At 40.7% G+C, this 288,358-nt stretch overlaps 2 protein-coding genes across 3 annotated transcripts; one reads left to right on the forward strand and one right to left on the reverse strand.

The window, feature by feature from the left end:
* Positions 1-229: 229 nt before the first annotated feature.
* Positions 230-43,610, forward strand: LHX4 (LIM homeobox 4). Its single transcript, XM_008543656.2, has 6 exons — positions 230-807; positions 17,984-18,155; positions 34,543-34,745; positions 39,787-39,941; positions 40,339-40,510; positions 42,690-43,610. The coding sequence occupies exons 1-6, from the start codon at positions 732-734 to the stop codon at positions 43,082-43,084; spliced, it is 1,173 nt and encodes a 390-aa protein (XP_008541878.1). The 5' UTR covers positions 230-731; the 3' UTR covers positions 43,085-43,610.
* A 14,345-nt stretch (positions 43,611-57,955) lies between these two features.
* Positions 57,956-238,892, reverse strand: ACBD6 (acyl-CoA binding domain containing 6). 2 transcript variants are annotated; one of them, XM_070591731.1, is made up of 8 exons: positions 238,198-238,892; positions 231,942-232,006; positions 229,257-229,353; positions 184,716-184,798; positions 168,807-168,912; positions 156,612-156,701; positions 90,730-90,760; positions 57,956-58,244 (listed from the first exon to the last, which is right to left on the reverse strand). In XM_070591731.1, exons 1-8 carry the CDS (start codon positions 238,417-238,419, stop codon positions 58,090-58,092), a joined length of 849 nt encoding a protein of 282 aa, XP_070447832.1. In that variant the 5' UTR covers positions 238,420-238,892; the 3' UTR covers positions 57,956-58,089. The 2 variants fall into 2 exon arrangements, with proteins under 2 accessions (XP_070447832.1, XP_070447833.1); XM_070591732.1 differs by lacking the exons at positions 231,942-232,006; positions 238,198-238,892 and adding an exon at positions 230,903-231,261.
* Between the last annotated feature and the right edge of the window lie 49,466 nt (positions 238,893-288,358).

Below are 288,358 nucleotides of genomic sequence, written 5' to 3' on the forward strand. Positions count from 1 at the left end.
CCTGTTGGTCCCAACGGAGGGGCGGGGAGGAGAGCCGCTGGCTGGAGCCAGAACCCCCAGACGACCTCGGAAACCTGCGGGCGCCGGGCGCCGCCGTCCCGGACCGCCCGCTGCCGCGGCCGAGCCAGCCGCAATATTTATACCGGGGCGCGAGCCCGCACCGCGGGCAGCCGGGGAACGGGCGCGAGGCCCCGCCCCGCTCCGTGCCGCCCCGCCCTCCTGCGCGGCCGGCTCCCCTGGGGCTCCAGGACCCCCTCTCCGGCCGGGGTCCGCCGCCCGCTGCCGGGTCGGGGGATTGGCTGAAGGGCGGGCCTCCCTGCGGAAAGCGACGTCACGGCTGCTCCTGCAGTGTGAATGAATCAAAATGCCTGGGTGACCGCGGCCTCCCCGGCGGCCGGCACGCGAAGGGTGGAGGGGGAGGGGGAGAGAAGCGGGCGGGGGAGGGAGGAGGGGAAAAAAGCCAGAGCTGCAGCAACGGCGTCTCCTCAACCCGGGATGTGCACCAACCCGGGAGAACGAGATCAAAGGGATTTGAAACAGACTGAGGACTGGCGGGGGGAGGGGGCCAGCCAGCCTGTGGAATCCTCCCGGAGAGGCGGAGGGTCCGGCTTCCACCGTGACTTCGGCGGCCTGGTTGGGTTTTTTATTATTATTTTCAAATTTCTGAATCCAGCTTGAGCAAGAGAGCAAGAGATCTCCGTAGACTGCGACTCGCTGGCTCTCGCTCCGAGATGATGCAGAGCGCATCTGTCCCCGCGGAGGGGGCTGTCAAGGGGCTCCCGGAGATGCTTGGTGTGCCGATGCAACGTAAGACTCCCCCCTTTCTCGCTGATTTAATTTGATAACAAGACAGCCAGCACCCTTGGCCATTGCGGGGCGAGCCAGTTGCTGTGCGGAGCCTAGACCGAAGGGGCCGGGTGGGGCGAGGGGCCGGCGGCCTGGGGGCAGAGGCAGTCAGAGGGCAGGGGCACCGGCCAGAGTGTGTTTGAAGGCCCTGGCTCTTGGCTTTTGGGGCCGAAAGTGAAAGCCTTGCGGATCATGCTCGAGGCGAGCCAGGGGTACCTCACCCCGCATCCCCAGCCCCATGGCTTTTCTAGGAGCGTTGGGGAGAGTGATGTCTGGGGACACGAGGGGAAGGAGCTGCAGGCCAGGCCTGAGGGCTGGGGTGGTCCCCCCAAGTCATTCTCCCCCTCCTCCTCGGGGCTACGGTCAAAGCTCCCAGTACCGCTATGCAACTTCACCCCAGCTGGCGGGAAGTTGGAGAGCGCGTCCCCCGCCCCCAGGGCTGGCGGCGCGGAAGCCCAGGCCACACGCTCTGTCCCCGCGCGCAGGGCGTGCGCGCCTGGTGCGTCTTCAGCTGCTGCTACCCGCTGCGCCCGCCGCCTGCGCCGCCAGGGACTGCCTGCTCCTAGTGAGAAAGTCCACTCGCCATATTCCAGCTAGCCGAGGAATGCAGGGGAGGGAGAAGAGCCGGGACGAAGTTATGAACTCGGGGTACAGCCGTTGCGCAGGAGAGGGCAGGTTCTCAGGATGGCTTGGACTCGGAAGGGGAGAGACAAGGATGCGGGGCGCTTCAGTCGCCCGCCCGCCGGCTTTCTTTCCCGCGTCCGAAATTAGCAAGGCGGCTGCAGCTCGGGGAGTGTTTATCCTCAGGTCTCTGCGTTTGTGTGGGTGTGTGCGCGCAGGGGTTTTTTCAGAGAGAATCTGTCTCTGTCTCTCACTCCGGAACAGAGTCTCGGATGGAGAATCTGCGCCAAGCAGGTCCGGGGGCGTCGCGCGCGCGTGGCGGGCGCCGCGTGTGTCCTGTGCGTCAGGCTCGCGGGCTCTGCGGAACGCCCCTGGGCACCGTGGGGAGACGAAGGGTTCCTTCACTCCGCTTGCCAAGGGGCCGTGCTTCTGCCTGGGACTTCTCTAGTGGAGCGGTCGCTACATCCTCGAGGTTTAAGCAAGGATCGGCTCATCCACGGAGGTGCCTACCTGCGAACTAGGGCGCACGAGCGCGCCCTCCTTCCCCCCGGCTCTCCAAGGCAGGGTTTCTGCCCTGGCCGTGTCTCAAAAGGGCAGGCTGGCGAGCGTGCGTCCCAGGCTTCCCTGGGAAGTTTTTGAGAAGGGACTAGAAGAGGACAGCTTCACCCAAACCTATTTAGATTGTTTCTTGATTCTCTCCTGCAGTTATCTTTTGTGTCTTTTTTTGTCAACTGTTAGCAAACAGTTCCACGGCTGCGCCATGCCTTGGGGAGTTTACTGCTGACTAAGATGTGTTCGTAGAGGACGTTGGGGGTTCACTGCCCCCTTACGCCCCCCCCCCCCCCACACACACAGGCAGGGAGGGAGCGGGCTCTCAGCCCCTGCAAGAACCAAAACACAGACTCTGGCAAAGGGGCTCCAAGTCCTTAAGCTGACTGTGGCTCTGCTCGAGTGAGAGGGGTGTGTGAGTGGGCGCAAGGCGTGTGTGACTCCAGTCCTTGTTACGCCGTGCGTCTCTGCGTTTACAGTTGTGGTCCGTAGGTGGCCTGTTAGGACTGCAACCGAGGATGCTGTGCTCTGCTCCGACGGCCTTTCTTGGGATGCAGACACACTCTCTCAGATTGTCACTTTTTGCTTCTCTTACTCAGAGACAACTTTGATTTCGACGTCGGGAACGCGATTTCCTAAAATGCCTAGAACTCGCCTTCAGAGCTCCATTGCGCCAGGGCTCCCAGTCTGGGTTTCTCCTGTGGAAAACTTAATGAGGTAGAGAAGGGGACTCTCGTCCCGTCGGCCCAGGGAGGCGAGGCCGAACCAGGAGCAAGTGGTCTGTCCTTCCTTTTGTCTTGCCCTGGTTCTGTGGCCTCGAGTGGAGGAGGCACCAGCCCAAACTGAGGGACCCAATGCCTCAAGACTTGGGGATCCCCATTTGTTTTCCTTTGGGGATGTGTGTGGGTTGCACTCACCCCCTTGCAGCGGATGTGGCCCCTGGCTCTTAGGGTGTTGGTGCTGGGAACCAAGTAGAGGTGGGGTGTGCTTCCCTCACATACACATACAGCCATTCATTTTCTGGGACATGGGGCCCAGTGGCCTAAGAACTCCATGTGGGGGTGGGGATGGGGGACAACCCTTGGGCCTCTGGGAGGAAGAAGGGTACTTTCAGGTCTGCCTGTGTTTAAACCTGGGCAGGGGGCCAACAAAAATTCTCTCCCACCGGGGTCCCACCAACCTGCCAACTGGAAGGTTTGAGTTGCCCCCCCCCCTCCTCCACACACACACACATGTTGGGCTTCTTCACTATGAGCCACCACAAATGGAGCACTTGGGGCGCAGATCTAGGGATCCCCTAACCTCGGTGCCTCTGGTGCCACGGCCTCTAGGGGCATTTTAGAAGGAGTTTGAATCCAGTTTGTTTCCTCGGCAGTCAGAATATTCTTTTGCTTATTTGGGGATGGGTGAGGCGCATTCCCTCCAGGAAACCGGCAAGTAATGTAATAATTTCTCTCTCTTGCCGGCCTTCTCCCTTACACTCTGGCCCCCGCCGCCCCCACTGCTCGCTCCCGGGCAGACTCGTGGTCAGCGCGGTCGCCCTCCTCCTGCTTCACCCCGCAAAGGTTGGGGGCCGGGCCGATCCTCGTGGTTCCAACAGCCCCGGGGCGGCCCGATCGGGCCCGCGCCCTGCTCGGACTTCCCGGGACAAGCTTGGGGGTCTGCATCGGTTTGAGGGGCGTCGGTCTGGGCAAGAAGCTCGGGAAGAATCGGGCGGGAGGAGGCTGGGAGCGATCCTGAGAGCATCTCGGCGTAGAGAGGAGAGCACCACCCCCTTGCTCTCGGACCCGACAGGGCAGCCGGGCAGCTCCGCTCCCGCCTCGGGTTAATGTTTTCTAAGGAATACAAAACTCTGGCTTCTTGCCCTGAGTGGCAGGAGGTGGCACCCTCGGGGTCGTGTCCAGCACGGGCCTCGGACCCCCTTGAAAGAGTTCGGTGGTTTTTTCCGGCCGAGTGGATAGGTTCAGAAGGAGACCTCGTCCTAAGCTAGTGGGTGCCGGCTACTCGGCCCATGATTTAGGGTCGCGGATCTTTCCCGTTTTGGGCACCGTCTGCCTCCGCCCGGGTCGACTTCTCCGCCTCCCTCGGGGCTGCAGGAACGCCAAGGTCCGAGTCCGCACAGCGCCGGACCCCGGGCAGCGCTGGTGCGGTGAGCGCCTCCCAAGCCCGCCCCGAAGTTCTTTCCTCCCGGAATTCAACAATCTCCTCCCCACCCCCGTTCCCGCATCTGGGTCCTGCTGGCCCTCTTGCGGGCCAAGACGACTCTGAACCGTGCGGGACATACCGGGAGGTGGGCGTTTTAGCTGCCCCTTGCCCTCGGTTTTGGCCCATCTCCTACGTAGTCTCCCGGGGCACCGAGGGAAAGGACGACCGACAGCGGCGGCTCCCCGAATTGCTGGCTGGAGAGCGGGCTGACTCGAGCAGGAGGAAGGAGCCACCCGCTCGCTCGGTCCAGGCTGGGGGTGGTAAATGGGGAGCAGGCTTAAGGCGTCTCCTGTTCCTTCCTTGTCCCCTAAAATATCTACTTCTTGCAGCTCTTGCGAACCCCGACGCTGTGGGAAATGGGTATTTGATTTTGTATTTGGTAGAATCTGGGTGAAGGACTTCTCTGGGACGTCCCACTATCCTTTCTTCCCTTCCTGGGGCTCCTGCGGGGTGCATGGGGTAAATTTCCCAGCTCCGTTCGTGTCAGAATTCGCGGCCCCGATGTTACCACCCTCTTACAGGCCGTTTCTTACCTGGTGGAATGGACTCATTTCCCGGACCGAAAGTTTTCTCAAACTCTGGAGCAGCGATTCGCTGTTCTTTCCATTCTTGCCTTTTCTCGTGATGCCGGGGGTAAAAATGAAAAAATAGATATATATACACATACACAAAGAGAGATACTGAGATTCTAGCAGATTCCCATCCAGAAATTCAAACAGCAGCCCCCAAAACTGCAAACCTCCTTCCCCGCATCACAGAAATATTTTTAGGCGAGAGCCAACTTTTAAAGGTCAGACTGGCTGTCCCCGCTAGTACATTAGGGCCTCGCAGGTTGGGGATTCGGATTCTCTAAGCGCGAGGATCCAGCCCCAGTCTCGGGCCAGAGCTGCGCACCACCCAGAAAGCAATTTGGAGAAACCCGGGTGACCGCGGCAACGCCACGCTTGGGGCGGCAGATGGCCAAGGGCGCCCGCCGGGCGAGCGGGCTCCGGCCTCCTGCGTTCCACTGCCTCAGATCAGAGAGGGCAGTGAGGGTGGAGGGGAGCCCTCCTGGGAAGCCGCAGTCCCAGGGCGCTCAGGGCGCGGAATTGACGATTTAACCAGGACAGGAACAGGCAGGTGGGGCGGGGGAGGGGCGAAGGTCTGCATCGAGTGGTCCCCAGTGTCCAGGGAATACGGAAAGTTGGGACTGAGAAGAGGAAGGAAGACCTAACTTGAGTTGGTCGTGGTCCAGCCTGGCAGAAAACCAGAGCCAGGCGGGGCTGGGAGGGAGCGGCGTCCACGGGTCTGGGAGCGCGACCTGCGTGACCTCGCCGCGACCGGGGCAGAGGTCCTCCTCCGCCCCGCGGGCAGGGGCCGGCCTGGGTGGCCCGGACAACTGCCGATGAACCCCTTCAACAAGCGTTTGCTGCCCACCTGCCGGCGGCGCAGGGTGCTGAGCGCTCGCTCGACGCGCACCCTGGGATTTTGAGGTCTTGCCGATGGAGGCAGGTGCGGACAGGGCGGCTCTTCAGGGAGAGCCGGCTTTGCGCACACCGCCTCCCGCAGCCCAGGGTGGAGGTCGTATTTGCGAAGGGACCAAGGGAGGGACGGCCTCTGCGTCCACCGCGCACATCCTTCGGCATTCCTGCGCCTCGGCCCTTTCCCTCCATCCGCCTTGCCCGTTCCTTTGCTGCCTTACTCTCCTGAGCGCCACTGAGCGAGCTGGGATAGGCCAAGCCGGGGACCCGTTTCCTGCCCCTTCGGAGAGGTGGCAGACTTTTTCCGCAGGGAAAGGCGCGGTGGGCGCGAGCGCGGACAGCGCGCCCAGAGAGGGGAGGCCGGGGTGAAACCTCCCTTCCTCCCCAGACCCATTTCGCGCCAAGCTTTTGGGAAGACAAAACTAAACCCCAACGCCGGCGGCACGAGCCTTTCGGTGACTTTTTAACCCTTGGAAAGCGGTTCTCGCATTTTGGGAGCGGCTCCTGCGCACAGCCTGGAGGCAGCGAGCGGGTCCGCGCGCCCTGCTGGAGTTCGAGCCTCGGCTCCCGGCCCTGCTTCCAGAGCTTGGCGGATCTGGACGAGCGCGCGAAACGTGGCAGGCTCGGGAGCCGAGGTCTCTACCTGGGCAGCCGAGGAAGTAAATGAAATTCGACCCGGGGAGGTTGTTGATGACTGTGCGCCCGGGAAGGCGAAATGGCGCGGGCCGCAGGTTGCGCCCGCGGAACACGGGAAGCCGCGGCTGGCCTGGGACCCAGGCGCTCAGAGGTTGGCTTCTTCCAGGATGGGGTTTTTTCTTTTTTAAAACTTGTTTTTAGAGGCCAGGCGAATGTCGTTTAAAGGGATCTGAAGAGTGAAACTAAGCATGAAGGAGAGGAGTTACCAGGAAAGCCAGGGCGGGATGAAACCGGGAGCGGCGGGAAGTTACAGGAGGGAAGAGCAGAGCTAGGTGTGCCTGCCTCCCGACACGCCACAAACAAAGCGAGGTTAAGGCAAGAATGTGGGCTGAATGCTCTGGGGATTAGAGCGACCGACGCGAGTCCTCAAGACGTCTTGGAGACTGCGTTTTTAAAAATCGAGTCCTGCTGGCGGTGAGGTGGGGGTCGAGGGAGGCGGAAGACCGGCAAAGCAATTTCTTCCCATTGAGTAACAAAAACACGGCCACGGGAGCTTCTTGGATTTTGCACAGTGACCTGATGACCCCGCTGACCAGGTGTAGACAGCCTCAAGTCCTAAATATTTCCATTGTCCTAACTTCCCATTTACCTCGGATTTTAGTGCCCTTTCACTCTGCGCTAGCGTCAATTAGTGAGGACTTAGCCCCGCATTAGCAGACAGAACCCGGAGAGGCGCTGGTGCTGGGGAGGCGGGTGGCTGAAGAGGAGGGAAGGTCGCACCTGCAGTTGTCCAGCGATGGAAAGTCAATGAACAGGGGCTAACCTTTCTCTCTATCACGTTGTTGGGAAATCTCCTTTGAGCCCCTTGTTTTGGTCAGGGGTGCGGGATATTTGGTGGATTTCTCTGGCTGGGAAACTAGTCTCCTCCAAATTGAAGAGTCGTGGATGGCGGAGGGTTGGTGGAGTTGGATGGAGGGACCTTGTGTCATTTCTTTCAATTAGGGAAATTTATGGGGATTCCAGCTGAGAAGCTCTGGGCTGTACAGAGACCTGGAACCAGTTTAGCTGATGCGAGGAGGGAAGGGGTGCTGTTACCCACTTTGAGAAACCCAACGTTGGACAGGGACTGAAGGGGCCGTTTGCTGTGGCCGCACCAGATGCATTACAGTGTAGGGTTTGGGTTTGGAGATGGCGGCGATAGGAGGGTGCAGATTTAGTTTTGTAATGATTTTCTGCCTTTTCTCCCTTCCTGGAGTGAGTGTTAACAATGCCCATAACACAGATGTGAGCCAACAGCGTCTACAGCTTTTAGGAAAATTCCATCTTGGCTTAAATGTCTGCCTTCTGTCTCTCTTTCTCTTCTTCCTTTCTCCCTCCCTGCTTCCCTCCCTTCCTCTGTCTCTTCCTTCCTTCCTTTGTGAGGTCTTTGTGGGAGGAAGAGGGGTTTGTGCAGGAATTCATTGCACAGGGGTTTCGTTGGGGGTGAGCCGTCAGCAAGCTGCAGGGTGGTGAGGTCCCTCACTCTCACTCTAGTGGCCTGGCGAGAAAAGGGCCATTTCTGGGACCAAGACAGAAGCTGCCTTGGAGCTGGGCTATTGTTGTTTGTGGTAGGAGGAAATCAGCTAAAAATAGATGCCGCTGTGAGGTTTTACCTTTTTTAGTCCTCAATTTTGCAGAGCCCTGATCAAAACGGAGCACAAATCAACCATTTTGAGGCGCTGCCCTTGGGAGTAGGTGGACAGGTTGGGTATAATTGGCAAAATTGGAATTGATTCCCCCTTGGAAAATGTACTTTGGGTTAACTGTATTAGTGGCGGACAGGAAAATCATCTTGGGAGGCAAGTCCTGACTCCTGTTGTTATTTTGGTGGATTTCTTTTCTCAGATCTCCCCACTCCGCTCCCTCTGTCAGGCTGGGTTTAGCCACAGATGTTTTACTGCGGTACCTCACCCCCCAATGCCTTTAAAGTATAATTTGCTTTAATTATAATGTTAGGGGGTTAAAGGATTGGTTCGGGAATAGCTTAATAGAGACAAAACTTGCAGCCAAATTAATTGAAAGTTTCTTCTTATGAGGGAGAGGTTGCCAAACATATGGAATATTGCTACAGAATGAGACATCAGAAAAATACATTGCGAAGATTTAGCAATGATTAAATGTGAAAATGGAGTGGAAATAGAGATGTGTCCCCAGCATTTCCATACACTGTGATGGGTTTGTTTAATGTGATTTTTCTGGTTTATTTGCAATTACTGAGAATATTCAATATTCTACTGAAGATTACTAATTCTGTGTCAATATCTAATCTAGAAGCTAAGCCTATGCCTGCAAACACATATTTACATTGTGTATTTTATTTACTACAGGGACTCCTTCTATTAAATGTTATCCAAATTCAGCCTTAAAATGGTAACATCGAAATTATCTCCAGGATACTTTTGAATTTAATCTTTTATTGAAGAGGTTACTACTTTTCAGCTGTCTAGGCAGAAAAAGAACAAAGGAGATTTTCAAAGGGACCCCCAATCACCGAATGAAATAAATAGTACCTGGAGGAGAGGTGGAGGGGAAAGACAATGTTCCATATGATCATTTCTGATGTGAAGATTTCCTGACTTTTTTCTAGGTATTAGTCATTTGTCAACACAAACTAGAAAAAACTAGAAATTAGATAAGACGGTAAGATGTGTAGATTGATGTATTTTTAAAGCATTTAAGTGAGTATAATTATAGTAGAGAATATAATTTACCTTAAATGTAATGCCAGGTTTTTTTTCTATTAGAGTTTCCCCAATATTTTTGTGGCTGGCCCAGATCTCTATGTTTAGCGCTGTCATTGCCATCACAAAATGCCACAGAATTCAATGTGCCTTTTCTCCTTGTTTTAAAGAATTAATATGGGAATTTTGTGCTTCAGCTGTGTTGTTTATGAGATTCTTCCACTAGGTTACAAAGATCCCTTAAGAGGAAATTTCTAAAACATTTTGGAAAATTATGTTATGGTCTCTTCAAGATACATTGGTTTAAAATAAGGAAAAATATAAAAAAGGAAGCTATAAAATGTTCGGTAAAAAATGAATTGTCTTCAATAGGGAAATGGCAAATAAAGAGCCAGGAGGGAAAAAAACCCCAGACACATCTAGTCGTGATTCGTCATGTAAAACTGCATCCTGGGTCTCAGGCTGACCCTGCGTGTGGGCTGCAGAGATGAATTAGTCCTTGGTTCCTTCACTGACAATTATCAGGTGATTTAAAAGGGGAGTTGTGATCAGAAAACAGGATTTTATTGTTAGTGGTGATGGTGGCGACTTTGAATTGGGAAGTTTTAGTTTTGAAATACGTATCCAGTAATAGGACTTTCAATTAATTTAATTGTAGTTTAACTATACCTCTGTTATAATTCTTAGACTTGGATATTCCAGAACTTAGGCATGAGTTTAGGCAGCCACGGGGCCATACTTGGTCTGTCCTGTGGCCTTACGTTGACACACTTTAGAATTAGTCATTCTGAGACTAAATCCATGAGCCCCCACTGAGAGTATTTCCCCAGCCTGCCTTTTCAAAACCATCTTCCTGCTTACTCGCTCAGGGAGCCTTAGGTGAAGGAGCAGCGATGTCTGCCACTGGCTGTTGTCCCCTCCCCCCACCCCCATATGTGGCAAAGGAATGGAGAATTCCAAGAAAAACATTTGCATAATACCTCAATTGTATATGTGTTTCCTTAAAACCCCGTTTGTCTTCTCCTTTCAGTTTGTAGTCAGTAAAGAACCTTAAATAAATAAAATTACATATTTTCCGAAACATACATTGGTCAAATGTTAAGACAGAGCTCAAAAAACTACTTACTCCTGGGGTGAAGTTACCAGCAAAAGGATTTGGGGGGGGAACCACCAGATAGAGGTGGCTTTGGTGGGCACTGTTGGAAACCATGGTCTTCAGTCAGCTCCGGAATCTGTCCCAGAGAAAAAGAAGGTTCTAGCCCCAGTTTGGCTCCCAACTGTGTGCGCTTAGGGAAGCCCTTTTAAGTGCAGAAGTTCACTTTTCACAAGGACTCTGGGAAGAGTAAATGAACTTGCAGATTGGCAAGTACTTCACAAAGTTCAGAGGGCTGGTGATCTTAAAGACCAGGATCCCGGTCCCCATTTTGCAGATGGAGCTGCCCTGAGGGGGCCGGAGTGCTCCTGGGTATCCCGAGAGGATGGCCAAGCCGACAGGGAGTATTGTGGGGTCTGTGAACAGGGAGCTCTGGAAGCATCTCCCACGGATCCCAGCTCTGTAGCATGAAAGAAGCAAGGAAAACTTTGTCCAGGGCATTAGGTGTCAAGTCAAATTATGAAACAAAAAAAGCAACTGTATTTGTCCAAAAGGCAGTTAAAAAGCAATGCTCCCCAGGACTCCAGGATGGTGCATCAAAGTCCAAATTTTACAAAATATTAATCTGAGCTCCGAGCGTGGTTAAATGAAGATTATTCCTCTCAGTACAAAGTAACTTAATATTTTTAAAAATATTTAAAATTTTAAAAATATTACAGTATTCATCAGCATTATGGTTCCAATGGAAATATCTGAAATTCTAATTCATTTCCCCAGAAAGGTGCACTTTCTTAAATACATTTTAGAAGTCATTGTCAAGTGTGTTGGGTCTAGTGTTAGTCTCTTTAGTGGAAAAAAATTTCTTCCTCACCTTGTTTATTGATCATCTATGACCAAAGAGATAGAAAACACCATTTTTCAAAGAATTAAAATCGATCAAACAAACACACACAAACTGTCTGTGAAATGTGTGATGGTGGTCCCCGGTTCCTTGAGGGCAGTCTCTTGGAAATGAAGAAACTCGAGTGGGGGATAAATATGCACAATGCTTATTATATATCACCACGGGGGGAGGGGCAATTTGGTCTACCACGGACCACATCAGACCTTTTGATCTCTTCCATTTCCTATTTCTCAGCTTTCTGAAGCTTTACTCCTGGAGGAATTTGGGAATTTAAAATGGAATCTATTTCCTGATGGGCCGCTCTGAAAAATAAGCCCTGTGCACCCCCACTGTGGTACTTCAGTGACTTGAGGGCTGGGCATCATGTTGTGGGGTTTATAAGCTTCCTTGATGAAGAAGTAGATATGTCTACAGGCAAAGGGTTTTTAGCCATTTCTTATGAAATAAGAAATAGTCACTTGTCCATTAGGCATTTAGATGTCTCCAAGAAAAATGCCAGAAGCCCCCGATGTTAATTTGAACTCAGTGCACTCTTACCTGAATACATTACAGCAAAAGTGAAGTGAGGTTAGGTAGTTGGTGGGCCCCCCCCCCGCCAACCATGTCCTCACCATTCACATGGAGGGAAAGGACCAAGGTTTGGCAAATTTGCCCTCATTCTGTGGAGGAAAGAATCTGCCAGGTTCGTTTATTCCGAAAAGACCGAACCTTGTAATGTTTCGTTATCTGTGTTTATACTCTGGGATTATGTTGATTAGAAAGGGGTGTACATCTTCCAGGTGCTTTGGAACTAAGGGGATGGAGGAGAGTTTTGAGTGTTGTGTGCGTATCGGGAGGGCAGTGAGGGAGGGAAAAATTATGTTGGGAAATAATGAAGCATGAAATAATTTTGATACACTTTAAATATACAAATTCATCTGGTTGGTGACTGGCCATGACAGAAGGGAGAAGAGAGCTGACCACTGAGCTTGGACAAAGGTGTTATGAGGCTAGATGTTTTATACTCGCTGTCTGATGTGATCCCACGGCTACCCTGAGTGACTGGATATCCTCATTTTACAGATAAGAAAACTGAGGCTCAAAGAGGTTAAGCAGTTTGTCCAAGATCACATACATGGTAGAATCAGCATCTGAACCCAGGTCTCTCAGACTCTGATCCAGGATTTACTATAAACAATTTGGCAGACCTAAAGATATGAAGATATAAACTCTAAACAGAACTGAAAACTTTCAAATTCCCCAATAGTTTTCCAAAACAGTGTCTGAACAGAATGTTTCTACTTCCTCCTAGCTTCCTATTTCACTCACTGCCCACTCTCCCCACCACTCCAGGGTTGGACAGCTCCCGCATTCGGTGATGGCTTTCTTTCCACAGAGTTTGACTTTAGAAGAATTGGCTTTTTTTTTTCCAGAATGGTGATGCCTCAGCCTGTGTGTAAGGATGTGTGTGTGTGCCTATTTATGTGTATGTGTGAGTGTGTGTAAGTATCTGTGGCATTTGTGTGTTTGTGTACATATGAGTATGTGTATGTGTGTCTGGGTATATGTGAATATGTGTGTGTGTGTCTGTGTGTCTATGTGAATGTAGTATGTGTGGGTGCCTTTGTGTATGTATGAGTGTGTATGTCTCAGGGTGTGTCTTTGTTTATTGGTGATTGTACTTCCCTATGTGTGTCTATGTGAGTGTGTCTGTGTTATGTGTGTCTTTATGTATATTGTAAGTATGTGTGAATATGTGCCTTTGTGAGTGTATGCGAGAGTGTCTGCATGGATAGCAAGGGTGTCTGTATGTGTGCACACAGCTGCTCTCCCTGTGGACTTAAGTCTGTGCCTTGAGCCGTGTCACTCTGCAGGGCACAGAAGATTCTGGTGGATGGGCCCTGCTGAAGGAGAATGTATTGTGCCGCGTCTCTGCAGATTCCTTGGCTGTTCCAGGCGTGTTGCTGTGTTTTCATGCTGAGTTTACTCTTGTAGAGCCCAGCAGAGAGCATCACCACAGGACACTTGTGTGCAGATAAGATACAAATTTTCATTTTAAATGAAATGACTCCCCACGTTGGGAACTGAGTTTATAGATCCAATTTTATCTCAGTGACTCCAAGACTCTGCTCAAATTCCAGTTTCTAAAATGGAATTTCGTATATCAAATGCCGCATGAAATAAGTCGGGTTCACTAGGGATTTGGAAATCGTCTTGCCCCTTGGAAATTTTGGTTACAATTTTATTTCTGGTAGGAGACCTCTGTCCTGTTCAGTCTCTCCAAATTGTAAAAAAAAAAAAACAAAAGCATAATTTATTGGGTGAAAAAAATAAAGACTTTGTTGTTCTTTGAAAAATTTCTGGATAGCTTGCTTACATTTCACACTAATCTAAATAATTGCACAGGGTGCTGTCACCTGAAGTGTGGGGTCTGGGTTCACAAGTCTCCACCCCCTCACAGGCAGGGATGAATCTGAACGTGACAGATGCTGTCCACTAGCTGGCACCTTGCTGCTGGGTGGAGGGGACCAGGGGGACAGGGGCTCCTGCGTCCAGCCCTCCCCTGAGCATTGTGTCTGTCCCATACAACACATGCATACTCTGCCTGACGGATCTAAATCTGTGCCTCAAACATCTCCATTTGCCCAATTGTTAGGGAGTGCAAGCCCAGTGGCTCATGTGTCCCCTCGTCACTGTACACACAGCAGCTTTGAGACTGTCTCTACGACTCCATCTCTCCTCCACGAAATGACAGGGGAGAGCCACCCAGGCGAGGTGATATCTCAGACCCCCGGCTCTCAGGTCAAATTAGCCCACCTTAAGCACAGGCTGTTTTCAAATCTTGGTTCTCCCGCTGTGGGACCTTGGGCACTCTGCTTGACCTCTCAGAGGCTCCACTCCTCATCTGCAAAATGAGGGTGATAATAATACCTTCCTGACCAAGGTGTGTGGATTATTGAGGAAATATACATTCAGGACCTGGCCAGTTCATACCAGGCTCTTGACGCCTGGTTTTACTATTATTATTGGTATATTACGGATCTCTTAAACCATTTCTACATTATCTTTGTTTCAAAAAATGCCCCCTAGGGCTGGCCCAGTGGTTAAGTTCGAGCACTCTGCTTTGGCAGCCCAGGGTCTCGCCAGTTAGGATCCTGGGCACAGATATGTCACCGTGGCTCATCAAGCCATGCTGGGACCGCATCCCACATAGCACAACCAGAAGGACCTACAACTAGAATATACAACTGTGTACTGGGGGCTTTTGGGAGAAGAATTAAAAAAAAAAAAAAGATTGGCAACAGATGTTAGCTCAGGTGTCAATCTTTAAAAAAAAAAAAAAGACCCCCCCCCCCCCAATCTACAGTGGAATATAGCGGGGAAGATTTTATTTTTTAACTTAAAAAGCCCCCTTAGTATGTCTCTGACATTTTTGCCAAACCAGAGGACCCCAGTTTGGTCCCAAGGCCCCTCTCTGGGAAGCCCGAGTTTGGGTGGCCCAGCCTGACCCAGCGGGGAGCATCCCCTGCGAGCCGGAGGCTGAAATGGCTTGTCTGTCTGCTTTTAGTGTTGATCCTTAACGCGAGGCTGTCTCGGCTTCCCAGCCTCCGGAGCTCCGCACCGCCCTTCCCTGCATACATTAGCCTTAATGTATTCTCTCTTGAATACTCATCATATTAAGGCTCCCGGTAGATACCTTGCTCGAAATAAATTTTATGGGCATACATCCTCGCCCTCATCGCCGTGCATTTGTGGCCAGGAGGAGAAATATAGCCCTATCTGTCCTCCGAGGCAAGGCCAAGCAACCATTAGGTGGGAATGGGCGGCCCTCTGGCCCCGGAGGGGGCAGGCGCGGGGAGGGAGCGGGCCCGCCGCCAGGGGCACGCCCAGAGCCAGGCCGGAGGAGCTTCTCCGCCCCGTTCTCCAAGGGTTAATTTGCCTCCGCCGGGTCGGTACCTGGTTCCTCGGCATCCAGCCGTTTGCTCACACAAAGACCCCGTAGCCGGCTACTTCACGGCCCGGGGTCTGGGGCGGGCACTCGCGGCCGGTGGGCACAGGTCCCTGCGGCTTCGGCCCCGTATGTCCACAAACCACGTCCCTGAGCAGGAGGGCATCTTGTTTAGGGTATCCTTCCCCTCCCACGCAAAATGATGCCAGAGCTCCAAATGCGCAGGCATCCGGAAAAACCGCACCCCCTTGCCCTTTAGGACTCTTTTACCTGAGATGTCCCCCAATTTCCAAGTCCCCTAAGGCTGGGCTTGTCACACCACAGGAGCTCCTGGTTGTCCACCCTCACGCCTCAGAGTCTCACCCCCTGCTCGCGGATGGTCCCTGGAGAGAGGCAGATGTGTGGCTGAATGAGCACCTACCTGGAGCAGGGCAGGCTGGCAGACAGGCGTGCCCCTAGGCCCTCTGCAGGGTTGCTGTGTGACCTGCCACTCTCTGAGCCCTGTAGGAGGGTCATGCCATCTTTGCAGAGATTCTCTAAAGGGTTCAGTAAGATCAAGACCATGAACGTGGGTCCCTAACTTTCTTCTCCCTTAGCCACAGCAACACAACATCTAATGCCTGGTTCCTAGTTATCTTAAATAACTAATAATAGCAAACCATTATTAAACACCTACTGTATACTAGGGCCTGTCTTACTTGTATTGAGTCCTTCGCTGTTCACAACAATCCTACTGGGTACTATTGTCATCATCACACCCCTTTTACAGGTGAGAAAACTGAAGTAGAGAGAGGCAGAGTAATTTGTTCAAGGTTGAAAAGCAGAGCTAGGATTCACACCCAGGCAGTCTGGCCCCAGCATCCACAGTGTTACCCTGTGTCCTGCCTGGCCCCTCTCACTGGATGGAAATTCCCGTAGCTATTGTGTGCCTAGCAATTTGCTGGGACTCCCTGGTAAGTACTTATTGGTCGAACACTTTCTTTGTCAAGGAGGAAAGCTTTTGAGATGGAAAAAAATCCCATATGCACCGGGACAGGCAGCAGGTTCTAGACCCACACGCAGCCACCTCTGTGTGACTCCTGGTAGTTTTTATGCAGCATTTTGGTCTGAGAAAGGGGTCAAAGGGCAAGGTGTCTCATGGGTCTAACTTTCAGGCAAATGTCGTTGGCTGCCGAGGCCATGAAGGCAACAGGCTGGGGTTGGGGTTTAATTGGGTCCAAGATTGACCCTTGTGTGTACAGCGCAGGTGATGACATTTAGTGAATGTCCCTGTCTGTGAGTTTTAGACACAAATGACTTAGTACTTGAGAAAGCTTTCTCTCTACGTAAGTTTAAGTGTGTTCAAAAATTTTCCCCAGTGCTTTGAGGTTAATTCCCTTATGTTAACACTTTTTAAAATTATATCAAACCAACAAATATGATGGGAACTGAGAAACATGTATGATTCGTGAGAGACTTGGTTTTACTACTTTCATTGACATTTTGGAGCATGACAGAGAAACGAGTGAAGACCTGTTTCAAGGTGACCTTCTTAGGGAGGATTTCATCAATGACTGATTCAGCGATGAACATCCGTGGTTCCCCTGGTGTGTCAGACACTGTGCGCAGCAGTGAGGACCCAAAGCAGGGGAAGAAACACTGTTCCTCTTTCTTTCTGCCTTCTCATGGGGAAGACAGTGTGTGAGCAAACAATTAGCAAAGTGCTATAATAACCGAGGTGAGAAAGCATGGGGCTGCCAGCCTCATGACCTGCTACATCGGAGGCTACCTAGGAAGCCAAACGCCTATACTTTTATGTTTTCGTTCTTAATATTTGTTACCTTCTCATTTTTTGGGGAAGAAGTACAAGGAAAAAGGGCCAGAGATGCTAGCACTATTTGTTCATCCAACCATGGGAGCCTGACCATTTTGTAGATTTGGAAAAGACTTCAGTGACTCAAAATACTGTCAACCCCCTAAGCAAACCCCAAAGATGGGGTGGCAGAGAAACAGACCTCGGATAGGAAGTCACCAGGGACAGGAACAGGGTGGGGCAGTGGTTAGGGTTCAGTTGTAGACAACCGAATCCACTGTCATTATCTAAGTAGAAAGTGATCAATTATTGAGTCTTAGGTGGCTTTCAACTCCACGAGCCAGCTCTGGACCGAGCTTCAGGGAATCACTCCCAGCCCCCAGATTTCCCCGCCTCTGCCCTGATTGATCAGGTCATCACAACCACAGACCCTCGCAGCCTCCGCCGTGCTCCGCACCAGCAAAATGGGAACCCGCCCCTCGGCTGTGCCTCTGTTTAACTCAGTTCTGAATTCAGGTCTCTCCTAAGTGCAACTGATGGGCAGACTCTAACTCACATTTGGGACCTGAGCTGCAAGGGAGTCTGGAAAAGCAGTTCCTAGTTTTCCCGTCTGCAGTACAGGAAGGCACATTCGGAAGGGGTGTTATCAAGCCAATCCATGATATCTGTTGCAGTTCACTAAAATACTCTCAGGAGATTCTCTCAGAATATTGAGATTCCCCTGCAGACCTGGACGTCAGTCACTGCCCACCCCCGACACAAACCATTTGCTTTTTAGGCTAGATGGCCTCTCAGTGCGTGCCTAGCCAGGGCTCACTTTGGGGGCTGATGTTTTTAGCACAGATTCCACCCAGTAGTGAAAATATCATGGAAACAGAGGTGAATGTTGTCTGGCTTTCCTGGCCGCTGGGCTGTGGATTGCAGCTGGCATAAGTTGGGTTAGCTAATGCTGCTATCCTGTGGTACTCTGAGAAACAGCTGACCCTTCTGGGCCAAAACCACCCAAGCTATGTTAGCAAAGCATGGATTGGATTTTAGTCCCCACTTGCCCTCTTGACCAGGCACCTCGGTGCAGTGTACAGCCTGCACAACAATATGTGGCATCCCTAGGGGTTTGGGTTTTGTCCTTTCCCACCACGGGCAGAATGGGAAGGCATCCACACAGGGCCTGGTTTTATCAGCAGTGCCGTCTGGAAGGCTCTCACTGCCTCTCTCTCCTCTCCCCACAGAGATCCCCCAGTGCGCCGGCTGCAACCAGCATATCCTGGACAAGTTCATCCTGAAGGTCCTGGACAGACACTGGCACAGCTCCTGCCTCAAGTGTGCAGACTGCCAGATGCAGCTGGCGGACAGGTGCTTCTCCAGGGCCGGGAGCGTCTACTGCAAGGAGGACTTCTTCAAGTAAGTCGGAACCGGACTGCAGCCTCCCTCTCCTCGCCTTGGTCTGTCTCGGCCTCTCCCCGTGCAGTTGAGGGGGGGAGCTTGAAGTGAGGTGGGGTGAGGAGGGCAGAGGGTTCATCCAGCCGGTGGGTGAATCCTTGTGCTGAGAGGCTGTTCCTCATCCAAGTCCCCCTTCTGATCCTTAGCCCCATCACTGTCTGAGCCCAGGGTCTTGGCCTCACCTGGGCTCTGCAAGGGGCAGGGGTGGGCAGCGGGCAGAGGGCAGGAACCAGGCTTCTCCAGCACAACTGACAAAGGACCCTGGCAAATCCTAGAAGGGGACGCTCTTCCTTGGTGAGTTGGTGCCTCAGGGCGCTCAGCTGTATTATTCCTGAGGGTTTCAGAGCGGGTGCTTTGAGGTTCGTGCCTGAATCTAGAGGAATCTCTGTAGCTGTGTTTCTCTAGGCTGCTTCAATGGCCTCAGAGGCGTGGAAGAGTTGCTAATGGGGGTCAAGCAAGGCTCAGTCAGTGTCATTGCTTTTAACGGGAACATGACGAAGAGGCCATTTCATGTGATGGTTAAGAGTCCAGACTCTGACTGGGTTTGAACCCTTTTATTAGCTGTGTGCTCTTGGTCAAGTTACTTAACTTCTCTCTGTGCCTCAGTTTACTTATCTGTAAAATGGAACTGATAACAATAGTTCCTACCTTAGAGGGCTGTTATTGTCTTTGAAGAAGTCAGTATATGTAAAGACCTTTAGAACAGTGCCTGGCACCTGAGTGTCAACTCTTTAGACTGACCTCGAGTTTTCATTCTGGAGTTGGGTCCGTCAGAAAAAATCCTGTTGGAGCTTTGGGTCAGGGTGAGGGGACCTCCCAGAATTTTTTTCCGCAGCCTTTAGTCTGGGATTCTCTCCCAGAATCTATGACCCAAGGCACTTAGGTTGGCACCTCAGCTGACGTGGACCAGCTGGCCACAGCAGAGCCAAGAACAGGAGGTGGGGGTCGTCCACCAGTGACTCTGAGCCCAGTGTGGGTGGCCCATGGGGTGCACGGAGCAGGGTGGGACTGGCGAGGCGGCTCGCCAAGGCCTAGAACTATTTGGCACAAATGAGCAAGCCCCAGAGAGATGGTGTACGTGCTTCAGAGGCTGTGTGTTCTGGAGACAGGGAGGAGAATGGGGAGAAAGGGCGTCCTGGATACAGAACGCGATTTCTCCCAAATCCTCCCCAAGGGTTAATTGCAGGGGGTGGGTGATTTGAATTTCTGAGGATTCTCAAACTTCATTAGTCCAGTATGAGTTGAAAAGCACATTAAAGGTAATCTTGGTAACTACTTGTGTTCAGAGGGCAGCTTTCCTTGTCACTATCGCACTTTAGTCAAATGTGCACTGCTCTCTCCGTATGTGCGCATGTGCCTGCACACACGTAGGTGTGTGTACGTGTGTGTCTGTGCATCTGCGCTGCCTGAGGGCAAGGGTGGTAGCTAACACAGGCACACTCAGCAAGTCCTGATGGTTCCAGTCGGGGGACCGGCCTTCGGTTCTTGCTCTAGGCCCTTTGTGTCTGCTCCCTTCTCCCAAGCTTCCTTTTACTTCCCACCTCTGACCCTCGCCTTCTTGCCTGTATTCTGGCATTTACGCACTTCCGTCCCCTCCACCACATGCTTTCTCGGTCAGCAACAGAGTTTACCTCTGCCTTCCTCCCTCAGTGGTGCCCTGGCCAGGCACCAGCAGCTCCTACGGGCCCCACAATGGGGTGAATTTCAGTGTGTGTGTGTGCGCGCGTGTGTGTACATGCGTGCACTGTGTACCTCTGTGCACAAGTGAACATGAACATGTGTGTGAGGAAGGCGGGAGGAAGCGGGTGGGCAGGCCTGGCCTTGGGGGTTGGGTGAGCTGGCCCTGCTTCCGGGGTCAGCGCACCGTCCTCCAGTCTGTCCCTGTCCCTTTGGAAAGCCTCGGTGAGCTCCTGGGCAAGGCAGGAGGCCCACTGCCTTCCTGCCCATCTGGGGACAGGTAGGTGCTGAGATGTCACTGGGCCAGAACTCTGGCTGGTCCAGCCTGTGGGCTGCAGGCAAACCCATTAGGGCCGCAGACCTAGGGCTCTGTCACCACAGAGGCGCCCGGCGTGGCCCTGGGCCCATCTGGTGTTTGGACCTTGACTGGCTGGCTCCAAGTTTGGGAAGGGGAGGGGGCAGCAGCACGGGTGTAGGTTTGGGTTTGGGAGAAGTAGTCATAAGGAAAGAGGGTCACTCTGGGCCCCTCCTGGGCTAGGGAGGCTGGGCAGGCGGGGGAGGGATTACCACAGGCCTACAAGCCATATACCCAAGACCAGAAATAACAAGGACAGTTACCCAGGCTGCTGCCCCCGACCCCCTGCCTCCATGGCCTCCCTATGCCGTGGATCCTTCTGGGGCCTTGCTCAGCGTTAACCTCCTGACTGATCCACCCACCCCCTCTAGCCCACACGCCTCCCCTCCTGACCCCTTCTACCTCACAGCTCAGGTCCTGACCCCTCCCCTCAGCTCCTCCAGCAGGGCTTCCTCTCCCACAGAATTTGCCAGATGCCTTAGCTCCATCAGAGCCTGCTGCCCTGGGCCCAGCCTCCCTTCCACTCCAAGCTCACTGCCTTCCTGGGGTACCTGACACCTTCCAGCAGGGTCCCCCTTTCCCAGGCACGCTCTGCCTTTTCACACCTCCACACCCTGGCCCAGGCGATTTCACTGTCAGGGGGGTACTGTCCACCCTCTCAAGGCCTCCCCAGCCTCCCATGGCGGTAACGGGCTCCTCAGTGGGCGGGTGCCCTGCGGAGGCACCGCCATCCTCTCCCTCTCTCGAGGGGCCTCCACCTGAGCTGCCTTGCTTTGCTCAGCCCTCGTGCACCTACTTTGACCTTCCTCGTTGGCTTGAGGACAGGCGCATTAGTTGTTCCTTTTTCTGTTCCCGGCACACGCACCTGGCCCGGAGCCTTGCCCAAAGGCCGTCGCTGGGTTTGATGCAACAAAAAGTAAATCACACAGTGAACTGACAACGCACCTTGGTGACCAGTTGCTTTTGTACATGGCACGGTGTCCTGTGGGTCCCAGAGGCCCAGGCTGCCTGGGAAACGCCCAGGCTGTCATTCGGCCACGGTTGTTCTTGTTCCCCGGGACTGCTCTGCTTCATAAAATGTGCCCCTCTGGGGCTGGGTCCTTTTGTGAAGCAGGGCACCTGGCTACAGATTCCGTGCTGGATCCAGGTCAGTAACTCTGTGACGGTGCTGTGTGGGGAGAAACTGAAAGCTGAAGTGATTCACCCCATTGCCAATGGAGGGCCCATCTGACAAGGAGACGGGGCAGGTCTGAAGCCCCCAGGGAGGACCCTTGGATTTCCAGGCAGTCAGCTCTTTGGGACCATGGCTATTTGGTTCAGGAAGACATGGTTGGGACAGCAGTCACAGCTCGAGGTGGGGACAAGGAGGGAGGGAGTTGTCCAGGGTCAGAGTGGCTTCACCTCCCATCCCTAAGGGTCCGGGACCCGCTGCCTGCTTAGGGCTCAGGTTGTGACTTGGCCAAAGAGCCAAGCAGTCTGCTGCTCGTTGCAGCTCATTCAATGCCGCCAGGCACCTGCTTGGAGAGGGCACACCGGGGCACACGTGCACTGGGACGCTGCAAGCAGAGAGAATGTGAGGCAGGCCGGGAGGGGGCAGGGCAGTCCCTGGAACCCCGGTCCCTCCCTCGTCCCACCCGAGGCTGCAGGAGTCACCTGTGGTGGCCTTCTGAGAGGGCTGGCAGGTGCCACGTGCTTGAATCCACTCGTGAGACCTCAGAACGTTTTCAGCCGTGGGATATGGAAGATGCCTGTTCAGAGCCAGGAAGGATGCCTTCTCTGTGCTCCTGGAAGAAAAACAAAAAGGAGAAAACAGGAAAAGCACTGTCCTTTTCTGGTACCTGCCCCATAGCCCTGCTCAGAGGCAGAGGGTGGGGTCCCTGACCTCACTCATTGGCACTGGGGTGCTAAGTTCCAGGGTCCATATTTTAAATCTCTTTGCCCATAACGAGGGGCAGAGCCACTGCTTAGCACAACTCCATGGGGCATCCTTGATTCCTGTGTGACGTTTTACGAATCAAGACGGTAATGTGAAGAGTGCCCCTGTGGCGGTGTGTACTGCCTCAGAAGTCGGGGAGGCCCCAGGGACAGCTGGAGGTCGGCCTTCCACCAGCCTTCAGCCCAGGAGACATGGAAATCCTGGTGACGGGCAGCAGAGGGCGATGTTGGTGTGTGCACAGACAAAGAAGTATTGTTGGAAGGTTGTACTCTGTGGTTGTTGCATTTTTCTTTCAGGGCTGTCGAATTCTGTCTCGCTCATTGATGTCAGCTGATTTTTGCTGGTTTTGCCTCTTGGGTCCTTGGCTCCCCTTTCTCCAAAGGAAATACAATTCTGAGGCCCCGGTTGATTAAAGCAGCGTAGTTCCAAGGCTATTACAATTTGAATCCCAAGTTGAGAGCCAACAACTCCTTGCATTGCATTTGCTGAGCGGGTCCTTCCTGGACTGTGTGCCCAGCATGCTACAGGTCCCTGCCTCCTTGCAAAGGGACCAGGGCCTGGGGAGAGCAGGGGTCTGCGAGTAGGGCTTCTGGGTGTCCTCCTCATCACTGACTGGGTCCTGGGAGGAGCCAGTAGCTCCCTTACTCTGAAGTGTGGTGAAGACAGGACTGGTCCTCAGCTCCAGGAACTGGTTCAAGGGCGGGCTCTGTCAGCACCAGCTGAGTGCCCTTAGGCAAGTTCCTTAACATCTCTGAGCTCCAGTGTTCTCTTCAGGAAAAATGGAAATGCTACTAGTGCCTGCTTTAGAAGATCTGGGACATGGGAGCATTTACCCAAAGGGGGTTATTTTATGGGCAGAGTGGTTTGGTGAACCCAGAAGGAGCTTGGTTGAATTCCTGTCCTGTCTTTTACCAGCTGTTTGTCAGCAAACAAGTGTCTAGGCCTTTCTGAACCTCATTGCCTTATCTGTTATGAGGCGCTCATTCTGACACACAGAGTTGCTGTGAAAGGAGAAGATGACGTGTAAACCTCGTCCAGCGCAATGCTAGAGGCTCTGCCAACATCTCCGGTTTCTGGCCCTGACTGTGGCCGCTTGACTTCAGCCCTGAGGGCTAGCTGTCAGAGCTCTGCTCAGGCTGGGCCTGCACGGGCTTCTCCTGGACACCCCACCCCTGACCCCCCTGGGCTCTGAGACCTTCCTGTTGAGATGACCTTTAACGGCCTAGAACTCCTCAGATGGAGGTAGGGGTAGCCTGGTGGAGCAAGGAGGGCACACGGTATTGTGCTGGGGATAAACCACAGGATAAAGATGCCATGTTGATTTACATGAAGATTTGGGAAATAAAGCAGCGATTGTTATAACATGAAAACAAACATAGCTATAGAATCAAAGAGAACGCAACATTCCTACAAATTTTTAAGGTAAAGCACAGCCTTCCAGAACATTCCAGGTTTGTGGGGAGCTTCAAGCTGCGCCCCTGGCCCCCAGGGTCCCACCTGCCCATAAGAGGGGTCCTGTCGGGAAGAGTCGGAGGCATTCTGAGGGCGACTGCCACTCCAGGGGGTCCTGTCTAAGATGTCATGCTTCTCTGGGGGTGTCTCCCAGCCCGAGGCCCTCACCCCACCCAGCAGGCAGAGATGGGCACTGCGGGGACCAGGAGGGAGGGCTGCTGTGCCTGTCAGTGGGAGCACTGTCCCCTCCCCGCCAGTCCATCTCCAGCAGGAGCGCTGTCTGTCGCCAAGGGCAGGTGAGCAGCGTCCTTGGAGCTGAGCTGAGCTGCTGATTTATCCCTGCGGTGCAGAGCAGCCTGTCTCAGCTCTGGTGCGCTCGGCGCCTGGCCCAGCCCCGGGGTGGTTCCGCCCTTGGCCCTAGTGATGGCTTCAGTGACCAGGGCCTCCATCCCTCAGCTGGGCAGATGCCCGCAGGACTCCGGGTCACAGCGGGAGAGGCCCGCTCAGCACCTCTGCGAGGTGGGCTTCTTAGAGCGAGCAGGCGTCGGGTTTGAACCCGGGCTCAGTGTGCATCTGGGGCATGAGACCTCCCTGAGCCTCACTCTCCCATCTCCAAAAATGGATGAGAATAGAAATATCCCCTTTTTTGATTACTCTGAGGACTGAGTAAGATGGAGGGAGTAAGTGCTTAGTAGTTGTGGTTATTAGGAGCTCTTCTTGTGAAGGTCATGACAGCGTATCTACGTATGGAGGAGGGAAAAAGAGAGCAGGGGCCTGGGGCAGAGGCTGCTGCAGAGGCCTCGGGCAGGACAGCAGTCCTAGGGGGGAGGTGGGGCCTGGGTCCAGTGGCAACGCAGGTCGGAAGGTTGGAACAACTGTCCTCTCGGATGAGGGGGTGAGGAGCGTCATGAGTTTCTGCACAGGATGCCATCCCTCCCTGTAGGGTCCAGAGCTCGGCAGCAGCACCTGCAGCCCTTGGCCTTCACTTCCCGGAGCAGGGTCCCAGCTCTGGCCAGAGGGCCCAGCCTGTGCTTGTGTGGCCACCTCTAGCCAGCTTGCACCCTGTTGCCCCAGGAAGAGGCCCCTTCCGTTTGGGGGTTGGTTGTGGGTCCAGTCTGGGGCCGGGTTCTTGCCAGATCACTTGTTATTTCTGATGACTATACACCTGCTGGGCCATACACACATACACACACGCACACTTGATCTAGCAGAATGCGCTTGAGGAACTCACAGGGGGTGGGTCTCTTTGACGTGTGACTTTCCATAATTTCTGAATAGTTTATAGTCTAATTCCCTCGCTAAGCAAATTAAACCTTTTAAGGTAACGATCCGATGGTCCAGATAGTGGCTGTGCGTGTGGACATTTGTAAGATTCAAACACACTGGTGGCCCAGGCCCACAGTCATTTGCAAAGGCCTGTAATCAAGACAGAAGCAATTACTTAGCCGAGCGGTCTCCCCTGGGACCTGCGGCCATATATCAGGCGGTGATGAGGCCAGGGATGTCTGTCTGCCCGCCCCGCCCTGGAGCGCCCGGTCCTCGGTGCCTGCCCACCCTCCCGGAGCCCAGCCTCGGGCGAAGGACTCCTGACCTCCGAGAAACCTGCATCTCAGGGACTTTTCTGAGCTGAACCTGTGGGGAATCTGGAACCAAGTGATTGCAAGTCAGCCTGGGAGTCAGACGGCATCTGGGCTGTGGAAACATGGTCCCCAAGCAAAGAGGGAGCTGGGTGACGTGGGAGTGGAGGTGTGGAGCAGCTGTTCACCGCTGAGGCTCCACCTCCTTCTCTCTCCTTCACCTCCCGCCCCCCTGGTGCTATTCAGGTACCAAGTTATGGGCTCCCACGTCCCAAGTGCCCTCTCTTTCCATTCCCGCTGCCTCTATCCTCTCTCAGGTCCCTGTCACCACGTCTCTGCCCCGCTGGAAGCTTTTCCAAACAGCTGTCCTGCCCCCTGTTTCCTCTCAGCCAGTCTATGTCTTCCTGCCCTGAAACCCCTGAGCCAGCACTCAAGGGCCCCAAATCTGGCTCCACCTCATTTCCTGCTGATTCTCCGGCCAAGGTCCCGCTAGAGCCAGTCTCTGGCTTGTTGCTCTGGGGATCTGTCTGTGCCCCTGGAAGCCCCACTTGGGCAGAGTGGGGTTCTGTGATGGGCGTTTTGGGTGCGCACAGCGGGCTAGCGGGCTGTAGTGTGGGGGGTCCGTGCTGCTGCCTGTCACAGCACCTGCCACACCACCATTGAGAATGAGTCCTGAGGTCTTGAGGGACTCAGGAATCAGCCATCAGTCTGCAGAGGCCCCAGGGGGGCCAAGAGCATCCGTTACACAGGCTTTCTCAAAGACTGGTCCATGCAATGGCTGCACCGGGGGCATCCGTGGGGGGCTTGTTAAAAGGGTGGGTTCTGGGCTCAGAATCAGAAGTCAGGGAAGGCTTTTCTGCTTTTGGGCAAACATCCCAGGTGGCTTTTCTGGGCAGGGTAGTTTGGTAAGAGCTGAGCTAACACCTTGGCAGAGAAGAATTAGCCTGGAGAACAGAGGGCAGATTAGGTGTTGGGGGGAGAGGAGTGAGAGGAGGGAGAGTGTTGCTGGGCCAGGTGGTGGATTGCTCCCAGCCTGTCTGGGAAAAGGGACTACTAATGCTACTGGAAAAGCTTTACAACCGGTGACCTAGTCCAAACCCCTCATTTAATACAGAAGGAAACTGGGGCCCAGAGAGGGGTAGTGACTTGCTCAAGATCACACAGCTCATTTAGTGGCAGACAAGGGGCTAAAACCCAACCCTCCACGTCCCTCAGCCTTGCTCCCCTCCTTCCCTGATGGGGGTTGATTAAGCTCCGAGTAAGGGCCGTTGTGTGGTTTCTATGGGATAGCGCACATGACGTTGCCTGGTGTATTCAACACGCTTGATGCATATTTACAAAAATCAAGGGAAGTGGGCTCTGCAGGAGAGGGTTGGGTCCTCCACATCCCATTGCCTCTTGGGAAGCAAATCAACCCCCAGCAGGGAAGGAGGGGAGCAAGGCTGAGGGACGTGGAGGGTTGGGTTCTAGCCCCTTCTCTGCCACTAAATGAGCTGTGTGATCTTGAGCAAGTCACTGCCCCTCTCTGGGCCCCAGTTTCCTTCTGTGTTAAATGAGGGGTTTGGACTAGGTCACCGGTTGTAAAGCTTTTCCAGTAGCATTCATCTCAAAATAATGTTGAATGCTCATTAAAAAGAAAAACATTATATTAAAAATCCCAAATAAAAAGCAGAGCCCTGTGGCAGTTCTGGTGGACCTGGGAGGTCTCTGTGTGAGTGTGTGCATGGCAGCGCCCTGTGTCCCTGCTCCCCGAGGCTCTCACACTCTCTGCTGTCAGGCCTTCTCCAAATACGGCCCCTGTCGATGGCTGGAGGAGGCTGACCATTCCCGGGCAGAACTTTATGTGCCTGTGACATGGCTGTGGTGGTGATATATGTTGGAAATATTGGTACATACAGTAACAGTAAATATCAGCAACTTACCTGTCAAGTGTGGTGATAGATAAAAGAAATACACGTAGGGAAGTGTCAGCTGGGAAAAAAATATACGGCCTGCAGTAAATCACCGCCAAGCAATTAAAGCATAAAATTAAGTCATGAAGTATTTTGTTTCCTCTGCACAGTGCACTGTGCCATGGCAGCTCCCATGCACCAGAGGCTGGTGTGGGCCTGGGCCGGCCTCCACTGACTGCCTTCCACTGGTCAAGAGTAAGGAAGGACATTGGGTTCAAATCCCAGCTCGACTGTTTATGGCTGTGAGGCCTCTGGCAGGTTACCTACCTTCTCTGAACTTGCTTCCTCATCTACAAATAGGGAGACGTGGGTCACTCATTAGTTATTCACCAGATATTCACTAAACACACAACCTGGGCCAGACACTGCTCCAGGCACTGGATTCAGCAGTGAACAAAACAGATACAGGCCCTGCTGTCATGGAGCTCGCCTTCTAGAGAGGGAGACAGACAATAAACAAACAAGACATGCCCAGCACATCCCTTGGACATGAGTACTTTGGAACAGGGAAAGGAAGTGCTGGGGGATGTGGTCAAGGAATGCCTCCCGGAGAAGGCGACATTTGAGGGGAGACCTGTGGAAAATGCAGGAGTGAGCCATGCAGTTATTTGGGGAAAGAGCGCTCTAGGCCGAGAAGCCAGTGTGGCTGGGGCGAGTGGACAAGCAGAGCGGCAGGAGACGAGGCTGGAAGGTCATGGGGCTGGATGGTGTAGGGGCTTGTTGGCCATTTATTCTGAGTGAGAGGGGATCCACTGGAAGGTTTCGAGCAGGGGAGTGAGATGGTCTGACTGCGGATCGCTGGGACTACTGTGTGGAGAAGAGACCTTGGGCAAAGGCTGAAGCCAGAAGACCCCTTAGGGGGCCGTCATGGGCCAGCGGTGATGATGGCCTGAACTAGGGAGGTAGCGATGGAGATGGCGAGAAGTGGGCCAATTTGGGTAGAGCCGAGAGGGTTGCTGACAGATAAGATGGGGGTGACCAAGGCTTTTGGCCTGAGTAATTGGAAGGATGAAACCACTGTTCTCTGAGACGCAGAAGGCCATGGGAGGGGCAGACTGTGGGGAAGATCAGGAGTTTGGTTTTGGACATCTGAGTAGAGAGGCTGAGGGCACTGGGATACACCAGTCTAGGGTTAGGGGAGAGGTCTAGGCTGGGGATGGAAGTGAGTCCCCAGGGTGGGGGGTGAGTAGATGGAGAAGAGGTGTGGGAGATGGAGGAGAGGCTGCCAGGAAGAGGGGAGGAGCAGACCCAGGAAGAGCTGGTCCTGAGGCCAAGCGAGTGCAGGGTTCTAAGGAGGAGGGAGAGAGGCGATAGCGTTGACAGGTCAGGGAAGAGGAGACCTGACCGCTCGACTCAGCAACGCTGGGCTCACGGTGACCTTGTCCAGTGCAGTCTGGGTTGTTGCTAAGCACCCTGATTGGAGGGGGTATTATTAGTCAGGGTTCTCCAGAGAAACAGAACCGACAGGATGTGTGTGTCATTAGAGATGTGTGCATGTCTCTCAATAAAGAGATTTATTGTAAGGATTGGCTCACGTGATTGTGGAGGCAGAGAAGCCCCAAGGCCTGCAGTCAGCAAGAGGGAGACCCAGGAGAGCTGAGAGCCGAAGTTCCAGTCCAAGGTCAGCAGGCTGGAGACCCAAGAAGAGCCAACATTTCAGTTCGAGTCTAAAGGCAGGAAAAGACCCACGTGGCAGCTTAAGGCAGTCAGGCAGGAGGAGTTCTCTCTCACTTGTGGGAGCATCAGCCTTTTTGTTCTATTCAGTTCTTCAACTGATAGGATGAGGCCCACCCATATTGGGGAGGGCAGTCTGCTTTATTCAGTCCACCAGTTCAAAGGTTAATTTCAGATACACTCAGACTAATGTCTGATCAAATATCTGGGCACCCTGTGGGCTAGTCACATGGACACATAAAATTAACCATCAGAGTGGATTCAAGAGAAGAACGGGAGCAGGGGCATTAGAGATCCTACATATAGACCCCTCTTTTGAGGAGTTTTGCTCTAAAGGGTGGTAGAGAAATAGAGAAATGGGTGGTAGATGGAGGGAAATGTAGGGTCAAGAGAAGGTTTTTCAAAGTGGCAGAAGTAATGGCATGCCTGGACGCTGCTGGGTAGGAGCTAGTAGAGAGGAAAAATTAACGATGTGGGAGGCAAAGGGCACAGCTGCTGGAAGGCTGATCTGATTAGGGAGAAGGAACGGCCTCTGTGCCCAGGTGGGGGCCGGCCTTGCGCAGGTGCAGGGCGGGTGCAGCTGCGGGAGCGGAGAGGGGGCGGGGCAGGCGGGGCAGGCGGGTGGGCGGAGCGGACAGCGGGACAGCGGGAGCGCGATGGACGGGGCTCCTGAGAGCTGCTTTTCTCAGGAAACGGGAAGCCGGGCCTCCAGCTGAGACCGAGGATGCGGGCTTGAGAGAGAGACGGCACCTGGGAGGGCGGGAGAGCGCGTGGACCAGGGAAGCGGACTGTTTCCCAGGCGCTCTTGAGGTCCCGATCATAAATTTACAGTGAGCACCGTCAGCCAGGTGGTGTGTTGCCCTCGCTGTGTTCAGACCCCAGTGCTGGGCAGGGGGTGGAGGGTAGAGAGCGGGCAGGGAGTTGAAGGTGTGTGCAAGGGAGGGGTCAGTAAGATGGACCGAAGAGTGTCTCCTGGGTGAGGAGGCACGCGCCGCCGCCAGGGGAGTGAGGGACGGTGAAAAGGATTAACTAGTTGCAGGATAGTGGGAGTTGGGGTGCTGCAGGGAGCGAGCTGGAAGGACAGGGTGTGGTGGCTGGACGGTGGAATAGTTGGAAATTATTCCCAGAGGAGCTGCAGTTCCTGGTGACAAGGTCTGGGGCAGACCATGGGAGTGAGCGACTCAAGAAGGTAGAGGCCATGACCTTCAGGAGAAGTCAAAGGATTGAGAGGGCAGGGCAGGAAGGACTGTGTGTGCATGTTGAAGTCACCACGGGTTATGGCGGGAGGGTCAGTGAGAACGATGGTGAGCCAGGAGCTAAACTCGCCAAGGATGGGGGCTGATGTTGGGGTGGCAGTGACTGGCCCAGGAGGGTGGCAGGGTTGTGGCCCCGGGGGCTGGTGGTGACGGTTAAGTGAGGTTAGGTACACACAGGGGCACGCAGTAGGGCTTGATAAATGGGAGCTGCTTTATTAGTTGTGTTTTAATGACCAGAATATGGTCCCTGGCCTGACTAGAGGACAGAATTTAAAATCAGGAATGTGCCAGAACATCTGTGGTATAGGATTTATGTGTACCTGTTTCTAGAAGGTGTGGTGCCTGCAGGGCCTGCCTGCTGCCCTTTCTGTAGGATCCAGACACCCCCCAAGTTTGTCCCTGCACTCAAGAGCAGTCCCACCGGGCCTGTCACAAGCAGCCCTGGTGGACAGATAAACAGGCAGATGGGAACTCAGGCTGACCACTGGAGCAGAGCACTGGACCAAGGACACAGGCCTGGCCGCCTTCCCAGGGCCAGGGGCAGCCCCAGAATGTTGGCTGTGACGTCTGGTGCATTTCCACAGCGAGCAGGCCCAGACCCCGCGGAAGGGTGGTGAGCAGGGTCAGTCCGCGTGTTGGGGTGGACACCCCTGCGGTGAAGGCTCCCAGGATAGCCCCTGCGGTGCGGGGCTGGGAGCCTCCTGCGTGCTGGCTCAGAGCAGCTGGGGATGCTTGAGGGGGCCAGGGCCCCTCTGCCCGAGCTCCATTCTAGGGTAGGGGCACCATGGTTGTCTTCTCAGTGGATGTTTGCTGCCTTGATGCCAGCTGTGTTGTCAGAAGCACCCAGTACAAACCCTGGTTCCCTCACTTGTTGCCTGTGTGAGCTGCGGCCGGCACCTCACCAGCCGAGCCTCAGTTTCTTATCTGTTAGAAGGTATCCTAACACCCACCTTTCCAGTTTGGGCGCTCAGGAAACATCTGTGGAATGAGTGTGGTGATGACAGCAGAGTCGGATGGAAAGTTTCTTGTTTTAGCAAACTGCAGGCCTCATTTCAACCGGGTTCAATTCCCTCCTTAGAAGAGCCCTCCACAGGAGCTGCTGTTGGTTTGTGTTGACTGTCCTCTCCTGACTGCAGTTAGTGCATAAGTTCATCCCTTGAGCGGTCGGTCTTGGTTCACTCACCCGTGGGCCTTTGTTGCCTGCCTGCGGCATGTAGGCGGGGGTGAGAGAACTGCCGGTGATGTTGGTCTGAGGAGGAAAGTAACGTAAGCCATTAGCAAGTCCTTCCTTGCATTTTCTTTGTCGTTTGGATTGGCTCCAGCTGCTCTCCCTGGGGAGACCAGCCGCCCCTGGAGGCCTGGCCAGGCAGGGCTGACCAGAGAGATTGTCCTTCTGGTGAGCGAGGTCAGTGCGGTTTGCAGCTGAGTGGGCAGGGCCCTGCACACAGTAGGCGCTCAGTGGTAGGATGAAGGTGGTGGGACTGCCTGGAAAATCCCTCAGAAGCCTCTTCCTTGGCCGGTGTCCAGCCCCGCCCCTGCCCCAGCATCCTCCAAATTTGGTCAGGTTGGTTAGACTTATTGCCTCTCTGTATAGCAGCCAAATTCACAGCTTTACCTCATTCTGGACCAGGGAATTGTAACCATGGCCATCTCATTCTTGCCTGTTGCAGAACAAGTCGTGTGGCCTCTCCAGGCCGTGGCTTGCTTGTCTGTGACTCTGCCTGGTCTAAGGTGACTTCATCGCACATACACTCCCGCGAGACAGCACCTTGTTCCCAGTCCCCTGGCTCTGACCAGAAGTGGGGGTGGGGGTGCCCCTCAGGGCTGGGCGATGCTGGGGGAGCCCTGAGAGCCAAGGGGATGCACACAGTCCCCTCAGCGAGGGTCCCCTTGGCTGTGCTCCAGGGGAGAAAGGTAGTAAGGAGCAATGTCCACTTACCATCGGTATAAATCCCACAATCAGGAAAATTGCTTCAATTGCTAAAAAACGCTGGTGGGAAAGTCCATTTATTTTTCATTTTTCTTGTGCACTTGCCACCCTTGTGCATGAATCACTGTCGGTATGTAGATTAAATTTATACCCCCGTTATCCTTCATGTCTCTGGGGCTCTGGTGTCAACTGGGTTTCTGGTTACTGAAAGCCACTGTCTGCTTTTTAGTGGTGAGAGGGATGTGGCCCTCTCTGTGGGAGAGGCCGATGGAGGGCCCGCGCTCCTTCTGGAGTCTCCCCTCAGCCCTCCGCCTCCTCCCCTCCCTGCCCCCCTGTTTTGGCCGCAAGATAGGACTTGCTTTTTGGAAAACCCTAGTTCTTCTCTGGAGATGCGTCTGCTCCAGCATTTGCAGCAAAAGACTTGGACACTCCGGAGTTTGCGTGGCTTATTTGGGAGGCTTCGCAGGGAGCGTGCTGAAGGCATTGTCTCATTTCCGACACCTGCTTTGCGAATTGGCCTGGACTGGATAGAAAAAACTACATGTATTTAGAAAATACACTCTAGTACCACATATACAGGCTTCCTTTCTCTTTGTCCCCCAAGCACACACTCACAAACACACTCACTCACACACACACACTCACAGGTTGGGGCTGTGTGCCTGCCTGCCTTCCTCTTTGATACAAGTGACGTGGTTAGATAGCAGTTTCAAAGAAGGCTGGTTCTCACCTGTGTTCTGGGAGGGACAGAACCATCTAGAACTGACAGTATACTTTGTTCTCCATCCTCAGATTCAGCCATCTCTGTGCACATCCTGTAAAAGCATGGTTCTTTATTCACTCATATATTTGTTCAACAAATATTAACTCTTCATTTGTGGGTTCTGGACCCCTTTGACAATCTGATGGAATCCGGCCGCACTCCTGATGCACGATCTTGAATCACTCAGCGGTGGTTTACAGTGTCCGTCCTGAGCCTCACAGACCCAAGAGGCCTTCCAGGAGTCCAGAAGTCTGGGGTCCTTCGGAGCCAGATCCCTCAGTCCCCCAAACCCAACTCCCTTCTCAGATCTCGTCTCAGAGAGCAGTCCCCTGGGCCACGCTCCTGGCTCTTTCGGGGTTACCCATCTCGTCTTAGACACTCCCCCACTTCTCTCTGTGACACCGTGTCCCTGGGAGGGGGGACTTCTGAACCGCAGCTGGCCACGCCTGCTCCAGGCCCCTGCAGCCCCCCAGCAGGTATCATTACTGCATAAGAGACCCATCATTCTGCATTAATCTGGGATTCATCATGATAGCCATGACCATAATTAATTTATTTGGTATTAATGTGGATGAAATATGTACTGTCCTTTCAGGGGAAATCAGGCTGCCTATAAGCATTAGTTAAAAGGACCATTAAAATCAAACCTTCCCCAGATCCATTAGGCGAAGCCTTTCATCCTGAAGAAGATAAAGTTCTGCTGTGTGAAATGTCATGAATAATTAGGTTGATTGCTGTTTTAAACTCTGCCCCTGCCTCCCCAACCCCTCCCGCCTCCCTGCTGAGCGGGGAAGGCTCACCTGCAGTGGGGCACCCCCTTCATTGCCCACGTCTACACTGGCCGCAGATTCCCCTCTGGCCTCTACGGCCACTGGTGTGGCTCTATGTCTACGGCCAGAATGGGGAGAGGGGGCTAAATGACCGCACTGGACTATATTTTCAATGTGTCTGCTTCTCCTCCCTTCCTGGCCTCGGCCCAGGGTGGCAGCAGGTGCCTTCCTCCTGCCTCTGTCCTGGTCCAGAAAGGTGTAGACAGGGAGAGGTCTGAAGCAGCATTTTTCAAACTGAGGTCTGCAGACTCCCTGCCCCGAGTGGCACAGGGGTGTGAAAATGCAGATTGCTGGGCCCACTCCAGATCACCCTGTCTCCGGGGCTGTGCATGGGAAGGGGCTCCGGGGGCTTTGGTGTGCCAGTCGGAGGGGCAAGGCAGGAGAGAGAAACCCTTGGGAGAGCCCTGCCCTCCTGCCGAAGTGAGATTTCTCCAGAGCTCCAGTGTGGACATTGGCACCTGTGGGCCCAGGTGGATTCCTCCTGTGGGAGCACGTGAAGAGGTGTTTTGCTGGATGCTGTAAGCACAAAGCCCATGGACACATGCAGTTGCCCTGTGGGGCTGGTCCTCTAGGCCTGACCATAAAGTTGAAGGAACCAGGAGGCGGAGGGTGGAGCAGGCTGCTCAGAGGGACTTAGAAACTCCTACAACCCTGGGTGAATTGATGGGGTGTTCATCAGGCAATTTGGAGCCCTGGGTTGTCAGCCTCGGAAAAGGCCCCGGAGACTTGAGTTCTGATCCAGCCCCTTCCTTTTGTGGTTCAAGAGCCCAGAGCACAAAGCAATCAGGCTGGTTGGAGGCAGAGGGGACCAGATGGCAAGCACTGGGTGACCCAGGGGTTGATGCCCATGGACATGCTGGAATGGTGGGATGGGAGAGGGGCCAATGGGAAGTCGGGGGAAGCCACATACCCCCTGTGCTCTAACCCTTTCTTGCTCCCCTGACAGGCGCTTCGGCACAAAATGCACGGCCTGCCAGCAGGGCATCCCCCCGACCCAGGTGGTCCGCAAGGCGCAGGACTTCGTCTACCACCTGCACTGCTTCGCCTGCATCATCTGTAACCGGCAGCTGGCCACAGGGGACGAGTTCTACCTCATGGAGGACGGGCGACTGGTGTGCAAGGAGGACTATGAGACGGCCAAGCAGAACGGTAACCAGCACTGCCCTGCACGGTCCTTCCTCCAGGCCTCGTTCAGGCCGGGCTCTCTGCCTGAGGCATCCTTCTGCCTGAGTCCCAGCTGTCCTGCCTCCTCTGAGAAGCCTTCCCAGATTTCTACAGGGAGAGTTAATTCTCAACCGCCCCATTAATCAGGTCATGGCTCCTGAGAGCACCCTGTCTCCCTTACTAGCTGGTGGGCTCAGAGGCAGCCAGGGACCTTGTGCTCATCATCTTGCCTGGGGCAGGGTGGGGAGGGTGTTCTGTCTACACTGGACGCTTGGGGTTGCGCCTTAGTCCTGTATATCGGGGTGCCCTTTGACCTCAGCACCCCCACACCTCACAGGCTTCATCAGCAAGAGCCCTCGCACTGGCCCCAGGTACCCTTATGACGGTCCGCTGGTGTTTCAGTGAGCTGTGCTCTATTTCCTTCTCAGACTGCGGGGCTTCTCGAGGGCAGGGACTCAGGGGGGATGACTCCTGTGTCTCCTGAGGCCCTGGATGTGGGAGCAAGCGTTCGGCCACTCTCCACAGGCAGGGAGACTCCAGCTGAACCCTAGGGCTGCCCACCTGCCCACCACCCTTCCCCAGACCACCCGAGGGCCACTGGCCACAGTCTGCAGCAGACACCCCTAGCACAGGCAGAGGCTGGTGTCAGGCCCCAGCGCACAGCAGCCTCCCCTGCAAAGCCTGCCTGCACAGGCGCAGCCCCGGCAGCAGCTGCTGCTGCCCTCCAGTGCCATGCTCTTGGGCAGCCCCGGGCCTTTCCCGGGCCCGGACAGGGATCAGATCCCCCAGTCCCCCCCAACTCCCCTCAGGAAGGCCCAGTCCAGCTCCCCCCTCCTGCAGCCCTGCCTCGGGCTCCACATGCACAGCTGGGTCCACAGGTGTGTGCCCTCCGCCCTGGCTCCAAATTCGGCAGTTGGCCAGACTCAACCAGGAACTCTCAGGCGCACAAACTCACAAAACATCAGGGTCGTTTGCCTTTGACTAGAATTTTTATCAATTCAGGGTGTTCCTGCGGAAAGTCGCCCTCGTTGATAGCTCTGGGCTTGATGAAAGAATTTCACGTATCTCCTTCCAGATCTTTCCTGGGCCCACACACATATGTTAGATGGATCTGATCAATACGTGGCGAAATTAGTTTTTCTCTAAATAAATGCAGTTTACAATCCAGCGTGTGTGGTGGTGGGGAGGCCCTTTTGGGGTGGCAGCGGGAGCCGAGCTTGGCTCTGGGGGGAGGTGCGAAGGGTGGCGCTGCAGGGGTGTCCGCGTCAGGGGCTCCAACTCTCTTCTCCTACCACCCCCACAGCTCTGGCCTTTCAGGGTGAACAGGCCTTCGGTCGGTCTCCTCCTCTTCCCAGGGCCTCTGCAAGCGCATTCCCAGGCTCTTTGCCTTAATGTATTAATCTGCTGTGGTTCCTTAAAACTCACTCGATGCTGTTGCTTTGGAGTCAATTATGATGTCACAGAAGATTAGGGCGTCTTGTCAGGGATAAACCATCAAAGCAGATGGACTCAGAGATCCAAGCTGCCTTTGGAGCTCTGATGCCCTTCACCAGAGATACTAAGAACACATGGCTTCCCCCGGGGCCCGCGGCAGTTTCTCATTGTCCAAGGCTCCTTTAGACCCTGAACATTCGCAGCCTGGCATCCGCTGCTGCTGTGGATGGTTCAAGAGAAGCTGAGACTAACCGGGGAGGCAAGAATGACATAGTGGGGCTAACACTTTCATCATGGATTATTTGCACCATAGCAGACCTCTGGAGGACAAAGGACAGACACTGGATTTGGCATCAGAGCCTGGTGGGCATCTCTGTTCAGCTGCTCACTAACTGGAGGGTCCCCTGGCAAGTTGTGTAACTAGTGGAACCTTGGCTTCTCAGCTCTGCTATTATCTCGGGGGGATAATAGCACCTGTCACATAGGGCTGTTTCCTGAGGTTTAAATAGGCCGATGCTTGTGCAATGGGATTTTAAATGCGGGTGAGAGCAGCGTGGAAGTGGAATGCAAACAGGGAGATGAGCTCTGCTTTAGGTTTCCAAGTAGCTGAAGGTTACACGGTATTTCTGATGTGTTCCTCCCGCTCCTGGCTGCCAGCAAGGCAGGGGCCCCTCCATCCTGTGAAATCTGGGTGATCCGCGATGTCTGCTGTGGGGCATCCCGCTCCGTCTTCTTATGTTTTAATTCCTGCCTGCTAATCCAAACCCTCTTTCAGGCTTACAGTTCCCTCCCTTGTGCTACACAAAGGATCTAATATCAGCTATTTGGACCTTGGTGTGAATGATTTTGTTCATTTGTTACATCTCCTTGGATATTTGCATTTTCAATATAATGAGGTTGCATTTTATGCCAGGGACCAGGGCTAGGAGACCCTGCATAATTCAAAACTAACATATTTTAAGACTAATTTCCCCATAGGAATTAATATAAAAAGTAGGGGGGGATGTTTTCTGGGAGCACATAAATCCATAAGCCGTGAAGTGTATCTTTGCCTTAATGTTACTTTTTATTTTCTCAGCACTATCTCTAATACTGTGCAGAAGGCTCTCTCCTAAATTAACAGCCCAGGGTATCATGGTCTTGCTTGGCCTTCCTCATAGTGTTTTATCACATTTAACTTCCGTACCAAAGTTATTGATTTTTGGGTACATTTTTCAGCACGAGCACTGCCACCACTACTTAATGAATACTTGGATGACATTGTTATAGGATATAAAAAAGATTTTAAATTATAATAACAGTGAATGTTAAAATAACAGCATAATGGTCTCCATAGTCTCAAGAAGAAAGTCCTGTGCACAGAGACAGCCGTGTGGAACCAGTGGGCCACCAACTCAGGACGACAGGTGTGTGGCCCAGTGGCGCTGCCATCTGGCTGTGGTGAAAACAATTTCTAATTCACTAGGCCAATCTCTTTTGAAATTAAGCAATTCTTGATGAATTAAACTTCTTTTGGTGGTTTCATTATTCCAAAGTTTATATATGAAGACTGTAGAGGTATTTTCAAAGTGCAGTATTTCATATTTGCATCAAACGCTGTCACGCTATAATCTCTGTAAATATGGGCTGAAGGGACTGATTCCTTCTAACAGAATTTAAAGTGAAGAATGTTGGAGGTCTTCCTCGGTGTCTGCTGCAGCGGCTCTGGAACCCTTCTGCTTTGGTTCCAGGACTCCAGGAGGGAACTGGGTGGCAGGGGTGCAAGGATGACAGTGGCTTTCCTGAAGAAGGAAACAGCTGGAGGAGAAGAGAGGACTTGGGCCTCGTCCCCTCTCCGCTGTGTGCGTGACCAGTGCAGACTCGGGCTGCACGTGACTTAATTCCTACAACATGCTTCCCCCTCAAGGCAGGCGATGTTGCCCAGGCTTCAGAGTGGGGAAGTAACTTGCCCATGTCACTCACTCAAGAATGTTGAACCCAGGTCTTCTGACTCCAAGAAAAACCCTTTAGAATTGTCCTGATGATCATATGCATGTAGAGCTCTCAGATACATATGTGCTCTCCAGGCACATAGGAGGCACTTAATAAGTGTTGGCTGTTATTATTGCTGTTCCTCAGAGAGGGTTTTCTTGAATGGAAAGGAAGGAGAAAAGAAAGAGAGAAAGGTAGGAATGTAGCAGAGGCAGTTTAAACGACACACATAGAGGAGCCCAGAGAACGTAGAGAGCCAGGATGACAGTTGTTGGCTTGACTCCTGGTGACCGCAGGGGTTGGAGAATGCAGAGAACGGAAGTCTGAGTGCTGGGAGAGGACACGACCACTGACCCCTGGCTCTGTGCTCCTGAACCAGCCAGGTGCCTCTCCCTGTGCCTGACTCTGCCTGAGAACAAACCAGCCTTTGACTAATAGGAACTTGAGGCTTGTCTGCATAGAATTCATTGAAGACTGTTGATCAGGCAGCATGTTGTCCTAAACACTCTTCAGTTTTTTTCAAAAGTTTTGGCTATGATCTACAGTAAGAAACTCATTTTACGTTTCAACTCAGCACACATATTCATACAGCAAGCACTCAACAAGTTTCATGAAACAATACTTGCCTTCATCTATCCCATCCCATCCCATCCCTCCATCCCATCCCATCCCATCCCATCCCTCCATCCCATCCCATCCCATCCCATCCCTCCATCCCATCCCACTCCACCCCATCCCTCCATCCCATCCCATCCCTCCATCCCATCCCATCCCTCCATCCCATCCCATCCCTCCATCCCATCCCATCCCATCCCTCCATCCCATCCCACCCCACCCCATCCCTCCATCCCATCCCATCCCTCCATCCCATCCCATCCCTCCATTCCATCCCACCCCACCCCATCCCTCCATCCCATCCCATCCCACCCCATCCCTCCATCCCATCCCATCCCACCCCACCCCACCCCATCTCATCCCATCCCACCCCACCCCACCCCATCCCATCCCATCCATCTTATTTTCCTCATTTAGTTTTTGATCCACTAAATTGACTTTACAACCCACTAGTGGGTTTTGACCCATAATTTATGAACATTGCTTAGACGACTAGTGAGTGTGCAGGTCACCCCTACTCTGAGTCCAGGGAGGCCATGGCAAAGGCAATGAGGCCATGAGTGGGACCAGGGGAAAATGGGACCTCCTGAAGGGAGGAGGGGCAGGGGCATCTGGGGCAGTCCAGAGCACAGATTTCATTCTGGCTTGTTCACCTTCACAGCCCTGGTAATAACTCACGAGGATGTCCATCCAGAGTGTCGTGACAGGGAAATGCATGGAATTGTACACCTTCGGTCTGATGGCAGCCCCGTGTATCTGGGCTGGCAGGGGACGGGAGAGGCAGGAGCTGCGGGAAGAAGTGGGGCAGTGGTCCTCACTTTTCAGTGCTTCGAGAAGGCCTGTGGTGTGGGAGTGGGCTCCATGGGTGTTGGGACTGCTCCCCTCTGATGTTCCCCATTCCTCCCCACTGCTCTGCCCATAGCGGGCAGGATTACCTGAGGGAAGGGGGATGAGACCCCGCTGCTTCAGACAGGCCAAGCCCAGTGAGAACTGGTTCTCATTGCAGACGACTCAGAGGCCGGAGCTAAGCGGCCCCGGACCACCATCACAGCGAAGCAGCTGGAGACGTTAAAGAATGCCTACAAGAACTCCCCCAAGCCCGCCCGACACGTGAGGGAGCAACTTTCCTCGGAGACGGGCCTGGACATGAGGGTCGTCCAGGTGAGACACCAGCTACCCCAGGCTCCAGGACTCCTTTGCTGGCTAGGGTCCCGGGCCCAGGCCACTCCTGACAGGCCTGGGGCCAGAGCAGGGATGGAGGGTGTCCTGGGCCGGTCACTGCGCACAAGGGAGGCTTAGGGAGCGATAACGGTGTCACCTCATCAGCGCTGTCACTGATCCCCTTGGAGAGTTGGACTCAGGGCCATGATCCCAGGAATTTTCCAGAATCAGAGACAGATTTCTGATGCCCAGGCAGAGGGAGTAGTGGGCATGTCACACTCCTGGCCCTGACATCTCCTGAGGCTTCAGTCCCTGTCTCCAGCCACCTGTCGTGGGGACCTCGGGGCTTTGGGTTGGTGGTGGACACCCCGAGTGTGTCCCTGTGCTTGTGTGGCAGGTTTGGTTTCAGAACAGAAGGGCCAAGGAGAAGCGCCTGAAGAAGGACGCGGGGCGGCATCGCTGGGGCCAGTTCTACAAGAGCGTCAAGAGGAGCCGGGGAGGCAGCAAGCAGGAGAAGGAGAGCTCTGCCGAGGACTGTGGGGTTAGTGACAGTGAGCTGAGCTTCCGAGGTGAGCAGGGCTGGAGGGGTGAGGCCGAGGCCTTAGGAAAGGCCCCTGGGAAACAGTAACCCTTGACACTCAGGAGGGATCTTTCTTGAGGCCTTGACAACTCCCTCCTGAACACGTGTTCTTCCCTGCGACTTGCAGTAAAGGATGGGGGAAATGGTAGTGACCCTTCAAGATGGGACAAGGAGTAGAGAACAAGAGAGCTCTGCTGCTGAGAGTGGAAGCTGGGTTCCGGGGACCACAGGCCCCAAGGCCTCCCCTCCTCTCCTGCTGACTGGGGGCTCCCTCACCAGCCCGTGTAGCTGTGAACAGATAGCTGTCTTAGCCTCGTGCCCCTGGCCCCCTTTTGCATTTCTGCCCTTTGCAGGGGCACTGGCCTCCCTCCTGTGATCCCCTAGAGTGACCCCGTTCTCCCCTCGTGGTGGTGGGGAGGACATGCTCAACAGGCCCTCGGCCCTGGGAACTGAGTCCTGTGAGTGCATGTGAGGTGGGGACTGGGCTCATTTCTGAAATCCCTTCCCCTACTGCTCACTCATCCTGTCCCCTGCACATAAGCTTTGCAGCATGCGCTACGCTCAAATTTGTGCATCAGCAAAATTGCAAATTACTGCATGTTTTGGATCTTTGGGTTGTTTGCAAATAGCCGTAACTGTTCTCATTTGTTGAGTGCTCAAATGTGGAAGGTCTTCTGTTGTCGGGGGAAGGGAAGAGTACTGAGCTGGGGCTCAGAAATCTGGTTTCCAGTTGTGGCTCTGTCAAATGGATTCACTTCTCTTGAGCCTCAGTTTCCCCATCTATAAATGGGGAATAACCACATCCTTGCCCATCTCACAGTGTTGTTATGGAGATCAGTGAACACAACTGACTATGGATGTGTTTGGGGAAAGCTCAGCACATTTTTACACTTGGAAGACATGACTGTCCCCACAGTGGCTCCCACAGAGGGCCCTGGTCATACGGGATGATGGGAATAGGCAAAAGGCCAAATAATGGCCCTTTACAGAGGAGCTGAGCCTTCATCTTCCCGCCCCCTGTACGGGGCATGAGCTCCCTTCCCCGCTTTTCATGTTCATGGGTGACCCGGGGGCAGGCCTAGGGCAGGTTGTCAGCAGGGATCAGGTGTTGAAGTCTAGTCTGCAGAGGCCTTGATAGGAATTGATGCCCAGGCCCAGGTGGGAATAGAAAAGGAAGTGTGTGGGGCAGAGGATGGAACAAGCCGCCTGCCAGGAGCATGATGCCCTGAGAGGATGGTAGCTCAGCCTAGAGCTCTGCCCTGTGAGGCCCTGGGGAGAGCTCAAGGGCCTCATGCTCACCTTCAAGGCCTCTTGGCGGGGTTGGGAGAGCCACTTAATCTCATTTGAGCTGCTGAAATCGACGTCTGGAAGATACAGGATTACGTCTTGTTTTGTAGCTCCTTTCTGTTGAGTGCAAGTGGGTCCCCAGGTTGACATATCATTGGTGTCTCCAGGTAATTATATAATCCTTTATTTCTTAAGACTAAAACTGCTCACCTCTGTTAGAGAGATGAATTCTTCCAGGTGCAAAGATTCCATTAGATCCCCTTAATGAAATTCTTCAAGAAACAAGAAGGTCCGTTTGCCTTAATCAAGTCAATACTTGGTCCCTAGTGAAGAGCTTATTTGATAGAGAAACCAAGTCCTTTGATATTGAACTGCTTTTCCAGGTAGACCAGGAGGATTTGGTACACATATCTAAGAGTGGTCCTCAGCTCTCCTTACATGTGGGCCTGCCTATTTCCCAACCAACTAAACCAAACACTTTTCATAGCTTGAGAGCTTTCAGATTAAATCTTGTCAACACGTAATTTCCATGTGATGTGGCTAACACATGACCCACCAAGCCCCAGGCATTCATATTCCTCAGTATAGCTAGAGTATCATAGCACATCAGCCACATGGGACCAACAAGCTCATCAAACATTTGCCCAGCCTTCTGGGACCTGGGCGTTTAGTCTTTGCAGGTGTTCCTTCTGTTTTTCCCCTTGATGTGGGTCAGTCTCTGGATGTCAGGCTGATATGCTGGTGTCTGACTCATGCTTGGCAGCAAGGCAGCTGCCATGCTGTGGCTTCCTTCCCGGGCATGTGTATTCCTAGGTTGTGAAGAGCAGGGGACCACCAGAGTCATGGCAGCTGACAATAAATCTCCGTTCTTTTGTCCACAGAGGATCAAATTCTCTCAGAACTTGGCCACACCAATAGGATTTATGGCAACGTGGGGGACGTTACAGGCGGACAGTTAATGAATGGGAGCTTCTCCATGGACGGGACAGGACAATCCTATCAGGACTTGAGGGATGGGAGCCCCTATGGAATCCCCCAGTCTCCATCCTCCATATCGTCCCTGCCATCCCACGCTCCTTTGCTCAATGGGCTGGATTACACGGTGGACAGTAATTTGGGCATCATTGCGCATGCAGGGCAGGGAGTAAGCCAGACGCTGAGAGCCATGGCTGGGGGACCCACCTCTGACATCTCCACAGGAAGCAGTGTAGGCTATCCCGACTTTCCAACTAGCCCAGCCTCTTGGCTTGATGAAATGGATCATCCTCCTTTTTAAACATCTCTCCTCCCCAAACTACCAGTCCTTCTGGCTTGAGAGAATATCTTCAAGGTCAAAGGAGACTTTCCTTTCAAGGATCACAATGCACCAATGTGAATTTCCATTATTTTCAATGGAAGTCCTTTGCTGATCCCTAGGAGGTTGCGAGACTGCACTAGGGCGTTGTTTTCCTGGGGAAGTGGTGGGAGAGCAGCCTCCTCTTAGAACACAGCACAGGGGCGTGGAGCCTGGCGCGCTAGGGTGCTGGCTTGTTGGCTCCCTCCCCCGCCCTGCTTACAGGCTTTGGCTGCCCGGTGCTTGGTGGCACGAGGTGACTGTCAGGCCACCCTGGCCTCTGGGAGCTCTGCTCTGACTGGTGTGTCTCCTGAGATGCCTCCCGAACCACTGCTGTCACCAGAACTGAGATTCCCAAAGTAGAGGCATCACATCCCTTGAGTGTAACAAAGTGATTTCTGGACCACCGTTATTGAACTCTTAATTTTCAAAATAAAAAAGTCACTTATTAAAGGTCCGTGAAAACTTTGATGGCCAGTCTGATACTGAAAACATACTCCCCCCGCTTTTCTTTTTTCTCTGTGAAAAATAAGACTTCGTCCCTATCCAGAAGTACAAGCCAGAGAATATTTGTCAGTTTTGGTTTCTAAGAAATCCCATCCATATCACTGAATCCCTGATGGCAAGAAGTGGTTTTCATTGCAGGTGACTCTGAGGCTGGAGCTGAGTGGCCCGTGGTGCACAATGTGCCTTTTTAATTTGCTCGTATCATTTATTCCAGAAGACAGGCTGTGGGTTACAAAATGATCAAAGCTAAAACACGGAGAGAACAGAACGACAATCAGTGAAAATGTTTGTAGACACCTTTGGATTCCAGACTTGCAGTCTGTTTAGCCAAATCAGCAGATACCAGTCTCCCAGATTTCACCGTCCGGTAGGGTGAAAGGATGCTGTGAGTCTGTTTTGAGGGAGTTGGTTTAGCCGAGTTTGCAAGCCCACCCCCACCTGCAGCTAACCCTCCCCAGCCCCTTACAAATGAGAGGTTTCTCTGCTGTGCCAGCTGGCTCACTGGAGTGCAATCTTGGGCTCCTCCAAGTACCAGCAATGCTTTTTGGCCTCTCTTGCTTGGAAGGAATAATTTAGGGAGCAGCCCTAAAATTGTCCAAAGGGTTCCAAGTGGTCCTTGGGCTGCACCTCTCTGGGTGGCTGGCTGACTCGTGCCAGGCCCTGTGGTGCTCCAGTCCTGCGCTCAGAAGGGCAGAGCTCTCCAGCCAAAGGCAGCACAGAGACTCTCGGCTTGTGGGTTTGCAATAGTACCTCACCAAGCCGGAGGCCAACGCAAGGCCGACCCCTGCTTTATGAGCTGCCGCCCCCGTGACAGACGGCACTTCTGTGGGAAATACTATCGTGAATGGTGTTACAACTCCCACTTTATGCACCACGCACCTGTCCATCAGGAAGTGCTCCTGTGCACACTGGAGTTTAGCTGGTGGCATTTATTCCACTCCCCTTGGGAAACTGTGGTTTGCTTCTTCCGGCCTCCCATTCTCTTAAACAAGTTCAGCAGAGTAGGAAAGGGTAAGAAGGCACTGCCCGTCTTCACATGAAACGATGGGGCCAAAGCCCCTAAGGACCCTTCCTTCTGTGAATGGTTCGTCACCTTTTGAGGACTGAAAAGATGTAGGCATGTGGTAGGCAGCCTCTTTGGCTGCTGTATCTTTTGTAAACTCTTTTCCAGGCCTTAACTAAGGTCCGTTAAGCTTCTTTAAAATACATAGTAAATTCCTGGGATCAGCCTTCAGACCGTCTTTTCTCTGATCAATTTTGTACTGTACCCTTATTTTTTGATGTGCTGCAGTTGTCATGACTTTTGCTTCGGGAGCCTGCAAATGTAGACTCTTCTTTTCTTGAGGTTCCAGGTGTAGATGGTTCCAGGTTAAGCCAATTCTGTGCTATTGGGAATTCCTCGATAACGTGAGCATGGTGGGTGAGGATGGGGACACAAGCGCAAGATAAGAAGCCATGTGAAGGGAAGGAAAAGCAGCTGTCTTCTCTGAGGACAGCTTCTTCAACACACTGGTCTTAGCAGGCTGCTTACAATACATGGGAGAAAGACTGTGCTGGGCAGTGAACCAGTTAAAAACGGTCCCACCCAGACCACTGACTCGGCTGGGTCGCTTGGCGTAGTATCTCGTGGGATCTCGGAGGCACTCTGTAGTTTTGGCGAGTGTAGCAGGAGAGCAGGCTCTCTGAAGGGGTGTGCCCCTCCGCGTAGCACTGTTTTTTAAGATCGACTGAAGTTGACCAGTTTTCGTTTTTGTATGCGAGTTAATCATGCTCACTCCCTACTCACTGGTGGGAGAAGGGGAGGCCTTCCTCAGTCACATTAATAACAGAAGTCTCTTGAGGAACTCAGTGAGCAGTGCAGCTGATGTTGGGAGTAGCTTCTTCAGTTTGGAGGGGTGGGCTAGCCAGAAGAGCTCCTGAGAGGGCACTGGCTGGAAAGCCAGGAGGGCCGGATTGAGGCTCCCCAGAGCCACCTCCTCAGAAAGCAGCTAAACACTGGCGCCCCATTTAGAAGCACAGCCACAACAGGTCTCCCATTTTAAGTGGATCTCCTTGCAAGTGGGGTTAGCATTACGGATGGGCCAGTGCCACCAATGAGCCAGTGCATGCCAAGACTGTTCCTTGGCTCTTCTGTGGCTCCAAGATGGAGAAGAACAAAACATTACCGTGAGATTCTCTTCCCGACGCTCCTCTGTTGCTCAGGCGTCTATTACTGAGGTATAAGGTGCTATATGGGAGCTGTTTTCTCCCTTGCAAAAATGACATGGATCAATTTTAAAAATGAAATGAGACCTTCTAGAGGCATTTACAATATTTGGACCTGTCTTTGGCTCTAAGAGAGCAATTAACTAGCAACCATTATCTGCAGTACCTGGCTGATAGACCTTAGGGTAGGAGGCTTCTGAATCCAGGAGCAAATTAATAATAATAATAATTAATAATAACCCCTGCCCCAAGATTCCAGTGGTACCTGGTATAAGCAGAAAGGGGACGTGTGGGGCTATGGAAGAATCTATATTTGCTGAAAAGCAATAAAACCATGAAGGAAATACCAAATGCAAGCACTAAGCTGGCCCACTGGGTAAATCACATTGTTGGGAAGCCCGGTTCCTTTCAGGGACTTGCTGTGCAGCCTGAGGCAAACTCTTTTCTATCTCTGTGCTTTCTCTTTCTTGCCTCATCTGATAGTTATGAATATAATGTAAAATGAAAATCAACTACCATATGATAACATTATTCCTGCAAACTAATACGGTAAAGCATCAGGGAAAGAAGACATTATGACATAAGAAAAGCATTTGGCAGTGTCTTTAAAAGGTTTCTTTTTTTTTTGCCAATGTAAAACATGAAATCTAATAAGATCACTGGGGGCCATTAGATCTTCATAATTAAGTTCACTTTGCAAGAAGTCTAAGAAATCTGTAGAACAAAAGACATGACCATCTCTGAAGCTCAAGCTGGTTATCTTCTAACAACCGCCTCCTCACAGAAGAGGCTTCACGGCTTCAGCGAGGCTAACCACTGGGGGCCATGTGACCCTGCGCTGCCTGGCGCCCACACTCCCACACCTCCCACATGCCACTCCTGACAACTTGGTTATAACCATGGAGATAATGACCATACCTCCTCAGCCAGCAGGGGCTGGAAGGCCTGAGGAGGCTCATTTTTAAACATTGCACTTTAAAAATTGGAAACGGTGAGATGAAGACAAATTCAATTAAGCGGAAATGAGTTTTGTTTTATTGCCTGCTGCTGAAGGGCCGTGGGCACGCTGAAAGCTAAATCAAAAGCACATCACTGGCTCTCTCTTTCTTGGATTGGTCCATTGGCCCTTTTTGCAGGAGTTGCTCCAACTGGTCTAACACGGTGACTGGAGCCAAAAAGAGAGAGCATGGCAGAGTCATCCCACCCACACACGGCTTGGTAGGACCACACTGAAAGCACAGTTTCATGCTGCTAGCTCTGGTGAGGAGACAGCTGCAGGTCTGGGAGGTGCGCCAAGCATTCCTTCGCTTGGGGAGGCAGAGCACAGGTGGACAGAGAAGGACACCCCCATGCTCATCTGCTGCCCACCTAGAGACAAGAATCATTTGTACTTCCCCACTCGAGGACTGTGTTCAGCTGAACGCCAGGTTCGGGGCTGCAGGATCCCAGAAGCTGCTCTGAACTTGAATTCAGACCTTAAAGCCCCAGATCCCCTAAGCTCTGGATTGTTGCCCTCACCCTTCACCGTGTAAATTTTGTACAGTTAAAAAGAAATGGTCTCATTTCCTGAAAAAAAAGAAAAAAAAAAAAAAGGACCCACCCATCCTTATTTATTGCCATGTGACTTTGGAACACAGATCTGGTGCGTTTGTTTGTATGTGCCTCCTGTGTGTTGGCATGAGATGTGTATGGTAAAACTATGTCAAATAAATATGGAAATTCTTTAGACGCCGATGTGTCTTGCTTTTCTTTTGGTTCTCTGGAAGTTTTTTCTCTTGACATAAATAGAATAAGAAGCTGAGGTAACATGGGATCCTTTCATCATCAGGAGGAAACCCCAAATACAACTCTGAATGCCAGAACTACTTACAACCAGGAAAACCAGATCTGCTCAATAAAGGGCTGATTAGAGGAAGTTCTCTGATCTTTCTAATAGCAATTTTCTGGGGCTGAGTCCTCTGCTCTGAGACTTAGGGAATGGGCAGAGAAAACCCTCTGACCACATCATTTTAGTCACTCTTTGCCAGGTTGCATTTTTAAAGTCCTTCACACTTACACATGTTCCCCCTAGAGAAAGTAGGCGCAAGTGTCTCTATTTGGGTGAGAGGTGGACAGAGGAATAGAGACACCTCATCAGTCGTCAGGGCTCCTGGACAAGCTTTGCCAGGAAAACCTCCATTCAGGTTTTTTCCCTGCACGAGGCTTTATCAGCGAGCAGGACCTGAAGTTTAGCTGGAATGGAAAGAGCAACACAGAGATTCTTTCATTAAAAAAAATAAATGAAACTCATAGGATATCTTTAGACCTCAGGTTCCATCCAGGGAAAGTGAGAGAGGGCTTTTTCCATTAGTGATTAGTTTTGTTTGGTTGAAGAGAAGATCCAAATGGAGGTGCCCTGTCCAAATGGTAGCTACCAGCCACACATGGCTCTTTAAATTTCAGTTGATTAATTTTAAACTACAAGTTTAGTTCCTACACTAGCCATATTTCGAGTGCTCAATAGCTACATGTGGCTAGTGGCTACTGTATTGGGACACACCAGATATAAAACATTTCTATCACTGCAGAAAGTTCTATTGGACAGTGCTGATAGAGACCGGCTAAGGAGAATGGGCAGAGAAAACTCATCCATCCCATTTAGCTCTCAGTTATCCTGGAGTACTTGGTGAAGTATTCTGAGATCCCTTAGACAGTAGTAGTGCCACTTCTCTGCCATCATATTTTGTGTGTGGCACTACACACAAGAATGACTTGCTTAGGTACAGAGCAGGGGCCTGGGTGCTGGGCCTCTGAGTTCTCAGTCTAAGGCTACCATCAGGTTGTGCTGACTCTACGTGAGTCCTAGACCCACTTTTGCCCCATAGTCTACTCACTAAACAGAAAGACACCGCCTCCCAGCAGGATGTTCAGTGAGATTCCTGGAGGGCTTCAAGGTCTTTTAGGGGACACCCAAATCTCTGCTATCAAGGAAAGGGGCTGATGGTCCTTTGCCGTATCATCTTCTGTGGTCAATATTTTACTAGGCTGAGAAAGGCAAAGGACTTTACTGGGTTAGGCACCAAGGAAGGGTGAAGATGAGAGCATCGGATGGGAGTGGGGTGTTGGTAGAGGAACACAGGAGGTGCTGTACGTGAGGACTTAGTTTTTCTTCACTAGCTCAGTCCCTGGCTGGTGGTTAGGGAAATTTGCAAAGTGGCTGTGAAGGGCTCCGTTGCTCCTAAATGTACTCATCTGAGTATCCGTGAGGCACTAATAATGGGGCCTGAGGATTCTGCCAGTATATGCACTGTACGCCATGACTTTAGTCTTCCATTCTCAAAGCCCTCACCAGCAGCCTGTCTATATCGAGTCTTTGTTGTCACTCATAATTGTTTTGAGTACATCAGTCTGACAATTCACTGATCCTTTCCACTTTGTGCATACAGCCCCACCACAATGCAAATCTAGGAACTTTTTGAAATTATAAAATGTGTTCTCGGCTCACAAAGGAAAGAGATGATCTGGTCCTCTTTTTGGTTTGGTCCCTAGAGACCAGCTCCTGAGCACTGTGATTCTCTTTCTGACAGGAGCTTTTCAAAAGGACAGCTGCTTAAAGAATAAAGGAAAGAAACCACTGGCCAGAAGAATGAAATAAGACACAAACTCAGGAGAGCAAATGGCGGCTCAACACTCAGTGTTTTAGTGGAAAATTCTCTTAGGCTTCTTTCTTTTTGGGCCAGGACTCTACTCAGCGAAAATCAGAAAAGGGTAGAAAGAGACCAAAGGCAGGTCAGTGTGACATACATTTTAGCCAATGGCCAGGCTAGAAGTAAAATCCTAAGAGAGGTTATCCTCAATGTATCTGAATGTATTTCCTTGGATTTGATAGTTGAGACATAGCTTAAAAATTATCCCTTAGAGTCTAAACGGACAATTGTTGCGTCCCTTTGCCAAACCTCTTGAGAAGAATGCTAGTTCAGTTTTATCATTGGAACTCCTGGTGCCTTTCCTCATCGGTCCCCTGCCGGCTGTCGGGGGTGGTGAGGGATGGGGCTCAGTCTGGGTGCTTGTTTGGGTCGTGGCTGCCTCAGGGGAGTCAGCGATGGTCAGCCCTGCTACTGGGGCACAGCGTGAGCTAAGAGGAAGAAAAACACCAATGTTTATAAAATGGGGCCAAATCATTAGGAAGAGAGAATTTTTTATTATCATACTTGTAAAAGGAGTAATAAAAATAACCCAACCAAACGATTAAATAAAGGTCTTCCAAATGATAGCCCCTGCCCTAGGAGAGTACATCCTAGCCTTTCAGAGAAAGTGGGCGTGGGCTTTTGCATGCAACGTTTGTCTCTATGACTTTTTCATTCATTTTCTTCTCTCATTTTTATCCAATGTGACTTCAGGATTTTCCTTGAGAGACCTTTCCTTTGTGATTCTTCCTTTGGCCATCTCCCCCGTTAAATACAAAAAGTGCATTTAAGTATGTTATTAACTGGAATGCTATTTTGTAATGAAATGAAGAAGTCATAGGCTGTCCCTGACAGGATGCACGCTTCCCTTCTCACGGGAGGGGCTCCTGGGGTGTGGCTCATTCATCCTCCAGGTTGTTTAGCAGACCTCTGAACCGGCCAGAGCTTTCAAGGCCGATGTAGGCTGGGCTGTCTCTAGAGCCGGGGAGAGTGTTAAAGATTTATCTTTCTCTCACGTGCTTGCCAGCCTGGACCAGAATCTCCTGTTGGTTGGGAGGAGTTTGGGGATTTTGGAAAGACTGGGACTTGCTTCATGAAAGATAAAATATAGGTCCAAAAAAGTGCTCTTGGCATACACTTGGAGTTGGAAATAAGCAGTTTTTTAAAAAGGCCATTAAAATGGTAAATAGGTTTCAACAGATGGCTTCAGCACAGCAATGGAAAGCCCAGGCAAGGACTTTGGGGTTAAATTTCCTATTTTGGTCAGCTGGGACCAGCTTATTATTCCAGAAGAACAAACATCTATAAAGTTGACAGCTCCCTCCCCTTCTCTAAAGTGGAGCCCGTTAAGGTTGCCTGCTCACCGGCCAGCTAATGGGTGGCTGCCTGCAGACAGTGACCTAGGGAATTGAAAGTCACTTTTTTGACACCTGTCAAACTGCAGGCTTAAAGCTCACCCAGGGTGGAGGAATACGATAACCAAGAACCTGTATTACTGACGGGCCGGGACTTTTATGCTCAATATGTGTGCTGGCTTTATTATTTTTTTAGAATCATTTTAACATTTAATGCTTCTCAATTAAAGTGATTTCCTGGAGTGGATGCCAAGCTTCGTTGAGGAAGCACATTAACCACTCTCCGCATCGGTAGTTAAAGGCACTGAGGGATTTAAACAGCAATCCACAGGTCTGTTCAGTCAAGGTTTGGCAGAATAAAGCAGATTATAAACAATAATATATGTCGTTCTCTTCTTTTTTTGGAAGGGTTCCAAACTCACAAACGGAGCTAAAGTGCTATAAACATATCCAGGACTAAGCTTTGGGCTCTACAAATGTACTCCATGAAAGCCACAGGCACTGGCGGTGCCACTTTTTATCCTGTGTGTGTATGTGTGCACGTACTTTAAAAGAGCTTTTTATTACACAAAGTGTCCATCAACTGAACTTACCTTCTAAATATTAAAATGGAAACCAGGATTGCTACGCAAGTGAGAGGAAAAATAAATTCTGGCTGCAGTGCGGGTGATGCATTTGTTGCTGCTGCCTAGGGCAGCCCATCGAAAGGCACCTCTCTGTTCCATAAGGCCCTCACGGTTCCTCCTGTTCAGCTGCTGCATTCAGCAGTGTTAGGTTCAAATGGTCATTTTCCCAACCATAAGAGAAACCCACACCGAGTGCCTGCAGTTCCACCTCAAGGCAAATGCATGTTCCGGGGGCAGCTCCGTGGACGCGCCCCACCTGGTTTGTAACCTCAGTGTTCTCCTGCAAACTCACGTTCATTCCTTTTAAGACACGTGGGAAGAATAGCAGCAGGGAAGGGTCGGTCTCCAGTACAAACCAGCGTGCGCCTGGTGAACATCCCCATCTGGTTTTTGGGGCTGAGAGGCTTTCCGCTGCTGGAGGAAGGAATTCTGTCCTCAGAAGTGACTCCAGTACATGACTCCCAAAAGAAGGGAGAGTAAAACATGTAAAATAATAAGATTTATTTTATAATTGTGCCAAGAAAAAGTGATATAACAAAACATAGGCAAGAAAATTTTGAAGAATTTATATGTAAAAGTAAACACAGTAAGAAATAAAAAGCCATGAACTCCCCGTAACTATGATATCTACACAAGGATCAAGCCTTGAAGTTCTGCTTTTCAGGGAGGAGCATGACAAGAATATTTCAAGGATAAGTGAGTAAAGATGAGGTTAAATAGCTTTTCCTGTTCAATCCTTTAGTGTAATGCCAATTAATGCGTATTCGAGAAATTGATCATACTGGGTGCATGATAAATGTTAGGTGATAAGGATAACAAGGAAGCTTTTTTTTTCTTCAGTCTGATAATCACTATCCTTTGACCCCAAATCTGATGAAGGAACTGTGGTTACTGGAATAATTAGAGATGCTCAAGGTAAAGCTCTAATAATGATCATAAAAATTTTTCAAATCACGCGATTAGAAAGGACTGCAGTGAAGGCTTCTTATAAGGAGGATGTGCAGTGCGCACATGCAACATCCGTGAAGGGGCTCGGGAACGCATCTCCGAGTGCGGCTGACTTCGTTTTCACTTTAGCTTATCCTGATAATGTGGTGCAGGAAAACTTTTGGCCTTGGTATCACAAAAGGCGTGGATCATCACCTTGATTCTGGAAATAATAAGATGACGTATGTAGAAGTGCTTTATATACAATAAAGTCTATATAAAGATGGGCATTTTTATTCTTTCTATTTGTGTGACCTTGGACAATTTGCCTAACGGTTCTGAGTTTCAATTTCCTCATTTGTAAAATAGAGAAAATGACAATTATTTCTAATTTTACAATTATTCTGAGGTTCAATTAAGATGTATAAAGTCCTGTACAAAAGTATCGTGTAATTACTGTTATGTCATTGAGGTTAAGACATCTTGATTGTAAGATACATTAATTTATGTATCACTAAGAAAGAAAATGCTGTCAATTCAACTATGACATGCCATTGTTTGTAAAAGATGTCCAATTTTGGACACGTTAAAATGTGAAAAAATGTGTGCTTTAGAATTGGTCAAATATAGTGTTATAACTAATATTAAAACATTTCACCCAAAATTTAGGAATTGGAATTTGAAATTCACTCATGCTCAATTATGTTCATTACTAAATTGTGGCTGGTGGGTTACACACCTATTCTGAGATAAACATTTATTTATGAAGGGGATCTTTTAAGGACTTAAAGTTCGATGAAAGCCTTAAGTTTCAACTGTTCAATGTTAAATAAACACTTCAAGGTCTTCCTGGTTAACTGAAGCACGTGCTGGCCTGGGCACTGGCCCCTTCCGCAGCCCAGGCTCAGCTCAGCTGCAGCCACACACCTGGCTCATTAATCCTCAGAGAGGCCGTACTGGACACGGAATAACAACCCATAGCCAAGTAGTTAAACCTGGCAGGAAGCTAAGAAATACCTATTTAATAGAAAGGTTCACTGGATTATGGCAACCTTTTAGCTGGAAAATGCTGAAACATTAAAAAAATAGATAATAGATACGATTCCAGATATTATGCTTTGGTTGTTACTTTTCTACCTGACAAGCATAAGAGAGAACAGTGTGTGGCCAGTTGGCTGACTTCTTACATCTTTATTCAAGTCACAGTTATAATAGGTTTAAAAGATTTAGTTAGTTTTTGACTGGTAATTTATTAATTTCTGTGAGACTTTTCAAGATACCTCATGCCATAGCTTGAGATAGCAGTGTCTAAGTACTTTTAAATATCCATGATAATGGGAACAGGGAATGACAGCGGCCTAGAACAATGCCTGTCATTTAGTAGGCTCTCAAGAAATACTTGTGCATGGAATGGAGGAAGAGCTGGGGAACTTCACATGAGTCTGCGGTCTCATAGGAAGGACTGAGACTCAGCAGACTTGGTCCTAACTGGGCTCTCCTTCTACTCTGGGATCTTGGGCCATTTAAGTAAGCTGTTTCTGTCCCAGATTCACCCTCATTTAAGTGGCATTAATATTTGCACTACCAATTTATAGGGTTACAGTGGAGAGATGATGAAAGCATTGTGAAAAGTGAAAAAAGCTAAATGCATATAAAAAGCCATCACTAATCACACAGTATCGAACACTCGGGCTCATTTCTGCCCTGCAGCAGAATCAAAGGTCAAACAGGTCTGGGTCCAACTTTTTGGCCATTGCCTCTTTAAAAATTCCCCAATGTGGTGATCAGTGATAAAACTGTAGTCTATGTATATTGTTGAAATTTTGTCCAATGGTTAAAAAAAAAAGTGCTTTTCCCATTCTTTCCAATAGGCATGGCAATACCCCATATATCATCTGGCAGAAGTACTTAAAAACTATGAAAATTGGGTCAGTCAACAAAAGATTTCTCATACCTGAAACACAGTAACAAGGAGCCAGAAAGAAGGGTTCTAAATGGGATTTATAGGTGGGCTTCAAGACATCATGAACTCCTCCAAATTCCATGCACACACTATGCTCCAGGGGAAGCGGCTCTTAGTTTTTCAAAGTGACCTGGAACTCCCCAAGAGTTAGGAACACTGATTTAGTAGATTCAAGCAAGAGTTTTGAAGATAACAGCAGCTCAGATACTTTTCCTTGCCTCCTCTTTAAGGTTTGTTTATATGATCTCTATTTAGTCCTCATTTTTCACTAGTGTGTAGCAAGACTACCACGAAGGTAATCAGGACCTCTTAGATTAGCTGGTAGAGGGCAAAGTAAACGACTGTCATGAATAAATATTAAACACAGAAAGAGTTGTTAGTGTTGTTCTGATCACAATATCTTCAGGAAAGAAAAAAAGAAAAAGCAACAAATTTCCTTTTTCTCTTTCTTAAAAACAGGAAAATAGGGCTAGGTATGTTGTTATGTGTAGAAACACATCTACAAAGGCGGCTGGAGGACAAGACAATACAATAAATGTGGAATTGAGAATGAGGTAGGGTAGAAAGGCAATATATAAACAGTCTAGAAAATGCAGGTGGTAAAGTGACAGAAAGTAACTACTCATAGTATTACTCAACCACTCTGACAAAGGTCTTTAGTTATCCACTACTTTATGACTCCTCCAATGCCACTTGTTTCCAGTTTGAGAACACAGTGGTGACTGAATTTTTAAAATACTCATGTTGGCTAAAAATAAAAAATCAGAAAGTTTAGGGGCTGGCCCGGTGGCACAGCGGTTAAGTTCACACGTTCCGCTTTGGCTGCCCAGGGTTCGCCACTTCAGATCCCGGGTGCGGACATGGCACCACTGCTCAAGCCATGCTGTGGCAGGCGTCCCACATATAAAGTAGAGGAAGACGGGCATGGATGTTGGCTCAGGGCCAGTCTTCCTCAGCAAAAAGAGGAGGATTGGCAGTGGATGTTAGCTCAGGGCTAATCTTCCTCCAAAAAAAAAAAAAAATCAGAAAGTTTGAACCAAAGATGAGGTAAACTGAATTCCAATCCCACTAATACTAAACAAATAAAGCTGAACAACTATTTTGAAGTTCTTAATGAATTATGACCAGCAACGAACTTTCAGAAAAAGGTTTTCTATGATATTTTAAAATACTGATTGGCTTGAACATTACTAATCTGTCCAGGAAAAAAAACTCATGAATAGCAGAACCAAACTTAGATTAAATGAAAGCATGTCCTAGTTTCATCCTGCTGAACTACATGAAAACAGGGTTCACCGTGTATCTGGGGAAGTTAGCTGGCTTTCTGCTGCAGTAAATTTGCATTCTTTCTTGGTGGGAACTCCTGCAGCTTTTGGCGATGGAACTCATGATCTGGCTGAGTGTGACGCGCTACATAATAATTCAGTAATTTAAGGGGAAGGAAAACAAACCACAACCCAGTTTTCTCTGACATTTATGGATGAAATCTTCCTCTTAAGGCACAGGGAGATGCTCCAGAGATTGTTATATGATAGTAAGGGTTTTGAAAATTCAGATCCTGGTGACAAAAGAATCGAGATTTGGAAACTGATTTTAGAATGCACTTGAAAATGTTAAGCTGACTACTGCTTTTAGTAATAGCTTTGAATGTAAATTTGAAACTTTTAAAATAAGATTAATAAAAAGTTGTATTCTTTGCTTAAAAACAATCTGTATAGTTTTAGATGTGGCAAAACAGGCTATAAAAAACTTTCTAAGAAGTATCAAGGTCAGATTACAAAAGAGAGATGAGAAAGGAGCTCCTTGACAGCTTCTTGCTCAGATAACTACCCCGTAAATCTGAAATGAATCAGCACTTTTTGATTTGCTCATGTCCTAAAAATGTACAAAGTACTACCAGTTAAAAGCTGCATGAAACATCTTGGTCACTTTTACTATTACTAATGAATAAGGTTTCTTAAAACACCTTCAATTAAAGTGGAACATGAAAGAGTTTAGCTAAACAATAGGTTGCAATGTAGCTGGGACTGTGGGACAAGAACAAGATAACAAAGAGAAGACTACTAGAAGCACAGTGGCATGTCACTATGTGCTAACACACACGTCGCTTCCACAGATCATTAAGACGTCATTTAAAAAATGAACAGTCTTGGTGAATGGTTTAGGTTTACATCTCAGAAAACAAGAAGTTAGGATAGAAAAATCACAAAATAAGCAGCATTAACCTGCCTCATTTCTGCTCTGAAGGGGCTGTTCCAGAAGGACTGCTGAGCTGGAGCTAGTGAAAATCTTACCCACTGCTGAGGGCTCCACTAAGCAAGTTTATTACTTGTTATCTTAACAGTGACATGTTAGAAAAGTTATCCTCTAAATGGTCATCTTTGCATTGCAACTTGTTTCTTACTTCATTTCTTTTCCTACGACAACCATCTACTTTCCTTATATAATAACAAATGTCAAGGAATTCCCCCAGATGGAGTTCTTGAGGCTTAAAAGGGAAAAATGTAGGGAGCCAGTTTCAACAGGCATAATTGTCTGTCCTTCAAATAAAAACTGTGGCATACTTGTCTATGCTTTTAACAAAAAATAAAAACTCTCCTGGTATCCAGAACTAACTTGTATCATACCTAAGCATTGGGGCATTATAGCGATTTCATAGTAGACCCAAAGAGGCCTAACAGTTTGGGCCTGAGATCCTTTACCAAGACTGCTGCCATACGCGACAGGGACTTACAGCCAAATAAAAGAGCCCGAGGGAAATTCCTCCCTGTTCTGTGAAGGTGGGTTTAGGGAATCCTGACCTAACCAGTGAATTCTCCAGATTGTTTCAATCCTAGAGTGAAGTCACTGAATCTTATTTTAGATTTAAAAAAATTTTTCCTTTTTCTCTCCAAAGCCCCCTGGTACATAGTTGTGTATTTTCAGTTGTGGGTCCTTCTAGTTGTGGCATGTGGGATGCCACCTCAGCATGGCCTGATGAGCGGTGCCATGTCTGCGCCCAGGATCCGAACCGGCGAAACCGTAGGCTGCCAAAGTGGAGCGCGCGAACTTAACCACTCTGCCACAGGGCTGGCCCCTGAATCTTATTTTAAAATGTCCAAGGTTTTGAGTAAATCTGGTTGTTCTTGACTTCTATACCACTTATATGACAAAATTCTGCCCTTTCTCTCTTTTTCTTTCTTTTTTCTTAACACCCTTCTTTGTTCCTGTCTTCCCAATTCTGTCTGCCCAAAGATTAACTATTGTAGCTATCTATTCAGACCAGCTGTACAAAATGACACAAGATCATTTGATCTCTGCCATATTGGGATTTCACGAAACTCTCCCTAATTATCAGTGTAGTACTGTTGGTCATATTTTGCTTCTGTATGTTTTTTAAAAGAGCAGCCATGTTTAATATTGTGAAATACGATGTGTCTCCTCCTCTCCCCACCCTCTAGAACAGTGATAAATTTCAGAGCGTGCTCAGCAGAATTGGATTGTATTATGCACAGTACACATGATCATCACCAAAACTGTCCTCGCCGGAATGCATGCAAGGAGAATGAATTGCTGAGACTTCAGAATCCCAGTTTCTCAGAACTGATTTTATTAGTCAATGTATACCAAAGATGGGTGGTAAAAGAAGTATTATTTTTGCAGGTTTCTTTCGTTATTGAAGCCCTATGCTGTTATAGACTGTGGTTTTCCAGTCTTCTGATTAAGCTTTGCCAGTCGTGTGCTGCTGCAACACCAAAGAAACCGCTTTGCAACCTGTCACCTCTTCCGGCAGGCAGCCGTCCTGGTCTCGGAGAGTGGGGTCAGCGCCAGACTGGAGCAGCAGCTCCACAATGTCCAAAAACTCACAGGCAGCAGCTGATGGGAAAATGGACAAATATGAAAATCAGGTTACCACGAGACAAAGAGAAACGACGATACTTCAGCAGGAAGGCAAGTAAGATGCAATAAGGAAGCCTGAACACCAGTGGCCGGAGGGGGATGAGAACTGTGCCTTTACAGCGGATCTGCAAGTGTTAGGAAAAGCAAATTTACCTTCTTGGTAGCCCAGATGCAAACAAACAAACAAATACATTTTTTAAATTGTGAGGCTTTTGGACTCTATTCTTTTTTTTTTTTATTTTTTTATTTTTTTAAAGATTTTATTTTTTCCTTTTTCTCCCCAAAGCCCCCCCGGTACATAGCTGTGTATTCTTCGTTGTGGGTTCTTCTAGTTGTGGCATGTGGGACGCTGCCTCAGTGTGGTCTGATGAGCAGTGCCATGTCCGCGCCCAGGATTCGAACCAACGAAACACTGGGCCGCCTGCAGCGGAGCGCGCGAACTTAACCACTCGGCCACGGGGCCAGCCCCTGGACTCTATTCTTAAGGATGGGAAAAGAACAAAATAGGAAAAGAACAAAAATAGAGTTTAAGAATCTATTTGACTTTGATTAGAATAATGTTAAGTTTGTAGCCATCAAAAGGCTAGAAACACCGTCAAAGTCAAATAAAATAATTGTTTTGTCTTTGAAGAGGAGGTAAGTGGATAACTAACTAAACTTTAAAATTTGTGAATAAAAAGAAAGCTGGCCTAGTAATCAAACCATCCCTCTACAGAATTTTTAAAAAATAAAAATGGCAGCAATCACACGAGGCACAGGAAGGGGAAAAGGACCTATATACATGGAGACTTGTTATGAAAATGGTGTGGTACTGCCCCAGGAGGGACAAAGAGACCAAAGGGCTAGGACAAACAGTGTCCTTTCTTTTGCACACATATGGCTACTGGATTTAAGACAACGCTGGCATCGCAGATCAGTGGGAAACAAAGGTCCATTAACTAGATGGCACTGAGACAAGTGGACTAAAGGCAAAAATAGGCATTTCACACAAGGTGAAACATAAGTGGCAATAAACATATGAAAAAATGAGCAACCACATTAGTAATCAGGGAAATGAAAATTAAAACCAGGAGATATCATTTCATACCCACCAAAGAGGTGAAAATGAAAAGCACCGACAATGCCGAGCACTGAGGAGGACTCAGGGAGTCTCCCGGCTAGACTGCGGACAGTGTGCATCAATGCAGTCGCTTTGGACGACAGTTTGGCATTACACGTTAAACCTAAACATATGCAGACCCTCTGACCCGGCAACTGTGCACCTAGTTATATACTTTATAGAAAGCTTTGCCTGTGTTCTCCAGGAGATATTTGCAAGAATGTGCATAGCACCACTGTTTGTAATAGACCCCAAATGTAAACAAACCAAATTCCCATTGAGAATAACATGTAAAATAAACTATTGCTTACTTATACAATGAAACCCCATAAAACATTGAAAACCAGTGCACTACAGCTTCACACAACATGAGTTTATCTCCAAAACATAATGTTGAAGGAAAAAATCAAGTCAGAAGAATACACTCAGTATTGATCCCATTCAGACAAAATTTTTAAAACAGACAAAACAAAACACCATTGTTCAGAGACACAAATATGGATTGAAACTGTAAGGGAACTCACTAATATAAAACTTGGGATAGTGCTAATCTGGAGGGGGCGGTGTGCAGGGAAGGCCGTGTAACTGAATGGGTGCACAGGGGGTTTCAAAGATACTCGTACGGTTCTATTTTCTAAGCTAGGTGGTGGGTACTTTTTTTAAAGGTACATTTTAAATTCTTCACATACATTTTATATACTCTTTTGTAGTGTGATATGTTACACAACAGAAACAACAAAAGACTTAAAAAAAGGGAAAGAAAGAAGGGTAAGGAGCTTGATGCAATGGCCTTTTTACTGAGTACGTATTATACCAGTCCTATCAAGGATACAGGTAAGACTCCTGCTCCGGGGAACTTCCTAGAAAACAGCTGGGAAACTAATAGGTAAATCAGCAACTCTTAACACAACAGAGTGAACTGTGGCAGACACACACACACAACTGCAAAGGTGGGGGGGGGGTGCAGAAAGTTGAGGGATCAGGAAAAACGCAAGTAGCTGAGCTTTGAAGGCTAGAATAAAATTCCAGGTAAGCTAAGAAAGATAGGCATTGCAGAGTGAGAAACCACTAACAGAGGCACGAGAGCACAGCAATGCTCGGAGAATGGTCTGCCGGCTCAGAGAAGCAATACGGAGCCTGGATTTATGGCAAACTATATAGGGTCTTGAAAGCCATTCTAAGATGTTTGGTTTTGAATGTCATGCTAAGAAATTTGGCATTTATGCGGGGAGTGTCATAATCTGGCCTCTGTGCTGGGATGATAATTCTATAAAGAGTGACTTGGAAAGCCTAGAAATTTGTGGCGGGTAGACCAATTAGAATACTGTGGTAGTACTTTAGGGGTCTTGAAATTAGCCAGTGTCAGCAGGCATATAAAGAAGGGACTGAATAAGAGAACCACTGAAATTCAAGTAGGCGGGATACAGCAAAGTACTGGGTGTACTTTAAAAAAAGTTTGTGAATACCAAATTTAACAATTAATGAAGCTATGTTATATTTGTAAACATTTAATTATATTTTGCAATTTTTTGCTTTCTGGAGCAAAAGTATTTTATTTCAGGTTACAAGTATTTTTTATTTATTTAAAAATTATTATTGAGGTAACTGATTTACAACACTATAAATTTCAGTGTACATCATTATATTTCAACTTCTGTATAGACTACATTGTGTTCACCACCAAAAGTCTAGTTGCCATCTGTCATGGTACAAATGTGCCCCTTTACCCCTTTTGCCCTTCCTACATCTCCTTTCCTGGTAACCCCACCCCTCTCTGGTATCCACCAAGTTTGTTCTCTGTATCTACAAGTTTGTTCGCTTGTTTATCTTCCACATATGAGTGAAATTATATGGTATTTGACTTTCTCCATCTGACTTATTTCGCTTAGCATAATACCCTTAAGGTCCATCCATGTTGTTGCAAATGGCAAAGATTTCATCCTTTTTAATGGCTGAGTATTCCATTGTGTGCACACACACCCACCCACCACATCGTCTTTATCTATTAATCTGTCAATGGGCACTTAGGTTGTTTCCAAGTCTTGGCTATTGTGAATAATGCAGTAATGAGCATGGAGGCGCATATATATTTTCGAATTATTGTTTTTGTGTTCTTTGGATAAATACCCAGAAATGGACTAGCTGGATCATATGGTAGCTCTATTTTTAGTTTTTTGAGGAATCTCCATACTATTTTCCATAGTGGCCACCTCAATATACATTCCCAACAGCAGTGTATGAGGGTTCCCTTTCCTCCACATCCTCTCCAACACTTGTTATTTCTTGTCATTTTTAATAATAGCCATTCTGAGGGTAGGAGGTAATCTTTCATTGTAGTTTTGATTTGCATTTCCCTAATAATTAGTGATGCTGAACATCTTTTCATGTGCCTGTTGGCCATCTGTATATCTTCTCTGGAAAATTGTCTGTTCAGATCCTCTGCCCATTTTTTAATCCGGTTTTTTTTTTTGTCATTTAGTTGTATGAGTTCTTTATATATTATGGATATTAACTCCTTATTGGATATATGATTTGCAAACATCTTTTCCAAATTGGTAGGTTGTCTTTTTGTTTTGTTGATCATTTCCTTTGCCACGTAGAAGCTTTTGAGTTTGATGTTATCCTATTTGCTTATTTTTTCTTGGTTTCCCTTGCCAAAAGAGGCATATTCCAAAAGATATTGCTAAGACTGATGTCAAAGAGCATACTGCTTATATTTCTTCTATTTTCTTTTAGGAGTTTTATGGTTTCAGGTCTTACACTCAAGCCTTTAATCTATTTTGAGTTAATTTTTGTGTATTGTGTAAGATAGTGGTCTACTTTCATTCTTTTGCATATGGCTGTCCAGTTTCCCCAACACCATTTCTTGGAGAGACTTTCCTTTCTCCACTGTATGTTCTTGGCTCCTTTGCCCAAAATTAGCTGTCCACAGATGTGTGGGTTTATTTCTGGGCTCTCAATTCTGTTCCATTGATCTGTATGTCTGTTTTCTTCCAGTACTATGCTGTTTTGATTACTATAGCTTTGTAGTCTATCTTGAAGTCAGGGAGAGTGAATACATCCAGCTCTTTTTTTCCCCCTCATGATTGCTTTGGCTTTTCAGGGTCTTTTGCTCCATACAAATTTTAGGGCTCTTTGTTCTATTTCCATGAAAAATGTCCTTGGGATTTTGATAGGGATTGCATTGAATCTGTAGATTGCTTTAGATGATATGGACATTTTAACTATGCTAATTCTTCCAATCCATGAGCATGGAATATCTTTCCATTTCTTTGTATCATCTTTGATTTCTTTCAAGAATGTCTTACAGTTTTTCCTACTGTACAGGTCTTTCGCTCCTTGGTTAAATTTATTCCTAGGTATTTTTATTCTTTTTGTTGCAATTGTAAACGGAATTGCATTCTTGATTTCTCTTTCTGCCGCCTCATTGTTAGTGTATGAAAATGTAACCAATTTTTGTTTGTGGATTTTGTACCCTGCAACTTTACGGTATTCATTAATTATTTCTGATAGTCTTTTGGTGGGTTCTTCAGAGTTTTCTATATATCAAATCATGTCATGTGCAAATAGTGACAGTTTTACTTTTTCCTTTCCAGTTTGGATACCTTTTATTTCTTTTTCTTGCTTAACTGCTCTGGCTAGGACTTTCCAATACTATGTTGAATAAGAGTGGTGAGAGTGGGCATCCTTGTTTTGTTCCTGTTCTTAGAGGGATAGCTTTTAGTTTTTCACCATTAAGTATGATGTTAGCTGTGGGTTTGTTGTCTATGGCCTTTATTATGTTGAGGTACTTTCCTTTTATACCCATTTTATTGAGTATTTTTATCAAAAATGGATACTAAATCTTGTCAAATGTTTCTCTGCATCTATGAAGAGGATCATGTGATTTTTATTCTTCATTTTGTTAATGTGGTGTATCACATTAATTTGTGGATGCAGAACCATCCTTGCATACCTGGTATAAATCCCACTTGATCATGATGTATGAACCTTTTAATGTAATGTTGCATTTGACTTGCTAATATTTTGTTGAGGATTTTTACATTTGTGTTCATCAGCAATACTGGCATGTAATTTTCCTTTTTTGCATTTTCCTTGTCTGGTTTTGGTATCAGGGTAATGTTGGCCTTGTAGAATAAGTCAGGAAGCATCCCCTTCCCTTCAATTTTTGGAAAAGTTTGAGAAGGAGAGGCACAAAATCGTCTTTGAATGTTTGGTAAAATTCACCAGCAGAACTATCTGGTCCTGGGATTTTGTTTTTTGGTAGATTTTTGATTACTGTTTCAGTCTCCTCATTAGTAACTAGTCTATTCAGATTCTCTACTTCTTCTTGATTCAGTTTTGGGAGGTTATATGATTCTAGAATTTATCCATTTCTTCTAGGTTATCCAATTTGTCGGCATATAGCTTTTCATAGTACTCTCTTACAATCCTCTGTATTTCTGTGGTATCCATTGTAATTTCTCCTCTTTTGTTTCTGATTTTATTTATTTGAGGCTTCTCTGTTTTTTTCTTTGTGAGTCTAGCTAAAGGTCTGTCAATTTTGTTTATGTTTTCAAAGAAGCAACTGTTAGTTTCACTGGCCTTTTCTATTGTCTTTTTAGTCTCTATTTCATTTATTTCTGCTCTGATTTTATTATTTCCTTCCTTCTACTGACTTTGGGCTTCATTTGTTCTTCTTTCTCCAGTTCCTTTAAGTGTAGTGTTAGATTGTTCATTTGAGATTTTTCCTGTTTCTTAAGGTAGGCTTGTATTGCTATATACTTTTCTCTTAGTACTGCTTTTGCTGTATCCCATAGATTTTGGTATGTTGTGTTTTCATTTGTCTCCAGATAATTTTTGATTTCTTCATTGATCCAATAGTTGTTCAGTAGCATGTTGTTTAGTCTCCATATAATTGTGATTTTCCAGCTTTCTTTTTGTAGTTGATTTCTAGTTTCATATGATTGTGGTCATACAAGATGCTTGATATGATTTTAATCTTCTTAAATTTATTGAGGCTTATGTTTTTCAACACATGGTCTATCTTTGAGAATGTTCCATGTGCACTTGAGAAGAATGAATGTGTACCCTGCTGCTTTTGGATGGAATGTTTTATATATATCTATTAGGTCCACCTGGTCTAGTGTTTCACTTAAGGCTAATGTTTCCTTATTGACTTTCTGTCTGGATGATCTATCCATTGATGTAAGTGGGGTATTAAAGACCCCTACTCTTATGGTGCTGCTGTCAATTTCTCCCTTTAGGTCTGTTAATAGTTGCTTTATATAGTTTGGTGCTCCTATCTCAGGTGCATATATATTAATAAATGTTATGTCTTCTTGATGGACTGCCCCTTTTATCATTATATAATGTTCATCTTTGTCTCTTGTTATCTTTTTCGGCTTGAAGTCTATTTTATCTGAGCATCACTACACTGGCTTTGTTTTGGTTGCCATTTGCTTGTATTATCATCTTTCATCCCTTCACTTTGAGCCTATGTTTGTCGTTAGAGCTGAGAAGGGTCTCTTGGAGGCAGCATATTTTGGGGTCTTGTTTTTTAATCTATCCAGCCACTCTGTGTCTTTTCTAAAAATTAAGGTAACATTGGTTTATAACATTATATAGGTTTCATATGTACCTAATTATATTTTGACTTCTGTATAGACTACACCATGTTTCACTCTGTGTCCTTTGATTGGTGAATTCAATCCATTTATATGTAGGGTAATTACTGATAATATGAAGACTTAACACTGACATTTTGTCTTTTGTCTTCTGGTTGCTTTATACTTCCATTGTTTCTTTTTCCTTGTGTTTCTGTCTGCCATTTCAGTTTGATGGTTCACTGTAATGTGTCTTCTCAGTTTCCTCTTTTTTATGTTTCATGATTCTGCTCTGAATTTTTGCTTTGTGGTTACTATAAAAGATAAAAGATCTCATAGATGAGACAGTCCTTTTTTTGCTGATAGGATCTTATCTTCATTTGCCTATGCAAGTTCCATCTTTTTCCTTTTCTTCTTCTATGTTTTTGTTGTCACAAAGTATCCCTTCTTGTATTGTGAGTTTGTTACCAAATGGAAGTGGTTATAGTTATTTTCAATGCTTTCTTTCCCTTTAACCTTTATGTTATAATTGTTTACTAACCTATTCTGATATAAAATTGTAATTGTCTGATTCTGTCTATTTATCACCTTGCTTAAAGCTTCATATACCTTTGCCTTTTGTTTCAGGTAGGAGAGCTCCTTTCAACATTTCTTGTATGGCAGGCCTAGGGGTGATGAACTCCTTCAGCTTTTGTTTGTCTGAGAAAGCCTTTATCTCTCCTTCATATTTGAAAGATAACTTTTCTGGATAGAGTATTCTTGGCTGACAGTCTTTATCTTATGATATTTTTAATATACCATTCCACTCTCTCTTGGCCTGCAGAGCTTCTGCTGAGAAATCTCCTGACAGGCTAATGGGGTTCTTTTGCAGGTTATTTTTTTTCTCGCTGGCTGCCTTTAATATTCTTTTGTCATCATTGACTTTTGACAGTTTCAATATAATTTGTCTTGGAAAGGGTCTTTTTGTGTTGAGATAATTAGGTGTTATATTAGCTTCATGTCTTATATATCCAGTTCCTCCCCAGGTTTGAGAAGTTCTCAGATATTATTTCTTTAAATAAGCTCTCTGCTCCCTTCTCCCTCTCTTCTTCTGAGATATCCATTATCCTTAGGTTGCACTTCCTAATTGAGTTGGATATTTCTCACAGAATTTCTTTCGGTTTTTTTTGTTGAGGAAGATTGTCCTTGAGCTAACATTTGTGCCAATCATCCTCTATTTTGTATGTGGGATCTCGCCACACCATGGCTTGATGAGTGGTGTGTAGGTCTGCACTGGGGATCCAAACCTGTGAACCCTGGGCTGCCAAAGCAGAGTGCATGAACTTAAACACTACACCATCAGACCAGCCTTTGTAGAATTTCTTAATTTTTTTTAAGTCTTAGTTCTCTCTCCCTTACACTTGAATCATTTCTAGATTTCTATCTTTGAAGTTGCTAATTCTCTCTTTCATATGGTCTGCTCCATTTCCAATGCTTTTTACTTTCTTCTTCAGCTCCATTTATTGAGTTCTTCAGCTCTTTTTAGAGTTTCTGTCTCCTTGGTGAAGTACTTCTTTTGTTCACTAATTTTATTCTTGAGTGCAGTGAACTGTCTTTCTGAGTTTTCTTGTAGCTTGTTGAGTTTTATGACAGCTCTTTTGAATTCTCCATCAGTTAGATCACAATCCTCCATGACTTCAAATTCGGATTTTGGAGAGTTGTAATTTTCTTTTTGTGATACTGTGTTACCAAAATTTTTCATGATGCTAGAGAGTTGTTCCTCCGCCAGTGCATTTGTAGTAGCTAATGCCTTTCTTATTTAGGTAAGGCTTTATTTACTTTGATTCTCAGCTGGTTCTGGTTGTAGTTGAGAGCCAACACTTTCCACCCTCCACTGACTCTGCCAGAGGTGTTGTCATGCCCTTGCTGTGCTGCCTGTACCTCCAAGGTTGTTTGCCTTGCTTGTGCCTTTTGTTGTGATCATGGGTCTTACCTCTGGGGTCACTGGGCTGGTGAGGACCTCTGCTGCTTCTGGAATCACCTGAGTTGTGGGTTTCCCCAATGTGGCAAAGGGGGGAGAAGGGAGGAGCAGGAGCTGGGATCAGGAGTACCGCTGCCACATCTGGAGGGGTTGTCTGGTCCACAGGTGCTGCTACTGGGGTTGGAAGAGCTGAGGTTGTGGGTACCACTGCAGCTGGGGGGCACCAGGGTCACAGGCTCCACTGTTGTTGCTACAAGGTTCTCCATGGTCTCAGGCACTGCTGTGGCCAGGGGACTACTGCCATGCACACTGCCTCTGATGCTGCTCCTGGGTTTTCTGGGGGTGCTGGCACCAGTGCTGCCAGGGACACTGGGTTCACGAATGTCACTGCTGCTACCAAGTGGACCAGGGTCACACCACTGCCATGGGGGGAGCACCTGGCTTGCAGGTGTTGCAGCGGTTCCTAGAGCCTCTGGTCTTGGGCACTGCTGCGATTCCTGGAGACTCCAGTCACCAGAGGCTCCAGGAACCTCAGGTCACAAGCACCACCACCGCTGCTGGGAGCACTTGCATGCAGCCTCCACTGCTGGGAGGGCCAGGGTCATAGGTCCTACTGCTGGGGCAGAGAGCTGGGTGATGGGCACCACTGAGGTTCTTGAAGCCTCTAATTGTGAGTGCCACCACAGTTTCTGAAGTCTCTGGTCTCAGGAGCCACTGCTGCTACTCCCCTGGTTCCACTGCCTCCACGAGGTCCCATCCACCCACCTTCAGATGTATAGATGTATGTATTTCTCAGGTTTTTTGGTGTGCTGTGCAGAGGATCCTTTTGTTGGTCTATGGATGTCCTACTGGTTGTAACTTAGAGGGGAGAAACAAAGGGAGCAACTCACTCTGCCACGATGCTAATGTCACTCTCAAATATTTTTATAGGTTTTGAAAAGCTCATAGGCCCTAGGCCTGTGATCACAATGTTAACCAAATAAAATGACCTGAGTATTTCTATACTTGATATGAAACCCAGACACGATAAAGAAAATTACTGATAAATTTGAATACACAGATACCTAAAACTGATAAATTTTAACACATAAGAATTTTAAATGGCTATACCATACACACACAAACACTATATACAAAGGTAAATCATAAACTGGGAAACACATTCACATACACAAGACAGACAAGAGCTAATATCCTTAATATCTAAAAAGCTTTAACAAATCAGTCCAAAAGAACAATGAGCAAAATAATTAGACGATTCAAAGATGACACCTATGTTTCTAGTCTGAGAGACCACACAGATGCTGGTGACATTATCTCTAAAATAAGGAACCAGAAGGCAGAGCATGAATTTTTGGAGGGGAACAGAAGTAGAAAATTATGGAGGAGAAAAAATAATCTTGGTTTGAGACACGATAAATACATAGTACTAGGGGATATCTCTATTGATAAGTTTAGCAGGGAGGTGAAATTTGAATATGAAAAAGAAGCCATTCCATACATATTGCTATCTCTTTTTTTCTTGTACTACATGACTTTGGAAGACATGTTTTGGGCTCAGTTTTAGCAAATTTTCTGTACACTCTGTTAAATATATTTATATTACATGACCACCTTGGCCAAAGAGCTACCTACCTAAGGTAGTCTCCCTTTTCATGCTGGAGAAACACACTTAAAAGAGGCATAGGGATTATTGAAGATTCCTAATGGTGTCCTTACCAGGAGACACATTTATGAGGCTGGGAAATAAAAAGCTTAAGAGGCAAAAATTGTTAATGCTAGCTATTAAATTTCCACTTGTATTTTTGACTATAATTTACATTTATCCCCTTTGGATTATGCCAGTTAACATATAGAGTGAGACTCCCTGGTTTTTCTTCATTCCAGTTTATTGAGGTCACATTCACTTAAAAAATATTTTATGAATTCTGACAAAACAAAAAGTATAACTATCACTACAATAGAGATATAGGACATTTCCATCACCCCAAAAATTACCCTTCTGCCTCTCTGCAGTCAATCCTCTACCCATACCCACAGCCCTTGGTAACCACTGATCTAATTTGTCTTTACAGTTTTGCCTTCTGCAGAAATGGAAATCATATAGCATATAGTCTTTTATGTCTGGCTTCTTTTACTTAGCACAATGCTTTCGAGATTTATCCACGTTACTGCAAGTATGAGTAGTTCTTTCCTTTTTATTGCTGAGTCATATTCCATTGGATGGAATGTAGGCATCTGGGTTGCTTCCAATTTTTGGCCATTATGAATAAAGACCTTATGAACACTTGGATACATGTCTTTATGTAGACCTTTTATGCTTTCACATCTTTTGGGTAAATATCTAGGAGTGGGATTACTGAGTCACATGGCAAGTGAATATTTAACTTTATAAGAAACTACCAAAGTTCCAAAGTTTTGTATTCCCACCAGTAAGTATAAAGTTCAGCTGCTTTGCATCCTTGGCTGCACTTATTATTATCATTAAAAATCTTTTTAGTCATCCTAGTCAGGTCTATGGTACCTATTAGGTACTATATAGTACAGTCAGGTATTCTTAGTGTGGTTTTTAATTTGCATTTCCATAGTGTCTAATGATGAAAATATTATGCTTATTTACCAACCATCTATCTTTGGTGATTTATCTGTTCAAATCTTTTGTCCACTTATTAATTGTCTCCTTATAAAGTTACAGTTACTCCTTGTCTATTCTGGATGTAAGTTTTTTTCCCAAATATGTGTTTTATAAATATTTTCTCCCAGTCTGTGACTTGTCTTTTATTTCTTAAGAGTGCCTCTTGGAGACTGAAAGTTTTTAATTTTGAATAAAGTCCAATTTATTTTTTCTTTTATGGTTTGTGCTTTTCATGTCCTATATAAGAAATCTTTATCTCAAGATCAAAGATTTTCTTCTAGTTCTTTATGGTTTTAGCTCTTATGTACAGGGCTCTGATCCATTTCAAGTTAATTTTTGTGAAGGGTACAAGGAAAGGGTTGAGGCTCTTTATTTTATTTTGTATGTGTACATCCAACTGTTCCAACAGTATTTGTTAAATAGACTATCCTCTCCTCTATTGACTTACCTTGGCTTTTCTGTCAAAAATCAATTGACCATTTGTGATTTGGTCTGTTTCTAGGTTACATCATATTTCATTGATCTATACACCTACCCTTACACCAATAGCACGTTGTTCTGATTTCTGTAGTTTTACAGTAAGTTTACAGTAAGTAATAATACACAGAACAAAGGAAAAAATCTCAAGAGAAATTTAAAAATATCTGGAACAAAATACAAATGAAAATATAACATCAAAATTTGTGGGATACATTGAAAGTAGTACTTAGAGGAGAATTTATAGCACTGAATGCATACATTATTTTCACCTTGGAAAACCAGAAAACGAAGAGCAAATTAAATCCAAAATAAGCAGAAGGAAAGAAATAATGGGAATTATAGCAGAAATCAAAGAAACTGAAAACAGGAAATCAATAAAGAAAATCAATAAAACGAAAAGCTGGTTCTTTGAAAATATTGATAAAATCATTAAGTTTCTAGCCAGGCTAACTAAGTAAAAAGAGAGAGGACACAAATTACTAATATCAGAAATGGAAGAGGAGACATCACTACAGGGCCAATGGACATTAAAAGGATAATACAGGAGGGGCTGGCCCTGTGGCCGTGCGGTTAAGTTCGCCCGCTCCGCTGCAGGCGGCCCAGTGTTTTGTTGGTTCAAATCCTGGGCGCGGACATGACACTGCTCATCAAGCCACGCTGAGGCAGCGTCCCACATGCCACAACTAGATGGACACACAACGAAGAATATACAACTATGTACCGGGGGGCTTTGGGGAGAAAAAGGAAAAAATAAAATCTTTAAAAAAAAAAAAAAAAAGGATAATACAGGAATACTGTGAACAACTCTATGCCCACAAATACGATAACCTAAATGAGATGGACAAATTCCTTGAAAGATACAATTTGCCAAAACTCATACAAGAAGAAACACAATCTGAACAGGCCTATATCTATTAAAGAAACTAAATCAATGATTAATAACCTTTCAAAATAGAAAATACCAGGCCCAGATGGGTTCACTGATGAATTCTACCAAACATTTAAGGAAGAAATTATGCCAATTCTCTACAATCTCTTTCAGAAGGTAGAAGCAGAGGGAATACATCCAGAATTATTCTATGAGGCCAGGATTACCCCAATGACAAAAATCAGACAAAGACATTACAAGAAAAAAAAACCCTGAAGACTACTATTTCTCATGAATATAGATGCAAAATCCTCAAGAAAATATTAGCAAATTGAATTCAACAATGTATAAAAAGAATTATATAATACAACCAAGTGGGATTTATCTCAGGTATGCAAGCCTTGTCCAACACTTGAAAATCAATTAATGTAATCCATTATATCAACCAGCAAAAAAAGAAAAATCACATGATCATATCAATAGAAGCAGAAAAGGCATTTGACAAAATCCAACACCCATTTGTGACGAAAATTCTCAGTAAACTGGGAATAGAGAAAATTCCTCAACTTGATAAAGAACATCTACAAAAACCCTACAGCTAAAATCATATTTAATGGCAATAAACTCAAAGCTTTCCCACTCAGATCAGGTACAAAGCAAGGATATCTCCTCTCACCACTCCTTTTCAACACTGAACCGGAAGTTCTAGGCAATGCAACAGGACATGAAAAGGAAATAAAAGGCATATGGATTAGGGAGGAACAAATAAAACTGTCTTTGTTTGCAGATGACACGATTGTCTATAAAGAAAATGAAAAAGAACTGACTAAAAAGCAAAAAACCCCTCCTGGAACTAATAAGCAATTATAATAAGATTGCAGGATACAAGGTTAATATACAAAAGTCAATTGCTTTCCTATATACTAGCAATGAACAAGTGGAATTTGGAATTAAAAAGATAGTATCACTTATATTAGCACCCCAAAAATGAAATACTTAGGTATAGACCTAACAAAACACATACAAGATCTATATGAGGAAAACTACAAAACTCTGATGAGTGAAATAAAAAAACTAAATAAATGAAGAAATGTTCCACGTTCACGGATAGAAAGATTCAATATTGTCAAGATGTCAGTTCTTCCCAACCATAATCCCAGCAAGTTATTCTGTGGATATTGACAAACTATACAGTTTATATGGAGAGGGAAAAGATCCAGCAGAGCCAACACAATATTGAAGGAGAACAACAAAACTGGAGGACAGACGTTACCTGACTTTAAGACTTAACTATAAAGCTACAGGAATTAAGATAGGGCAGTATTGGCAACAGAACAAATACCTCAATGGAACAGAACAGGGAAGTCAGAAATAGACCAACATAAACACAGGAACAAAGGCAATCTTTGACAAAGGAACAAAGGCAATACAATGGAGTAAAGCCTGTCTCTTAAACAAATGGTGCAGGGACAACTGGACATCCATATGCAGAAAATGAATCTTGACAGAACTTACATCCTTTACAAAAATTAACTTAAAATGTATCACAAACCTAAATGTAAAATGCAAAAGTATAAAACTCCTAGAAGACAACATAGGAGAAAACCTAGATGACCTTGGGTATGACAATGACTTAGATATAACACCAAAGGCACAATCCATGAAAGAAAAAATTGAGAAGCTGGACTTCACTAATACTAAAAACTTCTGCACTGTGAAAGATAATGTCAAGAGAATGAGAAGATAAACCACAGACTGGGAGAAAATATGTGCAACAGACACATCTGACAAAGAACTATTACCCAAAATATACCAAGAATTCTTAAACTCAACAGTAAGAACACAAACAATTCAATTAAAAATAGGCCAAAGACCTTAACGGATACCTCAACAAAGAAGATATACGGATGGCAAATAAGCATATGAAAAGGTGCTCCACATCATATGTTATCAGGAAATGCAAATTAAAAGAACAATGAGATACCGCTACACAATCGTTGTTATTATGGGCCTTCAAGTTGGCTCTGACTCCTGGCAACCCTATGAACAGCGATGTCCACAATGTCCTGTCCTCAACAGCCCTACTCAGCTTCTACAGACTCATGCCTATGGCTTCCTCTGTGGAGTCAATCCATCTCATATTTGGTCTTCCTCTCTTCCGGTTGCCTTCTACTTTTCCCAGCATTACTGTCTTTTCCAAAGAATCCTGCCTTCTCATAATGTGCCCAAAGTAGGACAGCCCAAGTTTTGTCGTTTTTGCCTCCAGCAACAGTTCAGGCTTAATTTGCTCTAGGACCCACTTGTTCATCTTTCTGGTGGTCCAGGGTCTGTAGAGCTCTCCTCCAACACCATATTTCAAATGAATCATAGAAGTGGGAATATGAGGGTGTGGATAATCTCGGCCTTAGTCTCTAATGACACAACCATTAGAATGGCCAAAATCTGAAACACTGGCAACACCAAATGCTGGTGAGGATGTGGAACACCAGGAACTCTCACTCATCGCTGGTAGGAATGCAAAATGGTATAGCCATTTGAAACAGTTTGGCAGTTCCTTACAAAACTAAATATACTCTTACCATACAATCCAGCAAGTGTGCTTTTTGGTATTTACTCAAAGGAGTTGAAAGTTTAAGTCCACATAAAAACTGCACATGGAAGTTTATAGCAGCTTTAATCATAATTGCCAAAACTTGGAAGCAAACAAGATGTCCTTCAGTAAGTGAATGGATAAATAAACTGTGGTACATCCAGACAAGGGAATATCATTTAGGGCTAAAAGGAAATGAACTCTCAATCTATCAAGGGACATGGAGGAACTTTAAACGCATATTACTAAGTGAAAGAAGCCAATATGAAAAGGCTATATACTGTATAATTCCAACTATATAACATCCTGGAAGAGGCAAAGCTATGGAAAGAGTAAAAAGATCAGTGGTTGCCAGGGGTTGGGGGTGGGGGAGGGATAAGTAGGCAGAGCACAGAGGATTTTCAGAGCAGTGAGAATACTCTGTGTGATACCATAATGATGGATACATGTCATTTTACACTTGTCCACAGAATGTACAATGCCAAGAGGAAACTGCACTGTAAACTTTGGACTTCGGGTAATTATATGATATTAAGATACGATTATATTTCAATGCAGGCTCATCAACTGTAACAAATGTGCCACTCTGGTAGGGGAGGATGGTAATGAGGGAGTATGAAATAACAGAAAAAAATATATTTTGGTCTCTGCCCCCGGTTCCTGGCACAGAGCTCCTAAAACCCTTGTAATCTCCTGGATCATAGGAGTATCCTTTGTTCTCATGAGGTGACTCTTGGTGGTCTCCTGGACAGCTTCACGATGGGAGCTGGTTACCAGAAAGATCAAGCCATGATTAGAAGCTTAGAACTTTTAGCCCGAACTCTCATCTTGTGGGATGGGGAGAGAAGCTGGAAAATGAGTTAAGGATTGATCCACAAAAATCCCACAAGTACAGGGCTCGGAGAGCTTCTGCGTCGCTGAATGCATGGAGGTACTGGGAGGGTGGCGCATCTGGCAATGGCATGGAAGCTCTGAGCTCCTTCCTCCATACCTTGTCCAGCTCATCTCCTCCACCTGGGTATTCATTTGTATCCTTTATCACATCCTTTTATAATAAACTGGTACATGTGTTTCCCTGGGTTCTGTGAACCATTCTAGCAAATTATTGAACCAATGAAGGGGTGTGGAAACCCCAATAGGTAGACGGTCGGTCGTACAGCTGACACCCTGAGACTTGTGAAATGGCATCTGAAGTGGGGGAGGTGCAGTCTTGTAAGACTGAGTCTTTAATTTGTGGGATCTGATCTACCCAGGCAGACAGTGTAAAATTGTAGGACACCCAGCTGGTGTCGCAGAGAATTGCTTGGTGTGGGAAAACACCCCACATATTTGGTTGCCAGAAGTGAAGTGCGGTAGTAGTGTGAGAGTAAAGGAGAAACACAGAGGGAGTACATTTTTTCTGTAGAGGGGGGCTATGCATGCATGCGGAAGTCTCTGTACCTCCCCCTCAATTTTGCTGTGAACCTAAAACTGCTCTAAACGTTTTAATCAATCAATCAACCATTTGTAATTGGGTCTACTTTAGGCTATCTTTTTTTATTTTTAATTGGCACCTGGGCTAACATCTGTTGCCAATCTTTTATTTTTCCCCCTTCTTCTTCTCCCCAAAGCTCCCCAGTACATAATTGTATGTTCTAATTGTAACTCCTTCTAGTTGTGGCATGTGGGAGACCGCCTCAGCGTGGCCTGATGAGTTGGTGCCACGTCTGTGCCCAAGATCCGAACCGGTGAAACCCTGGGCCACTGAAGCAGAGGGTGTGAACTTAACCACTCAGTCACGGGGCCGGCCCCAGGCTGTCTATCTGGTTTCATTAATGTATACACCTATCCTTACACCAATACCACCTTTTCTTGGTTTCTGTAACTTTATCGTAAGTCTTGAACTCATCTTTGTTATTCTTTTTCAAAGTTGATTTGGCTCTTCTGGGTCCTTTGCTTTTCCATATAACTTTTAGAATCAGCTTGTAAATTTTTACAAAAAGTCCTGCTGGAATTTTGATTGGGATCACACTGAATCTTTAGATCAATTTGGAGAGAATGGAGAGTAAACAACATTGAGTGTTGTGATCCACAAGTAACAATCTCTCTCTCCAATGACTTAGATTTCTCTTAATTTCTCTCAGTAATGTTTGGGAGTTTTCAGTATACTCATGGATTTATTTTGATATATCTCTAGATATTTCATGTTCTTTTGAGGTTACTGTAAACAGTACTTTTTAAAATTTCAATTTTGAATTGGTTCACTGAAAAGTATAAAGAAAAAATAATATTTGTACACTGACTCTGTGTTTTTAACTTTAAACTTCCAGTTGTTCATTACTATAGTGTATAGGAATATGGTTGATTTTTGCATATTGATTTTGTATCCTGAAAACTTGCTGAACTCACTTATTAATTCTAATAATTTTTTAAAAAAATAGACTCCTTGGGGTCACCTATATAGGTGGTTATGTCATCTGTGAATAAAGTAAGTTTTACTTCTTCCTTTTTGATCTATATTGCTTTTTATTTCTTTCTTTTGCCTTAATGCACTGGCTAGAACTTCCAGTACAATGTTGAATCAAAGTAGAAAGAGGGGACATCTTTGCCTATTCCCAGACAGAAAGTATTCAGCCTTTCGCCATTAAGGGTGATGTTAGCTACCAAATTCCTCAGGTTGAGAAAGTTCCCTTTCTATTCCTATTTTGCTGTGCGTTTTTTGTTAATCATGAAGAGAAAGTGAATTTTGTCAACTGCTTTTTCTACACATATGGAGATGATCATATACTCTGTTTTTGGTTTTGATCTATTGATATGGTAAAATACAATGATTTTCAACTTCCAAACCAACTTTGCATTCCTGAGATAAACACATTTGATTATGATTTATTATTCTTTTTGTATATGTTGGGTTCAATTTGCTAACATTTTATTAAAGATTTTTGAATGTCTATTCATGAAAGATATTGGCCTGTAGTTTTCTTCTCCTCTAGGGTCTTTTTCTGGTTTTGGTATTAGGGTAATGTGGGCCTCAGAGAACGAGTTGGGCAGTATTCCCTCTTCCTTTATTTTCTGGAAGAGTTTATGTGTAGAATTGGTATTATTTCTTCCTTAAATATTTAGTAGAATTCACCAGTGAAGCAATCAGGGCCTGGAGATTTTATTGTGGGAAAGTTTTTAGCTACAAATTCAATCTCTTTAATAAATATAGGGCTATGTAGGTTATCTGTTTCTTTTTGAGAGAACTTCGGTAGTTTGCATCTTTTAAGAAATTTTTCCATTTCCTGTAAGTTATCTAATTTACTGGTATAAAGTTGTTCACAATGTTTCTTTATTTGCTTCATAATATTTGTAGGAGCTGTGTTGATATCTCTCTTTCATTCCTGAAATTGGTAATTTGTTTCCCCTCTTTTTTTTAATTGGTTTGGCTAGAGGTCTATCAGTTTTATTGACCTTTTCACAAGTTTTCAATGGTTTCGTTGATTTCTGTTCTGGTTTTCTATTTCAATGATTTCTGCTCTTCTTTTTATTATTTTATTCCTATGCTTATCTTAGGCTTAATTTGCTGTTCTTTTTCTAATACTTTCTTCAGGTGGAATCTTAGGTCACCGATTTGAGATCTTTCTTCTTTTTCCAACGAAAGCATTTAATTTCCCTTAAAGCACTGCTTTAGCTGCATCCCAAAATTTTGACAGGGTGTTTTCATTTTCATTCAGTTCAAAATATTTTCTAATTTCCCTTGGAATTTCTTCTTTGACGTATGAATTATTTAGCAGTGTGTTTAAGTTTCCTACAATTGGGGATTTTCCAGGCATATGTCTATTATTGATTTCTAATTTAATTCTGTGATGGTCATAGAGCAAACTTTGTATGATTTCTTTTGTATTTGTTGAAATTTGTTTTACAGACTAGAATATGATCTATCTCAGTAAATGTTCCATGTATACCTAAAACAAGGTGTATTCTGTTTATTAGGTGGAGAGTTCTACAGACGTCAGTTGAGTCAAGTTAGTTGATAGTATTGTTCAAATCTTTCACATCCTTGATGAATTTTTATCTACCTGCTCTATCAATTACCAATGTATTGCTTGACAATGGATTACTTTTGTCTTGCTTTTTTGTATCTCAGAATTTTTGACTGAATGCAGAAGACTGTGTGTAGGAGGACAGTGGAGGCTAAAGTAAGTAATACTATTTACACTCGGAAATAGGTATGCTGCTTCTTCTGCCATGTCATTAGGACGGGTGTTGAGTCAATCTAGTCAGCAGTTGAACTGGGTTTGGGTTTTGTCGTTGCTACAGACAACTTCAGCACATCACATGCTTCAAACTCCTCCAGTTGTGCGATGCTGCTACCTATGTTTAGTGTGTGGCCTAGGGTGCCAGAGAGTTTTCTCAGTATTCTTGCTTCACCCTCAGCTTTCAGTAATCTCTGCATGTCTATCACGGAGGGGGTCTCTCTGCACACTCTCTCTCCTCCCCCACTGATAAGACTGTTGTTGCTTATGACTCAGGGTGGGGCTCATGGTGGGAGTGGGATGAAGTTCTTTGTCTATTTGGGCTGGTCTCAGTCTTGGGCAGGCACTCAGGGGTGGTAATTTCTCAGTGTTCCTGCACCTGCCCCCCAATGTCAGTCAAACTCTGCCTCATATGAGGGAGGGAGAACATGTCCTGAGTGGGCGTTTCCTGCCCTGCCCCCAGTGGTGAGAGACCTCTGCTTTGTGTTAGTGCAGTGTCCTGAGCCCAGCGGTTCCCTGTCCCTCCCGAGCAGCAGACAAGTTTTGCTTTTACTCTTCCTCAGAAGCAGTGGGTATCTGCCTGGGCGCACGGCAGGGGAGGAGAAGAGGACAGAGAAGTTTTCTGCTTCGCCCCAGTGGCTTAAGGATTTTGCTTCATATGAAATAAGGGTCCAGGGAAGCGGCAGGGTTTCATGTCTACGTGCCACTGAGGAGTGCTGTCTCTGTTCTCAATTACTCTTATGAGCACCCAATTAATGAAAAAGAGCCTGTGAGGGAGGACTGCTCTTGGGTGTGAGGCTCCCAGTTATTCTAAAATGTCATACTAGCTCACTTTAAGAATTTGTTAATTTTAGTTGTTTTCTTCTTATCTGCTTTTATGGTGGCTGCCTCTTTCCTGGGTGCTTCACCAAAGGTGAAACAGTTTGTGTGTCCTGTAGGGGCCTGTCACTCTTTGAAATCCAGTTTACTTTGCTGCCAGTGCAACCTCTGCTATCTGATGGGTTCAAGAAAAGTTATGATTTTGTAAATTATCTGGCCTTTTCTTCTTGTTAGTGGGGGAGCAACATTCTCCTGCAGGTTTCTCCATCTTCAGTGGAAGAAGAACTCTCTGGGAGTTGGGTTTTAAGTGAGTTAGCAGTGATATTTCTTCTTTGGATCTCTGCTGGTACTCGGGTAAAGATAAAGCAGCTTCTCTGGCTCCCTTGACTGTTTTCACTCCCCTGGTGGGTGCCTCCAGCTCAGGGCTCCCTGGTTATAAGCTGTGAAGTGGGCACGGAGCCGACAACCAGATTGTGATGAGTTATAAACTTGGGACAGCTTTGATGATCCTTTATAATACCCATCCTGACAAACTCAGATGCCAAACTCTAATCCATAATAGCACAGGCTCAGAGGTGGTTCTAAGCGAACAGAGGTGGAGGGCAGACATTTTTCTGAGCTAAAATCAGACCGTCTGGGAACTCTATCTCTGCCTTCAGTGGTGTGGGATTTCTTAGAAGGCTACCAGGATTATAAATGTCAAATTAATATCTGATGAATGAATGAATGGGGAGTAGGAGGAAAGGGAGAGGGCGGCAGGAATTGCCTCTTCCAGTCCTGGGATGGGTGTTGATGGGCGGAGACCGTGTTTTTGGGTATGCCACAGACAGAGAGGAAGGCAGAGCAGATAGCTTTACCATGGCCCAGGAGTCAACAGAAAGCATTTAGGATTCCAACATCCCTTCGAGAATTTAAAATTATCTCCCCAAATAATACAATGAACATTTTTATTTTACACTTCTGAAAAGTTTTACCATGAATCACTGTACACCAAATTAGATTCCAATGGAAGACAGTCTCTTACAAAATATAACAAAGTCAAAGACACACTGCCTAGTATCAAGTAGCTGGGAGAAGAGGATATTTATTCTGCATAGAACTAGCTACATGACATTTATATTTTGAAAAATAATCATTTAACCTTTCTGCCGCAGTTATCAGTTTCCACTTATTGTGAGAAACACTTAGTTAGGTTTTAAAATTGGGACTTTTAAAGCAGCATCAGAGGAATAAATTTCCCAGCGTGTAAATCCGTAACACAGGAATAATAACTACCATGGTCTGTCAGATCACACAGCTCAAATCTAACCCTGCACTTGAGACTACCAAGCATGAAGATCAAGGCTAAATGGATGTGTACCAGGGCTGAAGACACTAAGCTGGCCAGCTCAGACAAAGGGGCATTAATTTCAAATATGTGCTGTAGGAAGTGAGCCTTCCAGCAGTGAGATATGACATAATCTGTGAGTACCAACCCGGGAACGGAGCTTAAATTTTTGTTTCACATCTAGAGGACGACAGCCGACCAGCTGAGAAAAGGCTAACTGGGCTGTATAACAATCTCCTAACAAATGTGAATGAAACTTTAGCTCAAGTCTAACTATAAAGTGAGATTTAAACTTGGAATTTAGGGTTGCAAAACCTTACTTCAGAGGAAGGGACAAGGTATTCATAAGGAAAGGAGTTTTATTAACAAATGCCTGGGGTTTATGCAAAAACAGACTGATGTGAGAGCATAAGCAATCAGGAAGTTGTAGTAGAGAGAAGAAAAGGAAGAGAAGAGATTTAAAGGACAAGGGGAAGCCACACAGGTGAATCTTACCCGGTACAAGGAGGGCACCTGCAGTACCTCTTGGAGAGTCACTGTTGAGAGGCATCAATTAGGTTTACGGTGAGCATAGTCCCTACTGGCACATATAGGTGCCTAACCAAGTTTTCGAAAACATATGCTTTGTACTCCCAATTAGATGGTGAGTTACTTGACTGGGCGTTTTGTTTTTGTTTTTTTTAATATTCTCCTCTCCATCTAGCACCATGCTGGGAACTTAGTATTTGCTCAAAATTCATTAGTTAATTGATTTCTCTGCCTTTGGCATCTTCAGTGAAGCACAATTCACAAGGCAGAGTCGTCTTTCAGAAATGTGTGAGCTGCCCATCCCCTCAAAATGGACAAAGGCAAAGAAGATGAGAGAGGGATGAAAAAGAAAGGGTGCTAACATTTTACCAAATTAATGAGAGGATAGCTTGGTGCCCACAATGTGCTGGGAAGTACAAAAACAGTCATAAGCCCATCTCGGAAAAGCTTGAGCAAGTCTATAGGGATTAGAACAGTTGCTGAATTTATGGTACCCTGGGAACCTCTATTTGTCAAGTGCCACAGAGGCAGCCCTGACACTGGCACAGGTGAAGATGAATTTTCATTCAGAGCAGTGAGCCTTCTGACTCCATTAATCCTCAGGGTTTTGATGATGAATTTCTTTCTTTTTTTATTTTATTTATTTTCACTCTAATGCCTCCTCCCACTGCCCTGTAAGAGCGTGGAAGGAACAGAACAGATGGTGCTTTACGTGGAAGACCGAGGGCTCATGAGGATACAAAGCCTGCCCACTCTGAAATCACATGACTGCACGTGCAAGGAAAAGCCTTGATTTCCCCTGGGAGACACGGATGCAATGATGTTAGTATTCCCGGTGGAGGGAGAGGAGAGGAGGGCTAAGAGGCCATTTACAAGGAAGACCACACTAATACTGATAAGACTCTTCAGCAAGGACCACGTTTAATCATAAAATCACAGGAGTACCAGTATCTGAAGATTCAAAAACATCAAAGTAAAACAGAGGCAAATGAGGGCTTAGAATGTTGCTCTACAAAGCTGATTTAGAACGAACTGGTGAGGACGCACAGTAGAAGACTGGCCTCTAGTTAACCTGCCGTTGGCTCTGACCCAGTTTTAATCGGAAGAAGCTAGGATTTACAACCTGCTTAAGGATGGAGTTTGACAACTGCTATAATCAGAAGAGCTGTCAACACAAGGACAGCAGTCAAACCAAACCGTAATTCATACAAAATAACAGCTAAGCCCCCAAGACATCCCCAACGTTGTCTGCACTCACTGGATTTAACTATACTTATAGTTTTATGAAACTTCCAAGAATAGGTTAAGGGTTGTAAAATCAACTCAAATCAAATCAACAAGTAGCTATTGAGTGCCTATTAAATAAAAAAGGTTAAATAATATTAAGTGACTAAATGGATAAAATATGCCCAGCAGATTCCCCAGGAGATAGTAAATGCTTAATAAATGGTAATTATCATTATAATTACAAGCCAAACTGTTTTGATGACCTTAAAAATGGCAAAAGTCTAGTGATCTTGTAAAAAAATCTAAATTAAAACTGAATCACTCCTAGAAGTGATTATTAAACTTAAAATATTTATTTCACATAACATTCCTGAGTTGTTAGAATATTTTAGTTTTATATATTTGTAATGCCAAAACCTCTAATGATATTATTTTAGTGTTTAATTGTCTTGATTATAATATATATGGTATTTGTTTTGTTCTTTCTATGATAAATAATATAATCTGAGAGACAAAGATAGGAGTTGTTTTACTAGATCAATTTTGGGCAGGATACTCAAATCAGGGATAATTTTTACTGATGTCTAAACTCTCAGTGAACAGAAACAAGAATAGAAAGCACGTAGGTGGACACAGGTATCGACATACATGTTTACTCATGAGTACATTTTGACTCACTCACCAAGGTGACCAACGATAAACAATTTTCATTTATTTTATTTCTATTAAAGATTATCTTCTGCAAAATAATGTGTTTTAAAAGGATACCAGGACTCTAATTAGTGATGAAATTCTGAAAAGAGGACTAGAAGTGGAACCAGAAGACCTGGACAAGTGTCTAGGCTTTGCTACCTACAACTTGTGTTACCCTGCCGAGGTCCGTTCACCTCTCTGGACTTCAGTTTTTCATCTGCAAATGTAGGAAAACAGGGCCTAGCTCAGAAATTTGTTGAAAAGCTTAAAAGATTATATATATAAAAACAGTAACACCACCACCTTATGTCTGTTCAGGTTTGGACTTTTTTTCTGTGTGTAAACTTTTTTTTCTTTGGTGAGGAAGATAGTTGCTGAGCTAACATCTGTGCCAATTTCCTCTATTTTGTATGTGGGACACCACCAGCATGGCTTCACAAGCGGTGCTAGGTCCATGCCTGGGATCTGAACCTGCCAGCCCCAGGCCGCTGAAGTGGAGCATATGAACTTAACGACTATACCACCGGGCCAGCCCCACGTGAGCTCATTTTTAGCAGGGCTTCCTTCTATAGGAATTTTGTGCTGCCTTAGTTGAGGATGTGTCCCTCAAGAGAAGTTTAGCATTTGCTTCTGCCAGATCCCTCAGGCATGACCAAACTAGTACTCTTATCTTAATTTCCTGACTTGAGGATTTCTGAAACAGAGAGTATAAATGTAAACCTCAAACATGGGTCAGGTGGGGCTTTTTTTCCCAACGAGATTCTGATCAGATAAGCTACTTTGTCTTCCTTTCTTACATTTTATTCTTCTAATCTAATTTGATTTTTTTTTTTTTTTTTTACTGAGGGTCTAGCCCTTTAAAGGTCCTAGCTTACATGCAGGGTCTCAGTTTCAACTCCTCATTACTTCTGGCTCAAGAAGCATAATTTCCAGGGTTTGCTGACATTGAAACCCAAGCCCACAGTTTTCCCAGATTAGACAGTGTTAGCTCACAAATTTACCACCATGGTTACAAAGTCCTTGTTTATTGGGTGAGAGGTGAAGGACACCCAAAGTCTGGGGACATCTCTTACTTTAAAAAGGATGTTTGGTATATTTTATCCAGCAAATAGCAGGCACTCAATAAATATTTGTTGAATGAAATATAATTAAGAAGGTAAGTCATAGTTACAGTACTAATAGAGCCTATGATACTTAGATTTAAGATAATTTAAATTTAATTTTCGAACAGGTAATATATGCATATGGTTCCAAACAGAGAAATTATTAAAGGGTTTCTAGGAAAAATTTTTACCCTATGCTTGTATTTTAGCCCCACAGTTCCTCTTCCCTTAGGCAACCAACATTAGCTTTTCGTGTATCCTTCCAGACATTTACTAGCAAATATGTACAGATATATTCATAGCAGCACACTGTTCTATACCTTAATCCTTTTACTTAATAATATATCTTAGAGATTTTTCCATATTAGTACATAAGGAAAAGACAGCTTATTTTGAAGTTAGTCAGAAAGACTTTTTGAAAAATCCCAACCTTCCTGCTCTCTAGAAATGCATTTTACATGGCAAACTCAAATGGACATATTCCCACATCCATAAAGGCATTCACCCCTAATGGCTAACTAGGGATGACAGTGACTCATCCACATTCTCAAGGGCACATTCAGTCTAGTTTAGCTGTTTCTATAGCTTCTGCATGGAAAAATAAAAGGAAAACACAACATGCCACAGAGAAGGCACTAAAAACTGTCTGAATGAGTGGATTGAAGAAGGAATGAGCGGAAGGAAGGAAGAACTGATTCAGCAGAGCGTGTGGATGCCCCGGCAGGGGTTGTCGTTCTGAGCTGAGCAGTGAACTCTGGACCTTATGACAAACACTGCGGAGTAAAAGAAAGTTCTCTCCTCGAAGCCAGGCACCAGAAAAAAGAGGCAGCCCTGCATTAAATGCACTGAGGGCCTCGCCGTCACTGTGAAGAATTCCTTCTCTCTCCTTTCTGACTATCTGTGGTTGTCTGACTTGTGCCTGGTAGTCCCAGATTGCCACCACAGTTGTGGAAGTGGCTGAGAAAAGTTTTTTCTGGGTTAAAAATCAGGGTTTAGAATAACCGGCTCTTAGTGATATCAGAGGAGCTATATGAGAGAATCATATAAACATGTTTGAGGAGTGAGAGATGTGAGTGCCGTGAAAGGAGGCATGGGAAGGCGCGTCGTTTTTCTCTCCTTTCCTAGCAAATCTAGAGACATGGGTTTGAATTCCCGCCTCCTTTAGGTAAGTTTATTAACTTCTTTGAGTTTTGGTTTCCTCATTTATAAGGCGGGGAAAACAGTAACTTCATTAGAGGGCTGTTTATAGAAAGGAGCCTAGAGATTATTTTACCTGTATACTGTACCACATATGCACATTTTTAATGACCCATCTTTCAGAAGCATTTGGTAACAGAAAATACGTATGTATGTATATATGTGTGTGTGTATATATGTCATTTTAATTAACAAATATTTTAAGTATGGCATACAGAAGAATATAAAGGCTAATAAAACAAATTTTTGGTTGTTACAAATAACGCTGCGATAAGTCTTCTCCAGCATGTCTCACTATATGCCTGCTCAGGAGTATTTCTAGGGTGCACACCTACAGTTGGAACTGCTGGGTGGTAGGGTGTGTGTACTTTCAACTTCACCAGATCTTGCCAAACTATCTTCAAAGTGGCTGCATCAGCTGGCACTCGCATCAGTAATGTATGAGAGTTGCTCCACACATCCTTACACTAATATTTATAGACATTTACATGTTGCCAATCTGACCAGCATGAAATTATATCTAAATGTTTTAATTTGCATTCCCTGATTACTGTTGGGAGACAATTCTCCGGGGAGATTCTCATGTTTCTGCACCTCTTTTTTTTTTTTCTGCTTTTTCTCCCCAAATCTCCCCAATACATAGTTACATATTTTTGCTGTGGGTCCTTCTAGTTGTGGCATGTGGGACACCGCCTCAGTGTGGCCTGATGAGTGGTGCCATGTCTGCACCCAGGATCTGAATCAGTGAAACCCTGGGCCGCCACAGCGGAGTGTGCAAACTTAACCACTCGGCCACGGGGCCGGCCCCTCTGCACCTCTTGTGAGCAGACGTAATGACAGCTTTTGTTCTGAACTATTTTTTCAAGGATGTTGGTTTAGTGAATACCTTGGACAACAAAGGTAGTGTTTCCCTCCAGAGTAGAGGGCAGGTTTGTTTACTGTCCAGTATAATAAAGATAATATGTTCTCCAGGACAAAGGTTGGGCAGGTTTGCTTGCAACTCATTATGAAAGACTGGAGTTCCCTTAGTTTAGGATCCTGAGCTATGACTCACTGTGGGTGCAGCTTCTACCTGGGCATCTCCACATAGCTCCTATGGGACTCAAGGGGAAACAACACAAACAGGAAGCTCATCTGCTGGCCGTGCTGTGAATCAGTCTTTTGTCTCTGATTCAGGAGCTTTGTGTCCTTTGCCAGCATCCATGAAACCGTGTTAGGCTAACTTGTTAGCTTGAAAGTAAGGTATAATTTCAGGTTATTCATAGTTCTTGACAGTTATTAGTGAGGTTGAGCACCTTTTCTTATTGTTTATTGGCTATCTGGCTCTTCCTATTTGTGAAATGAATATCTATTTTTTTGGGTCTATTTTTCTATTTGACTGTCTTTTTACTGACTGGGTAGAAGTTCTTGACATATTCTGAATAATAATTTTTACATAGGTTATTTGCATTTTAAATATCTTTTCCCAGTCTGTATCTTATATTTTTACTTTGCTTATACTATCTTTTGTTTTACAGAAGTTTGAAATTTTAATGTAGTTATTAATTTAAATTAAGATCTGTACTTTTGTGTGTTTTGTTAAGAAACCACTCCTTACCCTATATATTTGTCTACAAGTTTAAAATTGTGCTTTTCCCTATTTATGTTTTTAATTCACCTGAAATTTATTTATGTGTGTAGGGTGAGTTGTTTTGGTTATCTATTGTTGTGTAATAAACCACCCGAAATCTCATGGCTTAAATACAACAAGGCATTGTTTTCTTTTTCACAGTTCTGTGGGTTGACCAGGTGGTTCTTCTGCCTCAAAGAACTAATTTTTGGTTTTGCTGATTTTCTCTGTTGTTTATTTCATTTGTTTCCACTCTAATCTTTATTATTTCCTTCTTTAGGCTTCATTTTCTATTCTTCTTCCAGTGTCTTAAGGTGGAAAATTAGGTTATTAATTTGAGATCTTTTTTCTTTCTTAACATAGGCATTTACAGCTATAAATTTCCCTGCAAGCATTGCTTTAGCTGCACTCTCCAAGTTCTGGTAGGTTTTGTCTTCATTTTCATTCATCTCAAAGTATTTTCTGATTTCTCTTTTGATTTATTCCTTGACTCATTGGTTATTTAAGAGTGTGGTGTTTAGGGTCCGGCCCCATGGCGGAGTGGTTAAGTTTACACGCTCTGCCTTGGCAGCCCATGGTTTCGCTGGTTTGGATCCTGGGCGCAGACATGGCACTGTTTGTCAGGCCACGCTGAGGCGGTGTCCCACATGCCACAACTAGAAGGACCCACAACGAAAATTTACGATTATGTACTGGGGGGACTTGGGGAGAAAAACCAGAAAAAAAAAAAAAAGAAGGGTGGCAACAGTTGTTAACTCAGGTGCCAATCTTAAAAAAAGAGCGTGTTGTTTAGTTTTCTCATAATTGTGAATTTTCAAATTTTTTCCTGCTTTTGTTATCTAATTTCATTCCACTGTGGTTAGGGAACACTTTTTATTGTTTCCATCCTGTTAAACTTATTGAGGCTGTTTTATGGCCTGCATATTGTCCATCCTGAAGAATGTCCCATGAGTACTTGAGAAGAATGTAGATTTTGGTGTCATTGGAGGGAGTATTTTAATAATGTCTGTTAGGTCTAGTTGATTTATAGTTGTTCAAGTCTTCTATTTCCTTGTTTATCTTCTGTTTAGTTGTTCCATTCACTATTTTGTCTTTTTTATTTCTTTTTTTTTAAGATTGGCACCTGAGCTAACAACTGTTGTCAATCTTTTTTTTTCCCCCTTCTTCTCCCCAAAGTCCCCCAGTACATAGTGGTATATTCTAGTTGTGAGCGCCTCTGGTTATGCTATGTGGGACGCCACCTCAGCATGGTCTGATGAGTGGTGCCATGTCTGCACCCAGGATCTGACCCAGTGAAACCCTGGGCCACTGAAGAAGAGTGCGCAAACTTAAACACTCAGCCACGGGGCCGGGCCCTGTTCCATTCATTATTGAAAGTGAGGTACTGAAGTCTCCAACTATTAGTTTTGAACTGTCTATTTTGAGTTTTTTCTTTGGTGATGTTCTAGGGTTTATCATACACATCTTAACTTATCAGAATCAGCTTCCACTTTATACTAGCTTAATTCCAATGACATACAGAAACATTACTCTCATAAAGTTCCATTCCATTTTCCCCTCTTTTGATGGCAGTACTGTTATACATGTGATATCTATTAATGTTACAAATCCAACAATACATTGTTACAGTTACTTTAACATCTGTAGTCATTTCCTTAGCCCGTTATAACTTTGCTCTCACTCATCTCCTTTGTGCTGTTATTGGCAAACACACTATACTTCTGTGTGTTATAGGCCCGGGAAGAAAGCCCTCCGACTGGGAGCTGGGAGGAGAGGGAGCCTGTGCTCCTGGCTGCAGTGTCCTGGAAGAGAGCCGCTGCTCTGCTGGGCCGGGAGGGGAAGGAGGGAGTGATCGTCTTTCAAATGCCACAGACTCTTGCCTTCTCACCGAATTCTCACAGATTTTCTTGAAGAATGTTTCTTCATTTGCTGTTTGTCCTTAGGACCATTTCTAGAAGCTTTAGGTGACTGTACTTCAGAAATTAATTTTCACTAGTTTCACAGGGGGGCAGGTCAGTGGAGCTTCTCACACCCGCCACACAGGAGTTGATCTCGGCCTTCATTGCATAGCTTCAGAATAACATCTTGGGCTGGCCCGGTGGCGCAGCGGTTAAGTTCGCACATTCCGCTTCTCGGTGGCCTAGGGTTCGCCAGTTTGGATTCCAAGTGGGGACATGGCACCGCTTGGCACACCATGCTGTGGTAGATGTCCCACATATAAAGTAGAGGAAGATGGGCACGATGTTAGCTCAGGGCCAGGCTTCCTCAGAAAAAAGAGGAGGACTGGCAGTAGTTACCTCAGGGCTAATCTTCCTCAAAAAAACAAACAAACAAAAAACAAAATAACATCTTGATATTTGGAAGAACAAATCCCTCTTCCGTATTTTTCTTCCAAGTGCCTTAGATAATCTTGGCTCTTTGCTCTTCCATGCAAATTTTAGGACAAGCTTGTTAAATTCCACCAAAAACCTGCTGAGATTCTTATTGAAAATTCTCTGAATTTGTAGTTTAGCCTGGGGAGGATCCATCTTTACAACTGAGTCCTCCTATTAACAAGGATTATTTCTCATTTAGATTTTTTTTTAAAAGTCTTTAAAAAAAGTAATGTAATTTTTTCTATGAAAGTTTTGCACATCTTTTCTTAGGTAAAGTTCTAGGATTTTGCTGCTATTATAAATAATATCTTTAAATTTTTTTATTTTCTACCTTTTTATACCAATGTTTAAGAACATAATTTTAAAAAACTGATCCTGTATTCAGCATTCTTGCTAAACTGTATTATTAGTTTCAATAATTTGACTGTAGAGTCTCTTGGATTTCTATGCAGCTATTTATATTGTTTGAAATGGATGATTTTGTTTCTTTTTATCCATCCCATGAATATTTTATTTCTTTTGCTTTTCTTTTTGTGTGGTCTAGAATTCCAATACAATATGAAAGAGAAATAGCTATGGTAGGCATCTTTTCCTTGTTCCTGATTTTAAAAGAAATGCTTCAAACAATCCATCTTTAATAATAAGGTTTGTACTAAGTTTTTGATATGTAACTTAATCAGGCTGTGGAAGTTTCCTTCCATATCTAGTTTATTAAGAGCTTTTATCATAAAAAATAATATTAGCTAATATTTATTTCATACATACCAGCTGTCAGACATTGTTCTAAGAACTTTACGTGGATTAACTCATTATATGTTCATAACAAATCTCTCAGGTTATTATCCCTATTTCACTATGCGTGAAGTTAAATAATCTGTCCAAGTTCAGTAGTAGAACTAGAATTTGAATCCAGAAGTCTGGCTTAAGAGCCCAGAGTCTTAATCACTTTTCTATATTGCTTCTTAGAATGAGTGTTGAATTTCCTTAAATGCTCTCTTCCTGCATTTAATTTGACCATACGGTTTTTCAAATAACTTGCTAATGTGGCAAATTATATTAATAAATTTTTAAAATGTTAAATCATCTTTAAATTCCTTGGATAAATTCAACTTGATCAAAACATATCATTCTTTTTAAAATACATAGATGGATTTCATTTGCTAATATTTTATTTATGATTTTTACATATACATTCAAAAATGAGACGGACTCACAATTTTCCTTTTCCTGCTGGTTTTGGTACTCAGGTTATACTAGCTAAGCTCATAAATGAGTTGGGCATGCATTTGGTGACATTTCACTCTTCATTTATCAGGCTGATAAATGTCATTAGCACAATAGTTAGCCCAACAGTTTAGACTCCTAGACAATCCAAGCAAATGCTAAGTAGTGGACAAAAGTGCCCAGGGGCATCTGGGCCACTTATTTACAAAGGGCAGTCTAGAATGGCTGAAACTCACAAAACAGCCTGATGAATTCCCTCGCAAAAGGTCCGAAGGTGTCTGATCCCTAATCTGGTCTAAATATTGATGGCTGTCTTTTATTCAACATATCCACACCCAAATAGAACAGAAGTAAGAATACTTTTACTAGTCCCTCACAGTCTACAAATACTTCAATATCTTTTATCTCACTGCAATTACCCCATAGCTCTTTAAGAGCCATATTATTTCCTCCTTACAGATTATCCTGTATTTTAAAGATTATTTAAGTGAACATTACTTAACTAGGCTACTCAGTTAGTAGGGGAAATGAGTTAAAAAATCAAATCTATTTTTCTTCACTTTGATTATATCAAGAAAGCATTTCTTACAGGAGAAGATTCTAGCTCCTACAGTGACAATGATTGGCATCTTAGTTGTTACCAACAGCACCAAGAATGAAATAATAAATTTTCAAAAGGGAGCTGGCAGAGCCTCCATTTCTGTTGATAGTATAGAAATACTCAATTTACTATGAATGTGCTCATAAGAATTATAATATATCTCTAACTTTAGAGGTTATTAATCTATTTTTTAACCAAAAAGTTACTATATCTCTACTAGAGGCCAGGCATTTTTCTAAACACTATGTAGGGTTAGACAAAGTTGAGATAAATAAATAGAGAAAAGTTTCAAATACGATTACTAATAATTTAGAAATATCTTACCATAATGTAGAGCTGTTTGACCCTCATTGTCCTATAAAAGAAACATAATAAATTTTATAAGTTTTAAGTTATTGCAAAAGTATAAAAGCACATAAGCTATAGCAAATATATCTGATATACCAAAGTTCCATAGGTTTATCAGATACAGGAAAAGAAATCAGTTCTTTGAGCCTCACAGTAACTTCTGCCCAAGCCCTCCATCCTGGAGAACGGGAGGATGTTGAATGGTACCTTGTGCACTGCAGCAGCTATAGCAGAGGGACAGGGTAACCAGATCTGCAGATACTAAACCAAAGGGAACCCATTAAAATGTGGCAGTTTGATTACCCAATTAGTGGCAGAAAAACTGACACTGTACATCATTTATCTTGGCTAGCATTATAATATTTTTCTAAGCTTATCCCCAAATCTATGTAAGAAGTCTGTGATTTATAGTAAGAGTTAGCAGCTTTTTAAATCCCTTTTCAAAGATTTACAAATTCCAGGCTCAGAACATTAGGTTTCCTAATCAGATCAAATATCATAAAGAAATGTGATTTCAAAGCACATAAAGTCCTAGAAGTTGTTGAGAAAAATCAAAAGTTCCCACAGACTACTTAGGAAACTCCAACAGTTCAGTTAACTTTTTTTTTCTTTTAAAAATCAAGATATTCTAACTATACTAATTATAGCACATGAGTACTTTTTGGCAATGCTACTTCTTAAACTGAGAGCAGGTGATCACACTACATGAGCAATGAATAACAAAGATTAAGTACAAGTGAAAAATAGAATTTAGTAATTAATTTGATATGAACTCAGTAACATGCAAGGCGATTATGATGCCCCTGGTAATTAAGAATACATGCTTAACCATTATTGTGAATAACTGGCAGAGGGTGGTATTATGACTTACATCAACTATTCCTGGACACACCATAGTCTACCTTTCCCACTTTCTAAAAGCTGAGTTTGGGGGTTGGTTCTCAGAACTTTTTGGCTATTGTTCTCTCTATGTAATCCCTTCAGAAGAAAACTAAAAAGCTGCCACAGGGAACATATTTCTGGTTCAGACAGGTAGTAAGAAGAAGTTTGGTAGGGGTGACAGCTGGTGGGGGTAGGGAGACAACTTTGAGGCAATATAGTTTGATTAAGTTGTCTTCCTACCAGGAAATGGGAGTTCTCAGTGGATCTGGACGGGAGGTGTGGGTGGAGACATGAAAAAAATAATTTTAAGGGACCCTGGAGTAGGGCAGACTTGGCTGAGGTGCAACAGTGGCTAAGTCTGGGATGTCCATTAAGCATCATAAGGATAATAAACTCTAAGAGGAGTAAAAGATGGAAAACAGCACCAAGAAGTCAGGAAGAGAGACCATTTTTGCCTACTTCTTTTTTTTTTTTTTTTTTGCATATAAAAAGGTCATTTTGCCATATTTTTTGTTTGGGTATCAGTGCCCTTTAAAACGCTATTATTCAAGCACAAATGATCATGTTTACAAAGTATTTACAATTTCAGTCTTCTTCCTTTATATTTTAAAACACAACAGCTATCCGGTTACAACAGTTAAAAAAAATCATAAAGATTGCAGAAAAGAAAGCATCTGCCTCATTAGGCACCAAATCTGAGCAAGTACCTGCTTGTTTCTTGTCTTTTCCAAAGCAGTCCCTACCTTGCTCCCTGTGCCCTTCCTTTGCCTTGCCCTTAGGGTTAAGGACAGGTAGGGGAAAAGAGCTGAGGCAGCTACAGTAACTAGGATCCAAGTGATGCTTCCGAGGGTGAGCGCAGCAAGGGCAAGCTGTGCTCCAGAGCATTTTGACTTGCCTGGCTGGAGCCAAGGGCAATTTCAGAAGAACTGTACTGCCCATTATGGCTTTAGACTCATATCTCCTTTGCCAGTTTCCAATCTTAATCAGTAAAAGTGTATGTGTGTCTGTAGACACACACCTGCTGGGTTTATACATTCACATTTATAGTTTAAATGTCCAGACAGAAAGCAATTTCAGAAAAGGCTTAATCTATTACTATTTCAGGACTCTACTTATGCATCCATCACGCAAGGTTATATTTTCTACAATTATCCATCTTTAGAAGGTGTGGTTCTCTTGCTATTTGTGCATAACTTGCTTGTTTAATTGCTGTGTTCATAATATACTCAAAGTTCAGTTTCTTTTGATTTCTAATTGCTCATCTTCACTAAGGAGGTGGAAGCATAATTAATTTCTTTTAATTACTTTACCAATAAATACTAAATCTGGATCTCTAGCTCAATTTTCAATTAATTAATTAATTAAAAATATTTATATTTATTGAGCTCCTATTACGTCCCAGTCACTGTTGTAGGCACTTGCTCACTGAGGTGAGCAAGACAGAAAAGGTCTTACATTCTACCGGTAGGGGAAGTAACAAACAAACAAATATACTTAATAATAGGCAGTGATAAGTGCTCTGAAAAAAACCAGCAGAATAGAGTCCAGAGTGATGTGGGGTGCTATTTTAGATAGGGAGGACAAGGAAGGACTCTAAGAGAAGGTAAGTTTACACAGAGAACTGGGGAAGATTCTAGGATAGTCATGTAACCCAAGCTGAGCAAATCAGCACCCATTATCCTCCTGGTCTAAAGTAAGCATGTCACTCAAGCCAAGCCAACTTTAGAGTTTTCTCTCAGGATTTTAAAAAAATGCAGCTAAGGGATGGAAATGTGTGTACAGAGAAGGTCCTTTCCTCTTTGATCAAAAGAAAATGGTATAGTGAAATAAGACAGACACAAGAGGACATTATTCCACTCACATGAAGTACTTAGAGTAGTCAAATTCATAGAGATAGAAAATAGTGGCTACTAGGAGCTGCGGGAGGGAGGAATGGGGAGTTACTGTTTTAATGGTACAGAATTTCAGTTTGCGTTGGTGAAAAAGTTCTGGAGATGGATAGTGGTGATGTTTGCACAACCATGTGGATACACTTAATGCTATGGAATGTCACACTTAAAAATGGTTAATTTTATGGATTAAAGACTTGAATGTAAGACCTGAAACCATGAAACTTCTAGAAGAAAACATAGGCAGTATGCTCTTTGACATTGGTCTTAGCAGCATATTTTCAAGTACCATTTCTGACCAGGCAAGGGAAACAAAAGAAAAAATGAACAAATGGGACGACATCAAACTAAAAAGCTTCTGCACAGCAAAGGAAACCATCAACAAAACAAAAAGACAATCTAACAATGGGGACAAGATATCTGCAAACCATATATCAGATAAGGGGTTAATATCCAAACTATACGAAGAATTCATACATCTCAACAACAAAAAAACCAGCAACCCAATTAAAAAATGGGCAAAAGATCTGAACAGAGATTTCTCCAAAGAAGATATACGGATGGCCAAGAGGCATATGAAAAGATGCTCAACATCATTAGCTAGCAGGGAAATGCAAATCAAAACTACAATGAGGTATCACCTCACCCGGGTCAGAATGGCTGTAATTAACAAGACAGGAAACAACAAGTGTTGGAGAGGATGTGGAGAGAAGGGAACCCTCGTACACTGCTGGTGGGAGTGCAAACTGGTGTAGCCACTATGGAAAGCAGTATGGAGTATCCTCAGGAAATTAAAAATAGATCAATCATGTGATCCAGCTATTCCACTGCTGGGTATTTATCCAAAGAACTTACAATCACAAATGCATAAAGATACTTGCACCCCTATGTTCATTGCAGCATTATTCACAATAGACAAGACTCGGAAGCAACCTAGGTACCCATCAAGGGACGAATGGATAAAGATGTGGTATTTACACACAATGGAATACTACTCAGCCTTAAGAAATGATGAAATCCAGTCATTCGTGACAACATGGATGGACCTTGAGAGTATTATGCTAAGTGAAATAAGTCAGAGGGAGAAGGTCAAATACCATATGATCTCACTCATAAGTAGAAGATAAAAACAATGACAAACAAATACATAGGAATGGAGATTGGACTGGTAGTTACCACAGGGGAAGGAGCGATGGGGGAGGGTAAAAGGGGTGATTAGGCTCACATGTGAGGGGATGGACTGTAATTAGTTTTTGGGTGGTGAACATGATGTAATCTACACAGAATTTAAACTATATTACGATGTACATCTGAAAGCTATGTAATGTTATAATCCAATGTTACTGCAATAAAAAAATAAATAAATTTTAAAAAAGGGTTAATTTTATGGTATGTATATTTTACCACAGGTTTTTTTTTTGGTAAGGAAGATTCACCCTGAACTAACATCTGTTGCCAATCTTCCTCTTTTTGCTTGAGGAAGATTGTCCCTGAGATAACATCTGTGCCAATCTTCCTCTATTTTGTATGTGGGACGCTGCTGCAGCATGGCTTGATGAGCAGTGTGTAGGTCCATGCCCAGGATCCAAACCTGCGAACCCTGGGCCGCCAAAGCAGAGTGAGTGAACTTAACCACTATGCTACCAGGCTGGCCCCATTACCACAATTTTAAAAAAAAGAAAAGAGAAAGTAAAAGGTGTGAGCCAAAAATTGCAAGTGGCAATGCTGCTCACTTCTTGGAGAAAACCAGTCTGCAGTAGAAGAGAATGAAACATTCACAAAGAAAAAAGCAGCAGTGAGAGATGGAGAGAGAATAAGAGTCTCTGGCTCTTGTCATTCCAACTCCAGCCTTGACTTCTTGGTTAGGTGAGCCAACAACAACAAAATGCTCCCTAGACAAACGTGATCTTCTTGTCACTTGCAAACCAGAGCTCTCACTAATACAGAATGCAAGGCAATTTATGACCTGATCCTGGTCATCTTCCTCCCAATTCCTTGTCCTCCCAACTTTGTGACTGCTAATTCCCAATAAAAATACCTATCTGGACTCCCACAGCTGTAAATGCTCTTCACTCTGCTTGAAAACTATCCCCCAACCTTTAAAGATAGTGTCTTGCTCTTTTCTCATATTTTAAAATTCATCTTTGATATATATGAACATTTTAAAAAGACTTATAGTCCCTGTATTTCTTTTATTTGAGTTCACTGAACGCAGACGTGATGTTCTCGTGCTGCCTGAGATCTGCTTATTGTTGATTGCTTCCTGTGTGCTTTATAATTTTGGACTGTAAATTCATTTTAAGTGGGGTTTTATCTGTGAAAAATTCTGTGCTATGTTCCCTGGATTGAGGGTCTGTCCGCCAGAACGACTTTGCTTTTATTTCTGCCAGGCACTGCAGACAGAGCATCAGTCTGAGATCCCGATGTCAGTTTCTCAGCTTGGAGATTTCCAAATACTTAAGTCGCATAAATTGAAAAACAGCAAACCTCTCTCCCACCCCACCTCCCACTCCTGGGCTTGGAGCACAGGCCAAGACAAACTCTCCACGTCAATTCTGTGTTGATGGCAGATTCTTTTAGTCTACTTTTCCCCTGATGGTGGTTGGTGGTCTTTGAGATCTCTACCGCATGGGAATTGAGATTAGCAAATCCTTTCATGGCAGCCCAGTGATGAAATTTATCACTTTCCTTTTAAAGCTTTGGGTTTTTTTTTTAAACTTTAAGGCTTATTACTTTGTTTCTCAGCTGTGCTTGTTTTGGCCCTTGGAAAGTTACCTTGCTTTTATGTAAACTCTGCTATGCATTAAAGAGATGCTTGTTATATTTTATTCTGCATTTCTGGGTATCGTATGCTGGGAGAATTTTCAGGTTATTTAGCATGTAATCTTATAGGAAAAGGAAATCCCCTCAACCTTTAAGACTCACTTCCTCTTCTTCAGGAAACCTCACTGACTCCTCAGGTGGGGTTTAGGTGCCCCTCTTTTCAACTTCTCTGGCAGAGTATACACACTATACATACTTATCTGTCTCTTCTACTAAGACTGTAAACTTCTTGTAGGCAAGTACCACGTCTTTCATCCAGTGCTTATCACAGTGTCTTGCATATAGTGTGTGCTCAATAAATGTCCATGAAATGAGAGAATGAATATATTACTTTAATCTTTCCACATCAGTTTACTCTTTTTTTTTTTTTTTAAAGATTGGCACCTGAGCTAACATCTGTTGCCAACCTTTTTTCTTCTTCTTCTTCTCCCCAAAGCCTCCCATACCTAGTTGTATATTCTAGTTGTGAGTGCCTCTGGTTGTGCTATGTGGGATGCTGCCTCAACATGGCCTGATGAGTGATGCCATGTCTGTGCCCAGGATCTGAACTGAGGAAGCCCTGGGCCACTGAAGCAGGGTGCACTAACTCAACCACTAGACCACGGGGCCGGCCCCATCATCAGTTTATTCTTTAATCCTTTGAACTTTTTCCTTTTCCTGAACTTCTAAAAATAAGTTCCCACACACTTCCTACAGTGTGGAGTATCATGCCAGATGTAATCATCCAATGAGGTCCTAGACAATGATGAACAGTATACTTAGTTTACAGTTAACTAGGTACAAAATCACTACTATTGTCAGTTTGACTCCTAGATTCTTTTTTCTTCAATATATGCACATAACAAGTTGGTCTCTCTTGAATATATACAGATTATTTCTCTCCTCACATTTATACTTCACTAATCCTTTATTTTTGATCATGTAACCATTTTATTAATAATTATTTTCTTTAAGGACTTAGTTTTCTTCTATCTCCAGATTCAGTACTACCCTATATCAAACATAAGTATACTTTTTTATTCTACAAAATGAAATATTGATGAATAATTAATATTTTTCTCAGAACTGATAAACAGGAAACACTGTCTATTTTATCCCTTTAACATTAAGCCATTAATAACACTGCTGTTTTCTGTGCATAAAACTCTGTAGCCAAGTCCTGATTTTTATTCCTACTGCTAAATGCATTTTACTAAACCGAATCAAGAACCATATTTTCAAGTCAAGATATACATATTTTGCAGTCATGGAAATAACATGCTTCCTGATGTTCTCTACGAGGATAAAATCCTCCTGAATGTTACTGGATTTCTTTTTTGTGGCCATGGAACTATTGATACTGTAATTCAACTCAGACTTGACCTACCACCTTTACCAATGTTAGTTCTGCAGATACAGTAGTAAGCAGCACAAAGCACCAAAAGAGTAATAACAGGCTGCATAGAGGGGACGGATTTTCCCATGTGGCTAATGAGAGATTTTGTTCTTATCCAGTAATTTGATATTCAAAATATAAATTTTATTTTAAAAATAGTATTTCAAGTGAATATATGATAAGGGAGGCACTCAAGAAAATTGTGTAGGAATTAGAAGTAGTGATAAAAATTATGAGTAATATAATTTTGAATAACATTTAACATGATTTTTAAGCTTAGAATGTATTGCTTCTCTTTATCTATAAGATCTGCAACTCTATAATAGAATATGATTAAACTAATCTGATAATTTAGAAGTTTGAAAATGTACTTTACGATTATTTTTCTAAGAATTTTTCTAGAGACCTGAGTTAAGCCTTCAGTTGAAGGTTACAGACATTGAAGAAAAAAAGAAGTAGGTATAGTAACACCTCACTTGATTGGCATCTTTAGCAAGTGAAAAACCTGTCAGCAGGTTTTTCAAATAACTGCAACATTACCCTTTGAGCATGCAAATATTAAAAACACCACACATATATACCTTCCAAAGTATCTTACTTCTTCTTATTGTTCTACATGAAGAATGTGGAAGAAGATTTAACCTTTCCTTGATTATTCAGAGTTAATATCATGAACTGGTGATGTCCCTCTATGTCTGGCACCAAGTAAATGTCTGGGAACATGAGTGAGCAAAACCTCACTTATTATACATGCTATAACATAAAGGATGCCCTCATGGGGTCTTCATCAAGGTATATACAGCTATTTGGCTTTCACTAAATAGCCCTAGATTACTTTTGCTTTTTGTTGAGTTTGACTTTAGTCTTTTTTTTTTTAAGAGCTTTTCCTCAGTCATAGGAGTACCAAATATCCTTTATTACTGTCAGTGTGCCTAGACTCCTGACATTTTCTACTTCTGCTGAGGGCTGGTAATCAGACAAGTAAGTTGCTCCAGTTGTGTCTAAAATTAGGAAACAGTCTTTGAGTGATGGTCTCACAACATGATTGGTGGTAAGCTTTATCACAGATTGGTGTATTTTATTTTATCTTGGTTTTGAGCTATATTCTCAATCAGTGACTTTCAATATGTGTATATTTTTTACACTATTGAAGCTTTTGTGCAAATGGAATCTGGAGTGACGAGAACTGAGGCAAATATCAAAGTAGCACAGCTTCGGCTGAGAAGGGAGGTAACGTGGAGCCCCTGAACGCCTGGCATCCTTGCCTCTCCACCAGTTGCCAGCATCATCACCGGAAGTTTGAGAATCACTTTCTAGAGACTTGAGAAGGCTGGGTAACAAGCTTCTGGATAAATTAGATGTGACTGTTTCACTTGCTCTCATTCTGTCTCTGCATACTTGTCTGATCCTCCACAAAATAGTGGAACATGACAAGAAAATGACTAAAAAGAAAACAACCAAAGGTAGCACTTACTGATCACTCATCCCTTTTAAGGGAACCGAGCAGATTCACGTCTACAGAAATATTCTCAAGAACAACTTTGCTTTGGGAGCTAAAGCTAAGATGACTGCATTGACTTCAACATGTTATGAAAATTGCTGGAGAGAGAGGGAGTGGTGTAAAAACAGGCACAGTGTAAGTGAGCAGTTGAAACTAAAGAACGGATAATGTATGTGCTGTGCCCACATGGTGGCCCTCTAATCATTCAGACTCATGAGACTACCACTGAACACACCTGGCACCAGTTTATTCAGAAGGACTTCAGACAGAAACCTTTCAGAACTTGCCATCAGGGCAATGTCAGACTGGAGTCCTTGCAGTAATTCATGTGACAGCTTGTTTAGCCACCCAGGAACTATCTTCTCTCTAGGAGACACAGCTCAGGTACAAGGAGAAGAGATCCATACTGGTGGATATGGGGTCTATCTTGGCTTAGAAGCCCTGCTGCTAACTATCAAATCCACTGCCTCAGTACGAAGCTCCATCATGTTTACACGGACTAACGCCGTCACTTTGTGTGTGTCCCTCTCCCTCCTCCCACTGCGGGCCACTCCAATCTATTCCTCAGACGGCAGTTAGAGTGACCTTTTCAAAAATTAAATTAGACCACGTCACTATCTTGGTTTAATATCCTCCAATGGTTTCCCATTGCTCTCAGAATAAAGTCCAAAACACTCACCATGACCTAGGACAACAGTTTTTAAACTTTTTGGTCTCAGAGCCCTTTTACAGTAAGTCTTCAAAATTACTGAGGAGCTCATAGAGTTTTTGTTTTTGTTTACGTGGTTTAAATCTATCAATATTTACCATATTAGAAATTAAAGTTGAAAAATTTAAAAACTATTACATGTTACTATAGGTAATTTTTTAAATGAAGGTATATTTTTCAAAAGAAAAGAAAACATAAGAAGAAGAATGGCATTATTTCATTTTTGCAAAACTCTTTAATGTCTGGTTAAATAGAAAATAAGTGGATATTCATATCTACTTCTGCATTCAATCTGTTGTGATATCATGTCATGTGGTCTCTCAAAAATGTCACTGCATACTCATGAGAGAATGAGTGTAAAAAGGGCAAATAATGTCTTCATATCATTATGAAAACAGTAATGACTTTATGGATCCCCTGAAAAGATCACAAGGACTCCCAAAGGTTCCCGTGCCATACTTTGAGAACCACTGGGCCTAAGAAACCCTGTGTAATTTAGCCCTGCCTAGCTTTCTAATCTGATCTCATAAAACATTTGTCCTGCTCCCCGCACGGCTGGCTCCTCCCTCACCCTTCAAGTCCCAGCCAGGCATCTCTGTAGAGGAAGTCCTCCCTGACTACTTGCTTCAAAGAGGTCGCCTCCTATTGTTACTCCTCAGTTCAATTCCTTGGTTGTTTCTTTCATAGCATTTATTACAACTGTAGTTTAAAAATGTATTTATCTGTCATCTTCATTTGATTACGAGTTCCAAAAGGGCAGGAACCACATCTTACTTTTGACCGTGATATTCCTAGCACCTAGCATAGTGTCTGCCACACAGCAAACACTCAAACACTTTACTGAGTGAATGAATAAATGAATCATGCATTTGTACAAATATTTATCTGCCAAGGATATTCACTGCTTACATTTATTCATTAACAGATATTTACTGAGTACCTACTATGTGCCAGGCACTGTTCTAAGTGCAGTAAAAAAGACAATCATCTCTACTCTAGTTTTGAAGGAGGGGGATATAGAAAATAAAGTAAGTAAAATCCATAAAATGTTAGAGAACGATAACCACTATAGAGAAAACTAAAGCAGGAAAGGAGAGAGGATGCTGGAGGCAGCATAGAATGATTTCAATTTAAAATAAGGTAGTCAACATAGGCCTTACTGAAAAGATTACTGGGAGTGAAAAACCTGAAGGTGGTGAGGGAGCAAGGTGCATGAATATCTGGGGGGAAAGCAACAGACGGAGCAAGATAAGCAAGTACAAAGGCCCTGAAATGGTTAAATGCCTGGCATGTTTCAGAAACTAAAAAGGGGCCAATGTGTGGCTGGAGCAGAGTGAGCAAGTTAGATGAGTAATAGGGGATAAGGTGTGAGAGGCAATAGAGGGCCAGACAGCAAAGGGTCTTGTGGGCCATTGTAAGGATTTGGGCTTTTATTTTGAATTCAATGGGAGGTCACAGGAGGGTTCTGAGCAGAGCAGTAACTTTATTTTCTTTTATTTCTTTATGGGTTAAGAGGATCACTCCGGCTGCTAGGTTGAGAATAGACTGAAAGGTGGCAGGAAGACCAGGTTGGAAGCTTACTTCAACCACCCAGACAAGAAATGATGGGGACTTGGGCCAAAGTGCTAGCAAAGACAAAGTGAGAAGTGGTAGATTCTGGACCTACGAAGGTAGATGGAATAGGATTTGCTGATAGATTGGATATTAATGTAAGAAAAAGAGAGAAGTTAAGGATTCCACCAAGAATGGGGCCTGAGCAAGAACCTGGCCTGAGCAACAGGATGTAATTGCCATTAACTAAGATGGGAAAGACGTGGGGAGAAGCAAGTTTTGTGGGTAAGATCCAGAGTTTGGTTTTGGACATATCAACTTTGGGATGTCTATCAGACATGCTAAGATAGATGTCAAGTAGGCAGTTAGATATCTAGGTCTGAAGTTCAGGAGAGAGGTATGGGCTGGAGACATAAATTTGAGATTTGTGAGCATATAATTAAAGCCCAGAGACTGGATGAGATTACCAGAGGATTGGATACAGAGAAAAGAAGAGATCCCAGGACTGACTCTTCCACTCTGAGACAACTCTTTCATACTTCCTCTGAAAACGTACTGTGATTGCTGAGCAGCAGTGGGGTCCACTTGAGATGAGTGGTTATAAACCTGAAGTGAGGACAGATGCGTATTTACCTCCTGTCACCTTTAGCAGCATAGGTACAGGCATGGAAGAGTAGGAGAATTAATTTAAACACCTATTTTCTGAAAGCCTACTACAAACCAGGAAGACAATGATAAATAAATCAGTTATAGTCTTTGCCTTCATGGAGTTTAGCATCTAGCTTATATATTGCAAAAGAGAACCACCTAAACATCTTAACTGTAGAATGGCTACAGTATGATACACTTGTATGACAGAATACTAGGCAGCCATTAGAAATTATGTTAAAGAAGACTATCTATGGATATGAAAAGACGTTCATGATAAGTAAATAAAGTTGGTTATAAAACCATCTACAGTATGATCTCATTTTTGTTTTTAAACTATGTTACCTCCCTATAAAAAAAATAAGGAAAGCATCAGAAGTGGTAACAGGGGTTATCTCAAGGGCAAGATTATGAATGACTGAAATCTTTTTCTTTATATTTATTTGTATATTGTAAAAATTTCTAAAACATATTGATATTACTTTTGCAATAAGAAAAAGTTACTATTCTCTCTGAATCTGAATACCATCTATATGTTTACAAACATTTTTCAAAGATTCTAATTATTATGTAGCTATTTCCAATAAAAATTCAGCAAACCAATTAAAACCACGGTTACTTATAAATGGCTCTTCACAATTACAAGCGTGATAGGGTTACCTTCCATGCCCCTGGTCACTTCTTGTTTGCCATGTTCCTCAGATCACCATGCCTAATTTGGGGCTTTGGAGTTCAGATGCTGTGGGCTGAAGTGTTCATATGTTTAACGTGAAATATTGAGATTTTTGATCTTTCAACTCAGAGCATGTCCACCCAGAAATCAATTAGAGCAGGGACCTGAACATAAGAACCATGACTCTAATCACGAAATTGATTGCCAAGTGGGGAATAGAAAGACAGGAGGACGACCAAGTTGTCTTCTAATTCTATTATCTTTTCTGTCTTCCAAGAGTACTAGAGAAAAGGAGCAGGCTTTAAAAAGAAGACATCAAGAATTTTCCTCAGTTCTGAACTGTTTATATGTCTAAGTACATTGATGTGGTCTAAAGAATAGATATTTGGGTGAAACAAGGAAAGGATGACTATTTAAATTACTACTCTAATTAAACTGTAGTCTTTAGGGACCGATACGTAAATTCTTCTCCTTTTATTATCTTTTGTATGCCTAGCACATAACAAGCACTCAAGAAATGTTCAATTACTGAACTCTTTATGACTCACTAACTAGCCTGTTCCGTTTTTAATCACTATTAATAGTTATTTTAAATCAACTACTCTATTATAATATTCTTACTATTATGAGTATGATGCTTTAATAAAACACATCTTGAATCTGCAAAATCTTTACCTCTGTTATTCCTCTGAGTGTTAAAGTGAAATTTGTATTAAAGCAAGAATATGACCCCAAACATTTTTTCTTGGTAACCTCAAGTAGGATGTAGGAACCCAAACCTTAGTCTTTATAAACATTCTGTTTTAAAATATATTACAAAGAATAAATGGAATTGAATGTCAAGAATGAGTAAGTGAAAGCTTTTACTCATCTGGTTTACAACTTATATCAGCTAATTTTTCTAAATTTAAGTTGATTAAATTTTTTGGTTGTTTCATTTCAAATGACCACACCAGAAGAGGGCTGTTTGTCATGGTTATTTATGGTTTTCCTTTCTGTTTTAGCTTAAAAGAAATGTTCAAATTTAATAAATATAGAGTTATTATAAACAGCAGCAAAAACAATTCCAATAAATTCAAATTGGTCATACATTTGAAATCTTTGTAAGGGATTATGCATTGGGCAAAATAAAAATACTCAGTTGAATTAAAAATAAACTCACATAAAGTTAAAATATAGAAAAATGCAACCATGCTTAAAATTCAAACTACAAAACAGAGAAATGTGTAATCCCTACACCGTAACTAGATATCGTTTCTATTTCCAAATAAATAATAAAAATACAGGGGCTGGCCCCAAGGCCGAGTAGTTAAGTTCGCGTGCTCTGCTTTGGCAGCCCAGGGTTTCACCAGTTCAGATCCTGGGAGCAGACATGGCACTGCTTATCAGGCCATGCTGAGGCGGCGTCCCACACAGCACAACCAGAGACACCGACAACCAGAACATCCAACTATGTACTGCGGGAACTTTGGGGAAAGGCATAGGAAAAAAAAAGACTGGCAACAGATGTTAGCTCAGGGGCCAATCTTTAAAAACAAACAAAATAATAATAATAATAAAAGTACATAAGGCAAATGAATAACAAAATAATACAGGAAATTTAAAGACCCAGATTCTCAAATAAGAAAAGGAAAAATGTGCTGATGATCACTCTGTGGTTCTTTGTTTTTTTTTTTTTGTTTTTTTTTTTTGTTTTGTTTTTTTTTTTTTTTGGAGGAAGATTAGCCCTCAGCTAACTACTGCCAGTCCTCCTCTTTTTGCTGAGGAAGCCTGGCTCTGAGCTAACATCCGTGCCCATCTTCCTCTAGTTTATACGTGGGACGCCTACCACAGCATGGCTGCCAAGCAGTGCCATGTCCGCACCCGGGATCCGAACCAGCGAACCCCGGGCCGCCGAGAAGCGGAACGTGCGAACTTAACCGCTGCGCCACCGGGCCGGCCCCCACTCTGTGGTTCTTTACTGTTACATTACCTATAAGCAGGAGAATCATGGATGGCCCCCTCCAGCTGGCCTGTTCCTGTTCTGACTTTTGTAGGACTCTAAAGTATCATGCACTACTCTGAGACTGGAGCCACTAACGAGGAGCAGCCAATCTTCTTCATAACTTTGGGTAGAACCTGAACCTTCACAATCCTTACTTAACACTTCCTCTCTCTCATGCCCCTTCATGCTTTACCTTGTACTATTTACGAATACGTCTGTGTTCTCTTGCTCTTTTAAAGGTAAGAACCATGGCACAGTTTAACTTTATAGACCCCTATTTTCCTTCATCCCTTGTATCTAGCACAAAACTTTACATGAAATAAAAGTTAAATAAGACTAAAGAAAAATAAACTACTTGCAGGAAAATCAAATATAGTTATACCTCACTAAGCCAGGCACTTGATTTTTTACATTCTCAAGTACTTGGAATACGACCCAAAGTATGGGGAAAAGTGCTGATAAGAACCATATCGAACATATTGTGAGTAGCTGGCTCATTGTATAGAAGCATTCTTCTAGCTGGTTTGAGACAGCAATGAAAGGCCAGTCCTTGCCTATGAAATATGAGATGCAACAGGAGGAGAAGAGATATGGAAAGTGAAAAGTGAAGGAAAGCAAGGAGTAGAGAGCAGAAATAGCAAGAGGGCAGCAGAGCCTAATGGTAATTAGAAGAAAAAATGGGGGCAGCAGTAGCAGCAGCCAGCAGAAATTAGAAGCTGTGACAGAGGTGGCAAGTTGCAGACACTTCAGGCCATGGAGAATAGCCGGCCATAAAAAGCGTTGGGCTGCATGCCAGCCAGTAGATTTTCGCAATCTCAAGAGGGAAAGAGAAGCTTTAGCTTCACACCATCTATAAATACCCATGGTGTAGTATGATTTAAGAAGGAAGCAATGAAGTACAGAATATGTTTTAGAAAAAATATTTCATAGAAAAAGTTAAAAATAAAAAGCAGAATGTAACTGATCAGCTATTTGACACCAACACTAACCTAGAATGTTTAACTTTCCCAAAGGTGCTAGATAGTTGAGAGTTTATTACAGTAAGGAAAGAAAAAGGACCAAACACTGGCTGAATAGCTATTGTTGGATGGAAATTTTACGTTCCTCATTTATTTTAATCCTCACAACCTGCTACATAAATATTTTTATTCCCATTTTCAAGCTGAGTAAAATGAGGCTCAGAAAGATTAAATATAACTTGCCCAAGGTCCCAGGCTCTTTCTGATATCAAAATACGTGTTTTCTCAACCATAATAGGCTACTGAAAAGGGGAAGGGGGAATCAACACAAATAAATACAAGTAAGGAGAAACGAGGTTAAAATTGTAATTTTTGCAGGTTAAACACAATAGGTAGCCTATGTTACAGTCTCACACACAGCAAGCTTGCGTAATTCCTATTAACCATAATCTCAAACATCACAGTCAGAGAGTGACTAATCTCACTCTTAAGACTACACACTCATCTCCACTTCTCGATTGACAGCTGTACTTTTTCAAGTATGCATATTTTGAGAAGCTTAGTCTATATATTTTAAAAAGTTAACTTACTAAAATGGTCTAGCATTCAAAGTTATGTACATAACAGCCAAACTGCTTTCTCTTCTGAAGGGTGTCTTGCTTTCTGCATTAGTGTCCTATAATTCTATAGAGTAAAACTCACACCTCAATCCACTCTATTCTAAATCCCTTGTATGATAAATAATCAGACACAGTGGAGAAACCTAAGAAATGATTCTTTCTGTTCATACTATTCACTCTTTACTTTCACAATGAAAATTTTCCTTTTGCTAGGTCCACAGAACAGTTCCCCATCCACAGAAGGTGCTATGAAATAGGCCCTTTCATTTGCTGCTGGTAGGAGCATAAAGTAGCATAACACTTAGAAATAGTTGTTCATTGCCTCTGGTTTAGCATTTCTAGAATCTATTTTAAAAAATACTTCAAATATTTCAAAAGCTTTATGAAAGAAGAGTTCATTCCAGTATTATCCAGAATAACAAAAAACTGGGAACAATTTAATGTCCAACAATATAGGAAAAGTTAATAATACATCAGTTGAGTTGATTATTAAGAAGCAATTTAAAATGATGGTCATACAAGAGAGCCAACAACATACAAGGAGAAAGGAAAGTCTCTTCAATAAATGGTGCTGGGAAAACTGGAGAGCCACATGCAAAAGAATGAAAGTGGACCATTATCTTACACCATACACAAAAATTAACTCAAAATGGATTAAAGACTTGAATGTAAGACCTGAAACCATGAAACTTTTAGAAGAAAACAAAGGTAGTACACTCTTCGACATCGGTCTTAGCAGCATATTTTCAAGTACCATGTCTGACCAGGCAAGGGAAACAAAAGAAAAAATAAACAGATGAGACTACATCAAACTAAAAAGCTTCTGCACAGCAAAGGAAACCATCAACAAAACGAAAATACAACCTAACAATTGGGACAAGATATTTGCAAACCATATATCAGATAGGGGTTAATATCCAAACCATACGAAGAACTCATACATCTCAACAACAAAAAAACCAACAACCCAATTAAAAAATGGGCAAAAGATCTGAACTCACATTTCTCCAAAGAAGATACACAGATGGCCAAAAGGCACATGAAAGGATGTTCAACATCATTACCTATCAGGGAAATGCAAATAAAAACTACAATGAGATATCACCTCACTCCTGTCAGAATGTTTATAATTAACAAGACAGGAAACAAGTGTTGGAGAGAAGGGAACCCTCATACATTGCTGGTGGGAGTGCAAACTGGCGCAGCCACTATGGAAAACAGTACGGAGATTTCTCAAAAAATTCAGAATAGAACTACCATATGATCCAGCTATTCCACTGCTGGGTATTTATGCAAATAACATGAAAACATGAATGTATAGAGATACATGCACCCCTACGTTCACTGCAGCATTATTCACAATAGCCAAGACTCGGAAGCAACCTAGGTGCCCGTCAAGGGATGAATGGATAAAGAAGATGTGGCGTACATACACAATGGCATACTACTTAGCCATAAGAAACAATGAAATCTGGCCATTTGTGACAACATGGATGGACCTTGAGGGTATTATGCTAAGCGAAATAAGTCAGAGGAAGAAAGTCAAATACCATTTGATCTGACTCATAAGTAGAAGATAAAAACAACAGCAATCACATAGAGACAGACTGGATTGGTGGTTACCAGAGGGGAAGGGGGAGGGAGGAGGACAAAAGGGGTGATCAGGCACATGTGTGTGGTGATGGATTATAATTAGTATTTGGGTGGTGAACATGATGTAATCTACATTGAAACTGAAATACAATGATGTATGCCTGAAATTTATATAATGTTATAAACCAATGTTATCACAATAAAAATACATATATTTTAAAAAATAAATACATAAAAAAGAAGAAGACAAAAAAAACGATGGTCATAAAGTACTTATAACTTAGAAAATCATCCCAATATTATTAGGGTAATACAGAGGAATAAAAAATGTTTTTATAATAAGATCTCAACTACGTAAAGCAAGCAAAGAAACAAAAAAAAAACCCCATGGTATACTGAAAATATTTTTAAAAATCGACTACAATGTAAATAATAGGTATAGGTCTACACAGTCTTTTTCTTCTTTTTATGTCTGTGTATATTCTAAGATTTCTATTATGAGCAGGTACCATCTTTATAATGGAAAAATAAAACACCATGAATTTTTCAAAGTTACATTCTTTACAATATAGCAAAGTCTGGCCTGTAGCAACTCCCTGAAAACTAGCTGGAAATTTGGAATCCTGAAGCCAAAACTTTAGAAATCCATTTGAAGTTGAGAGATGTGGTAAGTATACCAGGTGAGAGAAACAGGTATCAAATGCTGACAGGCTAGATCAGTTGAATGTAGCAAGATGAGAGAATATAAGATCCTGTACTAAGGACCAAACAGTTACAAACTATAGTGTGGAGGAAACACCTTAGGAGAAGCACAAATAGAAGACACAGGGGCTTTAGTAAGCAGTAAGCTCAGTCAGTTTGATGTAGCTACTCAAAAACAAATTACATTTTAGAAATGTATTAATAGTTGGATAATGTTCGAATGAGGAATGGATAATGTTAGAAGTGACAGGACCTGTGGCAGGCAGAATTCTAGGATTACCTCCAATGACCCATACCCTTGTATAAACCCCTCCTCTTGAGTGCAAGTAGGACCTGTGAATATGATAGAACACACTTCCAGGATGGAGGACAGAGATAGAATGGAAAGAGCTGGCCCTAGAGAAGCAAACAGCCATGTTAGTCATGTTGCGAACTGCCTACAGAGAGGGATGTTCTCTAGGAGCTGAGGGCCTCAGTCCTACAACCACAAGTAAGTGAATTCTGCCAATAATCTGAATGAACCTGGAAGAGGACATCAAGCTCCAGATAAGAACCCAGCATGGCTGGAACCTGAAAGACCCTGAGCAGAAGACCCAGATAAGCCATGCCTCAACCCCTGACCCATGGGGCCTGTAAGACAATAAACATGTACTGTTTTAAGTTGCTGAATTTGTGGTGATGTGTTATGCAGCAATAAAAATCTGATACAGTGCTATTCTCTGTTTGGGTCAGACGATTCTTGCAGTGTTTGTAGTATTGAATCTGGGTGAAAAATATCGTAAAAGGTATAAATAAAGAGCTTGAAAAAGGCTTTGGTTGGATGGTGAAATAATTTTAAATCATGTCATGTTAGGTATGAAAGAGAAAATATCTGAAAACAGAGGAATTAAGTTTTCTTTTATATGGTTCCACACATTGTAGAAGCAGGAAGTGTGTGAGAAAATTAAAGGAGTCAGATATTTAATTTTCTAATAGAAAGACGTTTCTAAGTGTAAAAAAGCTGCTTTAAAATTCCTTGAACTCCCTATCCCTGAAAGTTTTCACACTTAGAAAGATGACTGATTAGTAGGCACAGTATAGAGAGAATCTAAGCATTTCTAAGTGGTCTGATTAATAACCTTTAAAGACTGTCTCTTTCTCAGGCATTTGCATCTTTAAATACTGTATGTAAACAAAAAGGTACTTTCTATTACAGTTCGAAAATATGCAGTGCCTGGTATATTATAGGCAGCTAGTAAATATTTGTTGAATGAATAAATGAACAAATGAAAAAATAATGAAAGAAAGAGGTGAAGATATTAATATGGTAAGACCTAATTATCTTTTAATTTTTGGGGGGGGTAAAATTAAAAATAAAACCTTGATGATAATGAGGGAGGCAGCAGCTACCTCGGGAAGAAAGAGCTACAGTAGTCCCCGCTTATCCGCAGTTTCGCTTTCGATGGTTTCAGTTACCATGGTCAACCACAGTTCGAAAATATTAAATGGAAAATTCCAGAAATAAACAATTCATAAGTTTCAAATTATGCACCGGTCTGAGTATCGTGATGAACCTTGTGCCATCCTGTCCGGGATGTGAATCATCCTTTTGTCCCGTGTATCCATGCTATAAATGCCACTCACCTATTAGTCACTTCGTAGCCGTCTCAGTTATCAGATCTTCTGCAGCAGTACTGCAGTGCTTGTGTTCAAGTGACCTTTATTTTACTTATTAAAGGCCCCAAAGCACAAGAGTAGTGATGCTGGCAATTCAGATACAACACAGAGAAGCTGTAAAGTGCTTCCTTTAAGTGAAAAGGTGAAAGTTCTTGACTTAATAAGGAAAAAAAAGTTGCACGCTGAGGTTGCTAAGACCTACAGTAACTTTTATTATAGTACATTGTAATGATTGTTCTATTTTATTATTAGTTATTGTTGTTAAATCTCTTACTGTGCCTAATTTATAAATTAAACCTTACCATAGGTATATACGTGTAGGAAAAGACAAAGTACCTATAGAGTTTGGTACTATCGGAGATTTCAGGCATCCAGTGGGGGTCTTGGAACGTACGCTCCATGGATGCAGGGGGACTCCTGTATGTTTTTCTCTAGCAAACAAGACCATATAGGAAAACGGAAACAGCCCTGGACTGTGAGTTGAAAGATCCACTTTTAGTCTTGGTGCCACTGCTCTCACTACTCTTGGTTCATAAGGTAAATTGTGAAATGATTAATCCTCAGGTGCAGGCCGAGTTGGGAGGCATGTTAAGGCAAGAAGTGTAGGATCAGGACTGAGGGAACAGGAAATGCTAAGAATTAATAATCCAGAGAAATTTCAGAATTTGAGGTCTTGACAGGACCTTGAGGATGCAAGGTCCAAGATATTAGTGTACAAGTAAGTTAAACGGAGTATAAATGAATGTTGCCTGGGTTGAGAGGTTTCACAAACTGAGGCCGAGACTGGTAGGTCTCAACGTGAACGCTGAAGTGCCTGAATACGACAGCACAGGATAGAACGGAGAGAGAAATTGTGAGCCACACTCTTACCCCTTCCATTAACTACAAAATTCAGTCCAAAAAGCTATCAAGCTTTAAACAGTATATATATTTTTGATATACAAACATTGCTTATTTCTCGTCAGCTATATTCCACAACCTTCTAAAACATTTAGTTTCTACATTTATTCCACTGCTTATAATAAAAACTTATGACAGACTTATTGAACAATATATCAACACATAAAACACAAATAAGCTTTCTTTTTGCTCTTACAATTATTCATTTTATTTTTTTAGTTCTCAAGTTAATAGAACAAAACATATATATGGAATCAAAAAAATATTTGAAAATTACCCTTACACCATAAGAAGACTGTTATTCCTATCATTTATGGGTGAAGAGGCAACATATTTTCTGAGCTTTTTAATCTGCTTTAGGATGTTGCATGAGCAGTGTCACTCCCACTTAACTTATTTTCTAACTTATACTTAATTTTAATTAATTCATTTCTTATGTGAAGTCAGCTTTTAAAAATGAGTCTAATTCTTCAATTAGTATCTCCTCATTTATGAGTGAGCTTCTCTTTCATCTCATTTTCCCCTGAAATAAAAACACTTCCTATTCTTTTTAGCTCCTCTTTTTATCCCTCACTAAGTTTTAATAATACCTCAAATTCTCTTCAGCTTTTCCTCTGAATGTCACTATAAAACTGATTTTTATTTTTGAAGTCAAGTCTTTAAGCTTTCTTAAAATCATATCAAATATTTTCCTATTTGTATTCTCCTCATCCCCCATTCCCTCTCTCCCAAAACTGAGTAATTCTGATATGATCAACCAGGCTATATAATAATAGTGCAACCAAAACTGTTTCAATCCTCCTCAGTGACACCTAATTTTAATGTGTCCTCTTAGCACTCCTTAACTCACCCCATTACGGAACCCTAGTGCAAATCTTCCTTTTGGTATCTGGGAAATAAATTCATATCTTCCACTGATGTAAACTCAAATACAAATCCTTTATCAATTCATATCTGAGTTGACACAACGGTGTCTTTGCCGCTATTCCCCTCTACTGCCTTTCTCCCTAGTAACAGTACGCTGTCACTGGATTAATCACTCTGAAAAAATCCATTATATTACTCCTTTTTAAAACACACACACACACACACAGGTCCAAATTCCTTAATCTGAGCATCATAGCTTCCATGTTCCGGCTCCACTGTATCCAATTATTCTTCATTACAAACATGTATTGGATGAGCGTTTCTGCTGCCTATCTCTATCCCCACCTCATGGCCATCAAATATCACCCAGCCTTTACAGTTCACGATAGGCCCCAGTTCCCTCTTAGATGTCTCTGATGACTGTGGCTCATTCTAATGTCTCCCTTTGCCCCCATTACCACTCCCAAAGCACTTTCAGAGTTCTCTCTCATTATGGCACTTGACTACATTGTGGCTCATAATTGTTCTTGTTATTTAATGAGCTTCTTATTGTCTCAACAGTAAGCAACCTGAGGGCAGGGACCATGGCTTATACTTCTTTTGTGCCCCCTAGTGTCTCGCAGCAGGCAGGTCATGGAGTGAGTATTTAATAAAAATATCTGAGTTGAATTTAACAGTCTCAGGGTTGTTAGTTTTCCTCTGTTTGTCTTGTTGATTTCATTCCTATGGTAGTCTGTGTGCTAAATTTCTAGTAATTACTCTCTTAACAATGATAAACAATTCCATGAAATATACAGATGAGTTGAAGGTATCTATTCCCATATAAAACTAAAATAATGAGTAGGTTTATTCTCAATCTAGACATTTTTATTTTATTCTATGGCTTACATCATTTGTTAGGCATCCCTTTAATCTGAGTGTTTTGACAGTGATCTGCTAGGTATTAAAATTTCCTGATAATGCACTGAGATATCACTTCACACTCATTAAGATGGCTATTGCCAAAAACATAGAAAATAATGGGGCTGGCCCCGTGGCCGAGTGGTTAAGTTCGCACGCTCCACTGCAGGTGGCCCAGTGTTTCGTTGGTTCGAATCCTGGGCGTGGACATGGCACTGCTCATCAAACCACGCTGAGGCAGCGTCCCACATACCACAACTAGAAGGACCCACAACGAAGGATATACAACTATGTACCAGAGGGGCTTTGGGGAGAAAAAGGAAAAAAATAAAATCTTTAAAAAAAAATTAAAAAATAAACATAGAAAATAAGTGTTGACGAGGATGTAGAGAAATTGGAACACTCGTGCATTGCTGGTGGGAATGCAAAATGGTGTAGTTGCTATAGAAAACAGTATAGCAATTCCTCAAAAGATTAAACAGAATTACCATATGATCAAACAATTCCACTTCAAGGTATATACCCAAAGGTAATGAAAACAGGTACTCAAACTGGTATTTGTACATCCACGTTCATAGCAGCATTATTCACAATAGCCCAAAGGCAGAAACAACATAAATTCCATCAATGGATGACTGGATAAACAAAATGTGGCCTATACCTACAATGAAATACTATTCACCCTTAAAAAAGAACGAAATTCTGACACACGCTACATCATGGATTAACTTTGAAGACTTATGCTAAATGAAATAAGCCAGGCGCAAAAGGACAAATATGGTAGGATTCCACTTATATGAGGTACCTAGAGTAGTCAAATTCATGGAGACAGAAAGTAGAATGGTGGTTTGCCAGGGGCTGGGAGGAGGAGAGCATGATGAGTTAATGTTTAATGGGTATAGAATTTCAGCTAGGGAAGATGAAAAAGTTCTGGAGATGAATGGTGGTGATGAAGGCACAACAAATGTGAATGTACCGAATGCTACTGAACTGTTCACTTAAAAATGGTTACAAGGCAGGGCTGGCACCGTGGCCGAGTGGTTAAGTTAACGCGCTCCGCTTCAGCGGCCCCCTGGGTTTTGCCGGTTTGGATCCTGGGCATGGACGTAGCACTGCTCATCAGGCCATGCTGAGGCGGTGTCCCACATAGCACAACTAGAAGGATCCAGGACTAAAATATACAACTATGTACCAGGGGGCTTTGGGGAGGAAAAGGAAAAATAAAATCTTAAAAAAAAAATGGTTACAAGGGTTAATTTTATATTACGTATATTTTACCACAATAAAAAAACTCTTTTCTGATAACGGACATAAAAAAAAAAAACCCACAAAGCCTCCAAAATCGTATGATGTGTTAAATTTGTAGGGCTTACCTTACTTTTTATTCCTTTCCCTCTGTTTACTTTCTGCTTTTTTACTTTTTATTTTGAAGAGCTATTGATTACGAGTTTAAAAACTCTCTTTCACATCTAACTTAGTTCTGAACTGTCTATACTAACACAAATACAAGTGAAGGGAAACCTTAGTGGCCTTGCTGTCCTTTGCTACACAGGGAGATGCTTCATGGTGCTTTAGAAGAAGCTGTACTCTAACTGGTAGTAAGGGCTTCAGGTTTATTTTTTCAGCTATAGTGAAGTCACTCTAGAATTTCACTAGAGGCACTGTGCTGGGGGCACTTTTGTGACTTTTGGCTTTAAAGTGATTGGTGCTTTTAGTCTAACAGTACTAGCAGGAAAGCCTTGGTAAAATAGCTTTAAGTTTTTTTATTCTATTTGATAAACCATCATATATTTGTATGTGTCTATATGTGATTGTTTACTAATATTCATAACCAATACAAAGGACTGATAAAAAATTTAGGAAGAAGAACTTATATTTTTATATGCTTTATGTTTGCCAGGAACTATGCTAGGCATTTTCACATATATAATCTAATCTTCACAGAAACTATCTGAAGTATGTATTATTATCCTAAATTTACGAAAGTAGAAATGAGACTCAGAGATTATGTAATTTGCCTAAGTCACACAGTTAGTAAGCAGTACAATCCTGACTTGAACCTGCATCTTTCTGACCCCAAAACCCACACGAAAATGTCCAAAAATCTATTAGAAAATATGGATCTGGAGTTTAGGAGAGACGTCTGAACTAGAGATAAAGATTTGAAAGACATCAGGTCAGAGAGAATAATGGAAATTAAAGGTGTTAATGGTAATCTTGAGAAAGTATATAGTGAGAGGAGGGGTGACGGGCGAACCTGTTGTTTAAAAAGAGCAGACAGAAGAAACTGAGCCTGATAAGGAAGGATCCAAAAAAGTGGGAGGAGAACCAAGGCTGATGGCAAGGGAGGAAAGTATCAAGGAGATGGCCTTGATCAGAGGCTAGCTATACAGCAAATGCTCAAACGCTGCCTGAATGAACGGGCCCAGGGTGCTTAACCCCGGGAGGGAGTATTGAACAGGACAGAGACCAGAGTTCCTGCCTTGGGATCAGAAGCTAATACTCTGGCTGACAATCCAAAGTTCCGGATGTGAAGCTCTGCTTTAGCTAACTTCTTAGCCTTCCTGAATGTCATGTACCTGACAGAACCTTTCCTGCTTAGCTGGATTCCTGGTTCTGGTCCCCACAGCCAGCCTTGTCCTGTGTTATCTGTAGTTTTGAATGCTATATAGAAGTGCTAAATATTTGAAGGTTAATATTGGATGCTAAACGGTTGGGGAGGAAGATCCTTTAACAGGAAACAAGTCACTGTAAAAATAACAGTAAGTGTTAATGGTAACTGTGACAATAATTACATTCATGAGCCTGACTAATTCTATCAGAACGATATTGCCCTTTTTCCCCACAGATATATGTACAAATATGTAATATACATTTGGTAATAACACCCAGATTTATTGAGTCCTCATGATTTTTATTATAAACATACTACTATGTATATTTCCACTTTAAATTATTTATATTTAACTGTACAGTAACTACTGTGTCTCTAGACCTCCTAGCAGACCAGTTTTTTCCTTAGAGGATGTGGATTGATCCCCACCCTCCACGCACATACCTTTGGCTGTTCTGCAAAACATTAAGGTAAAAATTGCTTAAAACTTCATTGTATTAAGAAACCAGACAATGAGTACTTTTCTAAAAATGTGAATATTCTACGGGCTAGACAAATCCTAACGATGAAGTGAAGACTTCCTTCAGTGGAGCACAGCATTTAAAACTGTGGAACAGTGTCCCAGGTATTAGAAGTTTGCCTCATTTTATGCAAAAGATCCTGAGAAGTCAGGTGCATCTCAAATCATACTCTAAACATGATGGGGAATTATGGTGCTCGTGTACAAATCCTTTTAAACAGTATCCTTTTACACTTGATCTTCGCCAAAAGGCCAAGGAGCAATAGAAGCATCTTTGTATAGTGTGACAATATCTTTTACTTTATCAGTTTGGAAGGCGAAATGGTGCAGTACTGTATTTCTCAACCTTTGCATATTCCCGCTCTTTTCAGATAAACACGAAAATCTCATGCCCTTTAAACATTTTATATGGCAAATTTCACATACACACAAAAATAGAAAATATGAACTTCCATATACCCATCTCCCAGACTCAACAACTATAATGACCTTACTGTTTGCTTCATTTATTCCTTTTTTTCTTACTGAAATAATTTAAAGCAAATTCCAGACATTATGTCACTGCCGCCCATGTATCTCAGTATGAAACTCTAAAATGGGGGAATTTACTTATATAATTACAACATGAAATTTTCCTGATTGTGTTTTTAAAATGTCTTTTTACAGTTGATTTGTAGGAATGAAGATCCAAACAAGGTTTACATGTTACATCTGATTGTTAGATCTCTTAACTAATCTTCCATGTAGAGCTGACCCACCCTCCCTTTTTTTTTAACACCACTGACTTACTATAGGAACATTTAGTTGCTTAGCAGAATGTCCCACAGTCCAGATTTGCCAATTTACTTTCTTTTGATGTCATTACAACACCATCATCTGTATTTTTTATAGGTTTTATTAGATTTGGGTCCAAGTTTTTTTGTAAGAATAGTTCATAAGCAGTACTCTGTGGTTCCTACTGAGAGGGCGCCTTGTAGAGCAGATGGTATTTGAGACAGTGGGGAAGGAAGTATGCGTGAGAGATTAAAGGTGAACGTTACAGGCCGAGAAAAAACAAGAGCAGAGACACAGATGGAAGTAGGTAAGTAAAGTACGTGATGTGTTCAAGGGAAGACACTATCTACACTAGTCAGAGATAGGTGTTCAGTACTATTCATGGCATTGTATACACAGGTTCCATTCCATTTGGCCCTGCTGAATCAGCATTTCTAGGGAGAGAGGCTCAGCTATCTTTATTTTTACAAAGTTCCTAAGAAATCCAGATGCTTTGCCAGGTCTGAAACCCACCAGTCTGGAGAATAGTGTACATATAAGTAGTCTGTTCTCGGTCTATCAAACTCTTTCTTGTGTCAGGGATGTTTGTCATGATTTAGAGCAACTTCTCCGCACAGAAGCCTCAGTTTAACTACACCTCTTCAGTAAAGTCTTACTTGATCACTCTGTTCAAAGTAACCAACCTCCTTGCTTATTTCTTAGCAGTTATGTGATATTGTCTTACTTGTTTATTTGTTTTTGTTATGTTTCCCTCATTAAAACGTATGCTCCCAAAGAGCGTGGACCTTGTCTGTCTTGTTCACTGTGGTAATTTCAAAGCTTAGAAGAGGCCTGGGTACAGAAAAGGAGCACATTAAATATTCACAGAATGAATGGATAAATTTGGCAGATTTAGGAAATTCTTTTTGGAACACTCACGTAGTGTATATAGAAAGCAATAAAATTATCCTTTAAGCTTGTCTTCACTAAGAATGGGATAGTAAGTACCTTCTTTGAGAATTTCTCCTTGTCCTTTTGGATATTTTGTTTTATGATAGCTCATGTCACCTTAGTGATGAAAAGGAAAAATTTGGGACAGCATTTCATAGAAGATAACTGCAACTCTGAACGTCTATCTAATCAGTTCAATAATAATTTCCAAATGTACTTAATGGACTATTAAATCAGTAATTAGAAATCAAATTTTGCTACGCTGCAAAAGATGTCAAAATTATGTATGCTCAGTCTAAGATATTTTAAAATTAAAATTTTATTTAATTAGCATTCCTCAGAGAAAGATATTTTAAAATTAAAATTTTATTTAATTAGTGTTCCCATAATCCATATTAAAATTTATTTGTATCCTGCTGACTTATAAATGGGCAAGGCAGGATCAACAGACAGAAAGAGCTCATGGTGGTTAACAATTCAGTGACATATGACAGTTAAGAACAACCAAAAAAAAACAAAACAGCCCAGCAAAAAAAATTATTTAGGGTTTAAAGAGTAGGAAAAAATATGAATAAAGTGAAAAAAGTTTTAAATAAGTTGTTTTGTGGAGTGTTTGGAAACAGTCCTTCCTTTCACCCACACTTCTGCGAGTTAAAGTTAATGGATTTCTATTGCTTTCCTATTGTCACTATTGCCAAATGCTTTCATATGGATAAGGCAGATACCTGGTTATTTAAGGAGCAGGATAAATGGGCCAAGACAGCTTTCCCTATCCCCAATTCACCAGGGAACGTTTGAGAATTCCACCTGACATGAGGACAGCACTGTGCTCTTAAACAATCTGCAGTTTGATCCGATTGTTCCCCAGTGGGGGAGGTAGGCCACAGCTCACTCAAGAGTCATTGATTGGATTAACAGCCTAATTCCCAACAGATGAATAGAATACTGATGTCTTGTCAGCCCAGATCACAAAAGGAAAACACAATCTGCTTCTACAGCTCAGAGATTTAACCCTGTATTTACCCTGAAGCTACAATTTCAGTTTTCAGTTCTGTAATTTCTTCAGAACTGTGTGCCTATAAATATTATCAAATGGTGATTTTTATCACCATCCACACACTTTCATCCTCTTTTAGGGTTATTTTCTTAAATGTTTAAAAACATGGACAGATTTTTACTTCAGTTTTTACTGTCCACATTAGTCCTGCTGTCTAAATTCTTTCCTGGGTTTCCTAAAGAAATATTAAATAAGCTGCTTTCTTTGGGGACCCAATAAAATAAGACATACCCTATGGTAAGAAAAGTAACAAAATCCATACAAAGATAAAACTATTTTAAGCTATTTTTCTAGCATAATCAACTGATTTTATTAAGGAGAAGGAATGATTGTATTAAGCAGAATAGAGTCTCAATCAATTTTAGCTTTAGTTTATTCCCCTACTCCACCCCTACTTCCCAGCCCTACTGTGATTTAATAACTTTTGTGTTCGGCTGTACAACTAAGAATCCAATAAAAAGGTCTTAATTCTAATACAGGTTTTAAAAATAAGAACAAAAGACTTCATTCAAGTCACCTGTGATTTAGAATTCTATAATAAAGATACATGCAACATCTTCCATAAGCAGTAAAACAAAGATGCACTATTCCAGGCAACTTCAATGATGCTTTATTTTGTATGCTTTCCTGCCTATAACCTGCCAATCTAACAAGAAAGACTGATTTTAGTCTCTTGTGAGTAAAAACAATGATGGTAGTGGTGGCACCGAGCAGTTTACATGTGTTCTCTTATTTAATCCACCCAACAATCTTATGAAGTAGGTATTAAATTATCTCATTTCACAAATGAAGAAACCGAAGCTTAGTTAGGTTAAGTAACTTTGTCTGAAGTCACATGATTTCTAAGTGGCAGAGCCAGAACTTAAATTAGATCTCTGGCCCTAAAGCTTATGCTCTTAAACACAACTACTGGGACTTTATGGGTTTCTCTATGTCTTCATATTCACGTGGAGATTTTTCAGTATTCTGAGGTGTCAAAATTAAGATTCAGCGCTCTCAAAATCTGTTATTATTCCTTTGGGAAAACATCTCAATGTGGACAAATGTGGCCTCACTGGCTTTTCTTTTTTTTTTTAGGACTTTTTTGTTTTTTTCAAGGATTTCATTATAATCCCCTAAAATTAGCCATGTCAACAACAGAAATCTTTTCTTGCCCATGGCTTTGGAGTCATATTCAGCTTCTACCCTTTTTCCTCCTCTCTTACATTGTCTTTCATCAAGTGAGGCTGATGGAGTTTTTCTGTACTGTATCTCTGAGTCTTTCTTTTTCCACAGTAATGGGTCCTATCCAGGTCCTAACCGCCTAACCCACTAATTCCTAAGGAGCCTCCCTATTAATTCATCTGGTCTCTTGTCCCTTTTGCAAGCACTGTCCTAGGCATACTAGTCTTCTATTCAAAACCTTGATGCATATTCTAATTGTCTTCAAGTCAGATAAAAATTTCTAAGAATTTCCTTAGCCTTGAATAGAATTTGACATATTGTTATGGTTTTAAAAATTAACATTGTACACATAGGAAGCTTAGATCAGTTCAAATATGAGAATATATTATATAATGAATACAGATTGTTTATGTTATTAGGTATTATAATATTACATTAGATTATAATCTAGTTCTTTATTGTAAACTATGCTTCCATAATAGCCATTAAAGGACATTTTGGAAAAATAGTTATAGGGAAGAGAATACATTTTTTGGAAAAAGCTTGAGTAACACCAGTTTTAAAAACCATTCACAAAATATGTATGGCATAAAAGACCTAGCCTCCCATAGATCTTTCTTAATTCAGACATGCTTTTCTTTCTTTTAAGAAAATAAAAATTTACACTTGTATATCATTTTACAGAATGCTTTCATATATAGTAACTTATTTGAAACTAACATCCTGAAGTAAGTAGGATAGGCACTAGTTGCTCCATTTTATAAACAAGGAAACTGAAGTTCAGCAGGGTTAAATGACTTGCCCAAAGTGATACAGTTAGCCAAACAACACAATGAGGACTTGAACTTCAACTACACAAAAGGAATAAGTAAAGAAGTGGGAAGTTTTGTGATTTCAATGTCTAATTCCCACTTCTAGAGCCCAAGCAATAGTTATCATTGAATTTGGATAACAATACATTAGCTACTAATATTTTAGCTAACTAAGGTCCCTCCTCTACCCCCAAATACGCTGTCAACGTTCATCAGTTAAGCATGAAGAAACCTGAACAAGAGGAGAAAGGACAGTCTCAGTCACTGAAAATGGTAACTTTAGACTAAAATGAAACAATCTAAAACAAGTTTTTAGAAGATGCAAATATCACGAACACATCCCAAATCAAGACAGGTCCTACGAGAGGTTCCCTAGTAGCTGGAAGACCTTTAGGGGGATGACCCCCAAAGCACTCCTTTCCTCGGTGTTTGAAAGCAGGGCAAGAGAACGCACGAGGCGGCCGCACTGCCTCCTTGCACGTTAGAGACTTAGCAGCACTTCCACGGAGGCTGGAGACGAGATGCTCCACTGCCACAGAGGACAGCTCACGAGCTCGCGCCATTTGTTCTGTTCCTTCATAGCGAGTGAACTCAGATTCAGAAGAAATTTTTATAGCCTTCAATAACACAAATTGAGGAGGCAGAAATCTTTGCTCTGGATGGTCAGGCACACAGCTGACAACGCTGGAAACCATGGTAGGCACGTCTACTATGGTAGGCACGTCTACTAACCCATCTTTAAAAAACAATACCTTGAAAGGCAAATTGTTTTTAATAATACCTGAGGTTTTCACATTCTACATCTTTAGATTTCTATCATGTAAGACAAAAAGAATATTTTAGCAAATATTCTAAAATAAGTGATATTTATTTTTTCAAAAAATAGTAATGTTAACAATGTCAAGCAGAAACCAAAAACTAAAACCGACCTAAAATCCAAGCAACTTTAACAACACGGCAAATCAAATCAATGGTGTATCCTTTGTGGTGAGAGAGATACACTTGTCTGATTGTGGAAACCAGGTTAAAGACAAGGGCTGGGACAGTTGTGCCTCAAACAAGCAGACTGCAGGTTTTATAAATACATACAGAAATAATTAAAATATAAGGGGTTTAGAGGGATTAATCTCCTTTAAATAATCTCTGCCACAAAGCCTGTAAAGACACTGCTGGCACCAGGCCCATGTGAGACCAGCTGTCGGATATCAGAGCAGCAGAGATTAACTGCTACCACTTCTGCACTGCCCTCCTTCACGCAGCCTTCTCTAGACTCCATCTTCAGCCTCACTGCACCACAGGGAAAGGTCAGCAGAATAAGCCCTGGGACAATACAGAGCATAACCATTTGACTTGATTACCTATCCTCAGCTGAGGAAAAAATCAAAAAAACAAAACAAGAAAGTTGGAGTTGGAAGGGAATCACAAAATGTAGGGCTCAGAGGACCCTGGGGAAATGCAAGAGGCTCCAGAAAAGTGCTGATTGCCTGATTCCATTCATTTAACCCACGGCAATTTCAAAGTCACCTTTAATTATTTTCAAACTGAGTTTTAAGCAATGCAGATAGTACTCTTCCTCCCAAAGGAAGCACAAAGCAAGTGATAACTCTTTAAAAACAGTAACATTTACTTTGTTTCAAAGCTAGCCACAAATTCAACAAATATTTTTAAAAGGTGACAGTGCCAATGAATAAAATGAGAATATTTATAATAAACAGTATTCCTTCAATCAGATACATTTGGGGGGGGGGGCTCTGTATTTCTATTTTATAGTATTTCCATGACTTTAAAAGGAAACCATTAAAAAACAGACAAACAATAGCTTTGAGGATGACATGAAATCAATGTATGTAGAAGTTCTTTTAAAAATATAAAGTGTTATGCAAATATAAGATATACAAATATATTATTTTATGGAAAGAATTTATTCAGATGGAATTTACTTGGACTGACAGAAGAGAACAGAAATGTGAAGCAGAAGAACATTATGCATCCCTACAAAGCACTTAGACACTGCACGAACGGAGACACCTGTCCTCAGGGTCATATGTATTCTTCCCCCAGGAGACAATGAGACTGGGTGCTGGACCACCCTCTTTAAACAGGGTCTGTCCAAGGTTTCCAAGCCTTTTTTATTCTAATTTTGCTCCTATGATTTTTAGATGTAAACAAATTTCTCTCTGCTATAATTTCTTCTTGTTAAAAAGGTGACTTTTTTGGTCTTGTATTTAATACCTCACAGGAGCATTTCAAGGACAAGCAAATAAGTAGTATCTGTCTAACTCTCCAAACTCTAGAGTAAAAGTAGGCTATTACATTAATTCTAAGTATTTCAAAGGAAATACTGCTGATATAGCTAGAGTGAAATATTCTGGATAACACAGTTATCATGTTTCTTACACAAAAATGATCAATTTTCAAAGAATGAGAACATCAAATATAATTTACTTTTTTGTTAACGAGTAAGAAAGTGCTTTCAGTTTTTACATGGTTAAAGGGCAGAAATTCTTGTTAAAAAGAAAATTTTAAATATCAGGATACCAAAAACAACAGCTTCATTCTATTATGCAATGGGTCAGAGAAAAAATTATGTTCAGTTTCTCTTATTTTTTTTTTTAAGATTTTATTTTTTCCTTTTTCTCCCCAAAGCCCCCCCGTACATAGTTGTATATTCTTTGTTGTGGGTTCTTCTAGTTGTGGTGTGTGGGATGCTGCCTCAGTGTGGTTTGATGAGCAGTGCCATGTCTGCGCCCAGGATTCGAACCAACGAAACACTGGGCCACCTGCAGCGGAGCACGCGAACTTAACCACTCGGCCACGGGGCCAGCCCTTCTCTTGTTTTTTTTTTTGGTGAGACAGATTGGCCCTGAGCTAACATCTGTTGCCAATCTTCCTCTATCTTGTATGTGGGATCCCACCACAGCATGGCTTGATGAGTGGTGCTAGGTCTGCACCCAGGATCCAAACCTGCAAACCCAGGGTTGCCAAAGCAGACTGAACAAACTTAACCACTACGCTACGGAGCTGGCCCCCTAGTTTCTATTCTTTTAAATAATACATAGGCACCCATACTGTTCTCTCCTGCACCACCTCTAAAATGAAAGCTGTCTTCGTATCATTTCCCCCCTTCAGAGTGTTTTAAAGACTACCAGTGAGGAGGCCAAATGTCAAACACATGCCTGTCCACTTAAGACTATATTGCTATCCATCAACACATTTTTCACACATCGCAGTGCTCTCAGATATTAATAACGTTCACACTAAATGATTTGATTCAAATTTTGAACCAGTGATCCAGAGTTATGTCTTCTTACAGATTCCCTACCAGTGGTTCTCCAAGTGTGAGTCCCAGGCCAGCAGTATCAGTTTCACCTGGGAACTTGTTAAAAATGCAAATTACCAGACTCCCCAGACCTACTGAACCAGAAGCTCTGGGGGGTGGGGCCCAGCGATCCATTTAACAAGCCCAGGTGACTCTAATGCTAGTCAACATTTGAGGATCACTACCCCATGCCGGCATATTCTCTGTAAATGAGCACCATCTTTTGGACAAACAGAAGTAAATATCATCTGGAGTGAAATTATTAAACGTAATAAAAAGTTTACGAAAATATTACTTTAAATGATTTATCTTTTCCTTAATTTTTAAATTTAAACCTACTTGACAGGATTTCTTTTCAACTTCCAGTGAAGGGCTGCCCATCAGAGAGACCATTATAGTCTGGTGCACTGTTTTTATGGTTCTGTAACATAAACTGACATTTATTGGAGCTCCACCTAAGATTTTTCCATCAACGAATGTGTTGGATGAGCAATAACCAAGTATGCTGTGTTGGGCAAATACCTACACATAAGGACACTTTTCAAAGCCATCAGGCAAAGGGGGTCAGTTGAATTTTTTTTACTGCACTGGCTAATGCTTTAAGAGTGTCTTGATGGAATCAAGGAAATTGGATTGTCCCCCCATTTGCTGGGCTAAAACAAGCCTTTTTTATTTATCCCATTAGAGGAACACAAGAGAAACCTTTTAAATGTCACTAAAAATTTCCCTGCATTGCAAAACCCAGTCAAAAGGGTTTCAATTTTCTCTGAGAACTCTTAAGTAATGCAGTATGTCAAGGTTTAATAAATTGTAGGTGGGGACAGTTTTCGTTACAGGCAACTTTTTTTTTTTTAAACAGGTGCTTAGACATGCTTAGGCTTCTCTCTATCGAGAGAGGTCAGGGCACTACCTCAAACAGCAGAGTACTCAACTTCGGTCCAAATAACAAATGAATGAACCATAATGAAATCTGTAAAATATTTGAAACAGATTTTAAGGACACTTTTTAAAAAGAAAATATTTTTAAACGTACTGAAAGTGATCGTTAATCTTCTTATAAGCAATATTTTTCTGTTGAGCTTCTTGAAAAATTTCTTAAAGAATCTGGCTTTGAACAAAGCCAACCCCCAAGGAGAGCACAGAGATGAGGCACCAACAGTCTTGCAACAGAAAGAGGGACTGCACAGCAGGGGGAGACACTGTGTGTTCCCAACCTGTAATCGGGAAAACCCTCACATTTTGTAACTTTCAAAACACTACAGAAACATCAAGTAATAAAAACAAGTTGATTTATATGTTGTATGGATTGTATACATCTTTAGAAACATAATAAGGAAGTAGTCTGTATCTACCTTCTATGACCATATACTTATTTTGGTGTATTTGTTGAATAGATATAGCCATTAAACATTCTGTTTTTTGTTGTTGTTGTTGACCTTTCCTGCTTCAATAAAATATTATAAGTACTTCCAACCAGAGAATAAAATGTTATAGAGGGGGCCGGCCCAGTGGCCGAGAGGTTAAGTTCGTGTGCTCCACTTCGACAGCTCAGGGTTTCTCGGGTTCACATCTTGGGCACGGACATGGCACCGCTCATCAGGCCATGCTGAGGCACCGTCCCACATAGCACAACCAGAAGGACCTACAACTACAGTATACAACTACGTACTGGGGGGCTTTGGGGAGAAGAAGAAGAAAAAAAACAAAAAGAAAATTGGCAACAGATATTAACTCAGGTGACAGTCTTTAAAAAAAAAAAATGTTACAGAGGAAATACCAGAATGGAGGACTTTAAAAAAAAAAAGGCTATCCATTAATGAGGGTGGTTCCTTTCCTGAATCATCATCTTAATAGAAATATTTTTAACTATACTCAAATGAGAATTGTGTACCTTACTCTATCCCCTAGCTCCCCATACCAAAAAAAAAAAAAAGAGAGAGAAAAGAAGCTATACCAAAGACAAAAGATAATATATCTATCATTTTGAAATGGAATAATTAATAACTAAATTATGTCAACTATTCCTCTCTTATTACCTGTTTTTTAATAAAAACACTTTTAGCTCACACAAAAGCCAGATGGTGTGGGGTTCAACAATGAGCTGCTAGGGCCACTTCCCTAACTGCTGTGTCCTGAGTCTACCCCATGATCACAGCTGTTCCAGAGGCAGCCTCAGGGAAGCACCAGCTGACATGTGAAGCAGGCTGGGAAAAGAAAGACTACCCTTTTTCTCCTGTACAATCAGCTATCCCTATACTTTCAATAAATATGCTTTAACTATTAATTAAAATTAGTATTTAAAAGCTAGTATCCTGTTTTATGGAAACTCCAGCTTTATTACTTAAATTCCTAATAATGCATTTCATTATTAGTCATTCTATCCTTTATATATAGGGAGAGGCGGTTTTCCTTTTTTAGCTGCTTTTTAGCAATAACAACTCAAGCTCTAGATGAAACTCTAAGTTGTTAGGCCTTGAAAGTTGAGTGGTTGTAAGACTTCCAAATACTGTCAACACTGGTAAAAGAACTATCAATTATAAAAAGACAAACTAACAAGCAACCAAAGGGAAAAGAAGTCGACAAGGGAGTAAGGCTGTATATTAAGAAATTCTATAGTGAATATTTAATCATTAAAAGACCCTGCTATTGGCTTGACTTTACTGCTGTTTTCATAGGAGAACCTATGCTAACTCCAAATCCTGACATTCAGGTGAACAGAAGAGTTGAGAAGACCCAGTGTTCTCTGTGCTGGCATGCACGGATTCTTAGAGTCCTACGACACCCATGGAAGAGATTCATCAAGTGTATGAACCTATTAAAACTGGCAGCAAAAATTCTACACACAAGTCCTTTCTCTCTGGTGTTTGTTGCTTTCCTCATATTCTTCCTAAAAATGCAAGAGATAACCACTGTATGGTAGCAATATAGATTAAACAGGTTTGGCCACAAATTGGTAATTGCTGAAACTGGGTGATGAGTACATGGAAGTTCATTATATTACTCTAATTTTGCACATGGCTGAAGTTTTTGAAATTAAAAGGTTATTTTTTAGAAACTGCTGTAAAAGAAATTCCTTATGGACAAACCAATTCCTGATAGAGGACTGTGGAATTATATCTGTCAATCTAAGTGAATTGCTAATATAAGTGATAATTGTATCTTTCCTTAGGTCGTAAGTTAAGTCAAAATGAAGGTAAGGAATTCGGAATTCTATAAAATACGAGTGTAGTAAACATAGGTATGGAAATCTTTCCTGCCACAACTTTCAATGATGCAAGTTAGGTTACTTTTGAATTCCTTATTCTGTTTCAAAATGTCAAAATTTGACACAAAATCAGGAAAAAAGAAGAGAGAAAAGGTAACTGGTAAAGCAAAGACTGCTAAGACAAAGAAGGTGGAGGTTTGGTGCTTGAAGGGGAGGGGAAAGGGGAAAGTGAAAGGAATAAAGTGGAGGGTCTAATCAAATCACTCTAAAAAGCTCAGCCTCTCAGAGTTAACCTTGCCAATCAGAGGGAGCGGGAGCAGCAGCAGAAGCATGTTTGTGCACATTAAACTTCACATGTGTCCTTGAACCCAGGGTGCACTTTCTCCTCTCAGGCAGCCTGAGAAGGCTTCGTAACGCTCACCCTTAGAGAGAACCTTGAATTCCATTAGAAAGCACCACAGGAAGGAGAGACCCTCAAGTGGCAGCTTGAACCACACAGACAGCTCGTAACCTTTACTGATATTAAAAGTGAGCTCAAGGGATTAAGTCTGCAAGTCCTGGAAAATTAAAAAGTATGAACACACTGACCAACGCCTTTATACCAACAAGAATACAAGATATCTTTAAATCTTCTTTCCTTTTTTTTTTTTTTTAAAAAGGCAAATATTTAAAACAATGACACAGTCAAGACTAGTTAACTAAGTCTACAATGAAACTCTATAACTGGTCTGGCTAAAACCCAACTAATATTGTAATAATATTTACATCCATGTAGTGCTTTTCTATAAAATCATTTACCCATCTGACGGCCTAGCACATTTTACACACAAACTACACTTTAAAAAAAAAGGAAGAATGAAGGTAAATACCTTGTGTTTCATGTCACGTCTACTAAGGTATTATAGTTCTCTTCTGTACTAATGAGAAGACCCTTATATAACGTACAGTTTTAGTATTACGTCTAGGCAGACTTAGTTCAAGACATGGGAGCAATTTCTAATAATTAGAGCTTTCTAAAATGGAATAGGCAGGGCCGGCCTGGTGGCATAGTGGTTAAGCTGGCGTGCTCCAGCTTCGGCAGCCTGGGGTTCGCAGGTTCAGATCCCAGGTGCGGACCTAGCGCCGCTCATCAAGCCACACTGTGGTGGCATCCCACATACAGTGGAGGAAGATTGGCACAGATATTAGCTCAGTGACAATCTTCCTCAAGCAAAAAGAGGAGGTTTGGCAATAGATGTTAGCTCAGGGCCAATCTCCCTCACACACACGCACACACACAAATAAAATAAAATGGAATAGGCTACTTTGCGAAGTAAACATAAATGTTCAAATGGAGGCTAGCTGGATTAACTATTTTTCGGAAATTTAGCAAAGAATTCCTGTATTAGGTGGGAAGTTGAACCAGATGATGTTTAAACTCCTTTCTATCTTTTTTACAAGATTTTACAATTATGCTTTATTCAAGGTCACAGTTAATGGCAGAATACAAACTGGAATCTAGGTAACTTGACTGCAAACCTAGTCTTTCCAAACACAGGGTTATAAACCCTTCAAATGTCTTCAGGCAGTGAATGTAAGAGCAAGGTTACCTGGATCAGGGAAGCAACAGTGAGGTGATGGGGAAGTGGAGAACTCAGGGCCTGTCAACAGAGGGCAGTAGCTACTCAGCTCTAGCTGATTGTGGCCATAGGGGAATACGCCCAGGATTGCTGTATTTTCAGATTCTTCGAGAGAATCCTAAAATTTGTACTTTTATGTAAAAGTAATTGGAAATTAATTACAAATAAACTATGGATAACATGATAGGTGCCAAGCAAAGACAGGTCTTTGGGCTGCGTATGACCCATGCCAGTTTGTGACTGTGAGACTTTCCTCAAAAACTCCATTTCCAAACTTTTGATTTTTAAAAATCCTTCTCTAGATTCTTCAAATTTATCAACATCCCTTTTGAAATACAAAAATCTAAACTTTATGCTTTACATTAATTAGTCTGCCATGTATATAACAGTACTTTGCTCTGGCTTTTAGAGATTATATTCCTGTTCTATGGAGGCAGCATTAAGTTGGCTTCCGTGAGATCAACACTACATTGCAGTCTCATTGTTCACCTATGGTCCACAGTAACCACCACATTTTCTAGAAATGATATTTGTGCATAATCAATCTCTATACGTGTGTATATGAATATGACCCACAAATATTCTACAGCACTTATAAGAAAAGAGCACTTTTCTTTGAAGAGTCATTTTTTCCCCTGAATTATCTATTCTCATCCTTCAGGCATTATTAACCACTCTGTACCAGCTTGATCATCAAGAAAGTAAGCCTTTCTTAAATGGAATAGGCAGGGCCGGCCTGGTGGCATAGTGGTTAAGCTGGCGTGCTCCAGCTTCGGCAGCCTGGGGTTCGCAGGTTCAGATCCCAGGTGCGGACCTAGCACCACTCATCAAACCTCAGCCTCTCAGAGTTAACCTTGCCAGTCAGAGGGAGCAGGAGCAGCAGCAGAAGCATGTTTGTGCACATTAAACTTCAAGTGTGTCCTTGAACCCAGGGTGCACTTTCTCCTCTCAGGGCCTGGCCTGGTGGTGTAGTGGTTAGGTTTGTGCGCTCTGCTTCAGCAGCCTGGGATTCGTGGGTTCGGATCCCAGGCGTGGACCCACACACCACTCATCAAGCTGTGCTGTGGAGGCATCCCACACATAAAATGGAGGAAGGCTGACACAGATGTTAGCTCAGCAACAATCTTCCTCAAGTAAAAAAAGGAAGATTGGCAACAGATGTTAGCTCAGGGCCAATATTCCTCAACAATGACAACAAAAAAAGCACGCTTGACCATTTCTAGACTTTAATCCTGTTGACTCATTTGGGAGCATTTGGTGACTTTGTAAAAATCCTTCATCCTTAATTTGTTCTCATACTGTGACATTTAGGAGAACATTCTAGACTCAATAACACTAAACACAGCCACCAAATATATTTTATAACATGCATACATTTAAATGATAAATCTCAGATATCATCAATGAGCCATCATTTCAACATTCAAACAAGTTAGTTCCTTTAAGGCAGATAACTGATCCATTTCTTGAGTTCAAGGAGGAAGAATTGGCTGACTTCTTAAAAAGTTATAGAATTATAGAATTAATCCAACTTTGAGGGCACAATCAACTTGAAAGTGTAGAAAATGTTATGATTCAGCTGTAGGTAGCTAAGATGTTCAGAACCTTTTAAGGTGATGAAGGTGGTTTGCCTGGGGATAAAAACCAGTTCTTTTGTTTTCAAGCTCACGATAGCGTAAGATGTCAACAATTTCTAGTTTACAGCAACAGTAAGAGAGAATGCAGCCAGGGGACCATTAAGAAGGAGCAATCTACTATACCAGGTCATAACATTCTGACAGTGTCCTATAATTCAGTTAGATGTAAAAATAAGATGACACGGGGTGTTCTCTGAACTCAAAGTAATTCGAACTTGATTCACACTGTACTGTAAGCCAGTTGTTCATTCTCAGATACAAACTTAGCAAAAGAAGTGACTATTCAATATAAAAATGACACAAAAAATAACTTATTAAAAAAAATTGTGAGCTGTGAGGACAGGAACATGGATTAAAAGTCACACTGAAGGGGAAAACCTGGTGAACAAAATGATGTCTACATATCAGAATTTCACTACAAATAAGAAAATATTAAGGACATGAAGAACTTATTACTATAATCCTCATAAAGTGTATCTGATGGCTGTGAATTCTAAAAGCACTGAGTCAGTGTGACAGAGTATGATAGCAGCATAATGCAGGAAAAAAGCATGGAGTCTGCAGTCAAAATACTGAAGTGTGAACTCTGGTTATCCTACTTACTATTACTAGCTTTGTGTCCTCAAGCAATTCACATAACCTCTCTGAGCTTTGGTTTCCTCAACTGTGAATTAAGGACAATGCCACACAAGACTCCTGTAAGGATAAAATGAGCTAATATATAAAAATGTATTTTGTAGAATAGAAAAAAATGATAAAAATATTTGATCTTTAACTATTGGTTTAATCATCTTTGTTCACAATTTTCAGACTTCTTTTGCATTGACATTTGTCTTTCTTTTTTAACCCAGAAAATTCTGCCTACATTTTTTTGGAGAATTAGAGATTTCTTTGCATAAGGAGATGAATACCTTGTTTTATTAGCCAACAAATATTTAAAAAAATACCTCCAAAGCTCCCAGGACTTAAATAACATTAAAGTCTTGGTACAAAGTAAGGACTAGACTTGGTCTCTACCTTCATAATCCATTATAGGGGAACTCTTCTTTAAAACAAAACTTTACCCAGAAGCCTAAGCTAAAAATAGGTAAAAGTTGAAAAGGGAAAGGAAACTTCCAGGAGCCTCTGTGGGGATTCCCAGAGTACTCTGAAAACCACCAAGCTGGTAGGTGGGCCTCCGCCAACGTTTGTGTGTACCTGGGGCAAGAGTACAGATGGAGATCTCCAGAACCCCTTCTTTTCCCACCCCTGGCTCCATCCCACATCACAAAGGGCCTCACATACACGAGTACAGATACTTCAGTTCCCATGTCCAGGCTCAATCCATTCCCCTACCTTCCCTTCACTTGCCCCTTGGCCACCCTTCAGGCCTAAGGGCAGACAAACCAGCAGCAAGATCTGCCCTGGGGTTGGATCCTGGAAGTGAGCTGGGCCATTTGGACTGGTCTCTGTAGAAGCTAATTGCATTCCTGGTGGAAGATATGATTTAAAAGTACAAAGTGGATGTAAATTTTATATTTTGGGAAGGAGAAAAGAAAAGATGGAGATATGACTATCTTACACCTCAGCTCCTTCTTCTTTCTACTCTGGTCATAAACAAAGACCTTCAACCACAGTTTTAAGAGATTCTCTATATTTCTTTCAACCCACTGTTTTAAAAAGTACGTTAAAATAAGAAATTGCATTTCTAAAAAAATAAAGAGCTGTTTGAAAAAGATAAGTAACAGCTACATGAAACAAAATCAGTCCACTGCCAAGATATTTGTCAAGAGCAATAAGTCACTTCAACGTGGGCATTGTGGTCTCATAATGTATAACCTTCATTTAAGAGTACATCCAATTTATCTTTAGAACAAAGTCTGTAGCATCTACCGCTCAAGAATGTCTATCTGATATATGTGTTACAGCATATTTGTTTAGGCCTGCCACATTCAAACAATTCTCTACACAACAAATAAGCATATTGACTGGATGTGTCAAGAAAGTCATGAAGCATTCAAATAACCTTGTTAAGATCCAGTTTTCCTAATCTAGTTTCTTTCCTTGTCTTCTTTTCATAAATTTTTAAAATACATTGTTTCTTTGAGGCATTATTATTTCTATTCTAAATCTTTATTCTTTGTTTATATCAAATACTTAGTAAGTGATATCTCAAGTAATGTGTTAGGAGTTGGAAATAAAACATATCAACATTTTTACTCTCAAGGAGCCTACGGTCTTACGAGTGGAGCTAATTATAGTGAGAACGATAATTTCTCTCACAGATGCAGACCAAGTACAGGAGCACAGAAGAAGGGTCTGAAGGGAGGCTGTGGGCGAATGAAAAGGAGGGGAGCTGGGCAGAGTCTTCCCAAAAGACGTGATGCTTTAATGCAGAAAGCACAGGGAAAAGGGTTGTGTGTGTATGTGTGTGTGTGCACACATGTATGCAAATACATGTGCGTGTGTTTCAGGCTGGGGGAATATTTATCTACAAGGGAATGATCATTTTTCAATATTTTATAATATTTACTGAATGTGTACTATATATCAAACATTATGGAAGAGACCACTAGGAATATTAAAGAAAGAGAAAACATGATTCCTGCAATCAAAGAACTCATAATCCAACTGGAGAGACAACACGAGGTGGACAAAAAAGTAAATACAATTAATATAATAACACTAATTAAACTACTGGAGAATATTCTATGTATATATTGGCGTTTTCTTGAGAACTGAGGTTCCCTTTCTTTAATTTCATCCTCCTTAGTTAGGAATTTTTCTACCATGCTTTCTAGAACTCAGAGTAGACAATCTCTGACTATATTTGCCTTCCAAATGACCCATTAAAAAAACTACACCTTTGTTCCCTTTTGCCATCAGAGAGGAGTTGTTTTATTATTTATTTTCATGTGTACATGAACTTATAGAAAATATGTGAGTTTCAAAACAAAGGGCAGAAACTGTAGAAACATGCTGGAAAATGACCTTCTGTTGGACTGCCTTGTTTATTTGTTCTTTTCTAAAAAGCCTCAATGTTTTCACTGAAAAATTAGCAATCAGAGATTGTTTGTTATTGGAAAACAGATTTGAATCTTGACGTTGCAGCAACTATGTGACTAGATTATGTGGAAATTCATTTCACAGCATCATCATAAGGAAAAAGAGAGACCAAATATGTAGACATATCTTGACAATTATTTGAAAAATAGCAAGTGCTCAGCCAACAGAATTATATCTAAATTTGCATCCCTCCTTTAGAACCGCAACCTCATAGCTGGAAATTCTAAACAGCTGTTACTGATTAATCACAGGAACGAATGTGTTTAACCTGATTGTTTCTGTCCTAACTCCTACTTGAGACAGGTAGCACCAAAGGACCGGTAGGTGAATACAGGGTTTAGAATTACAAATCTGACACTACAGAATTACTTGTAGACATTTTATAATTTTGAGATTCTCATCTTCCTAATACCCCCTCCACCCCTGACTCACAATTTCTGGAGTTGAGGCTTATTTTTAAAAACATCTATAGTTGATTCTGGTGATCCAGGTTTTGGAACTTCTGGGATATACAAAGTGAGCTACCAACTTCACAAAATGAGAAACACTGGATAACACAGTTTGGTCATAGAGATGGGGCTTTGAGAGTCAATCATAAAAGTTGAGAATTGATTCATTGATTAAAAAAAAAAACCACTAGAGGTTTTGATCATAGAATCGTTTAGGTACTGAAGTGGCATTTAGATAATGATGTTTAAGGAAGATTAATTTGTCTTAAATAGGTAGGATCAAAAAAGTCACATTAATAAGTTGCCACAATAATATACGTATAGAAGAATGATAGTTTGGACCAGAGACGTGGCAATGGAAATGGAATATACACTATAGAGCTTTTCATACCTTACAAGGCCGACAACTGTAAATCTCAAGAGTTCTTTTCCCACAGTCAGATGGTAGTTGAGTCTGAGTGGCAATAATGTTATTAAATGATGAGTGAAATGCCAAAGTCTTGTACTAATGAAGTAATTATTGTTATTATGGATAAACAATAATACAATGCATAAAAGAACAGCCAAGCTTTTGAAAACTAAGCAGAAATTAAAAGTAGGAACAGAATGGGACAGAGGGAAACCTTTCCTGGTAACACACTAGCTTAAGGGTTTTATTCCACAAGGTTTTTTATTGTTATTTTTCATTAAGAAAATATTGCTATACATAAAAAAGTAGAGACTCATTACTGATATTGAACCATTGTTAACATTTTACCATCTTTTCTTTCTTTCTTGTTGAAGTAGGTTAAAGAAATTACAGACATGATGACATGTTGTCCCTAAATATATCAATGTGCACCTCAAAACAAGGAAAATTCCTACACAACCACAATACCATTATCACACTTAAAAGAGTTAACAGTAACTCCTTAATGTTAACGGAATAAGATCCTCTTAATTTTTACAGTTACATGCAAGTCAAGACAACATGGGCTTGTGTCATATTCTTCCCTCAAAGCAATTCTATACATTCTTTATGAATTATTAATGGTAAAGTTAGCTCTCAAGATTAACCAACTTTGCAAATCCTTTGGATCTTACTGGAAATGTGATAGAAACTCCTCTGTCCTTTAAAAAAATGTATCATTAGAGAATGTTCATTTGATAACAAACAGAAGTCACTTGGAGTTTCATACATAAGACTTCCAAGAGTTTTGAGACTATCACTTCTTTCCAAGTGTCATGGGTATGGATTGAACATCAGCAAGAACCATGGCATGCTCAAGACTTTGCCCTTAACAGAACCAAGACCTCTGGCCACTGTCAGATAATCTGTCACTATAAGCTACTTGTATCCAAGCCAGATATTTATTGCTATTGATCTGCCTGGTCCTAGCAAAAGACTTTTGTTCTCCCAGACCGGGACTTTGACCTCAATTAAGTTATGAATTTCAATCCGATAGACTGCTCCACTTACCCTACTGCTCTCCCTGACTGGATTAATTAGAATTAGCTAGGCCGAGAGTCACCCCAAGCTCCTCATGGATCTTGTTATTTTAATAATAAATAAAGGAATAGCAGCAATGTACAAGAAGTATTTTGAAAGATTGCTCACCTAGGAACATCATTCAGAACCTGCCAATATCAATTTCTCTGACTTTGATTACCTCATTTACTTTTTATTTCTTTTCCTTCCTTGGAATTTCCCCTTTTATTTCAGCTTTCTAAACATGTTCTTTGCATAGAGAAATCAAAGAACTTGCCATTTTAGCTCTTTGCTACTATTTTAGGGTTTCATTACAGAGTAACTCATTGAAGCAATCATTTGCAAAAGTCTAACTTAAAACATTCAGTAATCTCAGAGCATCAAGGAAAAACCCTAGCATCATGCAGCAAAGATACCAGTCTTTAGCTAAATGCACTCTCCCTATAGCTGGTTAATGCATTAAAAGCAGACAAATCAGAATGCCACTGAGAAGCAATAGCCAACCTTGCAAAGAATACAAATATGCAAATATATTTATTTTTAACCCATAACCCATTGGGACAGATTACATATTGGCCAATGAGAATTCTAAATCATGCTGATGTCAACAACAGTCAGTGGGATTGGGATTTGCCAAACATACTGTTCTAGCTTTATGACTTACCCTCTAAATATAAAAAGTTATTTTAAAATGTAAAGCATATTATATAAGAATGTTCATGTCCCGAGATATAGTATTTGGTATTTGATACTGAAATTGTAATATTTCTAGAAAGCATAAAGAGAATCTTAAAAACTATATACATTATCAATTGATGTTTCTGACGTGGTAATGACCCTTTTACTTCTTTGATTATTGAAACTTTGTGTTTTGATTGGCTCTAGGGAACATAAAGAAAAGATTTAATTAGAATGTCTAAGTATAGTAGTAATTTCAATATGAAAAGTAATGCAAAATTAAAGCACAAACTCTGCTTTCAAAAAGCCAAGAATTCCACGTATATTTGGAAGGCACATTCTGAGCATAAAAGGATACGCCATAACATTATAAATCAGTGATTTACCAAGCCTTTACAAATGGAAGTGTTCTTATCAAATAATCTTGTAGGAAAGAAATAGGTACACATGAAAATGATTCCTGTAATAAAAAATAAAACAATTATGTATTTTTAAAGTACAGCTATTGGATTTCATCTCCATTCCCCCACATCCTCCTCACTCCCACACACACACTCAGTTGGGTTCTGCAGATTATGTACAACTTCATTCATTTCAGAGAAGCGTTTTAGATCCTCCCACGGAGAGGTTCTGAGCTCACTACTGGTAAACCTTTCTTCCTCAGCACCCAAAACCTATAAATAATCTAGGAAGAAAGTAAAACTGGTATGAGGGCTGGACTCTTTACAATGTGTGAGAGAACCGAGGTTTAAAGAAATAATTTGAAGGCAAAGGCTTTTTTCATAATGATCTACTCAGCAGGAAAAGAAGATCAAATGGCAAAATGTATTGTGTTTCGGCAAAGAGCGTCTGTTTTCACACCTGACTTTCATTAAGCTGCATATTCTTAAGTGGAATTAAAACAATTCTCCAGCAAATCATACAGGTGATTTAACACATTAGCCCAGACTTTTCAAATGACCCCTTAATTAGGGTCACAAGGACAATGTATGAGGGAAAACAGGAAAACTTAACATATTTACGCCTTCACTTACAGTTGAAATATTTGAAACGTAGACAATGACATAACATCATATGAATGATATGGGAACTACATTGAAGTTTAAAACATTAAACATCTCAAACATTATTTGAAAAACTTATAAATAGTAAACAGTTTATAGCAACAAAGAAGATTAAATATTTAAGAATAAATTTAACAAGAAACGTGCAAAACCTATATGAGGAAAAATTTTAAATACTCTAAAAAGACACAAAAGTAGACTTGATCAAATGGAAAGACATCTCCTATACTTAAATAGGATGACTCAACATCATGAATATGTCAGTTTTCCCTAATTTATAAATTCAATGCAATCCCAATAAAAACACCAAGCTATTTCATAAAGTTACACAAATTGATATTAAAATTCATATAAAACAAACACACAAGAATAGCCAAGAAAACATTTAAAAAGAAAAACTATGAGGGAGAAATAGCTGTTCCAGACATTAATACCTACGATGAAGCCTCTTTATTAAACAATGTGGTACTGGTACATGAATGGAGACCAGCTGAAAAGACCACAAAGTCCAGAATTAGACCCAAATACATATGGAAATTTAGCAGATGATAAAGGCGGCATCTCAAATTACTAGGGGATGCACTTCTAAATACATGATGCTGGGACAACTGGAAGCCATTTGGAAAAGGACAAAATAGGTCCGTAGCTCTCACCATATATTTAGGGATCTAAAGGTAAAATGAAACCATATAAGTACTAGAAGAAAACACAGGTGAATTCCTCTTTAACCTTGGTATAAGGAAAAGCTTTTAACCATGACATAAAATCCAGAGGCAATAAAAAAAAGACTGAGACATTTGACTACATAAACATAAAAAATTTTTCTATGACAAAAGATACTATAAACAAAGTCAAAACACAACCGAAAAACTGGGGAAAATAGCTGCAACATATACCACAGAAAAAGGGCTAATACCCTAACATACAAAGAATTCCTGAAAACTGAAGTATAATAGGCCAAAAACATGATAGAAAAATGTGAACAGACAATGCACACACAAAAAAGAACATAAAAAATGGCCCTGAAACATATGAAAAATGTAACAACTCACATACTAAACTAAACTAAAACAACATTGAGATACCATTTCTTTACCCAATTGGCAAAAATTTGAAAATATGAGAGCACACCTTATTGACAAGGCTGTAAGGAAAAGGCACTCTCATATATTGTTAGTGGGAATGCAATTCGGTACAACCCCTCTGGAGGGAAATTTGGCAATATCTAAACAAGCTACATAGGCACTTACATTTTGACAGTAATTCCACTTTAAGGAATCTGTCCTGAAGGCACAGGTCCAACAATATGAAATACATATGCACGAAGTTATTAGTTGCAGCATTGTTTGTAACTGAAAATACTAGAAATGACCTAAACGCCCATACTTAGGAAAGTGGTTGAATAAACTACAGCACATCCATGCAAGGGAGTACTATGCAGCTATAAAAAAGGGAGGAAGATCTCTATGAAACAATATGGAGTAGCTTCTAGGATATATTATTAAATGAAAGAAATAACAATGCAAAAGAGTATGCCATAGTATGCCATCTTTCATGAAAATTAGAAGAGGATATGTGAAAATGTACATGTATCTGCTCATTAGTGCAAAAGACATATGGGAAGGATAAGCCAGAAACAAAAGAGACTGGCTACCTATAAGTGGTGGTAAGAAAGTAGTGGAAAGAAGAGGGGGAAGTGGGTTTGGAGTAGCAGGGATGAGAAGGAAGTGACAATTTTGTGTATATCTTTTTATATAGCTCTAACTCTTAGAACTACAGTAATATTTCACATAACCCCAAAATCAACAAAAATTAAAACCAACCAATATATGAGGAAAAACCTAAAATGGTATACAAACACTGGCAAATGAATCTGACCAGAATAACATGATCATACTGAAGGGGGCAGGGAAGAAAAGGACTAACCTAAGTAACTTTGGAAATCATATCTTGACTGGATACTGTAAGGCTAATAGCAAAACGAACTGTGCATAAATGTTTTAATCTAGTTAGTAAATGTGTTTCACATAGGTACGGGTTACTAATTCTGAAACTACTTTACGTGTACACTAGAGTTGAACAGAATAAATTATGAGAACTGAGTTTTCATTGTTGGGGAAAAAACTACAAATAAGAAAAGGTTAAACTAAACCCTGTTGTGTTGGGCTGCTATTGAAAGTTATCAGGATAAACACATGGTATTCAACACACATACAGACAGATACAGAAATATAGTGTAGGTACAGGCATGGATTCACATACATACATATATTTCCTAGCTCTATCTGCTGAGAGAACCAAGAAGCAATGACATTCCAATAGAAATGAGCATACCCAGTGCCCAGATCTTGGTTTCTAAACACCATTCTTCAATAAAAGGAACCAAACATCCTTGGAGAAATGGTTGATTCCAGGGCTGGGGTAGGGAAAATATAAGATGAGCCTGGAGAGGGGGAAAAGGGTCACTTCCTCCTTACAGAAGAATTCCAATTAATAAATGCATAAGAAAAGAGGAAAATAGAAAATCACCACTAAGAAAACACTGTAATAATAACTGTTGCAGACAAGATCTACTGATGGATGGTAAAATCAGTGGCACATGTTTGAGGAAAAACAGGATTTGCATAGTCTCAAAGTATGTCCCCCAGGATATTTATTAACTACAAAGGAAACACAGTAACTTTACAGCAGAGAAACCAGACACTACGTTAACAAAGTGATCAAAGTCAACATCACAGTAATAAGACTTACAACATTATGAACCCCTGAATACATGTACTGAGACAGGCATATCACTTCTGTGATATTCTTGCCAAAAATGCATAACTTAATTCCAATCAAGAGAAAACACTGGACAAATCTAAACTAAGGGAGATTGTACAAAATAGCTGATCCACCCCAGTCTCTTCAAAAGTGTCAAGATCATGAGAGACATAAAAAACCTGAAGAACTGTGATAGATTGGAGGAGGCTAAGAAGAAATAATGACTAAATCCAAATTGGATATGCTCTGAAAACATTTTCAACAACAGTAGGAAAACTGTTGAAATTCAAATAAAGTCTGTAGTTTAAATAACAGTATTATCCAAAGTTAATTTCCTGGTTTTGACAATTGTATTATGGATATGGAAGATGCTAATATTAGAGAAATCTGGGTGAGGAGTATACAGGAGCTCTGTGCTGTTTTTGCAACTCTTAAGCTATAGAGTCTAAAATTATTTCCAAATAAAGAGTTAAAAAAAAATCTAGCATAAACTGCTCATGTTGGTGTTAGGAAAGGCAGTCTCGTTTGAGCAGTCTATACCCCCACTCAGCCATATAAGAATGGGCCTTGGGCCTGGAACACTTCCTTACCAAAAGACGAAGAGCCACACAGCCTACGACGGGCTTAACACCCGTGTGGGAATATCTTTCCTCGTTTCAGGTTCAATAAGTACTCTTTGATCTCTGCTTAAGGCGTGTATGTCATACGGCACCTAGTCAACACATTACCATATCCGTTTTCCTCTGGTAGGGGACGGGGTTCCCTCCAGGAGAGGCGTGTGCAGAGGCAAACTGCCCTGCATCTGAGACCTGCGGCCATGGGGGACCAACACCCAAGACAGAAGCTGATTTTGCTCTATGTTTTAAATGGCAATTAAAGCCAATACAACAACGAACGTAACTCAACTGAAGCCACAATATTAGTAACTAATTAGACTAACTTCACTCAAACACAGGCAATGACAACTATATTATTTGGTTAACAGTGATTTTAAGATACATTTCAACTTTAAAAATGTTAAAATGGAAAAAATTCATCTTAGAATTGATTTAATGTGACAATTAGATTAACATCATTCCAACAAGAATGCGATGGCCTCAAGGTTCTCTGCCATCATAATAATTCTAAGACTCAAATTTTAGCTCTTATGATTTATAACTTTTCTAGATACATGTCAACTATATATATATTTCTAAACGGGTTTACAAATGTATAAAAGAATCTAAGAATCTGAAAAAGTAAATAATTTAAATATTTTTGATAAATTTACAAAAAAGATACACACTTGGGGCTCGCCCCGTGGCCGAGTGGTTAAGTTCGCGCGCTCCGCTGCAGGCGGCCCAGTGTTTCGTTGGTTCGAATCCTGGGCGCGGACATGGCTCTGCTCATTAAACCACGCTGAGGCAGCATCCCACATGCCACAACTAGAAGGACAGACAACAAAGAATATACAACTATGCACTGGGGGGCTTTGGGGAGAAAAAGGAAAAAATAAAATCTTTAAAAAAAAAAAAGATATACACTTGCGTCATTTATTCATATATTCTACATTTTCTTAAACATCTAACCTTTTCACTCTAATTTAAATATTTACTTTAATAATGCATGTCTGGGAACAGTGTCTCAATATACAACAAAGAAAAGGCAGTAAAGAGAGCAGGCAAGCCTTTTCTATCTCCTAAGGAGGATCTTTTTAAAGGCAGACAAAAAAAGAGAAGATCAACACATGTCTCCAAAAATTAGAAAATGAGATACTCAGTGATATTTATGTATCTGAACACTAAAAAGAAGGGAAGAAAGGCAAATCTAAACTAAAAACTACTTCCTTTTGGGAGAAAAGTTGTAGAAAAACTGGAAGAATACCATAAGCGACTGCACGGCCTTGTTGAAAACAAAATCTCTTTGAAGTCTTATTTTATCTAAGTAATTTGTGTGCATTTTATATCCTATTCCATAATTACATATCTATATTTGTTTACGTATCAAATGATTTTCAGAGCTACTTCTAAGTTAAATTATTTGTATTCCCCCAATCTTCAAGGAAAATGGATACTCTGGAAAGATGCACCACCTTTATCTCATCGTTTCTCATATATTCTCGCATATACCAAACGCCCCACTGCTGCCAGGGATGTAAAGCCCTCAGTTTGATAAGCTATAAAGAACAAAACAATAAAAAACTTTTTGAAAAATACTGAATGACATGGGAAAACGGTCACTGCATAATAATAAGTGAAAAAGAAGTACAAAAACCATATATATGGCTGGTCTCGTTCCAGGTAGGATGGAAGAAGATATAACAGAGTGACTTTCCCAGTGCAACAATTAACAAAAATTGGGTAAACTGAAAAAAGCTGTATTTATAAAGACATTTAAGAGTCATGGAAGTAAAAAGGACTGAGACACTAAACCAGAGAGCTGTTCAGAGGAGAGCAGGCTCACTCCTGCTGCTTTCTCACCTGGGGGCATTTGCTGATTTGACACACAGGCTGAGGACTGAGAGTGAGTCAAGTGAAACGATGACACTGAGGAAAATAAAATCAGCAAAACTTTTGGAGGTTGTGTGGGGTTGGCTCAATAATTCAAAAACTTCAGAGGTCCCAAACACAACGTGCTGTTCTCCCACATGGTTTATTTTCTGAATTCAGGGGCTGTGTGGAAAGCCAGAGTTTCTGAAAAAGCACACAGGACTCTTCTGTCGTCTTGCAGTATTTGAGAGACAAAGTCGTGCTTGAGGAAGCTGGCCTGCCTCAAACAACAAATCTCAGCCTGAACACATTCACCAAAATTTGGAAGCAGCGTGAGGCAGGAAGCTGGAAAACAAAGCTCAAAGCAGAAAGAATAAGACTGAATCTTCACCAGTCTTTCAAGAAAGGGAAGCAGAGACCCACAGTGTCACAAGCAAAAGACCTAAAGCTTCTCCCCCAAGACATGCAGAAAAGCAGAAGTGAACTAGGTCCGGGTAAAGCTCCAACCCTCCCCAACCTAGCTCAACCCTCAGCAGCCTGAGGCGACCAGCCACTCAACCCACGGATCTCACAGAGGATAAAGGCTGCTCTCTCGGGGAAAACAACACTGACTTCAGTCTCTACAGTCCTTTATACATAAGGTGCAAATACCATAAAAAATTATGAGACACAGCCCTTCCTCTTCCTTTCTTAAACAGTTCAGGTTTAAAGCCACAAGGTAAGGCTGAGTGAGGTAAGTGTGTTTGTGGGAGTGGGAGGGTAAAGAACAGGGAAGTTACAGTGGTCCAGAGCAAGGTATTACAGCCTAACTGGGATGAGGAGGGCGTCCACCTGGAGTGGCAGCAGCCTCGTGTGAGGTGTCAGGGCTCAAGCAGGATGAGGAGGATGTCCACATAGAAAGATTGCGCAGTACAAAATGTTAGAGATCAAGTGGAGTGAAGAAGACATTCTCACAAAACGCTGGCAAGGTATTGAATGTTGAAGGCTAAGCTGAGTGAGGAAGGCACTCAGATGGGAAAGCAACCTGGCTCAGGGTGTCAGAGACCAAGAGGAGTGAGGAGGGCATCCTCCAGAGAAGCAGTCTGAGCAAACTGTCAGAGCTTCCTATGACGAGGGCATCCACACAGGAGATGGGGTAGCAGCAGCAATGAGAGATTGATTACACACTGGGAGATTGATCAAATAAGTAAATACGATAAGGTAATGGAAGCTGGGTTTCTCACTGCCAGAGAAGAAAGTTACAAATACAAAAAGAGAAAACTGAATGAATGCTGTGGCATTGAACTGGAAGTAGACAATTGGTGTGAACTTATGGTATATACACACACAAAGATGTAAGCGTGTATGTGTGTGTGTGTATGTGAGAGGATCTGGGAAGAGTGAACAACAGCAATGAACACACTTAGTGTTCAGATCTTGGTTTCTAAATATCATTCTCCACTAAACTGAACCAGCGCTCTCTGGAGAAACTGCTATTTCCAGGGCTGGGAAAGGGAAAAGTTCAAGATGAACCTGGAACTTGTTATGCCAGAAAGTATGGAACTTCGAAAAGAATTATGGGCACATGTCAAAAGGACACAGAAGCCAGCCTGAAGTGGCTTCCATTGGCCAAATCTGGAATAATAAGAGCGCAAAATTAAATAATGACAATAATGCACTGAGTAACGTAGGGAATCATAAATCCAACCTGATGCAAATAAAACCATGAAGAAATTGAAATTTTATGAGGACAGGATATTTACGTAGCCTCCAAGTATCTCCCCACAAAACAGTAATGAACTAAAAAGGGACAAAAGTAATTTTACTGTGTAATTTTACAGACACCTTAACCAAGGGATCAAAATAAACAACATCAATAATGGAGTCAATTGAAAGTATGTGCCATCAGATAGGCACAATGAGAATACAGTATCACTTCTATGAAATCCCTGCTAAAGATACACAACATAAACATAAGAGGAAACATCACACAAACTCAAATTGAGAAACCTTCTATAAAATAATTGATCTGTAATCTTCCAAGGTATCAAAATCATAAAAATCGAGGAGAAACTGTGTAACTGTTGCCAACTGAAGGAGATCTTTAGTTTCTTCTTTTAAGCTCTTTTAGACATGATAACTAAATGCAACGTGTGATTCCAAACTGAACCCTTTTGTTATAAAAGACATCCAGGGCAAATTGGCAAAACCTGAATGATGTATAAAGATTAGACAGTAGTAATATATCAGTGACAATATCCTGATTGCAATGGTTGAACTGTGGTTATATAGTAGAATGTCCTTATTTGTATAGGGGTGATGGGGCATAATATTGAGAAAACACTCTTCTAGTTCAAGGTTTAAGATTCAACATACTCTTATTGTTTGTATAAATTTGAGATTGCTTCAAAATAAAAAAATGACTTTTAATTGAGACATGCGAATAAGCAGGAAACTGTGATCCATAAACAAAAGAAAAAACAGTCAAAAGAAGCAGCTTCAAAAATGATTCAGCTATTTGAATTAAGAGACAAGAACTTTAAAATGATCATGACAAATACGTGAAAGAAAAATGAGGAAAAGACGGAAATTTTCAACAGAGAAAGGCAATAGGTGAAATTAACCGATCGTCATTCTAGAACTGAAAAATCCCAAGGTCTGTAATTAAGAACTCAACGTGGAGTCTTAACAGCAGAAGATAAGATTAGCAAAGACAAAGACACGTCAACAAAATTGATCCAAACTGAAGCACAGAGAGAAAAACTAAACAGCAAAAACAACCCAGATGAACAAATAAAAACAAAACAAACAAAAACAATAAAACAGAGTACATGACCTGTAGAATTCCTGTCAAATGGTCTAACATACCAGAACTGTAATTCCAGATGAGAGAAGAGAATGGAGTAGAAGTCATATCTGAAGAAATCATCACAAAAAATTTTGTACAGTCAACGAAATCTATGTCAAAATGTTCAGCAGACCCCAAGTAGAGTTAAAAAACAAAATAAAACAAAATACAGCCCCAACTGGAAAACGAAATATATAGGGAAAATCTTAAGCGCAGTCAGAGCAAAAAAGGCATTATCTTAGAGGAATAAAAATAAGAATTAAAGGCAACTTCTCAAAAGAAAATATGAGAACTAGAAGACAATGAAATGACAACGCTAAAGCGCAGAAAGAATAAACTGGCCAACATACAATTCTCTATCAAACAAAATTATCTTTCTAAACTATGAGTGAAATAGATATGTTCAGAGAATTATAGCTGAGATTATTCACCACTAGAAGCCAATACTATAAGAAATATTAAAGTAAGTTCTTTAGGCAAAGGAAAAATGCTACCAGATGGAATCAGGAAAGTGCAAGAAGGAATGAAAGAGCATCAGAAAGAGTAAATGTGTGAATAAAGACAAAAGACTATTGACTGTTTAATGTCGAAACCATATCCTCTGAGGTATGGAGCAAATACAGAAGTAAAAATATATCACAATTATAGCAACACAAGCAGGAAAAAAACAGAATTATACAATTTTAACATTTTTATGCTGTTCAGGATACAGCAAAAGTATTAATTAATTAGTTGATCTAGCCAAAGGAAAGCTGATGTGGCTCCATAACATTGAACAAAGCACACTTTAAGGCAAGAAGGATTAATAGATTAAAAATGGCCATTTCTCAATGATAAAAGGGCCAATGCAACAAGAAGATAAAATAATCTTAAATTTGTATCTAACAATATAGTTTCAAGATCCATAAAAATGAACACAATCAACAGGAAAAACAGATAAATCATAATTGGAGATTTTAACACAATTCTCTCAGTAAGAAACACAAAAAAAACAGTAAGAATACAGAACACTTGACTAACACTATTAACCAACCTCATCTAAATTATATTTGTAGAAGACTATACCAAATAACTGCAAAACACACAGTCTTTTCAGGCAAACGCAACATTCCCCCAAATACACCATACAGAGGGCCAAAAAGCAAGTGTTAATTTCGAAATATTGAAACTCTCCAGCGTATGTTCTCTCAACATAATAGAATCAAACTAGAAATGAATATAGAAAGATAACTAGAAAATCCCCAAATGTTGGGCAATTAAACACATATCTGGACAACAGATGATTTAAAGAAAGAAATCAGGGACCGGCTCCATGGCTGAGTGGTTAAGTTCGCGTGCTCCGCTGCGGGGGCCCAGGGTTCGGATCCTGCTCGTCAGGCCATGTTGAGGTGGCGTCCCACATCCCACAACTAGAAGGATCTGCAACTAAGATATACAACTGTGTACAGGGGGGATTTGGGGAGATAAAGCAGAAAAAGAAAAAAAAAAAGAGTGGCAACAGTTGTTAGCCCAGGTGCCAATCTTTAAAAAAAAAAAAGAAATCACAGTGGAAATTTAAAAATATTTGACTAGAGGATAATAAAAATATATAAAAATTTGCTAAATGCATTTAAAGTAGTGCATAAAGACATTTCATGTTCATGGATCAGAAGACTTAATATTTTAAGATGGCACCACTCCCCAAATTGATCTGTAGATTAACACAATACCTATCAAAATCTCACTTGCTTTTTTTGGAGAAATGGACAAGCTGATTCTAAAATTAATATGGAAATTTAAGGGACTCAGAATAAACAAAGCAACCTTGAAAAAAAGAAGAAAGTTGGAGAAATCACATTTCTCAGTTTCAAAATTTACTACAAAGCTACGGTAAACAAGACTGTGTAGTACTGGCATAAGGGTTAACATATCAATCAATGGGACAGTAGTGAGGATCTACAAAGAAACCTCACATTTATGGCCAATAGATTTTTGACAAGGGTGTTACAACAATGCAATGGAGGAATGAATAGTATTTTCAACAAATGATGTTGAAACAACTGTACATCCACATGTAAAAGAATGAAGCTGGACACCTACCTCACATCACATCACAATTAATTCAAACTGAATCAAAGACCTACATGTAAGAGATAACACTATAAAACTCTTAGAAGAAAAAGGCTTAATCACTATGATCTCTGATTAGACAACAGTTTCTTAGAAATGACACCAAAAACACAAATGATGAAATTAAAAATATAAATTGAGCTTCATCAAAATTAAAAATTTTTTGTTTCCAAGGACAGTACCAAGCAAGTGAAAAGACAAGACAATCCACTGAATGGAAGAACATATTTGTAAATCATATATCTGATACGGGGCTTGTATTTAGAATATATAATAATGCTCACAACTCAGTAATAAAGAGACAAATGATCCAATTTTAAAAATGGGCACAGGCATTGTTAATAATAACAATCTCTTCGAGATGTTTGAGGGACAGAGACCCCCATAGAATTAGATGAAACCATGAAATTACCCTAGTCCCTGTTCTTTATGAGGGTCTTTCCTAATGGTGGCTGGGAAATTAAGAGAAAAATGCTAAAAACAAAATAAAAGATGTGATTCAGGCAGTCACCTCATACATGCCCCTACTAACACCATTACCTAAGCAAAGCCCCCAACCTACTCCCTTGACTCACCCCCTTCCGGCTTCTGTTGTGACATATTTTCCCTCTGAAGTCACCAGTGTTGATCTTTTCAAAGCTGATTTACCCAGGTGAGTATCTCAGAACGATGAGAGGATGGTAGCATGAGTCATAAATGATGATTTGCCTCAAAAGGGCTTGCCCTGAGTCCATTACATCCCTCAATAGATTTTGCTTCTAAAGAGCCTTACTGTGCTTTCCATGGTCTTTTTTTCACCCAATTAAAAAAAATGGGCACAGGATCTGAACAGACATTTCCCCAAAAAAGATAAAATCAAGGCCATATGAAAAGATGCTACATCATTAATCATCAGGGAAATGAAAATCAAAATGACAAAGAGATACCACAATGAGATACAGTAGGATGGCTATAACCAAAAAGATGGATAATAACAAGTGTTGACAAGGATGTGGAGAAACTGGAGCTCTCATACATTGCTGGTGGAAACGTAAAAAGGGGCAGCCTCTTTGAAAAACCATAAGCAGTTCCTCAAAAGTTTAAACACAGAGTTACCATATGACCCAGCAATTCTACTCCCAAGTATATACCCAAGAGAAATGAAAATACATGTTACATGTCCGTGTTCAAGAATGTTCACAGGTGCTTTATTCACAGTAGCCAAAAACTGAAGGAAAAAAGAAAACTAAAAATTAAATGTCCATCAGCAGGAGAATGGATAAACTGTGGTATACGTACACAGTGAAATGTTACATAGCAATTAAAAGAAAGGAACAAACGATATATGTAACAACATGGATGACTCTCACAAATGTCACATTGAGGAATAATAAGCCTGACCTAAAAGAATATATATTATATGATTCCAAATATTTGAAATTCAAGAAGAGGTAGAACAAATCAAAGGTGATAGAAGTCAAAATAACAGTTACTTCAGAGTGGGAGTGGGAGGACTGATATTGACAGGAGGTAGGTTAAGGAAACAAACCTTCTAGTGGTTCTGGAAATATCTGAACTTGACAGGTGGTATTTGCACAGGAATGTATGTATGTGTGTGTGTGTATTTACTCTCTCTCTCTCTCAAATGCATTAAGTTGTATCCTTAAGATTTTTGTACTATACATACCTCACTGAATGTATTTTATATCCCAATTATTTTAATTAATGAAGGAAAACTACTCTATGTACAATACTGTACCAACTATTTTTAAAAATGTTATGTACACGTAATTAGAGAAAATAAAGATGAGAACAAAATGTACTCAGATTTTACAGTAGAGAAGTTAAGGATTTGGGCTTTGAAGTCAGAATGACATGTTCAAATCTAGACTTTGTCACTTAAATGCAGATAATAATAAATCTACATTATAGGATTGATATGATGACTGAAAGAGACAACACACATAAAATGCTTGGTACATAGTAAATACTAAAAAACTTTTATATCCTACCTCTCCACACACATGTAATAGAATTACACATGCTTTTAATTACTCCTTTATACTTTTCTCACCTTTTTCCTGCGATGATGGAGACCTCTGAGTTAAAATCTACAGAGTGGAATTCATCCTATGACAGTGCAGCCATGGGAGAGCTCTGACCAGGCCGACGACATAACAAGCAGCAATGTGGGGAAGACTCTGCCGGCAGCAGCGTGCTTGGTGGCCTTGGGCAGGAGGGGCAGACTTGGCCTGGCCGGCAGCAGGACAGCCTTGAGGTAGAGGGGTTATTGTTGTCATTTCAAGCCTCCCAACACCCTGGAGAAATCTACAATTGTCATTATTCCCATTCTTTTTTTTTGAGGAAGACTGCCCTGAGCTAACGTCTGCCACGAATCCTCCTCGTTTTGCTGAGGAAGACTGGCCCTGAGCTAACAGCCGTGCCCATCTTCCTCTATTTTATATGTGGGACGCCTGCCACAGCATGGCTTGACAAGTGGTGCCATGTCCATACCCGGGATCTGAACCTGCGAACCCCAGGCTGCCGAAATGGAATGTGCAAACATAACTGCCGCACCACCAGGCTGGCCCCCTTTTTAAAAAAAAAATATTTTCTATTTATTTCATAAAACTGTATATGTATATAGAATTTCTTTTTCTTTCAGATTCATTTATTTATTATTTCATTCCACAAGCACTGTTTTGTTATTGAGGTATAACTGACATATTATATTAGTTTCAGGTGTACAACATAATGATTCTATATTTGCATATATTGCGAAATGATCACCACACTAAGTCTAGCCAACATCTCATGTTTTCCCATGTTTCTGAAATCTTTTACAACACAGATATTCACCAAGGTATTCACTGAGCGGGCATGTTGCTCCATGCCATTATATAAACCACAGGTTTACGTAATTCATAAATCACCAAGTCCTGAAACATCAGTACCGCTCAAAGACAACATTCTCCTTTTGAACTGCTTAACATTCAGTACAGGGCGCAGACACCTAACACCACAGATGCTCCTACTCCCCCCTCACCCTGTTTATTTCCTTAATGTTACTTTACAAATAAATCTGAGAAAATCTAGCAATAAATCTTCAGCATTCAAATACTTTTAAATGTGCTTTTGGGGATACTTTTAATCTTTCTCCAGGGCTTGAAAGATCAAAAGGGTCTGTGGGGTGTCTGTGTGTGTATTTAACCCATATTCTAATTTCAAATGTGGTTAAGAATCTAACTCCCAGAGTTGAACTAAAAATCAATACCAAGCAGTGCAAGAGACAAAACTGTGTCCACAATACAGCCAGATAACAAATGAAATCTATAAAGGATCTTCCTTAGAAACAAAATAAAAAGTTCCAATTCCATCAGAGTCACAGAAGGTAGAAACTGCATTGCAACAGAAGTATACATGAGATATACTGAAGGGTAAAAATGACAGGAAAACGCAGAGTGGACTTTGACATATCTCTAATTACTACTTTGTTTCAGGCTAATGGTAAAAATTAGTCTTCAGATAGCTGATAACATCAGCTTGTCTCTGCTGGGTTAGTACCAAGATCTGTGGCCAAGCAAATACTTCTAACAAAATTGATTTTCTTTTTGGCAACCAATAGGCCAGTCAATAATAATGTTGTTTAAGGAAGATTGAGTCATGAGGGAGAGGAACCTTTCCTTCCATTTATTATGTTTGTATTGTCTATATTTGAAAAGAGTTTTCAATAATGAAATCAAAGAAGAAATTACAAGGGGATAGCTATTCTGAGAGCTAATCTCCAGAAGCCCTCTGACTTGGAAGCATGCTAGCAACCCAACCCAACAAAGCCAAAAGCCTTCCCTTAAGCTGGATCATCCAGATTGGGATCGCCAATACCAAAGGACAATCGAGGCGAGGGGCAGTATTGTGGTCATGTGAGCACAAAAAGGGCAAGAAAAACACTGGCCAGGCATACAGTCCCAAGTGATCCATCCCAAAATCCTACACAGAAGTTTGACTTTGCATTAAAGCTGGTATTCAGCCAAGAGTGTTCTATAAAGCCACATAAGGCAGTTTCTGGATTGTCTTACATTACCGAAACAAATAGAATACAAGAAACCCATAGGCAAAAACCTCAGGCTATGCCTAACTTGGGGACATTTCCCTCCAAAATACCCCCTAACAATCCAAACCAAATGAAAGGCACAAGTCACCAATAGTTTGTTGTTTCTGTTTTTGTTTTTTAACTTAGTGATGGTGGTGGTGGTGATTGGGGGAAGCAAGGGTTGGAAAGATGATTTCAAAGTTCACACAGAAAAATAAACAGCAAAAGTAACAGGAAAAATTCTGAGTAAACAGTGAAGGAACCTATCCTACCAGATATTAAAACATATTTTGAAGCAACAGTATTTAAAACAGCATAGTACAAGTACATGAACAGAAAAATAGAGCAATGGAATAGAACAGCAATAGAAGTACACAGGGGAAGTGAGAATATGAAAAAGAAGACACTTCAAATCAGTAGAGACAAGATTATTCAACAAACATTACTGAACAACTGGTTAATCATGTAGACAAAAATAAAGTTGGCAGATCCAGACAAAAATAAAATACCTATTACATACATGTGTCACAAATTAATTCCAGACAGATCAAATAAACCATGAAATGAAGAAAGTAGTAGAAGAAAACAGGGGAAAAGTTTTAATAATTATATCACAAAGAAAGTGCTAATTTTCCTTAATATATAAAAAGTTCCTATAAATTAAGAAGAAAAATACCATCAATCCAATGGGAAATTGGGCAAAAGATATGAACATATGGTTCACAGAAAATAACATATAAACGGTTCTTAGTTACATGAAAGGATGCTCAATATCATTCTTAACAAGAGAAATGCAAATTAAAAATATGATATACCGTTTCTCATTCATCAAACAGGCAGGGAACAAAAAGTGCTATAACAAACTATTTTGGTAAGGGTGGAAAAATAGGAATTCTCTCATACATTGCTGGAGGAAGTATAAATTGGTACAGTCCATTTATATGGTATTAGTTAGATAAATTATGATACATCTCTATAAAAGAATATTATGCAGCCATTAAAAAAGATAAGGCAGCAGTATCTGTACTGATACAGAACAATCTCCAAGATAAAGAAAGCAAGTTATAGAATACCATGTGTAGTTTGCATCATATTGCTATTGGATAGGCTTGCATAAACATAATATATCCTGAAAGGACATACATAAAACTGGTAATAGGTACTGCCTCTGGAAAAGAAAATTGAGTGGCTGAGAAACAAGGATGGGAGAAAGAGTTTTAAAATATTAGTCTTTTGCATTTTTGGAGGTTTTTTCTCCTTTATATATAAACTAACTACTCAAAAAAAAAATCAGTGAAATATATATATTTCAAGGCAAGCTTGTGGCCTAAGGCTATGATTTGACCTATGACTCAAAGCTAGGGAACTGGCCCAAGAAGAATGCAGACATGTCTAACAGGGAAGAAAGTATTTCTTCTGATAAAACAACAAGAATACACAAAAGGTTCTGGTAAATGCTTAGGTCCTTTCTGGTTCTCATGTTCTATTTTTCTAATTTTTTGTCAACTTCTTTACAAGTTAATATTACTTTATTCAATAATTACTGAGCACCTACTATATTCAGATATGTGAGACACTGGTGATACAACCAAACTCTGGTACCTCTATATGGTAGTGCTGAGGACACAGGCATGTACATAGCCAATCAGAACACAAGGTGATCAGACTGCAACGATTCCTTGATGGGCTTAAGAACAGACAACTATAAAAGATAGGGGGGTGCCCACCTGGTTAGAGTGAAGGACGGCTTCTGGAGGAAACAACGTGTAAGCTGAGGCCTAGGAGGGCGAATGAAGGAGAAAGAAAATAGTATACACGAAGGCCAAGAAGTGAGCAGCATGTCCAGTTCTTCAGAACTAGTGGAGCTTAGCGTACCAGGGGTGGGGCATACACAGGAGAGTGCTAAGAAGTAAGAGGAGAGGCCAGCAAGGCCCAAATTGTGAAAGGCTTTAGCGGGCAAACTAAATTCAGATTTTATCTTAGAAAAATAAAAGTAAACAAGACAAGATTTGCAAATTAGCGTTACAGAAAGACTCTCCAGGTGAAAAGTGAAAAATAAATTGAAGGATGTCAAGATTAGAAGCAGAGATATATTTCAGAGCTGCTGAAATAATTTAAGAAGCTTGAACCAGTGAACTGGCAATGCTGAAATAGAGAAGTGGACAGATTTAAGATATACTTTGGAGACAGAACCTATAAGACTTGAATGGGTGTGAAAGTGAGAGAAGAATCAAAGATGACTCCAGGAAAACTGGTTAGATAATGGTGCCAAATACAGTGGGAGTAGTTCTTGAGAGATGGTAGGTTCAGTGTTAGATACTGTGAGTCAAATGTCTGAGGCATATCCAAGAAGAGATAAACATTTCTGGTACTACTGGCTGAGATCTGGGTTGGTGATAAAGATTTATTCTATTTTCTCTGTGAAATAGGAGATAATCTGAGAATAAGAAAGACCATTAGATGTGCGAGGCAAAACTAAAGATGGATACCATGACTTATGATAATATCAGGGTTGTGTGATTTTTTTTTTTTCTAGCATTGCCCAGAGCCCAGGTGTAGATGTATAGAAGGCAGGCAACTGGATTAATCAGAATTAGAGCTTTGCCAAGTGGCCACAACAGCTGAAAAACAGGGAATGGGAATGAGGATGAGCATAATAGCATGAGAGCGGATGAAATGAGCTGAAATGGGAGAAGGTAGATCTGTCAAGGCACTAGGGATTTTCATAAGGTCAAATAAGAAATTTAGAATGAAATGAATTGGAGAGTGTAGTTACAACTGAAAAATTAACTCTAAGTGAGTCAAAGATCTAAACATAACATAAGAGTTAAGATTACAAAATTCTTAAAGAAAAGCTTTATAACATTGAAAAAGAGGGGAAAACCTTCATAACATTGAATTTAGCAATGATTTCTTGGATATGACACCAAAAGCATGGCAACAAAAGAAAAAAAGATAAGCTGGACTTCATCAAAATTTAAAACTGTTGTGCATCAAAGGATACTTCAACAGAGTGAAAGACGATGCACAGAATGGGAGAAAATATTTGCAAATCATATTTCTGATAAGGGACTGATATCCAGAATATATAAAGAATTCCTACAACTTAACAACAGAAAAACAAACCACCCAGCTGAAAAATGGGGAAGGGACATAAATAGAAATTTCACAAAGAAGATACACAAATGGCCAACAATCACATGAAAAGATGTTTAACATCACTAATCATTAGGGAAATGCAAATCAAAACCACAATGAGATACGACTTCATACCCATTAGGACGGCCATTATCAGAAACACAGAAAATAACAAGTGTTGGTAAGGATGTGGAGAAATTGTAACACTTGTGCATTGCTGATGGGAACATAAAATGGTGCACTCACTGTGGAAATTAGTACAGTGATTCCTCAACATATGAAACAATTACCACATGATCCAGCAATTTTACTTCTGGGAATATACTCAAAAGAAGTGAAGGCAAAGACGCAAACAGACATTTGTTAGCCATGTTCATAGCAGTATTAATCACAATAGCCAAAAGGTGAAAGCAACCTAAGTGTCCACAGACGGATATTTGCATAAGCAAATGTATATGTGGTATACATATACCATGCAATATTATTTAGTTTTAAAAAGCAAGGAAATTCTGACACATGCGACAACATGGATGAACCTTGAAAACATTAAGCTAAGTAAAATAAGCCAATCACAAGAGAACAAACACTGTACAATGCTACCTATATGAGGTATCTAGAGAAGTCAAATTCATGTGGATAGAAAGTAGAATGGTGGTTGCCAGGGGCTGGGGAAATGGAAAGATGGGAAGTTAGTGTTTAATGAGTACAATTTCATTTGGGGATGATGAAAAAGTTCTGGAGATGAATGGTGGTGATGGTTGAACAATGTAAATGTACTTAATGACACAGAACTGTACATCTAAAACTTACCATTTTAACTATTTTTATGTTATATATATTTTGCTACAAAGAAAACATAGGGGTAAATCTTAATGACCTTGGATTTGGCAACGGTTTCTTAGGTATGACACCAAAAGCACAATCAATATAAGAAAAAACAAATAGACTAGACTTCACCAAAATTAAAAACTTTCATGCATCAAAGGACACTATCAAGAAGGTGAAAAGATAAACCACAGAAAGGGAGAAGATATTTGTAAATCATATATCTGACAAAGGTCTAGTATCCAGAATACATAAAGAACTCTTACATCTTAACAACAAAAAGATAAATAACTCAATTTAAAAACGGGCGAAAGACCTGCGCAGACATTTCTCCAAAGAAGACTGCCAAGAAGTACATGAAAAGATATCAACATCCTTAGTTATTAGGGATATGCAAATAAAAATCAAACCATGATAAGATATCACTTCGTGCCCATTAGGATGGCTATTAAAAAGGAAAATAAGTATTGGTGAAGAAGTGGAGAAATTCCCTCATGTATTGCCGGTGGGAATGTAATATGGTGTAATTCATTTGGAAAACAGTTTGGAGGTTCTTAAAAAAGTCAAACATGAAATTACCACGTAACTCAGAAATTCTACTCCTAGGTACAGAACCAAAAGAAGTGAAAACAAGTGTTTAAGCAAAAACATGTACACGGATTGTTCACAGCAATTCTTCACAATTGCCAGAAGGTGGAAATAAGCCAAGTGCCCATCAGCTGATGAACTGATAAACAAAAGGCCATATATCCGCACAATGGAATATTATTTACTCACAGACACGAGGGCCACATATTTTATGATTCTATTTATATGAAATATCCAGAATAGGCAAATCCATCAAAACAGACAGCAGACTGGTTGTTACCAACGTCTGGGGTGAGGGGGAAATAGGGAGTGACTGCTTAATGGGTACAAGCTTTCCTTTTGGGGTGATGAAAATGTTGTGAAACAAGACAGCAGTGATGGCCATACAACACTGTTAATAAAGCGGTTAATACGGTGAATTTTGGGTTATGTGGATTTTACCTCCATTTTTCTCAAAAAGCTCCCTCTTCATCATCACTCTTACCTGACAGTTAATATCAGCTCTATATTGTAGCAACACTGTGACTAGCTCCTTATGCCCTCGGTCACACGCCCAATGGAGTAGAGCTCTGCCCTAAAAACACAGAAAAAGATAAATGAATTTCTTAAGCCAGTTGTGGGGCCATATAAAAGATAAAATGTTTTAAGAAAGAGAAAGTAATATATAAAACTGTAGGTTAATTATTCTAAGCATGACTGATATAAAATGCTCAGGGAAGAGCAGTAGACTTTTTGAAATCAATTGGAAATCCTGAGTTCTACTTCTGGAATCCATTATGGACTAGCCCAATGACTTATTTCAGCCCTATCGGTTTCCTCACCCATAGAGCCGAGATAAGGGTAATACTAACAACAATAATACCAATAACTTTGGTTGAATGAATGAGTTATAAGATAATGCTTTGTAAGTGTTAAGTACTTTATGAATGTAACAGATAGTTTTCTTAAATTATTATGTTTACTTCTGGTGAAAGAAATCTTAGGGATGAAAAAATAAGTACTTAAATCTAGGTAGAAATCATACTCTAAATGTAATATATCTAAATTTACTCAAGTTTATTCCTTAAAACGTAAGAAAATTTAATCAGTTTGAAGCTAAGCATTTCTGTTTAATACCCCAAATTTACACTGTGAAATATCTCAAAAACACTAGTACAGTCTACTAGCGTCTATCTTCAAACGCTGACTGTGAAAGCCACTTGTAAATCAGAACAGATGATTAACTGTTAGGAGACAAAGTACTAAACGTGAAAACGTGAGGCCTACTTGGTCCAAAGAATAAACAAAACTCCCAAAGCGAAGGGCTTTTCTGAAGAAATGAGTGATGTAGGGCTTAACACCACTTTTTGAGGGTGGTGGCGATGTTGTCATTTTTAAAGAATGGAATGTTTTTCCACTTTAAGTTGAAATCCCTGCTTTATGTCACTTTAGAAAAGATTTAAGTAGAAATAAGCTGGGACAAAGATGGCTTTAAAGTAAAAAAACACCTTTCAAGAAAGCTTTTCTAAACCCACTTACACTCTTTATCTTTCAGACTGTCTTCACACACCTATTAGTTCAACTAATTAAAGCAGGATCTATTCTTGAAGCAAACAAAAAAACCCAAAGTAAGACAATTTCTTCCCTACAATGTGTCTTTTTCTTTCATTTGTTCAATTTATTTTTATTTACCTGTGAATATATTTTCCAATATGCTTACACAAAATCCAAAGAAGAAAGGAAACAGAAAATTCAAAAACGTGGGCAAATCATTCACAACTCATCATCGTAGCAAAAGCATTTTGTTCAGGGTCCACTAGGAATTTTTGAAAATGGACACAATTCTAAAAGCCAAGTAAAAAATGTACAGAGAGCAGTTTTACCTATGTTACAATTTCTGTAGCTCTAATGTGTGCTAACCTGCTGTTACTACGGCACTAATTCCAAAAAGCTCCATATGAATAGGAGATATTTTAATAAGACTCTCAGAACAATTACCAATGTATAAAATATTCTATAGTTCAATGTAACCGTTTTACAGCTTTTATATTAAAAGAATCAGATAAAATTTCAAAGTCTCTACCATTTTTAGTTCTAATTTTAAATGTGCATTTTATGGCTAAGATAAGCTATTAACAAGAATTACTACAGAGTTAAAATGATGTGTGATATACTTACACAAGGCACATACCAGAACCACCTAATAGTTAAGTAAGAAAACATAATATTAACATATCTACACAAGATGTACAGATAATTTCTACTTCTCAACCAGGTTCCTGTTTAACCCAATAGGGTGCCATCAACTAATGCTAAAGTATAAATCCTTAGCTGTTTCGATGGGAAAGCAGACAAGCAACACATTTTACTGTTAATGGGAGTTATATTTTAAATTTCCCATATGTGGTGCCAAAAATTTACTTTAGGGGAAACACCTATGACTGGACCTCAGCAGAGATTTTCACTTGGGATATATTTTCCTGAAGGGTGGCACCACAGAGCAATGTTAAAGAGGATGAGGTGCTCTCAGACATTTACACTACGCTTTTTAACAGGTTTTTTGACCTGCGATGTAATTAATTTTTGTAACACATTATTTTAATGGTACACTAATTAACCTTGAATTAGAATGATTTTTCTGACAATGACTTTCCATGGAAGCACTGAAGATATCTACATTAAGACCATCAAATGATTAATATTTTTATACAGTATTAAGAAGCTCAAAAACAAGAGCAGGATGAAACATACTGGTAAATAAGCATAGATAAAATAAACCAGGCTTTGGAATTTTTGCCTTCAAACTGTTCTATATTTAAATGAACAAAGACCAGTACAACTAGGTGTCTGAATGTCCTAACTCTTTACCTCTTCAAATTATAAGGTTCCCGTAAACATGCTCTAATTTAAGATGAATTATTAGTTCAAGTAATAACATAACTAGTAAATTGCAGAGATGGTATCCTCATACCCATTTACGACAAAACCAGGAAATAAATACCTGTGGTTTCTTTCCTTTCTTTTTGTTAACCACAAACATAGCTGTACCAATACAATGCAATTATTAAATTATTTTAGATACAGGATTCCATAATCTCTCCTTCAGAAGGAAAACCAGGAATTAGGTGCATGTTAAAGTTACATTTGCTTAAAGACTTTATCCAAATTTAGGAATTATTTCACTATTTTTATAAATAATTGTTTTAACTCCTACGAATGATATAATCTCTTACAAATTTTCAAGTTAAATTTATTTTTACTGCTACTACAAAAGCTGACAATTCTTTGTTTGTCTGTTTCTAGTTTTAACAACTCTTCTGAAAAAATACCCCAGAAGTAGTCAGGAGAGAAGAGGGGAAAGCCATTAATAAAAGGAATCTTTGTTAGGCCATGAGAAGACCACAAGCACTGTTTGGAGAACTCTGGATAAATTCCGGAATTCAAATACAGTAAAACACCGGGGGGTAAAAAAGAGTTCTCATCTATTAACCAAGGGTGCACATACTGTCCCCTCAGACAGATGAATGACTCTAAAGTGCTTCGAAAGTGCAGGCTGGCAGCAAACCTATTAAGTGGTATTACTTTCACACCTTCTGGAAAATACAAAGTGGGTCTTAATATTTTAAATGCTTCTTTGATATCCTAAGTTACTTGTCCTTAACCATTTCGAATTTTTTTAAAGTTACATTTTCTCCTGGATATTACAAATTAAATGAAAAGAGACTGTATTTTTTTAAAATGAGTCTTGATGTTCTTATGGTATTTTGAGAACAGATACAAAGCTCATACACCATACATACAGAAGACAAAAATATGGCAAAGATGGTATGTTTAAATTTTTAAGAGTTGTCACTTGGCCATTCTATTAAAGATGATATGGTAAAGCACTGTCTAATTAACACATGAAACTGCAGACAGGTTGACTTGAATTTCTCTCTGCAAAAAAACTGGTTTCAACTTACAACTGTAGTAGAGATTGACATCAGCTACCAATACCCTGTAAGGTCTCCATCCCCTCTCTCCTATCCCTATGTCCTACCCTTTGCCGCTGTGCTGCTGTAGCAGCTGGCTACAGCGAGAACTCCCCACCTGCGACCACCAGAAACTACACAATGCCTCCTATTTCCACCTCTCTCTCAATAGTGAACTAACAATGTTTCAAAAACTTAAGGACAGGAGTAGGACTGGGAGGCAGTTTAAGATCTCGAGATACACCTAGCATGGAAGCCAGTGGCTACCTATGGGATAATTTATTTACCAGCATTAAAAGAAAACCACATGCCAATATGCGTGATACACTTTAAAATCACCAACTACTTGATCTCTTTCACTGGCCAAGTTCTAAGGTAAAGAGAAATGGTGTTGCTGAGTTATCAGGGAATTGAGAAGGATTTTAAACATACTACTTTTAAAAATCCCTTCATGTGGGGGCCGGCCCTGTGGCCTAGAGGTTAAGTTTGGCGAACTCCACAGGTTTGGATCCTGGGTGTGGACCTACAGCACTCCTCAGCCATCCCGTGGCAGCAACCCACATGAAAACTAGAGGAAGACTGGTACAGACGGTAGCTCAGGGAAAATCTTCCTCAGCAAAAAAAATCTCTTCACAAGTACTTACTAAGCCATAATGTTAGTGCCTTAAAGGTGAAGGAATAAGCAAGGGAAACACTACTCCATCCTGCATAAAATAATAACAACAGCATTAATAATAAGTTGCCATGAAAACAGCCCAGAAGTCCATCATAAGACAATGGATAAATAAATGACATACTTATCTTAAAAGAAAAACCAAACCAATACTGAATTTTAGTTGATGTGCATGCTGAAGCATTTAGAAGGAAGTGTATTATCTGCAAAATACTCTGAAATGCATCAAAAATAAGACAGATCGATGGATGGATAGAGATGGATAGTGATAAAGAAAGCATAGTAAAATATTAGTGGTAGAATCTAGGTGATAGGATATAGATGTCCACTGCAAAATTCTTTCAACTTTTCCATTATGCTTAAAATTTTTCAAGTATTGAAAAAAATCAAACAAAAATTTGTACACCCATGTTCATAGCAACATTATTCACAATAACCAAAATATGAAAGCAACCCAAGCGTCCATAGACGGATATTTGGATAAACAAAATGCAGTATACTCACGTAATAGAATATTCTTCAGTTTTAAAAAGAAAGGAAACTCTGGAACATGCTATAACATGGATGAACCTTGAAGACATTATGCTAAGTGAAATAAACCAGTCACAAAAGGACAAATATTGTATAATTCCATTTATATGAGATATCTAGAGTAGCCAGATTCATGGAGACAGAAAGTACAACAGTGGCCACCAGGGGCTGGGGGAAGGTGGGAATGCGGAGTTAGTGCTTAATGAGGACAGAGTTTCGTTCTGGGAAGATGAAAAAGTTCTGGAGATGAATAGTGGTGATGTTTGCACAACAATGCAAATATATTCAGTGCTACAGAACTATACATTTAAAAATGGTAAAAATCATAAATTTTATGTTATGTATATTTTACCACAATAAAAAACAAACAAAAAATAGTTGCCAGAGCTCATAAGATTTCAACTACTTTCACTATTTTCTGATTTTGTATTAAATATGAGTTTCTGATGTAAAGTATTACCATAGGCTTGATTTTTAAACAGTGCTGACTGTATTAAAGCAAATGAGCACAATTTGACAATTTAGAATGCATTTCTCAATTATTAATGTGAATGAACAAAGTTCTTTCAAATTAATAGTATAGTCAGCTACACAACCAAAATAAAATACACTCAAACAGAGAAAGTTAAAGAGGATGGATTTTTTTTCCTTTCTCAAATCTTAAATAAAAGCATAAATTTAGCCTCAGTATATTGATTCTGCCTCTTAAACCTTCTGATTCTTTGTTAGGTTAATACTCAGTTTCGCCACATTTTACAGCAGTTTCTCAAGCCAAAAGCATGTAAATTCTATTCTGACATGAGCCACAGATTTAAAACAAGGCAAGAAGGGAAAGGAATGGAGTCAAGAGAAAGGTGATCTCCTTCAAAGCATTTGAAAAAAATCAATAAACATACGGAAAATGGTATAACAATTATACCTTCAAAAGGACAGAAATGAAAGAACTAAAGAAGCAGCTCAATTAAAGAGGAATTTGAGAGTCATACGATAAGAACCTATGAAAAACCAATGAACTGTTTAAAGGCTTTTGGGGGAACTGATGACAGAGAGCTGCTTCTTCAAATATTATTACACTGCTACATTTGTTCTAAAGTTTAAATTAATGGAAAGATTTAAAAGACTTTAAATACGGTACCATCAATAAGCATGTATTTAGTGTCTACTGTATATGTCACTCATCTGAGAAATAATGTGTCTGACAAGAATAATGCAGCCATAATTTATATCTGATCATTGATAAGAAATGTTCCGCTCATATCTTAAATATATCTTACAAATTATTTAAATCATTCTTTACTCTTAAAGGACATTTTCTTGGAAAAACTGTAAATATTTGGCCCGTGTGAAGAGCTTTTTAAATATGGCTCAAAGAAAAACTGAACCACCACTTAAAAAATTAATAGGCTTTGAGATCTTCTCCTTCACATTTCTCTTCATATTATCTACCTCAATTTGCAAACGTTTCTGCAAATGGCTAAAATATAATAAAAGTTGTAATTTAAATAAAAAATGAGTACATATAACACCATAATGCTATAAGCTTGGACCTTGAAACATCTGAAATACAGTTTCCTGAATAGTGAGTATAACTACAAAACTTTTTTATATTGTGTGAAATACAGACAATATCCTAATTACTACATCAGTAGGAAACACCAAGTAATTTTTTAAAATTAGAAATACATGCCTTACTATATTAGTAGTAATTACAACTTGAATAAATAAAAAATATATGCCAGGAACTATACTTATGCATAATAAAATAACTTCATTATGAAATATAAGTATTTTATTTAAAAGACACTTTATATATAATCATGTGCTATGATAGTTACAGATACAAATACATGCACTTCAGGCAATATAATAATTCTGTTTATTTCAATATGTGGGAATACAAATGTGGCTTATCATTTTATGACTATAATTAAATTTCTTTATATGCTCATAGCAAATTTTAAGTGCAATAAATGTAAATTTTAATCATCTAAGGGCAAGACAGAAATTGGATTGAAACTGCTGGATGAACATTTAAAGAAAGTCCTAGATGATCCCAAAGAATAGTAGGCAATCAGTAGTGAAACATCTGAAGTTCAAATATCAGACAGATAAACACAAATAAGAACTGGATGTCCTTTCAAAACTGGAATTGCTACTCAACTCATTATAGTAGGGAAATGTCTTTCTTCTGATAAAAGGTTAAAAGTATTTAGCTAGAAACTTAATTTTGAGGTTATATACTTTTAGTCCATCATCAAGGTTTACCAAGTTGTTGTTTTATTTGCTAGAACTTTAAATGTCATGAAGCAGTACCATTTATTTTACTTAGGATGTTAAGTTTGATTCTAATTTTAAGCTCCCATCTCCCTCAAGTTCTTAAATTAATTCGCACAAATATTAATAAAAGGGCTTGCTATCAGTATTCAAAGCCCAGCCTGAGTTGTCATGGCTGAGAGGACAGAAATCTGCTTGGAGCAATGAGAGAACCCAACTGAATTCTTGGCGTCTCAGTCTATGAATGTGTAAACACTTCATCTGCTCATGGAAACACCGTGTTGCGGCAGGCTGGGGGTACAGGTAGCTGCCTGGGTAACAAACGGGAAGACCTGGGAAGCTGTACTACATCAAAGCAACAGATGACAGAAGCGGCACGTTTTAAAAGGGTTCCTTTTATTTTTCACCAAAAAAATGTGGTATTTAGTGTAAGCTATTCGTGTTCTGACCTTTACTTTATCCCTATCGCTGCTGTCCAACGGTCTCTGCGAAGGTCACGTGTGGATCTCACTTTCAGTACTGTTTTATAAAAGAAATTGCCGCAAATCAGAGCATAACACTAGCAGAGCCAACTGGAAATTTCTTATCCTTCTTAAATCCAGTGGTGAAAAGAACACTCTTTCAGACATGCATTTCCACCTAGTAGTTGTCTGTATTTGAACAAATAATATGAACTAGTTCCTGCTTGTAAAATGAAGACAACATCGACCTCAGAGGGTTGTTGTGAAGATAATATGGTAATAAGTGAAAGTACTCTGTAAACTATAACACACACAATATAAAGCATTATTATTTGAAAGACGGAAAATTCTAATAGGGATCATAAAGTACATACATAATACTTTCCAGTGAAAAAGTGACCTTGAAAAGTTAACTGGGCTTCCAGTTCCAGTGTAAGGAGCTTAGAAGTTGTCACTCCATCTAAACAACCAGCAGAAAGCTGACAGACTGAAAAATCAACTGTTCTTCTTGGGTTCATAAAGGAGGGGAGGAGACAGGGCCACGACTGCCCCACGACTAGAGTGACAGGGGAACTTGACTTCCCAGAGAAGAGCCTCACAGGGGGAGCCACCGGAACCAGAGCCAGGTAGGAAAACCCGACTGTAATTGACAAGCTGCTGGAGGCTCAGTGGCGACAATGCTGAGAGCTAAAGGCTCCAGGAGGATCTGGTGGTAGGGTGGACTCCTTAACATTGGAAGATTTACCTCCAGGAGCTTGACCAGGTTCCCACAGTAAACATCAGAAAAAAATCTCCTTGGGCTTCTGGTAGATGGAGGGGGAAATGAACCATTTTGAAATACAGTCGTGCTTTGCTTAAAGACAGGGATACATTATGAGAAATGCATTGTTAGGCAATTTTGTGAGTACGGGAACATCACAAAGTATACTTACACAAACCTAGATGGTATAGCCTACTACCCACCTAGGCTATATGGTACTAATCTTATGGGATCACCATTGTATACGCAGTCTGTCCTTGACCAAAACATGGTTACGTGGTGTCATGACTGTGTTCCAGAACGCTTGGTTCTTCTTAACAGGGCCTGCCCTCATGGCAAAACTAGTTCACCAGTGCTTAACCTGCTGGGGTGTTATCAGAGCCTAATAAAGGGCTTATTAGCAGACTGAACATGGGTGAGGAAAGAATCTCTGAGCTAGAAGATGTATCAATAGAATCGTCGAAAACTGAAAAGCAAAGAGAACAGAGACTGAGAAAAATAGAACAGTATCTCTAAGAAGTGTGGGACAATTACAAAAGGCATAATATACACAGAATGGGAATACCAGAAGGAAAAGAAAGGAGAAAGGAATAGAAGAAACACCTGAAACGATGACTAAATTTCCCCAAATTCATGCTAGACACCAAGCCACAGACCAGGAAGCTCAGAGAACACCAAGCAAGATAAATGCCAAAAAAACTACACCTAGGCATATCATTTTCAAATTACAGAAAATCAAAAATAAGGAAAATTCCTGAAAGAAGCCAGAGAAAAAAAATCTTACTTATAGAGTAACAAACATAAGAATTATATCAGATTTCTCCTCAGAAATCATGCAACCAAGAAGAGAGTGGAGTGAAATATTTAAAGTGTTGAGGAAAAAAACCCCACCAACACAGACTTCTGTATCCTGAGAAATTATCCTTCAAAGGTGAAGAAATAAAGACTTTCTCAGACAAACAAAAATTGAGGAAATTTGTTGCTGGTAGACCCACTTTGCAAGAAATGTTAAAAGAAGTCCTCTAGAGAGAAGGAAAATAATATAGGTCAGGAAGTTGGATCTACATAAAGAAAGGAAGAGTACTGAAGAAGAAATAAGTGAAAGTAAAATAAAAACTTTAAATTTTCTTATTTTTCACTGATCTACAGGTAACAGTTTGTTCAAAATAACAGCAACATTTGATTATATGCTTATGTATCTATCTTATGTATACATAGATATGTATACATACACTTTATATATGCTTATATAGAAGTGAAAAGAGTGACAGAAATGATACAATGGACAGGAGGGAGGAAGTAGAATTATTTTGTTATCATTAAGGAACACTACTTGTGAAATGGTATCATGTTATTTGAAAGTGGACTTGGATTAGTCATAAACGTATATTGCAAACTCTAGGGCAAACACTAAAAAAGGTTAAAAAAAAGGCTAAGAAATGAGAGAAAACAGAATACTATAAAATGCTCAGTTAAAACCACAAAAGGCAGAAAAACAGTCAAGAAAAAACAGGATCAAAGAACAAGGACAACAGACAGAAAACGGTAAGAAATATGCTGGATATTAATTGAACTATTTCAGTATTCCCTTTGAATGTCAATGGTCCATAGGTATCAATTAAAAGATTGCCAGAATGGATCAAAAACACAACCCAACCATATGTAGGCTACAGGAAACCCACTTTAAATATTAAGATACGTATAGATTAAAAGTAAGTGGATGGAGGAAAATATACCAACTAATACAAATAAAAGAAAGCAGGAGTAATCTTATTAATTTCAGTCAGAACAAACTTCAAAGTAAGGAAAGTTATTAAAGATAAAGAAGGGCATTACATAATGATAAAGGTGTCAGTTCTCCAAGAAGACATAACATTTCTTAACACGTATGCAGCTAACAATAGAGCATCGTTCATTGCTGGTGGGAATGCAAAATGGTACAGGCATTTTAGAAAACAGTTTGGTGGTTTCTTATGAAATTAAACATACTCTTACATACAAACATATGATCTTGCAATCACACTCGGATTTTACCCAAAGGAGCTGAAAACCTACGTCCACACAAAAACCTGCATATGGATGTTTATAGCAGCCTGAAATAATCCTCATGTCAAAGAAACACATTTTGGGATGACAAATTTTGTTCCCCTTCAGTATACTCTGATGTTCGCGCAAGGACGAAATCGCCTAATGACGCATTTCTCAGAACATATCTCCATCATCAAGTGACACGCGACTATAAATGTTTTTAGCCACTGAAATTTTGAGTTGTTTTTTGCTACAGCAAAAGCTCACTAATACACACTGTACAATCCATAGCTTAGCAATGAACAATATTTACATAGTCACAAAAATGTAATTATATTATAATCATATTATAATTAACTATATTACATTTTTATTATAATTAATTATACAATACACATTGATTCAATAGAGATTCAATCAGAAATCTGAAACTAAAAGTTGTGATATAACTATGTTAGGAGGGTGGGGAGTGAGTTTGAGGGGAAGATGAGTAAAACAGCCAAATCCTAATATAACAGAAGAAAATAATGTCTAAAGTTGGAAAAATCAAGAGATACAAGTATATTATTTAGAAATACGTCAATAAATTGCAAAAGAAACAACTAAAAGGACTGAAGGTTTTGCCTCAAGGGAGCTAGAATCAAATGTGAGAAGGACACAGGGAGGGAGTACTTTTTTGTTATATGACTAACAGTACTATTTGATTTTCTTGGAACTATCAACATGTATTAATTTTATAAAAATCTTAACTCACAAGCACAAAAATAAAAAACAACGATACAATCAAGGGAAGATCATGCCTGATTTACTAAAAATTTCTGATCCTGAAAAGCAAAAAAAAAAGAACTCTAGTTGGAATCAGAAGACCTGGTTTTATTATTTCACCATCTGGCTTCTACTTTTCTCTAGCTACATCTTTCCTGGCTCTGTCTCTTTTAATACTTAGGGGAGAACAAACAGCATTACTGGTCCCCCCTTACTGTAGAATTATAGTCTTATATTTTCAGTTCCAGATGTCACTGACAAAAAATTACAGGAAAGATGCTGCCTAAAAGCGAGATATGATAATATTAAGGGCTAACCTGTATAGAGAGCTCTCAATTAATACATAAGTTGATTATTTATCTGCTCTACACATTATCTACGATCACTGCATGTCCTCTTCTTAACAGGTGCCACCTTTTGGTCATCTCAATCATCTTTTACTGCATTATCAAAGAATGAGAAAAATGATTAAAAGTAAACTAGTAAATGTTGCTCCTTTTTTAACAATGATAATTCAGGGACAGTTTAAACTCGGTATGTGAATGATTTTACTCACAAAACAAACAAATTAAGTAGTAATATATTTTACAAAATAATTTAGTATAAGATCCCTTTACACAGTGGGCCCACATTTAAATTATTGGATTTACCAAAATTCTGACACAGTTTTCCAGAAAAATATTTACTGAGCAAAGGACAAAACACCTATCTAAGGTACAATGATAGAAGACACTAAAGCTATTTATAAATATTTTTATATTACCTATAGATTTCGCTTATTATGTTAATAGTCCTCCCTTTAATATGAACAAATAGAGTTATGTGCTGCAAGTTTCAGCTAGTAACTTCTACAACAGGGACTGAAATATGAGGAATGCAGACACAAAGTATCTTAACTGGGTTTATTCTGATATACTCTTAACCATATTGTACTTTGAGTTATAGTTCATAGGCCTGCCATGTAGAGGTTAAGTTGGCATAGTCTGCTTCGGCAGCCTGGGGTTCACAGGTTTGGATCCTGGGCGCAGACCTATACATCACTCATCAAGCCACGCTGTGGTGGGTCCACACACAAAATAGAGGAAGACTGCCACAGACGTTAGCTCAGGGTCAATCTTACTCACTGAAAATAAATAAATAAATAGGCAGTACCGTTTAAAAGAAAAAGAAAAGCAAAAAGTATTGGGGCAGAACAAGAAACCACAGGAAAACAATGAACAGGGTGTGTTTTTCATACCTCTTCATCTTTCATATTCACATCCACATTTTTCGATTTGATGACTTTGGTTATATGGTCAATGTTGTTTTCCCTGCAGTAATCAAATATGTTTTTGTCTTCTTCCCTAATTAGAGTAAAAACAGAAAAAGTGTCTTACCAGGTAATATATAAAAGTTACATATTTTTAATACAACCTGTTTGCTGCTTACAAACATTAATGGAATCTGTTTTTATGAAGACTTTTACATGAAAAATAATGGATTTTCGATAAGATAACACATGCAACCTCTGAAAAGACTAAAGCTCTTAGTAACAATGGTAGGGAAGAGATTCATCTGCTTTAACGAGCTACATTAGTCACTAATATACCATCTTGAATAGATTTTCTCAGTGCTTTCTCTCCCCAGTTACCTTTACACACCGGCAGCACACATTTCCTCTGACTCACAATTTTCAATTGTAGCACTGCAGTAAAAAGGTCACTTACTATTGTCTGTGCAGAGGTATCAAAAGATGAGGACACAGCTTACTACTTGTCTCACAGGATAACAGAATGATAAGCTGCTTGCTACCCAAGTGTAAAATAGATATACTAAAGTAATTTTCTTAAGGGTAAGATAATTATAGCATCACAAAATTCAGAAATCCTTCATGAGCTAACAGAAACAAAGACTGGGAACAAAAACTGGGAAGCATACTATGTACCCAGCACTATTCTAAGTGTATCAAGGTACTAATTCATTTACTCTTATCCAACAATTTCGCTTCAGACAAAGAAACAGGTAAGGAGAGATTATATGACCTGCGAAACGGCACTGCATTTATCAAAGGTAGAACAAGAGCTAGGATGCACTCAGATCAACTGGTTTTGTATACAGTACATTTTTCTATCATATCAAGCTACATCTTGACTAATCAGCTGTCATATATACCAGAAGCTAACACAGAAGTTCTTAATATAAGGTCTATGAGTTCTCTAAAATGGTATAGAGAAGTATCTGTGTAAACGCACATGCAGTTTTGAGTGTGTTGTATGTGTGTGTGTTGGAGGGGAGCTTCAATTATATTCTCAAAAGGATGGAGACTCCCAAAAGGATCAGTAATTTGGAATATTAACAATGAAACCATTCTATACGTGAACAAGCATTTTCTGGACAGGCATAAAAGAATGCAACCCGAGTTCCAAAAATTATAACTAGTGTGTTTTATAACGTGTACAAGGCCATAGCTTCCCTTCACCAGAAATTAACGCACCTGGCCCAAGGAGTTAATTCCAGTGAGAGGTAATTAACTTAAAACACACTATGTTGGCATTAACCACCTAAGCTTTCTCTATGCAGCTCATGTATTTAACTGAGCACCTACTATGCAAGGCACTCAGCAAGATTCTATTGACAACAGATAAGAATAAGCAAGAAACGTTGCATTCAATACATGTACAGTATAGTTGAGATGATAAAATCTATCCACCATTAACATCAGGCAAAACTGGATCTTTAAAAAGGCCTGTAAGAGTACAAAGGAGAAACAGCCTGCTTCAAGCTGGAGGAAATGAGGTAGGCTTCCAAGAAGAAATCATGTTTAAAAGGAATATATGGTCTCTTGAAAATGTCCATTTTGCAAAAGAGAAAATGCTTTCCCAGATCACTTATTTGGAAAGAAAACGGAATAGTCTGAGGCCAAAACCCCAGAAAGGAGAAGTCTAACTTTTGAAATTAAAGCTGCATATAATACCACTTTAGCTGTATTTAACTATCATAAAAAACACACTATCCATGAAAAAGTGCATTCAGAATTCCCACTTGGGAATAACAGGGATCCATTTTCCTCCAACCCAATAGCAGAGACCCTTCTAATTCAAGCAGCAGCAACTTCAAGTGTAAGAGAAAGGACTGTGTCATTTTAAATCATAACGAAAAAATATACTATTCACCAATTGTTCTGAATTTGAAAATAATGGGGAGTAGGTGGTGGAGCACAGAAAGACATGTAAGGAGGACTCTTGGGATGTGAGTTATCCACACCCAGTAATATGTAAGGGTTTTTTCATAGGTGAGAGGACCTTCTGAGTGGTTCCTCTTCCTGAATCCCAAATGTGTGTGCATACCTACACCATAAGCTGTAAAAGAGTAAACACAGTTAAAACATTTAAATTTTTAATTTTGCTTAATATATTTTCAATGTTTCTTATACACATTTGTATCAATTATTTTATTTTGGCATGTGAATTTTTTTGAGGGCGGGGGCATTTTTTCATCTGAAAACCTGTTTATCATCTGTAGTTTATTTATCATCACTAAATATGTCAGGCACATAGAGGTATTTATTAAATATTTCAAGGTAGAGTACACAATGTAAATTAAATACCAAAAATAAATTCAATAAGGTCACCACAAGTGTGCTACAAAACTGAGTGACTAATATTAAAAAAAACTAAGTGATACTCCTGCACTTAGTTGTTAAATATAGTTATCTACCCCGACTCCAAGTTTTGACTATCTTACTTGCCAGCAACCAAGCTGTCTTTATACAATGTCACCACCTAGTGGCCAAAATGGAGAAACATCTGGAGCAACATTTTCCCACATCGCTTTCTTGTCCCCTAACAAGATTAGACGTACAACATACAAATCAAAATCTCTTCTCCCCTTGCGGTGCCCTGTTCGTACAGCCTTCCAGAGGCAATATCTCCCTCCATATCCATACTTAACTTAAACGAAACGTGCAAGTTAATTCAACCATTACCAAATATGGTAGAGCCTTAAGAAATGTTAGTGCCTTTCTACATCTTCTTACTTTATCTTCCTTTCTTATGATTCTTGCCCAATTATCTTTCTCCCTCTCTTTGCTGAAAGTGAGTGATACAATTACCATATCCATTCTCTAGAGACGAGTATAGCTATGTTTGTGGTGCTACCCTCAAGGATGTCCCACATTCCCCTTAGCACAAGACAGAAAGTCTCTCTTTAGATTACTCCAAATTTTCTGAAATGGACAGAAAATACATTTATGTATCTGAAGGAAAAAAATCACTGGCTTTCTTTGAAATTTTTTTGAAATATAAGGACACATTCCTACAGAAAAGAGTGATGGCGATTAAGTATGTTTGTCCTTCTACAGGAAGAGTAGATCCTTGCCTACTCCTAAAAATGCACCACTGTCTACAAAGATCGCATTTTCCTATCAAAAGAATACGTCAAATAGTTAGGTTTCATGGCAAGCCACCTAAAGTCCATTTAACTACTATTTCATCTACCTCATAGAATTAAAAAACACATTTATGGGAGTAGCTCAGAAATCTAACTATTTAATAGGTACATTCAATAAACATTTCAATTCATATATTTATCAAGCAACTGGCAATCAGATACAAAAACAGTATTCCAGTAAAAAGTCAATAAAACATTATTTATTGAATGAATGAAAACACAAAGAGTAAGACAATACCTACACAAATATAAACAAATGCCACTAATTCCTCACACTAAGGAATGTATACTTGGGGCTCTGGGGGCACACAAAGACCTGTAAAGGGGTATGCAGGTACGGAAAATTTTAAGAGAATCAATTTCAGCTCAACTTCTAAATAAATGCATTCTTTCTCAAACTGATCTACCTGAAAACGCTCCTGTGGTAAATATTTCACCCCCATTCTCCTTTTCAACATCCCCTCTGCACAACCACTCTGCTCCTTTACAAAAGCAAGGCACACAGCCCTCCCCCTACTGTGGTCTATTTCCTGGAAGTATAACCACAAGACTTCACTAACATTTAGTGAATGATTATTAATTAAACCTGTTACTCTTTTGCTTAAAAGTACTGTTTAATATCCTAGGAAAAGTTTGGGGAAAAAATTAACCCCAGGTTGCACTGCCCCAAGATATAAAATATTCCATGGTACCAAATAAAGGGAGAATTTTGGTGAAAAATTGGCGTTGGGAAGTCTCTCATAACATAGGTCAGATGACAAAAAACGTGAAATAAACAAAACAAAAAACAAACTTGATACTGACTCTCATTCTAACAAAAAATAATTATTTTTAAAAGCCTTATCCATCTCATTAAGGCACATTTCCAATAAAATTTTACTTATGTTTAATAATTATTTAACAAAATTTATAATGTATGTTGATCAACTGTATAGAAATAATAATTACAATGACAACTCAAATGAGAAAAAATTTAATGCTTAAAGCTTCTGGGTCAACAAAAATTAAAATTTTTAAAATTCCAACTTATATACATAGTTTTGTTACAGAGAAGTATGATAGTGTGAAAAGACTACACACAAACATATTACTTAAGATAAAATGTGGGAGAAGTAGAATAAAAGGAGAAAAAGGAATGATATAAAATTTCTGTTAAAGATTTTCTTCATATATTTTTCAATCAAGATCAGAATTTTATTTATTTCAATTAAACTTTTTATTTCAAGACAATTGAAGATTCACATGCAGTAGCAAGAAATAATACAGAGAGTTCTTGTGAAACATTTGCTCAGTTTCCCTCAATGATAACATCTTCATGTATTCCAGTGGATACATCTAAAAAAGTGATCTGTTTATTTTAAAATTTCAATACTTACAAAATGCCAGAAATTACACTCTTTGCTGTGATTTAAACTTTTAAATAAAAATTTTAGATGCCATCTTAAAAATGCAAAAGGGAACATAGTCTTCCAAAATTCTCTTAGGGACTACAACAGCAAAAAGTGTTTTTCTGACTATCACTGTTATAACCCAGTATTAAAGCAGAGACCCAGAGCAAGGAGTGGACCACTCAGCTGAGGATGATCAGAGAAGGCATTCCAGAAGAGTTAACATTACAACCTAGCCTTGAAGGATAAACTGACTGCCCAGTGAGGCAACTGAAGGACTCTGAAGAACAGAAAGAAAAGGAAAAGCATTAACAAAAAGCTGTTCAGGGGAACTACGAGCAATAGGTTATGGCAGGGTGTTGGGAGACAAGGGGTAAGCCGAACACAGACCACAGCGCCTTGGCACACCGCATATAACGTAAGTCACAGGTTATTTGGGGAACAAAATAGTTATCCACCTTCCAAACCTGGAGTAAAGGGAAACAAAACTGCCCTTTTAAAGCTAAACAAACTGAACAAGCTACTAATGAGAGGAAAAAAGAATGTCTCCTAGATAGACTGGAAGAGCTACTTGACTCAGACACCAACCTAACACATCCGAAAAAACAAAAACAAAACAGAGACAAGTATCAGTAGCAAGAGGTATGGTTACCAACGAAGCACGAGGGGATGGAAGAGTCAGCGAAGCCAACTTTGAACACCGACCAAAAGAAACAGTCTGAGGCAAAAAAGCCTTCTGAGGTATTTCTCTGCTGGGAGACAGTTTGTTCAAGGTTCATTAGGACCTTGGGTAAAGCAACTCTCAAAACAATTCTCCTTCTCTTGCTTTATTTACATGTGCACAAATGGTCATCCATTAATTTGTCCTTCTGGGTTCCTCCACGCTCGGACCAAGGGTCCCAGGGTACCTAAGCACTTGGATCACTGCAAAGATAGAGGCCCCTCGGTAAATAAACAAACTTGCTAGCTCACGCCTCAGTGCCAGGTAAATTTTATTATTGCTGCTCTGTCTCTGAGGGTCTGCTCATCTATGTGCCTTTTGTCTAAATCTTTGAGGCTGAAGAATGACCCTGATCTATGGTAAATTCACCAAAGAAATCATTCTGTGAAGCTCCTTAGGAGCCAGTGTTTCCAGGATGAAAGCCTGCACGCTCCTTAGAAAATTCAGTAGTACTGCTGGTGAATATTACTTCTTCGTATGAATTTAAGTTCCTAATTTATTTGTTAGATATATGGACAGACGTTGTCAGTCTGGAAGGTAAAGGTTGCTATCTGTCCAAATATAATGTTAAGAAATGATGTCATCTCACTCTCACTTGACTATGATTTCCAACATTCTGCAATGTATGCCAAATACAAAGCCCAGAGTTTAATGCTGATTCTTTTTTACATAAGCTTTACATAGAGATATATTAAAAAATCTTTATTTTATATTATTTCTATATATAATCTTTGTATAACTTTTTTTTTGGAGGAAGATTAGCCCTGAGCTAACTGCTGCCAACCCTCCTCTTTTTGCTGAGCAAGCCTGGCCCTGAGCTAACATTGTGCCCATCTTCCTCTACTTTATATGTGGGACGCCTACCACAGCATGGAGTGCCAAGTGGTGCCCTGTCCGCACCCGGGATCTGAACCGGCGAACCCCAGGCCGCTGAGAAGTGGAACGTGTGAACTTAACCGCTGCGCCACCGGGCTGGCCCCTGTATAATTTTTAATATGATTAAACCATCAATATTTTAGAAGTTGAGATAAAATGTCTACATAGAAATTAAGATACTCTCTGTATTTAAAAAAAAAAAAGTACGTTTTAATTCACAAATATAAAAATATTATACAGGTATATTTTAATTTTACTTACAGCTTCTTCTCTCCCTGAAAGAATGAATCTTTTCTTACACAGGGGATGTTAATGAAGCAGGTGTAAGCCTTATCTGGCAGCAGCAAAATAGGCAGTCCACTCCTAAAGCAAGGATTAAATAGTAGTCATAGCTGTCATATTTAGAACATTAAAAATCCTCCCGTTGGGGCTGGCCTGGTGGCGCAGTAGTTAACTTCAAGTGCTCCGCTTCAGCAGCCTGGGGTTTGAAGATTCAGATTCTGGGTGCAGACCTAGCACTGCTCGCCAAGCCATGCTGTGGCGGCATCCCACATACAACAGAGAAAGACTGGGACAGATGTTAGCTCAGCAACAATCTTCCTTAAGCAAAAAGAGGAGGACTGGCAACAGATGTTAGCTCAGGGCCAGCCTTCCTCAAAAAAAAAACCCAAAAAACAAAAAACCCACTTTTAATATCTAATTTGAATTTTAGATGTTAATGTCACCTAGTAGAAACAGTTTTCGAATCTCAATCTTACCACAGACCATAAATGAGTCGACACTACGATCCTCAGGTAAAATCTTACGGATAGCACCTCCTTTCTGAAGCACCTTGGTCCTACACCCTGAAGGAGGCAAAACTCTGCTTGGGCAGGAGCCATGCTCAAGAAGCCCAGCTTCAGATCAAAGCACTTCAGAAAGTGCTTTTTTGTTGATTGTTGTGTTGTTCTTAAAATAATTCTTGAAATCCTAGGTGACAAACAGACATTTCAAAATTGTTTACTAACTTGCCATATATCATTGATCCTAAAACACAAATTTTTTCCTATTCTGACACCTCTGATGAATCATAATCTGTAGTATCTCACAGTTAATTAGCGGCGTGTTTTTTTTCTTAACAGTATTTAAATAATGGTGTTCTAAAACTAATGCTGTTTTAGAGTTGACAAAGTAGCAATGTAGGTTCAAAATACACAGTGCCAAGTGGACAAGGCGATGCATGAAAGAATTCACACACAGCGCATGGCAGTCCTCCCACTCAGAGCGCTACTATAGCTGCGGTGGTTTCAGTTACAGGAAATAACCAGTTCCTTTTCCCCCTTCCTATTATGTGGTAATGGCAACATCTTCTTGCCCCAAATAGTAAAATTTTTAGACTGAGTTCTCTATACAGTACATTTACTTCTAGACCAGAAAATTCTTAAAAGCCTCAAAAAAAAGTTTTATGTATTATCTTTTTTATGTTGATATGGGTCCCTTCAAATGAAACCACTTACATTTTAACATATTTTTCTCACATTTTTTTCAAGTAAGCAATGACAAAGGAAGATCAATGTCCCAGGTATTTCTTGTAGATAACTTGTTATAAAAGAAAAGTTATTTAGCCATGATTTATAAAGATACCAGTTACTAAAAATGCATTTTTACCTCTTAAGACCTGCTAAACTCTAAAAGAGTTGACTGAAAATTTCTGACACTTTAAATGCCTATAAGAAAAAACAGTTCAATTCTGATCAATCCCTGGAAAACCGGTGGCCACATCAGACAAATCTATAGAATCCCTCGGCTAACAGGCTCCACAGAGCTGAGTTACATTCTCAACCATTAAGGTAAGTCCAAAATCAATAAAAACAATTAATCCAAAGGAAACATCATCATCAGTATATCGACAAATGGAAGACTAGTCTCTAATTTTACCAGTGAAGCACATTTTAAAAAAACACTAAATGGAAATGAGATTTAATTAAAAAATTTAAACTGAAGATACTCACTATGTTAATATAACTACTATCAAATTCAATTTCATTAATTGGAGATTACAGTGATTCCTCAAACATCTCAGGAGCAGTACAGTACAGTAATTAAAGCAGAGTTACTAACCATCTGACCTTGGGCAAGTAACCTAACCTCTCTGACTCTCAGTTTTCTCATCTGTAAAATAGGGATGTTAATAACACATATATCTCACAGGATCATTCTGAAGAGGAAGTGAAATAACATATATAACACATGGTGTATGGTTACTAGCATATAATAAAGAGGCCAATAAATGTTAGCTGACATTATTACTACCTGACCATTTTAGCGTATGTTGTAAGCTGGAGTCATTTCTCATACCTTTATATAACACTATCAACCAATTCGTCTAACAAACATTAATTAAACCTCCAAGGAAATAAAAATAAGCCAATGTGGTTAGAACAGAGTGAAAAGGCAGGCAAGGAAATTGGCATTAGATGAGATGGTGAAGTGAGGGGATCTGTAAGGCGTGTTAAGGATTTTTAAATTTTATCCTAAGTGCTATGGGAAATCATTAAAGGGCTTTAAGGAGAAGAGTGATATGATGAGATGTGAGTTATAAATCTGGGAAAGAGACAGCAAAGGAAGCGAGGAACGCAGTTCTTAAACCAGTCTGTAGTGTCCCAGCCAAGAGATAATGATTGTTTAGAGGGGCGACGGTAATGTAAGAAACATGAGCGTGGCGATAACGAAAAGGAGATGAATTTGGATTACTCTGGAACATGAAGAACCAGGATTTCTGCTATGTTAGGGGATGAGAGAGAGGGAAGACCAATACGACATATAGACCTACGAAAAACATACTTTACACAAAATACTGTTAGAAATACTTACCTAACATATATATAAAATTTTATATCGGGTAAAATTTTAAAAATAAAACCATGTAATTAATGTAATAATGCCTTTCTCACACAGAATTCAAACTTCAATAAACACCATTTATTAATATGTACAATGCAATCAGCAAAGTCCTCATAAACTGAAAATCAATGAAATGAACCAAAATTGCTTGTGTTCAGTGCTGAGAGAATAGCTGATAAAAAGTAAATGAGAATTACACAATGCTAACATCTATGCTAACATTTTAAAAATATCTTTCTTTAAATATATCTGTAAAGCATTTTAAAAGAGGAAAATACTTATTTATATTATTTTTAATACATATACTACCTTTAATGGATATAATATACCCCTATCTACATACATCTTAATACATGCATGCACACATACACATGCTCAACTTTGTAACACCGCCTAGCATTTCACAGGTACTACAAACAGATAAGGATATAAGAATGAGAGAAGGAAAAGACTAGAGAGAGGGTAGACACAAAAGAGAGAACAAAGTGGGGGAAAGGAAGAGGGGGAAGAAAAGGAGAGAGGAGGAGAAGAAGATGGTTTTGGTTGACAAACGACCTCTTGGTCAGAAAGGGCTGCTGATCTGCAAACAGGTGGCTCTGCCTGTATGCTTGGTTGGCATCATGACACAGAGCACACAGGAGCTAAATAAAGCATGTAAGAAAAGGGTGGATATGAGAGCCAGGAGACTCTTACAACCGTTACTGTTTATGTCAAGACCTGCTTGTCCCAAGGGACCCATTTTCACATAATCTATAATTATCTCTTTGCTTTAATCGCCTTGTCATTCCTGAGGCTCTCCTGGGCACTGGAAGAGGAAAAGCTCATTAACTAAACCTTTTCTCCTCTCTCCAGCCACCCATGGCTTTTAATTGCTTGGTGTGTTATTATCTAGGAGTGCAACTGGGATCATTTTCATAAGAAAGGGAGGTAGAGAGGAGGAAGGGAGCCATGATTCCCTGAGGTATGAAACACAGACAAACCTTTGCTTTCTCAATTATTTATGCCAGCTGAGGTTTTACAGGCTGAATAAATCCATAACTCAAGTTCATTCTGAGCAGTCAGATTCTCAAGGGGGAGCTGCCCACTTGCCTAGACACACTTGTGTAGTCCTCAAAGAATAACCAGAATGTAACAGGACATATGTCATCCAATTTATCACCTATCACCAAAGTGTTAACACAATGTTGATCATAAGCAATCTAGTGAACTAGGGAAGGATTTCACACTACCACCAGCCAAACAGATGGAGGGAAGCAGGATAACCTTTTGGTGCTAAGGGCAGTGGTGTCAACAGGACAGTAGTGTCCCAGAATGACTTAGCCTACTGAAAGTATAAGAATCCAAATACTCAATTTTTAAAATAAAAAATATGTATAACACATACTCTTAAAGTTTCAGAGTCTTAAACAGATTTGTTGAAAACAGTTGCTATCTAACAATGTAAAGCTTGGAGTAAATAAATAAATGGAATTTAATATCATGGGATTTTATAAATCTCTTACAATAAAACAATATATGTTGTAGCTTTTTCTCCAGTCGTACTTTTCAGGAAAATCTCAGAGTACAATTTATGTGCAAGTGACAGGCTTTTATGCTTTTATTCCAGTTCATCTTTTTACCAAAAACACAAAATTAAAGCATAAAATAATCACTTACATTCTTCCATTTTATAATCAGGACTAGAGAGCAGCCAATGAAAAAATATTTCTAAAATATTTTCCAAGTCCATTATTGTCTAAAAATTTTAACTTTATAAGTCAATGATGAAAGCATCTCTTTAAAATTCTACAGGCTTTTGTGTCTGACCACAGCAGTGACCTCTGGTATTTTCTGCCAAAACAGTTCATTTGTCTCACAGAACAACTAATCAATTCCAGAGCCCATCAATCATTTTAGTTGTATCCTGGTCTGGTCTTGCTTAGAGAAGGTCCAGATGGCTGCCTGTGTAAGTGGGATTAATAAAATTCTGATAGATTACATAGCATCAAACTATAAAATATAACAGGGACGATCAAATCTTATTGCAGTGTGGGATGGATACCATACATGCTTCATTTATTATATTTTTAATTTTTGCCCTAATTTCTCAATTTATGAGCCAATCTCTAGATAAAACCTTCTCAGTATACAAGTCACCAAAAGCGATTTCTTGTTAAGTGAGTCAGTATATGGAGTGCAGAACCATTTGACTCTTTGCAAAGCCTTATACTTATTAACCCAAGCTTTTTCTGTCCATCGGCAGAATAAATGAAACACAACTGATGTCAAGCCTAGAGTAACTGTCCATGAGTTACAAGATTTGTTATTCTCTTGCTTCTATAGTTCCAAACACAGACCTAACAGCACTGACTCTCCTTTCCCTGTTTTCCATTTTCTTCTGTGAAAGCAAACAGTCTGTAACTTATTCTATAACCACACTGACATGTGATTTTGCCCCCTAACATCAGCCCGTGCCCTGGTCTCTGCTGTGGGGACTCTATGCTAAGTAACAACACTAATAAAGCTAACAGTTACACAGTAACTTATTTTGTGCCAGACACTGTTCTAGAATGCCTGTGTGTATGTATTCATATGAGCCACATAAATGCCATATGAGAAAGGTACTATAATTACTCCCATTTTACAGATAAGTAACTTGTCCAAGGTCACAGAACTAATAAGTGGTGAAACCAGCATGCGAATTCCGGCAGTTTGGCTTCACAATTTTTTGTACTTATTTAGCCTCACACTGTATCCCTTCCATTATACTACAGAACAATTAACTAGCTTCAGAATGAGAAATTGGTGTCAGGGCTCTGGAATATTAACAGAGATCTGTACCTATGACATTATATTGTCACTTTCTGTGACAGAGTGGAAACAAAGGTCAGACCAAAACAGGCAGGGAGCAAGCTCAGAACTGGCCCCAGTGGCCCTTGGCTCAAGAACATTTACAATAAAACTAAAATGGGCCCTTAACTCATCGCCTACAATGCAAATTAGTCAGGAAAGCTGCCACAACAACGGAGCCCAAGCCTTATGGGTTTATTGGATACTGATTTGCCTGATCTTTAAAAATGTGAAAAAAAAATTAGAGGTTTATACATTAAAGTATCCAAAACAGACCTTCAAAATACATTTTTTATGTTCTTTTTAAAAACGATGGTTCTACAGAAGAAAACTTCTCCTTTCATCCAGGTTTACCATTTGATGTTTCTAAAACTCCAAAACCTACTGTCACTTTCACCTCAACTGAACAAAATTCCGCCAAGAAACTGCAATTAACCTCAATTAAGGCACAACTTTCTCTTGGAAAAATAAAACACTGGATACTGTATTACACCAAAGTACACACAAAATCTGATTGTACAAATTTCAACAAATGGCCTGTTATCACTGTTGCAAACTGCATTTTTATGCTTAAGAAAGCACAGGGACTCCATCTGGGCCTTTCCTGGAATAATCCAATGTTTCAGCACAGAATAATTTTTATTTACACTGGGATTCTGTTCAATTACATACGAATTCTCTAACATAAGAAAATGACTAGTTGCTGTGATTTCTGATCTACTATAGTGGGAGCAAAATTACTGTTCATAATAGTTAGAGGGCTTTCAGTGGCTCTCTCACATTCTTGTTTCTTACTGTTCCATAACTTAACGATATGTTCCAGAATACAGACTTAGATCATATCATAAGAAGACTAATACTTAGATGACTTAATGAACTCAGGCCAAGACTAACCAGTGTGCCCACAGCAGAGGTTCACATTGCATTTGATTAACTGATAATGCTCGTTAAACCTGCATAAGGATGCCAAAATACTAAGAACAGACCATTTTCAAAAGTAAAGAAGTTGAGAAGCACAAATATCCACAATATCTTGTCTGATAGATTCATAATAAATGTGTGTTGAGTTGAATTAAAATCTCTATGAAAATAAGCTACATTATTTTGTTATTGTTTCTCACAATCAAAATTCTAAATATTGATTTAAATCCAAGAGTCATTTCTTCAGGAGTTGGGTAGAGGATAAGCAGATACGTTAACTCTTTCAATGCAGTTCAACCCTATCTTAGGAATACCTCCAATTACCCAGCTGTCCACTCTCGCTTCAGCTGGAGCACACAGGATGTGCTTTCTGTTCTGAGAGCTACTGCCAGCAGTCACGTCACTGGACATTCCAAAAGAAACTATATTCAGCATGTCATTTTGAAAAATACTAGAGTCTGAGTATCCTTAAAGAAATCAGCACACAAAATAAAGAACATTACTATTGTACTGATAAGTGATTGATATTGTTAGAAAGTTAAGTAAAGTGATTTTAAAAAAGCAAAGTCAAGGGGCCAACCCAGTGGTGTAGCAGTTAAGCTGGCGTGCTCCACTTCGGTGGCCGAGGGTTTGCAGGTTTGGATCCCAGGTGCAGACCTATGTAACGCTTATCAAGGTATGCTGTGGCAGGCACCCCACATATAAAATAGAGGAAGATGGGCACAGCTGTTAGCTCAGGGCCAATCTCCCTCAGGAAAAAAAAAAAAAAAAAGGATTGGTGGTGGATGTTAGCTCAGGGCTAATCTTCCTTAAAAAAAAAAAAAAAAGGCAAAGTCAAGGAACTATCTGAATTTATTTATCTCACTAGGAAAGGAAAGTAGCCTATACATACTTTTTAATTGTTTAGGAAAAGAGGTGAGGATGGGAATATCACAGGAAAACCAAACCAGCAGCTCTCTGCTGTGATAGGGCCACCATTTAACTCCATGTGAGCAACACTCACTAACTGTCGGCTCCTCGAGGGAAGCAGCCATGGACACTTCTCGAGTTCTGGGTACTTTTACTGGATACCTACTAAGCTCTGGGAAGTTCTTCAGATACTGAGAATACAGAGCTGGAAAAAACTGATGTTTGGCCTCCAAAAACTAAAAGTTTAGTGAAAAGAATAACGTTTTGGTTTTTTTACAATGATAATTCAACATGGTATGACGTGATAAATGCTATAACAAAAGCGTAAACAAAGGACCACGGGAAAACAGAAGGAATGACTAACCTCTCCTCCTATCATGTAGAAAAACTACCCTAAAGGTTTACTGACCTGATTTGAACATTTAATAAACTATGATTAGGAGGGTTAAGGTTCTAAGACGCCATTTTTTAGAAGACTCTAAAGACAAAATATACAATTAAGAACCCCCAAAATACCTCTTAATATATAAGGATTGAGGGGAAGGAGGGTTACATTCAAAATATTTTTTAAACTATGCTTCCTCAAAATTGAGTGGGCTCCTCAGAGTTCTCAGGGTCCCTACAAGTGATCAGGGTGGCAAATGTACTCCAGGCCAGTAGCAGCCCTAAAAGGTACCTTTTTTTCTCCTCAAATCTCCATCAGCCTTCCCCTATCCCACCCCAAATAAACATTTAATCTAAGTAAAAATGGTGTGCTTGCTATGCAAATAGATTCAAGACAGGATCCTCGGTATTAACTGACTGGTCATTAACTGGAAACTATGAGTGTTTAGTTTTTGCTTCATAGCGGTATCAATAACTTTCCTCCTAGAACGATGCTGTAAGCTCTTATCACCACTTCTTTATGTGGTAGATAACGTCAGCAAACTCTTCTACAAGAGTGGAGCATACATTTTTGGTACAATTTCCTCTGCACTCTATGAAAATAGATATTTCCCCCCCAATATATTTAGGTGAACCCAATTTTCCCCTTGAAAATTAGAGCCTATTTATTTCATGTTAATAAGTAAAGTTTAGATAACTCAAAAAGAATAAGAGCAAGAGAGATTCCTATTTCTTGTTTTTGTAAAGCAACAATCTTAGAAAAATGTGTACATGACTTTAAAGCAAGACAGAATCCTTTTCCTGACGTCCACAAACACAGTGCTGAAAGAAAACGATGACCCTAGAAATTTTATACATAACATACAAAATTTAAGACCTTTGTTAAACAATACAAAATAACCTTTAATAAACTTTTAATCACGGTTAAAAAACCCCATATAACATAAAATTTACCATCTTCATCCCTTCCAAGTGTGCGGTTCAGTAGTGTGAAGTACATTCGCCATTGTTGTGCGACAGAGCTCTAGACCTTTTTCATCTTGCAAAACTGAAACTCTATACCCGTTAAATAACAACGCTCCATTTCCCACTCCTTCCAGATCCTGGTAACCACCATTCTACTTTCTATTTCTATGAGTCTGACTACTCTTGATACCTCATCTAAGTAGAATCAGAGAGTATTTATCATCTTGTGACTGGCTTATTTCACCTAGCACAATGTCCTCAAGGTTCATCCATGTTCTAGCATGTGTCAGAATTTCCTTCCTTTTTAAGACTGCATAGTATTCCGTTATATGTACACACCACATTTTGTCTATCCATTCATCCGCTGAGGGACACTGGGTGGCTTCCACCTCTTGGCTACTATGAATAATGCTGCTATGCACATGGGTGTGCAAATGTGCCTTTGACATTCTGCTTTTAATTCTTTTGGATATAGAGCCCAAAATAAAAGTCTTCAAAAGAAATAATATTGTTTTGAGGAAAACTAACAACAACAACAAAAATCCACAGCTTTAGATTATCTGAGACACAAAACCTTGCCCCACCAACTACTTATGTGGCGGGAAAAGTTACTATCTGGCACTGATCCAGACACTTAGTGATTTTAAAGATTATACACCTAAAAAATTCTTTCCTGACATTCATTATCCTACTAGAGATACTACCCAATCAGCTCCATCTTAAGTAAAAGTTCTTCACAAGTGGAAGTTTTCAGGACTAAAAAAATACACACATACACATATATATACACATATACATGTATGTTTATATCCCTATTATCGAACATCAGAACAGAAATTACCTGATGATTTCTTCGTGATACAGAGAACTAACAACTGGCCCACCAAAACCAGTATTTGCTGCTTTTCCTTTCTTCTCTGGTGACTGTGGGAAAAAAAAGAAAGGGTGGAAAAAAGGCATATGGATTAAAGCAGTGTGTATTTAAACCAGTTAAAAAATACTACTTTGCTAAGGAATAATAAATAGTTGACCGTCCACCATTTCTCCAAGGCTCCAGTAACAATTTCAAGACGGCATCAGACAGGCAAGAGGACTCTCAGGTCAACACAGCAGTGGAATGAGTACCCAGGAGCAAGCTGAGCTCACTCCACCGCTGCCTTCTGGGGCCAGCTAACAGCCATTTCCCTACTGATTATAAGATGTAAACCATGTTCATTGTGGAAAATACGGATGTTCAATACGGAAAAATGAAAATAAAATGTGAAATATAAATACCAGACATGAGTGTGATCAGGAATATCATACCTAGATTAATAAAATTAAAGTTCCTAAATCAGAAAGAAACTAAACCATAATAAAACTTCAAATTCAACCATAAAGAAATTATTTTTAGGTGACAATAAGGAAGGAGAAAAGATGGAGAGGAGAGAGGAAAGGAAGTTGAGATCTAAAATAAAAGAAAAAAGAAGCAAACTGTATGGAAACACCCTCCAAAATCAAGTATTCAATAGGCCTTGGCCCTCCTTGTTCTCAAAAAAGCACAAGGTTAAGATTAAATTTAGAAATAAGAGTCTTCCAAAACATGTAATGTGAAAACAGCAAACTTTGATGTTGTTATCACTTGAAAGGATCAAACTGGAACCTCTGCAAAAGCCCACATCTCCTGCAATACAGACAGTTTTTAGGCCAGGACACCTTGCAAAAACCAAACTTCTCACTCTGAACATAAATATTATCTTAGAATCAAGATTAAATATTTTTATTGCTTAATTTGACTGCAAAAAGACTAATTTCACTTCAAAAAAAATACAGGCAATCCCCATACACATGGGTTTTTTTCTGTACTTGAAAGAAGGGATTTTATTTGTTGTTGTTGTTGTGCTTTTCCTTTTAGTCTGTGAAACGCTGGGTTAAGGAAAAAGATCTGGAGGCAGCGTATTTCATCAGTTCCTAATACCATCGGGAGAACTTAACTTTCAAGAAATGGTGAAAATTTTTGAGATGAATCAAGTCAGTTATCAATTTATGACAGAAACTAAGATACAATATCATAAACAACAACTACCGTCATGATTAAATGACAAAGTTTATAAAGTACACTAATCTCACGCTGGCAAATAAGAAGCACTAAGTAAACGCCAGCTGCCTCTATTCTCTGAGGACCATTCTTAGAGAACAAGAGCAAAGAATTTTGGAGATGGAGAACGCTTGTCTTTATACCAAAAAAGCACAATCCAAGGGAGAACTTCTTTTATTTAATCCAATTATATTCTAAATAAATATTTCATTAGAGTGATAAAGTTGAAACACACTTGATGCTCAAGAGATGCTTGCTAAATGAATAATAAAACTGGAAATGAGAAAACTAGATACCAAAGGAAAAAGAAAGAGACAAAACCAAGTACAGAGTGTTGAGCACAGCTTCCTGAAAAAGAATTGACTCCAAGAAGATAACACAGAGAAAATCCAGGTAACCTTGGGGTTGGCAATGACTTTTTAGATACAACACCAAAAGCACAATCCATCAAAGCAAAATTGATGCTAGTCTTCATTAAAATTAAAAATGTCTGCTCCGTGAAAGACACTGTTAAGAGAATGAAATGACAAACCAAAAACTGGGAGAAAATCTTTGTAAAGTACATATATAATAAAGGATTGGTATGCAAAACATAGTTGAAAAGACTCCTAAAACTCAACAACAACAAAACAATAGAAAATTACAGGCCAATATCTCTGATGAACATAGAACAACAATCCTCAACAAAAATATTAGCAAACCAAATTCAATAAAACATTAAAAGGATCATATAGCATGATCAAGTGGAATTTATTCCAGGGATGCAAGAATGGTCCAACATCTGTAAATCAATCAATATGATACACCCCACTAACAAAATGAAAGAGAAAAATCATATGATCATCTCAAGAGATGGAGAAAAAAGCATTTGACAAAATTCAACATCCATTCATGATAAACTCTCAACAAAGTGGATACAGAAGGAACATGCCTCAACATAGTAAAAGCCACGTGTGAAAAGCCCACAGCTAACATCACACTCAATGGTGAAAAGCTGAAAGCTTTACCTCTAAGATCAGGAACAAGACAAGGATGCTCATTCTTGCCACTTTTACTCAGCATAGTATTGGAGGTCCTGGCCAGAGCGATTAAGCAAGAAAAAGAAATAAAAGGGATCCAAACTGGAAAGGAAGAAGTAAAACTGTCACTGTTTGCAGATGACATGATACCAAATATAGAAAACCCTAAAGACTCTACCAAAAGACTGTTAGAACTAATTAACAAATTCAGTAAAGTTGCAGGACACAAAATAATATACAACAGTCTGTTGCATCTCTATACACTAATAACAAACCATTAGAAAGAGAAATTAAGAAAACAGTCCCATTTACAATTGAATCAAAAAGAATAAAACACCTAGAAATAAATTTAACCAAGAAGGTGAAAGACGTGTACACTGAAAACTATGACACCGATGAAAGAAATTGAAGACGATACAAACAAACGGAAAAATACGATGTCATCATAGATTGGAAGAATACTGTTAAAATGCCCACATACCCAAAGCAATCTAGAGATTCAATGCAATCCCTATCAAAATTCCAATGGCATTTTTCACAGAAATAGAACAAATAATCCTAAAATTTGTATGGAACCACCAAAAAACATTGAGTAGCCAAAGCAATCTTAAGAAAGCACAAAGCTGGAAGCATCACACTTCCTGATTTCAAACTTTACTACAAAGTTATAATAACCCAAAACTGTATGACATTGGCATAAAAATAGACATATAGATCAATGGAACAAAATAGAGAGCCCAGAAGTAAACCCACACTTATGGTCAATTAATTTATGACAAAGGAGACAAGAACATACAATGGGGAAAGGACAGTCTCTGAGAAAAATGGTATTCGGAAAACTAGACAGCAACATGGAAAAAAATAAAACTGGATGACTATTTTACGTCATAGAAAAAAATTAACTCAAAATGAATTAAAGACTTAAACATAAGACCTGAAAACATAAAACTCCTAAAAGAAAACACAGGCATAAGTTCCTTAACATTGGTCTTGGTGATGAGTTTTTGGATCTGACACCAAAACCCAAGGCAACAAAAGCAAAAATAAATAAGTGGGCTTCTGCACAGCAATGGAAACCATCAACAAAATGAAAAGGCAACCTACCTAATGAGAGAGAATATTTTCAAATTATTTATCTGATAAGAGACTAACATCCAAAATATATAAAGAACTCACACAATTCAATAGAAAAAAAAATCCAATTAAAAAATGGGCAGAGGATCTGAATAGAGACTTCCCAAAGAAGACACACAGGTGGCCAAAAGATACATGAAAAGGTGCTCACCACCACTAATCATCAGGGAAATGCAAATCAAACCCACAACGAGATATCACCTCACACCTCTTAGAACGGCTAAAATCCAAAACACTGACAACACCAAATGCTGGCGAGAATGTGGAGCAACGGGAACTCTCATTCACTGCTGGAGGGAATGCAAGATGGAACTGCCACTTTGGAAGACAGTTTGGCAGTTCTTACAAAACTAAACACACTCTTACCATATAACCCAGCAATCATGCTCCTATGTATTTACCCAAATGAGTTGAAAGCTTATGTCCACAAAACATGAAGGTTTACAGTAGTTTTTTCATAACTGACAAAACCTAGAGGCAACCAAGACGTCCTTCAATAGGTGAATAAACAAACTGTGGTACATCTACATGAAGAATGTCATTCGGGAATAGAAAGCCATGAACTACTCTAGATTAACGAAGAAAAAAGAGAGTAAACTCAACTAAGATCAGAAACGTGAGAGGAGACTTTATGACCAATGCCACAGAAATAGAAACTATAAGAGACTACTACGAACAATTAATTATATGCCAACAAATTGGATAACCTAGAAGAAGCAGATAAATTCCTAGAAACATATAACCTACCATGACTAAATTATGAATAAATAAAAAATCTGAAAAGACTTTCAACGAGTAAGGAGACTGAATCAGAAATCAAAAATCTTCCAACAAAGAAAAGCCCAGGACGAGATGACTTCACTGGAGAATTCTACCAAACATTTAAAGAAGACTTAACACCAATCCTTCTCAAACTCTTCCAAAAACATTAAGAGGAGGGAGCCTTGAACCTCATTTTATGAGGCCAGCATTACTCTGATACCAAAGCTAGACAAAGAAACTGGAAGAAAACTACAGAGCACTATCTGAGGAGTACTGATACAAAAATCCTCAACTAAATACTAGCAAACTGGACGTAACAGCACGTTCCAAGGATTCTACACCATGACCAAGTGGGATTTATTCTGCACACATAAGGATGGCGTGATTCAGCAGATGAAAACCAGTGTCAACACACCACACTGACAAAATAAAGAACAAAAAACTGCAGGATCATCGCAACTGATACAGAAAAAATATCTGACAAAATTCCACTCTTTCATGATAAAAACGCCCAAAAAACTAGGAACCGAAGGAAACTACTTCAACATAATAAATGCCCAAGGTGAAAATCCCACAGCTAAAGTCATATTTGATGGTGAAAAACTGAAAGCTTTTCCTCTAAGATCTGGGAACAATGCAAAGATGCCCACGCTTAACACTTTTATTCAACACAGTATTGGAAGTCCTAGCCAAAGCAATTAGGCAAAAAAATAAATAAATAGATAAAAGATATCCAAACTGTAAAGGAAGAAGTAAAATTATCTCTGTGCATAGACAACATGATCTTACATGTAGAAAACCTAAAGATATACACACACACGCACACACACACGCAAAACTGTTAGAATAAACAAATCCAGCAAAGCTGCAGGATACAAAATTAACACACCCAAATCATGTCATGTCTGAGGGAGACAGAAAACAAGTTTTCTAAGATTAAAAAGTGATCAGTACTATGGAAAAAAATTAATGTGGGGAAGAGGGTTATAATTTCAAATAAGATGGTCAAGCAGGGCCACATTGAGAAGGTTATTTGAATAAAGACTTAAAGGAAGTAAAGAAGTGAGTGTTCCAGATATCTGTGGGAGATTGTTCCAGATATAGAAAACAGCCAGTACAAAGGCCCTGTGGTGAGAGTATGCTCAGAATATTAGAGAACGTATGTGTTCATATTCTTTGCTGGAGGGTAATTAATATATTTTAGGGGCCAAGACTAGAGGCAAGAACACAAGTTTGTTCATGAGACAATCATAGTTTCTATCAGTGTTACTTACTGAACCTCTTAATGTGAAACAGGCAAATTACAAGAGATACCTGTGGTCTGCTTGGCAATTATCTGCTGTGAAAATACATACTAGTAATTAGAAGTTATATGGTATTTTGGAAAGGAATGAGTATAGTTCTTTTTATTTTTTAATTAATTAATAGCCTTTATTTTTTAGAGTAGTTTTAGGTTTACAAAAAAATGAGTGGAAAGTACAGAAAGTTCCTATATACTCTCTTCCCTCCAATTTTCCCCTATTATTAACATCTTGCACATTAGTGTTGTACATTAAAATTGATGAGTGAATATTAATACATTGCTCTCAATTAAAGTCCATAGTTTACATTAGGATTCACTCTTTGTGTTGTATAAAAGGTTTCGACAAATGTAGAATGACATACACCCACCACTACAATATCATTTAGAATAGTTTCACTGCCCTAAAAGTCTTGTGCTTCACCTCTTCATCCCTTCCCTCCCTCTGAAGCTCTGGCAAATACTTATTTTTTTACTCTCTCCAGAGTTTTATCTTTTCTAGACTATCACAGATATTCCATATATTCTATACACTATCATAGATATTCAAAACACTTTCATCGCCCCAAAAGAAATCCCTGAACCCATTAAAGCAGTCACTCCCTAGCCCCTTCTCCCTCAAACCATGGCAGCCACCAATCTGCTTTCTGTCTCCACGGATTCACCCATTCTGGATATTTCATATAAATGCAATCATACAATATGTGGCCTTTTGTGTCTGGTTTCTTTCACTTAGCACGTTTTTGAGGTTCATCTACATTACAGCATGTATCAGCACGTCACTTCTTTTTATGGTTGAGTAATATTCTATTGTTTTTATATATTCTATTTTGTTTCTCCATTCATCCATTGAAAGACATTTGAATTTTTGTATTTTTTGGCTATTACGTTGCTATGAACATTTGTGTATAGATATTTGAGTACCTGTTTTCAAATTCTTTTGGGTATATACCTAGGAGTAGAATTGCTAGGTCATACGGTAATTCTATGTTTAACGTTTTTAGGAACTACCAAACTATTTCCCACAGCAGCTGCATCATTTTACATTCCCACTAGCAATGTAAGATGGTTCCAATTTCTCCACATCCTTGCCGACACTTGTTAATATTTGCCTTTTTTATTAAGGCCATCTTAGTGTATGTGAAGTGGTATCTCATTGTGGTTTTGATTTGCATTTCCCTAATAACTAATATTCCAAGCGGTTGTGGGCTATTCTCTTTGGAGAAATGTCTATTCAAGTCCTTTGCCCATTTATTAGTTATCTTTTGTAGTTAAGTTGTAAAAACTATTTATATATTCTGGATACTATATCTTTATCAGATACATGATTTGAAAATATTTTCTTCCATTCTGTTGTTTTTTCACTTTCTTGATAGTGTTTTTAAAGCAGGAAAGTTTTCAATATTGATGAAGTCCTATTTATCTTTCTTTTCTTTGGTTGCTTGTGTTTCTGCTGTTATATCTCAGAATCCATGGCCAAATTCAAAATCCTTAAGATATATCCCTATGTTTACTTCCAAAGAGTTTTATAGTTTTAACTCATATTATTTAGGTTATTGATCCCTTTTGAGTTAACTTTTGTATATAGTGTGTTTTTGCATGTGTATACCCAGTTCTCCCATCATTTGTTTAAGTGACTATTTTCCCCCCATTGAATGGTCTTGGCACGCTTACTGAAAATCAATTGACCATAAACGTGAGGGTTTACTTCTAGACTCAATTCTATTCTATTGGTCTATGTGTCTATACTTATGCAGGTACCACAGTTTTAATTACTGAAGCTTTACAGTAAGCTGAAATTCCAAGTGTGAATCCTCCAAGTTTGTTCTTTTTTAATATTGTTTTGACTATTTGGGGCTCTTTGAAAGTCCATATGAACTTAAAGATTGGCTTTTTCATTTCTGCAAAAATGGCAATAGGTCACTTTGGGTAGTACTGCCATCTCAACAGTACAAAATCTCCCAATCTATGAACATGGAATGTTTTTCCATTTATTGAGGTATTATTTTGTTTCAGCAATGGTTTAAAGTTTTCAGTGTAAAATCTTTCACCTCCTTGTTAAAATTATTTCCTGGTATTTTATTCTTTTGAATGCCATTGTAAATGGAACTGTTTATTCTTAGTTTCCATTTTGAGGTGTTTATTGCTGGTGTATAGAAACACAACTGAGTTTTGCATGTTGCTCTCGTGTCGTGCAACTTTGCCGTATTAACTCTCATAATTTTTTTGTGAATTCTCTAGATTTTCTACGTATAGGATCATGTTATCTGTCAACAGAGATAGTTTTACTTCTTCCTTTCTGATATGGATGCTATTTACTTTTTTCCTATCTAATTGCTATGGCTAGAATTTATAGTACAATGGTGAACAGCAGTGGTAAAATCAAGCATCCTTGTCTTATTCCTGATCTTAAGGGAAAAGCTTTCCTTTTTTCTTAGATTTTATTTTTCCTTCTTCTCCTCAAAACCCCCCAGTACATAGTGTATGTTTTAGTTGTGGGTCCTTCTAGTTGTGGCTCCTTCTAGTTGTGGCATGTGGGACGCCACCTCAGCATGGCCTGATGGGTGGTGCTGGGTCCTTGCCCAGGATCCAAACCAGCGAAACCCCGGGCCGCCGAAGCAGAGCACGCGAACTTAACCACTTGGCCCCGGGGCTGGCCCCTGGAAAAGCTTTCTGTCTTTCACCACTGAGTGTAATGTTACCTGTGTTTTTTCATTAATGTCCATTATCATGGTAAGTAAATTTCAACTTCATTTTTAAAAGCTGTCTTAACTGGTATAGAATTATAAGTTGATAGTTTTTTCCTTTTGATGTTGCCCCACTGATTTCAGACTTCTGAAAAGAAGTCTGCTGAAGTTCTTACCTTTTTCCCTTTGTATCATGTTTTTTGTCTGAATGCTTTTAAGAGTTTCTTTTTTCCATTGTTTTTCAACAATTTGATTATGATGTGTCTTAATATGGTTTTCTTTACATTTCTTCTGCTTGAGGTTCATTAAGCTTCTTGGATCTATAAGCTTATGGCAGTGATTCTCAACAAGAGAGATTTTTCTGCCCCCCATCTTCCCCAAGGATATCTGGCAATGTCTGGGGCAATTTTTGGTTGTCACAAGTGTGTGGTCCTATTGACATATAGTGAGTAGAGACTAGAGTTGCTGCTAAACATCCTATAATGCACAGGACAGCCCTCCACAACAGAGAATTACCCAGCTCCAAATATCAAGGGTAAAAAGGCTGGAAAATTTGATTTATAGTTTTCACCAAATGTTTAAAATTTCAGCTATCATTTACTAATATTTTTTTCTGTCTTCTTCTCTTTTGCTTTTTCTCTTCTTTCTGTGACTCCAATTATACATATGCTACATTGCTTGACATTTTCCCATAGCTCACTGGGGCTCCATTCATTTTTTGTGCAGTCTTTTTATGCTCTGTGCTTCATTTTCATTAGCTTCACTTGCTGCATTTCAAGTTCACTAATATTTTCTCATGCAATGTCTGATCCATTATTAATCCTATCCAATGTACTTTACATTTCAGATATTATTTTCTTCCATCTCTAGGAGTTCCATTTGGGTCTTTTTCTATCTTCCATTTCTCTTTCCATTATGTTCATGTTTTTCTCTACTTTCCTGAATATATAAAATATAATAGCTGTCTTCATCTCTATTATTTCTGCATCTGTTTCCATTGACAAGCCTTTCTCCTGGTTAAGGTCAGATTTTCCTGCTATTTTTGCAAGCTTGAAAGACTTGTAAGGCAGGCATTGTAAATTTTACACTGTGCTGGATTTTGTTGTGTTCCTTTAAATTACGTTTGACTTTGTTTTGGCATGAATTCAGTTATCTGGAATCAATTTGATCCTTTTGAAACACACTTTTAAGCTTTGTTAAGGCAGGAGCAGAGCAGCCTTTAATCTAGAGCTCAATTTAGCCTCACTACTGAAGTGAAACCCTTCTGAGGCCTCTACTATATGCTCCATATATTACATTTTCTTTCCACTCTGACTAGTAGGAAACGAAATATGCTCAGTCCTGTGTCAGCTCCAGGAATTATTTGGCCTACTGTTTTCTTCCCTTTCTTTCCCCCAGCCTCTTAGTTCCCTCTGACACACACACAGATTAGTATTCAGCCAAAGAGACCCCCCTCAGATCTCTGGAACTCTCTCTCTCTATGCAGGAACATCCTCTCTAGTACTTGGCCCTGCGTTTTCTGGCTCAAATCAGCAAGACAGCCAGGCTCTCTGGGCTGCACCATAGTCTGGAAATTGCTTTCAGGCAATTAGCTGAGGCAACTGTAGGGCTCATTTGGTTTGTTTCCCTTCTCTCCTAGTTTTACACTACTCTTAGTGCAATGACTGAAAATCACTGTTTCATCTATCATATCTGGTTTTCTTCCTGTTTTAGACAAAAGAGTAAATCTCATCCCTATTACTCCACCATGCAGAAGTCCCATAAACATTAATTTAAAAACCAGTATAATATTCCATGAAGTAATGTACTATAATTTACTGAACATTATCTGGCAGTTGTCTATTTAGGTTATTTTCACTTTCTCACCATAAACAAAGATATGATGAATATCTTTGCACATGAAGCATAATATAGACTCAATTAAAATCTTTAGGGAAAAAAATTGACTCCATAATTTGATTATAGTGTATTCTAAATATATTTCTTCTTCCTGGGATTAATTCCTGTTTCAGAAGTAACTGCACAAAGCATGCCAGAATGCAAGTGACATCTTTTTTGGGGGGAAGGAGGGAGATTAGACCTTAAGCAGAAGTAATATTTTAAAAATAATCTGCCATTATCAGATTGAATTCAGAAGAAAGCTGCCAAAGATGCATTAGTTTTCCTCTCCATCCACTTCATCTACAAGAAGGGGTAAACTTTGGCTACTTTACCCTCTTGATTTCCAGTCCAATGAAATGTTTCTCATAGAGGCTTAAGAAGTTTATTCCATTTCTCCCTACTCAAAATCCATTAAGCTATTTTTATGTTGCATCAGCAGTTAAAGAAAGAGACTCCAATTTGGCAGCCAATAGGATAAAATTTGCCAATTCTTATATTGCCTCAGACTATATTATTTGAGACACTGAAATGTTCCTTCACTCAAAGGGAAAGGATAAGTTGTTGGCTGAATCTTTATCACCTGAGTCAGATTCCACCTTACTCAGTTGCAGGGTCAAGATTTAAAACCTTGTCAAACTTTCTTTTCCATCTGAAAAATAACTATTTCAAAGATTATCAGGCTAACATATGCAAGGAGGGGGCTTCTTGTTTCCACATACTACTGTTTTTGGCTTCTGTTTTATTGGGTTTTTTTGCTTAACGTGTTTATAGGTCTAGCTGTACGACTTCTGGTAAATTAACCTCTCTGCCTCAGTTTTCTTATTTGTAAAAATAGGAATAATAGTACTTATCTCATATGGGTGTTTTAGGATTTAAAATATATATGTAAAACAGAACAGTGCCCAACACAAAGTGGACACTATGTACGTTAGCTGATATAATAATAATAATTATTAGCCAAAATATAGCCATTTCTCCAAAGTGAAAGTGTCTCAGCAATACAGATACAAGATGTTTTTATGTGGGGATTTACAATATTGGCCCATGAGTCTCTATCTAATAGCTTTAAACTTCTAATTCTCCTTATAAAACAACAAACCCCAAAACCAACCAACCAAAAAACTTAATTCTGTCAATAAGAAAAAAGGTGGGGCTGGCCCTGTGGCCGAGTGGTTAAGTTCACACAGTCTCCTTCAAAGGCCTAGAGTTCACTAGGTTGGATCCTGGGTGAGGACCTACACACCACTCATCAAGCCATGTTGTGGTGGCATCCCACATAGAAGAGCTAGAATGACCTACAACTAGGATATATGACTATGTACTGGGGTTTTGGGGAGGGCAAAAAAAAAGAGAAAGGTTGGCAACAGATGTTAGCTCAGAGCCAATCTTCCTTACCAAAAAGCATACCTTAAAAAAAAAAAGAAAAGAGGAAAGGAAACTAGGACTTAAGGAGTGTCTTCCAGGTGCTTTGCACTTTATATATATTATCCAATTCCAACTTCAAAACAATTCTATAAAGTTGGCATTTTTACTGTATTTCATTTAATCTAGTAGATCATCAATTATAAGAAGTACCATTGTTTTCTGTAATGCTAAGAAAGAAAAAACACAGCGAATTAAATATAAAACACCATCAATTTTAAGACACATCAAGATTTTTATTTTATTTATTTATTTTTTTGGTGAGGAAGATTGGCCCTGAGCTAACATTTGTTCCCAATCTTCCTCTTTTTACTCGAGGAAGATTCTTGTTGAGCTAACATCTTCCTTTATTTTACGTGGGATGCTGCCACAGCATGGCTCAACAAGCAGTGCTAGGTCCACACCAGGGATGTGAACCTGCAAACCCCAGGCCACGAAAGTGGATCATGTGAACTTAACCATTATGCCACTGGGCCAGCCCCTAGAATTTTTAAAATATTAAAAACTGAATAGTTGTCTGCCTTATATTTGATGACTATATATCCATTTTATAGATTAGAAAACTGAAGATAAGAGAAGTGAAGTACCCAATGCCACACAGTAAGTGACAAAATTGAGATTCAAACCAAGATCTTCTGATATCTAAAGCTGTACTTTTTCTATTAAATTGTTACTGCTCCAAGCTACTTTAGAAACCATTATTACATATTTACAATATTCTGAATTAAAATTTTGTTCCATTTCTTGTGCATATTTTTTACAATTTTTAAGTGAAGTACTTCATTAGTTCAAGAGGAAATTTTAAAATTAAAATAAACATAGAACTCTTTTTTCAGGCTGACTTATTATGATAAATTATGTACAATTTAATCAATTAGTCTAATACTATAATTCTAAGCCTTTAAAAAAGAACACTTAAAATAATCCTTTAAAAATATTCATTGTAGTTTTTTTCCTGAAACATGAAGAGTTATTCATTTCCACATACAAAAGAAAGAATATTAATCTCATCTCACCTATTATCTGTCATTAAGAACATTAAAAAAAACCTTACCATGAAGATATCGTTGGTTGCTGTTTATAACAGTAAGAATTACAAAATTTCTCAAGAAAAGTAAACTCCATAAATCTATGTTTTTTAACCTTAGTTTCTCTTAAAATTACAAACATACAGCACAGTTAAAAAAAAAAAAAATCATCTCCTAAAATCTTAACAAGGGACATTTAGTAAGGATGTCAATTATTAAAAATATTACATAAGTGCTTAAATTACTATCAGAAAATAATTTTTAGACAAAAAGAAAGCAGAAGTAATATATGCAAGTAGATATTTTATCCAAACCTCCAAATTTCAGCATTTCCTAATATTCTTTGTATATATACACTAGCTAAAAAAGTGATGCAGTTTTTTACAAGATGAAAGAACTGAAGAACTTTTCTTTTTTTTACCAAATACTTTAATCTGCATCGCTAAAATATATGAGAGAGAATTTTTTCAGATAATTAATATGGTCAATAAAACTCATAGAATCATAGACCCCTTATAATCCACTAAGTAAATTTTATCACTCTATACAACAAGACAAGACAAAAAGTGGTAAACTGCTCTTTTACCACTCTATAACGGAATTTAAGAATAAACACATTAATTTATCTTTTTATTTTCCCAGCTATTGTCAGTAGTCTTGGTTCTAGGGTACTTTAAAAGTAAGGTACAAAAGATTATCCCTTGTACATTTTCCCAGCTTCCATTGTACAACACGTAAGGCACTTTGTGAAGTATTTTTACTTGAGTTAATGCTATTTTTAAATGGCTCTCATGGACAGCTACCTTCAGGTTATTATGACTAACTTTCTACAAATGTAACAATGATCAAGATTTAAATGTTCTTGGGAAAATTATTCTGAATATAGTATTTATCATATCTATTCAGAAATCACAACTTTTTAGATTTTAAGCACAAAAGAAAATCATAAAGACCAACAGAGTCAAATACTTAAACTGGCATTTCTGTAATAATGTAAAAATGAATAAGAGGGAATTATATTTTAAGCATATAAAACAAATGGCTAATATTTCTATAATATTATAAGCAATATATCAAAATGATCTCATATATAAGAAAAATATCAAGACCCAATGGATAAAAAGACCATGGTTATGAGCAGGCAACAATTAGATAATTGAAGTTACACAGAAGTTTAGGGTTTTATTCACATCCATACACATATATATCAATGTTATATCAATACTTTGGGAAATGTTCACCTCCCTAATCATTTAAAAAATGTAAATTAAAACAACAAGGAGCAATGGATTTTAAACTAATTCCATTAGGATAACAAAATCATCCAAGTTGGTAAAACAGTAGTGAAACAGGTACTAATAATAAGTTAATGCAGTGTAAAATGCTGTTACTCTTTTGGAAAGCAATATTGCAATCCTACCAAATCCCATAAAAATATTAGCACACTTTCATTATTTTCACCACTGATACAGTTTCTGAATATTATAAGAAAAAAATACAATCCTGAATGACGGTAACTTTGTACAGGATTTAATCACAATCCTTTCTGTTGTTCATCTTTACATGAAATTAATGTTATGGAATTTTTAAGATGGAAGTGTGGATCAGGGTAGATTTTGGGGTCTATACCTCTCTTTTCTGTTGTTTCCACGAAGTACTTAAAAATCTGGTTGCTGGGATAGTTTTAAGATCCTTGGCTCTGGTGCCTCTCCCACTTTTATCTGGTTCTTCTTTTTCTTTGTCTTTATTATCCTTATCCCACTTGATTTTGATTAAATTCCCAGCAGATTCCTCTCAGTGTGAGGTTTTGCATTGGAAGGGAGCTTTGGCTGGTTAATTCTGGAAGCTCTAGAGCCTAGGCAGTTCTACAGGACCTCACCATGAGCCCTTTGCACTCAGACACGAATTGAAGTGTACAAAAATCCCTCTAAAATTTACCTGCTGGCAATTTTAAGATTCTGCCAGTCAAGTCAGTCAGACTCCCTACTGCTTCCTCTTACTGAGATGCCAAAGCTACACAAATCCTGTAGCTGTTGATGGTTTGTCCCTATTTTCTCTGATCAACTAGTTTTGTCACAGACATTGCCTAAGAGCTTTTGGTTACACTGTCTTGGTTATTCTGTTAAGGAATCATTTGGGAATATTCAAAAACTATACTACAGCTACTGCCATCTTCCTAGAATTCCAATAACCGTGAATGCTTTTTGATGGAATGCATGAATGGGGATACACAAATGAGTAGATTAGTATTGCTAAACTAGGTGTGTTTCCATTCCATTCTCTTTTCCATTACCTTTGCCTGCGTTCAACCAATTATCCTAATAGGATGGATGATTTCATGAAAGAGAAGTGTAGAGATTGATCAGGCAAGAGAAGGTTAGTGAACATCTGTCATTTGTGGCTTACCAAAGTCTTTTGAATACTATCTCAACATTTCAACAGTTCCCATATCATGAATCCCAATTTTCCAAAGCAGAATCTTCAAAAACCTCATTTCTCAGACTCCCTTACAGCTAGGATATGTAGGCTCATGACCTAGATTCCATCAATCAGATGCACAAACAAGCCACTTGGATAAAGAATGGAGCAACACACACCATGGACCGACAGCAAATCACACTTCTTGATTCACAGCTCAAAATTTCATTGATATGATCCCACTAATGAAAGTAGTGTGTTTGAAAAAAGCAAAATTCAAGTAATTAAATCAAACATATGAATTCATATTTTCATTGGAAGCACACAGGAGAATATTAATTAATGCCATTAGGAAATTCACAAGTGAAAATCAATGCTATCTTATGGATGGACAGCTCTCATGAAATGTAGCATCTATTGCTTTGTGATTGCTACTTTTACAATACATATTTATATATATGCACCTCTACATTCATCACAGCATTATTCACAATAGCCAAGACTTGGAAGCAACCCAAGTGCCCATCAATGGATGAATGGATAAAGAAGTGGTATACAGCTACAACAGAATACAACTCAGCCATAAAAAAAGGACAAAATTGTGCCAGTTGTGACAACACAGAAGGATCTTAAGGGCATTATGCTAAGCAAAATAAGTCAGAGAAAGAAAGACAAATACCATATGATTTCACTCATATGTGGAAAATAAACAAACCAACACACAGATAAGGAGAACAGACTGGTGGTTACCAGCGGGGAAGGAGGTAGGGGGAGGGCAAAAAGGGTAAATGGGCACATACGTATGGTGATGGATGGAAACTAGACTTTTGGTGGTAAACACAATGCAGTCTACACAGAAGCTGAAATATAATAATGTGCACCTGAAATTTACACAATGTTATAAGCCAATATAACCTCAATAAAACAATAATTTTTAAAAAATACATATTACGAATTCATTAGATGTGCAAACTTGTGGGCCGAAAACATTTAACAAATATGCAAAGATTAAAATTATTTGAATTTGATGTTTGCTATAGGCTTTTATAGACATTCTTTATCAGATTAAGAAACTTCCCTTCTATTAACATGTTAAGAGTTTTTTTATCATAAATGGATAGCAAATTTTGTCAAATCTATTTTCCCCTCTGTCAAAATGATCATAGGAATCTTTCTCCTTTTTTTCTGTTAATATGGCAAATTACACTACTTTTCAAAAGTTAAACCACTCTTGCATTCCTAGAATTAACTCTACTTCATTGTGACATGTTATTCCTTTTATTTGTCAATGGAATTAATTTATTAATAAATTTTTAAGGGTTTTTTCATCTACATTAATGAGAGCAGTTGATTTGAATTTTCCTTTTTTGTATCGTTCTTGCCAGGCTTAAGTGTCAAGTTTATTCTGGTCATACAAAAAGAAATGGAAAGTGTTCCCTCTTTTTCCATTTTCTGGCAGAGTTTGTGTAAAATCGGCATTGTTTCTTCCTTAAACAATCGTATACCAGCGAAGCTACCTGGACCTGAGGTTTTCTTTCCAGTAAGGTTTTTAATCAAAGATTCGATTTCTTTAATAGACATGGAACTATTCAGATGTTCCATTTCTTATTCAGTCAGCTTTGGTGAACTGTATTTTTTTGAGAAATTAGTCCATTTCTTCTAAATAATCAATTTATTTGCCTAAAGTCGTTCATAGGATCTACTTACTAATTTCTTGAGAGTGTGTGAATTACATTGTACCTCAATAAAAAAATAAGCACCCAAAAGAGTATAAAGTTTAGAGATAGTAGGTGAAGGGATAAAACAACCTATACCCTAGCCAGCCTGTAAGCTCATTACATTATCACAAAAATTAATACACATAATGATCACCCTGGGAGGTGAGGAAAATGATGAAATGTGTTTAGTAAACTATGTTTAAAGAAGCTAGGAACTTATGATCACATAAGAAAGAGTTTTAATCTAAAAATATAAAAAGGTTAGCTATTTAAAAGAATATGTTTGACCCATAACTAGAATATACAACTACGTACTGGGGGGATGTGGGGAGAAAAAGCAGAAAGAAAAAAAAAAAAGGAAGGTTTGGTTAGCTAAAAACTCCCCGTATAGAACAGTTCATTGTCCAGATCTGAAGTCAAGGAGGCCTTGCTCTAACAGGCAATCTGCAGTCTAGAACCACTAGATAAGATCTTGTCCCATCACTACAATCACAAAATCGCATTAATTCTGGATCATGCAGGGATTTAACGAGTATATACACTTTTAAAAAAAGTAATACCAGCTTAGAATTATACTTCCTAAACTGTGGCCAATATGGTACTAATCCATAAAGAAAATGTGCTCATAATTAATTCTTCAGAAATATAACTACAATCAGTGAAACTTCAACTCTTTTTCTGCTATTCTTCTCTTACTGCTGTCACGACATTCAGGTGAGTCTTCTAAAAAATAAAGAAGGCAATGTAATTTCTTAGTTTTACAGTTTCAAAGTTGATAGGTTTATAAGCAAAACCTTCAAAAAGTTTCAGAAGCTCTCTTCTCATTTTCTAACTCCATATAAAGGCCTGGCACGACTGCCCTGGGAAAGAACCTGGGCAGTGAGCAACTGTATTGGACAGCAGCAATTACATGCAAGGTTGGAGATTAGAAGACCATTAATGTGTGTGCAGTAATTGCTCTGGTATTTTCTGTTACTAGTAAGGGTCAGCTCGAAGAGAATTCATGGCAAACTTCACCTTGGATGCAGCTGGTCCAGGAACTCCACCCTAAGAAAGCACGTGAAGAGTGTGAACACACCGCTTACAGGCACAGCGGGCATGCAGAATACTCCTTTGATAAGAGATTGATAAAGCATGAAATAGGAAGAATATGCAATTCTAAAAGATATTTCCACCTATACCTTTCAATTAACTATGACGAATATCAGAAAAACTCACACAATGACTATGACTAAATGTTTATCTTTAGCAAGAATCCAAATAAATTATCTTTCCTAACATCACACTATAACAAAAGCTTACTCAGTATTTGGAAATTATATTGAATAGAGAGCCTTGGAAATCTGGAAACTCTGGAAATATCAGAAAGACAACAGAAACAGCAAACTTATCCTAAAAACAATAGGAAGATGGTAGACTAAACACATACCCTTGGCTCCCTCTCCCTCCGTATAACATACTGGAGCAACTCAACAAGTAAAACAAGCCTGGAAGAAATTATGGGTGCACCTCAAGGGAGAGGGTGCAGGGGCCAAAGGGTGGGAGAGGAATTTACCCTGGCAGTAAAACCTGAACCTTCAGGGGCCCAACGACCGGATGAAGACAGATTGCCTTAGCAAGTAGAGAGAATACATATATGGTCCTACACATGGTGAATCCTGCTTACTCTTGCAGTGCTAAACCATCCTAGTAGGTAGGCAGAACTGTCTCCAATTTCTTTGTTCCAAACAAACCAACCTTTTCTCAGCATTCACCTGCGGAGTCCTAAGAAAAGAAAGGTCTCTCTTACTCCATTTCATCTTGTCTCAGTAGAGAGATCAAAGGCTGCTAGCTCACTGGCCCACTAAACTAGAAAAAAAATTACAGGGGCTGGCCCCATGGCCAAGTGGTTAAGTTCACATGCTCCGCTGCAGGCGGCCCAGTGTTTTGTTGGTTCGAATCCTGGGCACGGACATGGCACTGCTCATCAAACCACGCTGAGGCAGCGTCCCACATGCACAACTAGAAGGACCCATGACAAAGAACATACAACTATGTACCAGGGGGCTTTGGGGGAAAAAAAAAATAAAATCTTAAAAAAAAAAAAAAATTACATCGCTTTTGCCTGTCAGTCTATTATTCCTCAAAAGACCTCAATAATCAGATCAGTAGTAAGGAAACCCACAACAAACAAAATTTGCTATGCCAAAATTTGTCTCTTTAACTTGAGAATTATTTTATATAAGTATCGCAAAACCTGCTTTCTTTTGTTTGCCGTTAGCTTGGAGTATTGTCTTCCATCCCTTCACTCTGAGCCTATGTTTGTCATTGGAGCTGCGATGTGTTTCCTGGAGCCAGCATATTGTTGGGTCTTGTTCTTAACCCACCTCGCCACCCTGTGTCCTTTTATTGGAGAATTCAATCCATTTACATTTAGGGTGATTATTGATATATGACGGCTTAATGCTGACAATTTATCACTCATTTTCCTGTTCTCCTGCATTTGCTTTGTTTCTCGTCCGGTGTATTTTGGTCTACCAATTGAGTTATGTAGTTTTTTATGTTGTGTTTCTTTGTTTTCTCCTTACTTATTATTTGTGCCTCTCTTCTGCTTTTTTGTTTAGTGGTTACCATGAGGTTTGTATTCAAAATCTCATAGATAAGATCCATTTTCTAATGGCCTCTTATTTCCTTAGACTAAACCAATTCAGTCCCTTTCCTCTTCCCCTCCTAAGTTGTTTTTCTCACATCTTATTCCATCTTGTGTTGTGAGTTTGTGATCAAACTGACAAGATTATCTGTGTTTGGTATTTTCCTTCTCTCTATCTGTAATGCTATTCTTGAGTGTTTGCTAACCTGTTCTGATGTATAGCTACAATTTTCTGATTTTGTCTACCTATTGATCTCCTTACTCTGTGCTTTATAACCCCTTTCTCCCTTTTTTTTTCCAGGTATGAGGGCCTTCTTGAGGATTTCTTGTGTGTGTGTGTGTGGGGGGGGGGGTAGTCTCATGGCTACAAACTCCCTTGGCTTTTATCTTGGAAAGTTTTTATTTCTCCATTATATCTGAAGGATATTTTCACTGGATAGAGTGTTCCTGGCTGAAAGCTTTTGTCCTTCAAAGATTTGAACATGTCATTCCAGTCTCTCCTAGCTTGTACGGTTTCTGCAGAGAAATCCACTGAGAGCCTGATAGGGGTTCCTTTGTAGGTTATTTTCTTCTGCCTTGCTTCCCTTAACGTTTTTTCTTTATCATTCACTTTTGCCAGTTTCACTACTATATGCCTTGCAGTAGGTTTTTTTACACTGACATATTTAGGAGATCTGGCAGCTTCTTCCATGTGGATTTCCATCTCCTTTCCTAGGTTTGGGACGTTCTCTGCTATTATTTCTTTGAACAAGCTTTCTGCTCCATTCTCCTCTTCTCCTTCTGGAACACCTGTAATTCTTATGTTGCATTTCCTAATTGAGTCAGATATTTCTCAGAGACTTTCTTCGTTTCTTTTTAGTCTTAGTTCTCTCTCCTCCTCTATCTGGAGTACTTCAACATGTCTATCCTCGATTATGCTGATGTACCCCTCTGTGGTGCCCACTCACGCATTCAGAGAATCCATATTCTGTTTTCTCTCTCCCATTGTGTCTTTCACCTCCAATATTTCTGATTGATTCTTCTTTATAGTTTCAATCTCTTTAGTGAAGTAGCTCCTGAACTCATTGAACTGTTTCTCTATATTCTCTTTTGACTCATTGAGTGTTTTGATGATAGCTATTTTGAATTCTCTGTCATTTAGATTACAGATTTCTGTGTCCTCAGGACTGATTCCTGGGTACTTGTTATTTTCTCTCTGGTCTGGAGATTTAATGTAATTTTTGATATTGCTAGAGGGCAATGCTCTGTTTTTGTACATCGTGGTATTATTTGGTCACAGTTACCACCTATCACCACTGGGTGGGGGTCAAGAGTCGTGTATTCTGAGCCCTCTACACTCTGCTGAGATCTCAGGTGCTGGAACTGGTACTAGGCGGGTGGAGGGAGGGGGCGCTGTCTTCTGTGTGCTCTCTGGGTTTTCTCGCTCTGCCCTTGCTATCTGCTCACCTGGGGTGTTGGCTTGATGAAGTCATCCCCACGTTAGCTTTCACCTCGGTAGGGGCTTTCCCCTAGGCTGCAAGGGCCCTCAGGGATCTTTGATGTTCCCATGAACAAATGTCCCCTCCCCTGTTCCTTTCCTCTCAGAGGCCTCCCACAGTCCGGTGTCACAGTCTTTTGGGGAGGGAGCAGTTTTCTCTTACCCTGTTCCACCTCCTCCGAGGGGGGTGCTAGCCTCTCCGCCCTCCGTCGACTGCTGTGTGGGTCTCTCAGATGTCTTTTGCGTTGTGCTTGGATGTCCTCTGCTGGAGCATGGATGTCCTTTTCATTGTGTGGTGAAGGGGAGAGATTACCAGGAAAGCTCACTCCACCATGATGCTGATGTCACTCTCACGTGAGAATTATTTTAGGCTATTTTTAAGAAACTAAAGACTCAGAAAGTGTTTCTTGTTGCCTCCCCTTTCGCTGCCTAAAAGAATTCAGATTTTAAAAAACCTGTTGCAGGAAGCAAGCTATCACCTTAGCACAACATGAACTAGGTGTATAAAGTTAGACCCACTGCAAGACAGGGAGGAACAGGGAGGAACCTAGAAAAGTCTGTTTGTTGGGCTCCGCTCTGCATCCTTCTGTTTCTGTGTGACCAAACAAACACTTTTCCAAACATTTGCTCCTTTTCACCTACCTGTGAATGCCTTCCTTCCCTTTGAAGTCTCTGACTCTTTCCACCCCCAACATCTTCTTTTGTCTTTAGCTGAGAATGGTATTTAAGGTGAGAGCTTCAGCCGTTTCAGTGAGTTACTTAAGTTTTCCTGGGTTTATCTAATGTATACATGTTATTAAACTTTTGTTTTTCTGCTGTTACTCTGTCTCATGTCAATTTAATTCTTAGACCAGCCAGAAGAATCTAGAGGATAGAGGAAAATTTCTTCCTCCCCTACAGTACTTACACAACCTAGATGGTAAAGCCTACTATAGTATATACATCTAGGCTATACGCTACTAATATTATGGGACCATCATCATATATGTGGTCTGTTGAGGACCAAAATGTCATTATGCAGTGCATAACTGTAGTATAAAGCACTAAAAATAATTCATATTATAAAACTCTAAAATTATTCATAACATTAAAATACTGAAGTGACAAATCCATCAGGCAATCTGGTAGTATAACAGAGAGCTTAAGATAGTCCAGTTATTCAAGAGAAATTTCTAATATTTTAACAATTTGGCTCCAGTCCACCTTAACATTTCCAATTTTGAAATCATGGTCAATAATTTAACTTTTTTGCACTTTATAACTATAATTTACCGTCCTATTTCCCAACATTTCCCCCAAATTATATCTGTACAGTTTGTTAAGGGTATCCTTGGACATGAGAAAACAGCAGTTCACAGAGCCAGAGAGTGAAATGTTCAATCCTAGCTTAGCTAAGGAGACTAAACTCCTATTAGCTAGGACTCACAGCTGGTGAACAGTTAATGAATATCCTGATGATGACAGCCAAATGAGAAGACGACTTGTCCTTTGTGACTATTCTATTCTTAATAGAAAGGTCTGTTTGCTAGGGACTAGGAATCTTACAAATAGCTGGTAGTACATTTAAAATAGCTCACACATTCATTTTACATTAACTAGAACACACACAGTAAGAGAACTTTAGCACTCCATCTGGTAATATATGTGCAATGCCAAGATCCTCAAGTTTCATGGCGAAGAGGAAAAATTTAAGTCAATTTGTTATTTAATTCATAAACTCCTCTTATTCAGAATCCTACTAAATGAGGGGTGCTTGTGCAAGGTAGACTGATACATATCTAGTTATATGTACACAAAACTCTTAAATTTTACAAAGGGAAAAACACACATGATCACAAGAAAACATTTAAACCTAGTAAACTGCATGTGTTTACTCAAGATGCTATTTTGGGGGTAAAAGGTTAATTTAGTAAGCTTTAACTTAAAATGTAAGATGAAGCCATTAGCATGTTATTCTATTTATATTCAATTTTAAAGCAACAAACCAACAACATAAAATTGAAATGTAAATATAGCATACTCAAGAGGGATTTCCTGAGACTATTTATGACCATATTTCTATGAAAATATTTACTACACATTTGATTTGGAGGCAGTCTCCTGCAATGGGGTTGTAACTTCCATAGCAATTAACAGATCTGGAGTCATTTCTTTTCAAAGTGCTCATACAATATTTTATGATTTAAAACAAACTTTCATAGACTATGTAGTTAAATATAAATAATAAGCATTATAGTCTAAGATAGTGATTTTTAAACTACATTGGCCAAAACATCACAATTCCAAAAGGAAACTCATGAGGTTATTTTTTAAGTTATTATTAATTAACAGCCTAATCTGGGTCTATCTTATCACTTCCAAAACTGTCAGAGGAAGGATACTTCCAGGCTATATCAAATAATGTCCAAGAGTTTTATAAGCCTAAAAAACCCCCACTAATCTGAAATAATTTTGTCCAGTACAGTCAGTATTCAACTCATGAGCTAAACCTGGTAACCTAATTGTCAATCACTCCATCTTTACCTAAGTGGGCATTCCTTTGCCTGAATTTGCTAAGGATTGTTCCCTTACAGACTAGAGGGATAGTTTTCCTTCTGACAGTCCATCCTGGCTAATATGAGCTCTGACAGAATCTAGTAAATAAAGTCTACCTGACCACAGAGCTTAGGCAATAGAGTGTACCGGATACCAAAGGTTTATGAAAAAGAGTCCTTCAGAGATTAGTAAAACAAAAATAATGTAGTTGAAATTACAAGTTTAAAAGAGAAAAGATCCTTGACAGAATTGTTTCTAGTTTTACATCTTGATAAGTAAAGTACAATAAAATCAATGGAAAAACTGAACATTTTAAATATTTAATGATTATTTAAGAATGTGTTATTTACACTTGAGAGTGTATATTAGAATGTTATTAACATTTCACACTCAGAATTTGAATAAAATTTTAACAGTTTTCTGTAAAGACATCAGACCTACATATTGCCCTGAAATTTCCTATAGCAATCTAAACGATTAATTGAAAATGTAAGCACTAAAGATACGTTCACACTATTATAACCTACCTCTTTATTCTTTCAAGTCAAGTCATAAAAGTTAGTTGTTCCATACCTGAATTATTCTAGATCAATATCTAAACTTCTTATAATTAAGTTAAAATCCTTATATTAATAATTCTCAAGTAATGATATAAGGACTGCCAAGTAGTGGGTTTTTAAATATACGAATGAATTATAAAATTTAAAAACAAAGTAATTTTTTCTTTTAAAGAACTGTAAAGGGTAGTCTAGTCTCTCCTCATTCCAGACAGAACTTCACAATGCAGCTAAAAAGAACAATCTAGCCCTAATCTACCTATCCATATTCTCATAACCAATGACCCATACACATTAAACTTCTCTCCATTTTCTAAACATGCCAAACTCTCTTATGCGTCTACTCCTTTGCACCTGCTGCCTCTACCCAAAGTACAATTCCATCCTCTTCCTCCTCTAACAAACCTCCTCAAATCATACGACCCAGCTTAACGGTTACCCCCATGGCTTTCCAATGGTCAACAAGCAGACAGTCATTCCTGTGATTCCATCGCCCTTTGTTCACAATACTATTAGTATTCTTCACACTCCACCACAATCAGTTTAAATATTTTTTCTCTTTCACTCAACTTTGACCTCTCTGAGAGAAAGGATTATGCCATATTTACTTCGGTATCCCCAAATCTAGCACTAATGCCAGACAAGTTGATGGAATGAAAAATAAGTAAATGAACAAACAAACACATTATTAAATCTTTCATTGTAACTCAGTAGCTCTATCATAGTGGTAAAAGGCAAATTATAGGAATTTAATATTTTGTATGCTACTCTAACATCCATGGAATTAGAGAATCTCATAATTGGGAAGAATGTTACAGAACATTTAGAAAGGAAATAAAGCATTAATATAATGAATAAAAAATAAATAATACAAGTGAATGACCATGTCCTTACATTTAACCATTTTCAAACATTTCAAAGATGAGGCATCATCATATTTGTACAGTAACAAAAATACCAAGTAGATAAAACTAATTATCCTAAATATCCTTTTATCTAAGTCTAGCCATAGAAAATAGTTCTACTACCTAATCTGGATTAATATAGACAGTATTTTAAATATCCTAAATAAAAATTTTCAAGTTCATAGGCTTTTGGTGGTCACCAGCAATCTATCAAGCAATCTGTAGGTGGTCTGGCAGTTTGATTATAAAGCTTACTCAACAAGAGCCCGACACACTCCCAACACTTGCTGGTTTTCTTGACTTGCTGGAGAAAGAAATTAATGATTTATTACTGAGTATATTTAAATTTTAAATAAAAATAATTTATTATTAAAACAATTATGATGAATCTTCATTAAAACTGACCTTTACTTAGTCGTTTGCCTATGCAAAAAAATAACAGACCATGGATATCAAAAGCTTAAGAAATACTTTCTAACTGGTCCAGAAAACTTGCTGCTTCTAAGTCATTTATTTTTATTTTCTAGTAGTTATAAGCAAGACTATTTAGTTTTTACTATTGAAAACAGAAAGCCAAACATCTACATAGAGAATACCAGTGATAACTTAGCACAAGAATCAGCATAAAGGAGGTAACCCTCAAATACCAAGAAACCTGCCGTCCATTTTAACTGGACCACCGTGTCTCAGAACGGGCAAGAAAGGAAAAGTCTCTTAACTGCCAGTTCCTTCCCATCTCCTGCCTCTCCTCAGTCAACGTTTGACCCCTGAACTTCTGGGCTTGCCACCTAACCCCTCCAAACAGCTGCTGGGGATACAGCTTGTGCCACATACACCCTGCCCCATCACCTAAGCCTGGAAGGAGCAGGAGTGAAAGCTTCCATAAGTCTGGTCAGGTAGGAGGTCCTGATCAGGCTGGTCCTCACAGCAAAGGAAGCTAAGCGGCAGGTGGTTTTAGGAGGCGAAGACCTTGTCTCCTAGAAGATTGCTGCCAATTTACACCTCCCTAAAAGAGCATGCCTGAGCTGACTTCCTTGTCCTCTGCCAACAAGACTTCTAATTCAATCCATCAGATGAAAAGTAGTATACACTCTCTTATCTTGTATTTCTTGATTATTAGTGAGATCGAACATCTTTGACTATTTACTGGCATTTGCATTTCTTCTGGGAATGGCTTATTCTTATAAACTTCAGGTATAATTTCTCATCCTTCCATTAGGAGCCTATAATTAAACTACAGGATTCTGTTACTCTCAGTTCTGCCCTATTTCCTAAAGTTACTTGAGGTTACCCATAAATCAGATACTTAAGGTTATCAGTTAGCTTAAATACAGTACCATAAAATCATTGCCGGTTATTCTGTCCACAGCTATAACAGAAGAGGACAAGGAAAGAACATGACAATTTCCTTATCCCATTTTCCACAATTACATTTCACATGGTCAGGGAAACTTCAGCACATAAGAATAAAGTTTGCATTTCCATCCAGTTTCCAGAGATCCTCGAAATCTGGCCAGAATGCTTCAGTGTCAGTCAGAACAAAGACCTCTGCTTGCCATCGTCTCCGTCCCTAAGCCAATCAAGCTTCACTGCCAGTGTCCAGTTCAAATTTTCTTTTATCACTGTAGGGCTTTGATCATAAGATAACTATCGTCAATACAGAACCTGTTCCATACAAGGACAGGCACCAAGAAATTCAGACCCAAATTTGCGATAACATCTCTTTTTCCTCTTATGCTCCTTTTTCCTTTCAAGAATTACCCTGATTGTTTTTTTGATTTGATTTCTTTATTGCACCCAAGGGTCAATCCATCAACCCACTCTCTCCCCCTTTTCATCTTTGCCACACTCTGAACATTGAAAGACCAACAAACACATGAGAGCTTTTGACTGTAAAGCTGTAAAGTTAGTGATATTTTGGGTCTCAAATTAGAAATTGTGTCAAATAGCTGGAAGTCTTACTTCACACGCACTGTGATGTGAATAAAACTGCACAGCCTCCAGAAGATGGCTCCTCTCTAGCGAGACTGAAAACAATGTAGTATTCAGACAGTATTTTAAATCCAAGCCTTTGTAATATTTTTAAAAAATGAATGTATTTATTTTCAACTTGGTTAACAAAATCTAATTCACGCAGCTGACAGATTTGATACATATGGGGAAAAACTGTATTTTCCAACTCTAAATTAAAGGAATATGACATAGACTTAACTAAATCAGTCCTGTATGATTCAAGGTTTGCTATAGTGCAGCCACAAAAAGGAAATGTATTAACTTTTCCCTCTGAATAATTCCTCTATAATTTCAACCTAGTCATTTATTCAATACAGCCTACCATGTGCTATGTTATCACTCACTAATATCCCCAGCAGCACTAACATTGCATCCTATTTATTTTTTGGTAGCATATTAATAAAATTCTTGCCTCTGTTAGATATTATGGTTGGAATAATAAAAATAATTTATATTTGCATTACACTCCATAGTTTATAAACTCTTTTCTACATACATAATCTCAGTGAATTATAATCTTTCTTCAACAACTTTAAAACACGACAATACGCTACAAATCTCCAAAAGCAAATCATGTCACATATTATAAATAATATTTTTAACAATAAAAGATCAATAGACATATAAACAAATTAACTTGCCATTCCCTTTTTTACCTTGCTCCAAAAAAACTCCACATTAACACTGTTGGTTCATTTTCCCAATTCAAGCTTTTAAAAAATACATACTAAATTTCCCTATATTGTATTTCAATCAATTGGCTAAGCTGAGACTACAAGGTCATAAATAAAGTACCCGATCATAAATTTCTCAAAAGACATAAAATCAAAGACACCCAACACCTACAAATTAAATGCAAAAAACAAACTAAACAATGAAAAGGAATTGTTATATGAAATTCAAGTTGATCAGTTAACCAGTCTATTCTGAACAGACTTAGTCTTTACCCTCTGTACTGATATTAAGATTATAACCATGCACCAAATCATCTTGCTCTAGTCTTTCCATTTTATGTTTTCTTATAAATTATGGAGCTATGGGAAAAAAGTCAATCACCTTTCAGATGTTTGACTGCAAAAGCACTACTTAGAATAGCAATGATAGGAGTTATTTAAATACAGGACTCTGCATGAAATGAGGGTTATCTGTAAAAGAGCACACACTAAACTAGGGTATATATTACAACATTTCAATACCTAGATGATCTCAAGCCTCCCATGATTCTATATTTACACAGCTGACGAGGAACTCCAGTATACAGAAACTAAAAAAAAGAAAAAAAAAGGCCTAGAAAAGACAACAGCACAGTTTTTACTATTTCATACAAACCAATACTACAACCACAACATCTTATCATATCCAGGCAGTAAGAGGCCACTTTGCTTGTGCTCTCTATAAAATATACTTTAAAAGAATAGGTAAAGTTAATTGAATTGATTTTTAAAGCACATGATTGAAATGGCATTTAAAACTAAATGTCATTGCATGGAGATGGGTTAAAATACTTACCTGTTCAACTTCTTGTTAAAATAAACCCACTCCCTAAAAGCATTATTTGAATAGAAATATATCCTAAGTTTTCCAAAATTTCAGAGCTTTTTACATTAACCTACAAAAACAACTTAAAAAGAAATTTGGGACTTAAGAATGGTTGCCCTGTTCGTTTTGCAGTTGATATTTTCTGATTCCTAAATGATACAAATAATTGAAAATTAATCTGTCATCTTGGAAGGAAGGAGATAATTGACACTTCACTCTTTTCCAATAGGCATAAGGTAATAAAAAGGCTGTAGATTTTATCTAAGCATAAAAATGACCAAACAGAAAACAAGTGTGGTTGGTAGAGCAAATTATTCAAGATTCATGGTTTTCAGCCTCAGCAGAGGTTGATACCAATGTGTTTCCTCAAAAAACCTTTCTCGCACACGTGCATGCACGCACAGGCACACACACTTGTAAACACACAAAAAGTTTATATCTCTAATTACTAAATTTATGCATTTAATGATATTATTTCTGATGTGCTGAAATTTTAATAACTTATATATAGATAGGGCAAGGCCTGATCTGAGGGGTTCCAACTACAGTGTCAAACAAACCCTTCCTTTCAGTTAACATATTCTCGACTGGGGTCATTTGGGTACTAAATATGTTAACTCTTCATTACTTCATCATTCAGAGTTGATTTCTATGGTTAGGTGACACCTGGCAAAAAGCTAGACTATGAAAGAATGCTACACACTTCACTGATAGAAAAGAACGACTCATTGCATCAGAAGATGACAGCATCATGACTTAAGGCAGACTCAGCTCAAGCACCCCACCAGGCAACCCTGCAAACTCTGGATAAAGCCAAAGGAGGTTAGGGTTAGCCGTGATCTAAAGGGACACATCCCCAATTTAAATTTCCTTGGAAGACAGCACTAACACAAGGGTATATATGTCACCAATAATTGTAAAAAATCATAAAATCTTCTAATTCAGTTTTTTTAAGTCGTACTCCAATGAGAAAGTGACTGAACTGGATGATTTATGATTTTACATTGATCAGCAGAAATGCTACAGGAAGGAGGTAAAAACTAAGTGACTTGGTATCTTGAGTTTACTGGGAAAATGACATTCCAAAGTATGTCAATTCTTTACAAATTTCAGAAGATGACACATAATTAATCATTATTACTATAAGATTTCAGCGGGATTACAGCATTAGTTTATGCTAACTAATGCAGGCTGAAAAAGCTCAATAAATCTTAGCTGAACTGAATCTCAAAGGACAAATTAACATAGTCACCCCTAGTTTTACAACACAAATAGATCTGAAAAGAAAACAAAGACTATAGCTCTTGCAAGCATAGAAATCTGGTACAGTCCTAGAGTAATGAACAAGAATATAGAATAATTCCATGCAATAAAACATACAGAAGAGAAATGCTCCATGGACTATAAAAAGGAACATGTAGAAAGACTACAAAGATTAAAACAGTGATAAAAAGTCAGCTATTGTACAAATATTAGACATTTTAAACATTCAATCTCCCAATCTAGAAAACTTGCACATGATCCAAATTTGGGGAGACAGGAAGGGAAATCAACTTTAAAACTTACCATTTAGGCTTATAATACAAAATTTTAATATCCCAAAATGTTAAGAATTAAAAAGCTTTTAAAAAGGAGATATAATAAATTGTCCAAGCATTTTTTTTCAAGTAAGCAATAGAGACAGGATTATCTGGGATGCAATGTTAATGCCATATGTAGACACAACTTTGCTATTTTTTAGGTTTTAATGTGTCTAGTTTCTTAGTAACACTGAATTCCCTTTGCTATAATTATTGATGTTAAACATTAAACAATAGCAGGTAGTATGAAGGAGATTTAAACATACACACACATAACAAATTAACAAACTATCACCACCAAAACAGAAGTTCTGGTTTCACTTGATTAAAATATTTCTATAAAAAATAATTTTATACCTGCATTAAAAAATTAATGTCTATATTGCGATCTGTTTATATATGCATCAACAGCTGTTCTCATACATACTAAAGATAAAATTCTGAAATTAGAAGATTCATTCCATGCTGAGATTTCTCTTCACTGTAAATCTAAATATAAAAGTAATATTTCTACATACTTCCAAAGACTAAATTCTTACCGACAACATTACGGAGACTTTGGTTTCAGAATAAAGAATAAACAGAAAGACTATTTTCCTACTATTTTACAATTTCCAATTTATTAATGTTTCTGTTAATATTCACTCATATCCAGTAAGAAATACAAGAAGAAATAACACTACGTTGTCAAGGAAGAGTACAAACCTATAAAGCCATCCTGAAATAAACTTGGTGTATATTTATCTTTAAAAAGTTATAAAAATGTGAGGCTGGCCCTGTGGCCGAGTGGTTGGGTTCACACGCTCCACTTCGGTGGCCCAGGGTTTCGCCGGTTTGGATCCCAGGTGCCAACATGGCACCACTTGGTAAGCCATGCTGTAGTAGGTGTCCCACATATAAAGTAGAGGAAGATGGGCACGGATGTTAGCTCACAGCCAGTCTTACTCACCAAAAAGAGGAAGATTGGCAGTGTATATTAGCTCAGAGCTAATCTTCCTCAAAAAAAAAAAAAAAAGAAATCATACAAAACCAGAACTAGACAACAAACTATATTATAAAAAATATATATATACACTTTTTGAGTATAGAACATATTAGAATAGAAATAATACATTCATTAAGTTTCTGATATATAATTTTACTGACTTTTCTACAACTGTATTTTTAAAATAAATAGGGAATAAAAAATTATCTTCCATTACTGGATTTCAAATCTAAATTAACAGATTTTCAGGCCCTACACTTAAAATGGCCCAGTGTTATAACTACTATATGATGAAAAAAATGCTATGATAAAACCTAATTATATGTTTAAAAGAGTAGGTGGGGCACTTAAAAAAACAAACATCTTCCCCAAGTATATTTTCTTTTTACTTAATTTAAAATTAAAGATTACTAGGAGTTCCACTAAAATTTTTTTCAAATATATCAAACATTTGACCTAAGGAGAAAGTGGAAACTGGACCACAACAACACTCATTTACTCTATCTAGGGCCTGCTAGAAGAAACGTCAGAACTCAGACCGTCATATACTAAAATCGGAACCCGGCTCCAAGACAGCCTAAGGCCACCAACACCAAGGAAACACTTTAAGTTTATCCCAGAGTAATTTTACACGAGATTTCTGATACAAAACTATGACATCATTATTTAAAGATGGAATGTGAGTCCTGAAAGCAATCATAAGTCTTGTTTAAGTTATACTAAATTATTTTTTTAATAAAGAATGAAGTTGTCACTCAAAGTTTTTGCATACACATTTACAGGTATATATATACACACATACTGCTTCCTTTCTTCAACTACCAAATATAACAGGAGAAAACTCAAGACAAGTAAACATGTGGAAGGAATGTGAAAATACCCAATGAATATATCAGATGAATATCTATCTGTCAATTCCCCTCTGAAGCTAACCAAAACATTACACATTTTTAACCACAAATAGAAACCACTGGATTAAACTGGCAAACACACACACATGAGCATTAGGAAAACCATATTTTCTAAATACTGTGCAGCCCTTAACAAAGTCAGTAAGGTAGACCATTTTACGTTTTTACTAATACACCACGCTTTTTTGTATCGAAATTAGCTGCATATGGAGGCTAATAAATTTGACCCAAAATACATTCAATCTTTGCTCCTAACAACAAAACATGTTATTAGAGCTCTGGTATTAGAACAAATGGTTTTTCAGTAGAAAAAATAATCTCTTTATAATTTTGGAACTAGATAAAATGCAGTTTCAATTACTAATTCCTAATTAATACTCAAGTCATTTTTTTTTGTTGTTAAAATAAATCTGAAATAACCCATTCCAAAAGGAACTATTCCTAGATGATTTCTTCTGCCATGGCTTTCATGTCATAATTCAATTAGTCTACTCAAATGTGTAATTGCTTTACTTACAAAGAAATATATCCTCTTCTATCACATAAATAAGAAAGTTTTAAGAATTCTTTTATAAAAGAAAATTTTAGTTACATGGGATAAATTTTCTCCAAATTCTCTAATAAATTTAGATTACCAAATCAAATTTATGTTGCTCATTTTTCTTAACTTACATGAATTGGACTTATATGAACTGAACTTATATGAATCTTTTCTCATTTTAGTTCTCATCTATTATTACATGGATACAACACTTTTGGATGTAAAGATAATGTTTTTTACTGAAAGTATACCTTATCTTTCATTAAAATATTATATTTTGATTTATTAAACGCAGCTAAAAATTTTAAATTTCTAACCTTGCAGCTATTGTGATGTGTCTCTATAAGGGAAACATAAATACAAAATAAGCACAACGTAAGTGTATTTATCTTCACGAAAAATCATAGTAACTTTAAACTGTGAAACACTGCCCTCTATAGTCCACTGAATTAAAAGACAATTCGATTTACCTAAATCATAACGATATAATCCAGCCAAGGAATTTTGAATTTTTCTGCCTTGTTCTTGAAGCAAAATTCTTCTGCTTTATACAGTTCTCTTTTCAAAAATAAGTTTATCCTAGAGAAATGCCTATTTCAAATATTCTTCAACCTCCTTTAAAGTCTCTCCTCTCCTTCTGGCTCACCTAAAACTCAATTTGCAGTTAAATATGGCATTAGTTTCATAAAGTTAATTCTACATAAAGAATACAGTATTTAACTTAATTAATCCAACCCAATTAATCCAGAGAGAACATATCTAAGAAAACATGGACACAACCCATATAAAAAAGGAACAAAGAGAGTGAATTCAGAATTCAATCTATACAAGGTTTTAACCTGATTTTCTTTTAACTTGGCACTATTATAATTGGGAAAGCTATATAAAGCAAAAACAAGCAGAAGTATAGCACACTCAGGTATTAGGGTAATCTAGCCAAACTGTATTTTTGAATATATGGACTCAAACTCTTCATCAACCCTCCCCCTGCACCAACACAAGACAACTGCTAGATCAGTTCAACGTTATTGATCATCTTCTGTTTCAGATATTGTGCTGGTGCAGGGAATATAAATATGGATAAGCTATAATCTTAATTCTGGAAAAGTTTACAGTGTAATGGAAGAGACAGATAACTTCAATTCAAAGGGCAAGTACGATGAAAGCACGGACCACAGAGAACAGGCACTTTGCCCATCTCAGTATCAGTATGGTTCAAGGAACAGGGACGATTCCTAGAGGTGAAAATATCCTCAACTTAGTCTTCAAGGATGAGCATAAATTAATCTAGTAAAGAGAGAGGGTTTTCCAGACAGAGAAATCAACTTAACTAGATCAGAAGCTGTGAAACAGCAAGAAGTAAGGCAGTAGATACTGACATCCGTGCTTCAAAATAACATGTGGGCCATAAAAACAACAAAAAAAGAAGCCAGGACCTTACCCCAGGAAGTTTTAAGTAAATCTGGGATGAAGCTTGAGCATTTCTATTTTCAAAGCTCCCTACATGGGATTCTGATGCATAGCCAGGATGGTGAAATGATACCCTAAGGAAATATAAGCAGTCTGATAGCACTGCAACTTGAAGGTGGAGGAGGGGAAGGAGGGGAGTTTGAAGTATGGATATGAACCAGATTACGGTGGAACATGTAGAACATACTAATTTAGCCTAAATTTGTAAAAGGGAATCACTTTTAAACTGGCAAAACATGGTCAGATACGTATTTCAGATAAGCCATTTTAGAAGCAATGTGAAGGACAGAACTGAGTGGGACCAAACTCAAAATAAGGAGAACACAAAGGAGCTTTGCAACAGCCTAGTCAAGAGGTGATGGTGTACTGAGAGAAAGGTAGTACGGATGGAAAGAAAGTGATGGATGCAAAATATTTAGAAGGTAATTTAATTGTTTCTCACTTGAATAAACTAGGTATACAGCAGTGCCATTAAATAAGATAGGGAATAAAACAGGAACACACGTGAGGGCAGGTGAGGAGGATAAAGAGCTGACGAGTTCTATCTTGGACTTTTGAGTCTGAAGGGCCACTGCAACACTAAAGCAGAAATGCTCAGCAAATATTTCGACACATGAACCAAAAACAACATCAAAAAAGTAGAGCCCCTCAAGTTGAATCCAGCTCGTAGATGTGTTTGATTTGGCTCATATTGTGTTGAACTTTTTTTTTAAAAGCCTCATTTAAAAATCACGAGATTTCACATAAAAACCTACAGTCCATATCCGATCTGGCCATACTGGGCACTCAGCAATAACCAGCTGCAGCTAAGGTCCAAATGCCCTGTTTAAATAGGGCATGCACTTCCCTGTAAGCCACAATCCCTACGACTATGCGTAAATTCCAACCCACTTCATTCACTTATGTTAATGGCCTGGCCTCTGCAGGCATTTCACCTTTTTAAAATCTATTTTGCGACCCTGGTCTAAAAACCCTGAGCCCCGATGAAGATCACAGAAAAGGTCAGGGCTAAAAAATAAATTTAGAATCAGCATAGGCTTTAGTTAAAAATGCAACAATAGTAGGGAGAAACATCAACATAGGCTGAATCCTTGGGCAAAACAGTATTTACTCATGCAGACTCTGTGCTTTATGATACTCCTATCACGTTAAAAGTGGCCTCTGCCACATTCAAATCTTAATTCAAAATTCACTTTCCCCATGTGTGTATGTTTTAATCTCTTCAGCGACATTGTTAGTCCTTACCCATAAATGCTGAGTTTTCTCCTAATTTTTAGGGTAGTTTGTTCAGGAATTAAAATAGCATCCTGCATATTTCATGCTCTAAAAATGCCAGCTGAAATAAATAAAGTAATCCCCTAACACTGAACATAAGTTATGCCCTGAATCTTGAAGAAACAAGAGAGGAGCCAGAAGTGGGCTGGAAATACATACTCAGAGAGAAACATAAAAGAATTAGTTACTTGAGAAGGAAATCAGAATAACCTAAGGACAGCCTGGTAGGTACCTTCTAAGGCATTGTTCTGTGCTAAACATCGCAGGCAGTATGGTTGGGATGAAAAGATGAACCCAACATGGTCCTCAGCTTTGAGGAGCCTCTGGGACAGATGCAGACTATCAAGTATAAAGGTTAGATGCAGTTCTCTCTGAGACGAGAGTTTTAATACATGAGAAAAGGTAACAATCATTCTCTAGCATAAGGCAGCTAGAGAAAAGAAACCCAATTCAATACCAATGCCTGATAGTCGACAAAAATTAAATATGAATGATGAGGGAAAAAATCAAAGAAGATAAAGTTTTGGCAAAAATAAACATATCTGGGGGCCGGCCCTGAGGCCTAATGGTTAAGGTCAGTGTGCTCCGCTTCAGCTAGGGTTTGGTTCCCAGGCATGGACCTACGCCACTCATCAGTGGCCACGCTGTGGTGGTGACCCACATACAAAATGGAGGAAGATAGGCACAGATGTTAGCTCAGCACGCATTTTCCTCAGCAAAAAGCCACACATCTGCCTAATTATTTTTTTAAATATAAATTTCAAAAGTGATGACTACCTTTATAGGTAAGTACACTATATTTAAGAAATTTATGTACTCTGATGTTCAATGAAATTTTATAGGTAAAAGATAAGGACATGACACTATAAAAAACCACAGATAATAGGCAAGTTTTGCGAAAGGCTAGATGGCTACTGGACAGCTTGATAACCACTATTTGGCTATCAGAACAAAAGAGAGCAGAATGTCAGCTCCCCCAGCTATGCTATTTACCTTCAGGGACATCACACAAATATAATACAATGGATGCTGGTTCAAGAGTCATCAGACCAGTAAGGTGAAGAGAAACAGTTACTAATAAGATTCCAAGTAAACAAAAGTTTTAAAGATCTAAAGAATCAAAAAAAAACGGCAAGAGACTAGACAGTCAATGAGAACCAAGGTATTAACAATACTATTGAAACACAGAGAAAGCCCTAGAAATTCCTGAGAATAAAATCCTATCTTATTTATAATGACCTTTGCTCCCTCTGGTGGTCACAAGAGGTTTTACCAGGTGTGAGAAGAAATGGAGGTACAGGGCAGACAAGTGAAACTGCAGGAACCATACAGACTAACCTTCATCTATATGTCAGACAAGTAAGTGCTCAGTTTACAGAGAACACTTTTCTAAAGAAAGAATTTAGAGTTTAGTGTTACAGAGGCAGCAATGCAGAACTACAGAAACATCACAGGGGGATAGATACTTCTAGGAAATAGAACTGAATGAGTATGATGTATGAGGCAGGGAACTTCATGGAGTTTTATTTCACACTCTTTCCATACTGTCTGCATTTTTATTTCCATACGCCTGTATTACTTTCATTAAAATATTATTAGACAATGTAAAAGAATACCTATCTCTTTTTACAAGTTTACAATCGAAGAGAATACTTCCCTTCTCATTCAGAGCAAAAGCCATAATCCTTATAACAGACTATTCCATGTGCCCCACCCTATCTCATTTCCTATTTCTCTGCCCCACATTCCCACAGACCCACTCAGTCCTCCTCACAGTTTCCAGAGCACGCCAGGCATGATGCTGCCTTGGGGACTCACACTGGCTGTTCCTTCTATACAGGATACTCTTCCCTAGATAACCGCATGACTCACTCTTTCACTCCTTCAAATCGATGCTCAGTGTCACGTTCTCAGTGAGCCTTCCTTGACCATCTTATTTAAAATTGTAACCCCAGGTCCTATACACCCTATTCTTATCCCCTGCTTTCTTTCCATAGCAACAGTCACCCTCTAATGCCCTATATTTACTTCTTTGTTTTATGACTTATGCCTGCCAGATGGTCAGCTCCCTGAGAGCAGGGATGGTTCTCCTGCGCTCTCTGCTGTGTCCCAGCCCCTAGAGCTATAGCTTGTGCACAATTAATGAGTTGAATGAATATCAATAATACTCTAACAGATGTCCAAAAAAAGTACAAAACATCTCATTTTATATTTGGCTCAACATGAAACAGTAATCTATCACAAATTAGGATAAAACCTTGATTATATATTTAAAACACATGACATTAGTCTTTTAAGTGAGATGTACAGAGATCATTAATGTGCTTTTTTTCCCTAATGCGTAGGGCCAACAGATACCAAATAAGCTCAAATGAAATCATTCTGCTATTAGTACTCAAAACTCTTTACAGAGGACCCAAAAGAAATAGTAGTCATCACACTATGCACTTTGAAACAAGAATCTTCTCAAAAGGGCCATAGAAAATATCAAGTATTAGCTAGGAATTATGGGAAAACATCTAAAACTTTATTTTGGAAAATGTCTTCTTCTAGAACTGTTAATATATTCATCAAAAACTAAAAATAAAACTCCCATATGATCCAGCAATCCCACTTCTGGGTTTATATCCAAAGGGAAATGAAAACACAATTTTGAAGAGAGAGCTACACAGCATTGGAGCATTATTCACAATAGCCAAGATATGGAAACAACCTAAGAGTCTGTCAACAAATGAATGGATAAAGAAGACATGGTACACATATACAATGGAATGTTATTCAGCCATGAGAAAGAAGGAAATCTTGCCATTTACAACAACATGAAAGGACCTCGACGGCATTACGCTAAGTAAAACAAGTCAGATAGAGAAAGACAAATACTATATATCACTTACATGTGGAATCTAAACAAGCCAAACTCTAGATAGCAGACTGGTGCTTACCAGGGGCTTGAGGAGTGGGGTGGGGGGGGGGGTGGGGAAGGAAAACAGTCAAAGCATACAAACTTCCAGTTATAAGATGAATAAGTTCTGGGGATCTAATGTACAGCATGGTAGTTGTAGTTATTAATATGGTATTAGATACTGGAAAGTTGCTAAGAGGGCCAGCCCCCTGGCTGAGTGGTTAAATTCGCGTGCTCTGCTTTGGAGGCCCAGGGTTTCACAGGTTTGGATCCTGGGTGCTGACCTAGCACCGCTCATCAAGCCAAGCTGAGGCAGCATCCTACATCGCACAAACAGAAGGACCTACAACTAGAATGTACAACTACGTACTGGGGGGCTTTGGGGTGAAGCAGCAAAAAAAAAAAAAGATTGGCAACAGATGTTAGCTCAGATGCCAGTCTTTAGAAGAAAAAAAAGTTGCTAAAAGAGTAGATTTTAAATGCTCTCACCACAAAAAAGAAACAATAATTATATGATGTGATAAATGTGTTAACTAATGCTGGTAATCATTTTGCAATATATAAATGTATCAAATCAAATCAACAGGTTGTACACAAACTTATACAATGCTATATGTCAATTACATCTCAATAAAGCTGGGGGAAAAACGTTAAGAAGAGGTTTCAGGTGGGCCCTAAATCCAATGACGGGTGTCTATCTAAGAGGAAGGAGAGGGAGATTCGGATCCAGAGACACAGGGAAGAAGGCCATGTGAAGACAGAGACATGGAGTTATGCTGCCAGAAGCTGGCAGAGGCAGGGAAGGATTCTTCTCCAGAGCCTTCAAAGAGAGCTTGGCTCTGCTGACACCTTGATTTCAGATCTCTAGCCTCCAGCACTGTGAGAGAGTACATTTCTATTGTTTTAAACTACAAAGCACCGGTTTGTGGTACTTTGCTATGACAACCCTAGGAAACTAATACAGCCTGAAACATCTTGTCCCAGAAAGTAAGAAAATGCTCAAAGAATGATGGGGACATGTCAAAAGGACACAGGAGCTATCTTAAAGGGGCTCCCAATGGCCAAATAAAAAATAATGATATAATGGATTATAACCCATTGAATAAAATAGAAACCCGTGAGTATATACTGATATAAATACATCAATGCTGGGAGAAGCAGTCCACTGTAAGCTCTGAGGATCCTTACCCTTTTTATTCAGTACGCCCGGCTCTGACCACTCTTTACCTGGGCCATTTCTCAGGGTTGTGTGTGCAGCAAGCCACCTTCAGGATGAGGTAATGTCTTCCCAACCCCTGACAAAGAGCAGGCTTGCTTCCACCTGCTATAAAAGTGGTTAGTCCCAAAAGCTCAATGCTCCTTCCCTATAGCACACCCCACTGCATATGCAGGAATCCATCTAGGCCCACCTGCATCATCCCTCTGGGACTTGGGGGACATGAGAAACTGATGCAAATCAAATGAAACTCATGCAGTTTGCCATGCCATGAATAATAAAGTCCTTTGGCTCAGACCCAGGAGTCTTGTACTTCTGCCAGCATCTAAGAAACAGTAACAGATCAACTTATTAGCCTGCAAGTAGGGTACAATCCTAGACCTTTCACAGTTGTTGACAATGAATAAATAAATAAATGAGGGAGAAGAGAAAGCCTATCTTTACAGTGGAATGACAAATAATAAATATAGAAGAAATGATAGAGTTAGAAAATCATTAATAGGTGGTAAAACTAGTGGGTGAAATCTGATTAGGAAAAGGATATTTACATAGTCTCAAAGTATCTCCCCACAAATTGCTCATTAACTACAAAGAGAAAAATAAGAATTTTACAGTAGAGAAATCTGGCAGACACCACCTTAAGCAAGTGATCAAAGTTAACCAATACTGGGACAAAGAGACATCATGTATCTCCTGATATAATACACTGAGAAGGATACAGTTCTGTGATACTCCTCCTAAAAATGTACAATCTGAATCTAATTATAAGGAAACATCAGACAAACTCACACTGAAGGATGTTCTACAAAATAATTGGCCTATATTCTTCAAAAATATCATGGTGAAGAAAGAAATAGAAAGGCTGAGGAACTGTTCCAGATTAAAGGAGACTAAAGAGACATGACAACTAAATGCAGTTCATGATCCAGGATTGGATGACGGATCAGAACTTTAAAAAATAACTACGAAGGACATTTTTTAGATAAGTGATAAATTTGAATATGGACTATGGATTTGACAATAATATTCACTCAATGTTAATATTCCTGATTTTGAGAAAAGAGAATCATTGTACACTGTTGGTAGAACGAAAATCGATACAGCCATTATGGGAAACAGTATGGAGGTTCCTCAGAATATTAAAAGTAGAACTCTCATATGATCCAGCAATCCCACTTCTGGGTATACATCTAAAGGAAATGAAATCAGAACCTCGAAGAGATTTCTGCACTCCCATGTTCATTACAGCATTATTCACAACAGCCAACATATGGAAACCTGTGTCCATCTATAGATGAATAGATAAATAATATGTGGTATATATATACAACAGAATATTATTCAGCCATGAGAAAGAAGGAAATCCTGCTATTTGTGACAATATGGATGAACCTAGAAGATATTATGCTAAATGAAAGAAGGCAGACAGAGAAAGACAAATATTACATTACCTCACTTACATATGGAATCTAAAAAATTAAAAAGTCAAACTCATAGAAACAGAGAGTAGGATGAAATTTACCAAGCACTGGTGGTGGGATGTGGAGATGTCGGTCAAGGGGTACCAAGTTACAGTTACGTAGGATGAATAAATCCAGAGATCTAACATACAGGTATGGTGACTACAATTAATAATACTGTATTCAATACTGGAAATATGCTGAGAGAGTAAATATCAGGTGCTCTAACCACAAAAAAAGTGGTAACTATGTAAGGAGATGATATATTAATGAGCCTGACTATAGTAATCATCTTATTATGTATATGTATATCGAATCATCATGATGTACACCTTAAATATATACAGTTTTTATTAAAAAAAATAAATATATATATAATGCCCCGCAGGGACTCTGAGCCCCTTTGAGGGGTTCTAAAAAAGAATTTCAAAAGAATTCATGACACCAAAAAAAAAATTCCCATTTTTGATAATTACGGTGTAATTATATAAGAAAAGAGCCTTACTTCTTAAGAAGTATTGAAGTATTTAGTGGTAAAGGAACATGTCTCCAACTTACCTAAAATGGCTCAGAAAAAATTTATTTTTATATTTGTTTATATGTGTGTGTGTGTGTAGAGAATGCTAAAGCAAATGTAAACTGGTGTATCTAGATAAAGGCCATCCAGAAATTCCTGTACTACTCTTGAAACTTAAAAAATCCTATCAGAATATATTAGTGAATAATAATGTATTGTGTACTTGAAATTTGCTAAGAGAGTAGATCCCAGATGTTCTCACCACAAAAAACAAAAACATGGTAACAATGGGAAGGGATGGATAGTTGAATGGTTTGTGATAATCATGCCACAATGTATACATATATCAAATATCAAAACATCACGTTGTACACCTTAAATATATACAATTCTTATTTGTCAAAAAAAAAATAAAAATAGGGGCCAGCCCCATGGCCTAGTGGTTAAGTTCAGCACGCTCTGCTTCAGCCACCTGGGTTTGATTCCCAGGCGAGGACTTACACTACTTGTTGGCAGCCATGCTGTGGCAGTGACCCACATACAAAATAGAGGAAGACTGGCAGAGATGTTAGCTCAGGGCGAATCTTCTTCAGAAGAAAAAAATAATAAAAATAAATTATACTAAAATAAAAACTCACCCTCCACCTCACCCAAAATAACAAAATAAGTAAAGGCAAAAGAATTGCCTTGTTTATATTAGACACTGAACAAAACATTCTTGAAATAAGATGAAACATGACAGCAAATACAGTCAAAGGGTTGCATTTTAAAGCATTGTTCATTTTATACCTCAAGGTTTGATTTAAAAAGTCACCACCTTTACTTGAATTTTTAATACATATACATACATATAAGTTTACATGTTATATATATAATAATATATTTTAATATGGACTATGGATATATATCTAAAATGTCAGCTATAGAACAGATAGCAGAGTGGTTAGAGTGGGGCTCTGGACTCATAAGGACAGGTCCAGATTCCAGGACCATCATTTATTAGCTGCCTAATCTTAGGCAGGTACTAAACCTCTCTATGCCTGAATTTTCTCATTTTTAAAATGCAGCCAATAATAGCTTCTAATTCTTAAGATTCTTATGAAGATTTCACAGAATAAAACGTGTAAAGAGCTTACACATTCAGCACATAGAAACAAATATCAAAGAAAATGATTCTTTAACCTAAAAGATAATGAACTGAATACCAAATCTCTTGAGATTGAGGTTATGACCTGCCCCATACCAGTAAAAACAAGGGGAAAAAAAGCTATGAGTCAAAGGGGACCAGCTCAGTGTTTAAACTAAAAATTAAAATGTAAATGAAACATAAAATTCCTCTTTACAACTAGATTATGATGTTAAAATATTTTTAGAACAATGTATTAAAGAATGATCTTGATTTGAAAGTGCCTTTGGTTCTGTTTAATTTACTCAAGTTTACGTTCAATAGGTGAGATTTAGATATTTTTTTAAAGCATCCTTAATGCCTGTTTGGATTTCCATAAAGAAGAACTACCTAACGCATGGACTCTGCAATTTGCAGAGTCACAGTTAATAGAATTTTATTTAGTAATTAAGGTATTGAAGGCAAGAAATCATAAATTCTGTCATGTATCAGAAGTCATAAACTCGAATGCCTACATAGGCCAGGTAGCGGAAACGGTCAGGTGTAAATCAACAGGGAAGACCTGAGACCACCGTGACTGGATCTGGAGAGGGAGTACTCCCCTACAGGCATTCAAATTCAAGTTCTGTTTTATTTTTTAAACCTTGCACCATAGGTGTTCAGGCTGAGTTCAGTTCAGAGGGGCACCTGTTTTGACCACTGAATTTCAGATTTTAAGTCCTTGAGATATTTATGATATATATTTGTATGCAAACGATGTTTTATAAAAGATATTAACAAAATAGAATCTTTCTGAGAATGAATACTTATGCACACCAAAAACATCAGGAAATGTTTCAATGACTTCCAAAAGACAGTCATATCATTAAAGATGTCCTAAGTTGGGTCTCTCTCTCTCTTTGTACGCATAATTAAGACATACTTTATACGTCAGAAATATATAACCTTTAAGTTTCCTTACAACTCTGACATTTTAAGATTCCATGATTGATGGAACAAAATTCTTTCATACTGTAATAAATACGTACCTATGAACTAATTTAACTATTACAAAAAAACCATTAAAAATTGTTGAATTCTGGGGCTGGCCCCGTGGCCGAGTGGTCAAGTTTGCGCGCTCCGCAGCAGGCGGCCCAGTGTTTCGTTGGTTCGAGTCCTGGGCGTGGACCTGGCACTGCTCATCAAACCACGCTGAGGCAGCGTCCCACATGCCACAACTGGAAGGACCCACAACAAAGAATATACAACTGTGTATTGGGGGGCTTTGGGGAGGAAAAGGAAAAAAATAAAATCTTAAAAAAAAAAATTGTTGAATTCATTCACACTGAAACATTTGGCTTAAATATTTTTTTGAGGAAGATTAGCCCTGAGCTAACTACTGCCAGTCCTCCTCTTTTTTGCTAAGAAAGCCTGGCCCTGAGCTAACATCCGTGCCCATCTTCCTCTACTTTATATGTGGGACGCCTACCACAGCATGGTGTGCCAAGCAATGCCATGTCCGTACCCAGGATCCAAACCGGTGAACCCTGGGCCGCCGAGAAGCGGAACGTGTGAATTTAACCGCTGCGCCACCAGTCTGGCCCCAGCAACTTTCATTTTTGACATGGTACCAAAGCAGCCTGTTATCTCACTGAAACACCTGTCAACAAGTTTTTTAAAAACTTTTCAAATAAAATAGCAACCCTGCCTTTATTAAACTCTTTCCAGATGTTCTCCAATAAGCATACTAGAAAAAGAGGGTACGTTAAGTGAATAATATCCAATGACCCCAAAATCCAAAGTAATCTCTCCTTCCACTGGATGCCCTAGACTTGTGTTATTATTGTTTTATCCTACTATATTTTGGTATGGTTTATCTTCTCTGATATACTTTAAACTACATTAGGGCAAAAAGCATGTCTTGTTCATATTTTACCCCATCAATAAGCATTTTGTGTTTGCACAGAAGGTGCTCATAAAGAAAAATCCAAAAGAAACCTACCATTTCTCAAGATAATGATGCTCTCACGTTAAACTCTTTTGAATTCTAAAATAGTTTTTTCATGATGAAAATTATTATGCTTTTATTTAAACATTCTCTACAATTCAGAGAAGTTCTCAGGATCCGTAGCTGGTTATGTCAGTATTTAAGCAATCATATTTTTAGAAAGATAAATACTGCAATAACTTTATAATCTTTTGATTTGAGAAAATATAACTTGAAGAATCTTACTTAAGCCTAAGCTGAGTTTTAAACATTTATTTGAGAGAAAGATGATACGTTTTTGGAAAGTATTCTTTACAATCATTGAGTCTTACCTGAGGATTCCACCCTGGATCTAATTTCTTAACCGCTGCGATATACTCCTGCATCGCTTGGCTGGGGCTCGAATCGCCAAGGGCTTTCCAGGCTTCCCTATAGAACAGAATACCCAAAATGACCTATCATTAACTACAAACAGCATATTTCTTTGTATGACTAAAAAAACCTGACATACACATTTTAAGGGTGTGGGGATACAGATATAATAAGTCTTGGACGAGTAGCCCTCTTTTTTTACATCTATGTTGGTCTACAGCAATAAAGTCCTTATCGTCTCACCAAAGGAGCTTTTTTAGACTTTTTTTCCTAATCACCCACCCTCATGAAATTTTAATAACATATATATTACATATCTGTTGAATTTGGGAAGACAATGAACTCACAGTATTATCTAAGATTTTATAACTCCCCAAAACCCAACTTTCAGCGTGGTTGAGAACAGACCAAGAAAAGCAGTTCCCATCTTACGAATTAACTGTGCTCATGGCATTTTGGTAATATGGAAATCAACCATCACACAGAACAATATTCCCTGGGAAAACACTTCAAATGTCTTATTTAGGATGTAAGAAACACACCTTCCCCTTCTGCTATCTCATCTACAAGCTGTTAGTAATGGATCCTGAGTCCTCAGGGAGGGAGTTCAAAAGTGAGGGTGGAGTGGTGAGAGCAGAGAGAAGAATACTAACGAGTAAGAAGGTAGAGACTTCCCGCAGTGTAAATACTAAGAGTAACATTTCAGTCCTGAGCCTGTTTCTGAGTCAGTCTTTTCTTCTCTTCTGCAAGATGCAAGGAGAGGCTCCTGTTGGGTTTTTCCCTGCCCATTCTTTCTACTTCCAACCAGGAAGCAGATCCACTGATCCAGTGTAAAACAGACCTCAGTCCCAGTTTCTTCACTACCCTCCTCCTCCTATGAGGAATATAACATCTTTCTGAGGTTTTCTAAATTTATATTTACTGAATCTCTTGACAGTTACTTGTATATATCCTAACACTTTACCCCTTTTCCAAACAGAGGAAATTTAACATCAAAACTATTATCTAAGTATCTAGACAATATTCAGATTTCCCTGATTTCCCAATAATGTCCTTTCTAGCTTCCTTCTCCCAGACCAGGGGCCAAACAAGATTCACACACAGCACTGAGTTTCATGTACCTTTAGCCCTTTTTTGTCATCCATGATATTGGTTTTTTTTAAGAGTCCAAACCAATTGTTTTATAAAATATCCCTTAATTTAGATTTGTCTGATTGTTTTCTCACTTACAGAATGTTCCTGCCAAAAATGATTAATCATGATTAGAACGAGGTAAACACCTTGGCAGGAAGCAGCAGACAGGTGACACGCCCTTTACGAGGCTCCACTTCAGGGGCACGTGGCATCAGTTTGTCCCACCATCAATGAGAACACTGAGGACTTGGCAAAAGCAGTATCTCCCATTTTCTTCTTTGTAATTAACAAGTAAACCGTGCGTCAGACTGTGTAAACATTGCTTCCCATTTAACAGTTTTAGCACCCATTGATTCTTGCCTGAATTATTACTACAGTGTAAAAATCTAAACTTTTTTAAATTGCTGAAAAAACAGGCAAGCACAGGAAAAAAATAATGAAGTTAGGAAATAAATTAAAACAAAAAACTCACAGTAAAAGTTCCATCAGGTATTCTCCACAACAGTAATTAAATGCCCGAGAACTATCTGTTATCACCAGCAAAGAGAGCTCGCCCCACAATGGAAACCAAAGCCCGGCTTCCTTCACGGAGCGCGCCCCACGCACACGAAACATCAGCGGAACTACACCGAGAGCTTAAGGACATAACCGATTTACATCCGGGTTCAAGCTCTGCGTCTCCTTACAGCCGGGTAACAAGCAGTTCACAGACAGCTCGTCCGGGGGCCGCACTGTGAGCAACACTGCTCTAGAGTGTGAAGATAGGATCCATTTTCAGCATCGCTTCTATACTTTTAATTCCAGGGCTGACACTCCTAAGTCCTTCCTTCTAAACCTAAGGTTCCCTACTGTATGCAATTTCTCTTTTTCACTTAGACAAGCTAAGAGGAAATAAGGCCTCAAATGATAAAAGGGAACCTCTGAATTATAAGTAAAAAAATTGGAAGGGCATAATCTTTTTATGTATTCAGGAAAGAAGTGGACTCAGTATCTGTTTTTTTCCCCTCCTCTCAAGCGGTTATTATAAGTACTTCTTTACGGTGGTGTGGGTGGGGCAAGGAACAGAAGAGCATCAGAGCCGAGAAGATAAAATTGGGGCAGCGAGAAGAGCGCAAAGTGGGGGTTTACCCTGCTCTCCTCCCTTCAAATCCTCCTGGCCTTCTTCCAAAGACCCCTCCAGAGGGGAAATGTGGTGACCCATGAGGGGCCGAACGACAGGAAAGGAGAATCTCAAGCAACAGCTCTTACGGTCACTCTCCAGGAAGTTATACGTACGTAAGGAACGCACGTCATTGTGAACTACTTATGCACTAACATCATGGCAGAAGAATCCTTTAGGAGACTTAGCTAAAAGCGGATTCTTTTAATCTCTCTCCCAATTGCCTGTCATTAGCACAGTCTACAGCAGAGAGATTAATATAAAAATAATTCTTTAATCTGCTCACTACTTTCTAATTCCTAAACACCTAAATCATTTCCAGCGACCTCATTAGATTCCAAGAATTTCTTACCATTTTTGCTTCCCTTCAAAATCAAAGAAGCCTGGTTTAGGAGTATTGCAATTTCCAACTTTGACCTAAATGAAGGGGAGGAAAATCAAGAACTTATTTTTCAAAGAAATGCCAGAGAAACTTTTTATTTTCAAATTTATTAGGTATACTTAGTAACCATAGGTTAGAAAATATTTGCATCTATATAGAAAAACAAAATTTAACATTCTTTGCAAAAGCAAACAAACTTTAAATATAGGCTGCTTTCGCTTACTGCATAAAACAACTGTTATCTAATACTGTAACACATTAAAAAGTATGGGTGACAAAACACTTGCATTCCTACATTAGAAACTATTATATAAGACAAATTATAAACACAGATTATGCAATCCTTATTACCATTTATAATATAGAAGAATTTTTAAACGTGCAATAAACAAGCTTTAAAGTACAGTTTATCAGAATCCATGATATTGTTTATTTACGCTGATTCTCATAACTCTATCAGCATTTTATATCTCCCAAATTCCAGGATAAAGCACACTACTCTTAAAGTGCCCCATTATGAAACTAATCAATATAAATTTAGATGCTGAAAGCCGTGCAAAAAAATTTCAAGGGTTTCTCAACAAAAATACAAATTCTAAATATTCCACAATCTTCTCCTCTTTGTGGCCAACACTTACTTTTAACCCTCAAATAACATTTGTAGTTAAATTATACAGTAATTATTTTCATTGTGTATAAGCATAAATGAAACTCACACAGTGCCGAATTCACCACATGGCCCATTCCCACTACCAGAAGCACCTGCGCTTCTGATGGGCTCCCCCAGCACTCGCTCTGTCTCTCTTGAGAGCACTTTCCACTTTTACCTTGTGTTAGAAAGTTTTGTGTAAAGCCTCACCTTTCTGTTAGAACACAGCCTCTAAGAAACCATTCTTAACTCACTCATCACACCTAATACAGTGTCTGACGTTAGGTAGTAAAAAATGTTTGTGGAATATAGAATGAATGTCAGGGACGTGTTCAGCAAAAAACCTATTTTCCCTAATGCTCAATCCCAGAGTCTGACCCCAATCTACTGCTCAGTAACCTTCCCACTACCTCCTATTACTCTGACACAGTTGAATTTTGCTAAAATCAAACAGATGCTCTACTCACTGCCTGGGGAATTTTTATTCTGAGTTTTGCTCATGTTACTCCCCTCACTTGAAAAACCTTCTTCGTCCCTCAGTTTCTCAAAATGCTACACCTCCTTTCAGTCCCACTCAAGGTTCAGACTCTAAGAACCCTTCGGTCTAGAACGAGCTCATTTATCTCTGAATTCGTAACAATTATCTCTATCACTTGCTTAGCAGTTAATCACATGGTCCTCTGGTCATTATTAAAATGCACATTTATACATAAGCAGCCCTGTTATGATAGGACAGAGGGAAGAAAGAGCGAGAGAGCAGGAGCTGCATTTCTTGAAGAATCGCCATAAACCCAAAGCTTCACATATGTGATGTCAGACGAGCCACACAACAATCCTGTTAGGTTTGCCATTACGAACTCATTTCATAAATGTGTATAGAAAAGCTGAGTAAGGTTGTCACAGCTCACACATTAGTAAATACTGAACTAGTAGTCAGGATTTGAATCCAGGACTGTCTAAAGTCTAACATTCCTTTACTACAGCACTCTGTTCTACATGCTATATAGAATCCAGGCTTCAGTTCTGGCATCTCTAAAATCACTTGAACTACTGGATTGTTAGAAATATGAAATGAGAGAACAGATTGGTGGTTACCAGGGGGAATGGGGGAGCGGGAGGGTGAAGAGTAAAAGGGCACATGTGTACAGTGACGGATGTTAATTAGATTTTGGGTGGTGAACACAATGTAGTCTTCACAAAAAAAAAAGAAATATGAAATGAAATCAACTATTAGACATCATTAAAAGAGTAGTTATTATTATTTTTGTTTTTTATCCAGATACCAGCCAGTGGCAGAAACAAATACTAATATCTACCCTCCATTTCTCCTACAGTAATAGAAGTCTCAGCCAGACACGGTTATCTAGCTAAACAGTACATGTGGCCGTGCCACTTCCGCCCAGATTCAGGGGACCGGATGTGTGTGAAATGATATAAATATGTTCCTTAAGAAGAAAGGGGGGCTTGTCCTTCCCTGTCCCTTTGCCTTGGCCAGAATATGCATGTGGTGATGGTGAGCCACCCCCAGCCATGGAAAGAGGATCTTAGGGCAGCAGTTCTCAACTCTTTGGTCTCGTGATCCCTTTACACTCTTAGAAATTGAGGACCCCAAAGAGCTTTTGTTTATGTGAGTTATATCCATAGATGTTTGCCACATTAGAAATTAAAAGACGTCTTAAAAATATGTATTAATCCATTAATAAACTCATTACATGTTAAATAAAATTTTATGAAAAATAACTACATATTCTAAAGCAAAAAAAATTTAGTGAGAAAAGTGACAGTTTTACATTTTGCAAATCTCTTTCATGTCCGCCTTAATAGAAGGCAGTTGTATTCTCATATCCACTTCTGCATTCAATCTATTGCAATATGTTGTTTTGGTTGAAGCAGATGAAGAAAATTCGGCTTCACAGAGATACGTTATTAGAAAAGAAAGAAGCATTTTAGCAGTGTTTTCAGATAATTGTGGGATTTCTCTTTGATCCCACACCAACACTCAACAAGTGGCAGTTTCTTTAAGGTTAGTTGCAATGTGGAGTCTGAGGTCATATCAACGAATTTTCACACTGTTCCATTAAAATCCATTGGTCTGACTTGCACTTTGAATGGATCTTTTACCCACACGTAATTTGTACCATCATGCCATGCAATGTTTGGAAAATATGGTTCACTGCGTTATGCAGACCTTCCAAATGTTAACACATTTCATTATACAATAGAAAAGTTCACAAGATCATTAAAATCACCACTGATCTCAGCAAAAAAAGGATTTGAGTATTAGGAAGCTGTCAAGCTCAATGACAGATACATATTTTCCAAACTTCTAATTTTTGCTCAAATGCTCTCACTGGTAACAAATAGTGTCAGTTGTTTTCCTTAAAGTGACAGGCTCACTTCCTTTATTTTCAAGAAACTGTCTTTCAAATACTCAAATTTGAATAAGCATAGTTTATCTGTGAGTTCTATTAAGTAAAACGATGTTTCATGAAAAAAGTGGATAGCTCAGCTTGCAACTCAAAAATTACACAAGTGCTCTTTCTCAAAGTAGCCAACGTAATTCAGTGTGCAGAAGTGCTTTGTGTGGACCCATTTCATCACACATGATATTAAAAAGACTGTACTCAAGCCTTAATATTTAATTAAAAAAATCAATAATTTTTACTGCTTCATCAAAGACATTTTTAAGCGAAACCGGCTTTTTTTTTTAGTAGGTGGCAGTAAAATATCGGACTACTAGTACAGTTTGCTGCCACTGCCTTAATTCATGCCAAATGTATCAACAGTTTTGTCCACCACGACAGCACAGGAAAAAGGCAAATAGCGTCTTCATATAATTATGAAAACAATTTTGACCTTGTAGCTCCCCTGAGAAAGTCTCAGGGATTCTCAGGGGACTGTAGACCATAACTTGAGAACTGCTGCCTTGGGGCATGGCTGAGCTAAAGACAGAAAAAAACTAAAGCCCCTGGATTGTCTCATGAAGCAGAACCACCACCAGCCCCAGATCACCTGCCTCCTGACCATTATGTGAAATCAAAAGAAAAGTTCAGCAGCTGACCCTATATCCTGACACAGAAGCTTTCGTATTCCCAAATTCAAAGAAGAGTTCCGGATGCAGAAAAGACTGGAAAAATAAACCTACAGGATTTTAGGACCTCACAAGCAACATTTTCCAAATTATTAGATAATGAATCAGAAGCTAAAAAGGAGAATTATAAAATGTACCACTTTAACAGAGCATCTAAATTGTTCTCGCTCACGTATATATAACATACCTAGTGCCCTTGAAACAGAGTATTTCCACAAAGGTTGCTAATGGCAAATGCCACTGAATTAAGTGTCCCCAAGCTACAGGAGGAGGACACGCTGAGCATCCTCACTGGTGCTAGTGCTGAAGGCCCCCATAAAATGAAGCCAACAGGAGTGTGAAATTTTCATTGTCCGACAGTTTTCACAGACGTCAGTCAGTCATCTCTTGCTGGGAGAGTGCAGGCTAATGCACAAAGGACAAAAAAACCTGTTAATTGGTGTGATCTTTTGGACACATCACTAAAAGATGATTTTGGAGCCATAGGCTTATCTGAGACTAAAACAGCTATTATGTTAGGTAAGTTTAGGGCTCTGCCTGAGAAAATAAGGGCCATATCTCAGGTTATTTTTATCATCTTCCTGCTGACAACCTTACCTCATTCACCCTACAAAATAGGGTGCTATTCTGAAAACAAAATGCAATTATTTTATGACAAATTTTGATCCACCATGCAGGAATTACATTGAGCTTTCAACTTTATTATTTTCTCAAAGATGCTATTTTTAATATTGTCTCAGAATTCTATTAAAAATAGTTAGAAGAGATTGATGAAAACTGTGTCCCAATGTCATATCTAAGTAAGCACAATCGTATTCTCTAATAATGAGGAATTTTATTTCCAGTTACACAATATCTCTAAACACCCTAAAGTGAAGGTCTTGAAAAGCGGATGCACACGCCTCTTCCAGACTACCTGGATGAAGTGGGGATACTTGAGTTCACTGATAACTCAGAAATCAAATACTTAATGATGACACAAATATCAATAAATAAAGATATGTCCTAGAAAGAAAAAGAATGTTCTCTAGGGCATTTGGAGAAAATTAGTCTTATACTGCCCAGAGAATCATCAGTCAGACATGTTATGGGCCTTAGCACAACGCTCAATAAATTCTTGTTAAGTAATCGAAAGTCTCATTTTAATGCTATTAGGATAGGGTAAATGACCAAAGAGGAAATAGATGTCCAGAACTTTTGCAAGGAAGCAAATTCCAAGGCCAACTCAGAGGCAATTTTCATTCAACACTATGACTTAGACCATTTGAACCTAGAGCTGTGTCTCTCGGGTCACTTAACTAATATTCCTAACTGACATACACCAATCTCCAAAAGAAGGTTCGGCTCTATCCAGGATGGTATATTCGGTGAAGAATACAGAGGGACCTCACAACTATTAAAAAAAAAAATACAAGGGAAAATAGATACCAAGAGGCAAAAGAAAGGTTAAAAATTGTTTAATAAAATAAAACGGGCTATTACCCAGAACTTCATCACTTCCAGTTGGTCCAAAGAGCTGGAATTTTCCTGAACTGTCAATTAACTTTTGTCAGCAATTTTTCACGTGTTTAAATCTAGACTCCTCAAGTAACTGTAAGTCTCTTGAAGGCAAGTATCACGACCTTTAGCTTCTCTGCATCCCCTGTAGGCACCCAAATGTTTTGCACATAAAAGATGCTGGCTAAGTTATTTGTTGATTATGATAAAGCAATTACTTTTCCTTCTGGTACCCAACCCAATGACTCTTTGAATGATAAATATCTAATATGACATTATTATTATTATTTCCATATTTCCAGGTAAAGTTCAGCCTTAGACACTGAGTCAGGAACTACAATCTAGTTGCAGTTCTGATTTATCTGTATGACCTCAGGTAAGTTATCTACTCTCTTTGGGCTTCCCTTTCCTTTTCCGTAAAACAAGGAGACTAGTTCATCTGGAGTTTAGCACTCCAACATTTTTTATAATTGTATCTAAGAGACAGAAGCATACTCACCCAAAACATTAAGTTTAAGATATTTAGAGTTTAAAAATCACAATAATAAAAGTAATAATAATTTATTTTGTATTGCATCACCGTTTTTCTTACAATCATATTATTCTCCTAGATCTCAAAATATCTTTTCAACATTACCGCATTTACTTCCATACGACCCTTTGGTAAGAGTGAACGCTAAGTCTTACGTTATCATCCTCATTTTGTAAAGATGCTGAAGCTGGTAAAAGCACAAGTGCAAGGTCACTGAGCAAGTCAGAGAAGACAGAGAAAAACTGTCGTTCAGTGTCCAGCTAAACATCCCTCCCAGGACAGCTGACAGGTCCTCTCCAGGTCCTGAATGATGCCGATTCTCAGCAGACGATGAAAAACCAAAACACACACCAACTTCATTACACCTAGCCATTAACCAGGCACGCTGGTCAACAGTTTTTGGAGGAAAGAGGCCTCTGGTCGCTCTCCCGCACCCGCCCCTTCCGGGCGACTTTACCTGCTTGTACCTGGCGTACAGGTACAAGAGCTGCTCCCTGCTGGCCACCTGCATCAGGCCCTGGAGGTGCGCCGCAGCCTTCTCGAACAGCTCGGCCAGGCTCCTGGACGCCTCGAGCTCGGGACTCGGGAGGGACTCCACATCCCCGGAGTCGTCCCCCGAGCTCAGCTCTCCGCCGCTGTCGCCCGTGGTGGCCCCCGCGGGCAGCAAGGGCGAGGCCATGTGTCCGCCCTGGCCTCCTCGGGCGGGCAGAAGACCGGCTCGGGGCCGGCCCTCCGGGCTGGGTGAGCCCGAGCTCCACGCGACCCCGCGCTCCCTCGCTCCGCGCTCCCGCCGCCTCTCCCCGGCTCGCAGGGCAGCCTCCGCCGCCCGCCGCTCTGCCCCGCGGGCGCCGGTTCCTCGGCTCCCCCGGCCTAGCAGCGCGCTCGGGTCCCTCCGCCCGCGATGGGGTCGGGGCCGCGCGGCCGGAACGCCGGGAGGGCGGGCGCGGGGTAGGCCGGCGTGCGCGCGGGGCGGGGGCGCGCAGGAGCGGCGGGCGAGCGCGCGCCCGGGGCTACGCAGAGCCCGCGCGGCGGCGCCTCGGCGGGCACCCTCCTCTACCCGGGGCTCTGGGGCCCGCGCCTGGGGGACGCTGCTCGGAGAAACTGCCCTCGGCGGGAGTGCCCATTATCCTCCCATCGCAAAGACTCGTCCCAAACTCGGAACGCGTCCTCGGGAGGGGCCACCGGGCGGGGGAAGGAGGCCGTCTATTCGGCGGTGTAGCGATGGGAGCGGAGTCGCGGGAAACGTGCCGCGGAGGACTAAGGTTCCGCCTGCGCCCGCCTCCCGGGCTCCTGGGTCCCCAGACAGGCCTGGGCTCCCCGCTGGAGAGTTTGGCTCTAACTTGAATAATGGATGAAAAACTGGGAGATAGGCCGTCGCCGCCCAAACTGCGTGAGTGCTGGTCGAATCACTCCTCTCCGTGCTTGCGTTGCACACCTGCGGAACTCCCAGCAATCAGAGCACGGAGAACGGGCTTTCCGGGGACGCCCCCCAATCCCCTGCCCTTAGCAGGATTCTGCTTCCAGACTTCTAGACGGCAGCCTCCGAGTTCGGGCTTCGAAAGTCAGCCTTTGCCGCTGTGCTTTGCAGACCCTGGAAAGTGAAACCAAAACGTACAAAATAGTTCTGCCCTAAGGGAACTTACAAAACTATACAAAAACTATGATATGATTATAATGGTTAGCATTTCTTGAGTGGTTGTGTCCTAAGTGTTGTTAAAAACAACACTACTATATCATTTAGTACTCAAAACACTGTAACGAGCACCCTCAGAATGGTACCCAGAAAGATGTTCTACAGGTTGGTTATTGACGCTTTGGGGTCAGGCTTTAGACAGGTGGAAGAGCAGAAGGGTAGACAGGATGCGAGAACACTGAGAAAAGGCAGGAAGATGAAGCAGCTTGGATCAGGATTCGATAGACACTCCTTGTGTATCCAGAATGTGCCACTGTGAGTGTCTGCTCTCAAGGGACTCACAGCCCAGTCAAGGGATGCCTGATGAGCAAATTCTTGCGATTAAAAAGTGATGTTATTGAATCCCCCACTGTTTAAAGGACTTAATTCTTACTAGTTAAGGTAGGTGCAGTTATTTCTACTTTAGATGTTGGAAATCAGCACAGAGTGGTAAAGTAACTTGCCCAAGGTTGCACAGCTAAAAAGTAGCAAATCTGGGGCTGGCTCCGTGGCCGAGTGGTTAAGTTCGTGCAGCTCCTCTGCAGTGTCCGAGGGTTCGGATCCTGGGCGCGGACATGGCACCTCTCGTCAGGCCACGTTGAGGCGGCGTCCCACATTCCACAACTGGAAGGACCTGCAACTAATATATACTACCATGTACGGGCGGTGGGGGTGGGGATGGGGGGAGGGGGGTTGGGAAGATAAAGCAGGAAAAAAAAAGATTGGCAACAGTTGTTAGCTCAGGTGCCAATCTTAAAAAAAAAAGTAGCAAATCAAAGAAAAAGTCAAAATCGTAAGTTGTTTTGGTCAGAGGTTAGTTCGCACGTGGGCTGGTAATAGACAATCTGAAAGGGAAGGTGCACAGACCTTTATCTCTCTGTTTCTAGAATTTTTATTAGAAATGAGAATTGAATATCATCAGCAGCTTTTTAAGCAGCTCTGGAGATTATATTTTTTCTCCTTTAATCTTTTAAAGGAACTATTAATAAAGTTTCTCTTCTAATGAGTTATATTAATAATAATAAATGGAATTTAATGAATTATATTAACTAACTGATAAATGAATATAAATTTTAATGTATTATATTAATAGGTTTCCTAATTTTGAATGATACTTATATTCCTGGAATAAATCCATTCTTGTCCTGGCATGCTTTTTTTCTTTTTTTAAAATATTTCTAGGTTCAGTTTGCTATCGTTTTCGTTAGTATCTTTACAGCCCTATTAAAAGATGACATTGACCAATAGTTTTCCTTTTTGTTCTATCCTTTCTCAGCTTTGTGTCAGGGTAACAGTAGCCTTGTAAGATATATTTAGAAGTTTGCATCTTTTTCTGCGTTCTGTAACAGTTTAAATAAATGGGAATAGAGCAAGCAGAATTCGCTCACACTGCTGTTGGGAGTGTAAACCGTACAACCACTTTGGAAAAATGTTTGGCACTATCTGCTACAGCTGAACATGAGGTACAGCAATGCTACTCTGTCCAGCAGGAATGCATACGTGCGTTCACCAACGTGAGCGAGAACATTCACGGCAGCGTTGTTCCTAACCGCCCCGACCTGGAGGCTCCCAAAGGCCCATCGGCAGGGGAGTGGGGAGACTGTAGTGTGTTTACACCAGGGAACACTGTTCAGCAGCCAGCGTGAACTCAGCACGCTTACACGCTATGCATGGATGAATCTCATAAACGTGACGTAGGGCCCAGGAAGCTGACATGAAAGACCTCCTACTGTATGCTTCCACTCAAATAAAGCTCAAAATCAGGCAAAACTGATCCGTGGGGTTAGAAGTCCAGAGAGTGGGCAGCCTTTGGGGGTAGTGACCCGAAGGTGCATAAAGGGGGCTTCTGGATATTGGTGATGTTCTGTTTCTTGAGCGGAACGCTGGGTACACAGGTGTGTTCATTTTATGCAAATTCACTTAAAATTTATGTACTCTTCTGTATGTACATTAAATTTGAATGAAAAATTTAAAAATAGGTGAAAAAGAAAGAAAACAGAAGAGCGCCTGACGTTCAGAGGCTGGCCTGACGCTCGCAGCTCAGCCGTGTTATTCTCCTGTTGGATAGAAATAATCTCAGGAAACGCCGACCTCAGACAAGGTCACCCTGAAACCGTGATAAAATCAGACAAAGCAGAGCGCTCAGAAGTTCATCCAAGCACAGACAAAAACAAGATCACTCTGCCAACCACAAAATACCAAACACCCTTTCTCTTGGCCAAAGTGAATGACGACGACTTCCTTACAAATTCCAGCTTCGTTCTCATGCTAGTCTTCTCTCCCTCTAGGTAAGATTTATTGAGATGCCCAGTTGTGGAATTGCCCTGGCTTTCTGACAGCATCCAATGGAGAGCAAATTCCTGCTTCCTTAGACTGTTCCTCAAGTCACCAACCAAAGCCCAAATCCTATCATTGGTTCTCCCTTAATCCCTTCTTACCGGCACATCCCATCCTTGCCCATGGTACGTGTTCTTCCTCGCTGTGGCAGATAAATCCACCTAAGACATAATCTTCTATGAAACCCGCAGCCTTTCATCTAACACTTTAAGCTCATTAGGAAGACTCTAGGATATAGGCAGATAAGCAGGTAGAGAAAGATATTTGACTGTATTAGCTAATTTGCGTAATTTTGAAGTTCATTTAACCACCTTCGAAGAAAATAACCAGCAGAATTATGCCGAGTGCAAAAACAGGAATCACAGCAGTAAAATCAGAGCTCTGGCCGCGGAGTCTTTGTGAAACTTGCATAATGAGCAAAATTCATGAAGAAAAAGGTCACATCCTTGAGTTCTCAGGAGTAGTTAGATATTTCCTACTAAAAATGAAGGGAAGGGGCTGGCCCGGTGGCGGCACAGCAGTTAAGTGCACACGTTCCGCTTTGGGGGTCCAGGGTTCGCTCCTCCGGATCCCAGGTGTGGACATGGCTCCGCTTGGCAAAAGCCATACTGTGGTAGGTGTCCCATGTATAAAGTAGAGGAAGATGGGCACGGGTGTTAGCTCAGGGCCAGTCTTCCTCAGCAAATAGAGGAGAATGGGCAGCAGATGTTAGCTCAGGAATAATCTTCCTAAAAAATAAATAAATAAATAATAATAAATAAAAATTAAGGGAAAAAACATGATTAATTTTGAGGCCACCTCCGCAGAGGCTGTTTGATGATCGTGAACAGCCTAACTCAGCATAAGTAACCAAGGCTTCTAGGGGATGGATTTGTGGATTTAGAAAGACTGTATGGTAGAATCTTCTGTAACGCTATTTATCATTATATGGATACAAATATAAGGGTAAAGCCTATGCTACAAAGAAAAATAGGATTAAATAATAAAAGCCTTGCATACTCTTAGATATCAGCCCCGAAGAAGTTGCATTGTGTTATAATGACATCATCCTTGCTGTCAAGTACCTTCTGTGTTAGTTGAGAAACAATTTCAGGACCCATGAAACAATTAGAAAATCAAGTAAGACAGTAAAATTAAGTGCTAAACCTTGTGGTGCACATTGAAGTCAAATAATGATGGGATTTTTTTAGCTGGACACCCTCTCCGTAAAAGTCCTCCGTTGAGCCCCGTTATTTTTCCAGAAGAGGCCCTTTAAACATTGTGACTTGCATTAGGCCTTATGTTTAGCTGGACGACCGAGTGCATGTAACACCCTCTGGGCCTTTTATATCGACTAAAACACGCTGTGCTCAAAGTTCATTCAATGGAAAGGGAGCTGTTAGTCAATTGGCAGAAGCTAATATGAACTATTTGCAGGTGCATTACAAGCAAAGATCTTTAAGGAAAATATCCTTGAACTTGAAAGTAAGAAACAAAATTTTCTTATCCTTCTCAGTAATCTTTTTCAGCACACAGTTATTGGTTTGAAGAATAAAGGGGCCAGAAAACAAAAATGTAACTAACACATTGTTCCTTCATTAAATATAATTTCTTTATATGAAAAATGAGTTCTGTGAGTTTGAGCCTCCGGGTGGTTCACGATTCCAGATGCCCATCATCTTGCTGGGTACTGGCTGAGTGGAAGTGTAATATACATATCGACCACATGATGGCGACATCGAGCCAGGTTTGTTTTCCACCAGGGCGACAGGCTTGCTCAATTATCTTCGTCCTTTGGGTCTTTATGCTTAGGAAAGACACAGACCTTGCGCGTCGCATGGCACAGTGAATGGAACAATTGTTTATGTAATTATATATTTATTTTAAACGTAGCCAAATCCTAACTTTGTTTCTTTAAACTGAACCGAGAGGGGAGAGGAAAACAGGCTTAAAGATACACTTGGTTAAAAAGAAAAAAAAGTTCTGATGTATCATTCTGAATGCCACAGTAAGAAATAGAAGTCACACAGCGTACAGTGAGGTAAACTTAGCTCTGAATCTATGTCATTACCCACTTTTGATTGTTGCTGCTTGTTGTTTCAGCTTTTGCTTGGATTTTCTTGAGTATATGGAAGTTCACACTTCAACCATTCTTGTGCTTCTTCCAAATATTTTGGAAAACTTTAAATTTAAAATTGACATTCTAAAATACACAATAAAAGATAAAATGTTTAGCATGTATATCTTGACACGTGTTTATTAAAGTTGAAAAGACTTAGCAAATGAAAATGTACCAAAATTTTGATTTCTTATATGCTAAATTTTCTTTAAGTTTGCATTCATCAGAATATCCCTTCTTTCTGATATGGATGTCCACAGCTGAGCATCATCCCGGAAGAAACCATGACTTTGATGAATTTTGTGGCATTTGTGCTTGGAAGAGTTGATCAGAGATTAGTAATCAAAAGCCAGGGATGGTTTTTGTCATCAAGAAAATCTACTCAGGCAGGCACAGTCAGATGTAAACAGCTTTTTATATTAAGCTTTTTATATTAATATATTAAATATTTATATTTAAGCTAATTTATATTAGCTTGAAAATAGGGAATAACATTCAAGTAGTTTTGAATGTAGTAATTTTTTCCAAAAATGTCTTTAGGTTAAAAATTGTTACCCATTTATTTTTCTGGTTGAAGTCTGATTATAACTTTTTAACTTTCACCTGTTGAAATGTCAAATGACCATGTATACCTTTAGGCCATGATTTCGGCTGCAGAATTACACTTCTCTTCCTGCATCTCCCCAATGAGTCACGAAAATAGTAACATTTATTCAGTAGAGTGTATCAAGCACCGTTCTGAAATAACAGCAGTGTCAACCTTAGCAATAGAGGTACCATCCCGCTCACATGCTTACACATATACATCAGTGGCTATTTTAATTGGCCTGAATATTCGTGTTCCTGCTTCTGATTTGTTTTTCATGATGACAACTTTTTTTAATCAATTGTTTATTATTAACATTTTAAAATATACAGAAAAGTTGAAGGAATGGTCAATGATCACCCAACTATCTTTCTCTTGGATTCAACAATTTTTAACATTTTGCCATATTTCCTTTATTATCTATCATTTTTTGATGAACCATTTAAAAATCAGTTGCAGACATCATGATACTTCAAATTCTAAATACTTCGGTATATATCTTCTAAAAATAAGGAAATTCTGTTATAAAACCATAATGCCTTATCATACGTGAGAAAATTAACAAATAACATCTAATATGCAGTCCGCTGTATTCAAATTTCCCTCATTTTTCCAAAAAGACGTTTAAATACACACACACACACACACAAGTACACACATACATGCATTCAAATTACGTAAGACTAGAATACACAGATATGTACTATGTAACATTAGTGAAAGCATATAAAAGCCAGCGCTAAAGTTCAAAAAGCCTTGGTCAAAAAGAATCAGAGCACTTTAGAGGGAAGGTGAGCAATCAGGAAGAATTTGGTGATTGACCATGTGCCAATGACCATTTCTGATTCTAAGGGTATATGGGTACATCAGGCATCAAAGGCATGGAGCCTACCTTTGTGCTTAGTGTACCCAAAAGCATAACACATCGGTATAAGACTCCCGAAATTTCTTTTAATTGATGTGTTTTTAAAATGATTCAAAGAGACATAATCTCACATAAAATATTATGAAGATAAAAATGAAGTGTATTGGTGGTATTTTATCCTAAATGTGTATTACCTCTAAACAGTAAACCAGCTTTCGTGTTAGTCATCTTACACAGATCATGCTTTTTTGAAAGGGCATGTTATCAATCGTAAGTAAAGGTAATATTTGAATTGTTTGGTTACAGTAAGTTGTCACGCGCTTTTGCTTTTAATAGATCTGTTTCAATTCGTGTTTCCATGCAGGGTGCAGGGTGAGTTGTTTATGAAGAGACAAGACAGAGAAAAAGGGATGAGAAGGAAAAGAAGTCTTGAGCTGCGCACAGACCCATAGAGTGACTGGGGGACAGGTCTGACGCACCAGAAAGGGGGGTAAACCATCATCTAATTAAGCACTAAATGATGGCCTGGGGACTGTTACTGCTGCAAGAGTCCAGAGGAGGCCTGTCAGTGAGGACTGGCATTGAGAGGGAGGCTCCTGAGCTTCCTGGAGATGGGAGCTGAGGCTTGAGGGACAGATGGTCAGATTTGAACAGGAAAAAGGGAGCGAGAAGGACATTGCAGGTGAGGGAAACCATGTGAGAAGAGCCGTCATGGCCCACTGGCAAGATCGTGGTCTGAGCTAAAGAGAATTGATTGGGAAGCTGGGAGGCAAAAGGAAAGATAGGGCGTGAAGTGGTAAAGCTGTGGTGGAGCAAATCTTGCGTGTCTCAAAGGGAACAGTCTTCCATCTGTAAACTACTTTGCCCCGGAAGTGATTTCAGGGCGCCATGGCAGTCATAGTACAAGCGTAAGAGGAGAATCTTGAGGTGACAACAGGTGATCATATTGGCTTAGTTAAGGGAATTGAGAATAGGAAGGAGAGAAATGGTGACTTTGACGTTACCTCAAAGGCTACAATCCGTCTATTAAAGTGGATTCAGTCAATTGTTTTCCTTCTTTCTTTTTCCTTTATCCCTCTGTTCTTCATAATATTCCTGGGACTCCATTGCTGAGTATTGACTAGAATAAAATTGTATTAACCTTTGTCATATTGCAGTATAGTTATCCAAAGCGTCTATTACAACGGAGTAGTTGAATGTATTCTAGTAGCTTCCTACTAAAGCCTTTACAATTTGTCTGGAGCCCAAGCTTGCCTTCCCTGACAGGTCCACCCTGGCAGGTGCACAGCCAAGAGAATCCCCTCTAGGGGGCACCATTCACCCGTCGGAGAACTCTGTCCCGTTAACACTGAAGGTGTTGATTAGTTGGTGAGTAGGAGCTGACATGAAGAATTTGCTGCTGATATCAATCAGAACAGGACAGGTTCTGTGGCAGCAATGAAAACCCTCAAACCTCAATTGTTTACCCCCAGAAGTCTTTGATTTCGCCCATGCTCTGTTCCTCTGCTCATCAGAGTCATCGGGGTCCCATGCTGACAGGACCCGTCTTGACACTTGCTTCCACAATCTCTGAAGCAGCAATAAAGGAGAGTGTAGCAAATTGCGCACTGGCTCTTAAATATTTCGCTCAGGAGCAACATAAGTCAGTTCCGCACACATTTCCTCAGCCAAAGTTAGTCACATGGTCATACCTAACTTCCAAGGGGGCAGAGAAGTGCCACTTTACTATGTTCCTGGAAAGAGAGGAAAGCCAGCTCTTTGTGAAACATCTGCAATGACATTCACTATCTTGCTCTTTTTTCCTTCCTTCTTCCCTACTGTTTGTGAAAACATATTATATTATTTAATGGAAAACTCCCTGCAGGGCTGAGACACTTGCTGAATGATAAGAGATGAGCTGCCTCATGCACATTATTCTTTTGAAAGGTAATTCTATGCAGTATTTTATAGGACTAGAATATAATTTCTGCAGATATTGCCCAATTCAGAGACCATCTGTAGTTTATGGAAAATATTAACTGTAGTGAACATAATTGCACTGAGACACATGTCAGCAACATCTTTCTCTTTTCCATGGAAACCAGGGGACATTTTGCAATTTATCAACAAGTGTGCTGCCAGATTAGAGTTGAAGGCTTGCTTCTAACTCATTGTGCTTGTCCAGGCATGGCCCAATTATCTCTAATGCATGGAAGAAATAGCTGTGTGTTTCCCACTGTGCCTCTTGAACTTCAGCGGCAGGCTGAGTACTGAGAAATGTGTTATCTTGTCACCTTCCTGCAGGGTCAGTTGAGGGTTTTCTGTTTTTATTATGGGAATGACGAGCATGCCTTAGCAGTTTGGAGGAGCTAGTTATCTGATACCTTATGGTATGTCAAGGGCACTGGCTTTGACATAGAAAGAGATTTGCACAGGCTTGCCACTCATCTGGAGTATGTTTACTTACTTTCTGCTTTTAAAATGATTTCCCATTTTGTTTTGCATTTTGCCTCCTGTCCGTTTTTAATTTCTCTATCTCGGAATTCCTTCTAAAGAGTGTTACATGTTGATGAGGAAGGTCGTGGCTGAAGGCTAGTAAGACCAACCTTGAGGTGTTTTTCCAGAAGGGCAGAAGTCAGGTCTGTCTTATTTGCCAGTGAATCCCATTGCGTGGGATGATTCCTGGCACATGGTGCTCAATATGTATTATTAATTTAATAAATGAATGAATGGCAGATAGAGAAGACATTATTGGCTCACCTGCGTAGTAGTTCTCTATTTTTCTTTTGACAAATAACAAAAAATTGTAAGCTGCTGCACTGGAATGAGAGATGAAGAGAATTTTTCCATGTTAAGCCAACAAATCCACAGTTTTGCTCTTCAATTATTTTAGTTGCTAGATTGTTTCCATTCCACACCACTCCCTAGTCACACCCAACTTTCCAGGCAAAAGTTGGGTGTGAAATACCAACTGTTTTTAGAATGGACATGCTTCTTGTTACATGGTGTTGTCTCCCTTAAAAAGATAATTTGAAGTCCTAACCCCCAGAACGTCATAAGATGAACTTATCTGGAAATAGGGTAGTTGCAGATGTAATTGGTTAAGATAAGGCCATAGTAGAGTAGGGTTGGCCCCTAACCCAATATAACTGGTGTCCTTATAAGATGGCCATGTGAGCACAGAGACATACAGGGAGAAGGCCATGTGACAACAGAGGCAGAGACTGGAGTGATGCAGCTGCAAGCTAAGGAATGCCAAATACTGCCAGCGAACCAGCAGAAGCTAGAAGAGGAAAGGAAGGATTCTCTCCTACTGGTTTCAGAGGGAGCCTGGCCCTACTAACATCTTGATTTTGGCTTGGTAGCCTCCAATCCGAAAAATTTCTGTAGCTTTAAGCTACCCAGTTTGCAGTGCTTTGTTACAGCAGCTCTAGGAAACTAATACACTCCTCATGCCCACATGCTTTGCTTCCTATATCTGGTCCTCACCCCATTGTCCATCGTGAGAACCTCCTTAGCATCACTTTTTGGGTAAAATCTCTAAATCGTCTCCAAAATATTAGACTGGCTGACTCCCCTCGCACCGATGTCTGTTGTGGCGTGGACAGTGACGCACAGGCAGGGAATTCTGAAGAGACTGCGCTAAAGGAATCGAGGTTAGTTAGAAGAAGTAAATGAGTAGGTAAATTAAATGAGTAAATTGGAGGAAAGCATAATGGTCATTGAGACCTGGTTGGAAAATAAGGGGGTAAGCCAAGAATGCAAATAGAGCTTTTACAAAAAATACTTTCGAAAGGCAGGGTTAAGGCTCCAGGAAGGGCTGCACCACCTGGGTGAGCAGACCCCATTCCTGGTTTCCCTGGCAAAGAGGCTTCCTCCCCTTGCTAATGATACTTTCATGAGAAAACTACTTGCAACTGAAATAACTAGTAACTAATAACCCATAGGCAGAGCCATACAGGGTCTAACAGTTCCACTTGATTAGAGGAAAGTCTGAGGAGTTTATGGAGGTTTGTGCCCCAAAGAATGAGGTCATGAGATGAAGATTTTGAGTTATACATAAAAAGTAAACCCATGTTTGAATGTACTTTGAGGGGCGGGCCCCGTGGCCGAGTGATTAAGTTTGTGTGCTCTGCTTCGGCAGCCTGGGGTTTCGCCGGTTCAGATCCTGGGCGCAGACATGGCACTGCTCATCAGGCCACGCTGAGGCAGCGTCCCACATGCCACAACTAGAAGGACCCACAACTAAAATATACAACTATGTGCTGGGGAGCTCTGGAGAGAAGAAGAAAAAAAAAGATTGGCAACAGATGTTAGCTCAGGGTCAATCTTTAAAAAAAAAAAAATGAATGAATGTTCTTTGATTTAAAAAAAAAAGAAAGAGAAATCGAGAAAAAGAAGCAGAAGCAGGGAAGAAGGGAAGGAGAGAGAAGGGGCCTGCTGGGGATGCCTGTTATTTTTCTCGTGGCTTTTTGGTCAAGTCAATTAGATAATAAATTATGCATAACCATTTCTACTGGGGTTAAAACACTTATGGTGAGAAATGATGGATGTTCTGGTGACCCATGTAAATCTGCTTGGGGTCGGAGCAGTTGTTGCAGCCTGTTGCTGAAATTGCTGGCCCCATCCCTGTTATCGCCCAGGAGGGCTGGGCCGGGCCAGAGGAGGGAGGGACTTAGGGAGAGAGTCAACACATTCCTCTAGCATAGTGCTTATTACTTGGAATTTTAGTCATCTTTGTTGAAAAAGCAACGAGTAGCAATCAATTCAATGAGAGTGAGTCGGACAGACAAAACAGAGAGACATACTGTCTCGGATGGGTGGGGAGCAAAGGGAAGAAGTCGCTTTACTCAGGGGGAAGAAGCTAGAAGCAAAGCATGGGGTGAGCCTACCAGCTGTGCTGACCCCATCACTTGTCACTCCACAGGGAAGCCTGGGCAAGGCAGCTGCAGCTGGTCAGTGCTTGTGGCCCCTAGGGTTCAGGAGAGCATGGGGGCAGGGCGGGGGACCATGCTTGCTTCACCAATAAGCAGACTAAGTGTAGGCTTTGAGCACCAACAAATCAGGCCTCCAAAACATTTGGGCAGGAGGAGCATTTGACAGTTTAAGAAAAAAAAAAAAATTTAAATGGTCAACATCTAATTTGCTGGAGTTTATTTTATGGTTTAGAATTGTAAAACTATAATTTATATATTTTTTCACTGCTGGAGTTAAAGATTTCCGTGCAGCCATAGGTACTTTAGGTAGAGGAAAGCTGGGACTCTGTCCAAAGGAGTACAGGGGTTGAAGCCAGGGAATCAGTTCCAACAGGAAGGACAGAAGCTCCGGTGTAGAATGGGAACTGGGGAGGAGGGTGGAGCTGGGAGAAAGGGAGATGTCACTGTGGGAAGGCTAACAATAACAAAGGAGTAGCACTGTGAGCACGTGGGAGACGATCTGGAGAAATTCTGGAGACTGAGGACAGATGCTTTCAAGCCATTTGTGTGGGTGGGTGGGTCTATTGAAAGAGAGGTGAAATGACGAATGGCAGCAGTTCAGCGCTTGCCCTTGATGGCGCTGCTTCCCTTCGAGAAGATGTCACGGGCAAAGCGGGGAGGCTCAAGGGCACCAGCTGAGGAAGGAAGAGCCTGAGAGAGCAGGCGCCCTGTTCCGGCCTGAACATGAGGATGAGCCCTGCCCCCGGCCCAAGGCAGAGGCAGCCGTGTGTGAGGGCACTGCCCCAGAGGCAGGCCCGGGGGGAGGGAGGTGGTCTGGTGGCTGTGCATTATCTGAGGGGTTTCATGAGTTATTTCAGTTGTGGGTGGAGTAGCTGGTCAGGGAGAGTCAGTGCAGACGTGCCCACAATACGACAGCAGTTATGAGCCATCCCAGAACTCCCTCCGCATTTTCAGCCAAATCACTTTTGTGCTATTATTAATTGGCATCCCGCCTATCCCTGAGGCTGACGACCTGGGGAAACCTTCCTGTCACCCAGAGTAAGGATGAGTGCACAGAGCCATAGCTGACACTCAAGAGATGCTGACTTTGTAAACTTAGCGGGTGCAGACTAATTAGATTGTGCAAGGGCTGCTCCAGGTGAGTCAGCTTGACCTAACTTAATCAGGAAGTGATAAACTGCCACTGGGGAGAGAGCCCAAGAGAGCCTTGCTATCAACTCTGGACTCTGGCTTGGTTAGCTCAATACCTAGTGGTATTACCTGATTTCTTCTCCTGTAACAGTTGTGCTTGTGTCAGTGTAACCTGGATGTCACCAAGTCCTCTTCCCTCCCGAGGCCGCTTTTGCCTTTGGTATTCACTGTGGAAACATGGTTGCCCTCTTTAGTGCATGCGCCTCCTCCGGCTCCGAAATCCTGCTCCCAGCTCAGTCCTTGCTGCTTGCTCTCTACTTCCCACTGCAGGTACCCAAAGCACAGATATGGTCTGTCTCCTTCCTGTTGCAAAACACCACTAACACAAAGCAGTTGCACATAACAGACTTTTCTGAAGACATTGTGGCTAATGAGAGCAGACAGAGCTATTATAGCCTGGAGCAGGAAATAATTTCAGATGCCACATCAGACATCATTGTTCCTAGAAATGCATTGGCCATTCCCTCCACGGGGAATTTCTCTCTGACTGTGTCCCTCCTCAGCTGTCTCAGAATGCCCCAAAGCCAGCGTTGCCCCAAAAGAGATGAAGAAATATCCCATTCTTCTCTTCCATCCCTTATATAGATGGAACTACCATTTATTAAGTGCCGGGGACTTCACTAACTGCTTCTATTATCTCACTTAATCCTCTCAACAACACTCTGGTAGACACACTTATTTTACCGGTGAAGGAACTCAGACTCAGAGACAGTAACTTGGCCAGGGACGCACAGCTGAGATCTGAACCCAGCTCCATCTACTCCAGCTCATGCTCTTTGCTGCTCCATTCGCTGCCGTCTTGCATAGCCTAATTCTTCAGATATTCCTGAGGTCATCAGAATTCAAATCTATTACTCACCCCTTAAGTCAGCAAAGCTTTCTGTACAGTCAGGTAAAAATTTCCCTAACATTTTCTTCCATGCAATTAAATCGGCTCCCCAAGAGCTCGCTCTCAAAAACAACCCTCCCCCTCCTGAGATAGTTTTCATATCCACTCTGATCCCCTTTCCACTGAATTGTTTCTCCTCATTTGTGCTTCTCGATAACTTTGTGCTGTCTCTGCTCCCCGCCTCCCAACTTCTCTGCTTTGTCAGCTTTTTTACAGAAAAAGCCTCATTTAATACAAGGGACTCAGATGCATTTGCCCCACTTCTTTCTTGAAGCAGGTGAATCAAGCCCCACAGAAAAGGCAACAGCAGGATGTGTGACTCCTGTGCTCCGTCTCTCAGATGTGTTCTCCAGGGGCCGTGGGAGAGGCCCTCCCCACCCTGAAGCTATATTTTCTTCCTCCTATCTCCTTGGCCTTCTTGGCACTGAGCTTGGCACTCCATTAAGCCAGGACACTCAGTCTTTCTGAATCCTCATAATTCTTAATTGTGTCCTTGCCACCAGTTGGGATCACAGCCACAGATAAGAGAGAGCATTGATTCAAATGGAGCTATAAAGTGAACACAGTGGTTCTCCCCTTTGACCTTGCTCTGAAAGACAGTAGCAACACGAATCCACAGTCCAACAGAGACCTCAAACCAGGGAATGGTGAGAAGTGACAGCTCTGCTGCCCAAACCGATATATAGTCCTGTTCCCAAGCACCAAGAGATTAGGATTCGTGAGCCAACTGGGAGATTGTTTTGAGCACGTATTTGGCATGAGGCACGCTATCAGGGAAATATTTTTAAAAATGAAGGAAACAAAGAAAGATACTCCTGCACTGATGGAACGTACAGCCTATTTCCAGAGACCGGCTATAAAAGATAGTTATCCATTAATTACCTGTAAATGTGTTAGGCAGACACCAAGGGCTATGAGAGCAGGCCAGGAGGGGCAAGGACATCGAGAGGACAACTCCTGTACAAAGGTGCAGGCAGGAATGTGAATGACGTGTTCAAGGGACAATGAGTCATCACCCGGCTTTCTTTACTCTACAGCTGCCTCATAATAGCAGGTACATAACAGGTTATTATGTTTTTTTTAAAAAAAATGCAAAAATAAAGTGAGACCTAAATCTCAGCATAGAAAATATGCCTGTGATGTCAGTGCCCGGTGACACGGAGGAGGTGAGAACCCCTGAGCCCAATATGAACTCGAAGCCTGACAAAATTCTCACCCTTGTTTGCTGGAAAGTCCATGTATTTAGTGGTGGTGTATGGGAGGCTGTTCTTCGGATCACCTGAAAACAACCTGGTCAGACCTTACCTCATTTACGAGGCACAGGCGTCCGTAATTATTTTGGCTTTGTCGTAATTGATCACGAACTTTTCAGCTGTTTTAAAATACTTCAAAGCTATTTAGAGCCAGGAAATGTCTCTGTGAGGAAACTAATCCTGGTAACATTACCTACAAAAATGTCTCGGTGATGTCACAGCAGTCGCCGTGGGGGAGGTGTGTGTGTTGTAAGGGGCGTTTCCTGACGAGTGCCCTCCTGTGTTTCTGAACTTCCAGGTGTGTATTAATGGTGGGGGTTGTCGCGGTGTCTCCCCAGCTAGAACTGAGGCAGCGGCACCTCCAAGACATGAGCAGGAAGACTTTTTGCTTTTCTGGTGTTTTCTATGGAAGGTGTTTTTGTTTTTCCAGTATTTTCTATTGAGGAATATTAACTGCCTCTAACAAACCTTAGGGGAAGTTCTCTTTTATTTATTATCTTTTAAAAATAATTTTTAACCCACCTACCTTTCCCAAATGGTTACTATACATTTCCAGGGTACTTAGAAAGGAAATTAATTCTCACTTCATGATTTTAGCAAAACAAACATTACCACAGCTTGAAGGAACAACTACTTGAGACATTGTGTTCTCTTAGTCACAGGCAAGTACTAGGAAAAATTCAGCTAAGCCTCGCTCCGGTGTATTAAAATAGCCCCTTTCACAGCTCAGACTCACATTTCAAAGGGTGCCTAGGCGCAAAGCTAAGCCCAGTATAACCTAACCACAAAATAGCACCAAACATAATACATTGTTTTCCATTTTGTTTTAAACAACAGAAGGCAGCACCGAGCTGTGACCATGCAGAGGAGTGGTGACCAAACCCGAGCAACAAGGAGCTGGGTGACCTTGAGCAAGTCCTTGTGTCTGGGCTTGTCTGGGCCTCTTCATTTAGAAAATGAAGGGGAAATGGCATCGTGCCTTCACACATAATGACCAAATGGGAAAATGTATGCAAAAGCACTTTGAAAACTGCAGGTTTTTTCTATAACACTGAAAGGAATCATAGAGCTGGCTATTTCGGGAAAATGAGATATGTGCAAAGCTTCTTTTTTTAAAATGATTTTTATCTCTACCATTTTATGGGATTTAAATTTAGCAATTAGGGGCCAGCCCCATGGCCCAGTGGTTAAAGTTGTGAGCTCTGCTTCGGTGGCCCGGGTTCACAGGTTTGGATCCTGCGTGCAGACATACTCCACTCATCAGCCATGTCTCAAGCAAAAGAAAGAGAAGGATTGGCAATGGATGTTAGCTTAGGGCGAATCTTCATCACCAAAAAAAAAAAAAAAGGTAAGAAAAAAGAAATATAAATTTAGCAATTAGAGATTCGATAATTAATACCTTAGGAAAGTATTGCTATCCTATTACTGTGTCTCCTAAATGAACCATTTGTCTTTTCACTGTCATTTGTAATTTTCTCCATGGAAGAAAAGTATTTAGAAGACAAATTACCTGGAAGATAATGGGGTGAGATTTTTCTAAGTGTCTCCTGTCCTGAGACAAAGGGTTTTTCTGCTATAGCCAAGCACACCAGTTGAACAGTGATTTATTTGACAATATCATGCATTTTTTTCAAATAAAGTAAGGAAACAGAGAGTGTTCCAGCAAGTCCTATGGAGGAGGGGTTGAGGGGAGGATGCAGGAGAAGGAGGAGGGAAGAATATCGAGGGGAGCCGACCAGGAGAGGTACCAGGCAACCTTATCGGATACCTTCAGAATCGTCATCGGATAAACAAGCACCCTCGCAGCTGACTGGGGCATTTCAGCAAGTCCCCATCTGCCTGTGAAGGTGCCTGGGCTTCCACTGGCCCTGCCGCTCCTCCCAGTGCTCCACTCCTTTTTGAAGTCACATCAGTAGGAATGCGGCAGACACTGTTCTGTTATTCAGGAGAGAGAGCCCTTCCGGGTGAAGTCACGCACCCATCTCCCAGTGACGGCTTTGCTGCCTGGAGCACTATGGGTGGTAAGCACTCAATAGGCCACTGTCCCCACTGGGAGCTTATCCTCAGAGAGCTTAACTTCTAACTCTTTTTCATTTGAGGTGAGGCAACAGTGACCCCAACTTTACTAAATGAAATATCATTTCTCAGGGCTGGCCAGGTGGTCTACTGGTTAAGTTCAGCACACTGTGCTTCAGCAGCCCGGGTTCAGTTCCCTGGCACAGACATATACTACTTGTTGGTGGCCATGCTGTGGCAGCAACCCACATACAAAGTAGAGGAAGACTGGCACAGATGTTAGCTCAGCACCAATTTTCCTCAAGCAAAAAGGGGGAGATGGGTAACAGATATAGCTCAGGGGCAAATCTTCCTCAGCAAAAAAAAAAAAAAAAAAAAGAAGAAAGAAAGGAAATATTATTTCTCAGCTACTTTTCAATATTACTTGCCAGCTGCCTTTGCCTGTTTGGAGGAAACTCAGTTGAAATCAGCCCTGACTACTCCCTTGGATAGCTCTCAGTGCCTCCTCACACAGTGATGGGAGCCGTTGTCTGCACTCAGAACCAGCCTAGATACAAAGGAAACCCAGAAATTCCCTTTCTACCTTGGACTGTGAAGGAAATGCTATGTCACCATGTAGAACTGAGAGGGCAGGGTTTTACCCAAGTATCACTTCCTCTACCCATCACCCTCTCTCACTCTAGCTGCTGAGATCTCATATGCACTGCGCTCTAAAGTCCTGATTCTTTGCCATCATTGGTGACCACAGCAACAACTCTGAGACTGACTTTTTAAATTGAAAGGTAGAGAAGGAAGTTCTTATTTGAGTGGGATTTTGTCTAACAATGGGCTATGAGTGAGAGTATGACACATTCTGTATCTTGCTAGTGTCAACGGATTCCTACACCTCATGAGCAAAACTCAGATAAAGCTTGAGGGGGGGAGGGAGTTAATTGATGACATTTATTGAAAGCTTGGAAGGTTGCTTCCTATAGTCATAACCTGAGCATCACCAACTGCCTTTTCTAAAATTAGTTTCTTAAACAAACTAATTCATTCCTCTTCTTCCCAGGTCAGCTAATGAAGACTGCAGTAGAGATAACATAAGAAATGTCACTGAGAATACAGCTTTAATGGCCAAATAAAATAAAAGCATTAGTTCACTGATGTATTTATTTGACAGATACTTGTCAACCATTGCAGGGGACAAATGAAGTATGGGTATCTCTAGGAACCCTAGGATCTTACGATCTAATTAGGAGAAAAAGGACAAAATAATTGTAATTTAAATATGTTCATTGCAAAAAAATTGGAAAAAGAGAAAAACATATAAAAAAAGACATTGTTATCCTTTTCATAGGATTCCTTATGGTATTTTTCTTCATTTTTTGTGCTTTAAAAAATAAACCTGCTGGGGCCAGCCCCATGGCCTAAGTGGTTAAGTGCACTCCACTTCGGTGGCCCAGGTTCAGATCCTGGGCTTGGACCCACACCGCTCATCGGTGGCCATGCTGTGGTGGCATCTCACATACAAAATAGAGGAGGATTTGCACAGTTGTTGGTTCAGGGTAAATCTTCAAGTAAAAAGAGGAAGATTGGCGACAGATGTTAGCTCAGGGCGAATCTTCCTCAGCAAAAATAAATAAAAACAAAAAAATGAAACTGCTACCAATCTACATATACATTTTTGTATTCTGCTTCTTCCACTTAATTTCACTTACCATGAGAAGTGGGAGAGGAAAGCTTTAACACCCCTTCCAACGTTACAACATATACGATTGATAAAAATTTAATATCATACGGATAAAGGCTCTTACAAAGTAAGAAAAAAAATGAAACACCTCAACAGAAACGGGCAAAGTACACGTGAATAGAGAAGTCACCAAAAGAGAAATGCAAGTAGCCAATAAAGAAATTTCAAATTTACTCGGAGTTCAAAAAATACAAAATAAATGAGATATTTTCACCTATCAAATTGGCAAACATTTTTATAATATGCAGAGAAATGGGCATTCTTTTATACTGCTGGAGGAACGTAAATTGGTACCACTTCTCTAGTGGGAAATCTGCAACATGCACCAAAAGCCTCAAAATGTCCACATCTTTCTCTACTGGAGTTTTTAATCCTCAAGAAATAAGCATTATAATTTACAATAGGTAAAAACTGGAAGCAATCTAAATGTTCAGGGATGTAGCCGTGATCAAATTATTGCATATTCATCAATAAAATATGTGCAGAAATCAAACATCATATTTTCAAAGAATGAATATCGCAATGTTCACAACATATTGTTACGTGAAAAAAAAGCTGATGATAATAGTGTGTATGGTATGAGTTCAGTTTTGTTTAAAATAGATACACATATTTATAGATGTAAGTATCATTATATGTCAAATAATTAACAATGGTCATTTCTGCGCCTTTCTAAAATATCCAAATTTTACATTGAGTTCATGTATACTTTTGTGATTAGGAATATAAGCAACTAATTCCATTTTTAAAAAGAGAGATCTAAAGGTCGAACATTCTGTGAAAGACCTTTTGATGTAAATTTTTATACAAATGAAGTCTTTGACTTCCCAATCTTCCTCAACTTGCCCAGGCATCATAATATCCTGTCTCAAATATCAAGAATAAAAATTATTGTTATTACTGTAACTACTATAGCTAACATTTATTGAGTGCTTCTTCTGTTGAGAAATTTATATGTATCATTGTATTTAATCCTCACAATTACCCTTGAGATAGAAATTATCATTATTGCCAGTTTACAGATGATGAAACCAAGGCTTAAAGAGGCAATAAGTGGCCACCTTGCTAGTAGGTGGTAGAGCTGGCATTTGAACCCTGGCAGTCTGGCTCCAAAGCCTATATTCTTTGAATCTACACATATATTCTTACTTTCTCCTTTGTAAAGAGAACCGAGAAGGCCCATCCAATTCATAAATTTAGTAAAATCAGGGTTATTGGGTAGAGAATGGGATATTTGTCTTTTCGAATAGGGGATTGTGGAATTTGACATGAATTACCTGGAACTTAGCTCTCAGGGCTACTAAAGACAACACCCTGATTGTCCAAGTTTGTGCAGCTAGAGACAGAGCTGGAGCCAAGTCCAAGGGCTTGCCCCAGACTCTGCCTGCCTCTGCCAGCCACTGCATGATGCCTCTCAGGGTGTCTGCCCAAGTCCCTGTTTCTCGTGAGCGTTAGGAAGGAAGAGGAGATGTTCTCCCCTGTGACTCAGTCTGGTCCTCTGATATCTCCATCACCCAGCTGGCAAGCACTCGTTCAGCCTTGAGGCTCTCCCAAAGCCTTTGTGAATCCTACTGCATTTCTAAGTATTCAGGATGCATATGCATCCCACTTTTCCACTCCTCCAGCTCCTTCGGACTCCAATTTTCCTCCCCTCAGATACATCACTTCACTGTTACAAATCCAGTTCACATTTCAGCACCTCAGCAATTGATTGCATTGTCTGGCGAGGCATGGGAAATTTGTTCTTAAGGACGACAGTCACTGTAAGAAAATATTAATGTTTCAAATCAGAAGCTAAAGAATCACATGAATTTCCAAAAGAGGAAGTCCTAATGGTTTACTGAATGCACAAATGATAGCTTGTGAGAAGCTTTTAAAGAGCTTTCCTGCTAACTCTAAGGACCCAAGGTCTGCCTTTTTCTATTTTGAGGTTTCTTAATGGAATCTAAACAGTTTCGTGTGTTCACTAGAGCAGAGAATTGAGTATGAAGTAGCAGGCCTTGAAAAGGAAGCCAGTGAATTGGAGCACAATTTGCGTGAAACACATTAGTTTTTTTCTGTTTTTCTTTATGGTATTTAAATGCTTCTATGGGAGGTGAGTATGACTTCCTAGAGTGTTTCCTTTTTTCACTCGGGGCCACACTAGCAGGGTCACCCCCTCCCACCGCTTCCAGGCGTCACGCCCGAGTTGCCACTTGGGGGCAGTCTGACGCCTTCCCATCACCATTTTCCCTCCTGCCTTCTCTACGCGGGATTCTTAGGTTATTGACCTGGTTTCTGGTCCCTCTTGTAATATAATGGTCATTACCAATCTCGGTAGTTTCTTAAAAAGAAACGAAGGGCCACATTCTTAACATGTTGAAAACAATACATTACACTCATATGGTTTTTCACGAAGCATTTGGAAGGACTGCTCTTCAAAAGAACCTTCTGACATAGGCATGATGGCCTTTTCTGGAACAGACAACTTGGCTTGGGGAGGCGAAGTCAATGTTTAAACCGTGAAAGGCTCTGATGCAGCAGAACCTGATTCTTTGTCCAGGCCTCTGTCCTCCAATCATTCTTAAATAAGAACTTATTTTGAAGGAAGATCATTTCTTAATGAAGATGTTAAAACAGTAAACAGCAGTAAGAATAATACAATAGAAAAAGAAAATCACATAATCACCTTTCTTTTCCAGTATCTACTCATAAAATGGTTTCAATCTCAAAGAAGAAAAAATTGCAATCCCTTTTCGAAGTTTAGTATAAATTCGCTTAAACATGGAATAGACAGCTTGCCCAGATCCTTTCCCTGCCCTTCCATCCACTCTAGGCAATTTAATTAATGGGCAAACAGCCCATGGTGGATTTTTCTGATAGAGTGGCATGAACGAGTGAGATCCATCCTTGCACAGAGCTTGTTGGCACACCGCTCTGGCTGCGTTACAGAAACAGAACAGAGTCGTATGGTTCCTGGAAAGTAATTGTTTGGCAGGGCTCTAGCCTCGGGTGAATCCATATAGAAAAAGTGCTCAGGCAGCCCTCACTGGGGCCAGGGCCAGGGTGGATGACAGAGTGTGTGCATTGAACATGTGTGTGATGGGGCGAGGGCCTGGGGGTGGTGGTGGGAGGAGACAGCAGGGGAATACTGAGAGACCCGTAAGAACGGCCGTAGATCATTCCTGCTTCCTCCGCTCCTGTAATCTGTTCGTTTAGCCATCAGATGTACACTGGCTATCTACTGCATGCTCAGCGCTGAGCAAAGAGTTTTGCTTAAGTGAGCACAAGAGATGAACTTTAAAAGGATTAAAAAAAAGTCCACGCCTTTGACAAGCTTCCAGTTCAGATGAGGAAGTCGTTTTTTTCAGAAGTTGTTTAACAAATGTTTATCAAGCTTCTACTCTGTGCAGTGAGGGTGTCTGATAAGCCTCAAGACTCCGAATTGAAATATTGATAAATTAGAGTGTAGAGAAGCAGCATTTAAAGCCCATTTTACTGACATGGTCCACGTTATACAGAAATGCAGAAGAGGATGGTTTTTAAAACCAACCCAAGATTGTGGTCAAGGTTAAAGTTTGAATCAACTAGAGAACAGTTCAAGGAATTTGCTGGAAGCCTTTCCAGCATTTTTTAAAAGGAATGGGCAGAAGGGCAAACTCCGATCTCGGACTTTAGGCCAATGAGGCATTTGCCCTGTTCCCAACATGAGGACTTGCTCTGAGAGAAGCCCCCCCACAGCCTTCATTTCAATGTCTCCACAAATATGAGCCTCAAGCACAGACAGGGTTATATAACTTGCTCAACAGAAATGTCCTCGGCACTGGGGTTGTGGATTCCACGTCCCTGTCCACTCCCAGCAAACAGCAGCAACAATCCTTCTGTGGATATTTTAAAGGGTCCCGGGACCTCCTTTGTATATGAAAATGTCTGGGAGACCAAAGCCTTGTGCCTGTGCTCACACTCCACACACACTGGTAGTAGTACCTCAGCCTCTTATTGCAGACGGGAGCTGCTCAACCTGGCCCCTGCTGCCTCCTGGTCCTCTGAGCCGGGACCTTCGGGTGCTACACCCGTGTGTGCCTTGGCTGCTTCGATCCATCATTTCTCCACACGTGAATTTGGCCGTGTGACGTAGATCCCGATCTACTCACCATCAAGCAGTGATGATAACAGGAGCCGGGAGCCGCAGCTGCCGCCACTAGGAGGAAAGGGCAAGCTTATGAAAGGGTGTTTCAGTTGCCACCTGGCAACACCAGCGTGGCCCACCAGCTTTCCATGCAGACCAGGACCAGATGTCTACCCTGCTTGTTGCAAAAGCCTTCGAAAAGGCGCTCTGCAAAAGAAAGGTCTGCGCAGAGAGCAAAACACGCCTTGATTTCATCCAATCCCTAGCTTTGATTTGAAGCAAGTCGTTTCCTTCCAAGGTCCTTTTCAGCTTTAACTTCCTAGTATGTAAAAGCCAAAGGAAAAAAAATACCAGGCAGGAGCCATTAAGATTCACTGCCCTGTAGCAGAACCAAGAGATTCAGTATTAACATTTATAAAAATTGTATTTTTATAAAAAATTTTATAAAATGGATTTTAAAATAATAACTTAATTAATAATTAGCACAGCGCAGCATAACAGTTAGTGGTGGGAGTACCCTGAAGAGCCCTAGACTCTGAGTCAAAAGACTCGAGTTCCAAGCCACCAAAGAGGCACTGTGCTCTCCAGAAGCTGAAAAAGCATGATTTTGGAGCTGAGTTCAAATTCTGGCTCCATCGCTTGCTAGCTGTGTGATTTCGCGCAAGTTATTTAACCTTTCTGAGTCTGTTACGTCATCAGTAAATGAGAGTAAACAATACAGGATTGCAGTTTAAGATTTAGAGACATAGAGTTTAAGATCTATAAAGCTCTTGGCATGTTGTAGGAACTCCATTAATGTCAGTTTATGTAAGCAACTCTTCTAAATTCTCTCAGGGGAAGGGAAACTAACATATTTTGAGTTCCAGCTTTGTGTCAGAAACTTCCACGACCTCGTCATTTAATCCTGATGAAGTGACTACTATTATCTGAATTTTAACCTAATTTCACTTTCTCCAGATGTAAAATGAACCTGATAATACTTTTCCTACCTAACCCAAAGAATTCTTATGAAGGTTAAAAGAATTTAACGGGAAAGGGCTTTACAAAATTGTCAATTTTTATATAAACGTGAATATAATAACTATTGTCTTATTTAATACTATTGATAGTACTGTTCAATCATCCAACATGCATTTATTCAGACCCTGCTATTTGGCCCTTTATTGAGAATGTGGTCTCTGTTCTCAGAGGCCTTATAACCAGGGACACCAAGATAACACCCAGCAGACCAATGGGAATAGTTAGAAACAGCTGAGTTGCCATCGTAGTAGAAAGTAGTTAAAAGAGAATGATCTGGCTTAAAGGATAAATAGAATTAAGGTGAAAAGATTGAGAGAAGGGGAGACATTTTATATAGAGGAAATAGCACGAAAACAGGAACAGAGGCAGAAAAAGTCTCTTTCGAGGCCTGTGAAGAAATTAAAATTGTGCCCTTGCCGTTTACGGGAACGTTAACTACTGAACCATTCATGCAGCAAATGTTCATTGAGCACCTACTATGTGCCAGTCACTGTTCTAAGTGCTGGGGATACAAGAGTAACAAATTAAAAGGTAACTACCTTAAGGAGCTTTTATTCTGGTGGGTGAACAGAATAATTAGAGTAATTTAATAAGTATACAGAATGTTAGAAAGAGATGAGTGCTACGGAGAAACCATAGTCGAGCAGGGTAGGGTGATCGAAAGTGAGAGGAGGAGATAGCAGGTGGCAGTAGGAAACAGAGTGGTCAAACTAGGTTTCATTGACAAGGTAACATTTGAACAAAGGCTTGAAGGAGGTGAAGGAAGAAGTCAAGGGATGCTCAGGGAAAGAGCTTCAGGCAGAAGGAACAGCTAGGGCAGTGGTCCTCAAACGTGGTCCACACCCAGACCAACAGCATTAACATTATCTGGGAACTTGTCAGAAATGCAAATTTTCAGGGCCCATCAGAAACTCTAGTGGGGCAGAGCAATCCCTCTCTAGGGGCTTCTGATATTCCCTAAAATTTGAGAGCCACCGAGCTAGAATGAAGGTCTGGTTTGTTTGTACCAAGCTTGTGCCAGCCTTGTTCAAGGCCAGCATGGCTAGAGTGAAGTGAGCAAGAGGGAGAGAAGAAGTAGAGGAGATCTGGAGAAACAATGGCGTGGGAGGTGAGGGATGGGGGAGACCCCGTGAGGTCTTGCTAGCCATTGTAAGGACTTTGATTTTCACGCTGAGGGAACTGTGGAGACATTGCAGGATTATGACTGGCAATGACATAATCTGTCTTGAAAGCATCACTCTGGTTGCTGTTAAGAATGGATTGTAGAGGGGCAAGAGTGGAAGATGGGTTTCCAGTAATCCAGGTAAGAGATAATAGTAGCTTGAGTCAAGATGGTAGTAGTAAAGGTAGAGAGAAGAGATGGAATCTGAATATATTTTAAAGAGAGAGTCAAGAGGATTTCCCAACAGAGTGGCTGTAGGGAATGAGAGAAAGAAAGATATCAAAGGTGTTTCTGGCTTGAACCACTGGGAGGTTGAGTCGCCGTCAGCAGAGATGGGGAAAGATGCAGTGGAAGCAGGTTTGTGGTGAGAGGCTGGGAGGTGGAAAGAGATTGGAAATTTAGTTTGGAGTGTATTTGAGATGTCCATTCAACCTCCAAATGGAGATGTTGAGTGAGCAGTTGGATATATGAGCCTGTACTGAATTGAATCAACTTGTCATCGTTCTGAGTTAGATGGAGAATTAATTTCCACCAACAGCACTAAGAACTGATTCTGCTTGTTTCAAATCAAGGGTGATGTCAGAGTTCTTAGTCCTTTCAACGCTCATTTCTTTACAGTCCACATATCCAAAAGGGAGGTCTGCTTTCTCGACCAGCTAAAAACTCTCCAGGCTCGGTCCAACAGACTTCCACCGCGGAAAGAAGATCCTGGCTTTGGAAAAAATGGACGTAGTGTGGAACTTAGCTCTCTAGACTTTTGGCGAAAATAAATTGAATGCTTTCATGCTAGATTTTGCATTCTTATCTGAAGTTCTACCTATGTGGCAATTTAAGGATGCTCTCCCCAAAGGAAAAAAAATATATATGGGAGCATTAGCTAGCCCTGCTCAGGGTACACGACAAAAAGCTCCAATCATAGACTAGGAGAAAGTGCATGTTACAGACGAGCCAAACACCTCACTATAATTAACTGTTTTATCAGCTGCTTTGAAAACATATCATTGAGAATTTCCAAAAGAAAAAGACTTGGGTTTCCCAGCTGAGACTGTTTGGAACCTGGTCGCTGGGGTTTCCATAAACTAAACTATCATTAAACATTTCTAGCACTGAAGGGGGTCATTAGGCGTGCAAGCCCACTTGATTTAAATATCTATTTATCTTGGTGGTGGATCTCTATATAGATTTGTGTCCGTAAAGCAGAAACTAAAATAATGGCATTTATGGATATTAAAGATGCATTTTCTCAAAGGTTCAAACAATTAGAGTGACCAGGGCTGCAATAAGTGGTGGAAGCTCACACCCAATGATTTTGCGTGAACCATGATTCCTCGTTTGATTTCCCAGTTCATAAAGATGACCAGGGACTGTTGGATTGTCCCAGAGAAGCAGTTATCCCCTTGTATTTACCCACCAGCCACATAACAATGCTCAGCTTTGTGTGGACATTTACAGCAAGAGGAGGCGGGCTGGGAAAGGTCCGGGATTGCCTGCCCACAAGGGCTGTCCATGAGGAAAACACTGGATTAGACAGCAATGCCTTTAAGGCAGAAGTAGGCCTGCTGTGGTGTCACGTCCTCCGGTCTTCAACAGAGGCCAGATGGAAGGGCATTTGACTCAGAAGAACTGCTCTATGCTGACTGGTGCCATGCTGATTTTATGCCTCATCTTAACATCTTCTGCCAGCTTAGTTCTCAGACATACCCTGGGATCATATACCTGGGATTCTTGTGTAACCAGGTCCCTGAACTTGGATCGCCTCAACTCCACTTTGGTTTCAGAGACTGGATTCTAGTGTCCAGCCCCAGCTTCCCCTAGCACCAAACCTGGCCTGCCCTTGATTTCATCTTCACAGTCCCCCAACAGGCAGGTCGCCTGTCAACCCCTGACCCTGACTCACCGCAAGCCCAGAGGTTTCCCAATGCTTAGGCCCATCTCCCATGGTGCTTCTACTTGGGGTCCTTAAGCAGCAACTTCAGCTGCACCGTATCCTCACTTTTTAAGGTCAGACTCTGAAGCATCTTAAGTGTAGAAAGAAGGATTGACCAACACATGGCCCTCCAAGTTTTGCAGTTTGGCCTGTGGTCCCATTTTAGGGATGAGAAACCGCAATTATTATAGTCGATGAATAATAATCCCACTTACTCACAGGAGCATTGAGAAAGCCTCCCCAGGCTCAGTAATTCCAGCCAGCCTCTGCCACCACCACAGGCGATGAATCACGGAGGCTGCCGCCAGGCATGTGGCATTTTGGGACCACGCACATATGACTTAAGACACAGGGTGGGGATGGGTGAGAGAAAGAAATAGGCGTGCCCAGGACAAAGGATTAAAGAGTCACCAGTCCTTTCCTTCCCTCCTGAGACCTCCTGAGAATGTTTTGTGGCAACAAAAATGTTCCCTTTGCCTGATTTTATATTTGAGAGTAGAGAAGAAAACTCAGTCAGTCTTCCGAGCATCCTGCATTGCCCTTTGCGCCCTCATCTGACACGCTCACAGGCTCTGTGACCCATTTACATAACCTTCCCCCAACGGAAAAAAGCAGCCCTTTCTTCCTGTTTCACCAGCACCCTAAAATCTCCCAATGCAGTTATCTTTTAAAAATGAGATAATTACATGTGAAGCGCTTAGAACAATGGCTGGCACCCATTCAGTTTTGAATAGTGCTAGCTATAATTATTATTTTTGTCTCTGCAGATGAATCCAGTGCATTTGCCTCCTCAAATGCCAATATCTCAACACCCCTGACACACACACACACCATGGGGTCTCATCTCAGTGAGAAAAAAAAACAAACAACCATAACGACAACAAAAAACAACTCAAAACATTAAAATCAGATACCGCCAAGGCATGCTATTTAGGTTGCTATTTAAAAATTAGCTTAAAACAAAACTATTCTTGGATGGGGAGATTAATTTTAAATGCTTAAATGATAACCAAATGTAATGTAGGGACCTTGTTTTGGGTCCTGATTGAAACAAGCCAACTGTAGAAAGACACTTTAGAGACAATGAGGAATACTTAATTACAGACTGGATATTCATGATACAAAGTGATGTTGCTAATTTTGGTTAGGTGTGATAATGGCATTGTGGTTACGTTTTCTTTAGAAGTTAATATTTTGAGAGATTCAGAGGTGAAATAATATGACGTCTGGGATTTGCGTTAAAATACTTCAGCAAATAAAAAAATAAAACAAAAAAGGGAGGATAGATCAAGTAAATATGACAAAAACTTCATAATTGAGTATAGGTGATGAGAATATGGCGGTTTAGTATATTATTATTTATTATATTATTGTCTCTACTTGAATGAATTGACCCTCACGCAAAAAAAAAGTTGCTGCCCAAGAGTCTTTAAATTTATGTTTTCGACGGTGGAAACGAGGCTGTGAGGCTACGACCTCACATATTAAGCAGCTGATAGTAATGGATGCGGTGAGGGGTGGCTGAAACCTGGACCAGAGGGGAAAGTACTAGCATCGGGGCTGGTTTGGGTGAGTTTGAATTCTGGATCCCTAGAGTCTGGGAGAGAGAGAAGCATAGCAAACTGAGACCAGCACCATGGCAAGGACTGGGGAGAAAAGAGAGAGATCCAACAGAGAGAGGGTCTGCAGTAAACCACCTCTGCCTGGGGGGTGGCATCCAGGTCATTTTGCCCCCAGCCTTTCCTTGGAATGAGCCAGTCTCTTTTCAGCAGAGCTGGGCTAGTCTAGCCCCTGGCTATTCTTTCCTCTGGAAACAGTAAAAATTTGTAGGGAGTAAAAAATAGGAATTACTGTTTTCCCTAGATTCCACATGGCCCCCAAACGACAAGATTCTCTTAACAATGCTTTTGGGAATATGCACAGTGTGATTCTAGAATGCTCGGGAAGAGCTGTATCTGCTCCTCTTTACCTAAAATTCTATTTAAAGGGGGCAGGGTCTTTCATTTACTATTTAGAGTTAAGTTTACTGTGTTAACATTCTCAGGTTATGACTGCAGCTCATTCACCCTAATGTGAAAGAAACAAGATCACATTCTTCCCTCCCTTCCTGGTGAAAACCAGCGGACTGCAGAGGGCCCTGGGCACTGGGAGGATGAAGACAGACTTAAATTGCCTGCCTTACAACGTCGCTGAGCGCTGTTTACCTAAATCTACTGAACAGATGGAAGTGGATGGAGAGGGTGCAGCCTTGTCTACTCTCAGAAAACACCCGGATGGAGGCTAAGGGAGATGGTGTGAGAGGATATATTTCATCAGTGACTCAGATATCAGTGATGTCTCTTCTCTCCCAGACCATGTTCAGAAAAAATGTCGGATGCTGAACATATCCATAGCAGCCAAGGACACTCCTTGGGCGCCACCTTGGCGTGATCACTTTTCTTTGCCAAGTCTCGTTCTTGAAGTTCTGAAATGGATTGAGAGAGAGAGAAAGAGAGAATACCATAGCTCTGTATTTGCCTCTTCCTACTCTTGGATTTTATGAGAATTAATAAAATAGTGACTGCACCCGGCCTCTCGGAAAAAGACACCTTTGTGTGTAGTGGGAATGATGCCATTTTTTTAACCTATTTTCTTCAGATATCTTTTCCATTAATCACCTGATTTTGCAAAGTACGAAGGAATTTAGTTTCCTTTCTATTTTAGTCCATTATATTATTTTCTGACTCAACTATATTTTTAAGGAAAAGCTAGGTCGTGTTCCCACTAGCAGGTCAATAGAGTAATGTTCCAAGTGGGTTGTAGCAAAATCATATTAATCTTTTACATGGAGCAAGGGGAAATATATCATCTCTTTGTCGATTTTCCAATTCCTGCAAGAAATGAGAAAGTTGTCAAAACACTGGACTTGTGTAGGCACTGAGAGAGCATTGAAAGAATAGAAGTTCACCCAGAAATGGTAGTTCCCCTTTTGTTTTGATGGCATACTCCTTCATTTCTTTGGGAACTTAACCCTCTCTACCACTCAGGTCCTGGTGAGGCTGTCAATCACGTTGCCCCATTCACTGGGGAATATGCTGACCCAGGTTGGCCAATCCAAGAACCTCATAACTCTAACCATTGTCATTAATTCAGAGGTAGGCAAAGGCCCAAGCAGGCCAGCTGGGGCTGTCAAAAACTGACACTGCACAATCCAACAGAGCTTGTCTGCTCTGCAGTGAAGTCCTTGCTGGCTTGGATCCATGATGCAATAGACCCCTTGCTCTGAGGTAATTTCACACTCTTGGTGCCAAGCCAGTGGAGCTACATCCTGAGGGCCTTCCTGCCTGGGCTGTATGCTAGCCAGAGTGTAGTCAGGGTTCCCGTGGTTTGTCAAAGCCAGGCCTCAGACAAAACTTTTGGACCAGCTGAGATCAGGATGAACCAATCCGCCTGAGGACAGAGTGCCCTGAAAGGGACACTCACCAGGACAAAAGGAAGATTTGGGGCTGGTAACCTGGGCTCTATGCCAAGACCTAAAGATCCTTAAGATAAAGTAGCATCTTGATGGGTTTTGGCAGGTCACAAAAAACACATTTTACCCTCTTCCCCAGGGTAACAGATGCATCCAACGACACCGGGCTAATCAGGCAGGGACCATGCAAGGACTGTGCAAAAGAGAACAAGGATGCCTCGGGGTGACCTGAGGTCACCTCTAACATAGGATAGGCTGTCATAACTTTTAAGTACCTTCCTCACAGCCCACAGTGTTAATCCCTACCATTTACACCTGAATGCTTTGGAGAATAATTGTTTTTCCAGAGATAACCTGGTATCCAGAGGTGGAGGCAGGGCATTCTTTGGACCAGCATGTACTTGGCATGAGAAATACTCTGGGCCTTTCCATAGGACAGACCAAGAAATACAGGGATCCCAGCTGGGTTAAGAATGGAGTGCCTTTCAAATTGACTTAGTGCTGACGGGGGGAGGGTGACATGGGGAAAGAGTATCATTTTATTTTCACTGGAAGACATGGTCTACTTCACAGGAATAAGGCCACTATGACATTTTACCAGTTATATGTGAAGTCTTGTGTTGAACTCACCTGGCCCCATACTTCTACTTTATTCTTGAAAATACTCCTTAGAAATTGGCACCCAAGGTAGCCTTCTGTCTGGCCTGACCCTCAGTCCAGTTCTGTGTCTGTGTGATTCCTTCTTTGCACCCTCTATTCCTCCCGAGCTTCTTTATATCGGTCATGCTATCTCCCCCAGGGGGCAATGGAATGTATTAATAATAGAGCTCTGCAGATAAAGACTAACCCGTTGTTGGCGCTTTACTTACGGTGTGTTTGGAGCCCCCTTGCCCACCGCCCTGTCTCCAGAGGCCTTGCATCGATAGGCCCTGCCAGCAGTTATGTTGCCTCACTTAGACCTTTTTAATCTTGTGATGCTAATGAAGGCTTTATCCAATTTATGACATCCTCCTAATAAAAATGTTGACATGCCTGGCCCTTCTCCTCTTGGCTGGTGATAAACTAGTCTGTGATTCTAGTTGGGACTCATTTTGACTCAAGAGTTTCTTAGCCAGAGGTAAATTGTTTCTTTATAGCTATCCTGGTGGCCATCTGAATTTTGTAAGTTTAAATGTCCTCCTGTCAAAGAAAATATCCCAGATATAAAGTGTGACCTTGGTGTCTAGGGAGACAGAGAGTGGTGTCTGAAATGGATTACTTAATAGAAAAATAAAATCATATTCTCTTACTTGCGTTTTGCTTTAAGTCGTCTTTTGGACACCTAATAGCAAAAACATTTCAGAGGCCCATGGTAGGCATTTGAATTCCCTAAATGGAGCAATACTGAATGATCAGCTAGTAAATACTACTTCAGTGGATTCTAATGTAAGAAGGCAACAAAAACTCAGTTTTGGACTCTGCCTCCTGAAACATAGCAAGATAAAGCAGATTTAGGATTAAAAAAATACAGCCATATTCATTTAAGATACGCAGATAGAAATGACCAGGAGTTAGCCCCATGCAAAGGCAACATCATTCAGTGTATGGAGTGACCAACTGTCTTGGTTTGCCCAGGAATGTCCCACTTTTAGCACTGAAAGTCCCAAGAAACTCCCCATCCCAGGCCTACAAGGACATTTGGTCACCCTAAAGTGGGCCAAGTCACAGATCACAGGCGAGGGCCAAAATAAACAGGATATCCAGGTATTTTTATGGTTGATGCATATTATTTGTCTCAATATCTTTTTGTCTTAGTAAAAGAAGGGTTAAAATTCTCAACCTCCCACTCAGAATTGTTATAAGAAATTGCCTCAATTCATTGCTAGGCAATTTGCAAATGTGAGATGCTATAAAATTATAAATAATAGCTTAGAAGTGATTTTCATGCAGCTGGTAGACCTCACCTGGCTGACGCCAAGGTCTTGCTGTCTAACTATCAGAGCTTTCCCTATGGAGCAAATTTAGCCCTTTGTGAGTAATTTTACATTTCTTTCATTTCTGCTAATGCTAGGCCACCTCTCAGGACAATACAGGGCAACCTTGGCTCCGATTTTGTTTAACCCAGCTGGATGCAGCCAAATTATGGGCTTCTTTTTGGGTGGAGCATATTTTTGTGGGCTGTGGGAGACCTGTAATTCTTTTTTTTTTTTTTAATGCAAAACCATTTATAGCTTTGGGTGATGTAAAATCCACAGGGTGCCTACAACAGTGTCATGCAACCAAAGGGCTTTCCACAGGATCCATCTGGGACACCGCGGAGCCAGGGCCTCACCCAGTCTCGGTCCACCCACTCTCCACATCTCCCGCAGCCACTCGCTCCCAGACAGGGCAGCAGCCTGTGGAGCCTTTTACTTCTCTCTCTGCTTGTGGTTCACAGGTTTCAATTACCAACCAGGTTTTCTTTTCATCGAGAGAGCTATTGTTTGATGCTGTGTATTCATCCATCCGTAAGCACCTCAAATCGGTCTGACTTGCTGGCTTCAGAACCATGGCAACAGCATAGTTTTGTGCAGGAATCCTAGATGAGGAAGCAATCCTCATTTTTAGGCCCAGCTCTGCCATGGCCTGGCTGACATACCACAGGCCAATTGCCCAACCTTACAGGACTTCTGTTTCCTCATCCATTAACTGAGAAGGTTGGATTAACTGTAAGGCTCTTTTAGGCTCTAAAGGTCTATGATTCAATACAAGAGTGCTAACTGGTGGGGAATATGGGAAAGAGAGGGAAGAAACAGAGATTGACGGGAAAGTCTAAGCAGTAGGTGGAAACCAGCACCCTGCAGAGGCGAGGTGGCCAGGGCCAGAGCCTTAGTCAGAGGGCTGATCTGCAACCGTTGAACAGAAGCAGCTGCTATTGATTCTAAGGAGTTTGCTGGGCTCTGGTGTAGTTTAACTTCTCTCCCACCATCACCCTAACTTTCAGTAAAAATCTACCCAACAATCTTCCACTGAGAGTGATGTGGAGGAAAGATGACCATGAAGTCAAAAAGGATAACATTAAAACCTTAGTTCTAAGGAAGCAACTCAGAAACTCACTAGTTGAAATCCATTTACGAATAGCTCATTTTCTCAACAAAACAACTGCACTTCTATAGATCTCAGTGGAAAACCCTGAATTTAGCAAACAGCCCTACAAATGCAAGTTCTTGGAAATTACCACACATGACATGGCTGCATGGAGAGGAAATCAACACTGTTGCCTGAACGGGCCTTTACTCTGGGCTCTCCAAGCCCCAGGTCCTTTGTTCCTTATTTTAGGGATCCAAGAATTCTACTTTACTGGGATCTGATAACTCCTATGATCATAAAGGATCTTATTAAGTAAAGCAGGCTCACAGGAAGATCGCTTACCACTAGATCTCTTTAATTCCTGATGTCATTGGTAGGCCTCAATTACTCTCTTTACTTTAATTCCTTGGGCATAGTCCACAAAGGAAAATAAAAATATACTTAGCGTTGTCTATTTTAGATTGTTCCATCCTGGGGTCACCAGAATCCCAAGGGTATGCAAGGTAGTAATAAACATCTGAGCACTGCTTTTGCCATTTTAAGAGTTGTATTGACAATTATGAGTTTCCCCGAGTCCGCCCTGTCGCCGAAGCTTTGAATGCAGCTCCCTTCACACCCACTGTGCTGAAGCAGCCGCATTCACTGATGCCAGGAATTTACTTAGGTCCAATCTCTGTTTACTGTTTTATCCTACTGCTAGCTGCATTTACAATCCTGACCCTCTAATCCTTCTAGATACAGGCATTTGATGTCTTGCATTTGTTCTCTATAATTTTTTAACTCTTTATCGTGAAAAATTTTACATGTATATATAGATATAGAGTATATATAGATAGAGACAGAAAGAGACAGAGACAGAGAGGGAAGACAGTGTAGTAAACCCCTGTGTACTCATCCCTGAGCTTCCATATTATCAACTCATTTGATGCCCAACTAAGTTTGATGTCCAGAAGAGGTCATTTTAAACACTCACTTCCTTTATACAATTAAATTATTTTTGCTAATTCTTATGAAATGAAACAAATAACAACAATGGCCAAAGTAGAATTGTAAACAGTGAAAATTTTCTTTTATTAAACTTCATATGTATAATCTTGCCAGTAAATAAGATAAAATAGAGGCTGGTCTGGTGGTGCAGCAGTTAAGTTCGCCGGTTGGGATTCTGGGTGCGGACATGGCACTGCTGGGCAAGCCATGCTGTGGCAGGCGTCCTTCATATAAAGTAGAGGAAGATGGGCACAGATGTTAGCTCAGGGCCAGTCTTCCTCAGCAAAAAAAGGAGGATTGGCGGCAGATGTTAGCTAAGGGCTAATCTTCCTCAAAAAAAAAGATAAAATAAATTTGCAGTACTAAAAAAGAAAAAGATATATTTATTCAATAGTGTTTATATTTACCAGCAGTTTGAACTTTGATCCTTTGGTTACAGTCTGATATAATAATATTTTATGTACAAAATTGTCCAGTAACTAATAAATGAATATTAATAAAACTGAAATGTTTACAAAAGGTTCAGTTTAGGCAACTACTAAATCATAACACAAATATAATATTTTATTTTCTTGATTCATCCTTAAGTTTTAAAATAATTAACAATCAAGAAAGGAAAATAAATTTTAATTTAAAAATTATTATTAAAAATCAGTAAAATGTTTCGTGTAGGAACTAAAATTTCTGCTCACCAACAATAATATCTCACCTTGCAGTCAAGTCTCTGTTGCATTATTTTCAACTTTAAGTACAAATAAACACTCCCAAAGGTCACATGGAGTGGCTGAATTGGAGTAACTCAAGTTTTCTTTCTTTGACTTTTACAATCGCTATATTGTCCTAGTTAATGTCAAATCTACTTTTTAAAGGCAGTAACATGTGGTTCCACAGAGTTAAAGATGTGAACTTCAGCAGAAGTGACCTTGGATGGCTCCAAACCAGAACAGACTTTTATTCATGTTTTAGAATTCTCTGCAGACAATGCAAGCCTTCACTGTCTGCACGTGGGGTGAACGGCTCCCACCACCCTTGCCCTTGGCCCGCCTCTGTTCTATACGTTTTAACGCAGTCTGGGCGCTATGTTATGTAGTTGCCGGTGTCTATCTAGTAGTGGCTTGGAGGATCAAGTTCTTTCCATTTCTCTGGCTCCCCCCAGGCCCTAGTCTTACGATTTCTCTGTGTCTAGCACCCTTGATTTTGTTCACGTTATCTTTAGATTGGACCAGAAAAGTCAGCTTTGACAATTCTGCAAGGTGGATGATGTTTTTGGCCTTTCAGAAAGGACATCTCTTTAACAAAGCTATTTTTTCCTTTCTGCTTTCAGATGGGCCAGCTAAAATAGAAATTTGTTTCTTTTTTTTTTCAGTTTTATTAAGATATAATTGACATATACCACTGTATAAGTTTAAGATATACAGCATAATGACTTGACATATATATATTGTAAAACAATTAGCACAGTGAGGTTAGCTAACATCCACTGCCTCATGTAGTTCCAAAGAAAAATTTTTTTCTTTTCCTCGTGATGAGAACTTCTAGGATCTACTCTCTTAGCAACTTTCAAATATACCATTCTGCAGTCAGTCACCATGTTGTACATTGTACATTACATCCCCAGGATTTATTTATCTTACAACTGGAAGTTTGTACCTTTTGACCATCTTCATCCAATTCCCCCACCCCCTAGCCCCCTACTTCTGGTAACCATAAATCTGATCTCTTTATTTATATAAAATATATATATAAATACATAGTAGAAAATTAATATAAAAATATATAAGTATTTTATTTTAAATATATAAAAATATAAATTTTACATATGTAAATAAAATATATAAATAAAAATATATATGTAAATATAAAGTATATATATTATATATATTTTATAGATCCCTCAAATAGGTAAGATCATACAGCATTTGTCTTTGTCTGACTTACTTCACTTAGCATAATGCCCTCAAGGTCCACCCACATTGTCACAAATGGCAGCTTTTCCTTCTTTTTTATGGCTGTATTCCCTTGTATAGATATTGTACAGCATTCCATTGCATAGATAAAGAAGTTTGTTTCTTTTAAGACACTATTGAAAGCTTTAAGCAGCCACGGTATTCAAAATCCTACCTGATATCTCTTTTCCAAGGTGCTCTAAATCTCCAGCGGTAGCAGGCACATCGTCTGAGTCCCATGAGACAATGGGAAACAATTTCACCCGTTGCTTTGCTACCTTCTAAAAATGTTGCCATGTTCTCCGGGAGAAAGGGGGCCCTAGCAAACTCAATTCAGCCACCCCACATTTTAACACCTGCTGTTTTAAATATTCCACGGGTATTTACCAGGACACCAAATGGAAAAGAGATTAACTCAGAGGAGTTTTGATAATAGCTGAGACATGGAGAAAACCGCTTAAGGCCCATGATGTGGACAAAGAGAGATAGGCAGGATAGACCAAAATAGGTGGCTACCTCAAGAAGGCTAATGATTTGGCCCCTCTTCAAGCCAATACTCTTTAGATATTTGTTCAATATTTATTGAGTGGGACAGGAACATTTTTAAATTTCTATTTGAGATTACTGTCTAGTTTGGTGGGAGTACAACCAAATTACATTTTCACCAGTTATATAAAAATTCTCTTGTGGACGTCTGCATTAACTTACACCATATATCCAATGTATTCAATTGATGTTTTACTGCTTACTTATTAATTGGTGCCCTGGGCATCTACCCAGCTGGGACACTCCTTAATCCACATTTTGATTAGGATAAAGGAAAAAGTAATTAGGAGCTCAGGGTGAGAGAGAATGATAAAGCCTGGTGGACTATGGGCTATTTCTTTGTTTTTTGTTTCTGTTGTTTTTCGTTGTCTTTTGTTGTTGTTTTAACTATTAGGCTCTACTTTTTGTGTAACTATACTTTTTAAGTACCAAAGCAGCCGGTTACATGACCACTGTTAATTAGCATAATGCTCTCAAGGTCCACCCACATTGTCACAAATGGCAGGATTTCCTTCTTTTTTATCAATCAGGTGAATGCTTTTTTCTCTATATCAATTTATAAGACCCACCAGCAGCAGTTTGCTTTCAACTCGCAAGGATTTGCCTGAGGGTTACATTAACTTTCTTGCTTTCTGCAATAATCTAGGCTGAAGATATCTTAGGTTATCTTAACATTCCACATAAGTTATGATGCTCCATTAATTGATGGCATGCTAATTGGACCTAAGGAGCAGAAAGCAGCAAGAACTACACATGCATGTCATAGAGTAGGAGATAAACCTCATGAAAATGCAGGGGTTTTTTGGGTTTTGAAGCAATATGCACCTGATTTTGGCGTGCTACTGGGACCCATTCCTGAATAACCCAAAGGCCGCCAGTTTTGAAGAGTGTCCCAAACAAGAGAAGATTCTATAGAAATTTTTGGTCTTATGACCCAACAGATCCAGCCATACTGAAAGTATCAGTGGCAAATAAGGATGCTTGCTTCTGGAAAGTTCTAATAGGAGTATCACAATGCAGACCCCTGGGTTTTGGAGTCAGAGCTATGTTCTCTCTTTCAGAAAACAATTCTCCTTTCAAGAAACAGTTCCCAGCTTGCTACAGGGCCCTGGTAGAGACATTTGGGACATCAAGTGACAATATAAACTGAGCTGCCCACGATGAACTGGATGATATCTGATCCGACAACTTCTAAGTTGAGCGTATGCTCAGCAGCAATCCATCATCAAGTAAAAATTATACATATGAGATAGGACTCAAGAAGATCCTAAAGACACAAGTAAGCTGCATGAGCAGCGCCTTAGACTCCCGTAGCATCTAGTCCTGTGGCATTTCCTCCTCTTCCTCAGTACATGCCTATGGCATCAAGGGAGTTCATTATGGTCAGCTGACTGAGGGGGGAAAACTCAGATCTAGTTTACAAACGGTTCTACGCAGCATGCCTACATTAACCAGAATGGACTGCTGTGGCATTATAGCTCAAATCAGGTGCCGGCAAGACAGTTATAAAGTGAAATTTTTCCAGTGAGCAAATTGCAAGAAGTTCATTTGGTTATCCATTCTGTCAAGACTGAAAATTTGCACTGATTCAAAGAGAGTGGATGGGGAATTGGAGAGAACAGGAAGAGAAAATTGGTGACAGGAGGCTTGGAAAATGGTATAAAGATGGACATCTTGAAGTAGGCACAGAGTAAGGATATTTGTTTCCTTTGTATATGCTCACTGCAGAGAAGACTATCAAAAAGTCAAGATGATAAGCTGACCCATTCTGTGGATTTCAATCAGACTAGTGTTTAATGAATTCATACCCAAGTAGTCATGGCAACAGGGATAGAAGCTACTCATGGGCTCAACAATATGGACTTCCTCCCACCAAGGTTGATCTGGCTATTGCCACTGTTGAGAGCCTAACTTGCCAACAGTGAAGACAAATGCAGAGTTCCTGGGGAGACCCACCAGCCACCTGGTAGCAGATTAATTACATTGGACCTTTTCCGTTACGGAGGAAGCAGAAAAAGAATAGAGAAAATCAATGAAATCAAGGTAAGAGACAAATTGCTGCATTTTGCATCCACTGCTAAAGAGAAGGAAGCACAGCTCCTGGTTCTGCCCCTTTGGGTTCTGGAGGCAACACATTCCACACCTAGAAATGTTACTCTAGCCAATATACTAGGTGACGCCAAAGACTTCCAGTTTCTGAATAGAGCCCGGAGCAGGAAAGGGCTCTGCAGCAAGTCCAGGCCATACTGCAATGAGCCCCGCCATGTCAGCCACAGGAGTCACCAGGTCTTGAGTTGTTGGAGGTGTCATTGGTGGGTTTTCCCTAATGCAATATGAAGTTTATGGCAAGCTCCAGAAAAAACCACAATGCAAGTCTCTGAGATTCTGGAGTAAGCTGATGCCATCCACATCAGAGAATTATGTGTCCTTTGAGAAACAGCCAGAGCTGTTAACTAGGTGTGTAACTAGTGTGTAACTAGGTCCTGGTAGGAATGGAACACTTGACCCTGGGACATCACGTGACCATGACTCTGAAACTGTTAATGAGCTGGATTCTGTCACATTCACCAAATCATAAAGTCAGGTCAGCTCATACAGGACTGAGTCCAAGCAAGACTTGAAGGCATGAGATAGCTTCATGACTAGATGACATAGACCTCCATGTTAACTCCCCATAGTTGCACTAGGTTGTACCTATGGCTGTATGAGGGATCCTGCAGGACCAGCTAAAAGACCTGCCCACGCTTGGCTTATGAGTGGGTCAGATTGGTCTGCTGATATTTCATGGGGAAGCCTTGAAAGACTGTGGAGAGGGAAAAATCTTCCCAAGGGCTGGTGCAGTGATCAGTATATGTGGTCATCCAGTTTGTGTGGAAGGAAAAGTGGCCCAAAGTGAGAATATATGCAGATTCCCAGGCAGTGCTGTCTGGTCAAGAGCCTAGAAGGAAAAGGATTGAGTGATCAGAGACAAGGTGGTCTGGGGTAAAGGCATGTGGATGGATGTGGATGTGGGCACAAAGTATGAAGACCTTGCATCACACATTAATGCCCACGCTGGTACAGCCTTGAAAGTGAGTGCCTCCTTAAATTCTGCACCCACAGGGACCTCTCTTGGATTACCCTAGTCCCCACCCTGCTCAAAAATCACCATAGGCTGTTCTTGAAGCCTGTCCAGATTCAAGTAAAAGGGATATAGAGCCAACCTTTCAATAGGTGGAAGGTAGAAGAATGTACAGCCATGTTTTAAAACTGCCACATAACCTTGTGCTTAACATGGATGCTTTGATGGTCCATGTGAGTATTTTTCTTGGAAATGACATATGAAGAGGCTTCTATTCTATCCCAAAGTGTACCAATGGGCCCTTAATGAAAGCATGCTATTCTCCAAAGAGAAAAGTTTGTGATGGCCCAAACCCAAGTTGTAATAAGGTTTCTTTCGGCTACATCATTGATATATACCGGAAATGACTTTGTGTAACTTATGCCTTTGCTGGCTAAGTTAACATAGAGAACCCTCAGCTCACTAAGTGTTCAGTAGCATTTAGTTATTTTATAAGATGTTGTAACTGTACCCTCCAACAAGTTAGGTTAGTATGTACCCTTGCATGATAGCCAAACTCTTTAAAAAGTGTATAAATTAAAGTTTTTGGCAAATTAAATTGTTTTAAAGTTCTGCCTAATCCGATCCATTGGTTCTTTAGGAATATCAAAGAACACTGGGCTTAAATTTTTCTAAGGTTTCATATTATAAGTCATCTTAGGGAAGGGAAAGACCTGTATTGGCCTTTCTATTTTCAGTTGAACCATGGGGTATGAGTCACCATGTTCCAGCCCCAATAAATTAGCGATAAGAAGAAAGGTCATAGAAAGGTTATCAGGAAGCAGGGTTATCTGGTATATTTGCTCTGCTCTCCCCTGGCACCTCTCAGTGGTTGCTCTTGCCTGAGCACTCTCCTCTTTTCTGGCTGTCTTTTCTTTCCAGTATATGCTGTTGGAATGGAAGCTCAGGAGGCATTTGGCTGAGGGTTATTTGGAAAGGTCAAATCTAAACCACAGCAGTGACCAAGTGGTTAGTGGCAGCCCAGCTACGGATGTGGCAACAAGAGGGGACAAGTAGGGGAATCTCCGTGACCATAGAGGATGTGGTGGGCGTAAGGGACCGGGCACTCACTGTAGGGACAATCCAGCCAGGGTAACAGGTGGTGTTGCAGGAGGTGGGCGGAGTACACAGCAGGGAATTTGGGAACAGGAGATCCATGGAGATCCAGACATGCAGATAGCTCTCAGCATGGAGTTGTCTGGCGGCTCAGAGCAGACGTTTTGCATGGACCGTATGGAGTAGCTGGGTACTCAGCTTGGCTGGGCTTGTCTGGGAGGTCTTTCCCTGTCATCGTCCATCCTCATCAGTGAGAAGCTGTGGACGCCCCAATGGCTTAATGGGAGGATAAAATCCCAACAATTTGGTCCAGCATGTTGATCAGCAAGTGGGGATAGTCATAACAATTAAAATGATTTTTAAAATTAGGATTCTTTCCTTCCCTTGGGCCTTCCTAGCCTGCCCAGATGTCAGCACCTTAGTCACGGCAGTGCAGCTGGCTGAGCAGTCTAGAGATCAGCAGGAATGGAGTTTGGCCTGCAAGGCCTCATCAGAGTTCTTGTTTCTTTTCAGGAGGCAGCTATGAGGAAGCTGATGCGTGGACCAGGAAAGCAACACAGGCATTCTCAGCAATATTTGGGGAGAGTAGAGAAAGTAGAGAAAAGATTGAACTGACTGCTCTTCTGGGTGAGAAGAAATATGACCAAATATGGTATGCCCAGGCTGGTGAGGTCTGGGCCACTGGAGTAATATGGCTGTGCAGTGAATCCTGTCACCCAGACAGAACGTTGCTCCCAATTAGGTGACAGGTAGAGAATAGGTTATCAGGGGACTCAGGTACAATGTCCTGAGGGATCCCATGAGACCAACGACAATAGAGAGTGTATCCCTTCACATCTTATAGCTTTAAGAATGCTGTAACTCAAGGATCTATAAAGCCCTAAGTCCAGCAGAGGGACAAGTGGAGGGAGAGGCAAGTCTGAAAAGCCAGAGAAGAAAGTCTGGTGATCAAAGCAAGGAGGCAAACATGAGGCTGATATCCGGCGCTGAGTAGAAAGCTGAAGCGCTCTGGAAATACGTGCTATGCAGTAATGGGTGGGGTGCACACACAGAGAGGCAGACAGACAGATATCTGAATCAAGGCCATGAGCCAGAGCTGATTCTTCGGAGCTGCTTAAGGTGTGATGTTTGGTCAGGCCACTATAGTTAGAGGGACACAGAGGGACAGAACGGAACAAACGGCAGTCATTTCAGGGCTGAGTGTTTGCATCCGGTTAAAGACTAATTTCCTGTTCCAAAGATGGAATTGAGAACATGTTCTTTTCCCTCTAGACAAGGGGTCCTTCACAGGCAGATAAAGAGACCAGTTTAGGGTAAATACAAAAAGCAGGGTTACTGCTTCCTCCCGTAGTCTTCAAATCTGACAGACAAGCAACAGGTGTGCTCTAGCCCGGGGAAGAGGAAGGTTTGCTGCTCTTGCCCCTCCAGGCAGGGAGCAGGGCACCTGGCGGAGGAGAGAGGATTGGCCATCCCAGCCTCCTACAGGCCCCCAGACAGCCTGGGTCCATCTCCCCCATCAGAGAAGAGACAAGGTACAAGGGGTTAACAGTAGCAGCTCAGATGGAGTTCATGTTCTGTTACCCTAGGCTTCCAGAGAGAGAACCAGAGATCGGCTTTTTTACGGGACTAACCAAATATAATCCTTGTCTTACTGACTACAGCCAGGTATTTTCAGCTGGGTCACCACGCATAGGATGACCACATAATTTATCACTCAAACTAGATACTTTTGAGACTGAAAGGGGGCCTATTACTTAGTTTGGCAAAACAAGTGTACACTTGGACATCTCTAGAAAATCGAGTCATATAGCTGCCCAACTTATACACCAACCTTTTCAATTTTATTACAAAAAGCTAGTCATGCTCTTAAATTCAAACATAACATTTGAGTCCAATGTAGGATTGCCAGATAAAATACAGGATGCTTTGTAAAATTTGAATTTCAGATATACAAATAATTTTTTAGTATAAATATGTCCCAAATATTGCTTGGTGCATACTTACACTACAAATTATTCACTGTTTATTTGAAATTAAAACTAAATTGGGGTGCCAGCCCTGTGGCCGAGTCGTTACATTTGCGTGCTCCACTTTGGCGGCCCAGGATTTCACTAGTTCGGATCCTGGGTACAGACCTAGCGCTGCTGGTCAGGCCATGCTGAGGCGGTGTTCCACAGCAGAACTAGAAGGACCTGCAACTAGAACATACAACTATGTACTGGGGAACTTTGGGGAGATGAAAAAAAAGAAAGAGGAAGATTGGCAACAGATGTTAGTTCAGAGCCAATCTTAAAAAAAAAAAAACTGAATTGGGTGCCCTGTATTTTTATTTGCTACTGCCAACCCCAAAGTTAAACCACTCTATCACATGCTAATTACATCATCCTCCTTACAAGGTAAGCCTTTTACTTAACTGATTTAGGACATAGTCTCGTAGCCAAAAAGACAAAGTGGAGAGGACCGTCCCAACTAACCCAGTCCCCTGAGCTACTGAAGTCAGCTTCCTTCAATTTCTATGAACTAGGAATAGACAGGGACTAGGTCGCATGCCTGGGGTGAGCTGGGCCAGCAGGTGAGAGTGCTCGGCTGTGGGACAGGAAGTGGAGAAGCATATCCTCCCTGCTTTCTGCTCACTTTTGCTTGATCCCAGCTAGCGTACGTCAGAATCACCTGGGGAGCTTTCAAAACACACTGATGCTTGGACCTCACTTCCAACCAATTAAATCAGGATCTCTGGGGGTTGAGTCCGGCACCCACGGATTGCAAAACCTCCCCAGGTGATTTTAATGTTCTGATCAGAATCACTGTCCTAGGCCCTCACTCTGATCCCAGTGGCCTAGGTTCTGCTTACTTGATTTTTCTCCCTTGAATACCCTCCGTGTTGTATCAGCTATTTTGTAGTCTAGAAAATATGAGTAGAACACATGTTCCACGTCAGAATGGTGGCAGAGATGAGATTCACTGGAAGATTTCCTTGTCCATCTTGTCCGTGCAGGATCTTTTCTCTTGCTGGCTCCTGCATCCGTCCGGGCCTCCCGCCTCTCTTGCCTCTCTTCAGCTTTGGCATCCCCTGTCTCCTGCTCCTCCACTCCCAGCACATCAATTCCCAGTTTGCAGCATCTTCTCTTCTCAAGCCCGTCAGTGGCTGGCCTCTTTAGCTTGAACTGAGGACCCCCTCCAAGAACTCCAGAGAGCTGTTCCTGCAGACCGACGGCACGGGCTGCTGTTTAGGGCTCCACCCCTCCTGGCTTTCTGCCCCAGGGAGGTCAACCCCTGGACTTTAGGCATAGAGGAAATCCAGATTTTCCACTTTCGGAACACAGATTGGTGGACCCTTTGAGGGTGATGTGACAAAGTGCCAACTTCCTTCCAACAAGCTGGCAGGAAAGCAGTGGATTGCTTTCCAAATGGAAGCAAGAAGGGCCTGGCAGTGGCACACTGCCCACGCATCATTGAAAATTGACTCTCCTGCTCTCTTTGGAATTTGACCCAACGAACTCAGGTGAGACTTGGGCAACCACCGGCTCCGAGCCCGGAGCAGGATACAGCAAGAGCGTCTGCATTATTCATTCACTGAGGCCCTCCCACGTGACAAGTGCTCTGCTATCTGCTGAGTGTACACTGGTCCAGAAGACAGATAATGTCCCTGGAGCCTGTGAATCTTACCATGTAGTCACAAATAATTCAAAATAAGAAGAATACAGAAGAAAACTGGGGTGGAAATACTGGTGCAGAATGAGGGCGAAGCCGAAGCTCCTGAACACACAGGGCTTTTTAAATGTAGTGTTTCAGCCAGCAAACAATCCACCACCCTGACCTTCTCAGAGGCGCAAGGCCACACACTCAAATTCTTCCATCAAACAATAAGCTAGTGCAAGCGGAGCTTTTTCTTAAACCCAGCTGTTTACACAGTGGCTACAAATCTGTTTAGAAAGATTGCCCGCCATTCACAACTGTCTATCGACCAGATGCTCCAGAGCATTTGTCTCTCCCCCCAGAATCTCAGTCAAGAGGAGGGAGCAGGTTTGAATGTCTGCAGCTCCTGGAACATCACACCCTCCGTCAGTCCTTGTCTGTGCCCAGAGGCTGCTGCTCTTCTCCCCGGCTCCCCTCTCAGAACAGTAATGATTTTAGTGGCATAACAAGGAGGGTTTGCGTTGAATTATTAAACAATGGGCATTGAAGATGTGTTTTCTTTGACCTCCCTCCTTCCAGGCAGTGTTTTCTTGTACGGAGGCAAAGATTTCCCTAAGATTGAAGCAGATTATGTCTTCCCTCCGATGGTATTTTCCAAATTTATTTAAAACCTCTGCATTTTAAAAACTGCTTTTCCCATTTGATCAACTTTAAAATATCGCATGCCCTCCTTTCATTTTTCTGAAATTCGACGTAAATATCAGAGGGAACAAAAGCACTGGAACAAAGCACTGCTTTGTTTTCAAACCAGGCCCACAACCAGGCCCCCTTGAGATGCTGGCGGGGCGCACGTGGGAGTCTGAATTCCCTCCCCCATCCTGTTCCTGAGAGTTATTGTTCTAAACGGTAGTATTAACATTTCCCATCGTCATCTGTGGGCAACATCCCGTTAGCATTTTCAGTGGTAAACACTTTCTCTGCAACATGAAATATGAGATGTGACTAATAAAATAATGCCTAGGCTTTAAACAAATAAACAAGAATGTATACAACCAAATGAGTGTTGTGCTTTTGAAATGGCTGCTTGGGGGTCAACACACGTTTCTAGGGCTAATGCCATTGCTCAAAAAAAAATTGTGGCATGCGCCTTTAAGTGTAGCACAGGGCAAAAAGCATGCGATTTTAAGACAGGTGATCTGGCTACAAACCAAGTTCTGCCAAATTTTAACTGTACCGTTGACATAGTTGCTTGACCTCTCTCAGCCTCAGTTTCTTCACTAGTGAAATGAGAAATAGGACACAAAAAAAGTATGTAAACTACACATCCCAGGTAGCCCAATAAGTAGTTTTTAATATAATCATCACTAATGACATATTCCTTTGAATTGCATTAAAAAGATCTTTGAGAGTGATTTTTTAAAAAATTCCTAGTCTTTTAAAGTCAAGTTGGGGCAATAAAAGTGGGTAATAAAGAGTTGGAAATTCTAGTTGTGGCGGGAAAAAAAATATTCGTTGCTAAAGTCATGAGCCTAAAATTTTATGTGGCTCATTAAGTGACTGAAGTCAACTCCAAAAAATGTTTCCAAAATGTTCTGGAACACCACGCTCTCCTTCGGGCTCCCTGGGTGGCCACTTTGAAGTGGAAACAACTCCTCTGAATGTTTAAGTAAGTTGTGTAGCGTGAAAGAAACTCTCTGCTTTATAGTCACTCCACATATCTGGACCCTGTAAAAAAAAAGGCTTAATTATCACGAATTGGCCTTGTCATTTCCTTACGTCCTGATGTATGTGTTCCTTTTTGAAACTGTGGTGTGTAGTAACCAGAGGTTTTTTCCCCTTTTTTGATGTCTTACCCTTAATTTCTGAAACTTTGTAACTAAACAGGAAAATTAGACCAGTCTCTGCTACCAAAAGCCACTGTCATCATTCCACATTTTCAGAGGACTTTCAGGTTTCCACTCTCCTTGTCTCACCCCAGATGCCTGGCATTCGCGATAGCAGTGAAAACAAAATCTGTTGCATTTTTGGAATGTTATTAATGCTTAAGCAGCCCAGGGATTGCAACAGCTAAGATAGCCATGCACACAAACACGTGCACTTTTTTTTTTATCCCGACAGCAAAGAATAAAATGTGCCTGAAGAACTTTGTCTGGAAGAGTCACCCAAATGCATTCTAATGCACTGATTTTCCCCTGCTTGCCACCCCACCACCACCCAGTCTCTATTTTCCGGTAGGAAAACCACGTTAGGTGTTAGACAATGATATTATACAATAGAGCTATAAATCCAATGTTTGTCTAGAATTTAAATGGCACTGCTGAACTCCACCCTTCCTCGCATTTTGACAACATCAGAAAGGCAGTCAGTGAGAGGCAAAATCATCTGTTAGTGTCTCTGAGTGGATTTTAAAATTACTCCCCCAGGGTCTTCTAGCGTTTTTAAATATGAAGGTGTTCATCCAACTGAAAAAAAATCTTACATCTATGAGCAATTTAAGATTCAGCATGTCTGGCAATTCACATTTTTTAAAGGATGAGAAAATGCAGCACTAAATGTGAATATTTATACTGTGTACGGGAACATCTGAGCTCTTCACTGCCATCTTGAAGACTTTAGGATGGAAGGTCTTGATCATGTTGGATTATAAAAACTCGTCCTCTTGTTCCTGAGACTTGAGGACGTTCATTTGATCATAACAAATGTGAGATCACAAATAAAGATGCTGTAAGTTCAATGGAAGAGAGATTTATCTGTAACACAGACAATTCTACTTCTCTAATAAAATCATAATGTGCCTCTTTTCATTTCACTAGAAGGTCCTATCCCTCTTTCCCCTTCCCCAGGCCTGATGGATTCATCCCCTATAGCCAGTGCAGTTGGCAGCAACAGGGTTGTGTGGATTTAGCTGGCATGGTCAGGAGATTGGTTACAGGAGAATTTAGCAAATAAGTAAGCATATTGAGGATAGTGGGAGCCAAAACTCTTACTGTTGGACAGATCTGTATTTGACTTACAAATACAGAAAGGAAGAAGTTTAGAATAAACCTCGGGTGCTGGGTTGGAATCAAAGGTATCTATGTGAACTCCTGGTTTTTATGTAAATAGATAAATTAGATTTATGTGGCTGTTTTTTTTTTTTTTTTTGAGGAAGATTAGCCCTGAGCTAACATCTGACGCCTATCCTCCTCTTTTTGCTAAGGAAGACTGGCCCTGAGCTAACATCCATGCCCGTCTTCCTCCACTTTATATGTGGGACGCCTGCCACAGCATGGCTTGCCAAGCAGTGCCACGTCCACACCTGGGATCCGAACCAGTGAACTCCAGGCCGCCGAAGTGGAACATGCAAACTTAACCGCTGTGCCAACATGCCAGCCCCGATTTATGTTTTTATGTGTGCATGTTATGGTATAGATGTATACTTACATAGACATACACATATACATCTACTTCAATCAATCTATCTAACCATCTATCCATCTATCTATGCATCCATCTATCTATCTACCGATCTCTCTCTCTTTCTTTCTGCCTGTGTAATTTCCTAGCTCTGTCTTCACAGAGTGCCTGGAAGTAAAGAAACCCAAGTAGCAATAAGCATAAATAGCATCCACATCTTGGCTTCTAAATACCATTTTCTGTTAAAAGGGCTCCCTCAAGAAATGACTGGTTCGGGAGTGCTGTGGTAGGCTAAAAAACGGACCACCAAGTGATGTCCACATCCAAACCCCTGCAACCTGTACACGTTACCTTCTTTGCAAAAGGGATCTATTTTGGTGTGATTAAGTTTCTCTTCAAGATGAGGAGATCATCCTGGATTATCTGGGTGGGCCCTAACTGCCATCACAAGCGTCCTTATGAAAGAGAGGCAGAAAGAGATTACAGGCAGAAGAGGAGGAGACAATGTGACCATGGGCGTGGAGACTGGAGTGACGCAGCCACGAGTCAAGGAATGCTGGCTGCCATCAGAGGTTAGAAGAAGCAAGGAATGGATTCTCCCCTAGCTCCAGAGGGAGCTGGGTCCTGATGACATCTAGACTTCAGCCCAGTGAAATTGGTTTCAGACTTCTGGTCTCCAACCTTGTGAGAGAATAAATTTCAGTTGCTTTAAGCTATAATGTCTGTGATAATCACAGCAGCCACAGGAACTAATAAACAGGGCTAGGTCAGTGAATGTAGTACAAGAACCCGGAAGGTCCTGTGGTGCCAAGAAGTGAGGGAGTAATGCTCAGTAATGATGAGGACATGTTAAAAGGACCCAATTAGAACCGTGTCCCATTGGCCAAATGGAGGGCAATTAAGAATCAAAATAAATATTAAGACTAATATATTACAAGCCATTATAAGTAAAATAGGAATCCATGAGTCTAAAATTATATAAATGAATAAACAAACAAATAAATAAAACTCTACCTCATAGTATAATGCCAACTAATAAATATAGAAAGAAGAATGGAATTAGAAAATTGGCAACCATCCTAATAAAAACTGATTTAGGCAAGAATCATCAGTGGATGCTAAAACTGATGAATAAATATTTGATGGGAAACAAAATATTTATATCATCTCACAGTATCTCCCAATAAAATACTTAATTCCTTATTAATAAGTACAAAACACTTATTAATTAACTTTATTATGGAGAAATTTGGCAAATGCTAGCTGAACTAAGTAACCAAATTTAACAGCACCAGTAATGGGATAAACTGACGTCACATCCCCGTGATATGATACCCTGAGAAGAACAAAGCTTTACTCTGCCGTAGCCCTGCCAAAATGCGGGACCTACAGCTAATCGTGAGGAAATAGCGGGCAAACCCAACTCGAGGAATATTCTACAGAATAACTGGCTGTACTCTTTGCAAATGTCACAGACGTGCAGGACAAGGAAAGTCTGAGGAAATATTCCAAATTAAAGGAGACCAAAGAGATATTACAATTAAATGCAATGCATAATCCTGGATTGGATTCCAGACCCATAAAGGATATTGTTGGGACAGATGGTAAAATTCGAATGTTTTTTGTGGATTACATGGCAACATTGTATCAATGTTTGTACTATAGTTTTGCTGGAGAATG

Source organism: Equus przewalskii, chromosome 23 (assembly GCF_037783145.1).
Source record: "Equus przewalskii isolate Varuska chromosome 23, EquPr2, whole genome shotgun sequence".
NCBI lineage: Eukaryota > Metazoa > Chordata > Mammalia > Perissodactyla > Equidae > Equus > Equus przewalskii.

Excerpts from the sequence above, each read along its gene's own strand:
- ACBD6 (XM_070591731.1), bottom strand. The coding sequence starts at position 238,419 with ATGGCCTCGCCCTTGCTGCCCGCGGGGGCCACCACGGGCGACAGCGGC. Across the intron at positions 184,799-229,256 it reads ATCCAGGGTGGAATCCTCAG|TCACCAGAGAAGAAAGGAAA; the intron begins GTAAGACTCAAT and ends TTTTTCCCACAG. Across the intron at positions 58,245-90,729 it reads TCAAACAGCTCTACATTATG|CTGCTGCCTGTGAGTTTTTG; the intron begins GTAAGATATTTC and ends TTTTCCCATCAG.
- LHX4 (XM_008543656.2), top strand. The coding sequence starts at position 732 with ATGATGCAGAGCGCATCTGTCCCCGCGGAGGGGGCTGTCAAGGGGCTC. Across the intron at positions 808-17,983 it reads GCTTGGTGTGCCGATGCAAC|AGATCCCCCAGTGCGCCGGC; the intron begins GTAAGACTCCCC and ends CTCTCCCCACAG. Across the intron at positions 18,156-34,542 it reads TGCAAGGAGGACTTCTTCAA|GCGCTTCGGCACAAAATGCA; the intron begins GTAAGTCGGAAC and ends CTCCCCTGACAG.